Below are 288,358 nucleotides of genomic sequence, written 5' to 3'. Positions count from 1 at the left end.
CTCTAAAATCAAGGTACGCGGAACAAAACCCGAATTTAAATCATAACAATCTAGGGGCCCTACTTAAATAGGGAATGTGCAAGTATTTTTTTTTTATATTCGTAATAAACATTTTGCTCTTGATCAAAGAAAACTTAGAGCGCGTCGAGCGTCTAGCGCATTTATTGCATTCATTCTTGCAGTTTTGCAAGATGTAATGAACAAGTTAAACTCACGCTTTTTAAGACTTCTCATCATCATCATCATCCCAGCCTATATACGTCCCACTGCTGGGCACAGGCCTCCTCTCAGAACAAGAGGGCTTGGGCAGTAGTTCCCACGCGGGCCCAGTGCGGATTGGGAACTTCACACACACCGTTGAATTGCTTCGCAGGTTTGTTGTCAGGTTTCCTCACGATGTTTTCCTTCACCGCACAAAGCTCCTGGTATTTCAAATGTAATTCCGCACATGAATTTCGAAAAACTCAGAGGTGCTAGCCGGGGTTTGAACCCACGATCCTCTGCTTGAGAGGCCATAGGACAAACCACTCGGCCACCACGGCTTCTTAACCAAGAACCCCTTCAAGAACCCTTTTAAGACTTACTGTCAGAAGTTTGTACAGAGAAGTCGCGGGAATGGTCAAATATTCTGTGTCCTGTGTCTATACCGGCAGTCTGTGGGTAAGTTTTACACAAAAAGCCTACAACTCATTGCGGTTCCAGTACAAGAACATCCTGAGGATGCTGTTGAGGCTGCCGCAACACTGTAGTGCGTCCGACATGTTTGCCGAAGCGCGCACTGATGATTTTTTTGCAGTCAGGCGTAAAAGAAAAGGCTAACTGTTGAGGAGAGTGAGAGGCAGCAGCAATAGCCTCCTGAGGGTGTTGGGGGAGAGGTTTGATTGCCCGGTCATTAAATATTGGGTGGAAGTGGCAATCGGCAGGGCCAAATAGATGTTAAGTACCTAATAATAATATTGACTAACATAGTATTAAGGCACTCTTGTTACTAACCTGCTATGGATCGAAAATCGTGTGAAATAAATCATTTTATTTTATTTGATTTCTCCCTTAACCCCTTGCTGTACTCGTATCATTACTAATAAAGCTTTAGTTTTGAAAGTCCTATGGAATATACTTAATAATAAATAAATAAATAAATATATAAATATCACGGGACAATTCACACCAATTGACTTAGTCCCAAAGTAAGCTTAGCAAAGCTTGTGTTATGGGTACTAAGCTACGGATAAATATAATTATATGGATAGATACATACTTAAATACATATTAAACACCCAAGACCCGAGAACAAACATTCGTATTTTTCATACAAATATCTACCCCGACGCGGGAATCGAACCCGGGACCTCAAGCTTTGTAGTCAGGTTCTCTAACCACTAGGCCATCTGGTACTACACTACTACTACTTACGTATACTTGAGGATTTACTCTATAAATCATATATACACTGTAGTTAGTTAGATAGAAAAAAATCCCAAAGTTGTCTCTGTCGGTAGTATGGCGTAAACAAATGTTGCGCGGCGGATCAAGAGATTTTAAGTGATAAAAAACCGGCCAAGAGCGTGTTGGACACGCCCAAAATAGGGTTCCGTAGCTATTAAGAAAAAAATTAAGCAATATTCGTTATTTTATACGGAATCTTCCAAGTTTAGGTATATTTATTTTACCTCAGGCTGCTATTTACTCATAAACTACTAATAATTCTCAAGCTAACTTAGCCGTTATAGTTTTCCTTGAAAGTTTGATATACTTACTACCATCCAAATTTTTTTCAAATTTTTCCACCAACCGCTTTAGATTTTAGAGGGGGGGGGGGGACGCTCGATTTTAATGAAAATTTGCACTTTAAAGTTGAATATTTCGCAAAAAAATCACTGAATCGAAAAATTGTCTTAGCAAACCCCTAATGGTTTTAAAAAACCTATCTAACAATACCCCACACGATAGGGTTGGATGAGAAAAAAAAAATCATCCCCACTTTACGTCTATTAATTTAAATTTTTAATTGAACCATTTTGTCGGCATAGTTTACATATATATCCGTGCAAAATTACAGCTTTCTAGCATTGATAGTCCCTGAGCAAAGCCGCGGACGGACAGACAGACATGGCGAAACTATAAGGGTTCCGTTTTTGCCATTTTGGCTCCGGAACCCTAAAAACCAAGGCTTATCAAATTCTTTCTTCAATAGATAAACTGATTCTTTTCTATCGCTCTTTAAAAAGGGTTTGTGTAAGTACAAAGTATTCTGGGTCTTCGTACAATACGGTAAGTTCTAATGAATTAATCTAAGTTAGCTCTATCAGGGTGGATCAAAGGGATTCATGAAAGGATTTTGAAATAATTCGCCGATTTCTCTACGGCTGAGATAGTTGTCTTATAGAGATCTGCCGTATTATTTCTCAGGCACATCGTGATATGCCTGGCCAACGTTTAGGCATATCATGAAATGGCGGCGTTTCACGATATGCCTAGGAATTTCGTGATCTGGCGGATTTTACGATCGGCCGCCGACATAGAGACGTTTGATAGTTAAGTTTTGACAGACGTTTAGATGTGTGTTTGTCTTTACTTGCTTATAAGTTTAATTGTAAAGTATCATGTAATCATCATCATCATCATATCACCCACAGGACGTCCACTGTTAGACATAGGCCTCCCCTATAGACCTCCAGTTGCTTCTGTTGGAAGTGGCCTGCATCCATCGTGAACCCGCGGCTTTAGCACAGCAGGTCACCCATCCACCTCTTTTGTTGACGTCCTAAACTGCGCTTGCCTATCTACGTTCTCCGTTCGAGAACTTCTCGGGCCCCAACGGCCATCTGCTCTCCGTGCTATAGATAATGCCATGAGAGTTGAAGTGAATGATGTGGTGCATAGGGTAAATTCGTGTCTGTATCGTTGTCCAGCAGTGGTGTAGCGGTATAGCACACGGCACGGAATGCCGAGGACCTGGGTTCGATTCCCAGTGCTGGTCTTATTTTTCTGGGTTTTCTGTGCATCTATATTTCAGTTTGTATTTTCAACTTAAACCTAGATTAAAAAGCCTGCAAGTGTCCCTTATAATTAATGCATTTATTTGTATGAAATTTAAAGTACATGTCACCGGAATCAATATAAGACACAACAAACAAAGCGTGCAAAAATTATTTCTAAGGCCGGTAGAACGTGTCAGATTTTTATGCACGCTCCGCTGTGGCCCACAACTTGTGGCAGATGTTATGCCAGTGCCTGTACCTATATTGCCCTACTTTATTTTTCGAAACATATTAGTGAACTATTTATTTTACATGCAGTAAGAAAAAACTATTCTTAATTTAATTGTTGTTTTCGAAGAGACTTTTGGCTAAATCCAGAATTAAAGTATTTTCAATTTATTAATTAACAACGCAATATCCGCAACAGGTTTCGTCATCAAAACAAATGTAGATCCGCAACATGCTTCGTCATTAGTCTAAACCACACTTAACCTAAACCCCGAAGAAATCCCCGGACCGATGCAACTTCAAACTTCAAACTTTTTTCGAATCAACTTCAAATGAATTGTCCAAAAAAACAAAATAGAATAAATTCGAATTTTCAAAATACGCACCGTCTGATTGGACGATATTGTACGTTACTCGATCTTGGTCATCGATTATGTATTGTTTTATTTACACATATTTTTTGATACGACCACAAACTATGAAGATAGTAAGTATGGTATTAATAAACAAACTTTAATATGTTTTATTGAAAAAAAAAACCTTCTTATATAAATTCGCAATTCATGTATCACTTCATACCTAGTTATAAGAAGATAAATAAATAACCTTACCAACAAAAAGTGGGAAAATCCCCGACTTTGTTCTTTGTTGTTCAAAGTTCAATATCTCAAAAACGACTTAACCGATTCTGATGAAACATGTCTAAGAACCATCGCTAAGAAACCTGATGTTAAATAAAAAACCCGCATTCAAATAGGTCCACCCTTCTAAGAGCTATACGGTGCCACAGACAGACACACACACACACACACACACACACACACACACACACACACACACACAGACAGAGAGAGAAAGAGCGAGAGAGAGAGAGAGAGAGATACATAGACACAGATACACATAGCGTCCAAACTTATAACACCCCTCTTTTTGCGTCAGGGGCAAAAAGAAAGAAAGTATAGCTCCATCGATGATTCCGCCATTGTCAGAGGTTGGAAAAGACACTATTGGTTATCACTTCATAATTACTAGGTACTATGGTTTTAGTCGAAACGTCGCACTTATTGTCACGACAGCTGTCACAGATCCGCTTCTTTCTTGTGACGAATCGTACGCAATACATTGCTGCTCAAAAATTAATGTTTAACTTAAAATTAACTGCAATATCGCTTCACAGCACTAAACCAACGCTCGGTTGCTTTTTGTGTTTGTACAAAAATTACGCGTTGTATTAATTTGTTTATTTGTGTCACATATTGCCATATCTCTAAGCATTTTTTTTGGTACATTTTGACGATTTCTAAACAAAAATAAAGGTTTATATTTTGATTTATATTATTTTAAAGGATTAAACTAACTACGACAAAATATATTTGATAGTTCGTGTTTTTGTACAATATAAAATTAACAAGTTTATTTATTGTAATAAAACTAGTGACAAAAATCAAAGTTTACGAGTGAAATTTAATGGGGCAGTAAATACTGCGTCATTAACTCATTAGTAAATGAAATGACCATAACTACACGCATAGTCTTGCGTTACCATTATGATTCTCTGACACCTATGTTAAGAATTTATTTTACATCACATAGATTTTTAAGTATTGCTGGATTGCTTTTGCATAGGTAGTGACTTCAAAAAATTGGTGTTTTCATTTGACAGCTTGTAACTTAGAATATTCGAATACAAAACCCACAAAAACCCAGACATTTTGAGATCCAAAAAAGCGTTGAAAACACTTATCCAGGGCACCTGCAATCGAAAGTAACTTTTTCTCCGAAAAAGCGCACAAAATTCCAACTACACAAACCATTCGCATTTCACGTAAAAAAAAACACATTTTCGTTGACAGTAACCTCGTTACCGTGCACGTAGGGTGTCTAAGCTTTATAGCCCATTCCGAGCCTGTCTCGGCGACATTTTACTACCCGGGCCGTTCGGGACTTAGTCGCAGAATTTGTGGACACCGATTCTTCGTGGATCGTGTTTTTGGACTGCAGTGGGGCGGTGAGTTGAATGGAAAATGTAATGTGGGGTAAAAAATTAATCTGTTTTTTATCAATTTAGGTTCGTTTTATACTCGTGCGTTTCTCTTAGTCCGCTTTTACTAAAAAATCATTATTGCAACGGCTAGACTTTAAAATACGTTTTGATTTAATAAAATAGCGAAGTTTTTTTTTTCTTTTAAGAAAGGTTCCGGCTTGCACCTCTAATGATAAATCCTTTGAGCTACCTAGTAGGAAGGTATATAGATGACAATGCTACTAGGTTATGATAAAGATTTAAAGAATAATAATTTTACTACTAATAACGAATAATTTGTTTTTAATTTTATTCATAATCCTAGCCTATATACGCCCCACCCCCCAGTTCCTCCGCCCCAGTTCTCACACGAACCCATTGCGGATTGGGAACTTCACCCACTCCATTACATTGCTTCGCAGATTCGTGCAATTTTTCTCACGATGTTTCCTTCAACTTAAAATGTATGAGTATTTAATAGAAATCACTTCTCTTAATGTTGTCGTTGGTGCTTAGTTTATGAGATTAAATAGATAAATAAAAACCGACCAAGAGCGTATCGGACACGCCCAAAATAGGGTTCCGTAGCCATTACGAAAAAATTAAGTAATATTTTTTCAAGGATTATTGGAAGGAAATTAAGTAAATTAAGGAAATTAAGTAGTATTTTGTACGGAATATTCCAAGTTTAGGTAAATTTTATACCTTAGGCTGCTATTTACTTTTAAACTACTAATAACTTTCAAGCAAACTTATTCGTTATAGTTTTACTTGTAAGTTTGATATACTTACTATCTTGAATTTTTTCTAATTTTTCCACCCACCGGTTTAGATTTTAGAACGGGGGACGCTCGATTTTAATGAAAAATAGACAGACAGACAGGCATGGCGAAACTATATGTTCCGTTTTCGCCATTTTGGCTCCGGAACCCTAAAAACGAATGGAAAATTTTAAATGTTATTGCGCACATGAATTTTGAAAACTCATCAGCACGAGCTCATATTTGAACCCACGATCCTCTGCTTGAGAGGCTCTAGATTAAAACACTAGGCCACCTCGGCTTCCGGCTTTGAATTTTGCCAAAATGGTTGTTTTTGAAAACATGACAATTTTCGGATAAGTGTAATTGCTTAAAAATAATTTATCAATTTTGTGGAAAACGGACAGGCAATGAGCGATTAAGATCTTCAAAATTATTCTCTGAAATTTCAAATGTTGGTACAAGAGTTTCCCCAAGTGTTTGGGTAAATATATAAAATCTATGTTCTCAAAAACGAAGACGACGTTTGAGCGATTTTAAAAAGATAAGACGTGCCCTGACACCTAAGTTACTCTCAGCTGAACGAATGGAAACAAAAGAATGAATGAATTCAAACGTATCGGTTTTACGACGAACGCCAGTTTACGATGTACGTAGACAGAACGAAGTTTCTTTTTTTTTTGATCTTTTGATTTATTCAATGCACGAGTGGCCGTCTGAAGCACTTTTTCGCGCCATTGTCTCTGTCTGTGCAAGGTGTTCGAATTATGAAACAATTTGAAAATGGAATTTCTTCACGAACGGTTTTCAAATTCGCAATGGAACGCTCTCGAGATTTGAGCCTTTGAGCGTTGTTCTGTTTCTGATTGGCTGAATTGTGATTTGAAATTTAGAGATCCGAGTGGTATTTATTAAAATTAAAAATTGTAAACAACCAGCTCCAAATAGAAATTTGAAGACAAAAATATTGCAGGTTAATAGCTGAACTATTAATAAATCTAATGTGAGCATAAATATAACATTCCCTTCGCATTTGCATAAAGTTTTGTTAACACATGAGGTCATAAAATCTACATTTTAACAAAAATTAAAAAAAAAAAGAATATAATTAAATAATTTACCTTCCTGGCCTACCACTCCATTTTCTACGAAATCGGAAATAAACAGCATTTAGTTTGATCTATGAAATTTGCTTATTTGGGCAGACAGCCTATTCTATTGAATTCCCGTAGAAATCTGAAAGCCTAAAGACGTTTTGAGTCTGACAAGACAAGTCTTTGGTCAATTATAGTTGAGCGTTTCCAAAATCATGTTCCAAGGAATCTTGAAATTAATTTTAATAAATATGTCACTCATTTACTTTAGTAATATCAAACTCCACTGTCAATCAATTATTTAGATTAGGTATGAATTATAACTCAGTGACTTTATAAATCCCTTTCTTGTACATGTTAAGCTTATGAATTTTGCACTAGTGTATTTTTAATTTTATTTCTAGTTACCTACAGGCTCGCGACGTTGAAGTTCTCATGACGATCCCATAGGGCTCATGGGAACGGTAGCGAAACATGCCCTCGGTACCGCTTTCTGCTTTCAGGGGCATAAGTGCGTGAGAGCTAACTTTGGGGGCGGCAGGCGTAAGATTGCCTTCGGAACCCATAAGCTTAATGGTTACTTGACCCAATTTTATTTTCAGAATGATATCATTTTTAATTCGTTTTTATTATGGTGAAAGCATTTTACATTTCCACTGAACGTAATCATAGTTTAATTTAATTCTTTATAAGGAATACACCTTGTCTAAAAATGGTTTTAGAACAACCTGACTTTACTATTTTCCATTCAATTAAATGTATTTAGATAAAAACGCAAACGTATTTCTGACTTCATTTTACGGATGAATCATGTTTACTGTGGAGTTTCGTACATACTGCTTTAATTTTACTGAATTTGTTTCATAGAAACCTCTTTGCCAAAGATAAATAGATTAAAGGGGTCAGTCAACTTTTCAGTGTACCTTGTTGCCATGGTAACGTCTCCTGAGTTAATTATTAAAAGTATGATTTTATGGGGTGCGAATCCACTTTAGGTGTTGTGACAGTTTTAAGGCCATTCCTCCGTGGCTCATCTCCTAAGTATGTTATTAGTATACATTGAAAACATTTATCTAACAAAGTGTATCACTAATGTCTCCTGAGATACGGGACTGTACACTATAACACGGTACGGGGTACGGGATACACTATATATAGGATAAGTAAGAATGAACGTAGCAAGTGAACCCATAATTTAGTTAACACAAAGGAGAAAACTGTTTTGTTACTAATTATTGTGTTCGCCTAATCCGATTGCCTATCAAGCCACAGGCGAAACGAAATGATCATACTTAGCGGAAATGAAATACAGCGAGCGAGTCTGAAATTAGTTTTATGAAGAGCAATTTCGCGAATTAGGTTGTTTCGCTTAAATCAATTAAATGAAACGCTCTAATGATTCTTTTTTATTTTTATTCGGCTGGATTTCAAACGAGCATGTGGGTCTCCTGATGGTAAGAGAACATCAGCAACCCCAGGGGTATTGCAGATGCATTGCCAACCTAGAGGCCTAAGATGGGATACCTCAAGTGCCAGTAATTGCACCGGCTGTCTTACTCTCCACGCCGAAATACAACAGTGCAAGCACTGCTGCTTCACGGCAGGATTAGCGAGCAAGATGATGGTAGCAATCCGGGCGAACCTTGCACAAGGTCCTACCACCTGCAAAAATGTGCGATTACATTTGAAATTTACCACGAGCTCGGTGAAGGACAGCATCGCGAGGAAACCTGCACAAATCTGCCGAGGAATTTAACGAGATGTGTGAAATTTCCACCCCACATTGCATTTTTAGCATTTTTTATCATCTTGACCTTAGACTTACTATAATTAGATCCACCGCTGGCTCGTGCTGAGGCACCGACTAATAGCAACGTCCGAGGCACAACTGAAAAAACAAAAGGCTAAACTGCTCTCCCGCTCTACCGTAATTAGCTTCGAGCAGGAAAATAATTACGACTTTGACACGAAATTGAGTTGTTTGGCGAAGTATTTGTGGCGGTCGGATTGTTTTCTGTATTGTAGCCTCGACTAGTATCCTGCAACTTTAACGCTGTCATCATCAACATCATCATCATCGTCATCATCATCATCTCAACTTATATATGTCCCACTCCGGGCTTAGACCTCCTCTTAGAATGAGAGGGCTATTGGCCGTAGTATCCAAGCGGGCGAAGTACGAAATGGGCACTTCACACACCACTGATTTGCATCGCAGATTTGTGCAGGTTTCCCCAAGATGTTTTCCTTCACAGTAAAGCTCGTCGTGAATTCTGATTGGAAATTCGCACAAGAATTTCGGGGTATATTTACGAATGTAAAAAAACGAAATATCAACTGCTACATGAAGTGATCAATATCTCAAAAACATATCTCAGAACCATCGCTAGAAGACCTGATTTCAAATAAAAAACTGCATTGAAATCGGTCAACCCGTATAAAAGTTACGGTACCACAGACAGACACACATAGCGTTCAAACTTATAACACCCCTCTTTTTGCGTCGGGGGTTAAAAATAAGGACAATGATGTAATTTTTAAAGTAAAAAATATCAAAGTTTCAATATCAAATGGAATTTAAATTTTCCTGACAAACTTGTTGTCATGCTCAAGCAAGTTTACGATAAAACTGTAAGAATTACTAAGAAAGTAGCTTTATTAATAAATAAACTACTCCGTGTTGTCGAACGCACAATAACAAGTTATTGTAGGAATTTGATTAACTTTACTCTGTCTTTTTTCTTCTTCTTTACTTAGTTCTTCGCAAACTTTTTGATAATTTTATTTTAAGACACAATTAAACTATGCAACGGATTTTAAAGCACTGCGGATAAATACAATGTCTACTTAGTTACAAAAAATAAGCATTTAGTCAAATAAATGCTTGTTAGAAGCGATCCTTTTCATTGAAGTCAGTCGATTATCTCAGACAACCTTCTACCACGGTATACTTAAAGCTCTCAAGTAAGTTCGGGATGGCTCGAGCAGCGGTTTGTTTAGAAATATTGGGATCGGGCTCGAGGATCAATCAGGCGAGAGCTCCAACTTTTTCGATTTGCTTAAAATGTAAAGGGACCACTTACCGTCGTGTATGGGACGAGACAGGAGCACGGAAAATCGTGGAGAAGGGAATGTATGTATAATTATAATAAAAAAGCGACTGCCTTGAAAAAGCTTTAACTAAAAACTGAAAACAAGTCTAGTAGTCTAAAACTCTGATCAGGAACTTAAAGTGATCAGTTGGGACCCATTAATACCCATAAGTCACGATTCATAATGGGTCCCGACCGTTAAACTTTTAATTACGAGTAATTAATAGAGTTCTAGACTACTGGACTTGTTTTATAGTTTTTATTAAAAAATCATACTTTTTGATATTCGTGTGAAAATTGTAGTTTAAATTATAATATTTCGAATGGGCTAATTATTAGCGTTCGTTTGATATCTGTATTATTGCATTTTTTAATTTCCCCTCCATATTTTTCTACACGAACGCCATATTGATATATCATATACTCTATGTCGTTTCGAAAATTACAGATATGTGTATGTGTACATATGTATGTATGTATGATGAATTTAATGGCTTTGTTAAAATCCGCTCAGTCATTTAGGCTACAGAGGCGCCAAAGTAATATACATACATAAGATCGTAAAACATACCTTCCTTCCGGCATTTGGGTAAAACAAAAGCACTACATTTTCAGCCCTAAACATAGTTTTATTGCGACTCTCCCTTTCCGTTGTCCGTGGCCAAACTTAAGACTCCATATCGGTCTCTTAACTGCCCCAACAATGCCACATTATTTATTTAGGAGCGTCGCCGCGTCGGCAGGGCTGGCTCTCCTTTATTTTAATTGGCCATTCTGATACTTATGGGTTACAGGGCCTCGTGTCTCTTACAAGGCACATATGCGTTCCGAAATTGTAGTAGTGTTTTTAGTAGGGTTGTCTCGAAGCCGTATTTAGTGAAGGCCGAGGAGTATGTTTGTGTGTGCCTGTGTTTCAGGCCCGGATTTAGAGGTCTGGAGGCCTTGGGGCAACAAAGGAGTGGACGCACCTTTCCACGTTTCCACTTTCGCACTTTTTCTAATAAAATGAACAATCGTACAAATTACTATAGGTAAAGAAAAGCAGCGAAATAAAGGAAAAGTTGTTTACCTACTCATCATCCCAGCCTATATACGTCCCACTGCTGGGCACAGGCCTCCTCTCAGAACAAGAGGGCTTGGGCCATAGTTCCCACGCGGGCCCAGTGCGAATTAGGTACTTCGCACGCACCATTGAATCGCTTCGCAGGTTTGTGCAGGTTTCCTCACGATGTTTTCCTTCACCGCAAAGCTCGTGGTAAATTTCAAATGGAATTCCGCACATGAATTTCGAAAAACTCAGAGGTGCGAGCCGGGGTTCGAACCCACGACCCTCTGCTTGAGAGGCGATAGGTCAAACCACGGCTTCTTTGTTTACTATTTGAAAAAAAATAATCCGAAGTCTCTATTTGTGGCGGCCGGCCCTTCTTTTGTGGACGCAATCATTAGTGATTAGGTACTCCTTATCACTATAATCAAAATGAGGAGTAATTCTTATTAATTACTCTTTCATGTCTATTATTAATTACTTGGCTATTGCCCGCGAGTTATTCTACGAAGAATTCCTTTGTTGCTATCTCGCGGGAACTATGCAATTTTTAGGTAAAATATTAACTATAATTTATTTTTCCTTGGGTCTTAAACTTTCTCCATTCAAATTTAATCTAAATTGATTCAGGCGCAAACGTTCAAGCTTACAAATATCTTTACAAACTTTCTTTTTTATAAAGGATAGCATAGGAATATAAAGATGGGAGTTGAACGTTATATACGGTTTATAAAATTAAAAAATAAAACGAATGAAAGCCAGAAGTGGTCCGACTAGTTTCGACCTTCTAGGATGATCTTTTTTTAAAGTGAATGCGTTTACATTAAAACTAGTCGGATCGTTATTGACTTAGGAAGGTATAATCGTGGGTTGAAACGTTTGTTCTTACATGTATATTCTTTCACTTAAGACGTTTATCATTACAACAGATTAATAATAGTTTTAACAATTAATGGTGTCTTTGTCTATTCCAATAATGCTAGTAGAGACAGAACACGAATGCCTTCAAAGACAGGACAATCGAACGCCCGTAATTCAACAGGAAGCTTGTCCAAAACCAAACAGCTTAAGTATAATCCCAAAATTAAGTAAATGAGATGGTAATGCGTAGATAGAAGGTTCAAATTGGAATAAACTTGACTTTCGACTTAGTACAAGACTTGAGTATTTGATGGCTGTTCAATGGCTTTGAATGCTCTAATAGTTATAGGTTAAGAGCTAATGACAATGATTTAACTTGACTTAATAACAATAGCATTTTAGTAGTATATTAATAGTCTAGACTAATTTGTCAGTAAGTAATGTAATGAATAATTCCGAATAAGGAACTTAATTGATATATAAAATTTAAATTAAATTGAGTAAATTGCGGTGAAGGAAGACATCGTGAGGAAACCTGCACAAATCTGCGAAGCAATTCAATGGTGTGTGTGAAGTTCCCAATCCGCACTGGGCCCGCGTGGGAACTATATCCAAGCCCTCTTGTTCTGAGAGGAGGCCTGTGCCCAGCAGTGGGACGTATATAGGCTGGAATGATGATGATGATGATGAGTAAATTGCAATAAAATCTTTAGCGTCATAATATATTATTAATGGAGGAGGCCTATGTCCAACTGTGGACGTCTTATGGCTGCTAAGATTATGATGATGGTATCACGTTTTTCGTCAATTAATTATGCATTAGTTTTCATAATTAAAATTATTATAATACACGATTATTAAATCATTTTAGTGTTAGTTTTTTTATTTATTTATTTAAAATCAATAATTTACAAAAATGGTTATCATCGAAGCGGGCAAAAACTCAACATAGTTATATGACACATTAAGACATAAAAAAACAGAAATAAAACTAAATTTTCCAAAATGTGTAATGCCGGCGGTGCAAGTATTTAATATTTGACTCGAAATGAAGGCTCAGCTCTTGGTCTATTATAACTCTATAGGCGGGTGAAATGGCTAATGAGCGAAATCTGTTTACCACACAATGGCGACTGGAAAATGATCTCAAATATAATAAATAATAAACGATGTATAGTCACGAGCTAATTTGGGACCCACTTAAGATCTAATATCTGTCATTTTGTATGACAATTCAAAGAATTTTTACTTTTTACACGAAATGGGTCTCAAATTAACGCTCGTGACCGTACCAGCGCAGTGAACATTTTTTTGAAGTCGTGAAACCATTTTCGTCAATAATGAGACATTAAGTTCTTTCTCCTAAATTTGAATTGAGACATACGTTTGCGCGGGAAAAATCTTGAGCAGCCATTGGTCAAACGTTCGCGCCATTACGGTGACTGCCATTTTGTTCGCTGCTGCGCCACACGTTATAGTTTAAATCATCATCATCATCATCATCCCAGCCTCAGGCCTCCACAGGCCTCCTCTCAGAACAAGAGGGCTTGGGCCATAGTTCCCACGCGGGCCCAGTGCGGATTGGGAACTTCACACGCACCATTGAATTGCTTCGCAGGTTTGCGCAGGTTTCCTCACGATGTTTTCCTTCACCGCTCAGTTTAAATAATAAATTATTATTCTGGAAAAATGATCCTATGTCCTTCTCGGGATACCGGGATTTTATCATGTAATTAGCTTTATTGGATATGTATTGTAATCATGACATATTAGTAATATTATTTTATTGTAATTATGACGTGTTAGTTATCACGTTATTAGGCGTTCATGTTGACATTATAATTTTAATCTTAAGTAGGTACTCTAAATGATTGTCAAGGCATGTTTCTTCATATTAAGCATAAACTTTGGTTACTGTCTCTTCTGTGCTCATTTTGCATGCCAGTTTCTGGTGAAATGTGTGAGACCATAAAATGTAATACCAGCTTTTGTACCACATTTTACGCAAAATAAAGATATTTGTATTTGTATTTGTCAAGCTGTCTTAAATTCATATCAAATTTCATATTTTTCAACCGTGGTGGTTCATCTGACCTATTTCTATTTCAAGCAATCTATGTTCTATCTTGGATTCAAATCCGGGCTCTGAACTCTTTGTTTTTCCGAAATTAATTAAATTAAATTGGATTAGGATCAAGGTTTATCATCATTATCTTTTTCAGCCGGAAAACGCCCAACATTGATCAAGAGGCCTCCCCTTATACTTATAACACCCCAACGAACTGCAACTTATCACTTGCATCGGTTATACCCTAACCAACAAAAACTTAGAAAACTCCCGACTTTGTCACTACACAGTTCAATATCTCAAAAACGACTGAACCGAGTTTGATGAAACATGTTTAAGAATCATCAATATAAAACCTGCTTTTAAATAAAAAAAACGCATTCAAATCGGTCTACCCGTTTAAGAGCTGCGGTGCCACAGACAGACACACATAGCGGTCAAACTTATAACACCCCTCTTTTTGCGTCGGGGGTTAAAAATCAACTCTAGCGATGTCGTCAGTCCACCTAGTGGGAGGGTCAGCCAACATTTCCCCTGAAGTTCATGTCATCGCAGTGTATATTTTTAACCCCCAACGCAAAAAGAGGGGTGTTATTATATTTAGATGGGTCCCACCTTGGTCCCACAGAAAAACAGCGTTGCTGCTTACCGCAACATTTATAGTTTATGCTGAGTCGGGCCAGATTTATACTAAACGATGCTCATTTCTCTCTAAATCTCTCTAATTTTTTTCCTTTTTTGGGTAAAGGTTCAAGTTAAGGTTAGCAAATGAAAATGAATATTCGTTAACCTTTTAACACGTACAGCCGAAACCGCACGCTAACTACTCCACTCTAACCTCCCCCTACCCTCCATTTAGTCCGCTACGACAAAAGCATTGTGTGGTCGAGTGCAGATGAGATGCAAGATCTTATTATAGATAGAAAGAGACGTAATCGATCCGCGATATCCTTATTATGCGGACCAAGAATGGCTCTTTGTGCCAACCTTTGAGGCCGAGGATTTGTAAAGAACCAAATGAATTTTGTTTGATATAAGCTCTTGAATGGAAGCCACTTACAGCCGGTTTACGATTGCGTATTTATCTGCAAAGACATTTCCGCAAACTTGTTTGGGTCGTCGATGTGGTAGTACTAGCTTTTACCCCCAGTTCCGTCCGTGTGAGCCATTAGAAGTCAATTAAATTCCGATTCTGTGATTTACTGTTTTAAAACTTCATCATCATCCCAGCCTATTTACGTCCCATTGCTTGGCACAGGCCTCCTCTCAGAATAAGAGCTTGGGCCGTAGTTCCCACGCGGGCCCAGTGCGGATTGGGAACTTCACACACACCATTGAATTGCTTCGCAGGTTTCCTCACGATGTTTTCCTACACCGTAAAGCTCGTGGTAAATTTCGAATGTAATTCCGCACATGAATTTCGAAAAACTCAGAGGTGCGAGCCGGGGTTTGAACCCACGATCCTCTGCTTCAGAGGCGGATAGGTCAAACGCCAGCAAGGCAGCCAGGCACGGCAGTTTTAAAACTTACTGGCTTAATAACCTGTCAAAACACATGTACGACCAGATGGCCTAGTGGTCAGAGAACCTGACTACGAAGTCCGGCTGTTGATTTAAAAAAAGACTTGCCCGCAAAAACTTCGAACGCAGCCAAATTAAAATTCGAAAAAAAAATGTATCATTTGCTTATTTTGCAGATGGTAGGACCTTGTGCAAGGTCCGCCCGGATTGCTAACACCATCTTGCTCGCTAATCCTGCCGTGAAGCAGCAGTGCTTGCACTGTTGTGTTTCGGCGTGGAGAGTAAGACAGCCGGTGAAATTACCGGCACTTGAGGTATTCCATCTCAGGCCTCTAGGTTGGCAACGCATCTGCAATATCCCTGGTGTTACAGATGTTTATGGGCGGTGGTGAGACCCACTTGCTCGTTTGCCATCCAGTCGAATAAAAAAAAATGTTTATGCATGGTTAAATAAATTTTTCGATTTCTGGTTTATGTTATTTTAGTTTTCCTACATACTATTTTTGCTTGGATCTCAGACTGACTTGCCTAACGATATTGATTTTCATGCTATACATGCAATATTGCTGTTTAGGTTTCTCGCAATCGAAGTGAAAAGTAGAGTGTAAGTATAATTCGTTGATTTGACTGTCCACCCGCGCCTGTGACTCATACGGACGTAAACGTCTCGGGCAAAATGGCGCGTTTTATGCTTTAGTGAGACAATCTACTATTTTTTTCATATTTGGGAACGGTAATACCAGCCATTATGATACGGTTTAATGGACAAATTAAAGCAGTTAATTTAAACTGCACGCTTAAACGTATTTCATTTATATCTAAATATTAGTGCATATCTACGTGTCGTTGTCTTTTATAGCTTTGCCTAAACTGGGTAAGGTTATATGGAGAAACATACGAACGTATGTTTTATTTTTAACCGCGGCAGTTGATAATAGCCGTGATAGACTAGTGGTTGGATTTATTATGGCCTCTCAAACTTTGAGTTATTTGAAATTAATGTTTGGATAAAACTTCATACTTACCATGAGCTGTTCGGTGAAGAAAAACATCGTGAAGCTGTACAAACCTGCGAAGCAAATCATTAAAAATATATAGCGAAGCAAATAAGAAGAATATATACCTCGTTGAGTTTCTTGCCGGATTCTTCTCAACAGCGGTTTTTCGGAATCGTTAGTAGATTTTTTGACATTCATAAGTGCTTGTTATAGCCTAAATTGAATTGTGTGTGGTTCCCAATCCGCACTGGGCCCGCGTGGTAACTACATCCCAAGTCTTTTAATTTTGAGAGAAGGCCTTGCCCAGCAGTGGGACGTATATAAGCTGGGATGATGATAATGAGCGTGCAATATTGACCTTCGCAACAGCCCGTTATCTAGTCCCGTATGTTTACATCTTTGCTGAATTTCGTGTCGCTACAAACGGCGCCTGCGCTCCCTAACGACTGTATTAGGTAAGGTTTAGGTGACTCCGGATAATTAGTTGTCCAAGAGGAGGAATCCAACTCCTACTAATATTATTATTCAAGCTGTCCGTCCCGGCTTTAATTGGTTACAATGAACTAATGAAATTGTTACTTAATAAGTTTTAAAATCCGAGTTACTACGGTGAAGGAAAACATCGTGAGGAAACCTGGACATTGCGAAGTAATTCAATGGAGTGTGAAGTTCCCAATCCGCACTGGGCCTGCGTGGGAACTACGGCCTCATTCTGAGAAGAAATGTGTGTCCCAGTAGTGGGACGTTAATTTTTTGGGTTTCGTAGTAATTTTCGTAATCCTACAAGGAACTCAGATCTATTGTCAAGAATACATTAATATCTAAGGCGTATTATAAAGTTAATGATTTTTCTCAAAAATGTCCGTTAAAGTTGACATTATTCTTTACATATCAGAAGGTGAAGTGCATAGTTTATGGTCAGCGAAAAATTAAAAAGTTAAAAAGATTGCAGGCGCGCTAGCTCGACAATAATGAATTAGCGCGCCTGCAATCAGTAACTTTTTTTTAAAGTTAAAAAGGCCATGGAAATGTTGGCACAAGTCGTATACAGCTAAGTCTAATGGCCGGTATCAGATATTTTGTTGGAACTCCGGACTTTTTCTATTGGGTCTGAAATAGCTTGTGGTGTTTTCGATGGAAAAATACACCTGCAGTTTATTTTTAATGAAAAAAGGCGGGAAAACATATGAAAAATATTGAAATAAAATTAAATTTTATAATATATTTTGAGAAAAAGTTTGTTCTATTTCAGAATTATTCACCATTTTGAGAAAAGCTTTATAATAGTCTCGGCTGGAATAGCAATTGCTGGCTTCGTATTAGTTAAACGGACTCGCAAGCTCGTCCGTTTAATACTCATACTCAGCCAGCAATTGCCTACTTCCAGGCCACGACAATAATCTACTAATATCATGGACAGGGATATTTGAAAATAATTCCGATCCGCATTAGCGATCCCTTCAAATAGCGAACCTACTGTGTTAAAAATAAAGTTGTGTTAAATACTTGTGATGTATAGATATCATTTAATAATATTGTAAATCTGTTTAAAAAAATATACCTCGCTGAGTTTCTCGCCGGATTCTTCTCAACAGAGGTTTTTCCGAACCGGTGGTAGATTTTTTTTGTCATTCATAAGTGCTTGTTATAGCCTAAATTGAATAAAGATATTTTATAGGCTTTGACTTTGAACCCTATTTTAGCGATGTCTGTCTGTCTGTCCGCGGCTTAGTTTAGTGACTAATTAAACTAAGTGAAGTGATATGTCACTTATTATAAGTTCTATTAAATGAAATAATCTTTTCGGAGGTGTTATACCTATAGTCTGAGCGCCTGATGTCGTAAACGGTAAGTTATTGTGCTTTGCGCTCGTGCTATAAAATACCGAATGGCACTTGATGCAGAATTTAATTGATACCGAGTCATAACATAACTTCATAGTATTATAGTTTTATAGTGAACGTTTGACTTTACAGTTTTATTATTTTTAATACTTATGCCTTTATCCGTGGTTTCAATGGGTACATATCAGCTCGCATAATTGTTTAAAGTCATAATGTAAGTTTGTTATACTGTATGGCAAACAATTGCCATAACTATTTTTTTCTCTGAACACATTAATTGTTCAAAATTGTTATAAATCAAATCTAATCTAACAGTTTTCTATAGGATGACCATTTAAAAGTTTCATAAAAATTTACGATTTCAGCGGGAAAAAATATGACTAACAAAAATTCTGTCAAACATTACATTATGGATTGCGAAAATTATGCGACTTTTTACGCACCGAGTAGTAATAGGTACAATATGAACATAAAAGCCGTTTGCTAACCTTGTTTTTTTCTCTAAGTAGGTACAGTCAAATGTTAAAATATGAACTTATTCAAAGTTTCAAAAATAAGTACCACAGACTCTTATTCCGTCGCAATAAGGCGTAGTAACATATTTTGAGTGGTTCCAATAGACACTTATTTTTGCACTTGACTGTACCTATTTTATTTGTTTCTACTAATTACTCCTTCTGGTATTGTATTTGTACTGTAGATACCTACAAATGAGCTTCAGCTGTCTGCCATCTGATCTTGAAAACCAACTATTCAGCAATTTGTGTAATCGACGACTACAGTGAAACAATATATCGTCACTACTTTAAAAAAAACTCGTATCTCAAAATAGATAATTTTTCTGAGTGGACCTTATGAACATTAGGTCAAGGTTCAATTTTGTTGACATGTTGATTTTAGATACGAGATTTTTTCAAAGTAGTGACGATATTTAATTCAAATTAATTAAAAAATAAAACTAGCTAGCTAAAAATATTTGAAGTTCTACATAAAACAACTTTAGAAAACTGAATACGATTCGAACTTGGCCACTAACAGCAAGGCCATCTCAACACGCAAGGCTTGAGACATTAAACCAACCGGAGCTGGCATCGACTGACCTTCTTCAGTCAACTCATCCACGTCCATGATAATTTTTTACCCGATTTGAGTTATTAATACAGCATCTTACATAATACAAATACTTTTCGAGCTATGCTCGGACTTTCTCTGAAGGATAGAATCTTCAACGAGACTATACAACACAGAACTGAGTTCATCGACATAGAACAGGTCAGAGAATTAGCAAGTTGAAGTGGGAGTGGGCTGGTCATTATCTGTCGAAGAACCAACATCCGCTGGAGTAAACGAGAACTTGAGCGGAGACCACGTCTCGGCAAACGTAGTGTAGGACGCCCTCCAGCCAGGTGGAGTGACGATCGGCGAAAGGCTGCTGGTAGAAGCTGGATGCGTCTAGCCGAGCACAGGGCGCAATGGCGTTCAATAGACCTATGTCGAGCAGTGGACTGCTATAAGCTGATGATGATGATAAATATTTTTCATTCAATTAAATTTATCGAGATAAATAATCCAAATATAAAGGCTCACCAGAATTATAAAAAACCTCGCCATATTGCGGAAAACTAATAGAACTAATTTCTTGCACTGGCAACACTAAATTAAAATGTCATCTGTATATCGCTGTCAAAATTTAACGTTGTTTGGGCGTGGTATTTTGTGTTTTTGTGCGTTAAAATGCCGAAAATTATCCACTGCCTTGAAAGGAAAATAATTCACAATGTATAAAAGTATTTGTCATAGAAAAAGTGAAGGATTATAAAATATTCCTTTAAATAACATCACCGACACCGTTGTCAATATGGCTGGTAGCTATCGTATAGTAAGTGTAAAGAATATTGCAATATACAACGTAGAAGTGCTGCCCTCGCGTCAGGTTTTTTTATATTCCTGGTCAGCCTTGAATTATTTTTGATTTAATTTTACCAATGAAACTCAAGTGGCCCTTATTTTCTTTTGACTAGTATACTATCTCCGACGGTAAGTAAGTTTGGTACAGAAATTAGTTCACATGACGCCTCCGTTAGGCTTAATGCTACAAACCAAAGGCCGATTGCAAGCAAAAATACTTTTATGACCCGTATGGCTCAAAAATGTTTCCTATCATAATACGGGTTGGTATGCACTGATTTTGACAGGCCTGGTTTAAATGCATGCATTAACCAGGGTTTTTCATGCCCTTGGGCTAAGTAGGTGGCCTTACCGAGATTTGCTTTTCTGATTGAATTGTTTAGCTCGTTGAAGTGGCAATGGGCAGGCCATATAGCACGGAGAACAGATGACCGTTGGGGCCCAACAATTCTCGAATGAGAGACCGCGGATTTAAAGTATTTTCGAACTCTGACAAGTTTTTAGGGTTCCGGAGCCAAAATGGCAAAAACGGAACCCTTATAGTTTCGCCATGTCTGTCTGTCTGTCTGTCCGTCCGCGGCTTTGTTCAGGGACTATAAATGCTTGAAAGCTGTAATTTTGCACGGATATATATATAAACTATGCCGACAAAATGGTACTGTTAAAATTTTTTTAGGGTACCTCCCATAGACGTAAAGTGGGGGTGATTTTTATCTCATCCAACCCTATAGTGTGGGGTATCGTTAGATAGGTCTTTTAAAAGGGGTTTGCTAAGACGATTTTTGGATTCAGTAATTTTTTTGCGAAATATTAAAGTGCAAATTTTCATTAACCCTTTGACCATTATTTTTTAAAGCAATGAATCGAGACTTTAACGATACGCACAGCATGAATGATTTTTTTAATGATTTTTGAGAAAGAGAAATGTATATATTATTGCAGGGTTTCCGAATTATGAGACGGCAATATGTTTGCCGCTTTCAGCCAAGGGCATTAAGTGACAAGACCGTCATGTCAGTTTGCCGGGGGAACTACGGGTGGCACGACGTATCTAAAATAAATAAATTAAAAACCAATAGATGATAAGAAATAATTAAAACCTTTATTTAACTTAAAACTGAATTCTTTCAAATAAATAACCGGGCAAGAGCATATCGGGCCATTTGAAGTATTGAATTAAGCTATTGCTCCATATATAAATCAATAACAATTGTAGCCTAACCCACCCTTTCCTTTAATAAACACCAGACACTTAACAGATAGTGGCAAATATATTGCCGTCTTCATTTTTTTAAATTATCAAATAACAGATTTTTTTTTTTAACTTTATATCGCCAATCTTGTCTCTGAAAGTAGAGAATTGTGACTATCGGATAAATGAATGAATATCGGACAAAATTTTATTTACAAACATTTTTGTTCAATTGTAAGGAATAGTTAAAAATCTAAGTTCAGGCCTAAGAATCATCATTTAACATGGGTTGGAATAACGTTTATCTGCTATTCTTTTTTTCGTAAATTGGTACGAGTATGTTATCTTATGCGAACCAAAAGTTATATTAACTAACAACACGTTCATTGAGAAAAAAATAAAATATCTGAGTCGTATGACGGCAAATATCTTGCCGTTACCCACTAAAGGGTTAAAATCGGGCGTCCCACCCCCTCTAAAATCTAAACCGGTGGGTGGAAAAAAATATTACTTAATTTTTTCGTAATGGCTACGGAACCCAATTTTGGGCGTGTGCGATACGCTCTTGGCCGGTTTTTTTTGTGAAAATTTGCGATTTTTGTGTTTTAAAAATATCGTCCTAGCTTGTCTGCAACTCTGTATGCGTTCCGCAGCAATTTTACTATTCTCAGCATAAATATTTATGTTAGGTTTGTTAGTATCTATACTATGTGTATTGTTTAAAACGGAATGGTTTTCTCTTAACATTTGTTGTATTTCTTAAAAAATTGGCCTAAAAATTGAAAATTAACTGAATAAGTCAGACGATTTAAAGCAGTGGATTAGAGCAATGAAACAAAAAATATATAAAAAAAGTAAGTAGTAATGTATTATGTACGGACATATAATATGAGAGAGGCCTACATAATTATGTCCAACAGTAGACGTCCTACGGCTGTTAATATCATGATGATGACATATAATACGTCATTATTTTGTTAGTTTAGGTTTTGATACCCAAGTTTTTGCATGAAAATATACCTTCATACACGTCTAAAACAAATATACATACATAAATCAACACACACACAGCAACATATATATACCTATACTTAGTTATTACAAGATGACAGATAGACGCACCGTAATAACCCCTTTGCATCATTATCGAGTAAACATCAAAAAGAACCAATTTCTAAATGAACCCAAATAACAAAGTCCTTTAACACCAAGGTACAGCTAGGGGCCCACTGGTGGGCCACGTGGGCCATTAATTGAATGTCTGCGCTTAAAGCAGCGCCCGTAAATAACGGAGATAGGTAATCCTGCGCCTGATTCTATTAAGATATGTCTGTGTGTATGTCGTGTTACACTACCACTTCGCTTTGAGCGCCGCTTGCTTTCATTTCATGCAAATACTTAAATTGGTGTACTGCCGTTTCGGCAAAATATTTTTCGCCAAATTTCACTTCTCAAAAAAACTTATCGCAGTAGTTTCATTTCCCAAATGAATCTTTAGCATTATTAACATTTCGCATTTTATATTTGGTCAAATTATCATTTGGCATAATTTTACATTGTCAAGTTTTATTATGACAAATGTTTATTAAGAAAATTTTCCTTTGGGCTAATATTATATTCCAAAAAAATGTTTGTTCAAAATGACACTTCGCACCCGAAACAACCACAGAAACAAACTGCTACCAGAAAAGTAGGTTAGGTTAGAACTGCGTCCCCCACAGAAACGAACTGCTCCCCGAAAAGTAGGTTATTATGCCATACAATATTTTGGGAAGTGCTTTATGCCAAACGATACATTTGACCTAATAATACTTGGTAATATGAAACAAGACTAAGTAATTATTTTTGAAACAATAAGTTGCCAAAAAAAATACTAACTGTAAAATTGCGATAAGTTGTTTTAGCAAATGTTTTTTTTTCCAAATGATAATTTGAGTAAAATATTTTGGGATGTTATACTCTGGGAAAAGTTTTTTGCCCATACATTAGTAATCCACTTAAATGCCGAAATCCGGAACGTGGTGTTCCACTATAGCCTAGTAAATAGTTGCTCAGCGAGGTAAGGAGAGAAACAACTCCCCAGAGCACTGCTTCTCGTGATAAATGCGGTATAAGGTATAGGGATGCAACATCCCTGCACATTTAAGTCATTATCATCATCATATCGTCGTTGCCTCCTCTACAGACCTCCAGTTGCTTCTGTTGGTAGCGCTTGCATGCACCGTGAACCCGCGGCTTTAACCAGGTCATCCGTCCATCTCGTTGGCGGACGGCCTACGTTACACTTGCCGATCCGCGGTCTCCATTCAAAAACTTTTCAGGATCAAGAGCCATCTTATAAATTGTAAATTATGCGGTACGACAGAAGATGTCCAACATTTATTGGTGGAATGTGTTCGGAATCGTGCTGCGAGGGAGGCGTTGGTTGCAGCAGCCAACCTGAGCAAGTATGACACGGGTATGTTTGTAGGTATTTTAGCTCAGCCGGCCTCAGACATGGCGTTAATGCTTTTCAGGTTGGCTGATGTGACAAGGAATTAGTTATTATCAATTGTGAGATGTAAATTTTTTTTCTGGTGAGTTTATGTTTTGCCCTATGGGCTAATGTGACAAATTTGTACGATACCCGTTTGAAATAAAAAATAAAAATAAAAAAAAGAGCCATCTATTTTATATTCGCATTTTTCACGTAACCGGAACGAAAGCAACCAACTAACACTATCTAAAAAGGAGAAAAAGAAAAAGTAAACGATAAATTCGATGCAAATAAACACTTAACACGGCTTTTTACCCTAAGCTGTAACGATGTTAGTATGGCACAAAACAACAGTATATTTTAGGCTTCTTTTTTTCAAGTACCTTATTTTTATCTTAAGGCTCCGTTTCCACTTGAGATGTGCGAGAATGTGTTGCGAGGGATGTGTTGTGAGAGATGTCTTGCGAGGGAAGTGTTGCGAGGGATGTGTTGTGATGTATGTGTTGCGAAGGATGTGTTGCGAGGGATGTGTTGCGAGGGATGTGTTGCGAGAGATGTGTTGTGAGGGATGTCTTGCATGGGAGTGTTGCGAGGGATGTGTTGCGAGGGATGTGTTGCGAGGGATGTGTTGCGAGGGATGTGTTGCGAGGGATGTGTTGCGAGGGATGTGTTGCGAGGGATGTGTTGCGAGGGATGTGTTGCGAGAGATGTGTTGCGAGGGATGTGTTGCGAGGGAGTGTTGCGAGGGATGTGTTGCGAGGGAAGTGTTGCGAGGGATGTGTGGCGAGGGATGTGTTGCGAGCAATGTGTTGCAAGGGAGTGTTGCGAGGGATGTGTTGCGAGGGAAGTGTTGCGAGGGATGTGTGGCGAGGGATGTGTTGTGAGGAATGTGTTGCGAGGGAAGCGTTGCGAGGGATGTGTTGCGAGGGAGTGTTGCGAGGGATGTGTTGCGAGGGAGACCTTTTTCTCGTAGTCCCACTACTATTTCTCTACACCTTGTAATACCATGGCTTGATATAATGAAGTTAGTTGTTGACATTGACAGTAGTTAGGTACATCGTTGTAAGTCTTTGTAAATTCAAAATGTTGGCTTGGTAATTAACGTGTTCACGCGGGTCGTCGTGGTCGCACGGCAGATCACCTATGCGCTGGACTGATCAAGTGAAGGCCGCTGTAGGAAACGGCGTATCAGACTGTGCCAGACAGTCTGCCAACAGAAGGGTATGGCGGGAGACCGTACGGAGAGCTGTGTCCGCCTCTACCACCGACGCGGACGCCTCAATGTGACCACGACCGCTCTGCCAAGAGCGACACGACAAAGAAGAGAGAAGAGAGAATTAACGTGTTAAGTCGATACCCAATAAAAATTCTATGAAAACAACGTTTTGTTTTCTTTTTTTACAAGCTTTTATTTAGTTTCACCTGCCTCGTTGTCTGTCTGTCTGTAATCAAATCTTGCAAGTTAAATTCGACCAATTTCCAGTAGTTGGATTGACTTGAAATTTGGTATACTTATGTAAATTGCGTGACAATACAATAATATGGTAGTGACATCCACTGGACGAAACTCTTCAACGGTTAATGGCATCGACTTGAAATTTGGTATGCAAATGTAGTTTAGGTGACAATACAAGTACAGTCAGCAAAAAAGCTTGTATTAAAATTTTTTTTTTTACCAAAAACTTATTATTTTATATTTAGAAGCGATCAGGTTTAAAACTTTATCTGTTCAATTACTCTCTGTCTAGTTAATTGTAAGTTATGTTCGTATTTAGATGGTAATTGAAATAAAATCAGCCATTAAGTAATCTCATCTAGTGAGTTGAATCGTTTTACTATATGTAAAAATAGCTTAAGCGAGGGTTAATAATTCTACTCCTAGTTAAGTCACCATCCGTTTGGGTTTGACGGGATATCCAGATTTTCGGCCTTTTGTCTCGTTTGAAAGAAAGAAAAATCATTTATTTATAACAGCAAAACCACATACACAGGTTAAAAAAATACAATCATTTTTTTTTATTTTTTCTAAATTGTCTCCCATAAAACCTGCTCTTGGCAATAACCAACCCAAAAAAGAGAGAATAGCGAAATCGGACTAGCCGTTCCCGAGTTTTGCGCTTAGCAACACATTTTACGATTCATTTTCATTTATATAGAAAATTATATATTTATAAAAAAATACAATAATAATAAGACAGTAATAATAACAATCCGACAATAAATTATGAAAAAAAGAAAAAAGAAAAATATATAGTTGCCGTCATAAAAAGGCTAAGCATATCTAAATAACAGAATAAAAAATGTTGTGTTCAATATTTTCTAAATAATCTAACTGAGGTACTAACTAATTCTTTTTTGGACATTGGCCCATTATAGGAAGGGGTAGGTTAGGTAGTAGCATTGAAAACCGAGTTGAGAGTTTTTGAAAGCCAAAGCTTTGATTAGATAGTTAGAGTAGGAAATTTCCAAATTTCAAAAAAACAGTATTGTAACGGATAACTCACGTCTTAAACCGACTTTAGCTCGACATGTTTCAGGCTATTTCGTAGCCCTTCTTCTCAGGAGCACGCGACTCGGCGGCTGCCGCAACACGCACAGTTACACGGTTTAAGACGTGAGTTATCCATTACAATACCGTTTAATATGAGTGAGTCTCACGTTAGTTCAAAATTTCAAGAAAAGTTTAAAAAAACACAAAATTAATGAAAGCACAATAGGGTCCCTTATGAGATGGTAATTATAGTTCCTTGGCACCGGACAATTACTTACGACTTACCCACATATTTTTGTATATAGTCACCCTACACTTAGATACCTTAGGTTTCTTAGTCGATTTACTTTAGACATAATAAAATGGCGGATCAAATTGAAATACGTTATCCATTAAACGCTATACGACTTTTATTCCAATAAATTATTGCATCTAAAAATAATCTTAACCTGATCCTGGCACCGGGAGGCTATAAAATAAGTTTTATAACATTATTAATACGTTGTCGTTTTAAATAGCTTCCAAATTTTAGTATCTGTGACATTACAACGAACTGTAAACAAACACTCATTTCACAAACACTTTATTTTCTAACTAGCTTTCTAATCCGGTTATCGCGCGCTGTTCCCTCGGGAACTGTGCATTTTTCCGGGATAAAAAGTAGCATATGTCACTCTCTGCCCCATAAACTACCTATCTCTATGCCAAAAATCACGTCGATCCGTCGCTCCGTTTCTACGTGAAAGACGGAAAAACATACAAACACACACACTTTCGCATTTATAATATTGATATGGATTCATTGAAACAGGCGTTACTTTGCGGAGGTCTATATCAATGAACTAAAACAATAATTACTTATGGTCACCCGCGATCTACATAACTAACATAAGCTAGGTAGCTATCATAAGGTCGTGGGTGAGCAAAGTATTTTTTTAGTTCATTACCTACTTTATTATCTGTTAATAATATCCCACCAAAAACATTCTGTAAAAAACTACCCAAGTCTCGATGGAGCTGCTTGTTTATCTCTAAAAAGTAATGAAATCTAGACAAAGTCGTGCCAAGTCTAAGGTTCCTTACTGCGATTTCTTTATTATTATAGTTAATGTTGTGTGTTACTTGGCCGTTGACTTGTACCCACTCACGTATAAAGAATGTTTATATTGAACATGATCGGGTATACCGTTTTTGAGTTATTGCCGAAAAACTGCGCTTCTCAACAAAAGGACGTAAGTGACTTGAAGATTCTTGTTTTTTTGTAATGGTTCCCTAACCCTATTTTGGGCGTGTCCGACACGCTCTTGGCCGGTTTTTTTCTTTTGAGGTAGAGGACAATATACCGGGTGAGCCCTTACTTTTTAGTAGCAAATGATTAAAACATAGAACGTACCTACCTACCTTCTTGTCAAACTTAACAACATTAGTTTAGCGACTATTAAAAATAACGGAGTGTTAAGATTTTCCCTTTTTTTTCATACAGATTTTGCTCTACATTGCTTCTTCGAATAAACATTTAAGTGATACAGAAATAAAAAACTAATTATTTTTAAAAGTCCCTGAACTAATGTCGTTCAATTTGAAAAGTATGATTTATGTTTTGATTATTTGCTCCTGTTAATGGGACATTGGGTATGGCTGAAATATCTACAGGTCACCCAAATACGCGACAGATTCGCCAAACTCTCAAGTAACTTGCACTCATAACTTATAACGTCAGAAAACCCAAAAAAGTAAGTCCAAGCCAGAAACGAGAAAACTTTTTTGATCAGCCCGCGCTAATCATAAGTTGGAGATCGAGTTATCTTGACTCTCATCGAACCGGCAAGGTTAGTGTTAACTGGCTGAACTAAGCGACTTTGCACGGGTTAGGAATGGCGGAGTTAAGGTGTAAACACACTATTGAAACGCGACGCTACGCCACGACACCCGAGGCGTGTTAGTACCAGTCAATCCCATATGTTTACTATGGCCAGGTGCAGATATTACACGCCACGGTGACACGCGTTCCCACGCGGATAAATGAAATCTATCTAGATCGGCGTGTTGTCGGGAGATGGAACACACGCCACCCGACGCTTGCAAATAGTATGTTCTTAACACCCAACGTTGCGAGGCATGCCATCCGACGCGTGTCAGTATGTGTGCTTCTGCCATGATACTAGCGAAGCGTGTTGTAGCATCGCGTGGCGTGTCGTGTAAGTGCCTTTAGGCTGCCTGTCCACAGGCATAGAGCAAAACAGCAGAGCGGTAAGCGAGATACCAATAGAATTGCATAAAATCTCAGCTCCTCTTCAGTGAACAAGGAGTTGGTGACAAGCTAAATGTCAAAATCTGGTGACAATACAATAAATCTGGTAGTGACATCCTGGAGGTCGAGCCAAGATCGTCTCCGCAGGACTTAACTCCTCAACGGTTAACATCATCGACCTGAAGTTTGGCGCGGAAAAGTAGTTTGGACAGTCAACAAAAAAGCTTGTCTTAAAAATTTCATTTTTAACAATAGTAGATTGTACAACAAGAGCATAAACGAGCCATTTTACCCGAGGCGTTCATATAGCCACCCGAGCCGGTACGACGAGGGTGGATAGGCGACTCGAGGGGCAAATGGGTTTAATGCTCCAGTTTTACGCTCTGCTTTTCACTTCGATTGAGAGGAAATTAAATAACAACAGTTGAAATAAAATTGTTCACTTACATTTTTCATGCATTGCTATATAATTGTAAATTTTTAATTTTATTGATCTATTTCGATTGATTTGGTCGATTTTTAGTTTTATATAAATTAAAAATTAGTAAAAAAATATGCACAGACTTCTTTGTTTGTGGCCGTTTACACTTTTTGTCTTGGTCTTAGACGAAGATTTTATTTTATGCATTAGAGCATAAAAGTAATTTTATGTCGCCTAGATCTACGAGTAGCATAAATACGAACTTTACGAGCATGAGAAGGAAAAAAAACTTTTTCTTTTGAGGTACGGAATCCAAGTAAAAAGCAACACAGTAGGTACATTTCTACTCCGTAATATAGCATCCATTGCCGAAGTTTTTTGACCTTGAACAGTGTACCATAAAACTCAAACAGGGTGCCAACTGGTGGTTTAATATCGTAAAGTAAATTGTGACGTATCGCGCGGTACCCGTGCCGTGTACCGAGAAGTGATTAAAGCGTAATTCGGTTGTCGGAGCTGTTACATCCGATATATTGTTTACTATTCTGCGAGGGGGTGCGTTCGCATTGTGCCACGATAGACGAGCGACGTTTTAGATTAGGTACTGCAAGAGCACGCTCATGTCACGAGGCTGTCATATGGGGTGAAATTTTGTTAGCTGTCTGTCAGTACGTCCGTCCGGCACAGAACTCAGGTAAACACTTGAATTAATTTATAGGACTGGGAATACACAAACATATTAATAAAAAATAACCATAAGTAAAACTTAACTAAAAGATAAATAATTTAAAAACTTAATACCTACTAAATTAAATCTAAAAAAGGCCCCCGTAGCATGGTGCCCAAAAGGCTGGCTGCATTCCCTCGTTGAATGGCGATGGCGATTCGTTGAGAGAGATAGCTGCCAGCCCTTTGGTCTCCAATAGTGTCGACCAGGCGCTTTTGCACTTCTTTAATTAATTTGTGTGCGCCGGGACCCCAAGGACCCAGTCTTTTTATTTGATTAGGTGCCTTTTGTAAATTATTATTATTCTCTTCCCAACGAAAAAAAATCTGAGCTCAAATTTGTTAGTAGTGTTAAGTAACACTTTATTTATAAAAAAATATAATTGAATTTAAAACCACCTCGTTTATTGCAGTAAAAATAATAATTATTGTTGCATACAATTATGTTGTAGAATAAATACAAAAAGTCTAATATTGAACCTCCTCCTTTTTTTGTAGTCGGTTAATAATGATATAATTAAAACAGTTTATTTATAACAGATTTATAAGAGACATTTATTGCTTAACAAAATTAATAGCCATTTTCATGATCTATTTTCATATTATAGAACCTATTCATCTTATTAAAAAAAATATGACAAATAGCATCATAATATCCTGTTACGTAAATTTTATCAGAACCTTGTCAGAGAGTGACGAAACACGACCAATACTCGTTATTACGAGCTGCTTACAATTCGTGATACGAATCCGTATAAATCAAAGCTATCTTTTCCTTTTTTATTTTTAACTGCAAAATTAAAAGAGATAGAGAGAGAGAGAGACTACCCACGGCATACGAAAGGTTACGTGTATCAATAAAGTTATGCCGTAACGTGATACAGTGGACCCGCGCACCACCTTCAAGTGTCGCGAATGTTCCCCGCTAAGTGAAATTGTCTTCCTGTACTTTATTACATACATTGTCACTTATGTACTCCGTGATGACACCTACACGACTTTATTATATACATAACGTCTATGTATCTGCTTTACTATATTGACTAATGAGGTTAATGTGAACTCACCTTTACGAAGTTTTTAGACGAATGGTATTTCACTAGTTGATTCACTAGAGTTGAACGAATTAGAATTGAACGAAATTAATGTAGTGTCTTTGCAGGGCTACTACGAAATTCGAAAATCGAAGTTCGTATCGTACCATCCCCCCAACGCTTATATTATTTAATACGAGTGTGAGAGGGACGGTACGATACGAACTTCGATTTTCGAATTTCGTAGTAGCCCTGCTGTGTCAGAGTTGCTTCGAAATGGTGTTAAAAATATCCTGTACTATAATTTAAGCCACCTTAAAGCTTACTGAATGAGTAACTTATACTGAATCGCTAAATTTGACACTGAAGCGATTCAATTCCCACTCAAGTTAAGCGTCATGGTACGAAAACCGCTTGAAGTGAGTGAATGAAAATGTCTGTATTAGTCATACTTGTTAAGGCCATTTTTGGCCGGATGCTGCACTTCGTGAAGAAAGCAAGCCGCTTTGCACAGTGATAGTACAGACTAAACTGAGTGATTTGACTCGCAGCAGCGGAAGTTTCACCCCTTAGGAACAGAGATGGCGCCACTTCTTTAAAAAATATTTCAAAAAATTCTACAAGCTAAAGTAATAAACCGATTTCAATGTTTAATATCTCAAATGAGAGCCTATTATATACGTTACTTATAAAAAAATACAAAAAAAATATTTACATAAAACTTTTGTCAAAAAACGCCATCTTAAGTTTTTTTTTCTTACCTGATTTGTAGTTTTTACTTGATTGCTTAAAAAAACTGTATGCAACATGAATGGTTTAATGCATGTACATATTACTGAGTACATAACGAGTATTTAAAAAAAAATCGACACCGATACCTATCATATTTAACGAAATATGACAGTTTAAATGTGAGCACAAATTTCTTTAAAAAATATTTCAAAAAATTCTACAAGCTAAAGTAATAGACCGATTTCAATGTTTAATATCTCAAATTAAAGCTCATAACATTCATTATTTACAAAAAATATAAAAAAAATATTTACTGAAAACTTTTGGCAAAAAACACCATCTCAAGTTTTTTTTTCTTACCTGATTGGTAGTTTTTATTTGATTGCTTAAAAAAACTGTATACAATATGAATGGTTTAATGCATATACATATTACTGAGTACATAATAAGTATTTAAAAAAAAATTCGACACCGATACCTATCATATTTCACGAAATATGAAAGTTTAAATGTGAGCACAAATTTCTTTAAAAAAATTCAATAAATTCTACAAGCTAAACTAATAAACCGATTTAAATGTTTAATATCCCAAATTAAAGCTCATAAAATTCATTATGTAGAAAAAAATATTAAAAAATATTTACTGAAAACTTTTGGCAAAAAACGCCATCTTAAGTTTTTATTTCTTACCTGATTGGTAGTTTTTACTTGATTGCTAAAAAAACATTGTATGTTGTATGCAACATGAATGGTTTAATGCATACTTATATATATTTCTGAGTAAATAACAAGTATTATAAAAAAAAAACCGACACCGATACCCTTCATACTTTACGAAATATTTAAGTTTAATTGTGCACGCTTTTCTTACAAATAAATTTCAACGAAATCTTCAAGTGAAACTAGTACTCTGATTATAATGTTTAATGTTAAATGAAAAGAAGAACGAAATTACCTAATTTATTAAAAAGAAAGTTTTTTCCTGGTGTTACGAAAAAATATAATTACTTTAAAATTAGTAATTATTAAGACAATAAATAAAAACTATACCGTTTCCGGCATAGTTGGTTCTTAGATGTAATATATTATATTGCTTAGTAGTTGGCGAATTTATTTAAAAAATAGCTTTTTATGTGATAGGTAGGGCTACAGCTTATAGATATGTCACATTTGAAATAAAAGACTATGAACATCAATGTTCATCGAATATTTAAATTAAAACCTATAAGTCCTCTTCGGGTTCATCGGCAGATGTAGAACTGAAAAGGAAAAGTCGTTTTGAAGCACTTGTGCTATTCCAATACTACAAAATCACAGATCTTTTAGACACGGACTGTGTTGCTGTAATTACTGTTGAATTATTTTTGTGCCTAGTTGATTACCATTAGATCTAAAATTTTGTGCCTACCTGTGGAAATCAGTGGTCAGCATACAAAATAACCCTGCATTGAATATTATATTAACTTACTTTTGATTTGTACAGCCACCTTTGCAGGATTTACACTGGGCAGTGCATGGTAAGCTGACCCGACGACACCCACAACGCATGGTATCGCAGCCAGATTTGCAGCCACAATACTTAATGGTCCAAGAGGCTTACTTTCCTTTGCCAACTCTCTTTTGCCTTAGTCCATCCCCAAGAAGATGGACATGGTACGGAAACTTCTGGTTTCAGAGCGTTTCTCCATATTTGGCCCGCTTGGTAAGCTGCACGCAGTGTATGTTTATAGAGAGCATGTCCATACCATGTTCATCTTCTTGGGGATGGACTAAGGCAAAAGAGAAGGACTCCAGAATTGTCGGCAGTTATAGCGATTTGGTCGCAATTAAGCCTCTTGGACCATTGTGGCTGCAAATCTGGCTGCGATCCATGCGTTGTGGGTGTCGTCGGGTCAGCTTACCATGCACTGCCCATTGTAAATCCTGCAAAGGTGGCTGTACAAATCAAAAGTAAGTTAATATAATATTCAATGCAGGGTTATTTTGTATGCTGACCACTGATTTCCACAGGTAGGCCAAAATTTTAGATCTAATGGTAATCAACTAGGCACAAATATAATTCAACAGCAATTACAGCAACACAGTCCGTGTTTAAAAGATCTGTGATTTTGTAGTATTGGAATAGCACAAGTGCTTCAAAACGACTTTTCCTTTTCAGTTCTACATCTGCCGATGAACCCGAAGAGGACTTATAGGTTTTAATTTAAATATTTGATGAACATTAATGTTCATAGTCTTTTATTTCAAATGTGACATATCTATAAGCTGTAGCCCTACCTATCACATAAAAAGCTATTTTTTAAATAAATTCGCCAACTACTAAGCAATATAATATATTACATCTAAGAACCAACTATGCCGGAAACGGTATAGTTTTTATTTATTGTCTTAATAATTACTAATTTTAAAGTAATTATATTTTTTCGTAACACCAGGAAAAAACTTTTTTTTAATAAATTAGGTAATTTCGTTCTTCTTTTCATTTAACATTAAACATTATAATCAGAGTACTAGTTTCACTTGAAGATTTCGTTGAAATTTATTTGTAAGAAAAGCGTGCACTATTAAACTTAAATATTTCGTAAAGTATGAAGGGTATTGGTGTCGGTTTTTTTTTATAATACTTGTTATTTACTCAGAAATATATATAAGTATGCATTAAGTTACTCGAGACAGAGTCACTAAGTTACTCGAATTAAATGAATTATTATTATATTATTATTATTAAACCATTCATGTTGCATACAACATACAATGTTTTTAAGCAATCAAGTAAAAACTACCAATCAGGTAAGAAATAAAAACTTAAGATGGTGTTTTTTGCCAAAAGTTTTCAGTAAATATTTTTTTATATTTTTGTAAATAATGAATGTTATGAGCTTTAATTTGAGATATTAAACATTGAAATCGGTCTATTACTTTAGCTTGTAGAATTTTTTGAAATATTTTTTAAAGAAATTTGTGCTCACATTTAAACTGTCATATTTCGTTAAATATGATAGGTATCGGTGTCGATTTTTTTAAATACTCTTTATGTACTCAGTAATATGTACATGCATTAAACCATTCATGTTGCATACAGTTTTTTTAAGCAATCAAGTAAAAACTACAAATCAGGTAAGAAAAAAAACTTAAGATGGCGTTTTTTGACAAAAGTTTTATGTAAATATTTTTTTGTATTTTTTATAAGTAACGTATATAATAGGCTCTCATTTGAGATATTAAACATTGAAATCGGTTTATTACTTTAGCTTGTAGAATTTTTTGAAATATTTTTAAAGAAGTGGCGCCATCTCTGTTCCTAAGGGGTGAAACTTCCGCTGCTGCGAGTCAAATCACTCAGTTTAGTCTGTACTATCACTGTGCAAAGCGGCTTGCTTTCTTCACGAAGTGCAGCATTTTGTCTCTAACAAGTATGACTATATCGCTGTCGCTGAACCGTGCTTGAACTGAATCGCAAAAGTAACGTCGTGGTACGAAATAGCGATGCAGTTCAGTTTAGAGCCTAAACTGAATCGCATTAAGAGAGCGTGGTAGGGCCCCTAATACGAACCAAGTGAAAAAAAATAGAAAAAAATAGGTTTAGTATGAAGTTGAAGTTTAGTATGAAGTTGAATCACAAGAAGACTTTATCTACATACAAATAATTACGCTGCAATTTCTGCGGTTCAGACCGTTAGTGTGCAAACAAGGTTAAACTTAGCATTTTTTGTCCAAATGGGTTATAAACGGTCTAAAAACACGATTATTCATTTGTTTTGTTGATTAATATTTGCTGCAAGGCACTTTTCCAATGTCACGTCAAGTTGCGTGGCAGAATCTAAATTATTTAATTTTGGCTCTTATTTCTTTAGACCGATTAAAATACCTCATGGACACTTCTTGTCTATTGTTTTTTTTTACGGTAAAAATTCTAGAAAATGAAATGTAATAATAATAATAACAATTATTTCAAAACTCGAAGCTTCATATTAACAATAATGAAATATTAACAATAATGAAATATTAACAATAATGAAATATTAACAATAATGAAATATTAACAATAATGAAATAACAATATTTTAAATTACTTGTACATCATCATCATCCCAGCCTATTACGTCCCACTGCTGGGCACAGGCCTCCTCTCAGAACAAGAGGGCTTGGGCCATAGTTCCCACGCGGGCCCAGTGCGGATTGGGAACTTCACACGCACCATTGAACCGCTTCGCAGGTTTGTGCAGGTTATCTCACGATGTTTTCCTTCACCGCAAAGCTCGTGGTAAATTTCAAATGTAATTCCGCACATGAATTTCGAAAAACATGAATTTTGAGTACTTGTACATAATCACAATCAAAATAAAGTAAATGCATGTCGGAGTTAGTAGAGTTGCCTTAGGTGTAGTGTTAGTATGCAGTACTGCCTATTATATGTAGCGCACACAGTGGTAAATATGAGAGGTTATGGTGGATGAACGAGGACAGCGCGTTATTGAATCAACCTGCATTTAATCATTTTAGGATGCACACATGGACATTATCATTCACTCATTCATTCGTGCCAGTTCTTATGAATCGACTTGTACTATAAACGTTTCGAGAAATGTACAATACAATACAACAATACAAATATTCTTTTCACATCTCTCCTTCAGAAAAGTAAGTTTTCCTCCCTGACGAGAGGGAGCAAAGTGCAACTTTTCTGTTCAAGGCTTTTCTAAGTGTTATATTGCAAATGCTATTTTTTGAAGTTGATAATTGTAAAGCCACGCCATTTTGTTATGCTGGTTGTTCTTTAATAATATTTAGATATTTTTTTTTCAAGTTCCTTAATGCTCGGTGTGAAAAGTTGTATGAGCCACTTGGGAGCAAAATTATTTTCATCTTGGGCTAACGCCCAATTCACTTGAATCCCTCATTACGCACAAGATTCTACTTTAGAATCCCTCGCTACGCTCAAGATTCTATTGTAGAATCCTTCGCTACATTCTGGATTCAATGTACGCCCTCGCCGTAAATACACCATTTTGCTCCCTTGTGACACAAATAACTATTATTGCACACCATAAATCAGTACCAAAAACTTACTAGGTACTTGCTGCTATGCTTGCGTCGTCTTGGTAGAGTCAATACCACCCCCCCTATGCCCCCTAGGCCGTTGTAGGTATTCGCGCACCAGGAGTTTTTTAATGTACATAGCGTGAAATTGCCATAAAAATTAGGTTCATCATCCCAACCTGTATACGTCCCACAGCTGGGCACAGGTCTCCTCTCAGAATGAGAGGGCTTCTATCGTAGTTCCCACGCGTGCCCAGTGCGGATTGGGAACTTCACACACACCATTGAATTGCTTCGCAGGTTTGTGCGGGTTTCCTCACGATGTTTTCCTTCACCGTAAATCGTAAACCGTAACCGCGCCAGCCTAGACTCGAACCCACGATCCTCTGCTTGAGAGGCCATAGGTCAAAACACTAGCCACCACTTTTTTAAAAATTCGATTAAGTAAATTTAAAATGAAGGGGTCCAAAACAACCAATGTAAAATGATCTGCAAACGTAAAATGAAATTGTACAAAGTTTTTATTTAAAGGTAAGGCTCTGATGACACTGGATTTTTCATGTAGATAAGCCCGATTATCCATAAGTACTTAATATTATAAATGCGAAAGTGTGTGTGTGTTTGTATGTTTGTCCGTTTTTCACGTCGAAATGAAGCGACGAATCGACGTGATTTTTGGCATAGAGATAGTTTATGGGCCCGAGAGTGAAATAGGCCACTTTTTATCCCGGAACAATGCACAGTTCCCGAGGGACCAGCGCGCGATAACCGAATGCCACGAGGGTGAAGCCGCGGGCAAAAGCTAGTAGTTTATATTTTGATGAAAGATATACATATTTACACTTTATTACCTTACTGTATGTTTTCTGACAATTTTATACAAACGTTCAAACGTGAAATGACAGCGACAAAGTTACTACAGTGTAAAGATATCATTAGCCACAACTGTACCCACAAATTTGTACGGAACCCTTTGCACGAGCCCGACTCGCAGTTGACTGGTTTTTTGCTTCCTAGAAGTACATGTATGCACTATACCTATTTGCTCCAAGGCATACTTTGCCATAGCTCACCCACACTATACCCCAGTTTATACACTGATATAAAATAAGATATACTATCAGATCTTACATCACAATGGATGATACATATAACATAATTGATAACTACTTCCTCATACAACAATGCGAGTAAACAATCAAGGAAATTATAAAATTCTTCCGTCTGTATACAGCACGCGTGCCGCATGACAATGCGTACGCGCACAAAGCAATGGGATGCAAAGTTATACTTTCGCCTGTTTAAGATGCCATGAGTCAAGCTGCGAACGAATTTGTATGAGGCGTTTCTTGTTTTGATTTTTTGAACTGCGAAGTTAAGTTTGTCGTAGGGGCAAAGACACTAAAATGGGGTACAAGAGTTGAGGATTTTTTTTCTTTACTTTTTGTTCAGTTTTCATTGAGAATAGGGATGACGACTGGGTTAAAATTATATCATTCTATTTAGTCCGACAGTTAGATTATGGAAAAATATGGGACACGTATTTTTGGTTTATATCAAATTATTAAAAAACCGGCCAAGAGCGTGTCGGACACGCCCAAGATAGGGTTCCGTAGCCATTACGTAAAAAATCAAGTAAGTAATATGATGTGCGTTATAACACAATTAAACACGTTTACAAGATAGAGGGGGGAAGACACAATTTTTGCTACTTTGGGAGCGATTATTTCCGGAAATCTTCACTTAATCAAAAAAGTTTTTGAGAAACCTTACTATCTTTTCAAAAGAGCTGTCGAACTATGCACCACACGTTGATGCAAGAAAAAAATTTTTTTTTTCAATTTCTGTTACGTGTATGGACTGCCCCCCTATAAATATTTATTTTTGTAATTTAACTACAAAACTAAATAGCGGCTTTGACAAGACATCTGTACTCCAAATTTAATTGTTATACATCTTGTAGTTTTCGAATAAAATGCCTGTGACATACGGACGGACAAACTATAAGGGTTCCGTTTTTGCCATTTTGGCTCCGGAACCCTAAAAATCGACAAAGGTTCCCCCAGCTTGTGACGTCATTTATTATTTGACTTCACTCGAAACTTCTAAGCACTGTATCCTCGTCATTCTTTGTTTGTCAAACAAAAGAAAAAATACGTGTACAATATACTGACGGATTAAACAGTTTTTTTTAGTCGTCCAGCCTATTGTAATTTTTTTTTAATTTTTGTTTGATTGACATAAGAAAATAAGGGGCTGTTTCACCATCCATTGATTAGTGTTAGCTGGCGGTTAGGTGTGATGCCGTCTCTATTTGTTTTGTTCGAATAGACGGAGACGGTATCACATTAAACCGGCGGATAACGCTAATCAATGGATGGTGAAACAGCCCCTAAGTGGCCGATATTTTTTGATAATTTAACTGACGGATTAAATAGAACCCAGGAATCTACCCTATTATTTTTGCTCTTGTCTGTCTGTCTGTCTACGGCTTTTCTCAGAGACTATCAATGCTAAAAAAGCTGTAATTTTGCACGGATATATATGTAGCAACCATGTGAAATGCATGCATACTCGTAGCAAAAGTGTGTGAAATAAAAAAAATGAATATTGCATGCAAAAAGAGAAGGAGCTAATAAAAGGCTCATTTATTTATATGTAACAGCCATGACGTCAAAACGGTAAAAAAAAAGATTTTTTTTTCTTTGGTACTCCCATACACGTAGAGTGATTTTTTTTCTTATCTAACCCTATGGTGTGAGGTATCATTGAATAGGTCTTTTAAAATCATTGGGGGGTTGTGAAGACGATTTTTCTATTCAGTGATCAATTTGCGAAATAATATATAACTTTAAACTGCAAATTTTCATTAAAATCGAGCATCGCCCCCCTCTAAAACCTAAGGTTTGAAAATTTTGAAAAAATTCATGATGGTAGTTAGTATATCAAATTTACAAATAAAATTGTAAAGGTGAAGTTTGCTTGAGAATTATTAGTAATTTAAGAGTAATTAGCTGCCTAAGGTAGTAAACCTACCTAAACTTGGAAGATTAGAACCAAAATGCAAAAATTATTAGAAAAAATTTACTTGATTTTTTGTAACGGCTACGGAACCCTATCTTGGGCGTGTCCGACACGCTTTTGGCCTGTTTTTATACACCGTGTGTGCAACTCACTTAAAATATTACTTTGCAAGCCCTTACTCTCGGAAGGAACCCAAAAAGCCGTGATATTTTTAACTGTACAATAAAACTTGCTGCTTGATTACTGGAATTTATTACAAGCGGTTATTTGTTATCTCGATCCCGTTATGGAGATACCGTGTTTGCGGACGCAATTTGAATTTGCCTTAACCCTGGAGAGTGCTTTGAGAACGTTGAGTATAACTAAGTATAACCGAAAACTACAATTTAGTTAGAATACATTTTCATAACGACTAAACAAATAGACAAATGCGAAAGTAACTTTGTCCATCAGTCTGTTAACTTTTCACGTCTAAAAGTCCTGGACATATCGTGAAAGTTGCGGGAAACGTGTGGCTGCAAGTGACGAGTTGTCGATCATTATGGCATTCTAAGGGGGAGGCTTTTGTTCAGCAGTGGACGTCTTCCGGCTGATGAAGATGACATCCATCCATACTAATATTATAAATGCGAAAGTATGTTTGTCCGTCTTTCACGCCGTAACGGAGCGACGGATTGACGTGATTTTTGGCATAGAGATAGTTTATGGGCCCGAGAGTGACATAGGCTACTTTTTATCCCGGAAAAATGCACAGTTCCCGAGGGAACAGCGCGCTATAACCAAAAGGTAGTAAGGTTATAAATGTTTACATCAGTCATTTGCTACACTCTTCCCCCTTCATATATACTTTAAATGCATTAGAAAGTGCGAGATCTTGTTTTCACTTATCCATCACAATAGGACCTTTTCTCAGCAACTTTCGTTGAATCATACCAACATTTCAGAAGGAGGTTATACCGCAATTGACTGTGAAATGGTTCCATAGATGCGATTCAGTAATTAATTTCATGTTATAGTAGTTGTGCGTGTTAACAAGTCAACTGTAACGGTCAATTGAGTAACAGGCCGTAACGTGTCGATCGGTCTGCTTCTGTCTTTTACTAATAGCTGGCATTAGAGAGGGATGGTTGAATGAGTCGGGGGAGTGATTTGATTTGAGTTTAGGGTTGTCAACGACTTGCTATAATAAACGGATTAATCATACATTATTAATTATGTCTAACCCCCTTATTCATAAACGACAATCAAACCTATTTTAGTTAAAATGTCGCTAAAATTCGTTTGTCCTTATCTGTCACTTCGACATTTGTATTTGTTAGAAAGGGACAAAGCATTTGTTAGTTAACATAGGCTGGTTAAGTTTTATGAATAAGGGGGTAAGAGTCTAGCCTATTCGTTACTTAGGAGCACTTTTTGTCAAAGTTATTTCTAAGTGACAAAGTTATGTCTGAGTGACAAAGTTATGCCTGAGTGACAAATTTTCGACAAAGAGGTCGCCCGAAGAATCTTACTCGGATGGGCAGCGTTTGGGAAGCCTCGTGATGACATTCTCGTCCAGATTCTGCAGTGCCTGAAGAAGAGTCTGAAGGGAAGACGTGAACTCGAAGAACAGATAACGGTTGGGGGAGAAAGGTCCTCCCGTGGAGTTCACGAACTGGAAGACGAAGCGTTGGCATATCTCCTACTAGGTGGGATGATGACATCGAGAAAGTTGCGGGCAACCGGTGGATGCAAGTTGCGAGTAGTCGTTCATTGTGGCATTCTATGAAGGAGGCCACAGGAGACAAATTTGAATATGTTAACTTATATACAATGCATTGCATTGAATTGCAGTGGCATTACTGAGTGGGGTCCTGTTTAGCGTCATGTATGTCTTGTATTTGTTCTATGTCTGTTTTATGGCGTTAAATAAATGTATTTTCTTTCTTTTCTTTCTTTTTTCTTTTATATCATCATCATCATCATCCCAGCCTATATATGTCCCACTGCTGGGCACAGGCCTCCTCTCAGAACAAGAGGGCTTGGGCCATAGTTCCCACGCGGGCCCAGTGCGGATTGGGAACTTCACACACGCCATTGAATTGCTTCGCAGGTTAGTGCAGGTTTCCTCACGGTGTTTTCCTTCACCGCAAAGCTCGTGGTAAATTTCAAATGTAATTCCGCACATGAATTTCGAAAAATTCAGAGGTGCGAGCCGGGGTTTGAACCCACGACCCTCTGCTTGAGAGGCGATAGGTCGAACCAGTAGGCCACCACGGCTTCACGGCTTCTTTTTTCTTTTATATACTTAGGTAGAAACTGGAAGTGGGCAGTTTGCATGTTAGTATGTCGCGCAGACGTAACTATTTTGCACATGTGATTGCAAAGTGGCAAAGTTGTTGGTTTTTATTTCATGAATATTTGTTCTTATTGTAGTAACCCTAGCTGGGCAAAGAACAGTTTTTAAAAGGTTATTAACCAGTTGGCAACTCTTTTGTGAACATGCTGTATTGTATTGTGATCTGTGATTCTAAAACGCTAAAATAAAAGTAAGTTAATCCTACTGTACTAACCCCACTAATATTAGAATAGTGAAAGTTTGTGAGTCTGCTTGTTTGTCTGTTTGTTACGTTTTCACCGCTGAACCGCCTTTTAATGAAATTCGGTATAAACACGAGTAGATAGTTTGAGTCCCGGGGAAGAATAGGATAGTTTTTATCCCGGAAAACTGCACAGTTCCCGCGGGACAACGACAAATGAATTCTACGCGGACCAAATTGCGAGCAACAGCTAGTAATAGTATAAATACGAAAGGTTGTGAGTGTGCGTACATGTCAATATGTTTTGTTTTCTTTTTAGGATTCCGTACCTTAAAAGGAAAAATGGAACCCTTATCGTATCACTTTGTTGTCCGTCTGCCTGTCTGTTAGATTTGATCATCATCCCTGCTATATGCGTCCCATTGGTGGGCATAGGCACCCTGTCATCTAACCTTTCCTTTCAAAGTTCCCAAAAAATACGAGTATACATATATACATACATACATACGCTCGAAAAACATAATTCTTCGGGCAGTCGGGTAAAAATGTGAAACGCGTACGTCAATAATAATTTCCCGTGTCTAATATGGTCATTGTCTTTAAAAAAACAAACAGTTCAAACGTGCGCATCTCCAGTCATTTTTACTTTATGGGTTCAACAGCAATGAAAAAAAAACAGTTATTCCTACAGTATGTCAACCAACGTATGTTATAAAATGCAAACGTTTGCGTACGTGTTTGTATATTTTTTTAATCGACTTCAAAAAAGGAGGAGGTTATAAATTCGGTTGTTTTTTTTTATGTTTGTTACCTTAGAACTCCGTCGTTTATGAACCGATTTGATTTTTTTTTGTTTTCGTCTAGGAATGCTTTCAATTAGGTCCCATAAGCACCAAATTAGGATCTGATGATTGGATCCTAAGGAAACCGAGGGAACTCTTCAAATCTTGTAGGGACACCTATGGTAAATTGGATATATTTAGTAGTAACTCGTGCATTTGCTCTTGAAAATCATCATTTGGTGAAGTGGAACTGATGATGAAGACCACAGTTTACCATCGGAGCTACTACACAATAATAAGTATTTCACGGGTTGAATTTCAATTACTTTAACACAGTTGCTAAGCAATTTATGCTCCTCGTAATGCATATGGTAAAATGGAACGGGTGGTGAAGCACCAGGACTCTTCAATAATTAACGTCTCTGCATCGGAAAAAGCAATCTTTCGTAAAAGGTGACAAGCAGTTGACATTAAACTATTGTATCTTAGATTACTTACACTAAAAAATGTGAAAAAAAAAATTGTAACAAAAAATTGAACCGACTACAAAAAACCATGAAAATAATTTTCTACCAGTCTGCAGTCGGTGCCTCAGCACGAGCCAGCAGGAGTGATTGAAGCCCAATATATAGTGCGTAGGTGAGGTAGACGACTATAGGTCCACTCCTGCTGGCTCGTGCTGAGGCACCAACTTTAGACTGGTAGAAAACACGATTAGTCGGTTCAATTTTTTGTTATATATTTTTTTTACGCAACCATGTTTTCCAAAATAAATGTTTATTATTATTATTATTTTGGCATTCTAACGGGAGGCCTTTGTTTAACAGCGGACGTCTTCCGACTGATGATGGTGATGATGTACCTATAGCTACCTACCTATACATATGGAGGGATAGTATACCTATTTAATATTGTAGATTGACAATTTGATAAAAGAAGACTTCATTTTGAATTAAAAAAAGATAAGTAATCGGTAAACAAAGTTTTTAAAATAATTTCCGTTCTGCGCCGGGAATCGAACGTCCATACAAATTTTCTTGAAATTTCGATTTTAATTTTCTGGTAGATGGGCCAATCAACTTTTTTACCCAGACTAATCTGTCCGCGACATTTTTCAAACAATTGCAGATTTTTGTAAGTAAACATGTTTTTTCTGTAATTTAATAGATGGTGTACATGAATACATGCCATCCTACGTAAGTTTAACCTATTAAACCGTGTAATATCTTGTTGAAAGTACGATTTTTTGGTAACGCTAGAGACATTTTTTGTAACGCAGGAGACGCCCAAAGTGTCGGTAAAATAGTTGATTGGCCCAGATACTTATGTTTTTGAAATGTTAACTTGATATTTGGATTGAAAAGGTTCCATCCTGGAGTGAGATCGACTCGTGTCACGCATCACGGCACATCTCGCGTCGACGTGTACGCATAATACGACGTAAATGACGCTGACGTTTCTGGGAATTTCCTTGGCGATTTTGTGAAATCACCGTATTTCAGTTCAACTGGCAGACCTAAGGAGCAAGCAAAGACGCGGTAAAAGGCTAGTTATAATAGAAGATGACGAAATGGGACTGTGGACGAAGTCATCCTGAGCCATATTTTACCGTTAACCTTATATTATGTTGTCGACAGAACAAAGTAAAGTTAAATTAATCACTAGGTATGTAAAAACCTATTAATTTGAGGTCGATTTGAAAGATTAATCATGATTGGTTATTTGGAGTCTTCTATTGTATTTTTTATTTCAACTTCGAATTTGTTACTTTTACGGTCATCCCGTAAAATCATATTGAAAATACAAACTGAGACGTGCGGATGCACAGAAAAACCAGAAAAAGAGACCAGCGCTGGGAATCGAACCCAGGTCCTCAGCATTCCGTGCTGCGTGCCATATGAAAATGAAAATGAAAATGAAAATTGTTTATTTACTTTAAACTTAAGTCTATTTGACATCAGTGATTGGAACTTCCTAGTAGGTATGCAAACCTGTGTCAGGAAGCCCCGCTCCTCCATAGCAACAAGTCTCAAACTAGAGATATTTATGAGGTGAATATCTAAATAATTACATTTTCTTTTTGGTACTCACTAAACCTAATTTCTGTCTGTGTGTGTGTATGTGTGTGTGTGTGTGTGTGTGTGTGTGTGTGTGTGTGTGTGTGTGTGTGTGTGTGTGTGTGCGTGTGTGTGCGTATGTGTGAACGTATGTCTGTTTACTTTATATGATTATATTTGCCGATACATTGAGACAGCTATGACATTCAAGATATTTAATATCTAGCTCGATACAGCAAAGCCTCTGTTTCATCATAACTGAGAGGTTTTAACCATTTCATTATTTCTTTTTTACACTCGTGCAGCAGTAGTTGATGGATGTTGAGCCTATTATTTACAATGTTATATATATGTGCTGACTGCGCTTTATATTGCCTTCTAGCAAACATGGATTTACTGTTTGGTTGGGGAGCAGCGTTAATTTTGCGTCTACGGGTTTCTATGGTTGGGTTAAATTTCAACGTTTTATGTAGCTTTAGCACTGCGTTGAGAACATACAGCTTTCTCATCGATAATTGGTCACTAATTTCATAAAGTTCCCTAGTGGGGAACCTGTATGGTTTCAAGTACATCAGCTTAAGCAAGCAACGCTGTCCTCTTTCGACATCCATGAATTTTGTTTTGGCAGCACCTCCCCAAACAGCAATACAATAACTCATTATTGGTTGCGCCAAAGTAATGTATAGCTGATTCATGAGTTCCTTAGTAGTAATATGCCTAAATATCTTAAAAATCCAGTTAAGTTTCCTTATTCTATTGTTCACATTTTCAATGTGCAAATGCCATGAAAGTCGTTGATCTAGTATTACCCCCAGATATTTAATTGAGTTAACCCTTTCAAGTTCTGTGCAATTACATAGAGAGCGATTAAGCAGGTTACAATTGTGTATTTTCAGACTCAGTTCAGTACTAGGTTGCGAACTTTCGTACTTTGCAAAACATATATAATTGGTCTTACTGGCATTTAGCGTTAGAAGATTATAAAATACCCCTACACTACCACTGGACAGGCGTACATACACGAATTTCTCCTATACACACATATCTCAGGTTGTGTCTCAGGTTGCTTTTTTACTACGCAAGCAGCAGCACTAGCGACATCTATGTTTCGCTCTCATCGACACAACATACTCATAGTTAGTAGTTAACCGCATTAAATATTGCAGTTTATTATTAGTGCGCAACTGAGTCATAATATACCGGTATGACCTGTAGTCATCACATAATATGAACCCGCGGTTTTGCTTGCGTGAAACATTAAGTTTGACAGTTGAATGGAAATTCCCGAAAATCAATTTATGTAAGCATGTATATAAGCAGTGGTGGCCGAGGGGTTTGACCTGTCGTCTCTCAAGCAGAGGGTCGTGGGTTCAAACCCCGGCTCGCACCTCCGAGTTTTTCGACATTCATGTGCGGAATTACATTTGAAATTTACCACGAGCTTTGCGGTGAAGGAAAACATCGTGAGGAAACCTGCACAAACCTGCGAAGCAATTCAATGGTGCGTGTAAAGTTCCCAGAAGTACAACTCTATTGAATAAGTTTCATTGTATTTTGTCGGATAAATTCTTTATTTCAGTAGACTTCAGTAAGTTAGTTGAGAAAAGCAAGATAAATACGAAATTCCGACAAAATACGATGGCAATACATTATTGACTACATCAGTAATATTGACTATATATCTACATCCAATTCCAATGAAAAGTTATATTACTCCTTAGATTCAGCCATCTGAGCATTTCACAATTTCACAAACAATCGGTCGCTGGTTTAAGTGTCTAAGAATAAGAAGCGAGCACACATACACGCACACACACACACACGTCTCGCCATCAAACGTAGCAGTTTGGCGAGAATATATATGTGTAGTAGGTACCTAAGTTGTAATTTGAATGTATAAATAAGTTTTTGGTAAAAATTTCATTTTTAATACAAGTTTTTTTTTGCTGACTGTGCTTGTTTTTTTTTTTTGTTGGAAGGAGTTGGAAGTTGGTCGAATTGAACTCTTAAGATTTGATTACGCACGCACGCACACACACACACACACACACACACACACACACACATCTAATGTAAAAATATTATTAAAATTAACGAATGCTTTGAGGAAAAGAAGTAAAAAAATTGGAAAATAATTCTAATTTTTACCTATCCTCAGTTATTATTAATTAAAAACCTACAATATTATCGAGTTTTACTTCGACCTTATTATAATATGTACAATTCTTACAACTTATTTAATTGATTTGTCCTTTACACCATTGAATTGCTTCACAGATTTGTGCATATTTCCTCACGATGTTTTCCTGTAGGAAGCTCGTGTTAAATTTCAAATGTAATTTTGCACATGAATTTCGAAAAATATGCGAGTCGTGGTTTGAACCCATGATCCTCTGCTTGAGACGCCATAGGTCAAATCACAAGGCCACCGCGGCTTTTTAGGGTTCCGTAGTCAACTAGGAACCCTTATAGATTCGCCATGTCTGTCCGTCTGTCTGTCCGCGGGTAAGCTCAGAGACCGTTAGTACTAGAAAGCTGTACTTTGACTTGAACATACATGTCAGTCACACCAACAGAGGAACAATAACAAAAAGTAAGAAAAAAAAAATTTTTTAAGGGACCTCCCATAGACGTAAAGTGGGGGTGATTTTTTTTCTCGACTAACCCTATACATATTGTGGGGTATCGTTAGATAGGACTCTTAAAAGGGGGGTTGCTAAAACAATTTTTCTATTCAGTGATCTGTTTGCGAAATATTCAACTTTAAAGTGCAAATTTTCATTGCATTCGATCGACCGAAAAAAACCAGAATTGTACTAAATATATCGAATTTACAAGGAAAATTATAGCAGCTAAGATTTCTTGAGAATTGAATAAGGTATAAAATATACCTAAACTTGGAAGATTCAGTACACAATACGAAATCCTTGGAAAATATTATTTGATTTTTTCGTAATGGCTACGGAACCCTATCCTGGGCATGTACGACACGCTCTTGGCCGTTTTTTAGTTCTACTATTGAAAACAAAAGTTAACTTAATTCTTTGTACCTTCGTAAGAAAAGAAAATCGACTCTACTGAATGGTGTCGCACAAGTCAAAGAAAAGAGCGTGTATGTGACATTATTTTAGTCAAATGTAGGTAATGCGGTTTGGTTTTGACAAGCATTCTGTTTATAATAATTTTACTGAATCACCGATTCAGTTAATTATTTGGTTTGAAGGGGCCTTTTGTTTTTGTGAATTATTGATTTACTTGTTTGTCACGCTTTCACGCTTAAAATAATCATCCGATGGTGATGGGGTTTGGTATGGCGATAGTTTGAGACCATGAAAAAAACAGAAGGTAATTTTTATCCCGGAAAATTTTCCCGCGGGCGCGTGACGAACGAATTCTTCGCAGCTACAATGAAACAGCTGTTTGTTATAAAATGTTCAAAGTGATAAAGTGCACAAACGTTTGTTTTGTTCGTTGTGCGTTCATCTTAAATCAAATTGTAACTTAAAATATTTGTTTTTAATAAAAGTATTGGCTAAAACAACGTAACTTGATAAACCGACTAATGGGAGGTTTAATCAGGTTTGTGATTAACCTATAAAATACATAATTGAGAGTATGTCAGTGAAACAGTAGGTAAGTACTGGCTTAACGACCACAGATTTATAACAATGTTGGTGTAGGTTTTTAAAACTGTTTATTTTACGTACATAATACTATAAATAAAAAACCGGTCAAGCGCGAGTCGGACTTTGAAAGGTTCCACACCACCGTGCAATCTATATAAGTAAATCGAAATTGTTTTTTCCATTTCTTTCTGTCACATGGTATAAGACGAAGGTAGAAAGAGATGGAGAATGCTTAGACAATACGGCATCTGTTTACGGAACACTAAAAAAATATATATTATTATCAGTATGAAGAATGATTTTAGCATGAAAGCGTGGAACAGGAATTAAGAACACGTAGATTTAACACGACCATTGAATTGCATCGTAGGTACTTACAGTATATCGTGAAGTCAATACACGTTAACGTAAACTTTAGTGCATAGTTGTACGGTTTAAATTTGTCGAGCCAATTAATACACAAAATCTATTATTACTGACATAGTGTCACGGTCGAGTGTAAGGTATAATTTTTTAAATAACTGTAATCCTAAAATTCGTAAATTGTATGTTTATTGCATTCAAACCAACGTCGATAAGCGTTAGATTTATAAACCTCTGTCTTTTGTTTTCGCAGTAAAACAGTCGTTCAAAAATCAGGATCAAAATCAAAACGTTTGTTCTGTGAGCAGACTATAAGGGATCTTTTACGTCTCTTTTGTATAGCAGTGCTTTCAGGAAGACCAACAATACCAAGACGAATGCTGTTTTCCAATGTTTCAAGGGGTAGTAGACCCCTTAGAGAGAGTATTTAGAGGGTATATAGAGGAGAAGTATTTGATATTAATTTTAGCTTGACACCTTCTAATAAAGGTGTTCCTGAGAAAAAAAATCTTGACAGACATACAGCATTTTTTTCCTTTTTAGGTAAGGAACCCTAAAAATATGTCATGCATGTCAAACGACTATACGTAGACGAAAAGGCTCTGTAAGTACGTGACAAGTGAAATGGAAGTTACAACTTTATTGGCAAAAGCGAAAATTCATTCGTCGTTATTCATGACTCATGTCATAATTGCTTTGACATTCATAAGTGCTTGTTTTAGCCTAAACTGAATAAAGATATTTTGACTTTTACTTTGAATTAAATTATAATGTTTTAAACTTTCGTGGTATTCATTCATATTCAAAATACCACAATCGGGACTTATCGCGCTAAAACACACGAGTAATATTTAGGTACCTCGATGTTTCAACCACATTACATTGGCCGTGGTCACGAGTAGACTGAAGTGTAGGGTGTCAAATCTGCCTAGCAGCGCGAGTCCTTCGAACTACCCGCACTTAATCACAAAAAGTACCGGCACTCGTATCATGAACTACCCGCATCTGGTCATTGGACCACGGCCACTGTAATGTGGTTGAAACGTCAAGGTAAATATTACTCGTGTGTTTTAGCGTGACAAGTTCCGATTGTGGTTTTTTGACTATGAATAATTTTATTGTATTCGTCAAACAAGCGAAAAAAACCACGCGTCAATTTTGTCAGTTAGTTGACTACGTGAATTCATTAGGCCTTTATTGTTTTGCAGCCAACGATTGTTTTCGTTCCGCAATTCGTGTACCCCTCAAGCTATAGACGTGTGTAGCATAGCGATGCATTACCGAGAGCCCTTGTTCATACCATGCAAGTTTTCCTGGACTGCCACTTTATATGCCACGCTAGTGGTGGCTACGTTAGTTCGTAAGGAGTGCGCGAAGACGCACAAGCACTGGCGAAAATAGTGGTAAATACTCTTTTTTAATCTTTTAGTGTTTAGTGTTAAAAAGTGGTAAAAAAATCGTGATTTAAGTTTGGTTTAGTTTATGAGTGATACTACGCAGCGCGTAGCTTAAACCTATTTAATACCATATCTGTGTTGCTTATATCCTGCGTAGAATTCACGAAGGTACTACTTTTTAAAACTGGCATAATGTATTATGGTTGAAAGAAATAGAGTTTCAAATTCAAATAACTGAAATTGAATTGAAAAAATGCCAATACCTATTCCGATTTCACGTCACACAATTCGAATTTCGAACGAATCGAAATTTAAATTTGGAACTTTATTGTTTAACCGTTACGCTTTACCGTTACTGTCCCTTCGGAAATCGAGAGCACGGAGCCTGTGGTGCATCCCGTTTGAGTTTGAGTCTTGTGTCAAGGTGATAAGGGCGAAAATTGTTTAGGTCTTTTTTCGTAAGTCGAACACAGCTGATATACCTTAAATTAACCCCGAAATTTTATCTTAAACGTAAAACCTAATTAAGAAATGTGAAGTGATTTCCTAATGAACTAAGATGTTAGAAGGAGAATAAGGTTTCTAGGTGAATTTTAATAAGAAACTTATTAATTTCTTAGTATTTGCTCTTGACATGTTTCAACTTTTTTGCTACGCGCAATTTATTTTAATTTTTACTCAAAAATATGGATATGCCATTAACTTTTGTGGAGGTTTGTCCTACAGAGACGATCGAGGTTGGACCATCAGAATTTGACTACCTATGTATTGTCATCGAACTTATATAAGTATGCCAAATTTCAAGTCAATCCAGCCACTGAATGTGGGTCAAAAGAACTCGCAAGAAATGACCCGACAAACTAGCAAATATAAAAGCTTTTAACTATTGCAGGTGGTAGGTCCTTGTGCAAGGTCCGCCCGGATTGCTACCACCATCTTGCTCGCTAATCCTGCCGTGAAGCAGCAGTGCTTGCACTGTTGTGTTTCGGCGTGGAGAGTAAGACACCCGGTGAAACTACTGGCACGTGAGGTATCCCATCTTAGGCCTCTAGGTTGGCAACGCGTCTGCAATACCCCTGTTGTTGCAGATGTTTATGGGCGGTGGTGATCTCTTACCATCAGGAGACCCACTTGCTCGTTTGCCATCAACTATAGCTATAAATTAGACTATAAGTACAGGATGTCTATGCCAATAACTTTTAACATTGTAACAATACCGTCGAAACTGAGCTATATTGGGCAGTTATTTTGGATGCTACGGTGACAGATGGTTGACATTTCAATGTCTGCGCCGTTATAATGCCCCATATGCGATACTGATGATGCATTGGACTTCATTTTGTAAAGGCCTATGCACGACGAAGTGATTTTTTTATTTAAAAAGTCGCTTTCCGCAATATGCTTACGAAACATTTGAAATTTCCCATGAGCTTGAAGGTAAAGGAAAACATCGTGGGATTATTGTTTTTTGTACTTCAGAAGCCATAAAATGGTGTGCGTGACGTTTAACTAAATATTTGTCCAGTCAATTTGAATCCAGTCACTATAGAACCTTATCTTAGTAAATACTTTCATTTTTCTGTAACACGCCATACGACTTGTCGAATGACAAACCATGAAACATTAGTTTTTCAAATGTGTTTCTGTGTGAGTAAATAAATCTTTCTCTCCCTTTCTCTCTAAATCATTTTCTAAGTCCTATGGTGGCCTATAAAAGGTGTTAATTAAATACTAGAAAGTAGTTGTCTCAGAATCGAGAGTAGAATCGATTATATTGTGTTTTAAATTAGGTTGTGTTTGTGTTTTTAAATCCCTTTTTTACTGTGCCAGTCTAAAAGTTACGACTGCAACAGGCGCCAATTAAATAATTTAGCGAGGTTGCATACTATTTAGATAATTTAATAACTAACCGGTTTGCTGTCACTGTGTGATTTTCTTCTAAAACGTCAGACGCAACTGACAAATCCAAACCATACGAGTAAGTACATAAACGGTCATCGTTCATCCACCATCACCTCTCATATTTCGTTTTCTAGATTTTTTTTTACCGTACAACGGCAAATCAAAAACAACTAGACACTGGCAAAATTGTCCTCCAATGGAGAGAGCCATATTTAAAAAAAAAAAAAAACAACCAGTACATAAACTCTACAGTTAGAAATGAAGTAGAATTACTGACTTAGCAAAACACACCAATATCTTTTAAAATAAAGAATATATTCAAAAAATTAATTCAATCACCTTGCTAAAAGTGAAAAAATATTTTTGGGGTGTCTTAGGTTTTTAGTTATTTAATTAACACCTTGTATAGGTACCAAATTGACTAACTGTGCTCATAATAGACATTAATATAATTATTATAAATACCTAAAAAAAGCCGAAAATTGTCTTGAGATCGATCTTTATGTTTTATTTTATTTTATTATTTTAAGAACACATACAGTCGTATATTAATGAGTATACAGATAAACCAAAAACAATATAAAGACCTCGAGGTTCATAAATATTCATAGGTACTAAAAGTTATTTAAAACTTATGTGAGTACTAAAATAAATTAAAAATCAACAAAACTAGGTTCAGTGAAAGATAAATGTTGACAAAAACACTATACAAAATGTTGCCTGACTAATTTTTTGAGAGTAACAAGCGAACTCGCAAATGGGTTATGTTATGAAGTAAGTAGTTAGAACGAAACATGGATATTATAGATTTTTGGAATTCCCACGGGATAAAGAGGCAATAGGGCAAAGTGTATAACCTGTAGTCCGCCGTTAAGAAATCAATCCTGGCACATGTCACTCCCATACCTACTGAATACGACAAAAAAAAACATTGACGTATTAAGTACCAGGACGACAAATGTCAGGTTTGACTTCTTAGCGGTAGACTACTATATATAGTTTCTAAAAGTTGGTATATATCGAGGAACAATAACAAAAGGAAGATGTCCCAATTATCAACTAGTATTCTACAGATGATCTTACAAAGTTTTAAGTCAAAGGTAAACGCAACCAAAATTATACTTTAAACACTAACAATAATGTGCTATTATGCATCGACGTATTTAAATGTTACATTAGAGCAGAGGGCAGGAACAATCGTTCACAATAAATAAGGCATAGCATTTAAGGCGTCAATGCCAAATACCGGCGAAGGGGATCTTCGCAAACGGATATAATATTACATTATATATGGAGTGGAATACAAAATAAAATAGGAGAATTAAAAATGGATGGAAAAGGAGTTATAATTTTACATACGAAATGGTTTGCTACTGCCCTTAAACTTACCTACTTAACTTTGACGCGTTTCATATTTGTAATTTTTTGTTTTGATTGACCTAAGAAATAAGTTTTTTGGTAAAAATGACATTTTTAATACTTACAATATTTTTTTGCAAACTACTTTTTGTTGACTGTACTTGCATTGTCACCCAAACTACATTTGCACACCAAATTTCAAGTCAATGCAGTTAACCGTTGAAGAGTTCCCTTCTGCGGAGACGATCCTGGCCGGTCTACCAGAATGCACACCAGATTATTGTATTGTCACGCAACTTACATTAGTACGCCAAATTTCAAGACAATCCGACTACTGAAAGTGGATCAAATTTAACTTACAAGATTCCACCATTCCATAAAAAGCTTGTAAAAATATTTGTCCAATATTCTAACTGACGAACTAAACAGATATTTTTACCTAAGAAACTACCCAATTGTCCAGCATTAACTGAACAGGAAACATTAATGTATGTACTAGGTTCAAAATTTAATCCTGTATATTATACTTGTTAACTTCGATATGGAAACTTCGTTATGTGTTAGCATACTAAACTTACGAACGAAATTTTACTAAACAAACAGAAAACTCATTTTCGCGCATCATACTTTTGAGTAGAAAAGAAACTTTTCGTTTCCATGAGAGGAACATCCATCCATACATTAATATAATAATTTCTACTAGCTCACGCCCGAGACTCCGTCTGCAAAGTATTCTTCTATCCAGCGGGGACTTGGCAATTTTTCGGGATAAAAAATATCCCGAATCTGCTTACTACTACCATAGTCTCATAAGAATATTGTATTTATACACTAAACAATACTTGGATCTCCGAAAATAAATTACTTTGATTTGATCTAATTTAATTTAAATACGTAAAGTAATTTAAGCGTGCGTAACGACAGAGTTATTTTCGCTATTTATAATATTACTAGCTGCTGCCCCGACTTTGTCTGCAAAGTAATCTTTTATCGCTATCCCGGTAACTTCGCAATTCTCCCGGATAAAAGCTATCCTTCTCGGAGTGTCAAACTATCTCCATACCAAATGTAATCTCAATAGGTTCAGCAGTTTAAGCGTGAAGAGATAACGGACAGACACAGGTACTTTCGCATTTATAATAAGGAAGGAAGGAATTTAAAGACCACTACTATGGATTGATATAATTTAAAAACATATTTTATGGCCCAACTTCACCATGCACGCGCCTTATATCCTTGCACTTGGATATACAACCTGAATGCGAGGTCGTTGACACGAAAAAACTCATGCGCAATCAGAAGGGCGCATGTGCGCAGGCGGCTAGAGCACATAGGACCTTTTGAATGGCGCGCCGCGGGCGCGAGTATTGTATGCAAATGTGCAAAAAGCCAACAACCCAGATACTTTAGTGTTTAGAGATCCGTATTTTACAGGATTCGATCGGATTTAGCGAAGAATGTATTGCTAGTTACCGGCTTTGCGCGTTACTTTGTTGCGTGGTAGGATTATCCAAATTTCTAAAAACGAAGTGCGATAATTTAAAAGCAATGCAGGCGGATATTTTGACTGAACTCTATTAAAATACATATGACTGCTTTTAAAGAGAAAAATAAAACGGTTAAAAATGTGAGTCGGTCTCGCGCGCGGTTCTGTACAAATTGTAAGGTACCTATCTGTGAATATACAGTGTTAGCAGAGGACCTCTCCTAAGAAAAATGATAAAAAAGGTGATATTTTATCTTTAAAGTTAAATAACACCATGCAGCGGAAATTATGTCCAAACAAATTAAAGACAAATCAGTTAAGAATGACAGAGTTCTGAGGTAACAAACATAAAAAAATACAAACATGTAAATGAAATTGAAACCCTCATTTCTTAAATAATTTTCAGTACGCTATTTCGCGGAACCCTTCAAATAACAAATACAATTAACCACACTCACAAGTTTGGTTCTTAATTGAACTCTCATTCTCACTGCCGGCCGTGGCTGTGACATTGTTTTTGGAAACGCGAGCTTTTGTTTCTTAATGACATTATTGAAAGCAAGTTCTTAAACATTTAGCGAAGAAAATACTGTTAGAATGTATAGACAGTATTGTATGATTTTTCTAGATATAATATTTTTGTTTTGTATGTTCTCTATACTTACAAGGTGAATACCTCAGACATTTCATTTTTTTTAAAATTTTAAATCAATGAGGGCTATCGCGAATGAATTCGCCGCTAGAGGCGCTAGTGTAGCGTGAGGTCTCCGAAATGTCAAATCTCATAGTTTTTGGTTGAGCTACGCGGGTTTATTTATAATAAGATTTTTTTTTGTGTATATTTGGCATAACTTGAAATTAATTATGGCAATTATGCGTTACGGGGCAATGAATGTCTGTGTTTTGAGACAGTTTTGTCTTTCGGAAACTTTTGTCCTCCCTTTTTTCCGAACAAAACGGGACTAAGCAACACTTTGGCTGCTGGATATTTTTATGGTACGGTTTTAAGGTGTATTAAATATGATTTTAATCTAAACTTTGTTTTCACGCCCGTAATAACAGACTCTGAAAGCCACACTTAAAAACCTCACGCAACAGTGCGCCATCTAGTGAGACAAAAACGATAGCCCTCATTGATTGCTTTTATTATTGAATACCTCCAATATTAAAAAATATATATAATGCAATACAATACAATACAAATATTCTTTATTGCACACCACAAATGAGTAGAAAAACTTATAATATAAACACACTTAGATTCATATATAGATATGTATTCATTGTTTCCCAGTGTGGTGTCGGGTTAGAATTTCTCTCCATTTCTTCCGTAGATGTCGTAAGAGGCGACAAAGGATATACCTAGGTTAAGGTATACCGTAGGCGACAGGCTGGCAACCTATCACTATTGTCTTTTTTTGTCAAACTTAAAACCTAAAATTGCTAAAAGTGGCTCCGAAGCGGTAACGTTTCGTGTGCTCTGTCTATCCCATTTGGGAATACACGTGTGATGTTTGTGTGTGTTTATATATTCATTGTGTGTTTTGCTAAGTCAGTAATTGTACTTAATTTCTAAACTTTAGGTACATTCATAATTTGTATTTGCCAGTTGCGTTTCGACGTTTTTAGAAGAAAATCAAACTGACAGCAAAACGGCAGCAAACGGAATATTTAATTGGTGTATGTTGCATTAAAACTTTTAGGCTGGGCACTGTAAAAAAGGGATTTAAGAACACAAACACAACCTTATTTAAAGCATAGTGTAATCGATTTTACTCTCGATTCTAAGCAACTACTTTTTGGTTTTCAGTTATTTAATTAACACCTTGTATATTTTTACAAGCTTTTCTTTAGTTAATTGTTATACCTTGCTTGCATTGTTTGCGAAAATCCATTTACTTTGACATGGTTACGGATATCGACAAAAATTGATATTTTTTTCATAAAACTCATTTTTTTGTTCATTTTATTGTATTTAAGTCATTTTAGTAGAAGTAGGTGAAATTCTTGCATCAAGGTTACTGTTACAGATGCTCGTTACTAGCATGATAATAAGCATGCTATATAGATCTGCAATGCCACTAAAGAAGGATGCTTAGTAAATAGCCCTTATCCTATGCTAGTAGGTAGCATTTGCTCAATAGTAGCATGCTTTCGTGCTAGTAACTAGCATGTGTAATAGTACCTACCCTTAGGTATTTGAAGACAATGTGTGTTCATGCTAACATTACTAGTTTAATAAAACCTTGTAAAAAAAATAAACAAAAACTTGTCAAAACATGCGGACGAAATGTAAACAAAGGTTCGGGTGGTTACATAACAAGTTCAATGACCCACAAACAGAAATCAAGTTCGCATTTACATATATTATAATTTGTTATAGATAGTGCCCTGGTTTACTTGGATCTGCATTTTGGTGGAATCAATTTAAATAAAGAAAGTTTTTTCGTTTTCAATGAATAATATTTAATCGCAAGACAAAACGAAGCGTTTTATTGTATGCCATAAATTAAGAGGTGACATTTAGAATTTAAAAAAAAGTGGCCAAGCGCGATCTGGACTCAGACGCGAAAATAATAGTAAACAAAAATTAGTATTTCACATACCCAATATGTAAATAATAATTTAGCTTTGGCTCGCACCTGAAATTTTTCGAGATTTACGAGCAAAATAACATTTGAAATTTACCATGAGCTTTACGGTGAAGGAAAACATCGTGAGGAAACCTGCACAAATTCAGTGGAAACTCAGTGGTGCGTATCGGGCCCGCGTGTGAAGGTACATTTTTTCGAACACACTCATGCAACAAGATTATTATTTTATGACGTTTATATATCACGCCAGCCTATATACGTCCCACTGTCGGACATAAGGCCTCCTCTCAGCATGAGAGGGCTTGGGCCATAACTCTCACGCGGGCCCATTGCGGATTGGGAACTTCACACACACCATTATTAATTGTGATGTTTTTATGACGTTAAATAAATGTATTTTCTTTCTTTCTTTCATTAAATTGCTTCGCAAATTGGCACAGGTTTCCTCATAATGTTTTCCTTCACTGTAAAGCTCGTGGTAAATTTCGAATGTAATTTCACAAGTGAATTGAGAAAAACTAAGAGAAGCGAGCCCGGGTTTGAACCCACGATCCTCTGCTTGAGAGGCTATAGGTAGATCAACCTCTAGGCCACCACGGCTTTTTATAATTACACTAGCTTTTGCCCGCGGCATCACCCGCGTGGAATTCGTTATCGCGCGCTGTTCCCACGGGAACTGTGCATTTTTCCTGGATAAAAAGTAGCCTATGTCACTCTCTGGCCCATAAACAATCTCTATGCTAAAAATCACGTCGATCCGTCGCTCCGTTTCGACGTGAAAGACGGACAAACATATAAACACACAAACATACAAACACACACTTTCGCATTTATAATATTTTTTTATGAATGCATTTTTTTATTGTATGGATGCATCCGATTAATTACTAAATTTCTACCTCATTCAGCTTTCACTAGATAAAATGCTTTAGAATATTAGTACCTATCCAAAATCGCTCTAATAATACCAAATGGCCTGTGGTTAGATTCGGTATGAAGCTACGGCTCCGATCGGAGTCTTCGGGTTTTTAGCGTTTAAATAATTACGGGCGCCATTTTGTGAAATGTGTTTTTGGTAAAATGGTGGCTCTTCCATCATGGTGGCGCGTGATATGGAATACATTAGTTGCTTGTTACTAAAATGTTGGATAGTTTTCGTTTGTTTTGGTTTGTCTGTCTGTCCTTAAAGCCTAAGTAACCTAAACTGATGGACTAACCTTAATGAGATCTTTCTATTTAAAAGATTCTTGTTACTTGACTCACTTTGCATTAATCGCACCAATAAATCCCCTATACTTACCTACTTACTAGATAATATTATCAACGAGAAAGTAACTCTGTCTGTTTGTTACCTCTTTCCACTGAAACTACTGAACCGATTTAGATGAAATTTGTTATGGAGATAGAATATGAGACCCTGCGGCTGCTCCAAGTATGTATAACTGCAATGTAATATTTCTTTGTTTCTTTCTGTAGCTTAAACCGCTGGACGGTTTTTATAAAATGCGATTCTTTAAAACTGTCGGAATATTTCAAAATGGAGTCCGGCAAAAAAAGGAGGGATTAATTTTATTCTTAATTGTAATAATTCATATTTTTATCAATCTGTTTGGTGCCCCTTTTTCCCTTTTTTCTACGAGTTCTTCCATGGCTTATTTTAAACATGCAGTTTACGAAAATCCGCCTTATTTCAAATATAGCCCACACATACCCACTCGTAATTTTCGATACATTCGAACAGACACACAAACAGACAAATAGACAGGAGGAAGCTATAGTTTCTGTTTTATCACGTTAGCTTTGGAACCCTATATAGAGGTGCATACGGACAATGTTTATCTTGACAATACCTACATGCTGCACGTGGGCAAAATTTCATGTAAATAGGTTGAGCAGTTAAGCTGTGAAAGTGGAACATACAAACAAATTCACTTTCGCACTTTATTAGTACCTACGGTAGGTACGGTCGAACAAAATGACTCATGTACCAGGCCTGAACCTTTTAATAATCAATCTCACTATGACTTACTTCACAAAAGCATGGGATGTCAACATGACATTAGTAGTACAAAGTTCCACCCGGGTATATCAGCCAAATATGTGGTCTACCACCCTAAAGGTGATAATCGTTTGCATGTCATAAAACAATAATGCCAATAGACGGGTTCTGTCACTTTGAAAGATCGACTTTAGCGACATGTTCATTTGATAGGAATTTGTTCAAAAATTGATAGACCACTTTACATGACTCAATTTTAAACCTTATAATAGTTAAATGGTCTTTACATTACCGTGTCACCCAAATATAAAATAGACTCTGAGGTTAGAAACACTAAAGTTGAAGTACTAGCATACAAATATTACCAAAATTACTTTCTTGTGGTTGGATATGAAGCTATTACATATCATTTTAGGTATATTTTACAAATAATGATTCAACCGTATAATATCTGGAGGCGCCCAAACTTGGTATGTTTTGAAAATTATTGTTATTTTAATTTAAAACAAGTGACTGAAATATAATGATGTGCCATATTTTTAGAATCGGCTTAGTAAGCCCTTTATTTAGATACCACACACGATAAGTTTCAGAACATTTTTTTGCGTGTCCGTCCCACAAAGACCCGCATGAGACAGCTAAACCCCCCCCCCCCCCCACTCTGAGAGGAGGCATTGCCCAACACTGGGACGTGTATGAGCTGAAATGAGATGTTTATGGGTATTTTTCCACTAATTGGAAAATTTGAACAGTCCCCTGCCAACTTTCTCTTCAAATTATGGTGAATTGAACTGTAAAAATTATTTTGCACTATAACATCAGTGTTGTGTAGACTTATAATATAAATGTATGCAAAAATGTCAATCTTATCAATTAAATTCTGGGTTGAGGACATGTCAGGGGACTGTTTTTTGGGTTTTTGAAAAATTGTACCAAATTAAATAGGTACTTAGTTTTATTTTTGACAAACATTTTTCTTTGACATTTATCTCAACACTTTTTTCCAAAAGAAGCCAAGGTCAACGATTTTCCAATTAGTGGAGAAATGCCCTTATAATTATTATTAGCATATTCTGTCCCAGTGCTCAGCAAAGGCCTCCCCCTCGATACTTCCACTGCCCTCTGCCCCTGCATACAAGGGCCAGTTCTTCAAGAAGTAGTCCAGCTCATCCCGCCACTAGGTCTACCAGGTCGCCTTTTCCAGTAGGTGGGTGTCCACCCGATGGAAATAAAAAAAAAACTTGTAATCTCATGTTTGTAAAATCATGAAAATTATAACTGGATATACTTCAAAAGCAAAGTGATTTCAAATGCAAACGTTTCAAATTAATATTGAGCATTCAATTTGTTAGTTTTGCGTATTTCTTTTATCAGAGATAGTTAGATTAGATATAAAGTTTGGTTTTGTTTTGGTACGCCACTAAATGTAAGTTAGATTTTTGTATGTGCTTTTTGAACAGTTGTTTTAGTTTTCAGTTTTATTTAAACGATAAAATGTCATATTAGTGACTATAATGTATAGAAAAAATATATAAAACACTTTTAATTACAATAATTACAATACATGTACATCCTTACAATAAAAAATACAAACAAAATTATCCCATTGTCAAATAAAACAAAAAACCTTCCTATTGATAAGTATTTGCAAACACGTCGTCAAGAGACGTGACTGGTATGGACCTCAGAACGCAGGCCGCATTACCTCTTTGTATAGCTATCCCTATTCTAAACGATATGAATTTTAATTCTAGGACGAGGATACTAGGGAAATAGCATTAATGTTATTATTTTTTTTACTGTGTAATATTTGTTCTTGGCTAAAGAGGCAGTTCATATTCTTGATTATAAGACCTTGACATGTTTGGTGTGTGGGCATAATTTTAAATTTATTCGTATATGGAAAAGTTCCTTAGCAAAACAAGCGCGGTTCATTTCCATGAACAACAACTCGAAAAGATAAAGAGTCAGAGATAATTGATTTGTTAGTAACACATGCCCATTAGCCTAGAAGGAAAAATCAAAACAAATCATCAATAAAAAAAAGAACAATAAAACCATTTTTTGTCACCTTGACCGCTCTCAAAACTTAACCGGGACACGAAACTGTGCTAATGATATTTATTGCGTATCTAAAATCACCCCACAGTATGTTGATACAGGCTCTCGTACTAGCGGTTGGCCTACTATTATCGGAGTATATAAAAAGATTCATCCAATATGCAGGTTCAGTTTCGAGTCGGCTCTTAACGAAGTTCGTTCGTTGAACTTTTGGTCCGGTATGGGGTACTCGACGGTCGCCTTACTCGCCGCGGGGTTGCTGGCGCTATCGCAAGCCGCGCCTCCCGGCAAGCCCTCCCTCGGCTGGGGAGAACGTACCTTCGCCATCGTCGAAGTCAACCAAGCAGCCACCGCCTACAACCAGCTCGTGAAACGAAAGGATGCCGCTGATGTCGCAGTCACGTGGAACAGCTGGTCCGGAGATGCGGCCAACAGCGCGAAAGTCCTTCTGAATGGGAAGGAGTTCTGGTCCGGGCCGGCTGGTGCGTCAGGCGCAGCCAACTTTAAAGTCAAGAAGGGAGGCCGCTACCAGATGGTTGTCGAACTATGTAACGCTGATGGATGCAGCTCTAGTGATCCCACAGAAATTGTAGTCGCCGATACCGATGGTAGCCATTTACCGCCACTAGAATACAACATAGGAGAAAAGAACAAGCCATTCAAGCAGACTTCTGGTAAAGTCGTTGGCGCGTATTTTGTCGAGTGGGGAGTGTACCCAAGGAAGTTCCCTGTAGACCGCGTGCCAGTGCCTAATCTAAGCCATCTATTATATGGTTTCATTCCGATCTGCGGTGGCGATGGCATCAACGACAGTTTGAAGGAGATTGAGGGAAGTTTCCAGGCGCTTCAGAGGTCTTGCAGCGGTCGCGAAGACTTCAAAGTGTCCATCCATGATCCTTGGGCTGCTCTACAAAAGCCGCAGAAAGGACTTTCTTCCTGGAACGAGCCTTACAAAGGTAACTTTGGTCAACTGATGTCGCTTAAGCAAGCGAGACCAGATCTGAAAATCCTACCTTCTATCGGAGGGTGGACTCTCGCTGATCCGTTCTTCTTCTTCGACGACAAAGTCAAGCGCGACCGATTTGTCGCTTCAGTGAAAGACTTCCTCCAGACCTGGAAGTTCTTTGATGGTGTGGACATTGATTGGGAGTTCCCTGGAGGCAAGGGAGCAAACCCTCGCCTTGGAGGCCCTAAAGACGGCGCGGTTTACGTCACTCTTATGAAGGAATTACGCACCATGCTTAATGAACTGTCTGCTGAGACTGGCAAGAAATACGAATTAACATCGGCTATCAGCGCAGGGTGGGACAAAATCCAAGTTGTAGACTACAGTGAAGCCCAGAAGTACATGGACCACATCTTCCTCATGAGCTACGATTTCAAGGGAGCCTGGTCCAACGACACACTGGGACACCAGACGCCACTTTACGCACCAGCATGGAGGCCGAAGGAGACCTACACGACTGACTTCGGCACGAAATTCTTGCTAGCTCAAGGCGTGAACCCAAAGAAGATTGTCGTTGGTGTTGCCATGTACGGACGAGGTTGGACCGGTGTCCACGGCTACGAGGACCCGAAGAATCCTTTCACTGGTAACGCTACTGGTCCAGTCAAAGGCTCATGGCAAGACGGAGTGGTTGACTACAGAGAGATTGCCAACGGTATTGCCGCTGGCCAATGGGAATATACTTATGATAACGTAGCGCAGGCGCCATATGTGTTCAGACCGGCGACAGGGGACCTCATTACTTATGATGATGCGAGGTCGGTCATCGCTAAAGGTAAATACGTGCGAGCCAACAAACTAGGAGGGCTTTTCGCATGGGAAATCGATGCTGACAACGGCGATCTATTAAACGCAATGAACATGGGCCTCGGGAACAGTGCTGCGTGAATTTCCAAAACTGTATGTGATTTAGCTATAAGTAGATAAGTTTATCGCGTAAGCAACTGACTGTAATTTATATTTTAGCGTTTCTAGACTGGAAAATGAAACATAAATGCTGAAATGTTTGTGTGTGTTTTAATTAATTTCCCTTTTACCTGCACAAAGCGCTAATTGTTTTGAAACTTGAAATTGTTGGTTTAATTTTAAAGTAAACTTAGAGGAGAAAGGTTGCTTGGTAAAAATGGGTTTTAGTTTATTTAGCAGCTGTGAAGCTGTTAAAAAATTCATACAAGTAAATTGTACAAGCAAATTACGTGGAAAAACACGTTCAAATCGGCACTCAATCGCTGTTTCTGTTAGTTTAGCGTGAACCAATATTTTTCTTTACGAAATGAGTATAAAAAACGCTAAAAAACCCAAGTACACAAGAAATAAATTAATATATACTTAAATGCGACTTTTGTACGCTTTTATTCGTATATTCAGTGTAACGATTTCAATCATAAATAAATCACGTGTGCTAATAAATATTATACATATATAATGTATTTTTTTACCTAAAGTACTTGCGGGTAATGAGAATCGGGTGACCCTCATTGCCCGTTATTGAATTTTATAAGAGAAATTGAAAAGAAAAATAAAACTTCTGAAAACCGAGGACAAAAGTATGAATTTCCAAAGAAGAGGCCTGAGAGAGTAAAGAGGAAAGTTTTCAGGTATAAAACGATACCAGACAGACATGGGTTCTGATGATTTATGTAAGTATTGTTTATTCCGTGTATTGTTTAGTGTATTTATTTATATTATTATGTTAAAATATTCCTTTCTTCTCACTGTGCATAAATTACTGTTCGCGTATCTTTGAGTTTTCCTTTCCAGTTTAGGTTAGCTTGAAATGATCCCTTTTAGGGATAAGTTCGCCTTTGTACTCTTTTTGCTTTGTTGTTTTCTTTTTGTATTATTTTTGTGTTTTAAGTACAATAAAGTATTTACACACATACATACATTAAGCCAAGGTGTTGAGCTAGACGATACTGATGACGCAGGAATTAATTGCTTAATCAGCAACGAATTCGGCGTAAATGTCATGTGGTATAGATAGGTACCTACCTCATGTGGTTTAGGGGCTGACGCGGAATGCACTTTTTGGGAGATTTGTGTCTGATCTTCATTGCCCACAAGGTGACCACAATGAGGGCTATCGTTTTTTGTCTCACTAGATGGCGCACTGTTGCGTGAGGTTTTTAAGCATGGCTTTCAAAGTCTGTTATTACGGGCGTGAAAACAAAGTTTAGATTAAAATCATATTTAATACACCTTAAAACCGTACCATAAAAATATCGAGCATGCCACAGTGTTGCATAGTCCCCGTTTTGTTCGGAAAAAAGGGAGGACAAAGGTTTCCGAAAGACAAAACTGTCTCAAAACACAGACATTCATTGCCCCGGAACGCATATTTGCCATTATTTAACATTCTGGATACTGAGCTTGATCTTGACCTTTTCAATAGCAGTATTTCTAGCTTAAAAACTAAACTAAATAACTCATTCTTTAACAAATACCTGATGGCAAATGAGAATGAATGACACTTCCTTTGTTTTATTAAAAAAAAAAAATTAACTGGTAAATGCGAATATTAGCTAATCTAACTACCTATTACCTTTATTTTTTTGTTACCTATATTTTGCGATTTTTTATTGTATAATGTTTCTACTAGTGGGAACTTGTTAATAGCCACCTGTTATATGTTTATACTACTATTAAGTGTTATTGTGCTGAAAGTACCCCTAAAATAAATAAATAAATAAATAATTAATTTCAGATATTGCAAAATATTCACAAAATTATTCTAATTTAAAAAAAACCCGCTTACAATATCATTTAATATGATTTTATAATCATTGAATTACAACGAATAAAGCTAAATTGGCATTGATCAATTTTTTACAATGTGGTCTAATTTCAAAACCATTTCGAGGTTTATTAAATAATTTTATAACATTTTTGTAAAAAAGCACTAATTCATCGTGTGTATATTTGCAAAATAACGTTTGACCTTTGTTTGACTTTCATCGTAAATAAACGTTATATAACTAAACCGCCTAATTCTAACACTGCCAGGTGACAGAAGACACTGCGCTTTTTAAATAATTGTGATGGGCAACCAAAAACGTAGTTTTTTACGCCATGGCAACTATGGTTAGCTATAATTCCGGTTAGGTACTTCTAAATAGGGTAAAAAATTAAAAACGCGACTAAAACCAAAATCCTTCAAATATGTGGGTGTCTTAAATTCGTCTTTTTTATAAAAAAAATATATAAAAGTAATAGTACATTACTGCAGAGGCCATGAAGTAAGGGATTGACGGACGAGTTCGGGGTAGACGGCCGAGTCGTAGACGAGGCCGGATAAAACGAGTCCAGCAATCCCTGTTCTGGCCGAGGTTTGTATAGTGCTATTCTCAAACAATGTGAGGAAATATTTCATCCATCCATCCATCCATCCATCCGTCCGTCCGTCCGAACCCGCCCTAGCACGCCCGTCCATCGCATCGCATCGCATCGCATCGCATCGCATCGCTTTGCATCGCATCGCAGTATCGCAAATGCTTACAGAGTAGTGGTGGTTGGCTCTTCGTAATTTTTCCTTTGTCAGTTTAATGTTAGTAAGCAAATAATGGATTTTCATACATACTTCATGGCCTAGGCCAAGAATGTAGGGAGGTGGTAGGGAGCCATAAATGAGAAACTTCATGTCTCCATGTCAATTAACGCATACATTTCCGAGCATGTTTGAGAAAACCTTGTTTTTAAAAAAAAAAAAACAAAGCCAATTGCAGACACTAAATTCGTATCATGGGTGTATTTTAGAGCCCGCATGATAGAGCTTCTCTGTTATCAGTAAAGGCAGTATACATTATGTAGGAATAGATAATATTATGGTGTTAGCCGCGGTTGCTAGCTCGATCTATATAGGATTGAAAAACCAGCCAAGTGCGAGGCGGACTCGTGCACTGAGGGTTTCATAATTTGTTGATATCTAAGAATATCCAGTGTTTAGCGGAAACTACTCCTGCTGGAACTGACTACAAAACCCTTGAAAATATTTTTCTAGGTACCTACACCTCGAAGTCGGTGACTCAGTACGAGCTTGCCTTCGGAATCCAAAAGCTTAATGGTTACTTGACCTGAAATGTATATTTCAGAACTAAATTATTATTATTATTACTTTAAAATTTATGACGGTGGAAGCATTCTACACTTCCACTGAACGTACTTAGATATAGTTAGTGTTTAGTTTTGTAACTAAGGGACCCCATACATCTCTGTATTATTATTATTTATTTATTTTGTATTTTTTTATTTGATGGTATACTGTAGTTTTTAAGTATTTTATTTGTAATTATATTATTATGAAAAAATGATTTTCTGCTTACTTTCTGCCAAGTTTCTTACGGCGCATTCTTCTTGGCAATGATGGTCTTTCCGAAAGCGCTGGTAGTTTAAAAAATGACGTGTAAATTTACTGAATAAATGATTTGAATTTGAATTTGAATTTTGAGCCAGCAGGAGAGATCGAAACCCATAGTATGTAGGTGAGGTAGACGACTATTATTCCACTCCTTCGAGCTAGTAGGTACCTAAAAAATATTTTCAAGGGTTTTGTAGTCTGTTCCATTTTTTGTTATTTTTTATTTTTTTGGAGTCGGTTTTACTTTTTTGTTAAAATTTTTTTTAGGCATTGGTTGTGCTTTGTGCTTTAAGAGCAACCTTCGTAGTATTAATTTCAACTTTCTAGGACATCTTAAAGTATCTATAGGTTTCAATTCTACGGCAATTTGTATGGAACTATATCTTTTGATTGCATTAACTTTGAAAGAAATTTGATTTTCAGCCTGCACCAAATATGTAAAGATAACGAAACAATCAAAGGTAAGTATGTGTGTATGATAAAGATAACCGGATAGCCCAGTGGTTTAGAGAAACTGACTACGGAGCTTAAAGTCCCGCCCGGGTTCGATCCGCGGACGGGGCAGTTATTTGTATGAAAAATGACAATGTTTGTTCTCGAATCTTCGGTGTTTAATATAATAATTATGTATTGACTAGGCTTAAGCTCTTCTTAAGTTTAGAATGTTTTTTTTTATCTGTATTGTACTGTTTATTTTTTTGACATTGTACTTATACTTATCAATATCCTACTCTTATTTTAGATTGACATTTCGCGCTTGGAATTTGAACTTGCACTAATATCAGCATACTTATATAATATTAAGTATGTATGTACAGTCACCAGCATTAATATCTGCCACAGCGGAGCGTGCAAAAATATCTGACACGTCCCTCCGGCCCTGGAAATAGAGTCGTATCAGATATTTATGCACGCTTGTTGTGTCAGATATTGGTGCTGGTGACTGTAGTACTTTGGTCCCGTGATACTACTTATTTTTATTTATTTGAGGGTACCGTTTTCGCCAACTGAGTTACATTCACCATTTCTTTCTGTCAAACGATAGGTATTAAGATGATAGAAGGAGATGTAGAACACGATGTAGATCCACGAGAAAACAATGTAAGTACGAAAAGTTTTCTACGTAACACAAACCAGTTTTCCGGAGGTCAGTGAACCCAAGTTCCAATTAACCTGATTACACTGAGATCATTGATTTTTATTACGCAAGCTTTTGAACGCCTGGCATAATAAAATAGCAAGAATCTGTGATTAATAGAGGTTGCCTCGTGAAATGTGCAGGCGCTCCACTGAAAAATTGAATAGTCTATTGAGTATACTCGTTTTAATTGGAATGATGAGTTGCTTAATCGTTGATTAAGATAAATTAGCGATATAAATAAGTAGCTGCTGTTTGCGACTTTGTCTACGAATAATTCGTTCCCATTCCACACTGGGCACGCGTGGGAACCACTGCCCAAGCCCTCTCATTCAGTGGGACGTATATAGGCTAGGATGATGATGACGTCGTCATCAATAAATGTTTTCTTTCTACAAGACGACGACGGCGGAGAAGATGTTCGAGCACGTCCGTTAAGCGGCACAGAGTCGGTTAAAGGGAGCCCAGAGTCGTCTTTATACCTAGTGCCATCCACGAAGACGCGTGATTTTGTCAAAATTAGCCATTAATGACAATGTAATAAGAACCACGGCACGCGGCATCGTGAATTACTCTACCTATAGCCCATGTAGCGCCCGTGCTATTACTTATTCTGTGCCCGTGTGCAATTATTACTTTAGCGCCATCTAGGAAGCGCGCGGTCAAAATGGAATATTACTCGTATAGGTACAAAACAAAGTGCCGCGGCCGGCGCCCCTAACACCGCTGCGCCCGTGTGCAACGCACACCCTGCACTATAGACATGGGTAATCTCAACTCCGCGAAGTGATCTGACTCACTAGATCCAGCTCCGGTGTCGGTACCGAATCCGCTTATTGAATCCGACACCTTTATTGACTCAGGTTCTTTGGAGCGATTATTAATTTATCTATGGCCGATGCGGCCCGGCTCGGTTCGGTAGGTACTGTAGTGGACGGACGGTCCACTAGCTTAATATTTCCCTATTTTATACAGAAAAACACTTTCTTATTATCTTTTGTATATTTCAAGATCACCTTATTCCATTGGCAGCAAGCATACATGTCTTCTGTTTAACACCCTTGCGTCCGTTTCCTATTATTATTTTAAAATTAGAACTATGCTGCCAGCATCGAATCAACGGACACAAGAGGTTAGTACAATATCCCTCCCTCCTATTGAGGTTAGGACTAACCTACCTAGGCAGGAACAGTTAACAAAGGTCTACCATAGCTCTGCTAGAGCTGACCTGCAGGTTAAATAAGACCAGCCTTAATAAACATTGGGAACATGCCCTTAAATGGCCAACTCACAAGCCCGCAGCTCGAATGAACAAAACCTGCCGAAAGGATCATTCATGGCAGTAGGTAGTTAAACTAAGTGCTAATTTATGTTTGGCTAAGGCAAAAAAAAATTAATAGTGTATATGACACTTTCCAACATTATTGTGTTTACAACACATATTGCCAAAGCCAACCGCATGTAAAGCTAGCCTTACACAACAGTATAGACACAGCATCGTTTATGATGTGTGTCGCACCACCATGCAATGCAAACTTCACATCAGATGAAAAGCTAGCTCCACACCGCAATATAGACACAGCATCGCTTATGATGTGTATCGCACCACAGTGCTTCACTGACTTTAGAGCCTAAGTTTTCTTAAAAAATTCATTACTAATTATACTATCACTGATGAGTTGAAGCATCGTCCCCATCATAGGACTTTGAAATGGCTGATGGTGGTGGTGAAGTGTCATATCACCCCTCCAACACGGTGCGCAGTCCGCATTAGCGCCAGACCCATTCATGCACCAGACAACACGGAGTGCAGTCTGCATTTGCGCCAGCCAAGCTCTTCAACTCACGATGTCATGCCACATCAGAGACATGTTGTCATCAGTATCTAGTCAGAAAATATTTTTAAATACAACATGCAATTATAAATTCATTAAACAATTATACATTCATTATTAATCACTCTTTTACATTAAACATTCTCATAACATAAATATATTATCTCTTAACCACCGGCGAAAGTCCTTTAATTATATTCTCAATACCATCAAAGTCCATTCTCCACTGATAAAAATCAATATATTAGTTATTATTCAGAATGTGAGATTCTATTAACTAAAAATAAAAATTCAGCATCCTCGTTCCAAGCTAAACTTAAGAAAAATAATATGTTAGACTATAAACAATTAAATTGGAGCGCCATTCTGGTACTATGCAGCATCTAGATTAAATAAATTATACAACTTTGTCTATTTTTTATTCTTTCTTCTAAACTTCGTAATTCCATGAAGCATGGAATCAGTCTGCAACTTCTATCTTGCTCCAACAAGAACTTTCGCCCTTGGTTTCCTAACCAAAGCGTCTCCGATGAGCATGTAACATAAAAAAAACACAAATTATATACAGTTCCATAATATATACAGAGGAATATTTAATTACCTAAGTACAAGAAAATGCTCATTAAATTATCAAATACCTTAGCTATTCTTAACACTTTACATATCATAACACTTCCGTGAATAGAACTTTTTAAGTCTATTTGAATGAACAACATACTTAATTCCATTACTTCCCACTCCTAACTTTTTAATCAAGTAATTTACACTATTAATACGCCTTAGAATAACATATGGCCCTTTAAACTTCCTAGGTCAAGGTCAAGGTACTGAACTGAAGTACCGATTCGTTTCGTCCTTTTAATGTTGAAAAATTCTAAATTGTGTATTATTTAAAGAACTATGAGCTACTTTAAGAACCTACTAGTTTTCTGTTTGACTACTTGAAACTTGAAAACAGTGTTAAATATGCGTCGCCCACTCCGGTCATATTGTATTGTGTTTTCATTCTATCTCATTTATTTCCAATATAACCGAGCGAGAAGTCCGTCCGAGTACCGACGTAGGTACCGGCTCACTCAGCGCCCTACCAAACGTAATAAGATCCGATCCGATCCGATCCGAGCCGAGATCACTCTCGGCTTCACAAGCGGAGCGAGTGAGTGTGACGGCGATCACGAGCCGCTCGATCCGGCCGGCCTTGGTCGGAGTTAGTAACTCCGGAGTCGATAAGATTTGAAAAGAGTCATTAAGGGATTCGGATCCGCTTGAGGATCTGACTCTTTTGGATCTTCAGATCCGGATTTACCCATCTCTACTGCACTATAGGTAAAGACGCCTCGAGCCCAGCTGTCCATCGTCCCGCTCGAGTCTCAAAGGGCTAACAATTTCAGCTCGTTTAGACTCCAAGTGCTTGTCAAGCACCAGCAGATGTTCCTGCGCTCCGGCTTCTGGACCTATATTACGAAGTGCTAAATTCGAACTTCGTATCTTGCCGTCCCGCTAACGCTTATCTATCTAATACCTTATCTAGCTTGGTCTTATCTTTGGGAAAACGCTTGTTACCGAGTTTCAGCCCGAGCAAAGCTCGGTTGCCCAGGTTATTACTATTATTTACTACGAGAGTGCTCTCACTCTCGGACGGTACGATAACAACTACGATTTTCGTAGGAGTCCCCTGGTCGGAGGGTGTGGTGTTCCGTTGTTGTAGGATAGCAACGAAGACAACTTTCAATAATCCCTAATGTTATTTTGTTTGTTTGTATAACTGAATTTTACAGCGCATTTTTTTTAACTGTAATGCTGTAATTTTTAATTGGTAAATCCCACTAAATTTATAAATTTTGAACATAATACTACCGTAACGTGAGACTCGCTCATATTAAATGATAAGTATATATACTTAACTCACTTTTTGTCTGTCCCTAACTGAATGCTCCTCTCATCCGCTCAAAGGTTGACTGGTGAGATCCCTTAAAGGGATAACTTCGCCGTTGTACATATATTTCAATGTTTTTCAATTGTGTTTGTTACTTATTTTGTACAATAAAGAGTTTACATACATACATACTATACATATTGACCTGGATAACCAGTGCGCGTGTTGCAGCAGCCGCCGAGTCGCGTTGCTCCTAAGAAGAAGGGCTACGGATTAGCCCGAAACATGTCGAGCTAAACTCCATTTAAAACTCGAATTATCCGGGTCAATATCATTTAATAATTAAAAAAATGCGAAAGTTTGTAAGTCTGTTTGTTTGTTTTGCTTGTTGTTTGCCACCTGTATGCGCTACAAGAAACTCGGCAACCACAAAACGGGAGATGAAGGCTGTCCGGCTCATAAGCACGCCCTTGCAAGGTTCATCAACACTATTGACTATGAGGGCGCATAAGAGCGTCTCCCATAAGATAACTAAATTACAGCGCAAACCTAAGCTCGCAGTTAATGGATAAATTCATTAGTTTAGAATTAGTTTAGACTGAGACGTCGAAGAATGCAAATCTTTGATATCGAACATGCGCCATCTTATTTCAAAATCTTATCGCTATTAGTTCAAAATATTCGAAGCATCAATCGCAACATCGATGGTTTCAGAGTCCTTTTAGAAAATCTAAATTTGAATTGTGATATTTTAATCCTGACGGAATGTTGGCTAAAATTCCACAATTTATTTTCACCTGACATATAGATGGATATAAGTAAATTATCTAGCACTAAACAACTCTCTAATAAAAATGATAGTTTACCTAGATTTAACTGTGGAAGAGCCCAATCCACAGGATAGCAACTGCCTTATAATAAAAATAGGACAAGACACAGCTATCATTGCAGTTTACAGATCGCCCTCCTTTAATAACATTAATAACTTCCTAGGCTCTCTCGACTTAACTCTACGCAAACTTTCCTCATTCAAAAATATTATTATGCCGACCGACATTAACATTAACATCTTTAAAGAAAGCCAAGGTTCACGTCGTCATGATTATCTCAAGCAATTTTTGCTCAATTCATGGCCTCGCACCTGCACACACGCTTCTAACGCACCAAAGTGGTTCATGCCTTGACCATGTTTTTGTAAAAAGCAATCTAATCTCCACTACCCTTGTTATACTAACTCTACACTCACTGATCACAATCCCGTAATTACAATATTAAACCTAACCCCTACAAAGAAAATAAGTAAACAAACTTATACAAAATAAACTACGCTGACCTTAAAGAATATTTATGTAACATTTCCGTCGACAGCATTTTTAAATCATCAGACCGAAATAAATCGCTCGAATACCTTGTTGCCTACTTTAAAAATGGCATAAGCTCATACAAAAAAGTTAAGATCACCAAAAGCAACAGATCCTGAAAACCATGGAACACGCCCGGGTTAATTCCCTGCATTCGTCATCGAGAACTCCACTTGAAAACGAAACAAAATCCGGGTTCGATCCGGGTCCGGGTTCGGGGAAACGAAAAAATTTTACAAAAGATATCGTAATTTCTGCAATAACCTACTTAAGAAATTAAAACGCCAATATGAAAAATCAGAATTGGAAAAATATAATAAGAACAACATACTAGTTTGGAAATTCATCAAAAATATCACGTACACGCAGGTCAAGCGTGATGATAATCTGGATCTGCTTAATTCGCACTCTAATCCGCATCTAGATGTAAATAATGCTAACAGTTTTTTTGCAAGCATTGGGAAAAACCTAGCGAGTAAATTTATAAACAAAACCGACCAAGAGCGTGTCGGACCCGCCCGAAATAGGGTTCCGTATAACCATTACGAAAAAATTAAGTAATATTTTTCTAAGGATTTCGTATTTTATACGGAATCTTCCAAGTTTAGGTACTTATATTTTATACCTTAGGCTGCTATTTACTCTTAAACTACTAATAATTCTCAATCAAACTTAGCCGTTATAGTTTTCCTTGAAAGTTTTGATATACTTACTCGTATTATACCATCCTGAATTTTTAATTAGTTTACATATATATCCGTATAAAATTACAGCTTTCTAGCATTTTTTTGAGCAAGGCCGCGGACGGACAAACAGACAGACAGACAGACTGACAGACAGACAGACATGCTGAAACTATAAGGGTTCCGTTTTTGCCATTTTGGCTCTGGAACCCTAAAAAACAGTAGCAATTTTAGCACGGTTAATATGACTCATCCGCAAACGAATTCATTTGTAATGTTTGACACTGACGAGTGCGAAGTAGAACGCATTATATGCAGTTTGAAAGATGACTGTGCAGTCGGCTCTGATAATATTACAAATGATTTCTCAAGCGGTATAAACACATTTTAGTCAAGCCTTTAACACATATTTTTCAGCTACGCCTTTCTGAGGGTATACCTGACCTTACCTGATATCCTAAAAAAGCTATTATTATTCCTGTTCACAAAACAGGCACCAAGGGTTGTATAAACAATTATAGGCCAATATCAATACTCTCATCCCTATCTAAAATTCTAGAAAAAAACATTAATAAACGACTGGTAAGCTATCTTGAAAAAAAAACCGGCCAAGAGCCTATGTTTCTGAGGATTTCGTATTTTATACGGAATCTTCCAAGTTTAGGTATATTTTATACCTTTGGTTGCTATTTACTCATAAACTACAAATAATTCTCAAGCAAACTTAGCCGTTATATAGTTTTCCATGAAAGTTTGATATACTTACTTACTACCATCCTGAACTTTTTCAAATTTTCCACCCACCGGTTTAGATTTTAGAGGAGGGGGGGGCACTCGATTTTAATGAAAATTTGCACTTTAAAGATGAATATTTCGCAAACAAATCATTGAATCGAAAAATCGTCTTAGCAAACCCCTAATGGTTTTTGCCATTTTGGCTCCGGAACCCTAAAAATAGCATCTTGTCTAACAATCTATTTGGTTTTAGAGCTCATAAATCAACCAATGACGTAGTTCACCTATTAACTGACCATGTTACGTCTAATTTGGATAAAGGAATAAAAACCGTAGGAATCTTTCTTAACCTAGCAAAGGCATTTGATACGGTATCTATTCCTATACTAATTTGCAAACTTCAAAACATAGGAATTAGGGGTAAACAATTGGCTCTATTTGAAGATTATCTCAGTAATCGTAGTCGATGCGTAAAGATCAACGATTTCATTAGTTCTAACCTAAATATTGAATTTGGAACACCCCAAGGGGGCATTTTATCCCCAACCCTCTTTTTAATTTACATCAACGATCTTTGCAATACTAGAATTAATTCATGGCACGTACCGTATGCTAATATAATTATAATGTAATATATTAATACTTAGCATACAAAATAAGAGTGACAAATTGTAGTTAAACTGTAGCGTAAACATATTGACAAGTAGGTAGATATGGGTTACGTTAGATTAAGTACAATGTAATATAATGTTAAGTAGACTAAGATAACAAATTATGTAAGCAATAAGTCAGAATAAAGTAACGGCTACAATTATAGACCCAAAAATTACACAAAGCTCACAAAGATGAAGACATTAGAGTAGATGGGAGTCTCACCCATAAAAAGCAGCGAAAGATGATGGAAGCAAGAAAGAAAAAGCATGAGGAATAAAAGTAAGAGAAGAATCAACGCGGGAACTGGTATGAATGAGATAAACATAGGCTCCAATTATGTTGGAGGATTACGTAATATAAATAAATAGTCACGCGCAAAAGGGTTTATGTATGTGACAAAATACTGAAAATAAAAATCCTTTTCCAAAAAGTACTTTTTGAACTTTAAATAAAGCTTATTTATTTAAGTAATATTTTAATTAATAATAAAATTCAATAAACTGTGTTACTAAACGAGCTACGGAATAATAGGGCTGTTTCAGCCTAAACCTAAATCGATGTGCATTTTGGACGCATTTTTACCTAAAAAGTGGATACGTTGTACGCTAGCACACAGAAAAGTAGGTTAGGTTAGAACTATGTATGACCCCTGCACAATCGAACTGATACCAGAAAAGTGGGTTAGGTTAATTGCAAAATAACTCATTATATTCAAGTGATTTTACGTAAGTATTAAGTTTTATGTTATTTAAAAAAATTAAACAATAAATTACGAAACGTTTTCCGTGAAATAATACATACTATTATGAATCATCGGACAATTAAAAATACATGAATTGAAATTACTTGTAATGACAATTCCACAAATTGAATTGTCGATGAAATGAAAATACTCGTAGGTTGGGTTTGAAATAAAATTCGATTATTTAAGTGTCGGTAATTTGATGATAAACCAATTTAGTCGTTTGATCAATACGATTTCATCATGTACTCAGCGTATAAACTAAAAAGTAAGGTAACTTTTTGTTTGTTCTATATAATATTATGTACGAACTTGGCGGGAAAACTGCTGTGTAGTGCTGTGTAGTAAATAAGTCATTGACCCTATAAATAAATAAAACAAATAAACATTAAACATTTGCTTGATAAAAAATCACGTGTCCAAGGTACAACCTTGAATGTTCAAGGTACATCAGGGGTGTTGTACCTTGGACAATTTTCCCTTTTTTTTCGTGAGCTACTTACCGTCTCAAAATTAATAAACGAATCGCTGTTTTTTATCGAATGACATAGCCTTATGATGTAGGTATCTTTAGATATTTGAATATCTGACGTTTATTCCATAATTAGTTATTTTCTAAAAATCAAAAAAGGAAAAACTGTCCGAGGTACGACAGCGTCCCTAATTGCTTCAGTTCATTTAAATCAAGTGTAGCGACGTTAGGAGGTAACTAATAGGTTAAACCTAGCAACATCTTCCAAGTTGGTATATAGGCTAAGCAAGTATGAGTATGTACCTACTTACACAAATGACCGCATACAGGCAAACTCGTTATCTCTAAAGTTTATCTAACTTTAATTATTGCGGTGGTGTCAAACCTGTTTCGCAACAATGTTGACTTTATCTATTTGTTTCGCTGAGCATAATTATGTTTGTTTTTGCTTATAAAAACAACCAAGCTGGTATCTTAACCAGTGTCCTCTGAGAGCTCACACGTTCTTGTGTCTTTTGATATTCACGCGTTTTAAAATGAAGTGTGTTGTGTTCTTTGCTTTGGTAGCTATGAGCTTGGTGGTTGCTATTCCTGTGGAGGATGTTGCCGGCGCTAGTTCAAGAGGCTGCAGATATATCATGGGAAGATGTAAGTTTCTTTTACACAGAAATAGGTTTGCGTTTGAAAATACAAACTGAAATATAGATGCACAGAAAAAAACTGAAAAATAAGACCATCACTGGGAATCGAACCCAGGTCCTCGGTAATCCGTACCGCGTGCTATACCGCTACACCACTGATGGTCTGATGGTGGTGATAGTGGTGGACCATCAGTGGTGTAGCGGTATAGCACGCGGTACGGATTACCGAGGACCTGGGTTCGATTCCCAGTGATGGTCTTATTTTTCTGTTTTTTCTGTGCATCTATATTTCAGTTTGTATTTTCAATTTCGGTTTTACGGGATGACCGTAAAAGTAAAAATTTGGAATTGAAATAAAAAATACAAAAAGATTTCAAAAAACCAATCATAGGTTTGCGTTTGTCCACAATTTAGTCTGATGGTAAGCGATGATGTGGACTGTATTTTGACTAAGACGCTTGCGCAATACCTAAATGCCCATCGACCCTAGATTTGACGACGGCCGGATTGTAAGTATCTTTATTTTAAAACCTTTTAGCCTGTTATCCACCATGTTATCCTGTTTTCGGTTAATTTTATGTGTTTTTATGCACACTAAAAAGTTTTACAATACAATATAATACAAACCAATTTTGGGTCAGGTACGCTTTCAGCTCACGCACTATCTGCTCTGTTATTATCATTATTACTCTCAATAATTTAGTAAAAGATACATGTATTTGTACTTTATTGGAAAGGTTATGAATTGAGGAAATTAGTTCCGTAATTTGTACGCGAAGTGAAGTGTTTTCACTCACACATATAAAATTATATATTTTATTTCATATTTTGTACTTCAACTATTTTTGTAACTTTGTTTGTAACTATTATGTGTGTGTGTTGAATAAACTTTTTTCATTCATTCATTCATTCAAGTGTCATAATTTTTTTTTAATAACTGTAGTTTATTTAAAAAACTTGCAAAAGAATAATGATGACTTATGTGATTTATTAACCTTTGAATTTTTAACATAATTTATTGTTGAAGGAATATTTAGATCACCGGCTACTAAAAAAAAAATTGGCTGTCCTAATGCATGTACTTTTTATACGATTACCACTTATAGGTCGGAAGGCGTTGTTTTTTAGACAAAACCTAAAACTCGAGTAACTCCAAAACTATTGAATTTCGACCCCTGGTTGACTGGGTCAAAAGCATTGCAAATAAGCTCTAAAATAGCCACTTACAAGGAAGAGGTCGAATTACCAGTCACCTTGTGGGTTTTGTGCCTTGGTCTGTTTGATAAAAAAAACAGGTCGGGTTGACAGTTGGCAGTTGTCAAATGTCGCCGTACGTATGTACATGTGTGTGTACGTATGCGTCTTTTTTTTAAATCAAACATACCAAGGCACAAAACCTACAAATCTTTCGAAACGTGTGGTTTTCCGAAATAAAGTTTCAATTTATTTTTACAAAAAATGGCAAGTGAGAATAAATATCTATCTACAGGAGTGAGCTACATTATAAGTCTACTATCGATAAAAATATATTACCATCCCAGAAAACTTAAGGTACCCAATTGTATATTTTGACGTACCTAAAACTCCCCATATTATTTCTGCGGCCCTAAGACTTTTTCATTTGCCCGCAGGCGCTGAGGTCTGCCCGGTGGGCACACACGCTTACACGACGGGCTGCAACTTCCTGATGCCAGAAGCCACCTGCAAGAAGCCCACACCAGTGCTGGACACCAGAGGGATGATCTGCGACTACTCCAGCTGCTACTGCGACGAGCCCACTGTGCGGGATGAGAAGACTGGCCAATGCGTCGCGCTCGACAAATGTTCTTAAGATAAAGGAAAAACTAGGAAGGCATTTAGTGCTAGAAAGAAATGCACTTACTTAAAAATATTACTGTTACTTAAAATATTTTTTTACAAAACTAGCACTGATGAACGATGTAGAGAATGAGACAATCTTCCTTTGTAATGCGACTACCTATATATTAATAAAATAAATTGACGTATTCAACCACAAATTGTTGCAATGATTTTTAACAACCCATTTTTAATGTACAGTCAACGTCATAAATAAGTGATCATTTCTGTACCTTGTCCCTTTCAGCCGTTACACAATTTCGTATGGCTTTTCAAACATGACGTTAAAGTGTGACGTTATGACGTGGACTGTACTATCGAATCAACCCCGAATTGTGACCCACTGTGGGACATTTTCGTAGAAAAAATCATAGTGACATATCGCATTGCTTGACATTGGAATTCATTATAACGCTTAATGTGAGAACGTTCTACGGAGGGCCAGGACGATTCGACTCTACGAGTACCTACGACCTACATACAGTGAAACGATCGCGTCAAATATATGCATTTTTTTTATTCGACTGGATGGCAAACGAGCAAGTGGGTCTCCTGATGGTAAGAGATCACCACCGCCCATAAACATCTGCAACACCAGGGGTATTGCAGATGCGTTGCCAACCTAGAGGCCTAAGATGGTATACCTCAAGTGCCAGTAATTTCACCGGCTGTCTTACTCTCCACGCCGAAACAAAACAGTGCAAGCACTGCTGCTTCACGGCAGGATTAGCGAGCAAGATGGTGGTAGCAATCCGGGCGGACCTTGCACAAGGTCCTACCACCTGCAATGCCTTGCACCTGCATGCATGCCTTATTGTCTCACACTTGTAAGTAATTACAATCGTTTTCAATATTCCTTTCTGTCACAGGGTATAAGACGAGGGTAGAGAGACAAAGTGGGACCATTCTCTTAAAAGTTGTACCCAAACTATTTTTCTGGGATTTTTGAATTTTTTTGTTATATCTACTTGGAATCAGGAGTAGGGTAGACCGGGGACAACTGAAACGATTTTACCTTAACCGCCTGTAACTTTTTTATTTTCATGGTTAGAAAGATGTAGACCTAAATTATTTCAAGTTTAGTTATCTGGTTCCTAAATAAGATGAACTTGAAAGGTCTAGCATTCATAGTTATTTGTCCATAACGTAATAAAGATAATGGGCAGAGTGGTTCAATTGACCACATATGGCTGACAATTGAAACACTATGTGGGGTCAATTGAAACACCCTAATATTTTCGGCACTGTGATGTCCTTTCCGTCGTCGTAGGTGGAGTTAATAAATAACAAATAGTATTATTTCCAATGCCCAGTGCACACGCGTCCGCTCGCTACGGTGGTCGGCTGGCGTCTGCCTCGCCCCTCCCGCTCGCCCCGCGTATGTCCTTTGCATTGCATTTATTAGCATAACATTACACCTATCTTTTTTTTTAACAAAATATATATTTTTTCCTTCATTGCACTTGTTAAGTTTTACATAACATGAAATCAACTAACTATAGAATTTTAGTACTTAATCAATATTTTCTTCTGTATTTCCATCGTCGCACTTCGTATCTTTATCATTATCTCCGTTGTTGATTTTTACTCCATCTGTGTCGCATATCCGCCATTTCCCTTCTACCTTTTTTAAATGGATTATGTTCCTTTTGTACTCCTGCCCAGTCTCATCGTTTCTTACGTTGTATTCATTTCCATTTGAACTTAGGACGGTATGTGGCACAGGATTAAATTGGGAGGTCAATTTATTTTCTTTAACAAAATTCTTGACGTAGACTTTTCCTCCGATTGGTAAATCATTTTCCTGTGCTTTTCTTTTGAGATCAGAATATCTTTTACCTTTATCTTTCATTTCTTATCGTGGTCTCTAATTTCTGAATCATGTGATGCTATACCTACGCTTAGTGATGGGATTTTGTCTCTAAATTTCCTGCAAAAAAAATATTTCGGATGGTGTTTTACCTGTAATGCAGTGTGGTGTACTGTTGTACATCATGAGGTAAACCAGGAGATCTTTTTGCCAATCTGATTTTAGGCTTTGGCTTATTCGGAGTCTTTTTAAAATATCCCTATTTTGGCGTTCCACCTCGCCATTTTGCTGTGGTGAATAAGGGGTTGTATGAAGTAATTTTATGCCTAATTCTTGACAAAAATGTGTAAACTCCTCACTGATAAACTGCCTACCATTGTCAGCTGTGATCGTTAAAGGCAATCCTAACCTTGAAAATATTTCATTCAGGACTTTAATTGTATCCTTCGCCCGTGATTGACTTCATAATTTTGATTTCTTTATACCGACTATAGTAGTCGACCACGACGAACAAATAATGTCCTGATGGAAGGGGTCCTAAGAAGTCAATCGCTACATCTTGCCATGGTTGAGTTGGCAAATCACGTCTTTTTAACGGGAGAGGTGGATTTCCTGCCGAAACCAAGGTACAACCCTTACAGTTTCTGACCTTACTCTCTGCATCCTTATCTATTTTGGGCCACCAGACCTTAGTACGTAGACGCCCTTTCATAGCGACTATGCCCGGGTGGCCTTCATGCGCAGCGTCTAGCACTTGCTGTCGTATTTTTATTGGAATGACTATTTTATCACCTCTTAACAAAAGGCCTTCATATGTCCAGAGTTCGGACTGAAAAATCCTATAATTATTTATGCGCGAGTCCCAGACATCGGAGGTCAGTGCTTTAAGTACTAACTGGGTTTCTTCGTCGGCTTGCGAAGCTTCAACTAACATCCGCATTGATGTCGCTATGGGTCTCGCGTACTCAACAATCTGTTGAATATGATATTCATCCTCAAAGGAAGTTGACCTAATTTCATTGCATAACCGTGATAACGGATCCGCAATGTTCGTTTTACCCGGTCGGTATACAACTTTAAAGTTATATGCTTGAAGTCGTAATACCCAACGTTCAATCCTAGCGGAAGGTCTCGATCGCGCCCCAAATATCACCTCTAAAGCTTGTGGTCTGTCACGAGTTCGAAAGATTCTTTGCCATATAAGAACATGTGAAAATGTTCGACTGCCCACACTAACGCCAAAGCCTCTTTTTCTGTTTGGCAATAACGTTTTTCAACCTCAGACAAACTTTTATTGCCGTAAGCGATTATTTGGGGCCCCATCGAACCGATTTGTACAAGGACCGCACCAAGACCTACTGGGCTCGCATCTGCCATGACTTGGGTTTTAGCAGTTGGATCATAAAACCCTAGTGACTTTACATTTCGAAGGCACGCTTTGAGCGCCGCGAAAGCGGCAGCTTGTTCTGACTTCCAGTATTCTGAAATATCTGCCTTCTGATTTAGTTTTAGTAAAAGCAATCTACGAATGGGTTCGGTTATTGTTGAGAAGTTTGGGATCCATTTATTGACGTAATTTACCAAGCCAAGGAAACTTTGAACCTCTTCAACCGTTTTCGGGATCTAAAAGTCTCAATTACTCTAACATAACTGTCCAATGGTTGACTCCTACACTAGAGAGTTCATGGCCTAGAAAATGTATGCAGCTGACACCAAAGATACATTTCTTGTCGTTTAGGAGGACCCCTGCACTTTTCAACGCACTTAAAACTTGATTTAACCTTTCGCGATGTTCAGTATCGTCTTTTCCAAATACAACTATGTCATCTATAAAATGTACAACTCCTTTACACGGCAAAAGAATTCTTTGCAAAGTCTTTTGGAAAAGCTCAGGGGCACAAGATATCCCAAACATAAGCCTTTTGTACCGAAATAATCCCCGATTGGTGATGAAGGTGGTGATATCTCGGCTTTCCTCACTAATCTCGACCTGGTGAAATGCATCCTTAATGTCTAGCTTTGAAAATACTTTAGCTGACCCGAACTGTGGCAAAAGTTGCTCCATTGTTGGAAGGGGTGATTTTCCCTAATAATTGCTTTATTTGCACACCTCATATCAACGCAAACACGAACATCTCCATTGTTTTTTTAAAACCGGCACTATGGGGGAGACCCACCCTGATGGCTTTAGAACCGGCTCGATAATATCAAGCTTTAATAGTTCATTGATTTTATCATTGACTTTCTCTTCAATAGGTATAGGGACTCTGCGGTAGGGCTGGCTCACCGGTGTAACCGTTTTGTCAATGGAAATGTTCAATTGAACCCCTTTAAATTTAGGAAATACGATATCGTCACTTACCGAATTGATACTAAAACCTAATTTCAGTACTTTAAGCGCTATGGCGGATTCTTTCCCCAAGAGATCGCGATTTCCCTCTTTTATTACATAAAACGTCTCTCTTCTTCTTTCCGGACCCAAGGAAATGTCTGCTTCAAAGGAACCTGTAACTGTGAGTGGCGTATTGCTACCATAACCCATGAATGTTTTGCTGGGGTTTGCAATCTGATTAACGACCTGGATGCCACGTTCTTTAAGATATTTCCAAGTTTTCTCACTTATTATATTTGCAGTACTGCCGGAATCAATAAGTAGCTCAATGTGGACACCGCCCACATTGCATTTAATTTTCGTGTCACTATCCATGTAAAAGATATAATTTACATTTGGTTGCGCGTCCGAAACAGACTGCTGCTTGGCCGGAGTACTCGTTGGATCGTTTTTCGTTCTAGTTTCAAACTTTGGTTTTTTCGCTAGTTTCCTATTTAGATCGCTACTCGAAGTCTTCCGTTTGCTCGCCCGAGTCCTGCATTGAGACTTAAAATGCCCGACATAACCACACTTTAGGCACTCTTTGTCTTTGGCCGGGCAATATTTTTCATTTTTATGTTTTGCGGCACCACATCGGGAGCACCTAGCGTCGGAGTCATTTATTCTTTTCATCTCAATCTTGTTTATAGATTGCGGCGCCTGCAACCCATTGTTGAAGTCCGACATTTGCCTTTGAACTGATTCCTGCACGTTGGCTTCGTTTACAATTTTGTCCAGAGTGGCAGTGTCACCCAAAGTAAGTATGGTCTTACGCAATTTTTCCGAGCTGCACTTCTCAGTAATCTGGTCTATTAAAATTTCTTCTTCCTTACTAAATTTACATTTGGAGCTCTGAGTTCGTAATCTTATTAGAAATTTTTCGAATTTTTCACCTGGCTCTTGTTTTATTAGCCTAAATAAGTGACGTTCGTATACTCCGCTTTGTTTTGGTAAGAAGTACTCGTTAAGTTTGTCCAAAGCTATTTTATAAACGTCAGTCGGTTGGTCATTACCGGAAATGTCGTCTGGAACATGAGCTCCAGGAATATTGAAATAAATGTCTTGCAGATTTTGTCCTCCCATGTGAAGGAGTGTGGCTCTTTTCTTTTGTGAGTCTACTATATTCGCCGCAAAAAGATAAATCTCTAAAGCTCGCTTCCATTTTTCCCAGCGAACTCCTAAAGACGCTGGGTCACTGTCACAGTCAAACTGTTCCAATGCGGGCAACTGAGACTGGGACATTATTGAGGGGGACCTACAAAAAGAGAGAATAACCTTGTTATAAGTTCCCAATCCGCATTGGGCCCGCGTGGGAACTATGGCCCAAGCTCTCTTGTTCTGAGAGGAGGCCTGTGCCCAGCAGCGGGACGTATATAGGCTAGGATGATGATGATGAACTTTGTTATAAATAGTTTATTATTATTATTATTTTTTTTTTTTTAAGTTAAGTTATTGTAGGATACTAGGATATTAACATGTATTTTTATAAAACAAAAATAAATAAATTATAAAATGACAAAATTAGGAATACATTTTTTTAAGGTATAATTTGATTAAATTTCACATTTTATTTAATTTTTAATGTAATTTTATTGGATTTCCTACCATTACTACTATTACTACCATTTCTACCAATTACTATTGAATTGTTGTTGCTTAAGCTTATTATTATATAGTTGTTGTTATCGTTTTTTTTTGGGTGACACTATTACTCGTAAGACTTCGTACATACTGGTACTGATTACCCACTGTTTTAATCAGTATGGAACTTTTTGTATTTGTGTTAACAAATATTTGATATGTACGTATTATTGTGCCAATCAGAATACATTATAATGATTGATTCGATTGACATGGCACGACGTTATGGCACGTCTCTTTAGTGTATGTGGCGTCTCATATACTACTAATTAGTAACTTGGTTATCTATTCGTTTCCGTCTACATAAATTGAGTATGACAACTTCCCACGTCCGAAAAGTTTGCCTAACCCAACTACCTATTTGAGTTTTGTTTCCTCAACGTTACCCCGAATAATCGGCTAATTTCTGCTAGTTAGATGGGTTTAACAGTGCAAGTGTTGAGCATTTAAACGTTTAATATACGTTTACCCGCTTATTTCGGTGGGTACGTAAATAATCTCTGTCTCGTTCAAATAATAATAGTAGTGTCGGCACGCTTCCAATTTCAATATTGTTGTAGAATTAAATAACTGTAAGTACTGTAAGTTAGTAATGTATACGTTAATAGTAATAAGTCCTCCATCCTTGGCTGTAATGTTATTCGATTTAATCTAGGAGCTACTTTAAAGTACAGTAATTCTTCACTACGTAATTTTCGTAAGTGTAAATAGAAAAATGGTAGAAGTCATCATATTCAGTCCTGTTTTACTCGCAAGCAGTGTAGGTAACTGATAGAATGTACTTGGAAACTGAATAGATAGCCACAATTGTTCCGTTTTATTTATTCATACACTTTGTGGGGTATTCGTTGCACAATTTTAGCATTTGAATTAGTGCAATAACAACAGTTAGGCCTTTTTTTTTTTTTTTTTTTTTTTTTTTTTTTTTTTTTTTTTTTTTTTTTTTTTGTGAAAAATCACTCACTTTGTATCTCGTCGCCACGTGTGATGTCCTTTCCGTCGTCGTAGGTGGAGTTAATAAATAACAAATAGTATTATTTTCCAATGCCCAGTGCACACGCGTCCGCTCGCTACGGTGGTCGGCTGGCGTCTGCCTCGCCCCTCCCGCTCGCCCCGCGTATGTCCTTTGCATTGCATTTATTAGCATAACATTACAGGCACAATTAAAGTAATTTTATCTGTTATAATCTTTTTCATCGCTACCATAGTATACAATGAGCCCATCAAATTCCACATGCATAACATAAATATTTTACAATTTATGACCTTCTGAACATCTCGATTTAAAAAACGCGCATAAAAAAAATGTATAGGACTTTTAGCTGTCTTTGTTGCTGTTACCTTATAAATTTAACCTAATCGAAGTAGTTATGATTCAAGAGTAAACAAAACAATACAGAATTAAAGTGGAAAAAGCATATTCATTTTTCATACAAAAGTTCTTGTTTCAATTATAACAATGTTTCAATCATAACCACTCCGATATTTTATTTATAAAAATATTTAAGTTCATATGCCAAGATCAAATAAAAATGTTCTTAAACTTTTTCTGATATAAATATATGAATTCCATAAAAATTTAATGAAAATTAAAAATTAGGTCTGTTAGAAATATTCTTAATATATAAGTAAATGTGTCTACTCCAATAATTATTCGTGATATTTATATATTCTTTATAAACGAAAAATTGTTAATGAACGGTTTCTAAAGAAAATAAAAGTCTATCACGAATAATTATTGCATCAGACACAATATATATTAAGAACAGTTCAATCAGAATACATTTTTAATTTTTAATTTTTTTAATTCAATTTTTACAGCATAATCGAGAAAAACTAACAAAAATGCGCCGTTGCCAGCTCAGCAGGTATAAACGCTCTTACAATAACCAACCTTATCTGTTAACAATTGTAGGTACCTACTTATAGTCAGTCTCGTGAAAATACTGAAGTATGTGTAGTTTATACCTAACGCCTTTATGCGAATTTGAAAAAGGAATATTTTTAATTGCACATCAAATAAATAATTGCCTATCAATTTATTCTCATCATTTATATACCTTTGTACATCAATTAAATTATTTCAATACAAATAAACTAAATGTTTAGCAAAACTAGTACTGCAGATAATTCGAAAATATACATCAACACAAACTATACAAAAATACTACAATCACATCAAAAATACTGACTGCACAGCAAAAATACTGACTCCACAGCAAATTAACTAGAGCGTGCGTAGATGATACTCATTCTCATAGCAAAATAACTTTTACTGTAAATTTGGCACCAGAAAATTAGGTACGACGACGAACGGAGCGAGAAGGATCGTCATTGGTGTATCTAGGGTTATTATTCAGGGGAGGCCTGGCCTAGGTTTTTGTGTGAAGATATCAGTATTATATAATTTTGAATCGGTAGCCCAACAACCTGGGGTGGGTAATAGACCATACTGGGGTGGGCACGGCCCACCCGGCCCCCTCTATACGCCTATGAGGAGCGTTAGGTACAATTGTGACCAGAACCTTATTTATTTGGCCCCTAATAGTGCTGGTTAAGTATGTAAAAAGTATACCTATACATGCTGAAAATAAATTGATAGGTAATTATATATTTGATGTGCAAAAATAGAAGCTATATAAAAAAAAAGAGTTACAAGGTTTTGTATTTTTTTATTAGGTTATATTTTGAGTGGAGTATTTTGCTGTGTTATCCGTAATTTTGATTCGATTTTTTTTTGAATAAAAAAAGTCATGTGCGTTTAAATACTATCCTTTGAAATATATATTATTATTATAAAAGTATTATTATTTAGCGGTTTTAATTTGACACTACTAAATAAAATATTTTTAACTAGGTCAAAAATAGCAGCAATGTTTGTGAACAGCATGTATGTGCATCGAACACAGAACCTCCTTATATTTGAAGTGGGTTACTTTTGGGGACGATTAAAACGCGCGGATGATAAAAACGTTTCAATCGTCCACAAGCAAGTTGTTTCTACCGTCCCCACATCACATTTTTTAATTCAAGGTCAAATATTACTCATCAAAGACACTCTAAAGCTGATCCATAACAATCAAAACACGCGTTTATTCCTTACTATTACCCTCCAATAATTTAATCAGTCAAAATACAAGAGTAAACAAAGTTATAAGAAAACATAGTAGATCACAAATTCATGTTTTTGACTGCGAAAAATTTCAATGGCTCCTCGACAAGTCCACGCCGCTCGGTCGCACGAGCGCTATTGGTCGAGAATACAGCCGTGGCCGACCGCGTGTTCTGAGTGTTGCGTCATACCCGTAGGTATCATAGTTTTCGAGAAATTTGACTTGTTTCAATCATAACGTGTTTCTATTGTCCCCGGTCTACCCTACTATCGATTTTAATAGATGAAAAAGTGTCCCAAATTTTTTATTCCATTCTGTTACCTTTCCCATTTTACACTTGTATGAGAGTAACGGAACGGAATTACAAAAAATATATGCAAATTTTGGGAAACTTTTTTTTAACTATTAAAATAGATAGTACTTACCTACTCCTAATTCCGAGTAGATATAACATAAAAATTTCAAAATCTCAGTAAAAAGTTTGGGTACAACTTTTAACAGAATGGCCCAGTGAATGCGATCGCGAACATCAGCACGTTAACGATACGGCCTCTGTTTATTTATTCCTTAATTCTTTAAAATTTCATAATCCATACTATCCATAGTTAATAATATTATAAATGCGAAAATGTGTGTGTTTGTGTGTATGTTTGTCCGTCTTTCACGTTTCACTCCGTTTCGAGTGACGGGTCGACGTGATTTTTGGCATAGAAATAGTTTATGGACCAGAGAGTGACATAGGCTACTTTTCATCCCAGAAATGCACAGCGCTCGAGGGAACAGCGCGCGATAATCGAATTCCACGCAGGCGAAGCCGCGGGCAAAAGCTAGTAACTTTTATTTTACAGAAATACCAAATAACCACAACCACAGTGTTCTTCTTAATATTTCTATGGAACAAGAAGTATAGTATAGTATATTTAGTACAGTACAGTATAGTAAGTATATTTTAGTACTTACTATAATTATTATAGTTAACAATTACAATACAAATATTCTTTATTGCACACCACAAATCAGTACAAAAATGTAGGTATAATATAAACACAAAATCTGGGTAGACAATAGGCGGTCTTATCGCTTAAAAGCGATCTCTTCCAGACAACCACTTAGGCACAAGATCTTATCATTATGTCACAAGTAAGTGGCGGAAACAGAACCAAAAAACAAGAACATACAAAAATCATTAATATTAAAATAAATACAAATGTCGATATTTATAAATACATACATACAATACTACCATACTAAACTAACTTATTTTTGCTGGTTCTTAAAGTTGTACGGCCTCAATGCCCGAGTCCGACGTTTTTTAATGGCTGTCATTAATTTACACTTAAAACAAGCCTTAATGGGTATTTTAATAAATTAACCCGGGAGCGCATAAAATAGTTATTACACACTTACTTTATGTGTGTACATAATGGTTATGCTCATCGTTCAATGATATAGGTAGTTAAGTAAAACCTTTACGTTTACTGTCTAACGCAGTCGCCATCACAATCAACATTCCTATCTCTAAAATGATAAAAGATGGCGGTCTAGAACCATAAACTAAGACATCTGTACAGCATGCGCGCGGGCTCGAATACTTTCCCGCTCGCACAGTAACTACCTATCTCGCTCGGCGGCCGAAGGCTGCATTCGGAACTAATAAAAGGCGCTGCGCGGACGAGTGCATTCATTCAGTCAGCTTCCCTGTATATTATACTACTCTTCGCAGTCAGCTAGTGGTCTAGCTTGAGAGACGGCCTCTGCTATCCTCAAGTAAAACCAACAAGTGGGTACGGGGTGAGACGGCCTATGCGGTCCATTCCATAAACTCACAGTTGTATGCCTATACTTTACCTAGGTTATTTAACTAAAGTAAGCCCTAAACCTGTTTTGTAAGTTTTCCTGAATAAACCTTCTGAATTGTCTTCCTGGCGCTTCATTCACCCTACAGTGGTAGAAAGATGCGAATGCGATTGCGATAGAAAATCTATCTATTAGTCTATTGGTAAGATGAACTAATCGAATTGGTAGGCAACTATGGTTAGCACAGATATAGATTACACTAGATAACGCAAACACCTCTATCTGTATGAAAACCAACCGTGTCACTTTTTTATAACTACTGTAACGTCTCAAGAGCGAATTAGTGATGTGAATTTGGCCTCCGGATCTCCCACTCACCATACGAAACACAGTAGCAAAAATACTATTTCACGCCGGTATTCTGTGGGAGTGTGGACTGTGGTACCAACCCGATCGAGCCGGCCCATTCGTGCTGCCGCCAGCAAGTGGTTACAGTAAGGCTCTACCACATGTAAATATATATATTTCGGGGACTTTGGATATGGCTCCAACGATTTCGATGAAATTTGGTATGTGAGAAATTTCGGGGATGACAAATCTATCTAGCTTGGTCTTATCTCTGGGAAAATGCTTATTATCGAGTTTCAGCCCGAGCAAAGCTCGGTCGCCTAGGTACTATGTATTTAAGTATGTTTATCCGTTGTCTTGTACTCATAACACAAGCTTTGCTTTTTGGGACTAGGTCAATTGGTGCCAAGTGTTCCGTGATATTTATTATTATACAAAATAAGATACCATTTGGCATAAAAAATCATAATTTATTGAATCAGGCGTTACTTTGCGGAGGTCCATATCAATGAACTAAAAGAATATATATAGAATATATTTTTTGCATAAGCTTAGCTATCGTAAGGTCGCAAGTGAGCAAGGAAATTCTTTTAGTTCATAAAAAATCATCATAACAAGGTTAACTTTATTTAAGTACCCGCGGCTATTTGTACAAGCTGTATAATTTGAATCGATCTTCAAAGCAAACAATAATTCGGTTCCTATGTGGTTTTCTATAACATGACGTCTTTGGTTAATCATCTTCGCCTACCGATATTGTTACTAATTTCGTGACAATTTGTCACTTAGCAAACAATGATTTCATCGCAAACTGTGTAAATAATTTTCTCGAACCTTTCTTTTGTTTTTATACCGAAAAAAAAAAAGGCTTAAATAGCCTTGCTTCCTCTTTTTCCTCCAGTTAATCGATCCATCTGCTCGATAGTTGACTATAATTTTTATTTAAACAAAATGAAATCTTTTGTCGCTTGTATTCTTTTGGCTTTGGCGGGTTTGGCCTCTGCCACCACTTACTCTTACCCAAGGGGCTGTATCTACGCTAATGGACGATGTAAGTAAAATATATATTTTTATATATATCTAAGAGGGGGAAAACGAGCATGCGGGTCATCTGATGGGAAGCAATCACCGCCGCCCATGGACATCTGCCAACACATTTACTAGCTTATCGCTATCTCGCGGGAACTATGCAATTTTCCAGGCCAGGACTATATCTTATGGCCTTTCGCGGGGGTGACACTCTTTCCCGGCCTGGATAACACCGACATGGAAATACCGGCCTGTTCTTTGTGTACACACCCATAGAAAATTACAGGAGCTGGCAGGAGGCGTGTACACGAAAAACAGGGTCGGTATTTCCATCCCGGTATTATCCGGGCTGGGAAAGAGAGTCACCCTTTCGCGGGATGTACTTACTATCTTCATAATATTTCGTTTAATCGGTTTCGACGTTTTGATTTATAGTATTAAGGAGTAAGATAGTACAGGATACCTACATGTAAAAATATAATCTGACTAAATGTATCACTGACTGACTGACATATCAATCAAAACACGGCCCAAAATAGCATGCACTTGCATTTTGCACACGGCTTCAATTTACTACTTACAAGGGTGTCAAATTGTCATTTTCCATGAATAATTATTTCTGGAAATATACGAAGGCTAGGTTTTGCCCGCGACTTCGTTTGAGAAAAACTCAAAAAACGTTTATTTATTACTATCTTGTGCGAGCTCTCGAATATCCTTTTTAAGATCTCAAACTACTTGCATACCAAATGTCATCTAAATCAGCGGTTAAAGCGGGAAGAGGTAATAGACGGACAGGCAGAGAAACAGATTTTTGTGTTTGTAATAAATATCAAGTCATGATTGTTGTTTTTGGAGTCTTTTTGTATTTTTTATTTCAACTCCAAATTTGTTACTTAGAGACTCCAAAAAAACCAATCATAATTTGATTGCTTAGTAGCGACGTCTCTTGTCTGGGTGAGCGGTTAGTTCCGAAAGAGTGTTACGTCTCTCGATGAGAGCGAAACATAGATGTCGCTAGTGCTGCTGCTTAAGTAGCGTAGTAGAAAATGGCAACCTGTGATATGTGTACATAGGAGAAATTTGTGTCTAGACTCCTGTCCAGCGGTGGTGTAGGGGTTATAGCACGCAGCACGGAATGCTGAAGACCTGGATTCGATTCCCAGCGCTGGTCTCTATTTCTGGTTTTTCTGTGCATCCATGTCTTACTTTGCATTTTTTTAAATATCAAGTAATTTTAATTAAAAAAAGAAAACAGAAAATTGCTATTTGTAAATTACCTACCTACTAGAAAAATCACTTCTTTGTGATCTAGTAATAACATGGTAGATATTTAAGATTGGTTTTTTGGAATCTTTTTGTATTTTTTTAATCAATTCCAAATTTTTTGTTACTTTTACGGTCTTCCCGTAAAACCCATATCGAAAATACAAACTGAAATATAGATGCATGGAAAAACTAGAAAAATAACCCGCGCTGAGAATCGAACCCAAGTTCCAATGGGGTGCTGAAAGTTTCTCGATGAGGGCTACAGCATAGATGTCGCTAGTCTCACTGCTTAAGTGACTAAATAAGAAAACAAACAAGCTGAGATATGTGGTGCATAGGAAAAATTCGTGTCTGTATCACTGTCCGGTGGTGATGTAGTGGTTAGCACGTGGCACGGAATGCCGAGGACCTGGTCTCGATTCCCAGCGCTGGTATTATTTTTCTGGTTTTTCTATGCATCTATATTTCAGTTTGTATTTTCGATATGGTACATATTTCTCAGAATATTGAGTGTACTTACAGTTAATACTCGTATCGATATTTACCTTGTTTGTTCTCGACTGTATAATACGGAACAACTTCGCCAGTACAATCTATTCTTAACGGAGTTCCAAACTGACTTTAAAATGTAACACTTACGTAGGCGTTGTACCTACTTTCCTGATTTACGTAGGATTTCATAAATTTAAATGTATTTTGTTTCTGACGTGGAATAATTCTTAGGCCGTAAATATACTCGTAATTATGCTACTAAAAAGTAAAAAGAGTATTTCAATTCTTGTGGTTAGTGTATAGAACAGAGGCCGCCATCGATTCCTTTGCTGCGTCATCTCCCTACGACCACTTTTTGCTTTCCCAGGCGTCCAGGAGTGTCCAGTGGGCACGCTCAGCTACTCAATTGGCTGTGGGTACGTGACTCGCGAGGCAACTTGCGCCAACTCCCGCCCCAAGCCTGACACCAAGGAGACCTGTGGCTACTCCGCTTGCCACTGCGTCCACCCGACCGTAAGAAACGAGAAGTCCGGCCAATGTGTCCACATAGATAAATGCCCGCAAGCTAAGATCATCAAGACTCATGGTGGCGGCGGAGTGCTAAAGATCCAACATCGTCCAGTGGCCCCTAAAGTGCCAGTGGTTCCTAGAGTACCAGTGGCGCCAGTGACTCCAGTGGCACCCGTAGCGCCAACTGCACCCGTAGCACCTACGCAACCAATTGTGAACACTCCGGCTGCTCCTCAAGTACCAAGCCCACCTAATAATGTCTACAATGGCTACAATGGCTACAACGGTTACAATGGCTACAATGGTTACAACAACAACAACAACGACAACAAAAGGGCATATTGAGAGAGCTTAAAATAATTTATTAAATTTCATTTCAATTAACGTACCGAGTTTCACTTTAATATTATGAAATTCACAGAACCTGATAAGCTAGGCGTGGCCACATGGAATGCCGGTAAATTAGAAAAATAGGATTGGCAACACATTTCACAGATATATTTTTTTTTATCACAAATACGTAAAAGGGAGTACACACATATGCGCTAATATTCGTACATTGTACTCTTTAAAAAATTGGTTCCACACGACACAATTTCACCCGAAACTCGTTGTTTTTCATATATTTTTTATATACATACTTTTCTCTGTTCATATTGACGACTCATCAGAGTAAATAACAAACTCTGGGTAGGTATTACTTTTAAAGGATTTTTTTACCTACATCAAAACACTTAAAAAATAAAACCAACATATAAGATAGGTAATCTTTCAACTAACGATCATCTCAAAATGGGACACGTTGGCCAAGGTTAAGGTTCTTCCGCTTTGATGTAATTACGTCAAGTGCGCAGACTCAAATCGTTTGAAAATATTATCGTCCTCAATATTTTGTTGAATATAAATAACAAACTCTGGGTAGGTATTAGGGCGTGCAAAACCGGTTTTCCGGTTTTGCTGAAAACCGGAAACCGGACAATATTTACCGATTTTTCAAAACCGGTTTTGAAACACAAAACCGGAGTCACCTCCGGTTTTTCTGTTATTGGTGACGTGCATTTTGATTTAAATCAACTTTTTTCGAACGCTCTAAGAAATATTTAATTTTGAGTCATCGAATAATATCCGAAATCCGAACGCAACCTATCTATACTACTTACACTCCTACCTCCGCCCGTAACCCTCGCATGCACCCGCAAGTCCCGCAACCACAGGATGGCCAGGCCACGCCGTACAAAATACGCGTTCTTGAATCTACATAGGCACGACGACGTCTGTACACGCGTCAATGTGTGCGTAAGATACACAGGGCTGACTATTGCAAAACCCTATCGTTTGTTCCTAACGAGTTACACCCTTAACTGTCACACTGTGATCGTCGGGAATATTTTTGCTAAAAAAATCCCATCAAGTCACACTGTTACTAGATGGGACAGTTTTTAATGTTTGTTCCCAACGAGTCACACCCTTAATTGTCACACTGTGACTCGTTGAGAGTATTTTTACTAAAAAAAATCCCAACCAGTCTCATTAAAAAAATACCTAACATCGAAGGCTAAGGCGGGAGCTGCGCTCCGCTTCGCTTCCACCTTAGCCTTCTGAACCTAACCTATTCGAGTCGCTTCTGCTCCGAAACGTCTTGCTCGCTCGCTTCGCTCGCTCGCACAAATCATAAGTGTGACTGGTTGGGATTTTTTTGGTAAAAATATTCCCAACGAGTCACGTGTGACAGTTAAGGATGTGACTCGTTGGGATAAAATATGAAAAACTGTCCTATATAGTAACAGTGTGACTTGTTGGGATTTTTTTAGCAAAAATATTCGCAACGAGTCACACTCACAGTGTGATAGTTAAGCGTGTGACTCGGCGGGAACAAACCAACCCTATCGATACTAATATTATAAATGCGAAAGAGTGTTTGTATGTTTGTGTGTTTGTCCGCCTTTCACGCCGTAACGGAGCGATGGATCGACGTGATTTTTGGCATAGAGATAGTTTATGGGCCTGAGAGTGACATAGGCTACTTTTTATCTCGGAAAAATGCACAGTTCCCGAGGGAACAGCGCGATAACCGAATACCACGCGGGCGAAGCCGCGGGCAAAAGCTAGTAGTACTATAAGTGCTACCAATGACATTAAAAAGTACTTATATGTGGTATGGCTTAGATATGTGCAAATAAATGTAATCGATAATCTTACCTATTTCGAGGGTATTCTGGAAAAACAGAATAAGTGCAATTTTTTTTTAAAGTTACATATATAGGCATACTCAATGTTTTCTGCTTTATTTATCTAGCAAAACCGTATAAAAAATAATATTGTGCACTTATCCGGTTCTGCCAGAATATCCTCAATTTATTTAAACCTACTTAAAATGTGTCTGTCTGCGTATTTTAAGCATTATTATTTTCAATTAAAATAGATATACGTCTACAAACTTAAACGAATTAATCGGTAGGTAGTTATTTCATTATAGATTAAAGTAAAGAAAGTAATTGAAAATAATAATGCTTAACGTAACTGGTTTTTTTTTAATGTTCTGATTATAATATATATGGAAAGATTGTAATAAATCTAAACTAATATTGTAATTATAATAATTATTTTTTATTGTGGGTATATAAACTATCTAAGAATATGATTTAATTGTTCAAATTCTACCATTACTACCATAATAAAAAAAATATTTAAAAACATTGCCAAAACCGGGGAAAAAACCGGTTTCCGGTTTTGGGCTCTCAAAACCGCAATTCAAAACCGGTTTTGAAAACCTTCCGGTTTTGCACGCCCTAGTAGGTATTACTTTTAAAGGATTTTTTTACCTACATCAAAACACTTAAAAAATAAAACCAACATATAAGATAGGTAATCTTTCAACTAACGATCATCTCAAAATGGGACACGTTGGCCAAGGTTAAGGTTCTTCCGCTTTGATGTAATTACGTCAAGTGCGCAGACTCAAATCGTTTGAAAATATTATCGTCCTCAATATTTTGTTGAATCTCGTATCTGTGTGAATGAGTTGAGTTAGCTTTACGCTGTCGCAATTCAATTTTGATTTAAATTGCTGCCTGCCGGACATTTTTAGGATTATTAAATGATTTTGTAACGGATAACTCACGTCTTAAACCGAGTTTAGCTCGACATGTTTCGGGCTATTTCGTAGAAGGGCTTCTCAGGAGCACGCGACTCGGCGGCTGCCGCAACACGCACACTCGCGTCCGAGAAGTCCGAGCGTCTGAGAAGAAGGGCTACGAAATAGCCCAAAACATGTCGAGCTAAACTCGGTTTAAGACGTGAGTTATCCGTTACAATATCATTTAATATGAGTGAGTCTCACGGTAGTTTCATGTTCAAAATTTTTAGGATTGCAAGAACGAAGTTTGTTTTAATTACTTGTGCCCGAAGGAAACGCTCTCAGGTCACCGGCATAATAAAGCTAAAGGTATCATTCTAGTGTTTGGCGTGCATTGGCTTGATTCCAAGGTAGGCAGTTGGTTGGTAGTTTGCGCCGCACCAGCGCGCCACCAGCACTGACTCCGAAGGAGTTGTATTGCATCGGGTATTTTGCTGAAGCAAGACTTGATGGGTTCATGCAATTATGAGGAAACGATGCGCTTCAGTCCTTTTGAGACTACAAAGGAGTGGAAACAGTATCCTGAGGGTATTCGCTGGGAGGTGGGATTCCCCCATGTTGGAACGTTGGATGCAACTCCACTCTAGTTGTGCAAGTTGGTTAGATAATTAATAGTTTGACATTTAATGTAATTATTCGTAATTTATTAGTGTGAATATATTGGTTTATTAATTTGTCTTTATTAAGTATTAGCTAAATATATACTGAGCGGCAAAAAATCTGGCCCTCAAATGTATGCAGAATCGGTAATTTTGTATGAAGGGTGGGCCAAATTTTTTGCCGCTGAGTATACGAGTATTATTAAATTTCATTCATGTAAACCAATTAAAGAAAGTGCCATGTAAATACTAATTCTAACATATGTACCTAAGTGTACTGTAAAACTAACAAATTATGGGTATTTATGCCTGAAATAAATGACTTGAATTTAATTGAACTAGCGCTGCTTACCTTACTGCTTACTCAATGCACGCCATAGGATCTTGACGACCGCAACTCGCTACCACGACCGGTGACCGTATTGTCTAACGTTTCTCTTTTGTTCGTTTGTCTAACACTCGCGATCACAATCAAATGAGAGTTTGGTAAAACTGACATTTAATTGCGATCGCGATTGCACCAGAAATTTTACGCAATAGGCTCTCGGGTCGTCCAATCCACTGCTTAGTGTAGTACGAACTTAGGTCGTTTGCATTCAGTGCTTCATATTAATCCAAACTAAGCAGAGGGTAGCAAGAACTGTCTGTCGATAGGCGCGGTGGATAGCGGAGCGGAGCGAGATAGTAATGTCGAGCAGAGTTGCGGAGGTGCGGAGTAAGAAAGTAATGCAGAGCGGAGTTACGAACTGTTTATTCATTCGCGGAGTTTCTGCGCTTCTCCGCTCGCGCTCATTTCTCCGCCCAGCTTCCTCGCTCGCGCTCGTTTCTCCGCCCCACTTCCACGCTCTTCTTTTTTGCTTCGCGTCCTCGTTCCGCTTCACGGTTTTGTATGAATTTCTAAACTGGCAACCAACTCCCTGTCCACTGAAGAAGCAGGCATGGAATCTGCAATTCTATTGGTGGATATTTATCTTGCTCACCGCTCCGCTGCCTCGCTGAGCTCCAGTGGCCAGCCTTATTGCAAAGAAGTCATCAACGTCCGAGCCAGTGAAAACATACCCAATGCATTGCAGACAGTTTAGACTTAAATGTAAGTACAAAATAGCATACAAAGACACTAGTTAAGATTTCTTCACTCTAGAGGCCGATAAACGCACCCACAAAGTCAAACTTTGTTAAGTTGAAATGTTGTGGGCGGTGAATTATTTGATATAATTAGTTTAAGTGTTTTGTGGCTTCTGAACTTTCAAGGTGTTTATTTAACGAAGGATTTACTATTAAACTAGCTTTTGCCCGCGGCTCCGCCTGCGTGGAATTAGGTTATCGCGCGCCGTTCCCTTAGGAACTGTGAATTTTTCGGAATAAAAAGCAGCCTATGTCACTCTCTGGCCCATAAACTATATCTATGCCAAAAATCACGTCAATCCATCGCTCCGTTTCGACGTGAAAGACGGACAAACACACACACACTTTCATATTTATAATATTAGTATGGAATGGAGTATGGATAGTAACTAAGTAATGTTATGTATGTCTTAGTGGTTTAACCTCTGGCCTCTCAAGCAGAGGAGCGGTCATGGATTCAAACCTGGCCACGCATCCCAGAAGCTGTGAAAATTCAATTCAAAATTTATTAGGAGCTGTACGGTGAAGGAAAACATCGCGAGGAAACCTGCACATCCTGCGAAGCAATTCAATGGTATGTGTGTGTGTATGTGTGTACTGGGCCTGCGTAGTAATATTTCTTATTTTTCTGCAATTAGACACTATAAGTACTGGTTTTGTTGCATAAGCAAGACAGTCGTCCTTCTTTAATCAAACAAGATAACTTGAGACAGCAGATTATATTTGTCGGTAAAACAGGCACTTGGAGTCCAAAACAATGCCTAAATTTAAAAGAAACATTTAGAAGTCACATCCAAGGCACATTTTTTTAGGTGCGAAGTCTCTCCAAAAGCGTGGCCAGATAAGTCTGGCCTGCGCATGCTAACTAATATTTTCGTTGCGCGCTCGTGGCCAAATTCATACGCTCGCGGCGAACTCACTTAGCGCTCGCCTCACTTTCAACTCGTCCGCAAATCGACCGTGTGGCAGACTCTAAGAATATTGGCTACACAGTCATTCTGGTATCAGTTCAGTTCATCATTCTGGTCAGAGGACGAGAGAATTATCGTGTAACCTTCACGGACATTATACCTATACAACTTCAACCGCTCTTCCTTCGGACTTCGGACACCAGGCATAACATCAGCTTTGCAGGTGGTAGGACCTTTTGCAAGGTCCGCCCGGATTGCTACCACCATCTTGCTCGCTAATCCTGCTGTGAAGCAGCAGTGCTTGTAATGTTGTGTTTGGGCGTGGAGAGTAAGACATCCGGTGAAATTACTGGCACTTGAGGTATCCCATCTTAGGCCTCTAGGTTGGCAACGCATCTGCAATCCTTCAGTGTTGCAGGTGTCTATAGGCGGTGGTGATTGCTTACCATCAGGAGACTCACTTGCTCGTTTGCTATCCAGTCGAATAAAAGAAAAACCGCCCAAAATAGGGTTCCGTAGCCATTACGAAAAAAATGAGTAATATTTTTCTAAGGATTTCGTATTTTATACGGAATCTTCCAAGTTTAGGTATATTTTATACCTTAGGCTGCTATTTACTCTTAAACTACTAATAATTCTCAAGCAAACTTAGCTGTTATAGTTTTTCTTGAAAGTTTGATATACTTACTACAATTCTGAATTTTTTCAAATTTTTCCACCCACGAGGGGGGGGGGCGCTTGATTTTAATGAAAATGTGCATTTTAAAGTTGAATATTTTGCAAACAAATCACTGAATCGAAAAATCATTTTAGCAACCCCCTAGATATACCCCCACACTTTAGGTCTATGCGAGGTAGGACACTAAAAAAATTTTATTTTTATTTTTATTGTACCATTTTGTCGGCATAGTTTACATATATATCCGTGCAAAATTATAGCTTTCTAGCATTGATAGTCCCTGAGCAAAGCCGCGGACGGACGGACAGACAGACAGACATGGCCAAACTATAAGGGTTCCGTTTTTGCCATTTTGGCTCCGGAAACCAAAAAAGAGAGGTCTCTCTATTGTAACCTCTCCCCCAAAATATTATTTTCGTCCTCGTACTCCGCTTAGCGCATGCCTGTGTTTTTGCGCCATAAAGGCAAGAATATAAGCCGTTTGGGGCGACGCTGGATGACGTATACTAATGGTCTGGTCTGACACAGCTAAACGGAAACCTAGGCGTTATCTCTGGTTATTGTGACATTATCTTTATTTTCTTTTGTGGAATGAGATATATATTTATAGCTCGAGAGGTCAAGGAGCCCGCATTTTATGCTGAGGCGGGACCATTTCGGGCACATAAAAATAAGTATTTTTTTTAATTTTATTTTTATTTATTTTTTGTATTTTGTATTCTCATTTTATTTTACTTCACTTTATTATTATTATGTTTTTGTTCTGTATCTATTATTTATATGTGTGTGTCCCGAATAAATCTTTTCATTTTCATTTTCATTTTTTCATTTTCAAGAAGCCGACTTATGGAACATCATTGTCATTGGCCGATGGCTCTCTTATGACAGGGTTTTAATACCGTTTGACTGTAGTCATCCATTTGATTATACATTCATCTACGGGGCATGGGCGTCCACTCAGACCTAGTGTGGATCGTAATCTTGAAACATACAGTCCAATATAGGGTAATAACAACGAGATAAAGTGAAACATGTCAATATGCTTTCAATTTTGAACATGAAACTACCGTGAGACTCACTCATATTAAATGATATTGTAACGGATAACTCACGTCCTCAACCGAGTTGAGTTGAGTTGAGTTGAGTGGGCGGTGGCGCGTAGTGTGCGTGTTGCGGCAGCCGCCGAGTCGCGTGCTCCTGAGAAGAAGGCCTACGAAATAGCCCGAAACAAGAGAGCTAAACTCGGCTTAAGACGTGAGTTATCCGTTACAATGTCATTTAATATGCTTTCAATTATTTCAATTCAACTTTACATAAAAAAATATTGTACCGGCTATAAAAAAAACATGGCACTAAAGCAGTCTAAACCATCCGTTAAATTGCCCAAAACGTGTGCACGAGCTTTCCTCAATAGATAATAAAGAACAGGTCACACTAAGCTATGCTATAAAACTCTCAGATCATCATCATTGCTCTACATGCAATGTTCGCAGAGACAGCCAGTGAAAGCTATTTAAATTGGCCATGCGTCAGCAATCCTTTAATGTTCCATTGATCACCTTATTTATAAAAAAACCCTTGTCTGTCTCTCGGTCCCTAACCAATATAACGCCCACCATTCTGCGTACGTGGTTGAGAGCAGGGCTCTGCCAAATCTGGATATTCATAGACACCTATAGAATCCTTGGTGCGCGTCCGACTCGCGCTTGGCTGGTTTTTTACCAATACCGGTCGTAAAATTCAAATTCAAATTCAAATGATTTATTCAGTAAATAGGCCGCAATGGGCACTTTTACACGTCATTTTTTAAACTACCAGCGCTTTCGGAAAGACCATCATTGCCAAGAAGAATGCGCCGCAAGAAACTTGGCAGAAAGTCATTTTTTCATAAAAATATAATTAGAAATAAAATACTTAAAAACTATATATACAATTAAAGAAAAAAAATACAAAAAATAATAATAAAAGAAATACAGAGATGTATGGGGTCCCTTAGTTACAATACTAAACACTAACTATATCTAAACTATATTTACGTTCAGTGGAAGTGTAGAATGCTTCCACTGTCATAAATTTTAAAATAATAATAACAATAATTTAGTTCTGAAATATACATTTCAGGTCAAGTAACCATTAAGCTTTTGGATTTCGAAGGCAAGTTCACGTCTGCCGCCCCCAGCCCGTAGCTCGCGTGACATCTCAAAAATCAAAACATTTATTCCGTAACTCGCTACCACAGGGCTTTTTTTACATATCACTTCGTACTACCAGGGAAAGATCTTCCAAAAAGATTGCGTCGCAAAAAACTTGTCAGAAAGTCATTTTTTGAAAACAAAAATTCATATTACAATTTACTAAACATACATATTATATATTTTTTATATTTACAAAGTAAATTAGAAATTTAGTTTTACCTACATAACAATTTTACATGGGTTAAAATCAAGATAGAGGCGACTGAGGATATAGGTTAAGGTATGCCGTAGGCGACAAGCTAGCAACCTGTCACTATTGTACCTTTTTAAAAGTGGCTCCGAAGCGTTACGTTACGTTTCGCGTGCTCTGCCTATCCCATTTGGGAATACAGGCGTGACGTTTGTGTGTGTGTGTGTGAGTGTAATAACAAATCTGGGTCAATCATGTGATCTGATAAATAAATGAATTTAAATTCGATTTAGTTAAGTACCTAACTGTAAACGCCTTAAGCTAAGCTACAAAATGGCTGTCACTGCCCCGCGGCCTAAAGCATTAAGGCGTCCGTCCATCCCTCCGGCGTATTAGGCCCGTATAAATCGACAGCCGGCCGATTACAATTTATGGCGTATGATAGTGCGTTTATAAGGAAACAGTCCTTTATGAGGAGCCAAGGGGCCGTTTAGCTTAAGTGTGGCGGACACCTTTTTTCGTAATAAAAGGGGAAATGGGCCCGAAGCGTGGGGATTTCACAGTTTAAGTAGTCTATTGTTTAGGCATGGCTGGGATTTTGGATTGGCTTTTTCGCCAAAGGTATAGGTAGAGCTTTTGGAGGCACTCTTGGAGGTAATCATGTACAGTCGCGGAATGAAAAGGTTGACCCCCTTATGGTCTATTTTTGCTTGTATAACCGCTTTATCGACCAAATATGACATATCGTAAATACAAACTGAGACATGGATGCACAGAAAAACCAGAAAGAGACCAGCACTGGGAATCGAGCCCAGGTCCTTAGCAATCCGTGCTGCGTGCTATAACCCCTACACCACTGCTGGACAGGAATCTAGACATGAATTTGTAGGGGTTATAGCACGCAGCACGGATTGCTGAGGACCTGGGTTCGATTCCCAGTGCTGGTCTCTTTTTCTGGTTTTCCTGCGCATCCATGTCTCAGTTTGTATTTACGATATGGTTTCACGGGATACCCGTAAAAGTAACAAATAAAAATACAAACTGACTCCAAAAAATCAATCGAGTATGACATATTCCGTCATAATGTCATTCGAAAAGGTAACATGTGCTTGCAACGTGTAGTTAAACGAATTTATTTGAAAACTGGCCAATATTTTCATTCCGCCACTGTAGAAGACACTGCTGTCATCTCTATTGCTAAAGACATAAGATTGAAGATGCCACCTATTATGGGACAGTGTCGAGCACTTATATAAATCATAATATGCATAATAAACATTGCGAAATATAAACAAACTCCTAATTAATAGCAAATGATCCCACGTCCCCCGATAGCGGCGGCTTATCTGTGGGTGATTTATCCCCCTACGTGCAAGGGGGGGGGGCATGCCGCGGTATACACACACACAAACATCACGCCTGTATTCTAAATGGGGTAGGCAGAGCACACGAAACGTTACCGCATACACCTTAACCATTAACGTTTTTAATACAACTAATATTATGAATGCGGAATTTTGTAAGTGTGTATGTGTTAGGTATGTATGGGTTGGTTTGTTACTCCATCATTCTGGGCTATTATTTTCTATGGGCTATATGCAGAGGTGTTAAAATTGGTAGGCGACAGGAGACTGCTGTTGAGAACGATTGAGAATAGAAGAGGGATTATGCTGGGGCACCTGATACGACATTATAAATATTTGTACGCCATACTATGGCAAAACAAGGAATGCAACCTATGACATTATGTAAGACCAATTTATACCCTTGTTTATGCAAATAAATATTTTGAATTTGAATTTGAATTTATAGTTACATAAGAACAATAATTGAAGGGAAAGACCGTGACATGCGTTTGTGGATCAAGCCAAAGAAACGGGAGACAGATAGATAGAAACTTTAATCCACGTAACAAAATGTCAATGTAATGTCGTATCAGAAGCTCAAACTGAAACATGTGCACAGATAAACCAGAAAAAGAGACCAGCGCTGGGAATCGAACCCAGGTCCTCAGCATTCCGTGCTGCGTGCTATACCGCTACACCACCACTGGACAGTAGTACAGACACGAATTTGTCCTATGCAACATATACAAAAATACAAAATATTTTATTGGTCTCAAGAACACACACCACATATCTCAGCTTGTTTGTTTCTTATTTAGTCACTTAAGCTTTAGCTATTTAGTCTCTTTTTCTGGTTTTTCTGTGCATCTATGTTTCAGTTTGTATTTTCGATATGGATTTTACGGGATGACCAAAAATACGGGAAGTAACAAAAATTTGGAGTTGAAATAAAAAATACAAAAAGACTCCAAAAACCAATCTTCAGAAGCTCGACTTAGCAGAGAGACGTAGGTACAGAATAGCGATTACTCCACCGACAAGAGCTAGGCTCTTAAACATCGTATACCTTTATTTGCCCGAATTTCACTTGCCATACCAACGTTTGCCATAAAATACATAGAAACGTGCTGTTTTCAGGATTTTTTAAAATGTCATCTTATAGAATGCAGTAGGTTAGGTTACTTTAATATCAACTCTAAAGAAAATACTATTTCAGAAATAAATTACTTTATGGCAAATAAAAATTATGGAGAACGATACATTATGGCATATGAAATTCGGGTAAACGATAGAGAACCCTTAAACATATGATGATCATGATATGCGGCGGTGTTTGCTTTCCATCAGGTATACCAAGAGACGCACAATCACATAGGTACACACATACATAACACACTCATATACACACACACACGTACTGACAAGCTTTCGCATTTTTACATTAATGTCAACGGTCGTTATGAGGTAAATCCCGACACATTGCAAAACTATGAAGTTTCTGAATATTAACAATATGAATCATAGACAAAAATAAGGATAGCATTTTTTTTAAATGGGTGACATTAATAATCAGGAACTTCATAGTTGTGCAATGTGTCAGGATTTACTTCTTAGCGGACGGGCACTATAAGTACACATGCACTACGTTTAGGTACTTACATACCTTATTTCCTCGTAGTATCAGGTATCACCAACTTGTACTATGATACCAGAAAGAATTGTGTTTCCTCGTGGTACTTACTATTATATATTCTGTGGTACTACCCCTTATTAAGTTTTTTACATTAGTAGGATGTCCAGCTATCTAGCACATAAATAACAAAGTATCATCCAAATCCGTCCAGCCGTTTTAGCGTGAAGGATTAACAAACATACACACAGAATACTCACAAACTTTCCAATTTATTAGTAGGATAGGATAATTTTTACTAACGGGTGGTCTACACTTGGAAAGAATTGTTAACATCGGCTGGGAGCGCCTAAGTTCGTATATTCTCGCTAGTCATACCGTAATTTTTGTCCGAATCATCGTTTGTCATAATTTTTTTCAAAGTCAAAGTCAAAGTCAAAATATCTTTATTCAATTTAGGCAAGCACTTATGAATGCCAAAAAAAATCTACCACCGGTTCGGAAAAACCTATTCTGAGAAGAATCCGGCAAGAAACTCAACGAGGTATTTTTTTTTCGCTCACTGAAACCATAAATTATTTTGAAATTTTTAAATGGTCTTCATAGAAAAATTTAGGTTAGATTAGGTTTGTTTTATAACAATTCTGAACAATTATTGGATTCAGAGAAGAAAGAGTTCTGACAAACGATCATTCTGACAAACATTACATTCGGACTTTCAATAACCCACATCGACTTCTCTCAACAGCCTCCTGGATTCAATCTTATTTCCTTTTAAATTACTGTCACAAGTGAGTCACACACTCTCAAGCTCTCAAACTTCTAACCGGGTATACCCCGGACAATATTTTCCCGACTCCCAAACTTGCATTTAGAAACTTGTCACAATAGCAAAAACTTGGGTTCGGTCACGTAAGCGAAAATTGTGAACTTTTACCGGAAAGTTGGAGTCCTGCCGTAGACAGCCAAATTCTAGGTAAGCGTTCTGAAAGTTTCAGCGATTTAGATGCGGGTGGGATTGTGTAAGGGGCCTGAAATGTTTTTAAAGTTGACAATTTCAAAATCCGAATAATAAACTAATGTTATTGGACTACATGTTAGTCTATCGATTTATAGAGTAGCATTCAAGTTCAAATTCAAATTCAAATGATTTATTTAGTAAATAGGCCGCAATGGGCACTTTTACACGTCATTTTTTAAACTACCAGCGCTTTCGGAAAGACCATCATTGCCAAGAAGAATGCGCCGCAAGAAACTTGGCAGAAAATCATTTTTTCTAATAAAATAATTACAAATAAAATACAGGGATGTATGGGGTCCCTTAGTTACAATACTTAACACTAACTATATTTACACTATATCTGGGTTCAGTGAAAGTGTAGAATGTTTCCACCGTCATAAATTTTAAAATAATTATATGTAGGTATCGAATCGATGATTTAAATATGACGGGTTATAAGGGCCCACAGAGTATACAACTTATACCTACTTCCTAAAAGAAGCTGCAGGGCTACTCCGAAACTCGAAACTCGAAGTTCGTGTCGTGCGGTCCCTCTCGCTCTCGTATCAAACAGTGTAAGTGTCAGAGGGACCGCACGACACGAACTTCGAGTTTCGAGTTTCGGAGTAGCCCAGCTGTAGTGGGTGTTTTTGTTGTGCGTCACATTTGAAATTTAGCACGAGCTAAACGGCAAAGAAGAACATAGTGAAACTGCATAAACCTGCGAAGAAATTCAATCGTGTGTAAAGTTGCGCGGTCCGCGGCCCAAGCCCTCTCACTCTGAGAGGAGGCCTTTTCCTAGCAGTGAGACGTATGTGGGTTGGGATGATGATGATGGTGACTAATATGTGCGTACGCGAGTGTGTCTTTGTTACTCATTTAGGCTAAAGCATAACATTATTCTATTCCTATTCCTACCCGGGCCCGTGCCTTGCCTTGGCTCTAGAAAAGGACGCACCTATTTCTTCCCGTGGATGTCGTAAAAGGGACCTGATTTGAAAATGGATAGTAACGCTCACTCTATTGCCAACTAAGTACGAACCTAGGACTTATTTTGTGTGATAGTATTACTGTAACCACTTGCTGGCTGCAGTACGAATGGGCCGGCTCGACCGGCTTAGTACCTACCACACTCCCACAGAATACCGCCGTGAAATAGTACTTTTGCTACTGTGTTTCGTACGGTGAGTGGGAGATCCGGAGGCCCAACTCCCCTCCCTCCTCCCTCCCCCATTAGCCCACTTTTAGGCCGGCAACGCACCCGCAGTCCTGATAATGCTGTAGGTGTCCATGGGCGGCGGTCATCACTTACCATCAGGTGACCCGCATGCTCGTTTCCTAGCTATTTGATATAAAAAAAGGATTCCAGCACTGCGCTGTGGATAGCAAGGGAAAAACCTACTAACAACCAACTATTTTCCAAGAAAGAAAGTTGTTCTGAATGTTCACTACTTATTCTTAATCAACGACCACGACCACTCCGTCAAGAGTTAATTACTTCTGACTGTCTTAATTATTATACGGATTTACCCCCAAAATGATACACACCGTGCAACAGTTATTGCAACGTAATCACGCGAGTTAATCAGGTCACCGTAGTTACATGTTCCAATTAACGGTATTACCCCGTATCCGGTAACGTTAAGGTTCACTTTACAACGAGTGACAGAGTGAGCCGACGATTTATTCTGAATCGAATAATTGGTAGCGACGCCGCGCGAATAAATCACCCTGTAGCTATTTAGTATTTACGAAGCTGGCTAATACGGATGTGCAGTGCTTGGCGCGAATGTGTGGAGCTCGCCGCGGATGTGAGAAGATTCATATTTTAGGGTTCCGAACCTCAAAAGAAAAAACGGAACCCTTATAGGATCGCTTTTTGTCCGTCTGTCTGACTGACAGACAAGACCCTTTTTCTCGGGAACGCGTGGAGGTATCAATCTGAAATTTATATTAATACTGAGGTCTACTGTCCCTTGGAGCAGTGAAAAAATCAAAGTTCTAAGCCAACGCAATCAAAAGATGCAGCCGTTTATGCTGCAAATTTCCGCAAATTTTCGAAACTCGCAAGGGAATCAAAACCTACAGGGTACTTCCCGTGAACTCAGAATCTTGAAATTTGGTATGAAGGTAGCTATTATAACACAACCAACTAGAAAAGTCTGAATTTTTTTGATTTTTTTGTCTGTCTGTAAATATAAATGACCAATATAATCTGACCCCACACTGCGTACATTTTGCTTTAGAGTAGGGCTCTGCATACACTGGATGTATTAAATCACTCGGAAAAAGCGAGAAATATCTTCAAGACACGATTCCCGTTTACTTCATCATCATCATCATCATCAGCCTGAAGACGTCCACTGCTGGACAAAGGCCTCCCCCTTAGAACGCCACAATGAACGACAACTCGCCACTTGCATCCACCGGTTTCCCGCTACTCTCACGATGTCGTCAGTCCACCTGGTGGGAGGCCTGCCAACGCTTCGTCTTCCGGTTCGTGGTCGCCACTCGAGGACTTTTTTCCCCCAACGGTTATCTGTTCTTCGAGCGATGTGGCCTGCCTTTTCCAGCTATGTCAGTGACTTTAGTTCTTCGACGAATTTCCGTATTCCCGTTTACTTACATACCTATAAATGTGTACGGAACCCTCGGTGCGCGAGTCCGACTCGCACTTGCCCGGTTTTTTTTTACGAATTTGAAATCACATTTGTCGAAATAACATTAGAAAACGATGTGGTTCTACAGGATGCCTCTCGTCTCGACCAATGACCACAGGGCTTTTAATGGCTGAGCAGTCGTAGCGCTAACAAAAACGGCCAGGGTGTTTGCGCTGCTAAATGATTTTCTGTCTGAAATCCAGGATGCTGTGTTTACCGATTGCTGGGGAGCACTTTTATCTAAAATAATGTTATTTTTAGCATAGTATTAAGTATAAACGAGCTAGGCGTCTTGGTGCAAACTGTAAGCCTGACTTGCTATGTATTTAAATAAATAAATAAATGCAAAAGTTCGATTTTGTTCGCGCAACTGAGCTACTTCTGTTTTGCAACTTTTTAATAACATGACTAGCGTTAGTTAAGATTGTTTTTTTGGAATCTTTTTGTATTTTTTATTTCAATTCCAAACACACGCACGGAATGCCGAGGACCTGGGTTCGATTCCCAGCGCTGGTCATATTTTTCTGGTTTTTCTGTGGATCTATATTTCAGTTTGTATTTTCGATACTAGCGTTAGTTTTTTTTATCATACAGATCTAATGTTTCAATATATGCAGCAATACACGACGCGTTTCCGACGTAATTTTCACTGTCTGCTTTTTTTTATTTTTATTTTTTTTATTTGACTGGATGGAAAACGAGCAAGTGGGTCTTCTGATGGTAAGAAATTACCACCGCCCATAAACATCTGCAACACAAGAAGTATTGCAGACGCGTTGCCAACCTAGAGGCCTAAGATGGGATACCTCAAGTGCCAGTAGTTTCACCGGCTGACTTACTCTCCACGCCGAAACACAACATCTTGTCCTCTATATAACCAAATGTTATCTCCTAAATGGGTTAGCTGGAAGAGATCCCTTTTTAGGGATAAGCTCGCCTTTGTTCTTCTCTCTGTGTATTTGTGTTTTTTTATGTGTAATAAAGAGTTTACATACATACATACAATACATACTATATTGACAGCACATGTTTATCTTAAAGGTCAAAAGTACAATTATTTAAAGGCCCCGTAAGGGGTCCATGGGAAGGCAATGTTGCTTCCACCATGAGATGGCGATAACACGCCGCCATGTCCGGTACACTGGTTTGACGATTAAACTTTGGAGATCAATAAATTATCTAAATTCAGTTATTTGAATATGTTACAAAACAAAATTGTATTTAAACCCCTTGATCAGGGACACCCAAAATTTGAGCAATGAAAATGAACTTGATGGTGTGTTGATGGTATAATTATTAGGGTTCCGTTAATGAAATAAAAAGCTGGTGATATAGTGGTATCACGTTGTTATGGTATCTATCTACCTATCTATCTGTTTAGATTTGTTGTGTATGTGTATTGTATGTTAGTTTAATGTATTCTTGATACTGCTGTAATCTACTGTAAATTGCACCACCTGCTAAAATTTATTCCTTACTTCTGTCCCTTGTAAAGGTTGCCTGGAAGAGATCGCTCTGAAGCGATAAGGCCGCCTATTGCTTACCTTAAAAAATCTCTATGTATATGTATACCTGTTTTCTGTACTGCTTACTGTGTTGGTGTGCAATATAGAGTTATTGTATTGTATCATGTTCTTCCTAAGGTCTCAAACTTTCTCCTTTTCATCATCATTCATTTATTCATTCGTTCAGCGGTTCACGCGTAAAGAGATAACAGACAGACAGATAGACAGAGTACCTTTCGCATTTATTAGTTAAGTAGGATCAGTGTTCTGTCAACTAACTTAAATACGTCATAACGAATTGTGTAGGGCAAACCATATAACACGGAGAACAGATGGCCATTGGGGTCGAAAAGTTTTCGAATGCAGACCGTGGATCGGCAAGCGCTGCGTAAGACGTCCACCACGAGGACGGATGACTGGGTAAAGCTGCAGGTGAAACCGAAACAACAGAAGGTCTGTGAGGGAGGCCTATGTCCAACAGCTGATATTATGATGATGAAGATAACTATGAAGTTATTTACCATTTTGTGACACAAACTTTCAACCTAGGAGCTGGGATTGGATTGAACCCACGGTCTTGCGGTTCATAGGCAATAGGTCACCACGTCTCTTTTCCAAAGCACGAAAAAGCCGTCCTTATTCAGAACACTTCACGTAATATGCTGGTAGTTCAAGATCGTTAACGCCTGTCGCTTCAAGCGGAGCAATTCATCAAAAGTTTTATTCGGTGCCTGAGAATTCCGTCGTAAATAGATTATCTGAGGCCACTTAGCAGTGCCCGGGTCGCGTGAGTCTGGGGTTGCCGGCTTAATAGATGAGATTTTAGTCAATTACCCTGATTTTAAGAAATTACATAGGTAGGTGATCAACATTTTGCACGGCATGGATGCAACTTCGAAAAAACCGGCTAAGAGCGTGTCGGACACGCCCAAAATAGGGTTCCGTAGCCATTACGAAAAGATTAAATAATATTTTTCTAAGGATTTCGTATTTTATACGGAATCTTCCAAGTTTAGGTACATTTTATACGTTAGGCTGCTATTTACTCTTAAACTACTAATAATTCTCAAGCAAACTTAGCCGTTACAGTTTTCCTTGTAAGTGTGATATACTTACTACCGTCGTGATTTTTTTTTTTATTTCCACCCAGCGATTTAGATTTTAGAGGGGGGAATGCTCGATTTTAATGAAAATTTGCACTTTAAAGTTGAATATTTGTTTGTTTGTTTGTTTTATTGTACAAAAAGGAAAAACAAAAAGGTTACATAAATAAAAGTTATGTTAAGTACAAAGGCGGATTTATCCCTGCAGGGATCTCTGCCAGTCAACCTTTAAGTAGTGAGGAGCAATCCAAAAAACAAGGATCGACAAATAGAGCAAAACATTTGAATAAATATTTCGCAAACACATCACTGAATCGAAAAATCGTCTTAGCAAACTCCTAATAAAAGACCTATCCAACGATACCCCACACTATAGGGTTGGATGAGAAAAGAAAACACCCCCACTTTACGTCTATGGTAGGTACCCTAATTTTTTATTGTTTCATTTTGTCGGCATAGTTTACATATATATCCGTGCAAAATTACAGCTTTCTAGCATTGATAGTCCCTGAGCAAAGCCGCAGACGGACAGACAGACAGACAGGCAGACAGGCAGACATGGCGAAACTATAAGGGTTCCGTTTTTGCCATGTTGGCTCTGGAACCCTAAAGAGAGGCAAAAAATAAATCTCACATTTTTCACTTCCCTTTACCCACAACTACTCCCGCGCAGAGCCGGGGCGACTCGCTACTCATAGGTAAGTAGGTAATAATATATGAACCTTTCTCGTTAATCACTCTAACCATTGCCTAGTTTAACTGACCTTAGCGTTCAAAGGGACAGACAGTAGAAAGTGATTTTGTGTTAAAGTATGAGAAATACAATTTTTTTCTGTTTTCCTGAAAGAGAGCGAATTTCCGGACATGTCAGCGAAATTAGTAACCTATAACCCTTTCTTAAGTCGTACTTTACTAGCTTTAAAGCTGACGTTCTTTAGCCTACTTTGCAAGAGTTTGAGAAAGAGATAGCTTAGGTCTAAAGATTAAACATAAAGCGCGTCACACACTTAGATAAATAATAATTATAGCAAGGTATCTTACGATGTATATTTTCCGTACTGGTTGACATACTCTACATCGCTATATTACGATATATTTCACGCATAAACAGTGTGTTGCTTTGCTTTTCTGCTTCGTAACTTATATTTTGCGCAGTTTTGCATTTGGTATCGATTTCTTGTCACTCTGAATAAGTTCCTGTTAGATACGAGGACTTCTGGAATAAACACATTAAACTAATTAAAACTACTTTTATCCCAATATTCCCACTGGTTCTTTTTAAATCCCAATGTCTTAACCGCTTAGTTTTTATACAACGTATATAAATGCAGGCTTTAAGAGTATAAAATCCCGGAATTTCGATTCGAATGCCAGAATGGTTACGCGATGAAAACCGTGGGAAAGGGTGGTAATAAATAGTATTATAGGTAATACATTTTAATTTATCTATGGATTAAAATGTAGTTATTCTGTTAGTCCAATGCCGCTAATTCGTCCCCTATGGATAGTTGATGAATTCAGCACAGAATTGAACAGATTAGTTGACTAAATAATTAATTAACCACGTTGCAACTGACGTTTAAAGGTTACTAGTACAGTTGGTAATTATACGTGTATTAAATTTTCATGGAATGAGGCTATGGTATTGTCACTCTTTAAATCTATGCTTAGGGAGCACTATCTGTCACCGTGTACTAATTAGCTTTATCCTAGTTTATTCATTTATTTATATGTGGCTCTTTATCCCATTGCCTATATTTATTTTAGACGTGAATATTATGTACGATGTGTATGTGTAGATGTGTTTAGTTGCATTTTATTTTTCTGATCTACTGTTAATGCAGCACCTGCTGTAAACTAGTCCTTCCTTCTTTCTGTAAAAAGGTTGCCTGGACGAGATCGCTCTTAAGCGATAAGGCCGCCTATTGCTTACCTTGTAATTTTCTGTGTACCTGTTTCCTGTATCGCTTACTATTTCTGGTGTATTAGACTGTCAGGTTATTAAACAAAGTTGGACGCGTATTTTTTTAAACGCCGACGCAAAAAGAGGGGTGCTATAAGTTTGACCGCTATGTGTGTCTGTCTGTGGCACCGTAGCTCTTACACGGGTAAACCGATTTGAATACGGTTTTTTTATTTGAAAGCAGGTTTTCTAGCGATGGCTTTTAGATATGTTTCATCAAAATCGGTTCAGCTGTTTTTGAGATATTGAACTTTGAAGTGACAAAGTCACGGGTTTCTCAACTTTTTTCTTTTGTTAATATAACAATAAAATATGAAAATACACAGTTAAAAGTTCCATGAGACGCCTTAAGGTGATTTTCCACCGGCGAGGCGAGACGAGACGAGGAGAGACGAGAATTGAAATTTGTATGGCGGCGCCCGCGGCGGGCGCGCGAGAATGCATACAAATTTTAATTTCAATTCTCGTCTCGCCTCTCCGGTGTGGTACATCACCATTACGCCTTGGTACACTTTTCAACCCAGACGCGACGTGACAGACTCCCCTACCAAATTTTGACGAGCTTTATCTTCGTGATTTTTTGTTTGATTGTCAAAAAAATCGTTTCGAATATTTTTTGATTAACTGATTGTTCATAAATATCTGAGCACGTGGCGCAAATCTTACGCAATCAACAATATTTTCAAGTTCGGCACTGTTGATAAAATATCTATCACCTACCTTTTCAATGACGGCAAAATGGGTGTATAATTAATTGGCATAACGTTATTTCGCATAATTATTAATTCCCATAAAATTAATTCGCATAACTGAATACGCATAATGTAAATGCGCATAATGTGGATTAGCATAACGATACGTTGGCATAAATTTAATTAGCATAACATTGCTTTGCATAAGTATATGCATAAACATAAAATGATTATTTTAATGAAATTTAAAATTTTATTTGTCAAACAAAATACTTACATATAAAGTGTTACATTAATTAAAAAAAAATACTAAGAGTAAAATGGTAATTTTTTTTTTTTTTTTTTTTTTTTTTTTTTTTTTTTTTTTTTTTTTTTTTTTTAGTATTTATTTGTCATTATTTTTACATAGGTTTTTGTACATAGCCCTGCAAAACTGTTTACACAGTTTGTCTGCAGGATACAGTCTCTATAAAATATAAGATAATGTAATGTATAATTTATTCTTACATAAACTATTATAATTATTGTTACAACTATGTGTTATGGAAGAGTTTCTACTAGATAATTTTTAAGGATCTTTTTAAATTTATTTTTATCAGTTTCTAGGCGGATGTTATCAGGTAAGCTGTTAAACAAATACGGTAGTCTTTTGTTTAATGTTCTATCACCGAAGTAGTTGGTCACTCGGGGCACTTCATATTTACCTGAGGACACCGACCTAGTATTATGACTATGGTTGATCAATACTAAACTATGCTCCAGATTGCTATGATTATTTATGGCTACTAGGTATTTATGTTTTAGTCGTACAGGAAGTATTTTAAGGATTTTAAATAATTTGTAATAATCGCCATTACAGCTCTGCTTAGTTTTATTGTTTACAAGTAATTTTAAAAATCGTAATTGCAATGCCTCTAGTTTATCGATGTAGGATTTAAATGTTAGGCCATAGGAATCGAGAGCATAGCTCAATATTGAGTCTACTAAGGAAAAGTAAAGTTGTTTGAGAATGTTTTGTGGTGTTCTGAAACTTAAATGATAAAATTTACCAAGAAGAATTCTAAGTTTACTACAGAGATGGTTTATGTGTTCATTCCAAGAAAAACTTATGTCAACTCTAATACCAAGATAAGTGACCGAATTAACTTTCTCAATGGGCTTACATTGGCAATTAGTTAGGCTATTATGTATACATGAAAAACTATGAGTGAACATGGGTGGTGGTGTTTCCGTATTACAAGTATATGGTGACTGAATAATCAGAAGTTTTGTTTTGTCCGAGTTTAATATAATACCATTATCATGGGACCATTTGACTACTGCATTTACGTCTTGTTGTACCAAGCGACACGTCTCGGTAAGATCAGTGCCGGGTCTTAGAGTACAGAGGTCGTCAGCAAACATGTGTGCAGTGCTGTTCTGTAGTACCCCACACAAGCTGTTGACGTGCATTAGGTAGCACACAGGACCACATACGGATCCCTGTGGGACCCCGCAGCGGACCTGTATCTCGTCGCTGAGAGTGTCGCCTAGCTTCACACGGTAGGAACGTGATGCGAGATACTCGCGGAACCAAGGATTTAGCGGTTGTCCCACACCACATTCGTCCATTCCATTCAAAAGGGTGTCGGTTTCTAGCGTATCAAATGCTTTTTTGAAGTCATAAAATATAGCTACGACAAATTTTCTATTGTCTAAATGTGTATTTATCTCATCTGTGAATCTACTTAATAATGTATTAGTACTTTTATTTTTTTGAAAACCATGTTGATTGTCATAAAGTATATTGTTTTTTGCAGGAAGGAACTTACTTGATTAACTACGCATTTTTCAACTACTTTGTCTATACTCGATAAGATGGATATTGGTCTGTAATTAGAAAAGTCTCTACGATCACCCTTTTTGTGGATTGGACGAACCAAAGATTCCTTGAGCTTGTTCGGGTATTTACTTTCAGTCACTGAGCGGTTTATAAGTTTGGCTATGATTGGGCTGACTTTGTCTACAACTAACTTTAAGTCGGACATACGTACCAGATCGCACCCAGGAGCTTTATTATTATCCATTTTATTTATGACACGTTTAACATCTTCGCTACTTACTGGTTGCCATCTCATACATACGTTCGACTTATTTACATATTCATCCCTTTCCAGCCATTTATCATTACAATTATGTTTTATCTGTTCAATTTCATTACTAAAATTATAAGCAAACTTGTTACAAATATCTTTTACACTGCCCTGTTTTTCCATACTATTTAATACTGATCTATCTATAGACGACCTTTCCTTTCCTAATAGATTATTAATTTTTTCCCATACTTTTTTTATGTTTCCGTTACAATTAACTATACTTTGTTTATCATATTCATTTTTACTTTTTAAAATAGCCTTCGTACACTTATTTCTATACTTAGTATAAGCTAGTCTTTTTAACATATCGACGGTGGAAAGCATAAACGCTGTAACCCAAAATGTGTAAAGTTTACACCAGAGCCAAAAAACTTTTTAAAATTTACTAAAAAAATCATAACTCATGATCCTTTTGGCCTAAAGTAACCATTCTTTGGGAAATGATGTATATTTGGCTAGGCTATCATTCTCTTGGTAAAAATCTTCTCTAAAGTAGTCAGCAAAGAAGTTTTGGTGGGTTACAGCATTTGAAAATTTTGTTTTAGACCACTAAAACGCAGTTACATCAATACACTAATGTATGAAATAGTAGAAAGTGTATTTTTTTGGGAAAGCATAAATGTCGTAATTGGACAATGTACAGTACTTTTGATCATATAAAGTGTTGTAAGCTGGTTTAGATTCTCAAAATGAAAAATGAAATTGAAGTAACAGCTTACATCAGTCCAATCCATGTAAAATTAATTAGCGTAATCAGCAACTGGTCAAAATATTATGGGACTTTAAAAATGGCAAATACTTATTTTATTTAGTATTATTGATTAATCGTAACAGTAATCAATCAATACGAGAAAATAATTTAGGAAAATGTGTTTTTATGCGTCTTGATATGTTTCGCAATCCGCGTCTTCTTCGATAGTATCTTCTGGCTGTTTTTTTTTTACTTGCTGGCAATCCCAAATACTCCTGAGCTTACTTGTGGAATCAATTTTGTCAATGAGATTTTTCAAGTTCTTGTACTACTTGTTGTAATTTTTTTGGATATCTATACTAGTCTATACTAATTTTGGATGTTTCTTACGAATAAACTCAAAAAGTAGGTACTGAACCGATTTAAAAAAAAACTGCATTATAATGCTACACTATCCCAAAGTGACATGTATACGCTTTATTTATTACCAGAAAAATTAGGGTTTCGTACTATTAAAACTTCAATAATATAACTTGAGGTGTAAAAAAAAGAAGCTTTTATTAGAAAAAAAAACAGAACTAACAAGGGAAAAATTATCCAGTTAATCCAAAGCTCTTACTCTGGTACTGGAAGATGTTTTCAAAAAACTCGCATGGGAAAATCGAGGTCTAAATATAGCAGGAGCTAGACTGAATAACTTAAGGTTCGCGGATGACATAGTTCTTCTCTCCGTGAGAAGAATTACAGGTAATGATTCAGGAGTTGAGTGACGTCTCTTTACAAGTTGTTTTGGAAATGAACTTGGAAAAAACCAAGATTATGACGAACATGGATGGAAATACCGTAAGCATAACCATCGATCAAACCACCGTAGACCAGGTAGAGAAGTACGTATACCTGGGATGGGACAGGAGATCAGGATGGGCAAATATAACCAAACTAGTGAACTTCACAGACGAATAAGGCTTATGTGGGCAGCATACTCAAAATTGGACTTTGCTTTTAAGAACAAAATTTCTGCGGAAGAAAAGCCAGGATATTTAATCAGTGCATCCTGCCGGTGCTCACTTATGGTGCTGAAACCTGGGTATTCATGCAAGACGTGATCAATCGATTACAAGTGGCCCAGAGGGCAGTGGAGAAGAAGCTGGTAGGAGTGTCGCTGATGGACCGCAAAACAAAAAAATAGCTTCGGGATCAAAGCAAAGTCGCAGACGTGACAAAACGAGTGGCAAGCTTAAAGTGGAAGTGGGCTGGACATGTGGCCCGGAGTGAACAGTCGTGGTGCAAGCGTCTCCTAGAGTGGAAGCCATGGGGGGAAAAGCGACCTCAGGGTAGACCACAAATGCGGTGGAAAGACAATGTAAAAAGGTTGCTGATTCAAATTGGATCCAAAAAGCTCAATGTCGCGACGAGTGGAAAAAATTGAAGGAGGCCTACACTGAGAAGTTTGAGAAAGGCCGAAGAAGTATATCGGTATCTAGAAAAAAATCATATGTCCATCTATTGTAACTACTGGTATAATGTCACTTATAACTAGGTACAGGTACTTTTTTACGTTTTAAAAGTTGATAGAAGTCCCGACCAAAATGAAACCATATTATTACATTAATCCTTATCCAAATAAATTATTTCATATTCAAGAATATTTCAATACTTATAGATCACTTTTTGAATTATTCGAAATAATTGGACATTCCACGCAAAAAATATTAGATACGAATTAAAAAAAGCGTTCCGGCTTTGCGCGGGAAATGGAGCTGAAAAATGTTTGTGAGGTGTCCTTGTATAGAGACCTTTATTTAAATTTGTGACCGTGCGAAGCCGGGGTGGGGCGATAGTAAGTCTAGTACCTAGTAAATATATTGTTAGTTTTTTTAAAGAAGATTTAGTGTTAGTTTGATAATTAACTTATTATTATTGTATTGTCATCGGTTCTTAATAACAAATAAGTATACAGAGTTTAAATTAAATCTGACCGTTTAAAGTGGTTCAAAATCGAGTTCAAAGCAGTCGGTTACAAACAAACATACATGTAAAGCTAATAAAAGCGTTGTAAAATTGATGTAAATTGACTGCTAACAATAATCTTATGCATTTTCAAATGCTGTAACGTCATGAATCTTATCCTAATACTCCGGGAACTGCCTTGAAATTTTTTGATAGAAAGCTGTAACCCTAAGTATTCAGTTGTTTTGATTCCCAGTGAATGCTTTAACACTCACCAGCAATACATTCTCGATCAGCGTAAATGCTGTAACCCACGTATGATATATTTTTTATTACGCCTAAACGCTGTAAGCGACATTGTGCGGATGAATATTGTTCCGCGTGTATGAAGTAAGATACAACACTCTATTTTTTTTCGTTTTTCGTGTCGGTTACAGCATTTGACGTACCATAAATAGCCAAAAATTGTAAAAATTACTATGCTGTCCAGAAACTTCTAAACGTCGTAGAGCAACGAGAGTTACAGCATTCGACGCAGAAAAAAAAACTGAATCGAAATATGCAATAAAAAATTTTTGGTAAAGGTGTGGGTTACAGCGTTTATGCTTTCCACCGTCGATATTCTTTGGTTCATTATACCATACCATAAATAACCTGTCACGTTCTGAGATCATTTTTTTTAAGTTATCGCTTATCCAACTTTTATTATTTCTATTTCTAATATTATTATAATTTATTTGCACTTTATAGCATTCACTATAAATATTATTAAACAAAAGATTTAGTGCTTTATACAGTTCTATTGGACATTCTAAATGTAACAAGTCATCAAAGTCGGTTGCCAGTAGTTTTTCCCTAACTAAGTTATTATCAAGCACAAATTTAGTAGATAGCGGTGCCGGTGTAGGCGCAGCGAGCGGGCGACCGCGGGCGCCGCGGCTCGAGCACGGCAATGTCACGAGGTTGCTTCGGCGATTTCCGTTCGGCGTCGCTGTCGCTGCGAGCTCGCAGCCCGTGCCCGGCGCAGCCACACGCATGCGCATGCGCCCGCTGTCGCTCGCTCCCCCGCTGCCCTCTTGGCTCTGTTTCCATTCTATTGCGGCGGCAATAAGAAAGTGATCCGATATTTTGTGCCTTATAACAGCAGAGTCGATGACCGATAGTGGTGCTCGGACATAAATATGATCTAGGCATGATTCAACTACCTTGCCTATTACAATTTCTTTTCGAGTAACATCTTTTATACATTTAATAAAACCATATTCGGACATGATGTTTTCATATGTCAGGACTCGATTATTTTCGCTGTTTAGGAGATTAATATTTATATCGCCACAAAGCACAACTTTTGAGTTGGTTGGTAAACTATCTAAAAGAGTTCGGAGCTCGGTGAAAAATTCAGATATTCTATCTTCTTTGTTATATCTCGGAGGTCTGTATATTGATACCACATATATTTTTTCGTTTTTAAATTTAAATGAAATGGAAACGCACTCTGCCGAGCGCATACGGCTCGCGGTGGACAGCGCAGCCGTCTCGCTCGCGCTTGCCGCTAGGCTCGTGCGCGAGTAGACAAGAACTCCGCCCCCACCGCGATTTTCGCGAGTATGTACGTCGACCTTGAATCCTTGAATGCTAAAAAATGACAACAACGAATAATTTATATTTGCTTCCGTAATAACTAAAATATCTATTTGCTTTAAATAATCACAGATTGCTACAAGGAGTTCACTGAAATGTTTTGTTATGGAACGTATGTTTACATGCAAGATACATAAATCTTTGCGATTTTTATTATAATGCCAATCACTTAAGCTGTCGATACAAGAATAGTTGACAGATTCATCAACTATGTGATCTAAGTAATGTAAGTCTGCGAATGTTGAGTATTAAAATTAACTCACGTTATAATTACATAATAATGTTTGTACCTGTATTTAGATACTTAGTAGGTAGGTAGATTCATTTATTGCGCAGGTCATCGATGCCACTCTCAGCTTTGATCCATATAGGTTTCTCGCCGTCTGTTTTTCTTACTAATATGTTACCGTTAGAAACCCAGATGTATTTGTATATGCCATGTAGCTGTTTTTTTGTGTTCCATAATAGAGTTCGCGTCGCTCGGGTCAGGTCCTCGTTTATATAGATTTTATTACCAGCCGATCCACTTGTTACCATATTGCTCCTCATTTCCGCCGCTTTTCGCCGCTGCTCTAACCAGCTGTCCCGCGAGCCGGTACCGCTGGCCTTGAAGCCCACGACGATTGGTGCCGGTTTGCTGCCTGGTTTCGTTTGACGACTGCGTTTCGCCCATTCAATTTCGGTAATGTCCACGTTGAGTGAGCTCCCCAGTTTCATAACAATGTCTTTCACATTTTCACTGGGCAGTTGTTCGATACCTACTATTTCAATATTATTTTTTTCGTGTTTCCTGTTCATAATCTTGTAATTTGTGCTCGAGAGCTGCGTTGCATTTTTCTAGGTAGACACACTTGTTATTAATATTCATTACGGTCTTTTCCAGTTTATTTATCTTCACTTTAGACTGCTCATGCTCAACTATCAGAGTATCATATTTATCTGAAAGGAGATTCAAGCACTGAGTGATGGATTCCATCTGCTTCGCGAGTCCGGGAATAGCTGCCACTTTTTTCTGGATATCTATTAGAATTTTTGCATTACTGAACTCTTCTTCCATAACCTCCTCCTCCGATTCTTCGTCTTCACAGTTGTTGCAATAAATTCTATTTTTTCCGTTTTTGATATCAGCCGCTAGACCTTTGACACAGTTCCGGTGAAAGGTTCCCTGGCATTGTCCTTGACACACAAAATGTGCACCCTTTTTAGCAAGCGTTTTTTTACATTTTTGGCACTCCATTTCACTTTTCACTAGCGAATCGTAACTTTTTAAGCGTAGGATTATTATTAATCGAAGTATTGCGCGCGAACTTCGCGCACGATCTTAAAAATTGATTGACAAGCGTACGCGCGCGCACGGCTCGACGCTCAGAGCGAGACTGATTGTTTTATTTACTGAATTCAATTAGATCTGAGAAGTGAACTACTATGTGAGAATATCCATTATTGGGCTATTATAAAAAAATACCTAACATCGAAGACAAGGGCGGGAGCTACGCTATACGCTTCGCTCCCGCCTTAGCCTTCTGAACCTAACCAACCGAGTCGGTTTTGCCCTGAACAAGCTTTTAAGTTATAGTTAATACTGTTATGCATATTTCAATTATACGGATTCATCATTATGCTAAATAAGTGTTATGCTTCTTTATAATTATGCAAGTTGGCTGTTATGCACAGTTATTTTATGCCAAATCAGTTATGCGAATTCATATTAGGACAATTAATGTAAAGGCACCCGGCAAAATACCTACAGTTCCACATGGCTGATATCTGGGGGCACAAATGGACTGTATGGGTTTCACTGTCTCCTAACAATCGAAGACAACATATCCAATGCTTTCAGCTTTTCTAACAACACTTTCCTCTACGGTGTTCTGCATAGCTTCGACACGAAAGTTTCAAGAAAGGAATCTATCTTTTTAAGTGGTCAACGAACCAGCGTCTACTAAGGAGTCGAAAGTGTCCATGGACGGCGGAGATTGCTTATAACCAAATGATCCACATGCTTGTCTATAAAGAGAGCTTGCGGTCACTGAAATTTCTTACATTTAACAAAAGTTTCCCACTGACCGCCTTGGGGCGGGTCCCTTTGCGTAGTGGGCCAGTGTAGGGCATCAGGGGAAATCATGAGATGTACTAGTCGCTACATACTTGGCTATAGATATTCTGAAGGCACATTTGTGAACTTAACGTAAACCCAATTTGGGGAAGAAATTGATTTATCTTTTTCGAAACCGTTTATTTTCAGGAAAATTCAAACTTAAATGTAATCGTTTTTAATCAATGAGTTTTGTTAGAGTTGGATCGTAAATGTAGGTACTCGTAGTCAGTTTTCTGCTGCAATGTTTTTTCGTCGACTGCTTCTTGGTCGCGATATTGCCGCCATTATTGTTTAGGTACTCCATTTATCTTGCTTAGTTAATAAGATAACTTTTTATTTCATTATTTTTATCAGCTTTTAGTACATTGTGTCTTAAGGGCGGTAAATAAGGAATTACGAACGAGAGTCTATTAGAAGCCCGAAGTCGAAGACTGAGGGCTTTAATGAGTCGATGTTCGTAATTCTAGTACCGCCCGTGCGACATACAATGTTTTTCATCACATTTGCGAGTAAAATTTTGTATTTGTAAAAGAAAAACTTTAATTGTTCCAAATATTGGCGATACCTCAGGCTGTGCTCTTGGTAGCGCCGCCCTCTACCTCCCCCTCCCTCAGCATGCGCCGCAACGTGCGTGTGCATGTGGTCCATGTAGTAGTCCTGCTGCAGCAGCGCGCGCACGCGCACGCGGCACGCGGCACGGCGCAGCAGTACAAGTACGCACATTGACTCATTTACCGACCTTGGGCTTCATGACAAGAACATTAGTACGCGAAATTAATCATTTACCGACCACGGGTTTCATGACAAGCACATTAAGGTCGAGGGTTTGGAGGGTTGCAACCAAGGTAGCCTGCATGTTATGACACTGTTTACGAGCAAGTGTGATGAAAATATCTTATACAAGTCACCGACATAGTTCATAGAATATGCAAGTTGAGTGTCAATGGGCGGGCCACATCGTTCGAAGAACATATAACTGCTGGGAGAGAAAGGTGTCCCGAGTGGCGACCATGAACCGAAAGACGAAGCGTTGGCAGTGCACTGACGACATCGCGATAGTTGTAGGCAACCGGTCCCTATGGGCCACTTACTTGGGCTTTTTACTTCTATAAGTAGCGAGTTGTCGTTCATTATGGCGTTCTAAAAGGGAGGCCTTTGTTCAGTAGTGTCCGTCTTCTGGCTGATGATGATGATCTCACACAGAAATTCTGAAAACATTAGTTTCATCATGAAAAGTAAAATTATTGGTTGCAAGCAACGTCGATTTTAGTTCTAGTTCTTCTTTTTTGGGAAGCCTATTGATGTAATTTGAACATCGACTAAATTAATTATATGAAGCAGTATATTTAACCAGAGGCCGTTTTGCTTAACGTTTCTGACGCTCGCTATAGCAATTAAGTGATAGTTTTTAACCCCCGACGAAAAAGAGGGGTGTTATAAGTTTGACCGCTATGTGTGTCTGTGTGTCTGTGTGTCTGTGTGTCTGTATGTCTGTGTGTCTGTGTGTCTGTGTGTCTGTGTGTCTGTGTGTCTGTGTGTCTGTGTGTCTGTCTGTGGCACCGTAGCTCTTAAACGGGTGGACCGATTTGAATGCGGTTTTTTTTATTTGAAAGCTGGTTTTCTAGCGATGGATCTTAGACATGATTTATCAAAATCGGTTCAGCCGTTTGAAGATCATCAGATCTTTTGTTCACTGCGGTAGGAATCTTAGACGCATAATGGATATTTACTTTACTTTCAAACATATTTGGGACCTAAAATTTGAAACACCCATATATGCTATATGGCTATGCAAGATTATGGAATTCTCGGCCTGATGCTGCAGCCAGGATATCCAAAACACTAGTAGGTACACTCTTAATAAAACTATAGCAGATATCGTGTTTGGGTTCGTTTTGATCAGTATTTGATTCTACAAACAATGCAATGGTGGCAACAGGATGAGCTGATGCTGCAGCCAGGATATCCAGCACAATAGTACACTCTATAAAAAATAATAGCACATATGTCGTGTTTGGAATCGTTTTGATCAGTAATTGATTCTACATACAATGCAGTGGTGGCAACACGACGAGCTGATGCTACAGCCAGGATATCCAGCACACCAGTATACTCTTGAAAAAATAATAGCAGATATGTCGTGTTTAATTCCTTTTGATCAGTATTTGATTCTACATACAATGCAATGGTGGCAACACGATGAGCTGATGCTGCAGCCAGGATATCCAGCACACTAGTACACTCTATAAAAAATAATAGCACATATGTCGTGTTTGGAATCGTTTTGATCAGTAATTGATTCTACATACAATGCAGTGGTGGCAACACGACGAGCTGATGCTACAGCCAGAATATCCAGCACACCAGTATACTCTTGAAAAAATAATAGCAGATATGTCGTGTTTGATTCCTTTTGATCAGTATTTGATTCTAAATACAATGCAATGGTGGCAACAAGATGAGCTGACGCTGCAGCCAGGATATCCAACACACTAGTACAGTTTAAAAAATATATATCAAAGTTTAAAAAACATGAAATAAAAACTTAAATTTAAAATTTAAAAAACCCCCGACTTAAAAAACGCCAGCAAAAATAAAAATAAAAACGCCCGAAAAAAACGCTGCTTGAAAAGACAATTAAAAAGTAAAAAATAATTATGCGCTACCTAGCTGTTGCCCGCGACTTCATCTGCGAAGAATTCGTTTATCTCTATCCCGCGGGGACTATGCTGATTTCCCGCAAAATTAGCCTAAGTTAATTTAGTATAAAGTATCTAGTAATATTTTTTTATCTAAGCGTTGTCGGTGTCGGGGACCGCTAAGGTTAATACTTTAAAAAATACCTACAACATATTTAGTTTCATGTTACCTTAGCGGTCCCCGACACCGACGACGCTTAGATAAAAAAATATTACTAGATACTTTATACTAAATTAACTTAGGCTAATTTTGCGGGAAATCAGCATAGTCCCCGCGGATAGAGATAAACGAATTCTTCGCAGATGAAGTCGCGGGCAACAGCTAGGTAGCGCATAATTATTTTTTACTTTTTAATTGTCTTTTCAAGCAGCGTTTTTTTCGGGCGTTTTTATTTTTATTTTTTGTATGCGAAATCACATCATGCGAAGCAACGCCCCAAACATGTCGAGCTAAACTCGATTTAAGACGTGAGTTATCCGGATTTATTTAATTAAATAATTGACAAACAGTATTTATAAAAAGTACCTAAACGCTTAAGAGGAAGCTTTCCCCCCTCAGATGTCGGAACTCCAAGGTCAACTAACATTCAGCGAAACATGAAATTCACGAAACCCACCTAGACTAACAAAATTCCTTCCAATTTTTTCGTCTCATTTTCACTTATCTCGTCCGTCCATGTCCAAATAAATAATTCTACCGGGCAGTAGTTGGCATTCTAACGTGCCTGCCTGGAATTGAATTGTGGGCCTCTGGGACCCGCGGGTGATTGGGAGGGACCGACGTATGTTATGGTACATCGATGGAATAAAACAGTGAGGTTAGCAAATAGGGAACGCTTAGATTGGAGTGGCCACGTTTGAGGTAAGATTGGTTTGCGCGAATGTAATCGCGGTTAATTATATTTATGGAGTTGACATGAGTCTTAAGTTTTTGTTTTGAATTTACTGTTTTTTGCTGATTTCTTCTGAACAGAGATTATTCATTGTATTGGCACCCTGTCACATAGACAGAGAAACCTGTCAAATAGAAAGAGATCTAATCTATCTATCTATCATTATAATGTCCGAAGAAATGTCCTAATGGTCGTTCTGACGCTTACATCTGCCTATTATCGGATACAAGGACTTATTTATGCATAATCGCGGAATGGAGGAAATGCGGTATGAAAGTCCGGAAAGTAAAATAAACATTATGTTATATTTCTACATATACCAAAAGAATTACACTATACCAAAAGAATTATGTTATATATCTGCTAGGGGGAAAGGAGCAGGCAAGTCACCTGTTGGAAAGCTAGCACCGCCACCCATGGACACCTAGCATAAGTTTAGTTACAGATACGTTGCCGGCCCTTTGAAAAAGAGTAGTTTTTTAAATCTCCAAGTTGTACCGGTCCGGAAATAATAGCGATGCAAATTGATTTCAAAACTACATCGTGCGTGGCAAAAAGTAAAAAGTATTAAGCACAGATATTTAAGTCTAAACAGACTAACAAGAATAATCGTGCAAGTTGCATTACATTTCGGCCTTAGTTTTTTTTTGTAAGACTTAGGGGCTGTTTCACCATCCATTGATTAGTGTTAAGTGACGGTTAAATGTGATGCCGTCTCTATTTGTTTTATTCGAATAGACGGAGACGGCATCACATTTAACCGTCACTTAACACTAATCAGTGGATGGTGAAACAGCCACTTAACTGAGCTTAATTAAGCTTTATGTTCACAGATACTTGGCTTAGGGCTGTTTCACCACCCATTGATTAATTTTATTTGACGGATAAATGTGATGTCGTCTCCGTCTATTCGAACAAAACAAACAGAGACGCCATCACATTTAACCAATGGATGGTGAAACAGGGGGTAAGTCTTAGAGGATTAAACCATTTGTGTAAATTTAATGTCAAACAACTGTCTTGTTTTGAAATAGAAACTATAGTTTTTCTTTAAGAGTCAACATTTATTTCTATAATTACAATAATTTACATTAAATACTATAAATTTATAATTATCTTCTTCGAATATAATTTAAATATTATGTGGGGTCCATCCGAATTCATCCGAATTATATTATAATGCTCTATCTTACATTTAGAGTAAAAAAACTAACGTCTTATAATTTTCAAATAGGCAACTTTTTCTGATTTAAATTATAGGACATTAAGGGGCTGTTTCACCATCCATTGATTAGTGTTAACTGACGGTTAAATGTGATGCCGTCTCCGTCTATTCGAACAAAACAAGTAGAGACGGCATCAGATTTAACCGTCAATGGATGGTGAAACAGCCCCTAAATATCAATGAATAAAGAACATCGTAACATAAAGCTGAAATCGGACGTAACCAAATATTTATGTACAAATTTATAAAATAAGATTCTTTATATTTATGATTTTTATTTTTATTAAATTAATTATTTTTATGCAGAATTTGTCACTTTTACTAAATTGTAATAACCGGTACCACACATACCGCTTTAGTACCGGTATTTTTGGTAGGTCCATATTGGCTCGCATAATTTTATAAAGTCATAATGTGTTTGTCATAATAACGTAGAGGTATTCAGTGTCGCAACTCTTTTTTCTCTGCATCCATTAATTGTTCAAAATTGACATAAAACATACCTAATGTAACCTATAGAGTTGTATATCTCAAAAATAGTTTCGCTGGGATAAAATTATGACAATTATTAAGTAGGTAGAGGTATATTATGTTTTTGACTTTGAAAAATTATGCGACTAGATACGCACCTATTTTTGGTACGAGTTCCGCTTTTATGTTATGAGATAATGTCATACTCATAAGACAAATTAAAATAAGTTATACATATATTTGTCCTCTTTGTCTCAATAGATTATTCGCGGTAGTTCCTTTGACTGTTCCTACGATGGAACTATTGCGTGTTTTTTGCACTAGTTCCTTCACAAAACTTGCAGGAAGAACTGCGTTTATTATTTCGCCTTTGTTCCTTTGCAAGAACTGAAGATGCTACTACGAAAGGAACAAAGGCGAAAAAATTAACGCATTCTGCCTTCAAGTCTTGTGAAGGAACTAGTGCGAAAAAAAAAACGCAATACCTAGTTCCATCGAAAGAACAGCCAAAGGAGACCGCGAATACGGTTGTGAAAATAATATGTGTAGGTAAATATAAACTCGTTAACCAATTTTGAACATGAAACTACCGTGAGACTCACTCATATTAAACGATATTGTAACGGATAACTCACGTCTTAAACAGAGTTTAGCTCGACATGTTTCGGGCTATTTCGTAGCCCTTCTTCTCAGGAGCACGCGACTCGGCGGCTGCCGCAACACGCGCACACACACGAACACATGTCGGTTTAAGACGTGAGTTATCCGTTACAATATCGTTTAATACTCATTAACCAGTTCTTATTTGATTGTCTGATGGTTTTTTTTTGCCATACAAGTGTAAATAAAAGAGTTTTTGTTGATTGTGTAGACAAATAGAGGTATGGCAATGAAATAAACATTGATAAAGCACCATCAAAAACATTTAATACATTCATCAATTCGAAATACACTTATTTACATTTAACAGAAGATAAAATACTAGTTGAAATAATTGTAAATAACTATGATATGGAAGATTTACTTTGATAACTAGCATTTTGACACGACTCTTTTAAGCTAGAAACCACGGACAGCGGAATATTCGAGCTAACGTGAAAGAGGCCACACAGAATACCACACCACGCTTATTTACCGCGCTGTGTCTGCCTCCGCTGTCAGTAGGTTTCCAGCTTCAGGCGAACTCTATGCTTTAGACATTTATCAGTGGCGTGACTTTTTTTTTTATTCGACTGGATGGCAAACGAGCAAGTGGGTCTCCTGGTGGTAAGAGATCACCACCGCCATAAACAGCTACAACCCCAGGGGTATTGCAGATGCGTTGCCAACCTAGAGGCCTAAGATGGGATACCTCAAGTGCCAGTAATTTCACCGGCTCTCTTATTCTCCACGCCGAAACACAACAGTGCAAGCACTGCTTCACGGCAGGATTAGCGAGCAAGATGGTGGTAGCAATCCGGGCGGGCCTTGCGCAAGGTCCTACCACCTGCACTCTAAAACGTGTTTTACCACACTCGTGTTTACTGACATCACAGATCACTGGTGCAAAGATGGTGCACATAATAGGCTTCGCGTTACGGCTCGCATGACATTCAGTGATGTGCCGGGTCGTAAACTCCAACTGCTACATATTAAAAATTCGATCGTAATACAGTGAATAGCGGCCTGGTTAAAGGTATCTACCCAGTACACCGTATTATGCCATGACTGTGATAGGAACGTGTCATTAACGGAATGTCAAGCGCAGACGACGATATACGACATGATACGACGGCGACGGTTGGTTAGGAAACGTCCTAGTGGACATAGACTCATACTTTTCATTATAATAATAGTAGATTGTCAACAAGGGGCTAAAACAAGCCATTCGGCAGTTCGAGTGGCATTATGGTTGTTTAGTCTCGCGTTAAACACTCTACTTTTCGGGTCCACTCTACTGGGAACAAATTGGCGGCGGAGCAGTGGGGGACGCGGGAGGGCGCGCGCGGCCGTCACGCCATTGGCTTGTCAATTGACAGATGCGCAAACGTATCCCCTCCACTAGCCACCCAGAGCTCTTTTTACGTGCGCTGACTTATAAGTGCACATGAGGCCAAAGGTGTATCTCACTGGTACAGTAACAGCCTATTCGCTCTAGCCTTGAAGAGCCCTAGATTATATTTATGCGGGAATACAGACGACGGGAGCGAATTCCATTCCTTAGCAGTTCGCATTATGAAAGATGAAGCAAACCGCTTGCCCAATAGAACACTAACTACCTACATAAGGGTGAATACGCTCCCTCCGCCTGGAATTACAATTTCCTCTCAGTCTCCTGGTCCAACGAAAATATTTACATCACGCTACTGATGCTTATGTTTATTACTAAATATTCCGCTTTATCTCCGATATCGTGCCAAAGTGCTCTTAAATAACAATTGTTGGCAATTTGGAATTTACAAAGGTACATTATATTTACAGGGCTGGTTCCTTTTGCTATCTCGCGGCCATCTGAAATGGGAATAAATTTAAATTATTAATATAATAATGGCTCCTGAGGTACAACGGGTGAATAAATGTGCTTTGTTTTAGCACCGGTTGTGATTGTTTTAATTACAGTACACCTGGGTTCGGGAATTAATTTAGTTTTAACGTTTAATTGGGGATCCTTTTTGTAAGTAACAACACGTCTTATAGCGCCTACAGACTCACGCGAGAAGTCTCGGCGAGAAGTCTTGCCGAGAAATTGCACGAAAAACCGAGAAGGCATCTACACTCCCGACCTTCTCATTTGCATTCTCGATCGTTATCCGGAATGGACGACATTGCAGCGGCAAGTCCACGGTCGCACTGAGACCGAACAAGAATGTAATACCGTTCTCGTGTCTCGCCCGAGAAACCCTTTGAAAATACCGACACCGATTGGAGAACAGGCGAGCGCGAGAACGAGACGGCGAGAAAGCGATCACATTCACGCTTCTCGGGGGTCCTCGGTGTGAGTCTGTAGGCGCTATTAGGCGAAGGCTAGACGTCGGTCAAGGAACCTTTTACAAAGGAAAAGTCATTACGATGTTCATTGTTATTTAATGCGATGTCACTATGACGTTTACTGTGAAATGGTTCCATGGTAGCTCATGAGTTAAAGTACTTTGACTGTACAATAAATATTATGGTCTACAGATATTTAACACATATTGTGGTATTTATTGATCATAGTCTAGCGTATATTGACGAATGTGAGTAATTATAAAGTAAGAGATCCATACTAATATTATAAATGCGAAAGTGTGTGTGTTTGTATGTTTGTACGTCTTTCATGTCGAAACAGAGCGACGGATCGTCGTGATTTTTGGCATAGACATAGTTTCTAGGCCAGATAGAGTAACATAGGCTACTATTTATGCCGGAAAGATGCACAGTTCCCGAGGGAACAGCAAGCGATAACCGAATTCCACGCGGGCGAAGTGTAATATAAAACCATCAGTATGGATCATATTGATAGATTACAGTATTTACTGCATGTCTAGCCTTCGCCTTAGGATATGGAATAAACGCGTCGATTATTGAAGTCGTTTTGTTATTGTTAGTGGACGTGGACCGTGAAGTCGTGGATGACATGACATTTGGTTTCAGCGGCTCAAGATGACTTCGTGCACAATCTCATTTCCTCACCTTCTTAAATGGTGCTCATTCTCATATAGTCCACTGTTCTGATTCACCAACATTCCTACATCGTCACTTTCCTATCTTGTCCGCTTTAGTAGATACGTTGGCCACAGTACCAACTCGTCAACAGTCTTATTTCGACTACAGTGCTAACACGTCAACATTCCAATTTAGACCCCAGTGCCAACTCGTCAACATTATTGTATAGTTCATTATCCAGACATTTTTGAATATTACTTTCGGGATATTTTGCTATTTAAACGCTTAAATTGACCATCTCTGTGAGACAACGTCTGGTAAACGTGGACGAGTTGGCACTGCTGACCAAGTTGTACTGTGGTGTATAAAAGAAAGTGGATGAGTTGGCACTGTGGTCCAAATAGGAATGTAGACAAAATGGGATACGGACGACGTCAGAAAGTGGACGAGTTAGGGAGGTGACGATTTTTTTTTATTCGGCTGAATGGCAAACGAGCAAGTGGGTCTCCTGATGGTCAGAGATCACCACCGGCCATAAATATCTGCAACACCAGGGGTATTGCAGATGCGTTGCCAACCTAGAGGCCCTTAACTCTTCTTAGATCTTAATGGGATACCTCAAGTGCCAGTAATTTAACCGGCTGTCTTACTCTCCACGCCGAAACACAACAGTTCAAGCACTGCTGCTGCACGTCAGGATTAGCAATCCGGGTGGTAGCAATCCGGGTGGACCTTGCAAAAGGTCCTACCACCTGCAACGACGCTGCTGACGATTTAGGAATTGTAGGCTGACGACATGGCACTGTGGACGATTTAAGAAGGTGACGAAATGGGACTGTGGACGAAGTCATCCTGAGCCGTTTCAGGGTACAGGAACTTTTAAAATAAAGATGTATATTTTTTCTTCTGTTTAGTGGTGATACTTCCTGGACTGAATATAAAATATTTTCCTTTCTTTCTTTTGTAAACATTTTTTGGTCCTTAACTTTGTTACCACGCCACAGTTATCGCTATATTGTAGGTGTGTTAGGCCATATAGCACAGAGAACAGAGAACCGTTGGGGCCGAAAAGTTCTGGGGACCGCGGATCCGTAAGCGCAGCGTAGGTCTACCAACAAGGTGGTCTACAACAACAATGCCCTGGTTAAAGCTACGGGTTCTCGGTGAATGCAGGCCACCAACCGAAGCAACTGGAGGTCTAAGTGAGGAAGCCATGTCCAGCAATGAACGTCCTAAGGCTGCAGGGCTACTACGAAACTCGAAACTCGAAGTTCGCGTCGTGCGTGCCCTCTGACACTTATACTATTTAATACGAGAGCGAGAGGGACCGCACGACACGAACTTCGAGTTTCGAGTTTCGTAGTAGCCCTGCTGTTATGATGATGAACTTTGTTACCATCTGTGCGTCGGTGGAGGATGGGTCGTATGCGACCTCTTGGCTCTCTCTGATGGTGTAGCTTTTGCTGTCGCTCGACTCCAGCACCACCCGTGGAGGCTCGCTCTCTAAACCAAGAAACGATCATGATAAGTATATTCAAACTCAGGTAGTTAGGGTGAAGCGTATTATAATTTTTGAGTTGTGAGTCGTTTGGTTTCAAAGTCAAAGTCAAAATATCTTTATTCAATTTAGGTAAATTACATTCGTCTGGCTTCACCCTTAGTTAAAAAAGGCTCTGGAGACAGTTTTAAAAACATATCGGGTATTGTTTGGCAAAAGGATTCTATATTCCTACTGTAAAAAAGCCGTGGTTGCCTAGTGGTTTGACCTATGGCCTCTCAAGCAGAAGCACGTAGGTTCAAACCCGGGCTCACATATCTGAGTATTTCGAAATTCATGTGCGAAGTCACATTTGAAAATTACCATTATCTTAACGCTGAAGGAAAACATTTTGAGGACACCTTCAAAACTTGCGAAGAAATTCAATAGTCTGTATGAAGTTCCTAATCCGTTCTGGGCCTGCTTGGGAACTGCAGCCCAAGCCTTCTCATTCTGGAGGCCTGCGTCCAGCAGTGTGACGTTTATAGACTGGGATGATGATGATGATGATGATCATGATGATGATAACACCTAGCCTTTCCCCTATCAGGTTGTAAGCCGTCGACCAAGCCAGAAAATCATTGACCACCTTTGAAACAAAATAGTTTCGGTTTGGTTGTAGTTCCGGCAGATTTTTCTCAGCCGAAACCGTAAATAAACCGGTACTCCAATTTAATACCACAACTATCTACGAGTATAACAGAACCTTCGATCGGCCACTACACGGAGATATCAAGTAACGTGCTTCTAAATATATAAAGTAATTTTTAGAATCATCGCTTTTTGAAGGTAAGTAAGCGCAAATTTAAACATCACTGTAAAGACTCATTCCAATATGAGCGGCTTAGATATCAAATACTTGGCAATCTCTTACTTTAGTGACTTAGTAACATTTTATTACTTACGGGTTAGAAAAGGGTTTAGGACTATGTAGGCTTTTGGATTACTTTTTGTAATGAAAGCTTTTCGTTTATGTTATGGATCTTTTCAGGAAAATATTCGTGTTTTAGATGTTTATTATTTATTTAAAGACCCTTGGTTTGTGGGGTCCTAACGCTTTGAAGCTTTATAAGGAAATAACAAAGAGTTTATTAGCTGGCAGCTTCCTCGGACAAAGAATTAGCTTAGCTGTTCAGAGTACGAACGATGCCAGCATCTTCAGAACCTTGCCTAAGGGCTTTTAAATAATTTGTTTTAGTTTTTTTTACGTACTTTAAGTTTAGGATAATGAAATTACATACAAATATTATTTTCCCAAGAAGAATCATCATCATCGGAGAATTCAGGGCAGCAAAGTTGCGCTGGCTTGGCTAAGTTGAGAGGATGGACGAGGATCGAGCTGTGAGTGTGAGGCGGGTGTAAGACGGCCAGGTGGAGGACGCCCAGTCGGATGGCATAAATACCACTGGAAAAACCAGGTCACGAAGGATATCGCCCATTGCAGTTCCAACCCAGTGCAGATCAGAGTGACGTTCTTTGGTGTCGGATACCAAGGTCCACTTCGGATCGCTGAGTCATCGTAGTAAGTAAGAAGAATCATCACGAAAGTGTACTGCCGACCACGTCTACTTTACTGACGACCACGACCAATCGGTCAAGACAAGATTGTAGCATACAGGAGAATATACCAACCTGGCTTAGGGTTGAGGATGTCAGGCTTGGTTTCCAGCTTGTCAGCTGGTGGGTACGCTATGAGGTATCTCCTCCCCTGGGCATCCACCTGCACCACGGACTGAGATGGACGTTTGCTGCTTGAAGAGTTCTCGCTTCGCCTGTTTAAATCCATCGGTATCAAGCAATGTATGTAAATCTTGCAAGTTGAATTTGACCCAATTTCAGTGGCCGGATTGACTTGACATTTGACATACGTATGTAAACCTGGAGACATTGCAATAAGTAATTTGGTATTGACATCCTGGTGCTCGAGCCAAGGTCGTCTCTGCAGGACGGAAAGATGGCATCGACTTGAAAGGTACGGAAATGTAGTTTGAATGACAATGCAAGTACAGCCAACAAAATTACAGTCCTCAAAAGTCTTGTACTTATGTTTTTTTTTTTAACTAAAACTTACTATTCTCTTTTTATTTTAGTTATCAGTGAAGATCTTGTAGGAATAGAGAAAATAGGTTGTAAGGTACACGATTTATACCAGAACACGTTCTTACCTGCGTATGAGCAGGACGATGATGGCGCCAGCTGCTGTCAGTATGGCAGCGAGAGCCGCCAGCGCAGCCGCCGCGGGGAATCTCGTCGTGATGCGCAACGAGTTCTCTTCTTGAAACCAATGATTGTTGTTAGGAAATATATGGCATACTGTTACCATAGTAAAATAGAAGTATGCACACTCCGACCTTTTAGGAGACTTAACTGCCTACTCCGGCGCGGACGGTTAGGGTTGTCGATGTCTATTCGAATTTATAAATAATATTTTTTAATTAATTATAATAATAATAATATAGCGGCATAGAAGCTTTGTTTGTCTAGACACAGACATAAGACAATTTTAAGTTAACTTTCGTACTAAAGTTATTTGATAATTAAGATTAATTACCAAATAATTTTAGTACGAAAGTTAACTTAAAATTGTCTTATGTCTGTGTCTAGACAAACAAGATTTTATGCCGCTATATTATTATTATTATACTAAATTAAAAAATATTATTTATAAATTCGCCGGAGTGGTGATGGTGACTGTGTACATACTACTCATGTGTCCCTGCACGAAACCATTACACTACACTTATATACTACTAATTTACAACTATACCTAATACAAAAAAATACATAAGTACGAGTACGCGAACGTAAAAGGTGATCATCTCGCAAAGCAAGCGCAAGACGAGCGAGCTAAAATCAAAACGTACGGCACCGACGGCAGCGCAGCCTTGACTTGAGTACAGAAAACTTAATCCTCCTTAAATTATCAGTGTGTGCGTGCGGCGGGTGCGTATGTACCTTTGTTTTAGTGAACCTACTTCTCCTCTTTTACTATGCTGTGACACTGTGAATTTTTATGACCCCTACATGCGAACCGTGATTGTAATGTAGAGCCAATCGTAGTATATTTTGTCATTAATGAGGAGGATAATAAGGAGATTGAAAATAACCTGAATGGCTTCGAGAAAAATAGGGCATGGCTGTGCCTTTGTTTTGCTCGGCTTGGCACTGCCATTCCCCCAGATAGCCAGAGCCTTTACTCACTTTTACTTAGTGTCCCAATTTCAATAGTAACATTGACATTTTGTTATATCCTAGTTCAATGAGGTCGCCATTTTTTTGAGTGAGGCTTTTAGATTAGTACAAAAACTTAGAAAATGTATCCAATCTTACTGCTTTACCATTCAATATTTTCATTATTTTTTTTACATCCCTAAGAATGCCGAAAGCTCCATCAATGTCTGCGGATAGTCTAAAATGTAAACGTGAGAGCGGGGAGCAGCGGTCTCAATGCACCAACTTACTCCGGACTCCAGCTCTGCGCAGCACCACAATATTTTTCCAAGGAAGTCATCATGAAGTTTTGCTAATGTTCAACCAACGATTACGACCACTCTGTCAAGAGTGTAGCGACTTAGAAGAGAGAAAGAGAGAGCTCAAAATCGATCATCATAATCCTTGGTGAAAACCCATGGCCAGCAGGGCTACCTACTACTACCAGGGGGGTGTCACTAGGTCATTCCGCCGCCGAGCTACAAGTACATACCGGGCCTCCCCAACGTTGAGGCGATTCAGTGCGACTCAACGCGTGCGAGTGAACACGAGTTATGCGATAGACAGAGAAGCATACAGTAGGCACGATTCTTATGCCTAAACGTCACTTTTGTACGGCAGTGAAACTTCTGTACTTGTACTATTACTTATTCTGTGCTACTACTACGAAACTCGAACTACGTGCGGTCCCTCTGACACTTATACTATTTAATACGAGAGCGAGAGGGACGGTAGGATACGAACTTCGAGTGTCGTAGTAGCCCTGCAGTAGTGAATAGTGATAGTGATGATGGTGATGATCCCTAAGAACAATATCAAAAACTCACCAGTTCTCTTAGCAGGATCTCGGAAGACCAGCTCCCTCAGCAGCGCGGGCTCCGAAGCCCCCTTGCTGTTCCTCGCCACCACGCCCAGGACCTCATCTTCCGTGAGGGACTCCAGCTCTGACCAGCTCACGTTCAACCATACCACAAGATCTAGAGAAATTAAACTTGGCTTAAGGAGATGTTCAAAAATCTTGGCATAAAGAGATGTGTTTTGACTGGACTCTTTCTGGTGTTAGTTTGTTACAACTTTTGAAAAACACGACTGCTTAACTTAAAAAGAAACTTCTAAAAGATGCACATACATAAACACTTATTGGATGTTGTATTTGTGTATTCCCTGAGGTACAAGTGTTGTTTTATTTTCTTCTCCTTTCTTTAATATCATAATGTCAATTTATAGCAGTAGCGCGGTGCGGAATTTTCTGGTAGAAAAAAGGGAGAACTACCTATAAAAGGCGAGCAAAGAAAAGGCAAATGAAAGATGTAGAGTACAGGTAAACAATCAGGCAACCCAGTCAGTATCGAGTTATTACGAAGCTAGGCGACCGACATCAAGGTTACTTTCAGTGTAATCTTACGGGTATGTATTATAATACCGAAATACGAAAGATCGAATTCCACAAGACCTATGGACGGAAGGCCGAATATTAAAACGTCGAATGGATATATGGCCGAAAGTATGAAATTCCGAAATACATTTGACCGGAAGCCTAAATCCGGAAGACTACTTACAATCCCGAAGATTAAAATACAGTTGTGGTCATATAATTAAGAACGATTTTTTATAGAGAAGATTTTTTCAAACTGACAAGTGTTACTAACTGCATGTATATTTTTGTACTTCTCTCGGTATCGTAAAACTTTTCCGTACTAGCGGTAAATTCATTTATACATATAATTGGCTAAAAAATAAATAGATAAACTTTATACATTACATCTAAACCTAGTATTACTACTTACTGGCTGGTCATATAATTAAGAACGCTGAATAGTTTATTTTTTATTCAAATTTAAATAGAGAACGGACCGCCGCTTTGTGGTTTTAGGTTATTATTCGAATAATTTTGGCGCCATTTAGTGCCGTAATAGTCTTAAAGGCGATTGCTTCATATAAAAACAATGGGGAAAAATAAAAGTTGTGATAAATCTACAAGAGAAGTAATACTAAAACTTCGCGACAAGAATTGGTCGTATAAACACATAGCCGATCATCTGCAATGTTCAAAAACTATGGTTTTCCACGCCATAAAGCATTTTGCCACGTATCAAACTACTTCAAATGTTCCGCGTGTACCTAAACAAAGAAAGTCATCTCGTCGAGATGATCGAAATATCGTTCGTTTGGCAAAACAAAATCCTTTTAAAGGGTCTAATGAGTTGAGAAAAGAATATTTTGGCGAAAACAACCCTTCAGCAATCTCGGCACGCACTATTCGAAGGCGTTTGGTAGAAGAAAAGTTGCACGGAAGGATAGCAAGGAAGGTGCCTATGTTGAAACGGTGTCATAGGCAAGCCCGGCTTGCATTTGCAAGAAGATATGAAAACTGGACAGTCAGACAGTGGAAAAACGTTCTTTTTTCTGACGAGACAAAAATAAATAGGGTATGTTCTGATGGCAAACGATATGTAAGACGGCCTCCAAATAAAGCATTCGACCCAAAGTACACAAAAGTGACTTTAAAGCATGGCGGGGGAAGTGTAAAAATTTGGGGATGTTTTTCTGGACATGGTGTTGGACCTGTTAGGCTGATAGAAGGAAACATGGATCAATTTCAATACAAAAACATACTGGAAGAAACAATGTTACCATATGCAGAAGGCGTGCTTCCGGTTATTTGGACATTCCAGCACGACAATGATCCCAAGCATACTGCACGTACCGTTAAGGAATTCCTCACATCGCAATCAGTTTCTGTCTTAGATTGGCCAGCCAACAGCCCCGATCTTAACCCAATAGAGCATCTTTGGTGCGAAGTCAAGAAAAAGGTTTCAAATCGACAGTGTGGCAATTTAAGAGAACTGTATGACGTATTCTTAGAAGAATGGAACTCTATCTCTCTCGCGAAATGTCACAAATTGATAGATTCAATGCCTCGCCGGTGTAAGGCAGTAATAAAAAGCCGTGGACATGCTACTAACTATTAATTTTAGTTAAAATGTATTACATTGCTTTTTTTGTGTACAAACTTCACGTTAGTGTGATTTAGTTAATCTAAGTTTCAAATAAAAAAACTTTGGAACAGTTCAATAAATCGTTCTTAATTATTTGTCCAGCTTCATTACTATTTGAATTTGTTACTAAAGAAAATAAAAACAAAATTTGTAAAAAAATGACAGCAATTTTATTCTTTATTCTTAATCCCGTTTGCTCTATTCATGTGGCTGTTTCATAACGTAACTAGTTACTTCTAAGAAGGAACCACGACTACACATGACATGATTTAGTTAAAAATAATCTGGAACTTCAAATCGTTCTTAATTACATGACCACCACTGTACCTACACCCGAAAGGCCGAAAAATTATAATGCCGAACAGTCATAATCACTACAAATAAAATAATCCCAGGTCAATATATCGAAAATCAAAATACCGAAACCATCGTTACACCAAAGTATGCTATATCTATTTTTAAATTACAACATTCCGACTTTTTCAAGCGGGGGTAGATTGACATTTATAATTTTCTTTGCTGTTACAAAAAAACACCTAACATCGAAGGCTTTTCGGGATTTTGTACTTTCGGTCATTTGAAAATAGATATTTCGAGCTTCGGTGTATCGGCTATCGGTATTTTGTACATTCGGTATTTGAATTTCGATGTGTCAAACGTCGACAATTCAACTGTAAACTGTAGGTATTATGATCTTTCGGTATTATAATACATACCCAATCTTACGAGTAAATCAAATCGGTTGCTTACCAAAATGTGATGCTGTGGTGTTAGCCAGCACTCTCCCGTTGTCCCCCAAAGCATCCAGCGTGAACCTTTGGCTCAGCCCCCCGTCGTACCCGGCCAGACACCGGACCGCAAGGAGAACGTCCCCGTTCCTCATGACCCTGGTGGCGGTGCAGTTCCGAGGAGGAGAGGGGCGTGCTGGGAGGTTGAAAAGAACTTTAGTATGCTAGAGACTGGAACGAGCTCCGTGTTTACAATTGGGATTGCCTAAGATTGGGATTTGGGATTCAAATGCATTTTATTATTTTATTGCATCAAAAAGTCAATAGAAGTACTTGTACTATTACTTATTCTGTGGTAAAAGCCAATATTGATAATTTTGTTATATTTTATACCTAAATTGCTACTTTTTTAAATCAACTATAGAAACTATATATTTTTGATTGATGACGCCACAGTTTAATCAAGTTCTGCCACACCAATGCTTATTTCATGAATTTGATCTAAGCGTATATGTTGAGCACCAGCTTTCTATTTTGAATCTTTTTCCCAATCCCGAAATTAGCTAACCGTTAATTTTAGAGACATGACATTTGGCGCGGGTGTTTTTCATGCAACGTATATGAGACGACGTTGTAATTTTGAGAATTTCCACGAGAATTTTTCGAAATTCCACCAAAATCTAATTCAAATACCGGATCTAAATGCTATCTAATGTTAAAAAGAATCCACATTTAAATGTAGTTCAAATGATTTAATCATACAGAGTCGGCGTACCTCGCAACATCCAATTAGTAAATAAACGACGAACAAAAATTTTAATGCTTCACTGAATAAATAATCGGAAATATGAAAGCGTAGATTTTATCCAACAGCGTGGAAATGCAAGCTCCTATTAACGTGCAGTTATATCGGAAAAATTAATTCGAATGAATTTATTACTGGAACTGCGCTCCAATCGCCCGCGCACGTTTCGGCGACGAAAACAGGCTACCGGTGCTGGTGAAAAGCGGCCAAGAGCATCGGACACGTCCAAGATAGGGTTCCATAGCCGTTACGAAAAAAAAACAAATAATGTTTTTCTAAGGATTTTGTATTTTATACCTTCGGAATCTTATAAGTTTAGGTAAATATATTTTACCTTAGGCTGCTATTTACTCTTAAAATACAAGTAATTCTCAAGTAAATTTAGCAATTATAATGTTCCTTGTAAATATGGTAAACGTATTACCATCATGTTTTTTTTCCTATTTTTCAAAATAACAGTTTAGCATATTAAATATATTGGCCAGGATAACTCACGTCTTAAATCGAGTTTAGCTCGAAATTTTTCGGGCTAATCCGTAGCCCTTCCTTTTAGGAGGTGGGTACGTGGGTACTTAATACGTAAGAACATTATTTAATATGAGTGAGTCTCATGGTAGTTTCATGTTCAAAATGCTAACAGTTTAGCTTTTAGAGGGTGGGGTGGATCGAAAAATCGTATTCACAACCTCCCAATAATAAAGAAAGACTGAAAGCCCATATCATGTAAAAAAATATCATCCCTACTTGGCGTCTATATGGGAGTACCTACTCTATTAAAAAAAATTGAACATGTACTTCATAACTTATTTCGCCAACTAATCCCTGAATCGAAAAATGATTTCCGCAAATTTGCTATTGGTAGGTACTTATGATACATCTATCCAAAGAAACGTATTTTTATTTTTCAGAATTTATTTTACCATTTTATAAAACTTTAGGTATAAGCGATCCTTTTTTGCCATTCAACAACGGAATTCCAAAAGGAAGGGCTAGTTCACTATCCAGCCATTTTTCCCAACGGCCCCTAAAACACCGCCATTTTGTCGAGAGGCGTTCGGGCGGGAATTTAAAAAACGCTCGCAAAAAATGGCCGTACGTTCAAAAACCGAATGGGTAAGTGCGAAGTTCCACGATATAAGTTTTCTCGTTACCAGCTCCATATTGGCTGGCGGCACGATTGCGACGTTCTGAAACTTCGCTCGTATTTTAAACCTGCAAATATTCGAGATTCAACGCGAGAATGTTTTAATTAGCTTTCTAATATTAATTTACAGCGGTGATTTCCGATCGTGTCTGATGTGTATCTGATTGATGGTGTTTGGGTTTTTGTTGATGTAGATTGTTTATGTCGATGTTTAGTTTATTTGGCCTACTTAATTAAGTTTCAAAGCCTCTCTAAAAGTTGTCAAGTATTTCATTTTATCTTGTAAAAAGTTGACCAGTGAGAGTCAGCGCGTATTTAGAGCGCCGTAATAGTACATTGTGTCTTAAGGGCGGTAAATAAGGAATTACGAACGAGAGTCTATTAGAAGCCCGAAGTCGAAGACTGAGGGCTTTAATGAGTCGATGTTCGTAATTCTAGTACCGCCCGTGCGACATACAATGTTTTTCATCACATTTGCGAGTATTTTTTTTATTTCTAAAAGAAAAATTATAATTGTTCCAAATATTGGCGATAACTTGGGCTGCGCTCTTGGCAGCGCTGCCCTCCCCCTCCCGCAGCATGCGCCGCAACGTGCGTGTGCATGTGGTACTGCAGCAGCGCGCGCAGCAGCATCAGTACGGGCACTGACTCATTTACCGATCTTGGGCTTCATGACAAGAAAATTTGTACGCGCAATGACTCATTTACCGACCACGGGCTTCATGACAAGCACATTAAGGTCGAGGGTTTTTTTTGGGGGGTTGCAAGCAAGGTAGCCTGCATGTTACGACCCTGTTTACGAGCAAGTGTGATGAAAAAATTTGAAAGCAGTATAAACAGCGTTCCTATGAAAAGAAAAGTACACGGGTATTTTTTGGCGGATCAGCGAATATGTTTTTTTTTTATAAGCACCCAGCTTCTACTAGCATCCTTTCGCAGATTGTCACTTCACCTGGCCCGGCCGTTTGCCGAGACGCGGTCTCCACTGTCTTAAGAACTCGTTTTCTCCAGCGGTTGTCGGTTCTTCGACAGATTTTTTTTTTTTTTTTTTTTTTTTTTTTTTTTTTTTTATATGACCAGCCCACTGCCACTTCATCCTCCCCCCCCCCGTACGCTTAACTGATTTAATAAATGTCATTATTCATATTACGGATGAAGTTTAAATTCGCTTCCGTACCTATATAATTTACAAATGGGAACAAAAACACCTGTTACGAATTTAACGTGAGTTCCGCAAAGTTCACAATCTCGTTTTATTATGTTTCATTTAAAATTAAGTTAATCTGGAACATGTCAGTTGATAGTTGAGCAAGGTTGATTAAATATTATTTTCAAAGATATAATAGGCAAAGCATAATTCCGTCAGTTTTGTATTAAATAAAAAAAAAAACAATCAAATGGCCAATATTTTTTGATAATCTAACTGATGAACTGGATAAGTAGATATGATCCAGGCAGTATATTAGTAGTAAGTGGTAGTAGGCTTGAGCTAGGACTGCTCACTGCTGTGATGTCTATACAACGTGTGATTTTTGATTTCCGTTACCTTCAAAGGAACATTCAACAGGTCAAGTAAAGTTACTTTCTCCAAGACACTAGTGCCCTAACTCTTACTGTTTAAAAGATAATCAAGAATTAAGAAAATAAATGATGCACAGTAAAACAGAGTAAAAATCATAATTTATGACGTTTTCTAAAAATCTGTTACTCAAGCGCATATTTAGCAAAAGAAGATTAAATAAAAACTTTTTCTTATTTGTCACGTCAATGTCACTTGTCAAGTTTCGGTATAGTTTGACAAGATGGCCTTTAACAATATGTCAAGTGTACCGGGTAGTATCAGGCAGTGTGGAGAGATGTGGAGGCAATGTGTTGTCCTTCTTAGGATTAATTACGCGTTGGTCGTGCGGCACAGCAGCGCGCTGTAGTCGCGTTTCTTGGCCACCCGGTAGTATAACAATGTGTTACCTTAAGATTAACACATACCGGCCGGCATTATATGGAAGACACACGGTCTCTTCTGTCGTCCGACCGCGTTGGTCGTGCGACACAGCAGCGCGCCGTAGTCGCGTTCCCTGGCCGCCCGGTAGCGTAACAATGTGTTGCCTTAATTAAGGTGGTGGTTCGCGCCACGACAGAGACAAGCGATCGAGACCGGAGACACGAGACACTACTTGTCCGGGGCAGCGACCGTCTCGCTGTCTCCTGTCTGTGTCTCGCTCGCGAACTGTCATTTATACATTGCCTCACGTCAAGTGACGGTCGTGGTCTCCGGTCGCGGTCTCCTGTCTCGGTCGCTTGTCTCTGTCGTGGCGCGAACCGACTTTTAAGATTAACTACGTACCGGCGGGCACTATCTGGAAGACGCACGGTCTCTTCTGTCGTCCGACCGCGTTGGTCGCGCGACACAGCAGCGCACCGTAGTCGCGTTCGCTTGCCGCCCGGTAGCGCAACTCGCTAGCTGTCCCGCCCGTAGATACTGCGACAAATTGGTTAGCTAGAGTAGACTAACTTAAGACAGTTAGTTAAACGGATAGTAGATTTTTAAACGAAAAAAAATGCCAGACAGGATTCCCCTGGGAATTCCAAACATTCATATCGTGATCTTCATTGAGGATGTGTTAAGAACAACTAAACCCAACGGTACCAAATTTCATCAAAATGCGTCAAGACATTTTAGGGTGAAGGAGTAACAATCACACACACACACACACACACACACACACACACATAATATAATGGATGTTCTATCTTGGAGTTCGAACCAACAACTCTCTGTTTAATGTACCATACATAACATAACTCAAATCATTACGTAACTACGAATTTTTCACAAAATAGGTATTTCTTCGACACAAAATATCCACAAGAATCAAAGCTAGACACAAATAAAAAAACCTTTTTGACTCCTTTTCATGTCGCATGCAACGGCATCAAAATACCGGAGCATAGCGAGACAGTGGCGCGGTGAGCGAGATAAAAACCACCTAAAAAAACTACACTCTTCAGTGGACAGGGAGCTAGAGGTTCAGTGGACTAGCTTAGAAATTCATCCAAAACCGGGAAGCGGAGCGAGGAAGAGTAGCGGGAGAGCGGGGCGGAAAACGCGGGGGGAAGCACCGCGGATATAAAAACAATCCGCAACTCCGCTCCGCATTACTTTTTGGCTCCGCCCCGCTATCTAGCTCCATGCCTCCGGAATTCAACTCCGCATCACTTTCTCGCTCCGCTCCGTTATCTACTTTCGCGGCTATGAACAGACAGCTCTTTTTAAAGTAGTGACGAAATTGTCTAAGATAAGTGTCGTGAGTGAGATAAGTATGACATGTTAGTTTATTACCGTATCTAGCAGGTGACACTTGGAAGCTCTCCCCACTGTTGTTGAACTGCCAGGAGAAGGTGACGTCAGCTGGGTCCGCGCTGACAGTGCAGCGCACGCGCAACGGCTCGTCCAGGCGCGCGCCAATCAGGAGCGGGGACGGCTGCGCGCACACTGGCGTGTCTGCCAATGGGAAGACAGGGTTAAGATGCTTCTTCAGCAGTGTCAGCGGACTTTTGATAGTCTAGAGATCGATGGTTTGCATCAAAAATAAGTTATACTTAAACAGTCATAGATTGGCTTATGGATTGGTTGACTTCTATCTCAGCTGATGATGACGATCATCCGACCGATTTTGGCCATGGCGACCGCTTCGACTCCTTATCAGCTGATGCTGATGGTAAGTGAGGCCGAAGATGCAACTTACTGGTCAAACTTACTATTAAAACTTACTTACTCTGATCTTGAATAGCCCAAAATCGCATTATTTGGAAAAAAGAGGACGGAAGCGAATCCATTTTTAGGGACCTGATGTGAAAATGGTCAGCGGCGCTCGCTATTGCTATATACGAACTCCGGACTCCAGCACAACACTGTGGAAGGCAAGGGGGAAACCACCACACTATTTCCCCAAAAAAGTCGTCATGAAGGTTTACTACTGATCCTCAACCAACAACTACTGTGTCAAGAGTGTAAGCCTTGTGAGACATTATTCGTCAGTATAGTTCTGTTCAGTCTTTCAACTTGACCGTGTTGTTCAGGATTGTGTAGTGTCCAAAATTAGATTACAATTTCTCTGGTACTACTATCTTTGAAATTCGTATAGTTCTGTTCAGTCTTTCAACTTGACCGTGTTGTTCAGGATTGTGTAGTGTCCAAAATTAGATTACAATTTCTCTGGATCTTTGAAATTCGTCCGTACCGTGCCCGGTTTTAGAAAAGGACCAACCCATTTGTTGCCGTGGTATCGTGAATGGCGACTAAAGGACCTGATGTGAGAGAAGCAACAGCGCTCTTTATTATCAACTACGAGCTCCGGACTCCAGCACTGCGGTGTGGAAAGCAAGGGGGAAATACTACACTATTTTACCAAGAAAGTTGTCATAAAGGTTCACAACTGATCCTCAACATAAGGTTACCACTTTATCAAGATTGTAGCGACCTAGAAGAACAATGATTTGATGAACTTACACTGTACTCTAAGATACACCGCCTGGCTGGTCGACTCGCCGATCTGGTTGGCAGCGCTGCAGGTGTACAGGCCGCCGTCCCGCCTCGTTACCCCCTGAAGCACCAGGGACTTGGTGCTGAAGATGACCCCAGAAGACATGTTCTGGTTCACCTGCTGGTCCTGCGGAGATTTGCTTATGAAACAGGGGAAAAAAATTGAATCAGGCGTTTTACTTTGCCATATATCATCAATGAACTGAAAAGATTACTTTGCCCACCCGCGACCTTTATAATATCATGCAGTATAACATGATCATGCAGTGTAACATGTGGTAGCACGGCGTTGCTCTGAAGATGAGCTCTGGTTGAGTTTGAAAAGCGTCAGTGTAGTGTGGTGGAGGTGATAGATGGGTTTGTGTGATTTGTGTGTGTTCTTACAGTGTGGAGGTGGAGGAACTGCATGAACGTCCTTGTTGGATAAACGTAGCTATAATAAGGTCGTGGATGAGCAAAGTAATTGATTCAGTTCATTTTTTAAATTCCTTTGTCAAACTGAATTACGAACGAGCCAAGCATAGAGCCAATCATTGCTACAAACATACATAATCATTCTAGGGAAAGCTCTAGTAAATATTCGTCAAATATTTTATTATTGATAGTTACTCGGCCACGGCTTTTAAAAAAAAAGAAAAAAGCCGTGGTGGCCTAGTGGTTTGACCTATCGCCTCTCAAGCAGAGGGTCGTGGGTTCAAACCCCGGCTCGCACCTCTGAGTTTTTCGAAATTCATGTGCGGAATTACATTTGAAATTTACCACGAGCTTTGCGGTGAAGGAAAACATCGTGAGGAAACCTGCACAAATCTGCGAAGCAATTCAATGGTGTGTGTGAAGTTCCCAATCCGCACTGGGCCCGCGTGGGAACTATGGCCCAAGCCCTCTTGTTCTGAGAGGAGGCCTGTGCCCAGCAGTGGGACGTATATAGGCTGGGATGATGATGATGATGAGTTACTCGGCTAAAAATTCAAAGTATGCCACTTTCGCGGAGATCCGCTTGTTTTGTTCGCTAGGATGCTCCCTACAATGCTCGCAAAAACTCTCTTGTTTATTTTGTAACCTTTAACCCCTCGTAAGCGGGAACTAAATAAGTACTGAATTCTAGTCTAATCTGTTTTAATAAGCACCAATTCTGCTGATTTAAAAAAAATACAAAAATCTTTTGGATCCGTGTCTTCTATAAGCATACCTACGAGGGGTTAATCGATCTTCCTCTCGATTGTAAACAGACTACTTTCAGGTTTCCAATTATTTAACTAACACCTTGTATATCTACGAGTACTATATACCATTACGAGTACTAATCACATAGTATTTTTTCATTGTTTTTCCTTTCAAAAAGTATACAAAAACGCGGCAGTTTCAAGGGGATAGTTTGCGAAGTAAAATATGTAAATTGTTCGCGCGAATGGCTTAAACGGTTCGGAGGACAAATTGCCACTTGTACATGTTTCACAGTGGCTTTTGGCTAAGTTAATAAAAGTAGCTTTTACATGGGTGCAATTTAGTTAATATTCGAATTTGAAAGCTTATGTAACTGTAAACTGACAGTCAAATTCGATTAAGATCTTGAAAAGTATGCACCTACCTACACCAAAATCCACCGTCAAAGGCCCTGTGCCCTATTTATTAAAATTAGCATGAACTACGGGTATATCGAGGGTATTCTGGCAGAACCAGATAAAAACAATACTTATACGGTTTTGCTAGATAAATAAAGTAGAAAAAATTGAGTATGCCTTTGTTTGTAACTATTTATTTTTTAATTTTGCACATTCTATTTTGCCAGAATACCCTCGATATAATATTATCGGTACTTTAGTTGAATTTTGACGTAATTTTTTTTTCCAGGGGAGCTGTTCAAAAACGCTAGAGTTAGCAATGAAAAACATGATCCCGTTGAAAACTGCTCGGTTAGATTGAAATCGGTTCGCATAATTTGTTCAGTCATAAGTCATAATGTAATCTTTGTCATATACTGAAATGTTTGTCTTAAAAGTCATAACGTATTGTTTGTCATAACTCTTTTTCTCTAAGGGGCTGTTTCACCATCCATTGATTAGCGGTTACCGACGGTTAAATGTGATGCCGTCTTCGTCTTTTCGAACAAAACATTAGAGACGGCATCACACCTAACCGCCAGTTAACACAAATCAATGGTTGGTGAAACAGCCCCTAAATCTATTAATTGTTCAGTATTGCTATAAACAAATCTTACTAAACCTACAGTTCACACCACCATTTCTGATCATTTTAAAATTTCTGTTTTTTTTTTCAGTGTCATTTTTTTTTTTTTTTTTTTATATGACTGGATGGCAAACGAGCAAGTGGGTCTCCTGATGGTAAGAGATCACCACCGCCCATAAACATCTGCAACACCAGGGGTATTGCAGACGCGTTGCCAACCTAGAGGCCTAAGATGGGATACCTCACGTGCCCGTAATTTCACCGGCTGTCTTACTCTCCACGCCGAAACACAACAATGCAAGCACTGCTGCTTCACGGCAGGATTAGCGAGCAAGATGGTGGTAGCAATCCGGGCGGACCTTGCACAAGGTCCTACCACCTGAAGGGAAGGTTCAAGACAACTTGTGTTTTAATACTTCTACCACATCACGTAAAGTTTCATAGCGATATTTCAAACTTGTGACTCACTCACGTTATGGTACCAGGAAATGCGATATTCCTTCGGGTTGGCTCTGATGTTGCATTCGAAGTATACGTCGTCTCCCTCCTTTATGTCGTTTGCGTTAAGCGTGCTACCGAGCGACATGGCCAGCACCGGCTTATCTGAAAATTAACCTTGTTAGTAAGTAGGTAGAGTCGGTATTAGCTTGAGCGGCCAGGGTGTGAATTCTTAAGGCGTTCGATATGGATATTGTTCAAATTTAAAGTCAAAGTCAAAATATTTTTATTCAATTTAGGCTATGACAAGCACTTATAAATATCATAAAATATAAAGAAACTCGACGAGGTACTCGTATGTATGTCGTATGTACGCTTCTTCGCACAATGTACCAGCATTGCTATACAGCGAGGAAATGCTGCCAGCATCTTTGGATCCATGCCGGAGGGGTGGGCGGGATACTTAAAAAAAAATCTAGTAAGTACTTACCTATAGTTTATTTCTTAGTTTGTTTTAGTTTTAGTAATAATTTTAAATTAGTTTATTTTAAATTATAATGAAATACTTTATTCATGTCATCAATGTAATGTTATTCTGAAATTAAAACTTATATTTTATTATGTCAACCATAAAATTGAAAACATCAAAAAATATACCTAATCTTTTAGATATTAAGAATTGACCCCCAGTAGCCTTAGACTTAGTCGGACTTTAGAAAAACCGACCTTTTAAGTAGCGGCTTAAAGTTCAAAGTAGAAAGAAGAGCTTAATAAAAACTACTCACGTCCAAACTTCTGAAATTGAGATCATATGACAGTCAGAACAAAGTTTAAAATTGATTGGCTCTAACTCACGGCTCACGGCCTGGTCCAATACAGAACTGACTGAGCGAAAATAAGTCTTAGTCTTGGGAAGGCAAAGATTATTTTTGGCTGCGGATTGTTTCAAGGCATTTATACATACTTAAGGCTTTATTGTTGTCCCTTACTGATGTTTAGTATCTTTTATTGTTTGTTTCATGGCAGACCCATGTTTCCTTGAGATGTACACGGGTTTAATATGTTTGGGATTGTTTCAGCCGGAATATTCTTGCCTTCCAGCAAGTCATGTTTATCGTAATAAATACGGTCACTAAGATGTTGGAGATAGTTTGACTAGGCCTAAAGCACCCCTGAGAACTTTAGGTTTGTTTTCATTTTGTCAAATTCATTTCATACGTTGATTTTCAAAAATCGTTTTTACATTTTTGAAACGGAATCTTAAAATGCGTTTGGTGCCGTCGTTGTCAAAGTCAAAATATCTTTATTCAATTTAGGCTATAACAAGCACTTATGATATGAATGTTTTATGTGTTTTTCTCTAATTCTTTACTGTAATTTACATACTTATGTAGTTTCTTGGCAATGATAGTCTTTACAAAAGCGCTGGTAGTTTAAAAAAATACGTTTAAAAGGGCCTGTTGCAGAATAAATGATTTTAATTAAAATAATTTATTTTATCTATCTAATCGCAAAAAATCAAAATTAATTAAATAATAATAAATAACACTAGAAAAACAAATTATACAATAAAAAAATACAAAATATCCAAAAAATTAACGAAAAAAAAGGAAAAAATAATAATAAAATAAAAACTACTTACTCAAGACCCGTCCGCATCGTACTTGGCCCAAACGTACCCATTGATTTTGAGTATTTCTTTACACAAGTAAGTATAAAAAAGTGTAACAAGTTTTTGGTAAAAATCTCATTTTAAATACAAGATTTTTTTGCTGACTGTACTTTTTGTCAACTTTGTTTGCATTGTCACCCAAATTACATTTGCATACTAAATTTCAAGTCAATACCATTATCCGTTGAAGAGTTCCGTCCTGCAGAGACGATCCTGGCTGAACTACCAGGACGTCAGTACCAGATTATTGTATTGTCACGCAATTTACATAAGTATTCCAAATTTCAAGTCAATCTGACTACTCAAAGTTGGTCAAATTTAACTTGTAAGATTCGATTTTACAGACAGACAGACAACGGGACAGGTGAAACTAAATAAAAGCTTGCAAAAAAACCACTAACAAACAACACTCATCCTGAATGAGTCCTCGAGCACGGCGCGTAAGATGGCGTTGTCTGCACGGCACCGCATCGTCGCGCCGTCGTCGTCCGGCTGCGGCACGATCGTCAGACGACTCACCGTCGTCGTGTCGTTCGTGTACTCGGTCTGCTGTTAAAACAAACATTTGAGCTTTCAAGAGAAGTTTCCCTGCCGGCCGCGCGGCCGCGTTATTTATTCGTTTGGGATATTGCTGTCTTTATCGCTCGTGACATAAGCGCTCGCAGCCGTCCCCCCCATGCCCTCCGCAACGACGTCCGTAATTTATATCGAGATAGCTGTAGGCTTTTCAAGATTCAGGCGGTTGAATTTTGGGTTTCGTTGTCCTCATATTACTTACACGAAAAGTATAGCACAGAAATCAATGATATTTTACAATCAAGATATTCTTTATATTTTCTATGCCTGTGATTTTTCGATTTTTGTAAAAATGCTTTATTAGTCTGTAATTCGCGTGCAAAGTTGACATTTTTTTTTGCCGACATTTGAGCTCCTGTAATTCTGATATTACACATTTATATGAAAATCTGAAAAACCACTAGCCTCAGACGGCTTTTAAGGTGCGTTTCCACCAATAATGTGCCAGGATTTCTTTGCAAAGTTTCAGAGCACTAGGACCCAAGGACCAAGGGTCTCAACACCGAACGGGAAAAAATCGTTTTATTACATTTAGGCTTTGTCCGGCTTTCGACAAAAAAACTCACGTTTTTTACACCCAAAGTTTCAAAATACCGCTCTGACATAACAAGTCTGGCAACACTGGCGCTTACCCAAGCTGCATCTTCTGGTACTAAAACTTACCTTTCCTCTAGTGTATCTGCGGTTCTCCCTGAACCACGTGACCTGAGCAGAAGGCCTGCTGCCGCGCGTCACGCAGACAAGAGTGACCTCGCTGTTTGCCGACATCTGGCCGGGCTTGTCTGTGATCACCACTGAAGTTGGCCGCACTGCAAAGACAACAGGAATTAGAATATAAAGTTAAATGGTCAAACTATTGAATTGGAAAATCAACAGTATTTTTAGGAATAACGCTCGATTCTAAACTACAGTGAGGACCTCACGTCTTACCAGTATACACACTCTCATCTATGCTCACGTCACAGCAATCGCGGGTAGATTGAGCTCTGCTGCTTTTGCAGTTTGGAAAATACGGCAGCTAACCGATGTGGCGACGGCACGGTTGGTGTATTTTGCTTACTTTAATAGCATTATTTCGTACGGCCTTATTTTATGGGGATCTATTGTAGACATTCAGTAAATTTTTATCTCACAGAAGAGAGCAATTAGAGCAATTTATAATTTGAAGACGCGTGAATCTTTAAGATCTTTTTTTAAGGAAACAGGTATCCTAACCCTGACGTCGCTTTATGTTTTTGTAATAATCATGTATGTTAGGAAGAACATATGTGATTTTCCCACTAACGTCGATAAGCCAAAGGCTACTAGAAACACAGGGAAGCTTAAAGTTCCATCTTACAGACTGGCTAAAACCAAAAAGTCTTTTCTGGGAAATTGCATACGTTTTTATAATAAAATTCCAAAAAATATTATAAATGAAACGGATACAAAATTCAGATCTATTGTCAAGAAGACATTAATATCAAAGGCGTATTATAAAGTTAATGATTATATCATGGACAGGGATATTTGGAAATAATTCCGATCCGCATTGGCGATCCCTTCAAATAGCGAACTTACTGAGTTAAATTAAATACCTACTTGTGATGTAGGTTTAGATATCATTTAATAATACTGTAAATCTGTTAATTTTAATAATTTCATATAATAATACTGTATACCTCGTTGAGTTTCTTGCCGGATTCTTCTCAACAGAGGTTTTTCCGAACCGGTGGTAGATTTTTTTGACATTCATAAGTGCTTGTTATAGCCTAATATTTTGACTCGACTTGACTTGAGTAGTTTTTAGCCTCAAAGAGTAGCAAACATCCATACAAACTTTCGCGTTTATAAAATTAATAGTAGGATATTTTTCACGGACAAATTTACGGGCTGGTGTAATAAATAAGACAGATTATTGGCGTTACAAGTAATACGCGGCTTTCATGGCGGTTCGTTTGCCTTCAGGGAAAATCTGATTTATTTACCTACTGGTTATTACTTCTCGAATAACTAGCCGAGATTAATTAGGTGTCTGGGAAATTTATAAAGCTTTTCAGAGAACAACCCATTTCTGTGGGTAATTAATAAGATTATAAGCTTGAACACGTACCTAATAATAGGCAGTGTCTTAAAAATTCTAATTTGTCCGTTTGCTAAGCCGACAGGCTCTCTAGCTCGTTGCGTGACTCAGAGCCTATCCAAGAAGTCAACAGTATGTATTGTGGTATTGCGTTTGTATTGATCGACGGCGCGTTTAAAAAACGCTGTGTGCAAAGCCCCTTACGAGGACACAAATCGAGTTAAGGACGTATTCTGAGAGGGCCATTAATATCGCTTGTGTGGAGATGGCACTGCATGGCTAAGTTTACATTATGATGCATGTGCACATATTTGAACTACGTGGTTAAAATATGACATTATTTTATTAGTACGACATTAAAATACCTACGTATATTTAAACCAATGCAGTGTCGGGTTAGAATTACACCTCTCCATTTCTTCCGTGGATGTCGTAAGAGGCGACAAAGGATATAGGTTAAGGTATACCGTAAGCGACAGGCTGGCATCCTGTCACTATTGTACCGTTTTTGTGAAACTTAAAACCTAAAATTGCTAAAAGTGGCTTCGAAGCCGTAACGTTTCGTGTGCTCTGCCTACCCCATTTGGGAATACAGGCGTGATGCTAGCTGACCACTGAAAAAAAAGCCGTGGTGGCGTAGTGGTTTAACCTATGGCCTCTCAAGCGTGGATCGTGGGTTCAATCTCGGGCACGCACCTCTGAGTTTTTAATTCACGTGCGAAGTTACATTTGAGATTTACCACGTACTCTACGGTGAAGGAAAACATCATAAGGAAACCTGTACAAAACCTGCAAAGTGCACTGGTTTGTGTGAAGTTCCCAATCCGCACTGGGCCCGTGTGGGAACTACCGCCCAAGCCCTCTCATTCTGAGAGGAGAACTGTGCCCAGCAGTTAGGATTCGATTAAGACATGTTTGTTTAAGGCAAATACTCGTAATTAAGTAAATAAGATTTTGACATGAAACTATTTTGGAGAACTAATAAAAATATCTACTACTATGGCAACTAACCATTCCAGCCTTACATTATTTGTCCTGCTGCTGGTCACAGGCGTCCTTTGAGAATGAGAGGGTTAGGGCTGTCAGTAGCTCATACCTACTCGTACGTGGGTCCTTTTTTGGAATCACCTCAACAATAAAGTCACGTCTAGGAACACGGAATCTATTAGTGTGAGTAAGGATGCTATGGATATCATGCCGGTAGATTGGGTCAAATTCCTTGGAGTACAAATTGACTGCAATCTTAACTGGAAAGAAGAACTGAAGGCATTAGAAAGTTATATCAGCTCGTCTTGTTATGCGCTGAGAAGCCTTAGAGACTAACTCACAGTACAACAACTTACCGTGGTCTATTATTTCCTCGTAGAATCACGCTTTCGATACAGTATTAAATTTTGGGGTCAAAGTTTCGCATGCAATATCAAAAAGGCATTCGTTGCACAGAAACGAGCTATAAGAACTATTCTGCGAATCCCATCCTGGCAATCTTGTAGAGAATATTTCACCAAATTAAATATCCTAACAGTACACTCTCTTTACGTTTTAACCCTATTAACTGATGTTGTTAAACACCCAGAGAAATTTGAGATGAAAGAGCATATAGACCAAGCACTCGTAGAAAAGATTTATTTAAATCCATTGCACTATCCCTAGAAGTAGTTCAGCATAGTACTAGAAACCAAACAGTAAAATTGTACAATAGCCTTCCCACTTACTTAAAGTCTAAAGTCCATAAATTGCGTTAAATTGTTCAAAAGAGGACTCAGGATTTATTTGTTAAGTAAATGTTTTTATGATATAAATGATTTTATTAATGATAGTTTAAATTAGTTGTAAGAAATATGTTCTACCAGTTTCCTCAGTTGTTGTTTTTTGTTTATATATGTTTATTAGATTTAGATTTAAAAAGAGGCTATATGTAATAGTTTTTAATATCCAACACAATATGCTGAGTGGGGTCCACTTTATACTATTCGATGTTATTTTTTTTTCTCTCCATCTAATGTATTTTTATGTGTATCGAATATGTGTAAATAAATGTTTCTCTCTCTCTCCCACAATATGTAATTTTATGGAAATCAAATTGAATTGAATTGAATATGTAAATATTGTAATATTGTTATGATGTTTTTAGAAATAATTCATTCATTCATCCATTTCATACATTCATTTATTTCATTAATTCATTTCATTCATTAATTTATTTCATTCATTAATTTCATTAATTCATTTCATTCATTAATTTATTTCATTCATTAATTTCATTCATTAATTTCATTCATTAATTTCATTCATTAATTTTATTCATTAATTTCATTCATTAATTTCATTCATTCATTTCATGCATTAATTTCATTCATTAATTTCATTCATTCATTTCATTTATTCATTTCATTCATTAATTTCATTCATTAATTTCATTCATTTATTTCATTCATACATTTCATTCAATCATTCAGTGCGGATTGGAAACTTCACACACTGTTATGTCATGGATTACTTTCCTTCACCGTAAAGCTCGTAGTTCAAATGTAATTTTGCACATGAATTTCTAAATCGAAAAACCCAGAGGTGCGAGTCCGGATACGAACTGACAATCCTCTACTTGAGGGGCCATAGAATAGATCAAACCACTACGCCACCACGGCTTCCCAAGTATTGCCAGCTTCAAAAATCCAAAATCGAGTTAAACCCGCTCCAAATGCGCCATATATTTCGTGCGATTGTAAGACGTACGTTCCACCACTTAAGAGATTTAAAACTCCCATATATCCAGAATAATGTTCTTTTTGTTTGTTTATGTGTGTATTTCCGCTCCATCGAGCCTTTTGGATGTTTTTCGTACCTTGTCCTAAATCGTTTGTTTACTTTGTTGAGATACTACACAGATGTGTCTAAGTGAAATTAGGACACAATGGAAGACACAGATACGACATCATCATGATATCAGTGACAGGACGTCCAGTGTTGGACATAGACCTCCCCTAATAAACCTTCAGTTGATTTGGTTGGAAACGGCATGTATGAACTAAGAGTATTTTTGAATCGTATATTAAGTATTATTGTTGGTATATGTATATTCTATGTTTAATTGGAAATAGTTGTCAGCTTCACTGTTTTTTTTTATACTGATATTGCACGCGAAATGGTTTCAACGGAAGACCAGCGTCGGCTGCAAGTCGAAGTCATGCTGAGTTGGGACCATTTCGCGACAATCTGTCTCTGTTTAAATTTTTCTCTTAAAAAAAACCTCAACCCCCTAACTAAGCTGTTTCACCATCCATTGATTAAATTTATTGTGACGCTTCCCGTTTCTGGCTAAGCCAATTTCGATGAAATAAAACAAACGAAGACGTCTACAAAAAAATATATTATTCGGGCTCAACAGTCCCATAAAACAAAACTGAATTTAATTTCTGAGCAATGAGTGGGTCGTGGGGTAAAGGCCTGTCTGGTTTTCCTCCGTAGTCCGGTACTCCCCTGCCTGGTCGACGAGCCGAAGACGGGCCCCGGTCGATCAGCGGTGAGGGGGGTGAAGCGACTCGGAGCGGACGAGGAACTTCCCTCGCTCCTTGCCGGGATGATAGGGCCGTGTGCTTATCGTAAAAGTCGCACCCTGTGAATAACACAGGTGTAAGGAACGCTCCTGATTCCTCCGTTCGTCTTGTGAACACCCTGGATACGGGACCGCAACGGGAAGCCGGCATAACAAAAGCGTGTTTGTATTCACAAGCAGAGCGGAGTTACATAAAGCGTAATTAATAAAGCCCTAGGAAGAAACAATGAAACGGAATATAAAACTACCCTCATAAAAATAATAAATCAATGACTTGCAAATTTACCAGTGAATGACTAGCAGTAATTACTTGATAATTTAGATGAATTGGATCAATGTTATTAATAGTGTAATAATGAATGACTAGCAGCAATTAATTAATAATTTAGAACAATTGAATAAATAATTTGAATATAATCGATTAGCAGCAATTAAATAATGATTTGGATTGATGAGCGATGATAAATAATAATTATGCAAATAATTGAATAACATGAATCCTACAGCCAAACTAATTCTAGCAATGATAAAACGTTCTACACTTTCACTTACCAAAAATTGGGTGCGAGGTAGTACGCGATTAGCGCCGCCGAAGTACGTCGGGGTTTAAATTCGGTGCGTCCACAAACACCGTGACGACTAAATATGTTTTTTTTTAATTATTTAGAAAATATATATTTTTTTAAGACAATTAAATTTTGTATCAGCGCGCGAGACGACACGTATAGATGACCGTGTGCGCTGCTGGTACGTGCTCGTCGCTGTTGTCTGTTCGCCGTGGACTGACCCGGGGCGGCGGTGAAAGTCACTTCCAGCTTCTATTCAATTAGCAACCGGTTATTAAACCGCGCTGCGAAAGATTATACGCGAACAGAAGCGTTAACTTATTTACATTGAGATATTATGCATTCTGTTTATTTTATTTTATAATTGTAAATAATTTGATTGGACTTTTTTTATATTAGTTAATAAGTTAGATTAGATTAAATTTGAATTAAAATAATTGTAAATAAGTTATTAATTAATTTGATAAAATATTATTCTACATCAGTTAGTTAATAAGTTAAGTTAGATTAAATTTTAATTAAAATAGTTATAATTAATTAATTAATTTGTAAATAATTTTATTAAAATAAGAAATAAAGTATGTAACGAGGTCACAACGTTACATTACCCCGCGCGTCGCAGAAAGGATTTTATTCCTTGGAAAAAAATCCGCGCAACATACGCTAACGTATTTGCATTTACCTTGCATATTACCTAACAATTTACCTTGCTTACTTCTCGCAATTATAAAAAAAACGGCAGTATCTGGACCTGCCTAAAGATACCGACGCGCCCTTACGCATAAAAGGTGTCCAGTTGTACTATTAACCAGAAACCAATACAAACACTGTGGTTGCACGAAGAGGTGATATAATTAGACACATTTAGGGTAAACTAACGATGTGCTCCTACTAACTTAATGTCTTTAATGTGCCATGTTCCTAGGCCTTTGCCTGACATATCTTCAAGTACATATACTAGAGGTGACTTCTTTTCAATAACACGACACTTGATGAATTTGGGAGCCAGTTTTTTGCTGAAATATTTGTCTTTATTGCTTAAGACGTAAGCCCGCTTCATGACTATATCTCCGACTTGAAATTCAACGTTCCTACGACGCAAATTATAATACGACGTGTTTTTTACATGAGCATGCCATAACTTAGACTGAACCTGATCGAAAATTTTAGCGAGACAACCTAGATTTTCGGCGTAAATGTCACGTGGTAAGAAAAGAACTTCATCACCAAGGTCTGTGTCAACGTAATGTGTGCCACAGGTTACGAGCTCTCTACCGAACACAAGAAAGGAAGGAGTGAAACCAGTTGCCTCATTTACTGAGTTATTTATGGCAAACTGTACCTTAGGGATAAAGACGTCCCAGGTTCTATGGTCTTCCTCTACGAAAGTTGAAATACAGGTTATTATTGTACGGTTATAGCGCTCAACGCTGTTGACTTGTGGTGTATATTTAGGGGTGTAAAAGATATTTGGGATATTGTAATTTTTAAAAAGTTCTATAGTGACATTACTCACCATCTGACTTCCATTGTCAAGAAAAATTGTCTGGGGAACGCCATGCACGAGGAATAAGTTCTCTTCCAGAATTTTGGTAATAATAGGTGAAGTAGCATTACGTATGGGAAAGATTAAGCAAAATTTTGAAAAACAGCATGTTATAACTAAAATGTAATTATTCTGTTTCCTACTAACTGGGAGAGGTCCCATGAGGTCAATTGACACCATTTGAAAAGGACGCGAGCATTGCTTAGGGCGTCCCATTTCACCTAAGACTTGATGGTTTTGATGTTTGTATGACAGACACTTGGTACAAGAACTGACAAATTTTACAACGTCCTGATGCATACCCGGCCAGAAGTATCTTAACGCTAACCTACGGTACGTTTTAAAGACACCTAGATGGCCAGCCATGGGTTCAGAGTGATTTTCGTTGATTATGTCATGACGAAATTCACTCGGTACAACTTCTTTCCACGAGAACTCGGAAGTTAACTCATGTTTATTCTTACACAACCGAAAAAGAGAATTATTTTTGATGAAAAAATTAGGATAATTTTGAGGTTTTGTTAAACAGGAGTTGTAGATGTTTTTGTACCAATTGTCTGTGGTATTTAAGTACGAATTTGATATATTGATGGCACTCACTGGAACAGCTCTTGAAAGTGCGTCGGGGATGACGTTATCGACGCCACGACGATGCTTAAGTTCAAAATTGAAGGCTGACAATCGTACACCCCAACGTGCCAGACGACCAGTGGGGTTAGTTAGAGAAAGGAACCACTTTAAAGCACTGTGATCAGTAAACACAGTGAAGCGCTTTCCATTCTCCAAATAACACCTCCAGTGCTCAAGAGCGATGACTACAGCTAAAGTTTCACGCTCGGTAATGCTGTAGTTTCGCTCCGCCGCTGATAATGACCTGCTCATATATGCAATTGGGTGCTCCTTACCGTCTACGGTTTGGGTTAGCATAGCGCCCACGCCGTAGTTACTGGCATCGGTATGCACCTCAAAAGGCATATTGTAGTCAGGGCAAGACAGTACGGGAGCAGAAACCAAGCACTCCTTAAGCTTGTGAAAAGCAGCATCAGCCTCAGGAGTCCATTTGAAAGGCGGGCCCCCCTTCTTATTCGAAGTAAGTTTATTTAGAGGACCTGCAATGGTACTAAACTGAGGCACAAAACGACGGTACCAAGTGGCGGTCCCGAGAAAACGTTTTATGTCCTTCCGACATTTAGGTGTCGGGTAATTTAAGATCGCTTCGACTTTCTCAGGATCTGTACGCAGCCCGTAACTATCGATGACGTAACCTAAATATTTAAGTTGTCCTCTAAAAAATTTACACTTTTCTAAATTTACTGTAAGGTTTGCCTGACGAAGCTTATCAAGTACTCTTAGAAGAAGAGATACATGAGAATCGAAGTCCTCCGATATTATAACGATATCGTCTAAATAGGCAAACACTTTCAAATCAAATTCCCTAAAAAGTAGGTCAACTAGACGCTGTTGTGTTGCTGGAGCGTTGGTCAGACCAAAAGCGGTTCTCTTAAAACGGTAAGTGCCGCGACCAGGAACATAAAAAGCTGTTTTGTCCCTATCCTCGACAGCAATCGGTATCTGCCAGAAAGCTTTAGACAAGTCGATACTCGAAAGGTAGCGAGCGTCGCGAAGATTGTCCAATATTTCGGAAACATAAGGCAAATTGTAAGCATCCTTTCGAGTTACCGAGTTCAGCTTGCGGCTATCGAGGCAGAACCGTGGTTGGCCATTCTTTTTGGTAACTAAGAGAACGGGTGAAGACCAGGCGCTTTCGCAGGGCTCGATGACGTCAAGACCTAACATCTCATCAACCTGTTCAACGAGAATGCGTTGCTTCTCGGGAGACATCCGGTAATAACGTTGCCGGATTGGCTGTGCGTCTCCAGTATCTAAACGATGCGTGATCAAACTGGTTTCACCCAAACCTTTACGTTCAGCAGAAATATCCTCGAACTGAGCAATAATGTTGTCAGCTATGGATTTCTCGGTAGGAGATAAATTGTCATAACCATGAATAAAAGTATGCTGTTCAGAAGTAAGATTATCATTAGAAATGGCAGCATTAGAAAAAGTAATGGAACTTAAATAATTTGGAAGAATGTTAAATTTACGCCAAAAATCTACGCCCAGTATCAGATCTGTATTGACGTCAGGAACAATGTAAGCCTGGATTATGTGAAATTGATCCTGAAAATGAATCGGCAAGTTCATGTAACCTTGACTACGCATAGACTGGCCACCTGCAGCTGTTACTGAGATGCAGTGATCATCATTAATGGTTAATCCCTGATGCTGTAGTGCTTGATGTGTACCATTACCTACTATTGTCACGGCAGAGCCTGAATCGAGGAGACCTGACACATTAAAATCATTGATGCGAACACAAGCATAAGGTCGATTATCGTTAACAGGTGTAGTATTCAGAATTGTGTCGATTTTGTACGAGCTAAAAAAAATATTGATAGTTTTTAGCCAAGTATTCCAATCCTTACTATCGAATCTGCTTACAGGATGGTGGGCACAATTCTGCTGGATTAGTTTTTTGAAGTGGTGGGCCTGTCCTTCCTACAATTAGGGCACTGAGGAGTCTTTACACCTTTATGACCACAAACAAAACAATACACTTCGTCCTTATTTGCATTGCACTGTCGCAGGTTGTGATTGTTGCTACGACACCTGGGGCAAAATAACGCTTTGACAGGGGGCGTTCCAATAGCATGTACATATTTTGAGTTGACATTATTAAAAGTAGGTTTAGTTTTATAATTATTGTTATTGTTAGTATTAGTATAGGATTTATTATTATAATTTTTATTACGTTGATTAAATTGATTATATTTTAAGTTATCATTGTTATTGTAGTTGTAGTTTTTGTAAGAATTATTTTTATTTGTGTTGTATCCCATATAAGCAAACTCTGGTGCTAAGGTTTCAGACGTGCGCTTCGGTGGTTCACGAAAGTCAGCAATACGTGCTTGAATGCTTTCGTAATTCATACATAGTGTTCGTAAGGTACTGATATCGGTAATTGCAGATGCTGAAGCTAAAGTACTGGCATAGCATGGTCTTATGTTGTGAAGCAGAGTTTCCAATTTTTCTTCTTCGGACAACGTTTTCGATAGTCGTGAAAATAACCCGGACATTATGGCGATATAAATAGTAATTGATTCCGATTCACCTTGGGTCCTTGATTTGATCTCGGACATTAGTCTATAATCGTAGTCCGATTGACTGAAATCTGCTTTCAACAAGGCAGAGAGGTCTTTCCAGCTGGATACCTGATCCTTAATACTCCTATACCAATGCAACGCATCTCCTACGAAAATTTCTGTTGCGTACGACAAGATCTTTGTATCAGTGATACCCCTAGCCTCGCTAAATTCAGTAACACGTTGAATAAACGCACGAACGCAGGTTTTGCCATCAAATTTTATTTTACATATCTCGTTAGAGGTGCCGCGATCACAAGAAACGGAAACATTTACTGGGTAGGTTGATGCTGCAACCTCCGAGTTAGAAGAAGTAGAGGGCGCTTGAAGGGTCTCGATTGCGTTATCCTTAACTGAATTAAATTTTGCCGAAAGAGATTGGAAATCCTGTACACAAGCATTAAATAAGGGCTTAGTTGATTCGTCACATGTAATGCGATTAATTCGGTGATAAAGATGATTCAGCAGGTTCTGTGTACGAAGCAAAGTACTGCGATCTAAACGTGAGTCTAAATTAGTTTGAATTTTGGATAATACATCACCTACACCACTAAGGTCTGCCGATATCGATATATTGCTTTCTAAAATATCCTCGGAAGGAAAAGCAAGCCCTAATTTTGCAATTTGCTTCCGCAGTTCTTGCACAGTAGCACCCGGAGTGGCACCTCGAATACCGACCTCGTATTCCAATTCTGGTTTTTGTAAAGACAAAAATTTAACTGGAAACGCCATTGCTAATAAATTTTAATTAAAGATTTTAAAAAAAAATGAGAAGTTATTAAAAAAAAATGTGTTGAACGTTCCACTATTGAAGAAAAATAATAATACTCCGTTCTGTTACAAAAGCAGACTACAATAAAACAACGTTATGGTTGGCAAAAGCATACAATTAAAATTTTTAAAAATCCCAGAAAAAAAAAACTAAAATCAAAACATGCACAAAAATAAAAAAAACAAGCGTTATAATGTAACTAATGTGTTCACCTTTTTTTTCCGCAAACAAAATGTACCACAAAGAATATTAACAAAGTTAACACTTGTGTACTGCGATTGTACCGGTTTGCTAATGACACCAATAAAGGGTGTTCTAAAATTGCACGAAATATGACAATAAATTTGTGATAATATTACATTAGAAAAACACAAACATAATATGATTGATTATTATTAATAGTAAATTAAATGATTATTTTATAAATTAGCAACAAAATAATAAGAATTTTTTTTTTACAATGATCATAATTAATAATTATTATTTAAAATAATTATAATTGAGTTCCTTTCTTACATTAATATATTAATAAATTAATTGGGAATTATTCATTAAATTTAAATTATGTATAAATATAAGTTAAGGCGTACACATCAGTTACGAGCAACCAAAAAAAAATAACGTTTCACAAAAAACAAAACAAACACACTGATTACACTACGAAGTAAAACCAGACCTTTACCACGACAAAGGGCGCCAGTGTGACGCTTCCCGTTTCTGGCTAAGCCAATTTCGATGAAATAAAACAAACGAAGACGTCTACAAAAAAAATATTATTCGGGCTCAACAGTCCCATAAAACAAAACTGAATTTAATTTCTGAGCAATGAGTGGGTCGTGGGGGTAAAGGCCTGTCTGGTTTTCCTCCGTAGTCCGGTACTCCCCTGCCTGGTCGACGAGCCGAAGACGGGCCCCGGTCGATCAGCGGTGACGGGGGGTGAAGCGACTCGGAGCGGACGAGGAACTTCCCTCGCTCCTTGCCGGGATGATAGGGCCGTGTGCTTATCGTAAAAGTCGCACCCTGTGAATAACACAGGTGTAAGGAACGCTCCTGATTCCTCCGTTCGTCTTGTGAACACCCTGGATACGGGACCGCAACGGGAAGCCGGCATAACAAAAGCGTGTTTGTATTCACAAGCAGAGCGGAGTTACATAAAGCGTAATTAGCCCTAGGAAGAAACAATGAAACGGAATATAAAACTACCCTCATAAAAATAATAAATCAATGACTTGCAAATTTACCAGTGAATGACTAGCAGTAATTACTTGATAATTTAGATGAATTGGATCAATGTTATTAATAGTGTAATAATGAATGACTAGCAGCAATTAATTAATAATTTAGAACAATTGAATAAATAATTTGAATATAATCGATTAGCAGCAATTAAATAATGATTTGGATTGATGAGCGATGATAAATAATAATTATGCAAATAATTGAATAACATGAATCCTACAGCCAAACTAATTCTAGCAATGATAAAACGTTCAACACTTTCACTTACCAAAAATTGGGTGCGAGGTAGTACGCGATTAGCGCCGCCGAAGTACGTCGGGGTTTAAATTCGGTGCGTCCACAAACACCGTGACGACTAAATATGTTTTTTTTTTTAATTATTTAGAAAATATATATTTTTTTAAGACAATTAAATTTTGTATCAGCGCGCGAGACGACACGTATAGATGACCGTGTGCGCTGCTGGTACGTGCTCGTCGCTGTTGTCTGTTCGCCGTGGACTGACCCGGGGCGGCGGTGAAAGTCACTTCCAGCTTCTATTCAATTAGCAACCGGTTATTAAACCGCGCTGCGAAAGATTATACGCGAACAGAAGCGTTAACTTATTTACATTGAGATATTATGCATTCTGTTTATTTTATTTTATAATTGTAAATAATTTGATTGGACTTTTTTTATATTAGTTAATAAGTTAGATTAGATTAAATTTGAATTAAAATAATTGTAAATAAGTTATTAATTAATTTGATAAAATATTATTCTACATCAGTTAGTTAATAAGTTAAGTTAGATTAAATTTTAATTAAAATAGTTATAATTAATTAATTAATTTGTAAATAATTTTATTAAAATAAGAAATAAAGTATGTAACGAGGTCACAACGTTACACCCAACGTTATGACGGATAAATATGATGCCGTCTCTGTTCGTTTTGTTCGAATAGACTGAGACGGCATCACATTTATCCGTCAAATAAAATTAAACAATGGGTGGTGAAACAGCCCCTAAATGTCACGAATAAATGTTTTCAAACTCAAACTCCCACCATTTATTGACAACAAAAACACACTACATCACAACAATAACTCTTTCTTTCTTTCTTTCTGTAAGTAAACAAGATAGTGATGGTGATACTCACAATGCATCTCGACCCTGGCCGTCCGCTCGTGCGGGCTCAGCAGCGGCGTGTTAGTGGCCTGGCAGCGGACGGTGTGGTTGAGCCAACTCCGCTCCGCTCCACTGACACTGATCCGGCTGACCACTACCTTGCCATCGTTCTTTAGTAGAGTGTGATCTTCCACAGGCTTGTTGTTGATCAACCAGGTTAACGTTGGCTGAGGGCGACCTGGGAAAGAAGTTTTAAAATTATTTTTTATATTTTTCAGTTTTTCTTAACAGTACGTTTGCGAAGGAAATGGAGCCGATCTGAATTTTAGTACCTACAGAGATAAATTTAAGGTTGAGTCACATCTATCGGCATCGAATCACATTTTGCTGGAAGATTTCCGACATAGTATAAGTGTCGCAGGGAAATTATAAAAGCAGGGAAATCAAATTCCACAGGGATATGATAAAAAATCAATCCGAAGTAAGAAATATATGGCCCCTTCTATTGTCTGGTTACTTTTACGAGGAACAAGACTTTTGTGCTAGTTGTATATTTTGAAATCTTCTTCTTTGTTGTGTCGCTCTTGGCAGAGCGGTCGTGGTCACATTGAGGCGTCCGCGTCGGTGGGAGCCATACCCTTCTGTTGTCAGACTGTCTGGCACAGTCAGATACGCCGTTTCCTACAGCGGCCTTCACTTGATCAGTCCAGCGCATAGGTGATCTGCCGCGCGACCTGGTTCCCTCCACCTTTCTCTGCACGACCAGCTGCTCTATGGAGTCGCCATTCCGCCTGGAGACATGTCCAAAGTACTGCAGTATGCGCGACTGTACTATGGTCGATAGACGCTGTGTGATACTGCTTTTGAAATAATTTAAATTTAAATGTTAAAAATTTTCCTCCTCGCTTGAGAATTCTTGTTGTAACTTTTTTGAGCTCACTCTGACACTTCAAAGGACGAGTATCGGCTAGTTCCTATATGAATGTTGGACTCGTGTTGCATTCCACAAGACAAGGTATCGACTTCACGAAGTATTTCAATTTACATCACAAACTTTTTACAAAGAGAAACTACGGCATACGCTGAGAGCAATGTTTCATTGTTATTGATGGCATAAGGCACTCCTGCCAAACTTTTTGACTCAAGGGCCACACTGCACTTAATGTCAATTCGTGCGGGCCAAGACTGGCTGGTCATGAGGGTAATACATTAGTTAAGTAGACTTAGTCTTCAGGGGGTACCTAGGTACGAGTAATGCATAAGGAACACACTTGGTGTTGATTATGTTCATGAGTGGCTATCTATGATTATGACCAATTACCGTCAGAGGCGGGTCTTATAAAACTCTCTCGCTTTCTTTCCGCGGGCCGGATAAGAGGGACTCGCGGGCCGGACTTGGCCCGCGGGCCGTAGTTTGGCGACCCCTGGCATAAGGTAAGGTAAGGTATTGTATTGTATAACTGTTCTATCATCATTATGATTGGGTTTTTGGAGTCTTTTGTATTTTTTATTTCAACTCCAAATTTGAACATGAAACTACCGTGAGATTCACTCATATTAAATATAATGACCCGGATCCCGGAGCTAAACTCGATTTAAGACGTGAGTTATCCGGGTCATTATATTCAACTCCAAATTTGTTACTTTTACGGTCATCCCGTAAAACCATATCGAAAATACAAACTGCACAGAAAAACCAGGAAAAGATAATTAATAAATAATTTGATTGCTTAGTAGCGACATCTCTTGTCTGGGTGAGCGGTTAGTTCCGAAAGAGTGTTACGTCTCTCGATGAGAGCGAAACATAGATGTCGCTAGTGCTGCTGCTTAAGTAGCGTAGCAGAAAAAAAAGCAACCTGAGATATGTGTGCATATGAGTTTGTGTCTAGACTCCTGTCCAAAGGTGGTGTAAGGGTTATAGCACGCAGCACGGAATGCTGAGGACCTGGGTTTGATTCCCAGCGCTGGTCTCTTTTTCTGGTTTTACTGTGCATGTCTCAGTTTGTATTTTTGATATGTTCTATCATCATCATCATCATCATATCAGCCACAGTTGGACATAGGCCTCCCCCAGCACAGACCTCCAGTTGTTTCCGTTGGAAGCTTTAACTTACTGTTCTAATAATATAAAATATTGCGTCACGTTCGTAAAGCCGTGCAAGTTTTTATACAATCCTCCAGTGTATCTACCCATAGATATGCTTTGTCACCAGTTAAAAGAAGATAATAGCATTATTTCGTACGGCCTTATTATAGGGGATCTGCTGCAGACATTGAGTCAATTTTTATCTTACAAAAGAGAGCAATTAGAGCAATTTATAATTTGAAGACGCGTGAATCTTTAAGATCTTTTTTAAGGAAACAGATATCCTAACCCTGCCGTCGCTTTATGTTTTTGAAATAATCATGTATGTAAGGAAGAACATATGTGATTTTCCCACTAACGTCGATAAGCCAAAGGCTACTAGAAACACAGGGAAGCTTAAAGTTCCATCTTACAGACTGGCTAAAACAAAAAGTCTTTTCTGGGAAATTGCATACGTTTTATAATAAAATTCCAATAAATATTATAAATGAAACGGATACAAAATTCAGATCTATTGTCAAGAAGACATTAATATCAAAGGCGTATTATAAAGTTAATGATTATATCATGGACAGGGATATTTGGAAATAATTCCGATCCGCATTAGCGATCCCTTCAAATAGCGAACCTACTGTGTTAAATATAAAGTTGTGTTAAATACTTGTGATGTATACATATCATTTAATAATATTGTAAATCTGTTTAAAAAAAAAAAAATACCTCGTTGAGTTTCTTGCCGGATTCTTCTCAGCAGAGGTTATTCCGAACCGGTGGTAGATTTTTTTGACATTCATAAATGCTTGTTATAGCCTAAATTGAATAAAGATATTTTGACTTTGACTTTGACTTTGATACAATTCCTTTAGTGTCTCCATCGGTCACACTTTTTGTTCTGTACTCGATTCAGTTTATGTATAAGTTATAAGCTTCCCAACTAAGACTGTTTGTCAACTGAAGCGTAGTGAGGTAGCGAATCGCTCTTCCATGGCGCGCCATAGCACTCAGTCTTCAGCCCCTCGCATCCATCCGCCACCAGCGACCCTCTTAAGGTCGTCCGTCCACCGTGCTTCGGGACGCCCTACACTACGTTTTCCCGTCCGTGGTCTCCATTCGAGGTCCTCCATCGATCCACGTGGCCAGTCCAACGCCACTTCAGCGAACTAATTCTCTGAGCAACGTCGGTGACCAGTTCTTTGTCGGATAACGTGATTTCAGATTTTAGGCACTTGTCCCACCGCCGACGATGAGCGAGAAGCGAGTAGAGCGAGTAACTCGAAACGAGTGGCGAGCAGCGAGAAGCGAGTGTAGTTTTGTCGCTCGGCTGTAAGCGAGTGTTCGCGTGCGACGGGCGATTACTCGCTCCACTCGACTCGCTCGTGCGGGGCGGTCGCCAAGCTGACATCGCTGAGCGAGTATCTATAGCTCAGCGAGTTTTATAGCTTTGTCGCTGCGACAAAAGATGTAAGAGCGAGTTCTCGCCGAAAGTGTGAACAGCCAGCGATCAACTATTAATACATGTGTCTCTTTTACTCATACAGGATCTTATATCTTTTGTTCGTTTCTTGAGCGAGAAAATAGTCGATAGCCAATCGTTTCCTCGCTGGCGGTGAGACAAGTGCCTCATCCTTCAAAGAAACCCCTAGCATTACTCTCTCCATAATTCGCTGAGCGACCTTGAATTTGTATATTAGCACCGAGGCGGTGCGAGAAAGTAAAGCAAAGCGGAGTTAGAGAGGCATGGAGCTATGGAGCTAGGTAGCGGAGCGGAGCGAGAAAGTATTGAAAATGAGTTGCGGACTGTTTTTCCATTCACGGAGTTTCCTCGCTTCCCCGCTCGCGCTCGTTTCCCCGCCCCGCTTCACCACTCCTCTTCCCCACTCTGCTTCATTTTTAAGCTAGTTACCAACTTCCTGTCCAATGAACAGGGGCTAAGATTCTATTAATTCTATTGGTGGATTTTTATCTCGCTCGCGCTGCTGCCTCACTTAGCTCCAGTATGCAAGCAGCCTAAAACGTTTGAGCAACGTTTAGAACTTTTTATACCTACACAGCTTTTATTAATTAAACTTGTTTATATTTAAGCCGTTACCAACAGCAAATAAATACCGCAATGAAAAGCCCACATTTTCTTTCCCTCGCAATCCATTACGTTAGAAACTTCGCCACTTTTTTCCTCCAATATTTCAATTTCTTCATAAACATGAACTGAGTTCAAAACGAATTAATTTATAAAATTACGTCCAATAAACTGAGTTGGGCCGCATGAATAAAGCAGGAGGCGGGATTAAATAAGTAATAGACCGAGAGCCGACCGTGTTATTTCTTATTCGTAGGCATAATATTTCGTCGGAGACAGTACAACTTTGCGTAACTACCATTAGATAGTCAAATACCACCAGCGGGACTTATTACGCTAACACACACAAGTAATATTTACCTGGACGTTTCGGTAACATTACAGTGGCCGTGGTCACGAGTAGACTGAAGTGTGCGGTGTCAAGTCTGCCTAGCGCGAGTCCTTCGAACTACCCGCACTTGGTCATATTTATTTGTCACCCCATCACACCGACACAACGTCTGATCGTCCCTCAGAACATTCATCCCGACGCCGACACTTATTAATAACAGGATTCCACGAAGATGAAAGCTTATATCCATCGTCCCGGTTGAGTATTTACGTATGGTAGATAAGCGGATTTGCACTAATCCCAAACGATTGATAAACCGTGCTTATTGTTATTGACCGATCAATGCAGCGTTGCCATGCCTCCCACTAGGTGTACCGGAAAGCAGCGAGCAAGTGCATGCAGGTGACAAGATTTCATAGCGTTATAATGGGAAGGTTGTTCAACAGTGGACGTCATTCGGCTAATGATGATGTTTTGAATTGAATGATTTTCGAATTTCGTAGTAGCCCCCTAGTATTGGTACAAGTCATCGCCGCTAGCGCGAAACCTGTCTGACACACGTCCATAGTCTTTAACCTGTCTTTGTTTTTGAATTTTTTTTCAGCATGTAGTATTGTGATTATTATAATACTAATACATATATTCAATAAGTACTTTTATTCCCACTTTACGTGTAAGGGAGATAGACAAAAAGTACTTTTTCACTTCTCATACTCGTAAAGTTCCTCTTTATGCTGTATCTAGGCGACATAAAATGATTTTTATGCTCTAGTGCGTAAAATAAAATCTTCGTCTAAGACCAAGGTAGTCAAGTGTCAACCACAAACAAAAAAGTTTCTACATATTTTCTTAATATTTATTTATTTATATAGAACTAAAAATCAATCAAATCAATGAAATTAAAAATATGGAATTAATATAATAATGCATAAAAAATTAAAGGTACAGAGAAAGTGAATAATTGTTCCCACTATTAATTGTGTTGTATAACTGGCTAATCAAAATGTTTAAATTTCTTATTCTTTACTATACATTGTATTCTATCTGATGTACGTTTGTCACTTCAATAAACAAAGTCAAATACAACATTCGTTATCAGCACGAAACTCTATATTTAACTGAGTATTACTTATAAAAACTATATATTCTTTATTAAAAAGTGAATCTACTATTTTTTTCCAGTATGTGCGTTTATAAATTATGAAAATCTGTGAAAATTTTCAATAGTTCACGAACATATTTTCATACTATTTTTGTTGTGACATCGAACAGCTGTGCGTATAAATATGGCAAATAATTCGATTTCTGCCATAAAACCACTCATTAACAGAGACGGTTATTCCGTATGGAAATTCAAAATGCGTATGTACCTTATGCATGAAGAGTTATGGGAGACGATTATCGGATATTCTGATAATAGTAAAATTCCTACTGATATAAAATCACGTAACGATCAGAAGGCGTTATCTAAAATATGTCTCACTTTAGATGGTATGGCAATAACTCATGTAAGGTCATGCAAAACAGCCAAAGAAGCTTGGGATGCTCTTTCGTCCGCTTACGAGGACAAAGGTTTAGGGCGACGTATAAGCCTCGAACGGAAACTGTACAGGTACTGTCTTGATGATTTTGATTCCAATATAGAGACGTACATAAATGCTGACATGTCAACTGTGCAAGATTTAGCCGACATTGGCAAAATTATGGAAGATGCTTCAATAGCTGCGATTCTTCTTGGAGGTTTAAGTCCTCAATATGCACCTTTAGTAATGGCTTTGGAAAATTCCAACATAGACATTACAGCGGATTTAATTAAGACCAAATTATTGAATGAATTGAATAAACCAGCTATAGATAACCCAGATACTGCTCTTCGTACACGAATGAACCAGAACAAACCTTCTACATCCAAACCGAAGAAACCTATTGTGTGTTACGACTGCATGGAGCCAGGACATAAGCGTCCAGATTGTCCCCATAAAAAGGACAAGAAGAAGAGACCCGTAAATCACAAAAATTCTCTATGTGCACTGAATGTCAATGACGGATTAGAGCGTGATAAATGGTTTATTGATTCTGGAGCTTCAGCACACATGACGTCACGAGCGGATTGGATGAATAATATGAGAAGTTCGTCTATTGGGACTGTAACCATTGCAAATGGAGATGTACTGCCCAGTAAAGGCATTGGAGATATTTCTATTAGCACTTGCGGTCAGAATACTAATATAAAGAAGATTACTGATGTAGTTCATGTACCGAACTTGAATTCTAATCTTATTTCAGTAAAGAAGGCAGTAGATAAAGGTTTTAATGTAGTTTTTGATAGAACTGGTTGTAATTTTTATGATTCTGATGCTTTTTCTTGTACAGGTGATGTAATTTTACATGGTTCTATATGTGGTGGACTGTATTCTTTAGACTGTACGGTCAACCCAACGACTCAATTATCTGCTTTTGAGACCCACTCTGATGTTTCTAGCTTCAAGCTCTGGCATAGACGATTAGGTCATTTATGTCGCATCGGAATGGATCAACTGAGGAAGGGACACGCAGTAGGCGTGAACTACTCAGAAGTCGATAAGGAACCATGTATCCCCTGCATTGAAGGTAAGCAGAATAGGAAACCCTTTAAGAAAGTTTCACATAAAAGATCAACTTCTGTTCTGGAACTTATTCATTCAGATATTTGTGGACCATTGCCTGAAACTTCATTTCAAGGCAATAAGTATATTTTATTTTTTATAGATGATTTTTCTCGTATGACTTTTGTATTCTTTATTCCTTCAAAAGCGGAAGTAAAGAACAAGTTTCATATTTTCCAGTCCACAGTAGAGCGGGAAACAGGAGCAAAGATTAAGATATTGAAGAGCGATAATGGAAAAGAATATGTTAATGCTGAATTTTCGAGATATTTACAAAATGAAGGAATTCAACACCAAACAACAGTTCCCTACAGTCCTCAGCAAAATTCTATTGCAGAAAGAACAAATCGCTCAATTTTGGAGAAAGTAAGGTCAATGCTTTCTGACAGTTCCCTTTCTCCGGCTTATTGGCAAGATGCTGCAGAGATGGCTGTATATCTTAAAAATAGGTCTCCTCACCGTGCTCTCAATGGGAAGACGGCGTACGAGAAATGGTATGATAAAATACCAAATCTTTCTCATCTGCGTGTTTTTGGATGCAGAGCATTCATCCATGTCCCTGAATGTAATCGGAAGAAATTGGACATGAAAGCATCCGAGCATATTTTCGTTGGATATTCAGAAGATCCAAGAAGTTATTATTTCAGAGATATTAGATATCCCAGAAGACTTGTGAAAAGCAGAGATGTTACTTTCTTTGAATGTGATTTTCAAGATTTGAAAGTAAAGACAACTTGTAAGTCTGATAATAATTTAACTGAATCAGCAGTTGTACCTCTATTGCTAAGTTCGCAAGTAAACTCGTCAAATAGTTCAGATAGTCGAACACCTGTCACAAGCGCTGTCATCGAAAATGAACAGATTCAACCTGATATTGTAGATATTATATCAGAAGATGTTCAGTCTGATATTAATGTCGTGGAACAGTGGCATAACGCTGTTACTCCAAATGTGTCAGTTCAACCTGTTATTGCATCTTCATCAGAAGAAACTGAATCTAATACTGATTTTGTAGAACCAAGGTACAATTTGAGACCCAGAAAACCTAATTCTGCTGCCAATTGTGTATGCATGCAAACTTCATCCCCTCAGCTGATGGATGAACCTACAACTTATACACAGGCTGTGAACGCAGAAGATAATGATAAATGGTATCAAGCTATGCAAGATGAATATCAGTCACTGCTTGAGAAACAAACTTGGGTTCTCGTTGATAGACCAGATAAGAAAGTCATACCTTGCAAATGGATCTACAAGCTGAAGAAAAATGCGCATGGTGACGTAATTAAATATAAAGCTAGACTTGTCGCGAAAGGATTTAACCAAGTTTATGGTATTGACTACTTGGAAACTTTCTCTCCAGTCGTCCGAAATTCTTCTTTACGCATGTTGTTCGCATTGGCTGCGGAAGAGGGAATGAAAATGCACCATTTAGACGTTGATACGGCATTTTTAAACGGATTTTTGGAGGAAGAAGTATATATGAGTCAGCCGGAAGGATTTATAAAACCTGGTCAAGAAGATAAAGTATGTTTACTGAAACGATCGCTTTATGGCCTCAAACAGGCTTCACGAGCATGGTATAAAAAGTTGACCGAAATTTTACAATGCATAGGTTTTAACCAAACTCCTTCGGAAGCCTGTATATATACTAAAAAGTTTGGTAACGAGTTAATAATACTCGCTTTCCATGTCGATGACATTGTCATTTTGTACAAAGAAAATAAAACGCTAAATACTGTCATATCTGACTTGCGGAATCATTTTAGTCTGAAAGTGATTGGCAAACTCAGTTATTACTTAGGTTTAAATATACATTACAAACCTAATGAGATTAAAATATCTCAAGAAAGTTACATTCGTGATTTGCTACAAAAGTTTCACATGATGGACTGTAAGAGCGTTCCTACGCCGTTGGAAACTAAAAAGTTTCTGCCGAGTGAGAAGAATGTAAGTGAATCTTCATTATCCTATCCGTATCAGCAATTGATAGGCTCACTCAATTTTCTGGCCGTTAATACTCGTCCAGACATTGCTTTTGCTACATCATATTTAAGTCAATTCAATACTAAATATGATAAAAGTCATTGGAAGGCGGCAAAACGTGTATTACAATATTTGAAAGGCACTATGGATTTGGGCATTACTTACAGGAAAGACGGTGGATGTTTAATTGGCTACGCGGATGCAGATTGGGCCAATTGTCCTATGGATCGTCGTTCATACACCGGATTCTATTTTTCTATCGCCGGGGGAGCCATTTCATGGGAAAGTAAGAAGCAAACCACCATTGCCCTGTCGTCCAGCGAAGCGGAATATATGAGTTTGTCCAGTGCGGGTAGAGAGGCTGAATTTCTGAGGCGATTGATGTGTGAACTTACTGGTATGTCAACTATTATTACTATTTATAATGATTCACAGTCTGCCCAGAAGTTGGCATTGAATCCGGTTCACCACAACAGAACCAAGCATATAGACACAAGATTTCATTATATACGAGATTTATTATCGAACAATATTGTTAATGTCGTATATATCAATACTTTGGAGATGTGGGCTGATGTACTAACTAAGCCATTGGCTCGTATCAAGCATCAGAATTGTATAAAAGGAATAGGTTTATGTTTATAATCTTGTTTTGATTACGGGGGAGTATGTTGTATAACTGGCTAATCAAAATGTTTAAATTTCTTATTCTTTACTATACATTGTATTCTATCTGATGTACGTTTGTCACTTCAATAAACAAAGTCAAATACAACAAATTGCTATTTCATTTCCTCGCAATCTAAGTGAAAAGCAGAGTGTAAAAGTCGAGCATTAAACCCATTTTCCCCTCGACATGTCTATCCACTCTCGCCATACCGGCTCGGGTATATGAACGTCTTGGGTAAAATGGCTCGTTTTATGCTCTTGTTGCACAATCTAAGTACCTAAAATTTGTTTTCAAATTTTATTCTATCACTTTACTGGCGTGATTATCATGTACGTGCATTTACGATGAATTATGCTTTTTAGAACTAAAGAAATTCATGGTAAGTCGCGGAGAACACTACAGGGGTTCTGTTGTTCTCATTTTACACCATCTACCACCCCAGCTTATATACGTCCAACAGCTGGGCTGCTAAGCACAGACTTTCTCTCAGAATGGGCTCCACAGAAAACCAGCGTTACTGCACATAATGTGCGGCAACACATGCTGAGTGGAGACCCTTTTTGGTATCATGTAGTGTCACCAAGTAACATAGCTTTAGTGCTAGTTTTGTCTTAGTTTTAGGTGGTACTTGTGGAGCCAAAATAAACCTTTCTTTCTTTCTTTTAGAATGACATCTCTCATCTTTCATTATTATAATTATATATTTTATATATCTAAAAAGAGACACAAAATAAAAAATCAGGATTCCAACCTACAATACGTACCGGAAAACAGAATTTCCGCCGGGATGGACGCGGTGTGAGTGAGTGAAGCTAATAAAGCGCCACGGTATAAAATTAGGACATAAAAGATGTTACTGTAACGTCAGTAACGAGTCGAAGACGAAAAAGTTAAATTTGACATTACGACGGAGAACGCGAGTTAGGGTTTCGTGGGCGAATAAAAAGAATAAATGAGGAAATTCGCAGAAATACCAAAGCGCCGTATCAAATTTTAAGGTAATTTATTGCTAACAATGGATTATAATTTGATTTTACAAGATTTGGATCAAACAAAAATCATTTTAATTTAAATAATGGCTTCCAAGCGATATACGTAAAAATCGAATTGCTACTTTCCTTGGTTACGCCATAGCTTGAGAACAACTCTACCGATTTCATTCATCGTTTTCACAAAAATTAAGAAAATTAGAAAAAAAAACATAACGACCAGGTATATAAACTTATTTAATGTAGGGGAGACCAAGGAACTGTCCTGACAGAGCAAAGTAGTGACAACGTCGATTTTTGGGAACTTATTAATTGCTAGCAAGGTCGCAACAGCACGCGTTTGATAGTTCGAGACTTGAACTAAAAAAACGCGGGCTATTTTGAGCTTGCTAGCAGTTAATGATTCAAAAAAAATCGTCATTGTCACTACTCTTCTCTGTCACAACTCTCCTCGGTCTCCTCTACCTGACCTTATTGTATTAAATTAGAATCGCTATGACTAGAGACATGAAATGTTACGTGGGTTTTTTTTATGTAACTTAAATGAAATTCACGATGGAACCCTACGCGTTTAAATATTTGAGAAATCCATGAATTCATTGTTTACGTAACGTGAGGCCAAGGAAAAGTATAATGTAAAATTCAATTTATTATGATTACCTTATTTTATGTCGCAAATATTGAGGATGGAGCGACATTTTATTGTACGATAGACAAGTTATCAAACATTTGTATAAGTAATTTCCAGTGATCGGATTGACTTGAAATTTGGTACGGATATGAAGTTCGGATGACAGTGCCAGCAGAGTCAACACAGCAGTCAAAGTTGGCATTAAAAATGGAGTTCAGAAAAATTGCCTTTTTGTATTTAATATCGCTTGCACAGCGACCACACCTCAGCGATATCTTTGAAAATAGCGGCGACAACAGCCGCAAATGAAAATATATGAAACCGCGTAAAGACGCTCCATTAAACAATTTAACGCTCTTTGCAGTAATCCTGATGGATCATCCTAAGGATGCAGCGTAATTAGAACTGATGAGATGACGTTTTAGAAAAAGTTCAAAGGTGAATATAGGAGTCAAAATGGTGGGATCTACATATTTTTCCTAAACAAATACCTATGAGGAGAAAATATTTTCAGTATAGTCATCATCATCATCATCTCAGCCGTAGGACGTCCACTGTTGGACATAGGCCTCCCCCACAGACCTCCAGTTGCTTCGGTTGGCAGCGGCCTGCATCCACCGTGAACCCGCGGCTTTAACCAGGTCATCCGTCCATCTTGTTGGTGGACGTCCTACGGTGCGCTTGCCGATCCGCGGCCTCCACTCGAGAACTTTTCGGCCCCAACGGTCATCCGCTCTCCGTGCTATATGGCCCGCCTATTGCCACTTCAACGAGCTAATTCGCTTGGCTTGGCTTCAGTATAGTAACCCGGGGCTATTGTAGCTGGGGGGATATTGTATCTGAACCGTCTGATGGCGTCCTTACGACGCCATGTTCGCCATGTTCATGTATGTGTTGTGTGACACAAATATCTTTTCATCACACAGTGTCGTAACATGCAGGCTACCTTGGTTGCAACCCCCAAATAAAACCCTCGACCTTAATGTGCTTGTCATGAAACCCGTGGTCGGTAAATGAGTCATTGCCCGTACTAATTTTCTTGTCATGAAGCCCAAGATCGGTAAATCAGTGTGATACTGCATGGCCCTACGAGTATATATACTGTAGTGTTTGCTGCATGGCGTGCAGGGGCGCGCGAACGTCGGGCGCATGCCGCGGGGGGGGGGGGGGGGGGGGGGAGGCGGCGCGGAGCTGGCGCTGCCAAGAGCGTAGTCAGCGGTATCGGCAATTTTTGAAAAAATATTTGTTTCTCTTTTACAAATATACAATTTTACTCGCAAATGTGATGAAAAACATTGAATGTTGCACGGGCGGTAGTAGAATTACGAACATCGACTCATCTTCGACTTCGGGCTTCTAATAGACTCTCGTTCGTAATTCCTTGTTTACCGCCCTTAAGACATAATGTACTAAATGTGTCAAACGGCCCTCACGAAGCTAGCCACCAACCAACTGGACTATCACAGACCCCTTCATTGTTCTCCATTCAAACTTGCACACCTTTAGAGCGTTTTCAGATTATCCGATTCCGATATCGGGGCAAGTAAAATGCTTTCCGGCGGCGAATGCACTAGTCCCAAAACGCACTATTAGTCAATACACTCTAATTTCGTAAGCCCCTCTTCTCATAAGAAACTAGGCCCAAAACACCATATTTCCAAAAAGGCTCATTCTCGATTTACACGAGAACCATTGAGAACTAGTCCCAAAATACACCTTTCCCAAAATACCCCAAATTGTGTTCACCTGTAGGTGGCGTAATACTTCATTCTCATAATGCATAGTTCTCAAAACACTCTAGTTCCAAAATACCCAATTTTTTTTTTTTTTTTTTCGAAATCGATCTTTGAAATTGCTTTCAAAATGTGCATTATTTAGATGCTTTGATGCGTATTTACTAAAATAGATACCCTATTATTTCCCTAAAAGGACGTCAGTGCCGTTAAGATTTAGTGTTATTTAAGTTAATCAATGACAAAGGGCATTTTTCTATTATAACATTATTACGATATCTGATCATATTCCATATATTTTACTTGCCTCGATATCGTATCGGCGTTCGATATCGATATTGGATGGGAAAATCTGAAAACACTCTTAAGGTCTACCCATTACACTGTCATACCACGACCGTACCTAATAGAAAAGTGTCGGGCAAAAATAATTATTTGTATCTATTATGGACACAGTTATACAATAAAGTTTATTTCTATTTCTATTTCTAAAAGTAGGAGGCTGCTTATTGTTTACCTTGTAATTTTCTTTCTGTGAACCTGTTTTTTGTATCGCTTACTATATGTAGTGTAAAATAAAGAGTCATTGTATTGTATTGGATTGTATGAGACTATGTCCAGTAGCACGTTTCGTAACCAACCGTCGCCATCGCGTGTCATGTCTCATGTATGCACTCGACATTAGTTCTGTTGACATTCCGGTCCTGACACGTTCCTATTACGATCATGGCATGACACGTTGTTGTGGGTAGAATCTAGAATCCTTTACTAAGTATTCATTACATGGGCCTATCATTAGAACTAGATATGTGTCACACGAAACGACTTCCCTTGTCACAGCTCAATTCAATCAAACCCAAACCCGATTGCTCCTGAGTAATGAATTACTATCTACGTTCTCTTAATCTACCTTCCTCCAAATTTGACATAAATCAAGCGGATTTTTACCGAATTTTAAGACTACAGGTAAAAAGCGTTTTAACTTAGATTGATTAGGGCTCGATTGACGTCTATCGAGTCGCTGATGGCTTTAGAGTTCCGCGGGAAAATTTAAGGTTACAGAATATTTTTTCAGGAGACAGAATCAGTATTATATGTCATACTTGTTTTTGTATGCTAATGCTGTAATGCTTTATTCAAGCAATTCAGTGTAATATTCTCATCAGCTTACATTACGTTATGTTACATTTATATAATACCTACAACCTAGTAAAAAAATAATATTATGAAACGTCAAGTGAACATGAAGCACAAGGTGCCTATTCATACTAATATTATAAATGCGAAAGTGTGTGTGTTTGTATGTTTATCCGTCTTTATGAGATAGTTTATGGGCCAGAGAGTGACATAGGCTACTTTTTATGCCGGAAAAATGCACAGTTCCCGAGGGAACAGCGCGCGATATGCGAATCCCACGCGGCGAAGCCGCGGGCAAAAGCTAGTAGCTCTATATGGATTAAAAAAACAGATTTTTTTCTTAGCTTGATTCGTAAGGAAGCGCCGCTCAAGGTGTTTGTTCAAAAAATAATTTACTGCTGGAATGCGCCTCAAAAAGCATTACATTTGAGTAAGTAATTTAATAAATTATATGAGAAAATGTGTATGTTAAAAGAGGTGAAAAAATGGCGATATTGGTTCTCGCAGGAGAACAGCACGACATATCTGTTGCTCTTGTTTAATTGTTCATTTAAGCACAAATTATACATTACATTACAATATCTACAGTCAAATCATCATCATCATCATGTCAGCCGAAAGACGTCCACTGCTGGACATAGGCCTCCCCCAATGCTATCCAATCAGACCGGTCTTGTGATTTCCGCATAGTTAAATGTACTTAATAATTAAATTAAATAATGAGCGGCAAAAAAATCTGGCCCTCAAATGTACGCAGAAATGTAGAGTGGGCCAAATTTTGAGCTGCTGAGTATATCTGTTTAAACACAATTGTCCTTTTTTGCTTGTATTAAAAAATATTTGTTTCAAAAAAACTTTGACAAGGAAAAAAATATATAAAATTAGCAGCCTGTATGTCTGCCTCCCAATCCGTATTCTTTCTAATTCGGGCGAAAGCCAAAGTCACATTCGTTAGCAGCAAACTTGGGCGCGACAAACAGGGGGAATAAATTTTAACGAGAACTCGTAAATATTCGGCGATTGGCTTAATGCGGAAGTACAGGCGGACCGGGATTTTTGTACGACGAACAAAAGTATACTAGGCTTAGCCTTGTTACGTGTACATAGGTAATCGATTTGTTTTGGAATTTTGAACATGAAACTACCGTGAGACTCACTCATATTAAATATAATGACTCGGATAACTCACGTCTTAAATCGAGTTTAGCTCGACATGTTTCGACGTGGTGTGTGTGAACGTACCTTTACAGAGCGATGTTGTTAGTGTTGTGTGCTACCCTACATTTGACAGTTGTAATGATGATGGAAACGCGGGTAGTTGTGTGCCGGTGTCAGTTTCGTCGGGTAGTCGCGCGAGCAGAGCGGCGGCGTGTTGCAGCAGCCACTGAGTCGCGTTGCTCCGAAGACGAAGGGCTACGGATTAGCCCGAAACATGTCGAGCTAAACTCGATTTAAGACGTGAGTTATCCGGGTCATTTGTTTTGGATTTTAAAAAGTAAAAAGTTATTGGCCCACTGATTGTGTATTTGTCTGGACTCTGCGTTATTTGTTTTAATTTTGTAACCACACATGTATTACGTTAAATAAACTTCGATTATAACGTAATTAATTAAAAAAATGATGAAATAACATATATATATTTAAACTGGTATTGACAATTTGTGCATGTGCTGATCAGCTCATTATCTAAAATATATCTATATTATTACTGTACGTCCGAGAAGGACAAACTGTTGAGAGTCATTTCAAACAGACAATAAAGCATATTTATATTTCTAAAAAAGGAGAAAATGTTTTTTTTTCATTTTTTGTATATTTTCAAAGTATGTTATAATTATACATGTATTAAAAAATGTATTTAGCTAAGTTTTATAGTGATGCGCGAGCGAAGCGTGGCGTTGGTAGATATCGTAAGCTATTTGACGTCACGGTCTTACTTGCAATTGACTTTGCAATTGCAATTGAGCGCCAACTGGCCTGTCACAGATACTGTCATTGCATCGCATGTATATACAAGCAGAAAGTATTCCTTCGCCGAAACTGAGTCGTTTACCGTTTTACTTATATTTATTTACATTAGATTTAAGTATATTCTTGTTTTGCTTTTCATTATTATTATTGAATTGAATTCTAATTTGACATTTTAATTTTTTTTTTATTCTCGCTGACAATTTATTTTTTTTGTATACATTTGACGATCCTTTTGTGAATTTCTTGTAATTAACTGACATGTGTTTATAATGTATTTTTTCAAAAGGTAATAAATAAATCGAATCTAATCTAATCTAATCATCAGATAATTATAAACCTCACCATAGTAGTTGTATGCAAACAATTAATTTCTGTCGCGTCACGTCACGTCACGTCAGGCAAATACAAATCCAACTTTATGTCTTAAGCCCAGTGAGAAACATCATGCAAGTTAAGTTATATTACGAGAAAGTATAATGCAACACGCATAGTTTTTCTTGTATTAGATCTTATACCGGGTGTGACCAGTAATATGAGCAAATATATTAAAAACATAGATCATACTCCACAAACTGAACAACATTAGATCAGCGACTTTTGAAAATAATTATTTTTTTTTAATTTTTATTACACTTTTAAGTTTATTCGAAGAAGCAATGTAAAGCAAAATGCTTGATGTTTGTAGGGTGACAGGCGGCGTTAGTTGGGTTCTAGGATGGCGTACATTGATAGCAGTATTTAATTTGTATGAAAAAAGGAAGGTTCAAAGTTCGCTGAACTAATGTTGTTCAGTTTGACGAGGACGATCTATGTTTGAATTTTTTGCTCGTATTACAGGCCACACCCGGTATAGTTACAACATGTATTGTGTGTATGTGTTTTTAAACAAACACAAAATAGTCACTAGATTTTGGTTTCACGAGTAGAATTATGAAGCGATATTGCAGTTAATTTTAAGTTTGACATTAACTACCAGTTCGTAATTAATTATTTTTTTCTTGAGCAATAAATTCCGTACAATAATTTAACACAAGAAAGAAATGGACCAGTGACAGCTCCTACATTAGCAAGTGCGATGTCTTGAAGAAAAAAAATGTAGTGAGTGATACATGTCCACCAACCACTGTCACCACTGTCACAACCACTGTCACCACCAATGTCACTTTCGGGCCCATAAACTATCTCTATGCCAAAAATCACGTCGATCCGTCGCTCCGTTCCGACGTGAAAGATGGACAAACATACAAACACACAAACACACACACTTTCGCGTTTATAATATTACTATTGATTATATAAAAGAAATTCTATGTTACTCGGAGCATGATAACAAATCGATTGACATCAAATCGGTTGACATCAAATCGGTTGACATCTTATTTATTAAAATAGAATAATGCTACAGTTGAATACGCGTAAATACAAACATACATTAGACTGCTAACACAATTACTCTTCCTTTTAGCTTTGCCGTAGTCGAGTAAAATAGGCGATTCACGCGGCTGATTGTACAAGATAAAGTAACAAACGAATTTTTTACACAAAGAAATCTAGTGATTACGCCTGCCTGAGATTTCACGCTATTTTCATATCTATTGATTTATAACTCCGATTTTCCACTGACTGGCTTAAATATCTTAGACAAGCTTTTGCCCGCGGCTTCGCCCGCGTGGGATTCGGTTATCGCACGCTGTTCCCTCGGGAACTGTGCATTTTTCCGGGATAAAAAGTAGCCTACGTCACTCTCTGGCCCATAAACTATCTTTATGCCAAAAATCACGTCGATCCGTCGCTCCGTTTCGACGTAAAAGATGGACAAACATACAAACACACACACTTTCGTATTTATAATATTAGTATGCATGTAGCATATTTTTATACATATTCAATTGTGTCATATCAAAACAAAAGAACCAGCCAAATGCGAGCCGGACTCGCGCATTGAGGGTTCAAAGTCAAAATCAAAGTCAAAATAGCTTTATTCAATTTAGGCTATAATAAGCACTTATGAATGTCAAAAAAAATCTACCACCGGTTCGGAAAAACCTCTGTTGAGAAGAATCCGGCAAGAAACTCAACGAGGTATATTTTTAAACAGATTTACAATATTATTAAATGATATCTATAGGTACATCACAAGTATTTAACATAACTTTATTTTTAACGTAGGTTCGCTAGGTATTTGAAGTGATCGCTAATGGGGATCGGAATTATTTCCAAATATCCCTGTCCATGATATAATCATTAACTTTATAATACGCCTTTGATATTAATGTCTTCTTGACAATAGATCTTCCTTCCTTTCTTCGTTCCTTTTAAATGGGGTAGTTCCGTGGTTAAAACAAAGAGCCGAGGTCCATATCAATACCAAAAATACCAACCAAAACTAAATATGCCAAATATGACGTGCCAAATGTCTCGTGATATATTGTACTAAATATGAACTGAAACATTTACTTTGCTCACCCACGACCTATGATACTTAAGAACACACACAAATCACATGAACCCGTGTATCACAACCACACCACGCGTTTCGAACTGAATCGTTTTGCGTTTTCGGTCATAAATTTCAACAAAAATTTTGATTTGACTTGACTAGACTCTTCCTGTAAGGAATCCTAAAAAGCGACACGGGAAACTGCTCTATTTCTCCCGCACCTTAAATTCCCCCCAAACGGTATAATACGAAAAACAAATTCCCCGAGTATTGCCACATCACTCAAGCCGACAGCCCCACAAAGGCGCACTCTGCCGGGAAATAACTACAACCGAATAACTATTAGCGTTACAAATGACGTTTGTGTATGGGGCATTTTTCTATGTGTCATGTTTGGGCGAGTTTCCTAGATCAGTCATAGTGGGTGAAACATTTTTTTATTGAAGGCCGGCAAAGGCCGACTGGCTGTGGAATCAGTTTCGATCTTCTCCAGGCTATTCTATAGGCTAGGGAGAGATATCTCACCGTAGATCGTTCAAGGAAGGCTTGAGAAAGATGTGGCTCACACCTTCTCTTTAAAATGATGAGAACATTTCTTAGTTTAATTTTTCGTAAGTATAAAAGTATTTTTTTTTCATTACAGGATAAGAATAAGTAGTTCGCCAAGGGCTTTTTGGTACATCATTTTGTTCAAGTCTCTTCAAACTAAAGCCATAGGAAGGAGATGTCAAATAGTTTTGGTAACTTCATCCATTAAGCGTTTTGTGTTTGAGTTCTGTACTTCTCTTTAATATCCCGGTGTATGTTGGCATTCATGATATTTAATTTCTGTATAAATATGATGTTTATTTATTAAAGAGATAACATTAAAATAGTTTGTTTTGGTGATATTTTTTATTAAATTCGCGAATTAGTCGGCGGGTGTCATGGCCACTTAACGGAGTTTTTTCAAAATGGCCGCGCCACTTGATGGCAAGTTTTAAATTATACCACCTGTTCGGGGACAAAAACCTCTATTGAAAAGAATCCGGCAACAAACTAAACGCTCAACAAAGTAATATGTATCTGTTAACCCATGAGAATGATGAATTACATGAACGGAAATAATTTCAGGTGGGGAAAAATGCCACTGGCAATTTATGCTACGTGGAACTAACCAATTAGGTGAATGATCTAGCACTTACTCTATAAAATTACTATAATTTAGAATTAATGCCATCTAATGCAAGTATATGAAATGTTTGTTTGTACGATAAAGCCACACACTTCTATGGAGCACATATACAACACAAATAATTCTAAAATTATAAAAATAGTAGGTAACTGATCCGAGAACACATTAGGAAATTTCGCAGTAAATTGATAATCTTGAAGGTGGCGTAGAGGTACAGCACGCACTTTGACTGCTGAATCTGCAGAGATCTCATCCAAGTTCGCTTCCTGACTCCAGATCTTTTTTCTAGTTACAGTATATTTATTTAATTCTGAACGAGAAAACCGTGAAGTTAAATACACATTCAGAAAGTATAGTGTTCAGAAGTTCGATAAAAAATCATACTTGTCTGATAATTCCGTTGCCTGTGTGCATTGGGCTAAATACTTAATTTACTAAATACGCCATTTACAGATAGATACTCACCCCCTCTAAGTTCGCAGAGCAGCGTGAAGTTTCCCCCCTCCTCCAAGGGTCCTACGACGCCAGCTACGTCGCGTCCTGCCTCGTCGTACAGCAAAAGCTTGTGTGGTGGCACTGTGAACAAGATATCATACGTAAGTAAACGTAAAGATAACCAAACCTAACCAACGAAAAATTGGAAAACCCCCGACATTGTCACTTAAAGTTCAATATTTCAAAAACGGCTAACCGATTTTGATAAAACATGTTTAAGATCGCTAGAAATCCTGCTTTTAAATAAAAAAAACACTCAAATCGGTTCACCCGTTTAAGAGCTACGGTGCTGTGGCACACACAGACACACATAGCGGTCAAACTTATAACACCCCTCTTTTGCGTCGGGGGTTAAAAACTTCTCTAATAAGCAAAAAGACCAACTTATCATAGAATAATACACAAAGAAAACCTGCTTTCAAATAAATAAAAACCGCATTCTAATCGGTTTACCCGTTTAAGAGCTATGGTGCCACAGACAGACACACAGAGACACGTAGCCGCCAAACTTATAACACCCCTCTTTTTGCGTCGGGGGTTAAAAAGAGAAGAAGCTGTAAAGAATGCTATAGCTGGTGTTATCTCACTAATATTGTAAATGTAAAAGTATGTAGTCTGTTTCTTTGTTACTTGATCACGGCTAAACTGCTAAACCGATTTAGATGAAATTTCGTATACCCGGGAAAAGACATAGTATAGTTGTTATCAGACGGAGTCATTTCATAATAACTTGAATTGAATGAAGAGAATAAACGTGTAGATAACAGTGATAATGATACAAATGATGGAATTACTATAAAAATGAAAGCAAATGTGTTTGTTACTGACGACGAAACAAACCATTTTAATAATAGTTGAAATACCGCAAACAGGACTTATCATAAAAAATTGTTCCAGCTGTTCTTGAGTTATAAATGGTGTAACTAACACGACTTTGTTTTTATATATAGATGTAAATGTACTGTACTAAAATAGGTAGGTATTGGATTTTTTTTTATTATGTTTTAGTTAGTGTTTTGCTTATTGACAGCAACACTACCATTTCCTTCGTCAAGGTAAGGACTGAAAACCAGCAGCTCTGCTGAGTCCTTTACCTCTTCACAAATTATGTTCTATCTGTTTATTTCATTGTATTTTGTTATGCTATATTTTTGGCTTTGTGAATAAATATTCTTTTATTTTTATTTTATCATGCATGCATATCACGCTAACCACACCAATAATATTTATCTTGACGTTTCGACTACATTACGGTGGCGTAGTCCGCGGTGTTGCGATTTTAATGATAACGAGACCGGCAAAGAAAAAAACGGCGACGTTATTAATATATCGGGTGTCCCACAAAGGACGCAAGATTTAAATTTGCCGCCATTTTTGTATTTTAGTGCTGGCAACCCTAAAAAAAACTATTTGACAGCTGAATGTTTAGGGTTTGTAAAAATGGCGGGTTTTACGAAAGATCAACGCGTTTTTATTATTGAACAATATTTCAAAAGAAGTTTGGCGTGTGTACTGTCGGAATATTGACTTGACTTCATCAACTGTGAGCAGAGTGGTTGCAAAATTCAGGGAGAGTGGATAAATTCATGATGTTCATTCCACTGGTCGTCCAAAAACAAGCCGTTCAAATGGCAATGCTTTAAAAGAGGAAATGCGACGCTGCATTGGAGAAATTTAGCCGCATCTATGCAAAATGCCAAATGGTCATAGAAATTTTTGTCAAAAGAGTGCGTGTTTGCCAGAAAAGCCTAGGAGGACTTTTGCCTGACATATTATTCCACAAATAACCCTATTTTATGTACATTTCAAGATTTTATATACAAATATATTATAACGAAAAAAAAATGTGTTTTTCATCAATTTCAAATCTTGCGTCCTTTTTGGGACACCCTATACTTACCAACGACACTGAGCCGTATCTGAAAGTTCCTGGTAGGCGAGTTCTTGAAGTCCACCCGACACCGGTAGACGCCCTCGTCGTCGAGTTGCACTGCGTCGACCACCAGCGCGGCCGGCCGCGACATTGTCACGAAGTAGGCGCGGCGGCCGAACGCGAGCGGGTCGGACCAGTGCAGCGCTTTGTTGAAGCTGCGTCCGCGCACGTCGAAACTGGGGAGACAGAGATGTGTTAGGCGCAAGCGTGGACGTACTATCTAAACTGGACCGAGTATTTGCAGCTGAAAAACGAGCCGAGCGAGATAGGTAGTATAGAGGCCGTGTGTCCGTTTCTAACAGGGTGACAGTAAGATTTTTGTTATGTTTTATATACGTTCAGTATGAAAACTGATTCAGATTTAGATTATAGATAGACTGATTCAAATTAGATTAGTATGAAGCGCACGGCGAAACTCGGGAGACAAAGATCTGTTAGAAAGGGGTCGTTATTGGAATCCATACATACAAAACAATACAATACAATGAATCTTTATTGTACACCAGAACTAGTAAGCGATACAGAAAACAGGAAACATATTAAGTTATTATGCAATGTTTGCCATAATGATCACTTGCCATAACCCTTTCGCCTTGAAAACTATAATATTATAATATTTCCTAATTGTTATAAAATAAACTTAACCTAAACCTGAAAATATTATTGATTTTGAAAAAAAAAGAGTTATGTCAAACGATCATTATGACAAACATTTATGGCTTAAAATGTTATAGAGCACGAACGGGAGCTGGATAAACACGCCCATGTTAAACTAGGTCACACTAGTATTTCCCTATATAAACTAACTTAAGAAATTGAAATCGCCGACATTGCCACTTCAAACTTCAATATCTCCAAAACGGCTGAACCGATTATAACGAAACATAGCTAAAAACTACCGCAGCAAAATTGCTTTCACGTGGATAAAATCGCATTGGAATCGGTCGATCCGTTTAAGAGCTACGATGTCATAAACTGGCAGACATTATCATCAAACTTATAAAGCCCCTCTTTTTACGTCGAGGGTTTAAAATCAAGATAAAAGCCAGTTAAAATTGACTGCTTTTACCTGCACCTTTTTCCAAATATTGAACACGAATGAACCCTTACTAATTTTCCGGAATAATAAAACCCTGACCCTTTTTCAATGGAATCATCTTCAAACGCGTTAGAAAAATATAATTCTAAAACTCCCATTCAAACTGAGCTTTGAAAGTAACGATTTGGCGAACCGAAAGGCCAATTAGTGGGAGGCTTTATGTAAAGTTATATGTTGCAGGTCGATGCAGCGATTTTTCAAAGGCGCTCAGCGTAAACAGCGTCGTTAATACGCTATCGGTGGGCTTAGGGTGTGGCCTATAGCGTAGCGATTTGTCCGTTGCAGCAACATCTATTTTATTTTCAGATGCCTTATTGTGTAACGCAGTAGGAATCATAATCGTTTGTTTTCACCATTTCTATCCGTCAGATGGTACAGGATGAGGGTAGAACGAGATAGTGAATGCGACTGCGAGCGCTCGGGCGTTAGGCGGCCACATATTTGAATGACAACTATATATATGTGTGTAACTATATGTATGTGTATTTGAAATGATTTTTTTTTGAGTTAATTTAAATTTCGGTTCTTTTACCTTTTCATTGTACTTGTAGTGTCTACTCTTGTGTCTGATATCCTGTCAATCGTTCAAAGGTTAACTGGAAGAGATCCCTTTAAGGGATAAGTTCGCCTTTGTACATCTTATTATCCTGTGTTATGTTATTTTCATGTGTTTTTTGTACAATAAAGAGTTTTACAATACAATACAATACAATACAACTCCGCTTAATTACGTTACAAAATTGTATAAACGTAACAAAAAGGTTTAAGAAAAATACTAAACATAGTATTTTTTATTTATTTTATTTTATTTATTTTTATTTACAATATTTTAAGTGCGATAATATGCTGAAAGGAATGAAAGTCAAAATGGTTTTGTGTTTAGATCGACTGCCATATTTTTATCTCCTGTCATATTCTATTCAGTATCCAAATCTTGATATTGATTCATTAGATAGGGTTTGTCAACATCAACAGAACAATATATTTATTTTTGATTACTTTTAATTTTGTGTCGTTGTAGCTAGATCCAAAAATAAAAATGTTTAATAAAAAAAGCATTATTTTTAATGACACTGTATCATAACTATATGTATCTTACCTAAGTATATCAAAATCTGGATACCAATAATCAAAAAAATATCATACATGATTCCACAAACAGTTAAGTATGTTTTACGGTAACGACGAAGACGACCTTCAAAAATCCCTAAAAAGTTTCTTTTTTGATTTAATTTTTGTATGTTCGTTTATTTCTTTTTGTGTATCTATTTTTTTTTGTAGAATCTGAATTTTACAGCGCATTGGTTTTAACTGTAATGCTGTAAGTTTTTATTGAATAAATAAATAAAATAAATAAATGTTTTATCAAAATTAGGTACTCTAAATAAAATGAATTAATTAATCTAGAAAAACGAACCCGCGAAATCAGCTGCAACATTTTTCTACAAATTCTCGCTATTCTCGGAGCAGAGCCTTAGCCGTGGCCTTTTTAAAACACGCCGTTATCGGCCCGACTAAATCCCTCTCGTATTTATCAGAAGCACAAAGCTTCACATGACGCCCGCCTCGTTAGGCTGCGACATTAACTAAAACTGCGGCACAAATCACAGGCTGAAGCGACAGCGATTTGTATAAGTCACAGGCGATAGCGATCCAAATACGTCATTCATAATTTACGTCCAGTGAAAAGCTGAAAATGTTCTGGATTACCTAATTGCAATATAGTTACACGGAGTCGTACTGTAAGTAGGTTATCAACTTATCACTTCCATCATCGTCATCATCATCAAGAACAACAACAACATTAAGGACTTGCACTCTTTAAATTTAAACTAACGTGACACACAGACATAATGACAATATTATTATGTATTTTCATATCCGGTAACAGTATGACACACATGTTTTCAAATTTCCTTTAAAAATGCACAAATATTTCACAATGCATTTCTTAATCTGCATGCAATATGGCCCTAGCCACAGGCAACAGCGATAGAATTTCACTAAAGACAGTCGTGAAATTAAGAAAATTAAGTTCCAAAAAACACCTTTCCCAATACCCCCTTTTAAAAGCTTTTATTTAGCTTCACTTCGTATATTCGTTTCTTTTGTTCAAATCTAACAAGTACTATTATCTTCTTCCAGTGATCGTGTCAGCTTAAAAATTGCAACATATATACAAATCGCTTCAGCATCCGCTTTCGCTCGCGCTACTGCTTATGTTTTGTAACAGTAAGCGTTCACCCGTCTCTTACTGAGCCGATTTGTGATAATCCTCGCGAGCAAGGAGGATAAATAAGATGCCTTAAACTTTATGAGGAAATTGATAATTGTATTACGAACTTAATGCAGCTTTGCGATACCTGTGATGGTATTACGAATAAATCTTTCAAAAAGATTTACTTAATACAGTTAGTTATTTTAAAAAACCGGCCAAATACGAGTTGGATTCGCGCACGAAGGGTTCCGTAACCATTATATATAGGTACAACATTGACATTAGGAAAAAAAACGGCAAAAAAAAATCAAGTTCGTTGTATGGGAGCCCGCTTAAATATATATGTGGGAATGAGGGTGGATAACTGTACCCCTAGTGTAAGTTTCCGGTTACAAAATACGTCTCGATCGCGTGCGCGTAAAATCTCAATTTGTATGGAAACACGAACATCGCAAACGTTCCGCTAGAGGCGCTGTTCGTGTTTCCATACAAATTGAGATTTTAACGCGAACGCGATTGAGACTTATTTTGTAACCGAAAACTTACACTAAGTTCACTGTTAGAATGATTTGATATGTAAACGAGTGACCGAATGACTGAAGACTAATGTGGAGTGAATGAGACGAGCGAATGAGTAAAAAAGATTGGAGTTACGATCGGGTGAGCCTATGCGCTAGTTGTCTTTTCTGTTTTCATTTGCTTTTTATACGTGTTCACTAGTTTTAATTTTTAATAAACTTTTTCTTATTTTAATTCGAAAAGTTTGTTTACCTTCACACGATCCCATATATATTTTATTATAATTGAATTATTTATTTTTAAAGTGATTATACAACCAAAGATTCTGTGAATATTTCAAGCGTCTACCTGTTGCCGTTATTAATAACAAGCAAAAAACGGCAAAACAATCACGTTTGTTGTATGGGAGCCCCCTTAAATATAAATTTTATTCCGTTTTTACTATTTGTTGTTATCTGGACGGGACTGGTCGGGACACACAGACAGACAGATAGCAGAGTCTCAGTAATAGGGTTCTGTTGCCACCCTTTGGGTACGGAACCCTAAAAATGAAGAAACTGGATTGCGGAGGGATGTAGGTAGCATCTTCATTTTGTACTGCATATATCATGGGGAGTGCTCAGATGAATTGTTCGGATTGGCGCCTGCAGCTAGGGTTCACTACCGTACAGTCGAGTGCGAAAATATGGACTTACCTAACCATTCAAAAATACGTACCACAGACCAGATTCTGATGTAATAAATCAATTCTATTCTATTCTGTTAAGGCCGTGGTGACATATTTTTGAGTGGTTCGAATAGATACATATTTTTGCATTTGACTGTACTTCGCGTAGCCGTCAATTATTTCATCCTCACCACCTTGATGGTTGGCAATCTACTCGTAGACAAAAATATGGAACCAACTTTCTGTGACAGCATTCGAGCGGTACTAGCGACATAGGGATCTCTAAAAAACGAGCCTAGCAGTCTCTCATGCCCCTTGTGTTGCGGGTATCCATGAGTGGCAATGATTGCTTCCCATCTGGTGACTCACATGCTCGTTTTTCCCCTCCCCTATTACATATCCCATCCCATCTTCGTATCCCATCTTAGGCCTCTAGGTTGGCAACGCATCTGCAATCCCCCTGATGTTGCAGGTGTCTATGGGCGGTGGTAATCTCATACCATCAGGAGACCCACTTGCTCGTTTGCCATCCAGTCAAATAAAAAAAAGCCCGCGCTAAATGAACATCAATTTAAAATGAAGCGGCGTTAAATGTCTTTTATTTGACCTCGGGTCGTAAGGAGCATTTTCCGCCCGCTACGATAGGGCTCTCCCGTAAATATACGCAAGTTTTTTATCACTTCATATTCATAAGAGCTTGATAAGCGATGATTATAAAGGAACTAAACCTTTCAGCGGTGTAGACATCGTCTTAGACACCACTTATACGTTATGCTACATTTACACGCTTGCCAAGCTTCGGGAAGCTCTCACCAGCGTGTAAACGGCCCGTTTGGATAGGCTTGCGTGAGCTTGCTAGCGCTTGCTTGTATCCGGGCCGGTGTCGGTTTTCAACACAGCTCAAGCGCACCTTTAAAATTAAACTGAAATAATTCGAAATTTTCTTACTTTAAAATTCAACCATATTGTGTTTTATTTAAAGTTTATTTTGGAACTGTGAATATTTCGAATTGTTTCAGTTTAATTTTAAAGGTGCTCCTTTAAGGAACTTGGGGCAAGCGCTTGCGACGTGTTTACACGTTGGCTCGTGTTTAGTGTCGCTTAGGAGCTCATGCCGTACGGACGTATGTACTTACATATTAAATAAATTTTAATGACCATCATGAGTGCTTGGACTAACGAAGAAATTTTATCCTTTTTCTTTAAATAAAAATATGTCAAGCTCAACACAAGAGCCGAAGCAACTTTGAGATCCACGTCTGCCATGCTTGCCTGTACGGAATACACTGACGCGGTTGCGAGCGTGTAAATGGCATTCAAGTGTTTGGATAGGCTTGTAGACGCTTGGCAAGCCTCGGCAAGGGTGTAAATGGCATTCAAGTGTTTGGATAGGCTTGTAGACGCTTGGCAAGCCTCGGCAAGGGTGTAAATGGCATTCAAGTGTTTGGATAGGCTTGTAGACGCTTGGCAAGCCTCGGCAAGGGTGTAAATGGCATTCAAGTGTTTGGATAGGCTTGTAGACGCTTGGCAAGCCTCGGCAAGGGTGTAAATGGCATTCAAGTGTTTGGATAGGCTTGTAGACGCTTGGCAAGCCTCGGCAAGGGTGTAAATGGCATTCAAGTGTTTGGATAGGCTTGTAGACGCTTGGCAAGCCTCGGCAAGGGTGTAAATGGCATTCAAGTGTTTGGATAGGCTTGTAGACGCTTGGCAAGCCTCGGCAAGGGTGTAAATGGCATTCAAGTGTTTGGATAGGCTTGTAGACGCTTGGCAAGCCTCGGCAAGGGTGTAAATGGCATTCAAGTGTTTGGATAGGCTTGTAGACGCTTGGCAAGCCTCGGCAAGGGTGTAAATGGCATTCAAGTGTTTGGATAGGCTTGTAGACGCTTGGCAAGCCTCGGCAAGGGTGTAAATGGCATTCAAGTGTTTGGATAGGCTTGTAGACGCTTGGCAAGCCTCGGCAAGGGTGTAAATGGCATTCAAGTGTTTGGATAGGCTTGTAGACGTTTGGCAAGCCTCGGCAAGGGTGTAAATGGCATTCAAGTGTTTGGATAGGCTTGTAGACGCTTGGCAAGCCTCGGCAAGGGTGTAAATGGCATTCAAGTGTTTGGATAGGCTTGTAGACGCTTGGCAAGCCTCGGCAAGGGTGTAAATGGCATTCAAGTGTTTGGATAGGCTTGTAGACGCTTGGCAAGCCTCGGCAAGGGTGTAAATGGCATTCAAGTGTTTGGATAGGCTTGTAGACGCTTGGCAAGCCTCGGCAAGGGTGTAAATGTAGCACTAAATGTGCGCAGTGCAGACATTATGTATACCGTATCACACCAATGAGGGCTATCGTTTTTTGGTCTCACTAGATGGCGCACTGTTGCGTGAGGTTTTTAAGTATGGCTTTCAAAGTCTGTTATTACGGGCGTGAAAACAATGTTTTCATTAAAATCATATTTAATACACCTAAAAACCGTACCATAAAAATATCGAGCATGCCACTGTGTTGCATAGTCCCCGTTTAGTTAAAAAAAAGGGAGGACAAAGGTTTCCGAAAGACAAAACTGTCTCAAAACACAGACATTCATTGCCCCGGAACTCATATTTGCCATAATTAATTTCAGATATTGCAAAATATTCACAAAATTATCTATATAAATAAAAATGAATCGTAAAATGTGTTGCTAAGCGCAAAACTCGAGAACGGCTGGACCAATTCAGCTATTTTTTTTTTCATATCATCGTTAAAGTCTAGGGAAGGTTTTTATGAAGAGAAAAACTGGAAAAATTGCTGGGAAAAAGAAAATGCGAGTATGGAAGTGCGGTAATTAATGCATCACCTGTGGGTTTTAGTAAAATGCGGAGTGATGCGAATGTTTGCTACTCAATTTTATTTAGGCGTTTTGTTTTATTAATCCCCCTTATTTTGCATTTGCATGCTTGCTTGCTTGGCTGGAAGATGTTTGGACCTATAGTGTCTGAAATAGGGACGTTTTCTTCCATTTTTTTTCGTACACTACTTTTTTCGTTTAAAGTGGAACGAAGATTGCCGAGTAAATGAGTTTTATGACATGAGTACCTTAATACTACCTACTAAATAATAACAAAAACAATTTAAATGAACTAAAATAATTTACTTGCTCACCCGCGACCTTACGAGTGTAGTGTGGTGGTGGTGATGGATGGGTTTGTGTGATTTGTGTGTGTTCTTACAGTGTGGAGGTGGATGAACTGCATGAACACGCATATTTTGCATAAGCTTAGCTATCGTAAGGTCGCGGGTGAGCAAGGAAATTATTTTAGTTCATTGATATGGACCTCCGCAAAGTAACGCCTGATTCAATAAATTATTTAAAAACAAATTTGTTTACGTTCCTCAATTTACATTGACTGGTTGATTTATTTTGTGTTTTGATTTAATCTATTTATACCGAAGCAATTTGGGTCGAAGAACTCGAAATGCTACAAACCAAGCTAATTATCAGAGTAATCGAACAGCCCAGCAACGTCAAGAGCGAAATGAAATTGAAAGGATTCGGATAGCACAAACCAGTGCAGAGCGTAATGAGCTGAATGCAGCTAATAATGTTGTAAGTTTCAATCGAGCTGCTTTCAATTACAATGTTACAATTGACTACAGTGCCTGCCTACCAATGCGTTGCTATTGGATCTATGAACTCAGTTTGCCCATATTGTAAGGCATTGAAGTACAAAAATGAAGCCGCTGGATTGTGTTGCGCAAATGGCAAAGTGAAATTAATACCATTGGTGAAATTAATATATATATTATATATATTTAAAGTACCCAAAAAAATCTGTTCTGATATATTAGGTAGTGAAAATTAATAATTTCATCATATGCGGCATCATCACCAGAATTTAATTATAACAGATAAGTTTTCTACATCATTATATTTAGATAGCCTAGATTTCTGTAGACTTGCTTGCTTCCATGCTCGCTTGCATGCTTGCTTGCTGGTTTGCATACTCGCTTGCTTGCTTTCTTGCATGCTTGCTTGCATGCCAGCTTGCATGCTTGCTTGCTTGCTTGCATACTCGCTGGCTTGCTTTCTTGCATGCTGGCTTGCATGCTTGCTAGCATGCAAGCTTGGTTACACGCTTCCATGTTCGCTAGCGTGCATGCTTGCTTGCATTCTTGCATGCCTGCTTGCATGCTTGGTTACATGCTTCCATGTTCGCTAGCGTGCATGCTTTCTTGCATGCTTGCTTGCATGCATGCTTGGTAACATGCCTCCATGTTCGCTAGCGTGCATGCTTGCTTGCATGCTTGCTTGCATTCTTGCATGCCTGCTTGCATGATTGGTTACATGCTTCCATGTTCGCTAGCGTGCATGCTTGCTTGCATGCATGCTTGGTTACATGCTTCCATGTTCGCTAGCGTGCATGCTTGCTTGCATGCATGCTTGGTTACATGCTTCCATGTTCGCTAGCGTGCATTCTTTCTTGCATGCTTGCTTGCATGCTTGCATGCCTGCTTCCAAGCTTGCTTGCATGCATGCTTGGTAACATGCCTCCATGTTCGCTAGCGTGCATGCTTGCTTGCATGCTTGCTTGCATTCTTGCATGCCTGCTTGCATGATTGGTTACATGCTTCCATGTTCGCTAGCGTGCATGCTTGCTTGCATGCATGCTTGGTTACATGCTTCCGTATTCGCTAGCGTGCATGCTTTCTTGCATGCTTGCTTGCATGCTTGCATGCCTGCTTCCAAGCTTGCATGCCTGCTTCCAAGCTTGCTTGCATGCTTGCTTGCATTCTTGCATGCCTGCTTGCATGCTTGGTTACATGCTTCCATGTTATCTAGCGTGCATGCTTTCTTGCATGCTTGCTTGCATGCATGCTGGGTAACATGCCTCCATGTTCGCTAGCGTGCATGATTGGTTACATGCTTCCATGTTCGCTAGCGTGCATGCTTGCTTGCATGCTTGCTTGCATGCATGCTTGGTTACATGCTTCCATGTTCGCTAGCGTGCATGCTTGCTTGCATGCATGCTTGGTTACATGCTTCCATGTTCGCTAGCGTGCATTCTTTCTTGCATGCTTGCTTGCATGCTTGCATGCATGCTTGGTAACATGCTTCCATGTTTGCTAGCGTGCATGCTTTCTTGCATGCTTGCTTGCATGCATGCTGGGTAACATGCCTCCATGTTCGCTAGCGTGCATGATTGGTTACATGCTTCCATGTTCGCTAGCGTGCATGCTTGCTTGCATGCTTGCTTGCATGCATGCTTGGTTACATGCTTCCATGTTCGCTAGCGTGCATGCTTGCTTGCATGCATGCTTGGTTACATGCTTCCATGTTCGCTAGCGTGTATGCTTTCTTGCATGCTTGCTTGCATGCTTGCATGCCCGCTTCCAAGCTTGCATGCCTGCTTCCAAGCTTGCTTGCATGCATGCTTGGTAACATGCCTCCATGTTCGCTAGCGCGCATGCTTGCTTGCATGCTTGCATGCTTGGTAACATTCCTCCATGTTCGCTAGCGTGCATGCTTGCTTGCATGCTTGCTTGAATTCTTGCATGCCTGCTTGCATGATTGGTTACATGCTTCCATGTTCGCTAGCGTGCATGCTTGCTTGCATGCTTGCTTGCATGCATGCTTGGTTACATGCTTCCATGTTCGCTAGCGTGCATGCTTTCTTGCATGCTTGCTTGCATGCTTGCATGCCTGCTTCCAAGCTTGCATGCCTGCTTCCAAGCTTGCTTGCATGCATGCTTGGTAACATGCCTCCATGTTCGCTAGCGTGCATGCTTGCTTGCATGCTTGCTTGCATGTTTGCTTGCATGCTTGCTTGCATGCTTGCTTGCATGCTTGCATGCATGCTTGCTTGCATGTTTGCTTGCATGCTTGCTTGCATGCTTGCTTGCATGCTTGCTTGCATGCTTGCTTGCATGCTTGCTTGCATGCTTGCTTGCATGCTTGCTTGAATACATGCTTCCTTGCGTGCTCGCTTGCATGCATTGTTACTTGCATACATACTTGCTTGCATACTTGGTTGCATGCTTGCTTGCATGCTCGCTTGCGTGCATGGTTACTTGCATACTGGCTTGCATGCATGCTTGCTCCCTCGCTTGCGTGCTCGCATTGATTCCTCACTATAAAAAAAAGTACATGGCTAATAAGGTAACACAATATAAATTGATTTTAAGGCAGAACGAAGTTTGCGGGGCCAGCTAGTTATAAATAAACCCGCGTAGCTCACCCAAAAACTATGAGATTTGACATTTCGGAGACCTCACGCTACACTAGCGCCTCTAGTGGCGAATTCATACGCGATAGCCCTCATTGCATTCATCGGTTGACGGCCACTCTCGCGATGTCTCGGGGTGGGAGACCTGCCAACGCTTCGTCTTCCGGTTCGTGGTATCGTGGTCGCAACTCGACGACTTTTCTCCCCCGGTTATCTTTTCTTCGAGCGTTAATGGCTGCCCATAACCACTTCAACTTGCATTCTTCGAGCTATGTCGATGACTTTAGTTCTTCGGTGAATTTCCTTATTTCGAATTCTATGACGCAAAGAAACTCTAATCATAGCTCTCTCCATAGCAAATAGTGTCTCTTAGCTTCTTCAAGAGGTCAACAGACAACATATAATCAGGCTGCTATATCTACCTCGTAACATTCGCTTCGGTGCTTGCGGAGTAACGAACTGAAGGATATACACACAAGTAAGGTGATATAGCGAAGTAAGCAATATTACATTTACCAGGTGCTTTTAATAGGTGCATAATTTCCAGTTATAAGTTTTCAAGCTTTCTTTGCTGACTGTACTTTTTGTTCTGTGTCTGTGGAGACGATCCTGGCATCAGATTTACATCAATATGCCAAATTTCAAGTCAATTGTACACAGGAAGTGGGTCAAATTTAGCTTCCAAGATTTGACACGTACATACATGCATTATATCCATACTATATTATAAATGCGAAAGTTAGGTGTTTGTATGTTTGTCCGTCTTTTACGTCGAAACGGAGCGACAGATCAACGTGATTTTTGGCACAAAGATAGTTTATGGGCCAGAAAGTGACATAGGCTACTTCTTATCCCGGAAAAATGCACAGTTCCCGAAGAAACAGCGCGCGATAACCGAATAACAAAAAAACAAAAAAAAGTTTGTAGTAGACTATATGGTTTCACCTTATGGCTTCTCAAGTAGAAGATCGTGGGTTAGAGTCTTGGCTCACACCGCTGATTTTTCCCGAATAAAAAAATACATTTAAAATTTACCATTAAACTTTACGATGAAGCTAAACATTGTAAGGAAACCGAAATACACCAGCGAAGAAATTCAATACTGAAATTCTCAATGCGTATAGAGTAGTAAAGAATATTCGCATTCGCATTCGCAGATATTCGAATATTTTGCATATTCGCATTCGCATTCGCAAAATTTCTGCGAATGTTTTGCGAATATGAATATCAGGAAAATACAATTATTATATAATAAATCCATCCATTTCTTATGTTTTTCAATACAAGAAAAAGTAACGAAAAAACCGGTGCGAGCGGAATGACAATACAATCGTATACTCGGTAATTCTCGAAACAAAATGAAACGGAACGCACTTCGTTCGAACGAGACTGCCATAGACAATTGGCGCCCGAACGAAAAACTGAATATTCGCAATGTCGGTAGCAGATAATTTGTATTCGCGAATGTTCAAAAAATTACATTCGTTATACATCACTAGTACAGAGCCTGCATGGGTATCAGTTTAGTATCGATAAAAACGTGCGTCCGATGGTGTCGCCAACATATCGGTGTCGGCTCCGGTATCCGATATCGGGCCGAACAATGTGAAAGACAAGTACATATTTCCATCCGATTACATCCGACATCGATATCGGATATATTTCATCGAGGTTTCATCGAGGTTCATTTTGAGTCTTTGACAATTTGTTTGACACGTTGTCTTACTTCCTGATCATATCAGATCAGTTCAGTTGATCAGTTTCGGATCATATCGGTAGATATAGTTTAGATATATTAAGTGTAGTTTTGTAACTAAGGGACCCCATAAATCCCTGTTTTTTTTTTGTAATTTTTTCTTTAATTGTATAAGTTTTTAAGTATTTTATTTGTAATTATATTATTATGAAAAAATGTCTTTCTGCCAAGTTTCTTGCGGCGCATTCTTCTTGGAAATGATGGTCTTTCCGAAAGCGATGGTAGTTTAAAAAATGTAATGTAAAAGTGCCCATTGCGGCCTATTTACTGAATAAATGATTTGAATTCGAATTTTTAATTTATTTCATACATTTTACTTGCCCTGATATCGTGTCGGCGTCCGATACCGATATCGGATCGGATAATTTGAAAACGCTCTTAAAACGCAGTGTACTTATAAAGGCCCTAAAATGCTTAATTCAAATATCACTAGACTCTTACTATGCTTGATATCTAGCCTTAACCGTAGACGGTCTACGCCGCGTAGAGCGTCTACGACGTAGCAGTAATTACTCCCACGCTGTTTACCGTAGCAAACAGCTTCTGTATTTAATTAAAGGATGATATTCGTACTTAATGTTTGTTTAGAAATAGAATAGGGCGATTTCAATCTCATAAGTTTGTGTCGTTAACTTAACTATTAATTAAAATGCTGTAAACATTAGTCTAGTTTCATTAAACAACTTTTCACTTCTCATGCTCGTAAAGTTCATGTTTATTCTGGATTTAGGCGACATATAATGGCTTTTTATGCTCTAGTGCATAATAATATCTTCGTCTAAGATCAAGGTAAACAGGTGTCAACAGCCACAAACAAATAAGTTTCTACATATTTTTAATTTATATAATAATAAAAATCAATCAAAATATATCAACAAAACTAAAAAAATATGATTTTATAATTTTATAATAATGCATATAAAATTAAAGGTACATAGAAAGTGAACAAATTTTTCCACTGTTGCTATTTCATTTCTTCGCAATCTAAGTGAAAAGCAGAGTGTAAAACTCGAGCATTAAACCCATTTTCCCCTCGACGTGTCTATCCACCCTCGCCTGACATGCCGATGATGATGGATGAAAATAAAGTTCTAAAGAATTATATCTTTTATTCGTGCGGACTGCAGACTTATCAACTTTTTTCTAGGCTGCAAGAGACCAGCATTTAGTTTTAATCATACTAAGTAATTTTAACCTGATACCACGCATGCCTGAGAAAAAGGGTTCTTGTCGGAGGTCATTACAAAAGGCAAAGGCGACCAACCGACCACAGACCTTGTAATCCGTTTGACAGCATTTAGACCATAAACAAAACCATCCAAGCATAGACAACCTTAGTTCAATCAAGACCGTTTAACCTGTACCTTCACATTCCTGCATTACAAATGCTACAAAACCAACTTATTTCTGCTGGTGAGCATATTGCTAAACTACAATCGCTGGTACTACAATCTTCAGTTGCTATCGACGGTGCTGCTTTGATGGGTGAATAAGTAAGATTGTGCGACCTACAATATAATACCAACTTATTTTTGCTGGTGGCGAAGTTGCTGAACTACAATTCTCGGTATTAATTCTACAGTTTGTGCGGATGGTGCTGCTTTGGTGGGTGAATAAGTAACATTGTGTCACCTATATTGGCATTTGCGGGGTTACCGCTCTGTTGCTTCGCGAATCGTTACTTATTTTTTTATTTGTGTAAGAAAGTAGATATTTGTGATGATGTGTAAACAGAAATGATTTTATGATTGGTTTTTTGGAGTCTTTTTGTATTTTTTATTTCAACTCCAAATTTGTTACTTTTACGGGTATCCCGTGAAACCATATTGAAAATACAAACTGAGACATGGATGCACAGAAAAACCAGAAAAAGAGACCAGCACTGGGAATCGAACACAGGTCCTCAGCATTCCGTGCTGCGTGCTATAACCCCTACACCACTGCTGGACAGGAATCTAGACACGATTTTTTCCTATGGATACATATCTCAGGTTGCTTATTTCTACTTTGCTACTTAAGCAGCAGCACTAGCGACATCTATGTGGAGTAGACAGACGTCACACTCTTTCGGAACCAACCGGAGAAATGATTTTGACATTATAATAAATGTTAATCAAATTTTTGCAATAAAACAAATATTATATAAAGTACAGAGGTCATCAACCTTCTAACCAGACTGGTCCTTCGAACCAGACTGATCCTTCCAACCAGATTGGTCCTTCGAAACAGATTATTAATTTCAAACGCGCTCAGTATGGTCTCAGCTTGTAACTACCTTCCAACTCCTCACCTGTAAAGCGGCTTCCCCCCAGAATGCCGGAACCACAGCACCATGTAGACCCGGTCCTCGTTGGAGTCAGGCTCCACGTCGCAGGGCAAGGAGGCGCTCCTCCCCACCACCGCTTCCACCCCCGCCGTCGACACTGGAACAAAATCAACTGCTATTTAATTAGCTTGCCATTTTAACCGGTTATTGGTATAGTTAAACCAGTGAAAATATCTGAAGACGCAATCATCGAAATTCAAAGTCAATCATCAAAAAAAAACAAGATTAAACGGTGCACCTATGGCAAAGATCTTTTAAAAGATCGAAACTAGTCGGACCGTTCCGTTACGAATATTTTAATTGAAATATGAATAAACTTACTTACTTTGCTTAGTAACAAAACTTTATATACATATAATATATTTGATCCAGTCTCACTAATTCTGTCTGCAGAGAGTTAATAAATATTATGCTAACGACTGGCGCTTGTTTAGTTTATTTCTTTATGCAATATTTTATTATTTGACCTTCTTTAGCTTAGCATTTTTTTTTTTATATTATTATGGTATAGTATAATTTCGTCTAAAAAGGAGCTAGTGGTCTCAAGCTGGTCCTAACCTGTTTGTATCGGAAACTTGAAAGCACATAGGTTAGGTTAAGTTAGAGTTCCGTCAAGGCACGAAGCGCCTCAACCACGCAGAATAGGAGCTGCGCTAGCGAAGCGCCGTCGACTTTGAGTCAAATAATTAAATTTTAACACACTTGCTACGTAGACCAGTTGGTTCTTAGAGCACTTACTAATAGAGTAGTATAGTATAGTACAGTATAGTATAATATAGTATAGTATAGTATAGTATAGTATAGTATAGTATAGTATAGTATAGTATAGTATAGTATAGTATAGTATAGTATAGTATAGTATAGTATAGTATAGTATAGTATAGTATAGTATAGTATAGTATAGTATAGTATAGTATAGACTATCTGCTTTTTAGACGAAAAGTTACCAACTCCCTGTCCACTTAAGAGAAGAAAGAAAAGAAAGAAAGAAAAACATTTATTCACAACACTACAATATTTAGACAACACTGCACAAGGCACAACAATATTATAAAGTACAATAGTAAAGGAGCGGAGTTTTTATGCTATTCTATTGGTGGATTTTAACCCCTTGAGCGCTCCGCTGCCTCGCTCCTCTCCAGTAGACAGACAGCCTAACATTACTATCCCCGCAAAGCTTGCACTTTCCAATTACTCGACAAGTTCCTTTTACCTTTTATCTGTGTAATATCATAAAAGCTAGATCAGTAAAGCGATTATTTTATACAGATGCTTCAAGTTTCTTTAGTTTGCGAGAAACGTCTTTAGGTTGCGATTCAAAAGCTCGATGAATGCTTAAAGGTAAAAGATGTGAATGCAGCCCATCAAAAGGCTTTGATGAATCTTCTCCTCAATTCTACTTCCTACTGGCTAATATTATAGATTATAAATGAGAAAGTTTGTGAAGTTATTTAAATACTAGCTGTTGCCGGCGGCTTCGCCCCCGTTGTATTTTTTCTCTATTTTCTTCCATAAAAACCTTCTCCTTATAGTAACGAACACAACAAAAAAAGAATTAGCGAAATCGGACCAGTCGTTCCCGAGTTTTGCGCTTAGCAAACACATTTTACGATTCATTTTTATTTATATAGAAGAAGAAGATAGATTAGTCAATCATACAATAGCGACTGACTTCTGACATCTGGTAGCATGGTGAAAGAGTGTTGCTCTGAGAGAAAGAAAGATAGAAAGAAAGAAGAAAATTATTCACATTCACAAACACACAAATATAACAAAAAAAAACAAACAGCAAACACAAATAAAACAAAAAAGAAATACAAAAATAAAAATACACGATTTTGTGTGTCCCCGCAAAAGTGAAACGGTCGCTGACTCAGCATTATGCTGAGGCGTTAGACGCCTGCAGCGCTGATATTCTGTCAGAACCGTCTGTGACTCACGGAATGATACATAAGTAAATATACTAAACTTATCCATGTGTAAATGAAATTGAAAAATTAGTTGTTCAAAAATAAATGAAGATGAACTCTGGTTGAGTTCGAAACGCGTCAGCGTAGTGTGGTGGTGATAGTTTGGTTTGTGTGTGATGTGGTCTTCTTACAGCGTGGAGGCGGAGGAGCTGAGTCCATGGGTCATTCTCATTTTACTGTGCACCCGTCTAATTACCGTTTCACTTTTTTTTCAAACAAAAGCGACACGAAACTGAGTGCACAATATCTAGAATAACCTAACCAATAAACCTAATGTTGATGTAACATGTCCAAAAACCATAGCTAGAAAACCTGCTTTCAAATAAAAAAACCGCATTCAAAGTCAAAGTCAAAGTCAAAATATCTTTATTCAATTTAGGCTACAACAAGCACTTATGAATGTCAAAAAAAAACTACCACCGGTTCGGAAAAACCTCTGCTGAGAAGAATCCGGCAAGAAACTCAACGAGGTATACATTTTTTTTTTTAAACAGATTTACAATATTATTAAATGACATGTATACATCACAAGTATTTAACAGAACTTTATTTTTAACACAGCTTTATTTTTAACACAGTAGGTCAGTAGGTCAAATCGGTCCACCCGTTTAAGAGCTACGGTGCCACAGACAGACACACATAGCGGTCAAACTTATAGCACCTCTCTTTTTGCGTAGGGGGTTAAAAACACGTATCTGCAACACTTTAAAATATACATTTCAATATGATATTTGTACAAAACGTCGAGCAAATAACATCGTCGATATCAGACTGGGGCCAAGCTCTCATATACACGGAATCTAAGGAAATTCTCGAATTTACTGCTAATGCGTTTCCAAATATAGGGTGAAAACATTCGCACGTTATTTTTATAGTTCCACATCTTTATTTATTCATCACCATCATCGCAGCTTATACGAGTACGTGTAAGTATACAAATTTAAGTAGCATGTCCCACAATGCCGTGCTCAAGCTAAAAGGCGGCTAAGTGACAAAATCAAGTTTTGAGATAGAGTCGAAAAACTGGCCAAGAGCGTGTCGGACACGCCCAAAATAGGGTTCCGTAGTGTAGAATTAAGTAATATTTTTCTAAGGATATCGTATTTTGTACGGAATCTTCCAAGTTTAGGTATATTTTATACCTTAGGCTGCTATTTACTCTTAAACTGCTAATAATTCTCAAGCAAACTTAGCCGTTATAGTTTTCCTTGAAAGTTTGATATACTTACTACCATCCTGAATTTTTTCAAATTTTTCCACTCACCGGTTTAGATTTTAGAGAGGGGGGACGCTCGCTTTTCATGAAAATTTTCACTTTAAAGTAGAATATTACGCAAACAAATCACTGAATCGAGAACCGTCTTAGCAACCCCCTAATTGTTTTAAAAGACCTATCCAACAATACCCCACATTCTAGGGTTGGATGAGAAAAAAAATCACCCCCACTTTACGTCTATGGGAGGTACCCTAAAAAAATTTTTTTTTGAATTTTTTATTATATTATTTTGTCGGCATAGTTTACATATATATCCGTGCAAAATTACAGCTTTCTAGCATTGATAGTCCCTGAGCAAAGCCGCGGACGGACGGACGGACAGACCGACAGACAGACAGACATGGCGAAACTATAAGGGTTCCATTTAACCCCTTAAGTCCCTGGGACCCTAAAACGCGATGATTATTTTGAATCGATGCTACTTAGTTGATATCTATAATTCATACATTTAACCAATTTGTATTAATACCTACTCGTAAATACGAATGTTTGTTCTCGGGTCTTGGAAAGAAAGAAAGAAATAAAGAAAAGAAAGAAAATACATTTATTCACAACCTACTTCCTAACAAAAGACATATCAATATAATAGTATTAAGTACAAATAGACAACACGTAGGAAAGTATGCGTGTTGGATGTTTAATATGTATTTAAGTATGTAGGTATTTATCTATAAAAGTATGTTTATCCGTTACCTAGTATCCATAATACAAGCTTTGCTTAGTATGGGACTAGGTCAGTTGGTGTCAATTCGATGGTCCCATGATAACTATTTATTTATTTATACGTCCTCTCATAATGAGAAGGCTTGGGCTTTTGTTCCCACGCGAGTCAAGAGTGGATTTGGAACCTCATACACACCATTAAATTTCTTCATGTGCAGGTTTTCTTACGATGTTTTTCTTCACCGTAAAGCTCATAGTTCTAAAGTAATTTCGCACATAAATTCCGAAAAACTAAGTGCAAGCCTATACTCAAACCCACGACCCTCTATTTGAGAGGTAATTTTGCTTATTAGGAACATATGTATCAAATTTACGCTTTACAATGAAGGCTAGAATCGATAGGAAACCTGTATACACTTGTGAATGGTATCTGTGAAGTTTCCAATTCCCTTTGAGCCCACGTGGGAACTATAGCCATCTCTCTGATAAGAGGCCTGCGCCCAGTAGAAGAAAGAGGGACGTATACATATAGGCCAAGATAATGATGACGATTTGTAATTTAGCGTGTAAGGTCGGGGTCAACGAGCGAGCGTTGATTGCCGGTAGGTGGCGCAGGTGGCAGGATGGCGCGATTTAGATAACCTGCGGGATACACGGTGCCCAACGGTGGACAACACAATCTTTTCTAAGAATAGGTAGTGCCACGAGAGGTGAAGTGAATGATTACACACACAGCTACACGAAGAACTGAATGCACAAAAGGAGAATGATTGGTTTTTTGGAGTCTTTTTGTATTTTTTATTTCAACTCCAAATTTGTTACTTTTACCATCGACATCTCTTGTCTGGGTGAGCGGTTGGTTCCGAAAGAGTGTGACGTCTCTCGATGAGAGCGGAACATAGATGTCGCTAGTGCTGCTGCTTAAGTAGCGTAGTAAAAATAAGCAACCTGAGATATGTATGCATTGGAAAAATTCGTGTCTAGATTCCTGTCCAGCGGTGGTGTAGGGGTTATAGCACGCAGCACGGATTGCTGAGGACCTGGGTTCGATTCCCAGCGCTGGTCTCTTTTTCTGGTTTTTCTGTGCATCCATGTCTCAGTTTGTATTTTCGATAAAGGAGAATGAATTAAATGATTCTGTGAATGTCTAAACGCCGCTGTCATTACATGACATATTCGTGTGTGCTTGACCTCAACTCTAGTGGCACTACCTATAGCTACTGGTAAAAAAAAACTTAGACTAGCCCGTTACCCGCGACTCGATCCGCTTATAATTCGTTTATCGCTATCCCGCAGGAACTATGCAATTTTCCAGGATAAAAACTATCCTATGTCCTTCCCCAGGACTCAAACTATTTGTATACCGAATAACATCTAAATCGGTTCAGCGGTTTAGATGTGATGGGGTTACAAACAAACAGACAGACTTACAAACTTACGCATTTATAATATTAGTGGGATTTAAAAAACCGACAAATACTAGTTGAACTTGCTCACTGAGGATTCCGCACCATGATAAAAGTTAAGTTAACCTTAAATACTTTACTGACTTAAAATAGTTGAAAAACCCTACGATGTTTTCTTCACCGCATCTCGTCTAACTCCGCTGAATCGATTTCGATGAAATTTTGAGTATACTACCATATTTCCGCACCATGAGTTAAGTTAACCTTAAATACTTTAGGAAAATAGAATAGTCTTATCTATACCTTATCTCGTCTAAGAACCGATTGATGAAAGTATACCCCAGGGAATAGCGGTATACAAATTCTACGCGGACAGAGTCGCGGGCAACAACTAGTTTTACCTTAAAGTTTATTTGTAATCAAAGTTCGCCAACCTTCCTTCCCGTATGTTTCGGCATTCGAGCAAGACAAATTCCTGTAACCTCTCTTTTATTGGGGGAATATCTTGCAGGCTTATACGTGGTATCGTTTTCAATCTCTACCTCTTACAATACAAGAGCCATTTTCCTTCAACCTGGCTGCAAAATTAAATTTGTTCCGCTTCAACGAACGGTTTGAAATAGATTTCTAGGAATCAATTCTAGATTTTGTTGCAATCTTTTGCGGTTGAGAAGGTTGCTGGAAAATTACATTATAGTTAAGGTAGGATTACTGTATGTACAGTTGAACTATTTTATCTCTGAGCCACCGTAGAACGTTCTCACAGTCAGGAAGTGTCATAAAAAATTCCATTGTCAAACAATGCGATGTCACAATGATCCACAGTGGGACACGATTCAGTCAGTTGGTCCAAGTGTGAATAGTACACTCACACACACACACACACACACGCACGCACGCACGCACGCACGCACACACACAAACATCACGCCTGGATTCCAAAATGGGGTAGGTAGAGCACACGAAACGTTACCGCTTGGGAGCCACTTTTAGCAATTTTAGGTTGTAAGTCTGACAAAAACGAAATACACGTTACCAATTATCGTGGTCTCTAGTGACGTTGCATTATAAACAAAAATGCCAAATTTCATGTTTCCAAACGGATGAGACTTCGAGATTATCCCAATTATTCCAATAGATTATCCCAATCCTGTGGGATTCGGAATAAAACGTAGCCCATTTCTTAATCCAGATGTATAGCTAATTGAGAGAGCAGGATAAATACAAACTTTTCCGATAAATAATGATGGAAAATCATTAGAATAAATTAGAATAGAAATATTACATTCGCTCTTTGCAAAGTACAGAGAACATAAAGATACCTTGAGGCACAAAGGGCGTAAAAGACATATGGGTGTAAAGACCCTTTATGGCAGCGTACACAGTTTTTTTTTATCTATCGATCACTATAATTCACTATAATGTCACTGTACTGCTTTTGGTGATCATCCCAGCCTATATAAGTCCCACTGCTGGGCACAGGCCTCCTCTCAGAACAAGAGGGCTTTGCTCAATAGTTCACGCGGGCCCAGTGCGGAAAATAAAACTTCACACAATTGAATTGCTTCGCAGGTTTGTGCAGGTTTCCTCACGATGTTTTCCTTCACCGCAAAGCTCGTGGTAAATTTCAAATGTAATTCCGCACATGAATTTCGAAAAACTCAGAGGTGCGAGCCGGGGTTTGAACCCACGACCCTCTGTTTGAGAGGCGATAGGTCAAACCACTAGGCCACCACGGCTTTTGGTGATCAATAAAGAATATTTGTATTGTATTGTATTGTATAATCCATGTAAGGAAATTCGCTCAAAAGTGTCACTGTGCACAACGTATTTGTAAAATGAAAGTTCTCCAATTGAGACCGTGGATAGCCAAGCACAGCGCACAGGACGATGATGCAGCTTACGTGCATAAATACGAATTTTAAGAGCATGAAAAGTAAAAAGGTTATCCCTTGACCCTGACCAAGTCCAAGAAAAATCTCAAAAGCCAGACATTTCCCTTAATCTGTACCAGTTAAGCGCCGCCATTTTGGCCATTATCAGGCACCTCAACGTAATATGACGATTAGACCGTATCGCTGATTGCTGGGGAGCGGCTGGCGGCGGCAGGTTGGCTTTAAAACATAGAATGTACTATTGAAGCACCAGTGATTTGAGACGACACTATACATAATTCCATTTATTACAATACAATTCATGGCTGTATCCAGGAAAATGGGTTGAAAGTTGAAACATTTTTGATAATTCAGACTCCATTATTTTTAAGTCGCTGAACTAATGTTGTTCAGTTTAAGATTGCTTTTTGGATCTTCTTGTATTTTTAATTTTAATTCCGAATTTTTTGTTACTTTACGGTCATCGTAAAACATATCGGGAATAAAACTGAAATTTAGAAACAAGAAAAATCAAATGACCAATGATCTATATTTTTTGTATTTTCGATATGGGTTTTACGGGATGACCGTAAAAGTAACAAAAAATTTGGAATTAAAATAAAAAATACAAAAAGATTCCAAAAACCAATCTTAATTTGATTGCTTAATAACGACATCTCTTGTCCGGGTGAGCGGTTAGTTCCAATGGGGTGCTGAAAGTTTCTCGATGAGGGCTACATCATAGATGTCGCTAGTGTGACTAAATAAGAAAACAAACAAGCTGAGATAGGTGGTGCATAGGAGAAATTCGTGTCTGTATCACTGTCCAGTGGTGCTGTAGTGGTATAGCACGTGGCACGGAATGCCGAGGACCTGGGTTCGATTCCCAGAGCTGGTCTTATTTTTCTGGTTTTTCTATACATCTATATTTCAATTTGTATTTTAGATGTTGTTCAGTTTGACGAGGACGATCTATGTTTTAATTTTTTGCTCGTATTACAGGCCACACCCGGTATATGCTATAAATTTATAATAGATCGATCATGAATGGCAACGTCCAACCCGTATGCCATTTCCCCACTATCTAAAATCCTTTGTTTTAGTCACCTAATCTAATTTAACGGCGTCACCGCACGATCGAACGAAACACGTATTTGTACCATATGCCATTCGACACCTTGGCATAACGCTATTATTCAAACTTATGTAAATAAGTCCATTCGGAATTATGGCTGGTTGACGTGTCACTTGTAGTTTGCCGGCTACCGTTCAGTCACCCAAGTTTTTGACAGCTAACGTCACGAATACGTTGGATTAACGTCTCAATTAAGTACCTTTAGGGCCTACGCTAGTTGACACGGTTTGCGCAGAGCAAGTGGACGACGAAAAATGCCACTAATCAAACTAAAATAAAGTTTGTAAGCCTGTTTGTTCGTTACCCCTTCTCGCATAAAACTCTGAACCGATTTAGATGAATACGGTATGCAGATAGCAAACTATCTACTAGTATTTAGCGTTATAGGACTCAAAGGTCCCAGGAAAGGACATAGGATAGTTTTCTCTCTTCTTCTCAATCGCTCCCTCATTGCTGAGGATCGTGACTCCATTTCAGCTTGTCAACAGCAGTTCTCCATCGGTTACGATCAGCTGCCTGGTGGAGTGCAGCGCTGATCGGTAGGTTGATCTGCTCTGAGATCTGATCAAACCACCGTCTTGGGCTCCGGCCTCTGGGTCTTTTACCCTCAACATTCCCTGTAACCATCAGGCGTTCCATATTGCTAGCATCTCTGTGAGCAATGTCCAAAGCATCGCAATACTCGCTGCAGGCAGATGGCAGACAGACGCTAAGCACTCTCTATTTTCAGTTGCTCCAGGATCGATATGTTAGTGCGGTTGGCTGTCCATGGAATCCTTAACAGGCGGCGCCAGCACCACATTTCAAAAGCGTCTATTCTTTGTGTATCGGCTGCTTTTAAAGTCCATGTTTCTGCTCCATAGAGAGCGATGGGGAAGACCAGTGCATGAACCAGGTGAATTTTGATTTTATTTATTAGGATAGTTTTACTCCCGTAAAATTACATAGTTCCCGCGTGATAGCGATAAACAAATTCTACGCAGAAAGAGTCGCGGGTAAAAATAATACAAAAGATTAATCTTGTTCCGATATTCCCATGGGAATTAATTGGAAATTTCAAAAAGATTAGTAGACGTCACAGGTGACCGAAGAACTGGCAGCTTCCTCGGACAAAGAATTAGCCTAGCTATTCTATTCAAAGAGGAAACGCTGCATCTTCGGGACCTTGCCTAAGGGGTACCTACTCTTTATGCAATTTGTTTTAGTTTTAGGTTCTATTTTTATTTTATGTAAGTTTTTTATTTTATGTAGGTACTTAAGTTTCTTATGTATGAGGAGAAATTTAAGTTAAATATTGTATTTTGTTATTTTGTATGGAAATATATAATGGTTTACTTGCAAACCGGGTAAATTCTAGTACAAAATGAATTTGAAAGTGAAAATTGTTTGCTCATATCGCCACGCCTATCCGCGCCAAGCCTAATTAAGCTACTGAACGTTTATAATATAATTAAGTACTGTTTTATAAAGATACAGACCACGCGCATCCCAGTACGTTACGCGAAGTGTGCCGCAGTCATTTGCGTCCGTGAAGTCGTTACATTTTACGACAAAATAAAATGCCGACTACGACCGTTGCTCATGAGTATCGCACTTTTTGACGACAAAATGAGTTGTTTTATGCATTAAATCGTAAAAACTGTTTTTTTGGACAGTCGCTTTTATGGGCTGCAAGTTTTGTACGTGATGTGGTTACTGATTTGGAGACTACTGTGTAACCACAACAAGCTTGAGTAGTTCAGAAACTAAGGTTAGTGTCTGAAAAAAATCTAATAGTTCGGCATTATCAGAACATATTCGACAAATACATATTTTTCCTTTTGTAAATTAAATAAATAAAGTTCTGAAGATATATGAGCTAAAAGAATTTCTTTGCTCACCCGCGACCTTATATGATAGCTAAGTTTATGCAAAATATGCGTGTTCATGCAGTTCATCCACCTCCACACTGTAAGAACACACACAAATCCATCTATCACCTATCCATCATCTATGATCCCATCTATGAGTCTAACATCTGGTATGGTGTACGGTTGTGTTGCTGTAAAGATGAGCTCTGGTTGAGTTCGAAACGCGTCAGTTTAGTGTGGTGGCAGTGATAGATGGGGTTTGTGTGATTTGGTGTGTTCTTACAGTATGGAGGTGGAGGAACTGCATGAACACGCATATTTTGCATAAGCTTAGCTATCATTAAGGTCGCGGATGAGCAAAGAAATTCTTTTAGTTCATTGATATGGACCTCCAGCCTGATACAATAAATTATTCTGAAGATAAATTATAGTCAGTTGAAGAAGGTACATCCTGACGTCACACCGTGCGACACTTCACACTGGCCCCCCATACCAAAGTTTCTCTTCCCGAAAATGCAAACTGAGACATGGATGCACAGAAAAACCAGAAAAAGAGACCAGCACTGGGAATCGAACCCAGGTCCTCAGCAATCAGTGCTGCGTGCTACCCCTACACCACTGCTGGACAGAAATCTAGACACAATTTTTTTTTAAACATAAAAACAATAATAAAAACACACATCAAAGTCTTGCCATTAGCTAATTCCTGTGTCATTTTGATCTGATGCCCGTGGTAGGGTTGATTTTAAATGTATTCCCTTATCGCAAGCATTAATAACTGCAGCTCTATTAAAAAGCGCAATATCGATTGCAACATAAATCAGAGTTAGCGCGGAGGTAAATCGTTCCTGTAATAAACCCTGATATAATGTGTTGTTAGGAAAATTGCTTTCGGTAGGTGAGGTATTAACATTGTTTATTTAGGTCGCCTTAGTTACTTAAAAATGAGAAAATATCCAAGTCTCAGAATAATAAAAAATAGGATTTTTTTCTTTTAACTCAAGACCAAAGCACTGTGCTAAACGCGATTACACTTTCCTAAATTAGGATTCAAGATCATTTAGGATTATTAGACATAATCGGAAACATTGGAATGCAAACAATATCTTATATTCTAAAATCGAGTTTCTTTTTTAGGGTTTCGTACGCAAAGGGTGCCAACGGAACCCTATTATTGAGACTCCGCCTGTCTGGCCGTCCGTCTGTCACGGGCTCTATCTCTTGAGTCGTAATAGTTAAACACATGAAATTTTCACAGATTCTTTTAGTTCATTGATATGGACCTCCGCAAAGTAACGCCTGATTCAATAAATTATTTCACAGATTAGATATTACTGTGGCCGCTATAATAACAAATACTAAAAACAGAATAAAGTAAATATTTAAGGGGGGCTCCTCCCATACAACACACGTGATTGTTTTGCCGTTTGCTTGATATTAATAACGGCAACAGGTACCTAGACGCTTCACAGAATCTTTAGTTGTATAATCACTTTAAAAATAAATAATTTAATTAAAATAAAATCAATATTTAAGGGGGCTCCCATAGAACATGCTAATGTCTAATGTTGTGTAGATATAATAACGGAACCCCGGAACCCTTCGTGCGCGAGTCCGACTCACACTTGTCCAGTTTTTTTATCAAAGGTGTATTTTGACGTTAATAACGAGGATATCCGTATGTCTATGAATTTGACTTTAAACAATATCAAGTTTATCCACTGTTCAACTAGGTTATGCCATAAGCTGTGCAAGTAACTATTTAATTTAATATTCTGCGATAATGTTCGGGGTTCAGACCAGCCAAGGGTATAACTTCAGGTTCCGGTGTGGTAGTTTGATGTAACCGAGCTAGGTGTTAGCAAGTTTAAGGTGCTTCTATGGAGTTTCTAACACTTATGCGTATCCTTCTGAATAATTCTACTATTATTATAAATGCTTAGGTGTGCGTATGTGCGTTTGTTACCCTCATTTCAATTTAATCCTACTTATATTATAAATGTGAAAGTTTGTGAGTGAATGAGTGAGTTTGTGACTGAGTGAGTATGTTTGTTACTCTTCACGCTGAAACGGCTGGAAGGATTTTGATGAAATTTAGAGAAAGTTAGCCTATAACCTGCATTAAAACATAGGATACTTTTTATCCCGATATTCCAACGGGATAGGGATAAAATCACGAACTAACAACCGGGTTTAAAGTCATGAAATTTGGCATGGGTGTTTTAATTTAACGTCATTGAAAACCACGATGTAATTTTAGGGAATTCCCACAAGAATTTAACGCACAAGTTACACTCGTCTAATAATGTCATCATCATCAACCGGAAGTCGTCCACTACTGAACAAAGGCCTCCCCCTTAGAACGCCACAGTGAACGACAACTCGCCACTTGCATCCACCGGTTTCCCGCAACTCTCACGATGTCGTCAGTCCACCTGGTGGGAGGCCTGCCAACGCTTCCTCTTCCGGTTCGTGGCCGCCACTCGAGGACTTTTCTCCCCTAACGGTCTAATTATGTAATTTGTAATAAAGTCCAGAACTTAAAACAACGGCAACATTATTCGCAACCAAGATGTTTGAAGTAAAATTTATTATAATTTATTTATTTCTAACTCACACTACAAATATCCAGACTATGGAGCCCGTATCCTAAATTCCTCTTGTGACCCCCTTATTTGTCCCTAGTATTTGTAAAAACCGAGTCAAATGCCATAGCGGAATGCCAACTTCAAAGAGACGCGACCGGAAAAATGAAAGTGGCTCCCAGGAAATTTTATTCGAAGCAATTTCCGACTTTTTAAAGAATTCATCCCAATCCGACTAGGGCGGGTGAATCTGATACCGATTCCGCTATTGGTATCTTGGATGTAATAAGGAAAATGAGTGTGAAGTGAGTTTAAAAGCGTTTTGAACGATCACGCGGGTAACGTTGGTACGTCGATTCACAAGAGCTGGCACGAATGAATTGAATGAGTGAATGATACCTAATGTCTATGTGCACACATGGTCACGAACCAAACGACAATGAACAACAATTGACTACATAGGGTTACATAGTTTTGATGCACATCAAAATTATGAAATACGTGTTAGTTCATTAAGTGCTGGCATATTTTAGGCAATTTCGTCTCATAACCACCGAAATAAAGAGTAATAAAAATTTTGAACATGAAACTAAAGTGAGACTCACTCATATTAAATACAACGACATGTTTCGGGCTAATCCGTAGCCCTTCGTCTTCGGAGCAACGCGACTCAGCGGCTGCTGCAACACGCGCACTGCGCGCCGCCGCTCTGCTCGCGCGACTACCCGACGAAACTGACACCGGCACACAACTACCCGCGTTTTCATCATCATTTTCATTCCAACATCGCTCTTTTCACATAAACCGATGACGCAGCACGAGTATTAAACACCGTTTTCCAACTCGGAGGTACCGTCCAACCACTATCCCGGTTGAAATTCGGACGACGACTAATCTCGATGGCTTCACGTCATATGAAAACTTTTCAAAAGCCACATGAAAAAATTTTCACAGATACCTTATCAAATCTGATATAGTGCGTCGAATCCGAGTCCATTGAGTACTCGGCCACAGCCGACACCTTGTCGTCCTGTTTTCTCATACTGCGTATGTGCTTCGAAACATGTCGGGCTAAACTCGATTTAAGACGTGAGTTATCCGGGTCAATATATTTAATCATCATCATCATGTCAGCCGAAAGACGTCCACTGCTGGACATAGGCCTCCCCCAAGGCTCTCCACTCAGACAGGTCTTGTGCTTTCAGCATCCACCGCGATCCCGCGATCTTAACCAGGTCGTCGCTCCATCTTGTAGGGCTATGCTCGGGGTTTCTCTGCAGGATAGAATCAGAAATGATGATATCCGCAGTAGAACTAATATATTTAATATGAGTAAAAAAAAATTGCAAATTATTAATATTCTTTTTTTGGCACCGAATCGTCTCATTATTTTTTCTGCCATATGTTTTAATTTAGGCCTGCCTGAAATGAATTGTCAACAATACAACACAATACTGTAGTAAATAGATACAGTGCTGGAATGAAAAACTTGAGCAGTTTTCAAATAAATTCATTTACACGTTGCAAGCACATGTTACCTTTTTGCATTCAAAATTTATTTACATTATTCTGATGACATTTTTACATTATGACGTAATATGTCATACTTGGTCGATAAAGCAGTTATACTGGGCGAGCAAAAACAGACTTTTAGGTGGTCAACCTTTAAATTCCGCGACTGTACAATACATTATATATCTATTTATTGAACACCTTAATTACCTAGTAAGCAGTACCGAAAATAGTGCGTAGAGAAAATTTTCCAGTATAAGCAATAGGCGGCCTTATTGCTTCAGAGCGATCTCTTCCAGGTAACCTTTACAATTGAAAAACATACTATTGTTAAGAAACCAACTACTCTATTATTTGGAGTGAGATAACCACACAAAAACTGTATGAGTTTTTGTTTCAATTATATATTCATTTAATCTAATTTTAACTGGAAAACGTACCGCTAAACATTATACACAAGTATGACAAAATTTTCGTTATCTACAATTATAATTAAATAGGTATCTACCTGGTCAGATATTCCGAGCGTGCCCTTTATCGTATTTACCTAAAATTAACTCCATGAATTTCAAACGGATAACAATCTAATACCGGTACCGGACAATACCGGTACGGTGCCGGTATCTACATCTCTACGGTCAAGTTATCTCCATTACCTACGCTTGATGTTATACGAAAGAGTTGCTTTGATGATCCCTACACGTAAATTTTAATAGGGCTTATTTTTGGAGTTAGAGCGCTTAAAATTTGAACTTTAGGACGTTTAGGTAAAGTCCAAGTTGGAACATAACGTTTTAAACTTTCGTGATTCTCACTCATAGTCAAAATAGCACAAACGGGACTTATCACGCTATTATTGCACAAGTAATATTTACCTCGACGTTTCAGCAACGTTACAGTTGATAATTAATAATATTATAAAAAAATATTAATGTCATTCCGTGTTCTTAGCAACCGTTGTGTTGATTACAAATAAAATGTTTACGCTGTCACTAATCCACGAGTCTCTTTTCTCACTAAAAAATTAGTTTTATCAATGAGGAGTTAAGAAGCACAATGTCGTGGGTACCTATGAAAAGTTATAAAACTTGAATAAAAGTTTAAAAGTTCTTGAAATTTAAAAATATTGCAAGTAAAACACTTGAAATTCCAAAAGAATTGACAGAATGAGTAACTTATACTGAATCGCTAAATTTGATACTGATGCGATTCAATTCCCACTCAAGTTAAGCGTCATGGTACGAAAACCGCTTGAAGTGAGTGAATGAAAATGTCTGTATCGCTGTCGCTGAACCGTGCTTGAACTGAATCGCAAAAGTAACGTCGTGGTACGAAATAGCGATGCAGTTCAGTTTAGAGCCTAAACTGAATCGTATTAAGAGAGCGTGGTAGGGCCCCAGTACTATTAGTTATTCTGTGCTGTAACTCTGAAAACAAAAGAACGACTACCCGCTTAAAAACTAACCGTCATTTTTTCAGCTCACATAAATGATAATGTCCCTGTACGGTCCATTTTCCGCCCCTATCTACATACAGCAGTTACTTGAATTAGCATACGGCGATTTGCATAAGGCCGGTCTGAAGCAAACCTTTTGAATACACGCCGTTTGAACTAATCAACGAAGCTTTTTAGGATTCAGTGAGTGGAAAGGAAAACCGAAACTCTAATCACTTCTTTGTTGTACTGCTGATACAGGCTTTCTCAGAATGAGAGAGTTCAGGCTGTACCATTGTAGATTCTACGCAAGCCTGATTGATTGCAAATACTACGAGTATTACAGGTTACAGAGGTTGCTTTAACTATATTCTGTTTCTACGGCAGGCGGAAAAACTTACTATGGCTGAACGTCATTCTAAAACATGAGACTTACATCAAGTTTTTCTTGAGTGACCACTAACAGCCCATACTTTGAGTTTGTCCTAAGAGCAAATGATAAAAAGTGCATCGGACTAAATATATACTTTTTTCGCCTGCGATAGAAACATAGTACCGGTGGTAGATTTTTTTTGACATTCATAAGTGCTTGTTATAGCCTAAATTGAATAAAGATATTTTGACTTTGACTTTAGTAAGTATAATTAATTCAATTTATTGTTAATTAAATGGTTAACTAATCAAAAAAACTTTTTAAGGTTCAGCAAGCCTAGGTAAGGCAAAGCATTCCCTTTGATTTACTGAACCTTATCGATCTAAATTTGAACCTGTGGCCGTATTGTCTAACGCGCTGACGTTTGCGACCGTATTTGCCATCCCTTTTTACCCCCGTCTTATGCCTGGTGACAGAAAGAAGTCGTGAAAATGATTGTGATTACAAGCATGTCAGACAATCAGGGCTTTGGTCGATGTAAGGGAACTAATTGATAGTTGTAAGGACCACAAATTAGAAAAGTCATAATGCCTCTGGGCGTTATATGCAAAAAGGCCCTTGGGTTAATTCGAAGGGGTGTAAGTTAGTTTGCGTACACACTGCTTACGAGCAAGTGTGAAATAGTACATAGTGTCTTAAGAACTAATAAAGAATAGGAATTACGAACGAGAGTATATATGAAGCCCGAAGCCGAATTCCAGTATGACATGGTTTCGTCACATTTGTGAGTAAAATTGTATTTTGTAAGACGAAAAATATTATTTTTACAAAAATTGACGACACATTGGCGCAGCTCTGGGGCAGCGGCAGCAGTCCTCTGCCACCGCCTGCATCAGGGTACCTACTGAACTGCACGCACCAGTTTACGCCCTTAGGCGTAATTCGAAAAAAAGGCCCCTGGGCACCCCCTACATAAAGGGTTGCAACCAGGTTAGCCTGCTAACATCTGGTGTGTCTAACATCTGGTAGCATGGTGAACGTGTTGCTCTGAAGATGAGCTCTGATTGAGTTCGAAACGCGTCAGTGTATTATGGTGGTGGTGATAGATAGGTTTGTGTGGAGTTGTGTGTGTTCTTGCATAAACGTAGCTATTATAACGACCAGATGGCCTAGTGGTTAGAGAACCTGACAACGAAGCTTGAGGTCCCGGGTTCGATTCCCGTGTCGGGGCAGATATTTGTATGAAAAATACGAATGTTTGTTCTCGGGTCTTGGGTGTTTAATATGTATTTAAGTATGTATCTATCTTTATAATTATATTTATCCATTGCTTAGTACCCATAACACAAGCTTTGCTAAGCTTACCTACTTTGGGACTAGGTCAATTGGTGTGAATTGTCCCGTGATATTTATTTATTTATTTATTATTATTATAAGGTCGCGGGTGAGCAAAAGTAATTGTTTCAGTTTATTTATATGGATCTCCGCAAGGTAACGTCTGATTCAATAAATTAAGTTAGCCTGCCTTAAGAACTGCTTACGAACAAATGCGACGAAATAGTACATTGTGTCTTAAGGGCGGTAAACAAGGAATTACGAACGAGAGTCTATTAGAAGCCCGAATTCGAGGTTTTAATGAGTCGATGTTCGTAATTCTAGTACCGTCCGTGTGACATACAATGTTTTTCATCACATTTGCAAGTAAAATTGTATATTTGTAAAAGAAAAACTAAGATTTTTCCAAAAATTGCCGATACCGCTGACTACGCTCTTGGCAGCGCCAGCCTCCGCGCCGCCCCACCCCACGCAGCATGTGCCCGACCTGCGCGCGCCGCGCTCCTGCACGCCAGCACGACCTGCTACCTGCGAAATTTAGTACGGGCAATGACTCATTTACCGACCACGGGTTTCATGACAAGCACATTAAGGTCGAGGGTTTTATTTGGGGGGTTGGAACCAAGGTAGCCTGCATGTTACGACACTGTTTACGAGCAAGTGTGATGAAAAAATCTTAACACATCACGTCCCGTTGACGCGGCAGACGCACTGCGAACTGCGAGCTACGAAGCAGCTCGTAACATATTCATACCGAGCGCCGCCGCAGTGAAATAAATAAGACGATAAATATCCACTCCATTCTTCACGCTCGTCGTAGCTCCTTGGCGCGTGGTGAATACCAAATGCTGCTGTTTATATTTAATTTAGTGCTGTAGTTTGGGGCACAGATACTGACATACAATAGGCCGGAAATTTTTGAAATGTGGTGCTGGCTGACGAGAATGCGACGGAAAGTCAAAGTAATGAATAAAAAAAAATATTTGACATTCTTTTATAAAAAATGGTTTCACAAGGCACTGCAAAATCGTTTTCACAGTTTGTCTACAGAATACAGTCTCTTTATGGACATAAAGTAATACAATGAGTAGTTAAAATTGCATAAATATTTATACTGTTACAACTAAGTGCCATAAAACGAAAGTCTTTAACCATTGTGTGTTGCCAGTGATGACATATGGATCCGAGACGTGGTGCTTCACTGTAGGTCTTATAAATAGGCTCAGAGTTGCTCAGCGAGCTATGGAGAGAGCAAAGCGGGCAAAGTACTGATAGGACTCCATTTCTACGGCCGGTATAAGATGCTAGATTTCTGCTGTAGCAGATATTATCTTAGCACGCCAAGTTCCCGTTTCAACGTAATTCTACACCGTATTCTAAGTTCTACTTTGAACCTAGCAAAAACGTCTACCTTGCGATTTGCCTTTCCACAAGCTTTTTTAAGCTCTTTACTTGGCTTAAGCAAAGGCGTAAGGTCACCGACAAAGGCGTATTTTTTCAATGTAAAACTGTCGTACAATACGAGTACACAATTTTACAATCTTCAATGGATTTCCGAAATGTATGTACGCGCATAACTTCCGAACGACGGCACCGAATTAGATAATTATTGTTTTGTTGTGTTCCTTATTGTTAGGACAAGGTTTGTGCGTAACATAAATTTAAATAAATACTGGAACGGGGGAAACCGCGGGCAACAGCTAGTCAACAATAAATACGTTATTATAGAAACAAAGTAAAACTAACTTAATAATAATCCATACTAATATTATAAATGCGAAAGTGTGTGTTTTTGCATGTTTGTCCGTCTTTCACGTCGAAACGGAGCGACAGCGATTATTGACATAGAGATAGTTTATGGGCCAGAGAGTGACACAAGCTAATTTTTATCGTGGAAAAATGCAGAATTCCCGAGGGGACAGCGTGCGATAACCGAATTCCACGCGGGTGAAGCCGCGGGCAAAAGCTAGTAAATAATAAATATCATGGGACACTTGAACCAATTGACCTAGTCCCAAACTAAGCAAAGCTTGTACTCTGGATACTAGGCAACGCGGATAAACGTACTTATATAGTGATTGGTTTTTTTTTGGAGTCTTTTTGTATTTTTTATTTCAACTCCAAATTTGTTACTTTTACGGGTATCCCGTGAAACCATATCGAAAATACAAACTAAACCAATCATAATTTGATTGCTTAGTAGCGACATCTCTTGTCTGGGTGAGCGGTTGGTTCCGAAAGAGTGTGACGTCGAACATAGATGTCGCTAGTGCTGCTGCATAAGTAGCGTAGTAGAAATAAGCAACCTGAGATATGTATGCATAGGAAAAATTCGTGTCTATAGATTCCTGTCCAGCGGTGGTGTAGGGGTTATAGCACGCAGCACGGATTGCTGAGGACCTGGGTTCGATTCCCAGCGCTGGTCTCTTTTTCTGGTTTTTCTGTGCATCCATGTCTCAGTTTGTATTTTCGGTACTTATATAGAACAAGCGCTGCATTCATTTTGCAACCGCCAAATACCAACAGGACTGGTTTTTTGGACGGCAACGTGCTAGATTTTAGCATCTTATAATTATTTCGACATATTTGACCGAACGTTTGGGACAAATTGAAAATACAAACTGAAATAAAGATGCACAGAAAAAACAGAAAAATAAGACCATCACTGGGAATCGAGCCCAGGTCCTCGGTAATCCGTACCGCGTGCTATACCGCTACACCACTGATGGTCAACGGTACCGACACGAATTTCCCCTATGCACCTCATATCTCAGCTTGTTTGTTTCTTACTTAGTCAGTCACTTAAGCAGTGACGCTAGCGACATCTATGCCGTAGCCCTCATCGAGAAACTTTTTTCGGCACTCCATTGGAACTAACCGCTCACCCGGACAAGAGATATCGTTACTAAGCAATCAAATTAAGATTGGATTCCAATCCAATCCGTACCGTAAAAACCGACACCCGGACCGTAAAAGTAAAAATTTGGAATTGAAATAAAAAATACAAAAAGATTCCAAAAAACCAATCTTAGTTTGGGACAAGTCTAACAAAACACCATTGGCGTGACAATGTAAGATCTCGAATCTCAAAGGCCTCTTCTTGAGCCTAACTTTTCGGAGTGTAAGTTTGTAAGTATGTTTGTTTGTTTCTTTGTTACTTCATCACGTCTAAACCATTGAACTGATTTAGATGAAATTCGGTGTACAGATAGTTTGAGTCCCGGAAAAGGACATAGGATAGTTTTTATCCCGGAAAATTGCACAGGTACTCGTAGTTCCCGCGGGACAGCGATAAACAAATTCTTCGCCGACGGAGTCGCGGGCAACGGCTACTATAGGTAGTGCCACGAGAGTTGAAGTTAATGATTACACACACAGCCTTAACATGTCGTGTGATGACAGCAGGACTTTGACATTTACTCATTCATTTCATTCATTCTCATCAACCCTCGACGCAAAAAGAGGGGTGTCTTTATGTCGGTATGTCTGTGTGTGTGTCTGTCTGTCTGTCTGTGGCACTGTAGCTCTTAAACGGGTCTACCGATTTGAATGCTGTTTTTTTTTAATTGAAAGCAGGTTTTCTAGCGATGGTTTTTAGACATGTTTTATCAAAATCGGTTTAGCCGTTTTTGAGATATTGAACTTTGAAGTGTTAAAGTCGGGGGTTTTCCAACTCTTTGTTGGTTAGGTTATTTTGTGCAATCAGTTATTTTTGTAGCTGTGTGTATAATCATTCACTTCAACTCTCGTGGCACTACCTATACTAAATGTAAGATCTAATGGTTGAAGCCGCTACCAAAGCGATATCATCCTTCTGTCTCTAATTGCATCACTTTGCGGCTCCCAGCTCTATCATAACTTATGAGTGCCACTATTCATTGGAAAGATTATTGATATAGCTACCTATTGTTTTAACTATAGCCAAGGTATGTCCATATTGGAAGCGGAAGCGGGGGTTTCGAACTCAGCCAGAGTTCATCATCAGAGCAACGTCTGATTCAGCAGCCTTCAGGGAACAAGTTTATTGAATCGGGCGTTACTGTCGTATTGTTATGATGATGAACTCTGGTTGGGTTCGAAGCGCGTCAGCGAAGGGTGGCGATAGTTTTGGATGATGTGTGTGTATGTGTTCTTACAGTATAAAAAGGGACATGTAAGAGTAGCCCTTTGTGGCTTACTTGCTGAAGAAATGTTTTTTTTAAGGTTTCGCCAGACCTCGAGTACATCATTACAAAAGCTTCTAAAAATCGATATAACTATAGACCTAAAAAGTTCACCATTAATGATCCCATGCGCTCTTTTGTCTTCGTCTATGAATAAACTAAAGCAATGTGAGTCCTAACTGTTGAGATGACCAAATTAATCATCAGACCCTGGTTATCCCACAGTGATTATCGTCGTGAGTTTAATAGAGGTCTAGTTAGGGATGTCTATAATCAGTTGCATGTTTATCGATGAATGCTTTATTCTAATTTATCGATATCGATACAATTGGGTAGTTTTCTAAGTAAAAAATATGACGGAGTAGGAGGTCTCTCTTGCTGGTTATCACTCATATCTCTCTTATAGAAGAAACACAATAACTTTAAATAACAGTTTTAATGTCATCATAAAATCCAAATAAAATTGCTTTTATTTGTTACTATAGAGTAACTTGTTACATAACTTGTAAGTGTTGGTTGTTTTTAATTTAGCTTGTACCTATTGTGTTCCAGTGGTGGGAAAAAACCTCCCCTTTCTTTCCTCTCGTCTCCACTTTTGGCCAACTCTAGCCAGTCTGGCTGGAAACGTTCCAAATCGTGCTGTTTTAAATTAATTTAAATAAGTTTTTATTTAAATAAGAAATATAAGTATCGATATATGGTGAACATCCTTTGGCGCAGTGCTGCCACCTATCTCGTCAGTAAATAATTGCGGGTCGCAGTGTTATCGCCGTCCGCGATACGCATTTCCATATTTTATGCCGCGGCCATTTTAAATATGAATTCAACCGTATTTTTCTGGACGGAGTGCGTTTGTGTGTTCGCCTGTGATATACATTTATGAAGGGGTCGTGAAGGGCGCTGTTTCAATTAACTTGACGTTGATGTTAGGTAATGAGTAATAACAATGGTCAGAGGATTGTGAGTCTATTTTTAGTAAAATAAATATAATAATAAGAAAAAGCCTTTATTAATCCCCCTCTCTCCTGCATATTATATAGAGTAGTGTCAGTGTTGTTGGCGAATGGTTCTCAATACCTAGTGTTAGTATGGTTTGTTTCATTTATTTATTCATTTTCTTCTGATACTTGGGCCTCTCATTGAGTGAAGATCTCCACCTCTCTGTCTTTGGCAGGACTTGTCCAGTCGGTTCCAGCGATTTCACCTGTCCATCGCATCACTGGTCTTGCAACCTTCCTTTTGCCTGCTGGTCCTGGCCATCTTGTTGTTTGTATGGTCTGCCTATCGTGATATGTGTCCGGCCCACCGCCACTTTAGACTTAGAGCCTGTTTGAGTGCGTCTATTGTCTTTATCTTCTGTCTTATTTTGTCGCTTCCTATCCTATCCTACTATAATATCATAAATGCGAAAGTTTGTAAGTCTATTTGTTTGTTTGTTTGTTACTTCATCAAGTCTAACCCACTGAACCGATTAAGATGAAATTCGCTATACAGATAGTTTAAATCCCGGAGAAGGACATAAGATAGTTTTTATCCCAAAAACTTGCATAGTTCCCGCAGGATAGCGATAAACGAATTTTGTGCGGACGGAGTCGCGGGCAACGGCTAGTTTTATATATTTTTCTTATGTTTAAAATACTCCTTTCCAGCTCTGTGTTGTTATAATTTTCTGTTTCATTTTATCTGTGAAACTCCATGTTTGGCAGTTTTTAGAAAATTTTGGCTTACAGAAATTCCCTTAGTAATTAAAAAATTAGTAATTAAATTTTGACGGCTATTTTAAAACTTGGCGCAAACTAACACAACAAATCCAAAATGTTGATAAAAAGTCTTTCCGACTAGTATTTCATACTACTAATATTAGATAACAAATTGCCTTAAGAAATTATTACTAAATTCATTAGAATCTTTCAAACTAAGCAGAAGATTATAGCCGTTTGTTAAAATATTTTTTTATAGAAAAAAGCTCCTAGATGTAGTGAACTGAATAATGTTTTTTCATCGTCTTTTGTCGGAAACGTTCATTTTATCTTGCTCTCTCAACAATCTTACTGCAGTTCACTAAAGCTGATTGAGAAATCAAGCTAACCACCAACTTATCCGACAAAATACAATGGAAAAACATTCAATACATCCGTAAACATTTAATTCACCTTACAAAAACATTTCTCTGCACCTTTAAAAACTCCAAACTGAACTGACGGCCGGGCCACCGCATAAAAACCGGCAGCCATTCCGAGACAATCCTTATCAGAGCCGGCGTCCAAAGTGATTCCCGATTCCCCGTCGGTCCGGCTTTGGCTTAGAAACGCTGACAAATACCTACTCCGCCGGGGACGATTTGTCAAGCGGTGGTATTTTCATACCTTTTCTATTTTCCCAGTGCGGCGCACTGTAAGCGATCTCATAGGCGCACGCGATAAAAATATCCTCACAGATCATAGATATAGTCCAGACGTATTTCACCAACATGAATATAATGTCAAGTGACAATCAATTATTTGTCGAATTTTTACGACAGTATGTTGTGAACTACCATGTCGAGTACGTGGCATCATAAAAACTCAATTCCCACCAGATTGCCTAAATTGTTATGTGGCATCACTGATGATAAATATAGCAAAGGTTGTGTATATTAACTGCTAATATCTAACCTACAATTTTCTCCGCATCCGTGTTACCTAAAGAAATTATTCACTCCACGCTGCTGCCATAAAGCTCAAAGTTTCTGAGCCAGGAGGTGAACCAGTAACTTATGTAAATAAATAAATAATAATAAATATCATGGTAAATATCGGGTTAGAATTACATCTCTCCATTTCTTCCGTGGATGTAGTAAGTGGTGGCTGAGGATATAGGTTAAGGTATACCGTGGGCGACAGGCTAGCAATCTGTCACTATATTGTACCGTTTTTGTTAAACTTAAAACCTAAAATTGTTAAAAGTGACTACGAAGCGGTAACGTTTCGTGTGCTCTGCCTACCCTATTTGGGAATACAGGCGTGATGTTTGTGTGTATGTGTGTGTGTGTATGTGCGTGTGTATTATGGTACACTTGACACTCATTTACTTAGGTAATCCTAAAGTAAGCAAAGCTTGTGAACGGTTAAACATACGCACTTAAATCAATAGATAGGCATACCTACATAAACACATATTTAACACCTAAGGCTCGAGAGCAAATCTTTTTATACAAATATCTGGCCCGACCGGGATCGAACCTGGGAACTCAGCTAGGTACCTAATTGTCGTAATGAAGGTTAAATTTTCTTGTAAATATGCCTGATTGATGTCTATTTCTTATAATTTTTGTGGTGTTATTAGATTCGTTTTAACTATGGAAGTAGTATAAAATTAAATAATCTAAGTATAGGGAGGGGGACGCCCTGAAAATTTGTCTCTTTGTTGAACACCATAACATATAAAATTATAACACATGCTTTGTTCTTGATATTCTAAATGTGATTTCTTTTAGTCAGCAGGACATCAAAAGTTCGAAAACGTGGGTCAAAAAGTGGTTTTACCTATCCGCTGACACTAGGGTCCCACCCCGCTCGCCTATCCGCTAAGTGAACGTAACCTTAAGGGACCCCACCATAATATGCAGAAAAATATCTGCGCTCCAATGCTTTCTAGAAAATGTGCCGCGTAAGTGTTTGCCTAGAAAGCGGTCAGAGTACTAGGAAAAAGTAAACGGAGACCTGAAATGAAGGTCTGGTTTTCGTAGAAGTAATAGTCACGGTATTGTTCTTGGAAAATAAGTGTTTTAACTAGGCTAAGGCTAGGTTAGGTAAGAACTCGTTATTAAACAGCGTCTATCGTCCATAGTGCAGTCTCGCATCCTTACTTTTTTCGGACACATATGTCGTAAAGGAGAAGCAGCTATGGAGCGACTTGTGATCCAGGGGAAAGTCGAAGGCACTAGGCCACGAGGTAGATCGCCTATGAGATGGACAGACCAGGTCAAAGCACCAATAGAAGGAGCATAAGGAAGGCGGCTGTCAGGGAGGAATGGAGGCTTATTGTTAAGCTTGCTACCAGCACCTAGAAAATGATGACCACGACCACTCTGTCAAGAGTGAAACGACGAAGAAGAAGAAGAAGGCTAGGTTACCTGTTAAATTACAGGGTGCGATTATTATATGAGTATCCTACATCCTACTATAATAAATCCCCCAAAATTATAAAAAATCCCTAAATTTTTATTACTTAAGCTTTTTTTTGGTGGATTAAAGAGATCTTTGTGATATCTTTGTACTCTACTGTACTGCTTGCTGTTATTATGTTAATGGTGTTTGGAGTCATTGTATTGTGGTCAAGTCATCAATTAAAATCATCATTTTAGAATCACCAAGCTAATATTGTATTAGTTCAACAGGTTACATACTTTGTCGAATAAAATAGTAAAATTGTTGTAAGATTTTATTTTAAATTATTTTCTATTAATAGTAAAAAGTTTGTAAGTTTTAAAACAAGTGCAACCGTTCCGTATTTAATGCTGGCACTTCACTTGGTATATTCACCGAAATATTTGCGTGTACGAAAGAGATGTACTATTTCGTTTCTAGCATGAGTGATGGAGATGTCAATAGCGCAACGCGAATATACAACGCCAAGTGAAGTGACACCATAAGACATCTCGTTTTTTTTTGTAAGTATAAAGTATTTTTGTAAGGCTTAGTAGCTTATCTTCCATTACCGTCGAAAATGTCATCTACAGAAAATACAGAAAATATTTACGCAAAACGATTAGAAATAAAAATTACAGAGCTGCCGCTTTTCACTTTTTAGGACTGGACTAAGAAATAAACATTTTACACTTTTACAGATAAAAAAAAAACTTTTACCAATAGTTAACCTAGCTATTTGTTTCTTAATGTATGTTTCAAAACAGAAAAAAAAAACGTACAATTTTAACTACCGGCGATAAGATGCTTAGTAGTAGGTAACTATCGGGTGTCCCAAAAAGGACGCAAGATTTAAATTTGCCGCCATTTCTGTATTTTAGTGCTGGCAACCCTAAAAAAAACTATTTGACAGCTGAATGTTTAGGGTTTGTAAAAATGGCGGGTTTTACAAAAGATCAACGCGTTTTATTATTGAACAATAGTTGAAAAGAAGTTTGGCGTGTGTACGGTTCGAAAATTCCGTGTAAAATATGGTCGGAATATTGACTTGACTTCATCAACTGTGAGCAGAGTGGTTGCAAAATTCAGGGAGAGTGGATTAATTCATGATGTTCATTCAACTGGTCGTCCAAAAACAAGCCGTTTAAATGGCAATGCTTTAAAAGAGGAAATTCGACGCTGCATTGGAGAAATTCAGCCGCAGCATCTATGCAAAATGGTCATAGAAAATTTTGACAAAAGAGTGCGTATGTGCCAGCAAAGCCTAGGAGGAGAATTGCCTGATGTACTATTCCACAAATAACAACGATAAACGATAACGATTTTATATACAAATATATTATAACGAAAAAAAATGGGTTTTTCATCAATTTCAAATCTTGCGTCCTTTTTGGGACACCCTATATTTCCACTTCCCCCAATTATTTGCACTTTAATGACAAATAAATATACAAATTAAGCAATTAAATGAAATGTTTAAACATCCCATAATGCCCATTTTCCCGGAACGCTATTTAAACATTGTAAATTCTAAACAATTCGGCAACAAACAATTATAGCAATTTATCTAAACACCCGACTTTGTAAATTAACTGATGCGAGAATCCGAAAGATGGAGTTGTCATTCGGGCATTCTCGACAGTCCTCGGGTGTTTCCGGATAGCTCGCATTCCGAAACCAAAGTAGCAGCCGAGCGTGTAATGCAGTTATGCTCGTTCGAATCTTGAATTTGAAATTTTCTTTAACGGACGAAGGGAAATGGGTCGTGGAACCACTTTTTTTTGCTAACAGACTTCAAAATTCAGTTGTTGTTGTTTTTATATGTTTATTAAGTACCAGACAGAACTCCCTTTAATTTAAGAATAGATTTTGAAAAATCTGTGTTTGTTTGAAAAATATTGTTATTCACCTGGCCTATTGCATAATAAAGTACAAGCTAATACTATTAGTGATTTTGGTTGTAACTTGTACTTTTCTGTTGCATAATAAAATATGAGTGATAAATATACAAGTATAATATCGCCGTGGTGGCCTAGTGGTTTGACCTATCGCCTCTCAAGCAGAGGGTCGTGGGTTCAAACCCCGGCTCGCACCTCTGAGTTTTTCCAAATTCATGTGCGGAATTAGATTTGAAATTTACCACGAGCTATGCGGTGAAGGAAAACATCGTGAGGAAACCTGCACAAACCTGCGAAGCAATTCAATGGTGCGTGTGAAGTTCCCAATCCGCACTGGGCCCGCGTGGGAACAATGGCCCAAGCCCTCTTGTTCTGAGAGGAGGCCTGTGCCCAGCAGTGGGACGTATATAGGCTGGGATGATGATGATGAAATATACAAGTGAATAAGTACAAGCTAATAATATTAGTGACTTTGGTTGTAACTTGTAAATTATTACTACGTACCCAATGACCACGGTAGTTTTGAATTACAAGTGATTAGGTTGAGGCCTAATTGACGAAAAATGTTTAATATTTTGCATTTATCCGACGATAACGATAATCAATCCATACAAATATTATAAATGCGAAATGTGTGTACAAAATGTTTGTGTGTTGTATGTTTGCCCGTCTTTGACGTCGAAAAGGAGCGACGGATCGACGTGATTTTTGGCATAGTTTATGGGCCAGAGAGTAACATATATAGGCCTGGAAAAATGCATAGTTCCCGACGGAACAGCGCGTGATAACCGAATTCCACGCGGGCAAAGCCGCGGGCAAAAGCTAGTATCTAAAAACCCGTCACCAAAAGATATAAAAGGACAGGATCAATTTTAGGAAAAAACATTTATTTATTTTTTACTTTTATTGATAAAGAAATTTGAAGAATTTGATGAAATTCTTTGTTGTTTCTATTATACTAATGTACACTTAAATAAATTATTAGAATCATCAATATTCTTATGATTCCTGATCTGCATACACGGTATCCGTATTGTTTTTATTATCGAATGTAGTTTCTGGAATAAACACAGCTAGTGTAAATTGATACAAATTACTGCCCAAACCATTTTCGCAGTTAGAAATTACTACCATCTTAGTCACACAGTTATACAATAAAAATATTCTGATTCTGATTCTGAATTTCGAAGAAGTTTTAGGTTGACGTTACTGTTCCTGCCAAGATTTATATTTTTCACATAGATGGCCAAAGGTTTACCTCACTCAGCCAACTTGGTTACTTGTAATGTTGTGTTTTGCTAATAATATTAGTACGCTTATAACAAGTTAGTAAAATTATGTATGTTATGCAACGAAATTTATTAATACATGTAAATAATGATGAATTCACTTGTTACTTAATTTTCTAGATATTATTAGTAATTTATGCAACACAATTTTCTAATATAATTATGCAACACGAAATAACACAACTTGTAAATTGCTAACTAGTAACTTGTATTATTTTCTAATATTTTTAGTCTAATTATGCAATAGGCCCGTCGCTTTTCAATTATATTTTTTAGATAATTTGAAAAGTAAACGATTTTTTGAAATTCAAATGAATCTAGAGTTTTTTTACTAATTGTTTTGTCAATTCCCTATTATTCACTAGAATATAATGATAATAAATATAACATATTACAATTTCTTTTGAAGCCGTGGTGGCCTAGTGGTTTGACCTATCGCCTCTCAAGCAGAGGGTCGTGGGTTCAAACCCCGGCTCGCACCTCTGAGTTTTTCGAAATTCATGTGCGGAATTACATTTGAAATTTACCACGAGCTTTGCGGTGAAGGAAAACATAGTGAGGAAACCTGCACAAACCTGCGAAGCAATTTAATGGTGCGTGTGAAGTTCCCAATCCGCACTGGGCCCGCGTGGGAACTACGGCCCAAGCCCTCTTGTTCTGAGAGGAGGCCTGTGCCCAGCAGTGGGATGCATATAGGCTGGGATGATGATGACAATTTCTTTAACATACTTCGTCTAACTTGTAGTATATATATAGTATTGAGCTCATACTATTGAAACAAAAATTGAGAAAAAATCGAATGTCCCGTCTTATCATTAATTGTGAACAGCTCTTCGCTTGGATAAAATAAAATAACTCACAAATTCCTCTATTGGTCAATCTTATTACTAAATATTTTGCAGAAATAACATCTTATTAAGTACATTTTCATAATTCACTTCGAAATAACACCGAACATTCTACGAATTCGTAGTTATTCAAGCGCATGTTTCGAATTTTGTAAGAAACTTCAAATACCAAATTCTGTTTACAAATTTAATTTGGGAATTGATATTAGAATTTAATTGGAGTGGAGTGTCTCTGAAATGGAAGGGGGGGGGGAATGCGATGTTTTGGCAGCGAGAGAAGCTTGATTGTAACAACTTTGTAGTTTAATTCGATCAGGAAATATTTTGCTTTAGCCTCCAAAGCTTTATTACTAGCTAAAAATGTCGAGATTTGTTTTTAATTGGCGTGAGGATTTCAAATTATTTTCATAATATCTTCCATTTAAATAGGTACAGCGGTTTAAGCTGAAAAGATAACACACAGACGGACAGAGGGACCTACTTACAGACGCTGCGCTACTTTCGCATTTATGTATTAATTATATATTTTTATTATTTATGTATCTCAACTTAACAAGCACGAGACCGAAAATACGCGACTCACAACTCAAAAAAACGGCCAAGTGCGAGTCGAACTCGCGCACGGAGGGTTCCGGTTCCGTACCATTATCTATACAACATTCTTATTAGCGAAAACGGCAAAAAAATCACGTTTGTTGTATGGGAGCCCCTCTTAAATATTTATTTTATTCTGTTTTTTTTTATTAGACTGGATGGCAAACGAGCAAGTGGGTCTCCTGATGGTAAGAGATCACCACCGCCCATAAACATCTGCTACACTAGGGGTATTGCAAAGATGGTATACCTCTAGTGCCCGTAATTTCACTGGCTGTCTTACTCTCCACGCCGAAACACAACAGTGCAAGCACTGCTGCTTCATGGCAGGATTAGCGAGCAAGATGGTGGTAGCAATCCGGGCGGACCTTGCACAAGGTCCTACCACCTGTTCAGTATTTGTTATTATTAAGTAGCGGCAACAGAAATACCTACATCATCTGTGAAAATTTCAACTGTCACGGTTCATGAGATACAGCCTGGTGATAGGCAGATACAGGCAGACGGACAGTGGAGTCATAGTAATATGGTTCCGTTTCTACCCTCTGGGTGCGGAATCCTAATTACGCTCGTCTGGGTTCACCCTAAACGACGTCTTTATCCTCCCAAAGCCCAAAGTCCTTTATAAAGGACTATCAGTAATTTGCCATTGAACTTACTCAGAAATGACATAAAGTTTCATGTATTGATAAAACAAAAAACCGGCCAAGAGCGTGTCGGACACGCCCAAAATAGGGTTCTGTAGCCATTACGAAAAAAATAAGTACTTAATATTTTTCTAAGGATTTCGTATTTCATACGGAATCTTCCAAGTTTAGGTATATTTTATACCTTAGACTGCTATTTACTCTTAAACTACTAATAATTCTCAAGAAAACTTAACCGTTATAGTTTTCCTTGTAAGTTTGATATACTTAGACTTACTACCATCCTGAATTTTTTCAAATTTTTCCACCCACTGGTTTAGATGTTAGAGGGGGAGGGGGTGCTCGACTTAATGAAAATTTGAACTTTAAAGTTGAATATTTCGCAAACAAGTCACTGAATCGAAGAATCGTCTTATCAAACCCCTAATAATTTTGAAGACCTATCCAACGATAGGTACCTCACACTTACAGGGTTGGATAAGAAAAAAAATCACCCCCACTTTACTACTTAATTTTTCTTTGAATTTTTTATTGTACCATTTTGTCGGCATAGTTTACATATATATCCGTGCAAAATTACAGTGCATTGATAGTCCCTGAGCAAAGCCGCGGACGGACAGACAGACAGACAGACAGACATGGCGAAACTATAAGGGTTCCATATCGAAAATACAAACTGGTCATCCATGCACAGAAAAACCAGAAAAAGAGACCTGCGCTGGGAATCGAACCCAGGTCCTCAGCAATCCGTGCTGCGTGCTATAACCCGTACACCACCGCTGGACAGGAATCTAGACACGAATTTTTCCTATGCATACATATCTCAGGTTGCTTATTTCTACTACGCTACTTATGCAGCAGCACTAGCGACATCTATGTTCCGCTCTCATCGAGAGACGTCACACTCTTTCGGAACCAACCGCTCACCCAGACAAGAGATGTCGCTACTAAGCAATCAAATTAGGTTTTTTTTTGTCTTTTTGTATTATAAAAAATACAAAAAGACTCCAAAAAAAAAACAATCATTATAAGGGTTCCGTTTTTGCCGTTTTGGCTCTGGAACCCTAAAAATCGACTTGGGCGTTAGGAGGTTAAGGAGGAGTGAAACAGGAGGAGGAGTGATTCTGTGGTACATACCTAGTTCTTACGAGTAGTTCCATCAAACGTCTGCGTGTTTCATTGTGTTTCTATTGTATGTATTGTTGCCATTTCATTTCGCGGTATTCCGTAACCGTCCGAGGCAAATATCATCTACATAAAAGATCGGGTCATATTCACTGGAACGATGAAGTTTCTTATAATAACAGGAAACGATTCGGTTGTGAAGTCAAAATATAAATGAAAGACATGAGATTTAGAAAAAAAAGATACATTTTATTAATCAAACTATCAAAATAAATAATTTTCGAACAAAAACATATACAGACAACATATATAGATACTACAGACGAATAAAAATGAAAAAAAAACTTAAATTAAAAATTTGAAAAACCCCCGACAAACAAAAAAACGCCTGAAAAAAAACGCTGACAAAAAAACGCCGCCAAAAAAGACAACTAAAAAGTAAAAAATAATTATGCATTACCTAGCTGTTGGCCGCAACTTCATCTACGAAGAATTCGCTTATCCCTATCCCGCGGGGACTATGCTGATTTCCCGCAAAATTAGCCTAAGTTGATTTAGTATAAGTCATCACCATCATCCCAGCCTATATACGTCCCACTGCTGGGCACAGGCCTCCTCTCAAACAAGAGGGCTTGGGCCATAGTTCCCACGCGGGCCCAGTGCGGATTGGGAACTTCACACACACCATTGAATTGCTTCGCAGGTTGTGCAGGTTTCCTCACGATGTTTACCTTCACCGCATAGCTCGTGGTAAATTTTAAATGTAATTCCGCACATGAATTTCGAAAAACTCAGAGGTACGAGCCGGGGTTTGAACCCACGACCCTCTGCTTGAGAGGCGATAGGTCAAACCACTAGGCTACCACGGCTTACTAGCTTAGTATAAGTACCTAGTAATATTTTTTTACCTAAGCGTCGTCGGTGTCGGGGTACACGGTTATTAGTTCGAGATTTTATCCCTATCCCGTGGGAACATCAGGATAAAAGTAACCTATGTGTTATTCCAGACGTATAGCTACCTACATACCAAATTTCATGACTCTAAGCCCAGCGGTTGTTATTTAGAGATTTTATCCCTATCCCGTGGGAATATCGGGTAAAAAGTATTCTATGTTTCATTCCAGGTTATAAATTAACTTTTTGCAAAATTTCATCTAAATCCGTCCAGCCGTTTCGGCGTGAAGAAGTAACAAACATACTCACTTACTCACTCCCTCATTCACTTACTCGCAAACTTTCACATTTATAATATTAGTAGGATAGGATATGAAAATGTCAGTCATTTAATAAAATAATTGATTGACACTTCGGGTGCCGTCGTATTCCGATTTTTCCCGATGGAAATACATTATGTATATCTGTAGTCAGGTTAAATTCAGACATTATCACGTTATAAGAACACTACACAATTCTTTATTATCTTATACAAGGTGGGCCCTGTAACAGGAGCAAACAATTAAACCACAGCTTCCACTCATCATCTTGGGCTAATTTAGTTCTACAGCTTTTGAAAATAACTTGTATTATGAGTTTTATTATAGTTTAAAGTTTAATTGGACATCATTTTGTTACGTGACGGGCGATGTCATTTAGACTGTTGGATGCCGTACATTGAAAATACCAATTAATTTGTTTGGGATAAACATAATGATAAAATTACTTAATTTTTTACAGTTTCAGAACTAAAGTAGTTCCATTTGAGTAGCAGAACCTGTGTTTTAATTTTTTGCTCCTGTTACAGAGCCCACCCGGTATACTATACCTATATACGAGTTAATCCACTCGTGTGTTAGAAGAATTAACTTCATTTGGCTTGTTGAATGTTTCCTTAAAGCTAACGGAAGTCAAAAATAAGACGTTGTAGGCTGAGATATTCCCATTCCAAACATGAATATGTAAATTTGCCTATGTTACCGCATACGTAAACAAACTAGTTATCTTTTAGACCTTTTAGACCTTCGCCGGTAACGTACAAAAATAACCCAACCATACATCCCGACGTACTCAAATAATTCATCCACAGGATAATTCTATATTTTCGAGCTAACGGCTCAATTCTCGTAAGTTATATTTCTACATTTACGTATTCAGAGCGGCTGGCTGGAACACCCTGTGAATATGTTAAACCTCTAGAGAGCCGTGGCCGATATTGTTTGAGATTCTAGAGGATTCTAGATACAGTCTGCTCGGGTGTGGAATTTCGAGTTTCATTTAGAATTTTGAACGCGCTGTGGGTTTTAGATACGGGTTTTAAGTATTGAAAAACTATCCAGCAGTTTAGATATATTTACTACGGAATGAAGACAGTCGTATGACTCGAGAGAGAAGAGAGAGAAAGGGAAAGAAACATTTATTTACACGTTTTCGACACACAGAACTCCTGCTGGCTGGTATCTAGGCACCAACCGACTTCAGAGTTCAGACTGGTATAGAATATTATTTTCTCAAACATGCTCGGAAATGTATGCGTTAATGTCACGAAATGGAGACATGAAGTTTCTCATTTATGGCTCCCTACCACCTCCCTACATAACTTCTTGGCCTAGGCCATGAAGTATGTATGAAAATCCATTATTGTCCGCTGCTCTAACTTTTTAATTTTACTTACTAACATTAAACTGACAAAGGAAAAATTACGAACAGCCAACCACCACTACTCTATAAGCATTTGCGATACTGCGATGCGATGCGATGCGATGCGATGCGAAGCGATGCGATGCGATGCGATGCGATGCGATACGATGCGAAGCGATGCGATGCGATGCGAAGCGATGCGAAGCGATGCCAAGCGATGCCAAGCGATGCCAAGCGATGCCAAGCGATGCCAAGCGATGCCAAGCGATGCCAAGCGATGCCAAGCGATGCCAAGCGATGCCAAGCGATGCGATGCGATGCGATGCGATGCGATGCGATGCGAAGCGATGCGAAGCGATGCGATGCGATGCGAAGCGATGCGATGCGATGCGATGCGAAGCGATGCGAAGCGACGCGAAGCGATGCGAAGCGATGCGATGCGAAGCGATGCGATGGGATTGGATGGATGGATGGATGGATGAAATATTTCCTCACATTGTTTGAGAAAAGCACTATACAAGCCTCGGCCAGAACAGGGATTGCTGGACTCGTTTTATCCGGCCTCGTCTACGACTCGGCCGTCTACCCCGAACTCGTCCATCAATCCCTTACTTCATGGCCTCTGCAGTAATGTACTATTCATGATTTTGGTAGTCGGTTCAATTATTTGTTATAATTTTTTTTTTCACGCTTTTCAGTGTAAATAATCTAAGACAATAGTTTAATATCAACTGCTCGTCACCTTTTACGAAAGATTGCTTTTTCCGATGCAGAGACGTTCCTTATTGTGGAATCCACCCGTTTTACCATATGCATTACGAGGAGCATAAATTGCTTAGCAACTGTGTCAAAGTAATTAAAATTCAACACGTGAAATACTTGTTATTGAGTAGTAACTCCGATGGTCAACTGTGGTCCTCATCATCAGTTCCACTTCACCAAATGATGATTTTCAAGAGCAAATAAATAAATAAATAAATAAATAAAATAAATAAATATAACGGGACAATTAACGCCAATTAACCTAGTCCCAAAGTAAGCTTAGCAAAGCTTGTGTTATGGGTACTAAGCAACGGATAAATATAATTATTTAGATAGATACATACTTAAATACATATTAAACACCCAAGACCCGAGAACAGACATTCGTATTTTTCATACAAATATCTGCCCCGACACGGGAATCGAACCCGGGACCTCCAGCTTCGTAGTCAGGTTCTCTAACCACTAGGTCATCTGGTCGTCAAATGCACGAGTTACTACTAAATATATACAATTTACTACAAGTGTCCTTACAACATTTGAAGAGTTCCCTCGATTTCCTTAAGATCCAATCATCAGATCCTGATTTGGTGCTTATGTGGACCTAATTGAAGACTTTCCTAGACGAATGAAAAAAAAAATTTTCAAATAAATGACGGAGCTCTGAGGTAACAAACATAAAAAAAAATACAACCGAATTGATAACCTCCTCCTTTTATGAAGTCGGTTAAAAAAGAAAAGATTTCATTTTATGTTTTTTAAACCAACTCCTCGCTAAGTCTTCAGTTACCAACCTACGTACACATTTTCCATAAACCTCTTAACATCCCTACTAAAATTACGAGTTTTATTTAAATTGAATATTGTGAAAATATCTCTCTCCGTAAGTCTGTCTCTTACATCTTCACGCTTAAACAACCGGATGGCCAAGTGGTTAGAGAACTTGACTATGAAGCTTGAGGTCCCAAGTTCGATTCCCGGCCGGGGCAGATATTTGTACGAATAATACGAATGTTGGTTTTCGGGTCTTGGAGGTTTAATATGTATTTAAGTATGTATAATTAATGAATGAATGAATGAATGAATGAATGAATATGAATGAATGAATGAATATGAATGAATGAATGAATGAATATTTATTCACAGAACATATGGTACATATACATAAGGTAGGTAGGTACAGTATTATTAGCGATCCGTAATATGTTCGGCCATCAGGCATGCGAAAATAAGTCTAGAAAGGTATTCCCCCTTGAATTTACAAGATATGATATACAAAAAAAAAATAGTAGATTAAAGTGTCAAAACAGCATAGAATTGTATATACCGACATGATCTTTTGTGTACCTACACGCCCATAGAAACTCTTGTCAATTAGACACCAGTTTGTAATGGGCGTGTACACGAAATATCGGGTCAGTATTTCCATGTCGGTATTATCCGCGCCGGTAAAAAGTGTCACCCTATATCTATATAAGTATGTTTAAGACAAGCTTTGCTTAGTATGGGACTAGGTCGAGTGGTGTCAAGTGTTCCGTGATATTTTTTTATTTTTCTTTTCTTTTTTAACCACTGATTGAGATAAATTGAGAACCTAGGCCGTACGACGTAAGATTGTTTATATTTTGAATGGTTTTTGCCAACTGAGGTGGGTGAATGGTAAAGTTAGTTCAGTTTATTTTCAAGCATGGTGTTAACCTCCTCACCGCCGGTCATCTAGTCGTGACAGCCGATGGAATGCCTCACTCGCCGCGTTCATCTATACATGACCAACAGTCAACGCGAAATTAATCCTTCTGCAATGGAATTGAAAATCAAGTTGATTTGTCGCTGGTTTTTCTGTGGCGTACAGAGCACGTCTTTTTGTTTGTTTTTTGGCGGTGAAGAGACACATCAATATACTAACCAATTTAGAAACGTTGGATAATTTCAGAAATTGTTATTTCAAGGTACGATATTACATAAACGTCTGAACTGATTTTTATCGAACATAATTACACTTTACTGAAACTCACTTTCACATAAAAAGACCGCATCGAAATTAGTCCAATCGTTTGAGAGCTACGCATAGATATACAGACAGACAACAGCTTCATACTTATAACACCCCTCTTTTTGTGGTCTGAAAGAAGATGTAGTGACAAAAATTGAGAAAGGTATGCTGAGATGGTTTGGCCATGTCGAGAGAATGAATGAAGAACGATTGACGAAAAAAGTGTATGAAGCGAGTGTGAATGAAAATGTTGGAAGGGGTAGATCTAGGCGGTCGTTTCGAGGCCAAATCAGGGACGTCTTGAAAAGAGGCCAGGTCAAGAGTACCCTAAACCGAAGAGCATGTATGAAGGGAATAATGAAAGTGGACGAAACGAAACAAGTATGTAAGTATCGTAGCAAGTTGAAAGAAGTGGTCTCTGCCTACCCCTACGAGAAAGAGGCGTGATTATATGTATGTATGTACCCCTCTTTTTGCGACGGGGGTTAAAAAGAAAGCAAATACCAACATTTTTGAGACCTTGTGCAAGATCCGCCCGGATTGCTACCACCATCTTGCTCGCTAATCCTGCCGTGAAGCAGCAGTGCTTGCACTGTTGTGTTTCGGCGTGGAGAGTAAGACATCCGGTGAAATTGATGGCACTTGAGGTATCCCATCTTAGGCCTCTAGGTTGGCAACGCGTCTGCAATACCCCTGGTGTTGCAGATGTTTATGGGCGGTGGTGATCTCTTACCATCAGGAGACCCACTTGCTCGTTTGCCATCCAGTCGTATAAAAAAAAACCCCCAATATTACACTTCATTCTTATTTATTTTATGATAGCGATTAAAAAAGTAAAGAATCACCCAATTACCTGTACCGTAGCCAATTCGCTCCAAATTAGGCACTAACGACAACACTACGGGGTTGAAAATGGCTTGGACGTCAAGCCATTTTCCACAGTCTTACTCCCAGCCAATAAGATAAAATATAAAATAAACAAGTCGCAACGTTTTTTATGATTTTTATCTTTATTGCTTCGCTTGCCTCGATGTAGGCATAATATGCATATATGATATGAATTTTTAAAGCGATACATATGGGCTTCATAAATGGAAAACTTCTTCAAAGTTAAAGTCAAAATATCTTTATTCAATTTAGGCTATAACAAGGACTTATGAATGTCAAAAAAAAATCTACCACCGGTTCGGAAAAAACCCCTGCTGAGAAGAATCCGGCAAGAAACTCAACGAGGTATATATATATTTTTAAACAGATTTACATTATTATTAAATGATATATATATATATATATATATATACATCACAAGTATTTAACACAACTTTATTTTTAACACAGTAGGTTCGCTATTTGAAGGGATCGCTAATGCGGATCGGAATTATTTCCAAATATCCCTGTCCATGATATAATCATTAACTTTATAATACGCCTTTGATATTAATGTCTTCTTGACAATAGATCTGAATTTTGTATCCGTTTCATTTATAATATTTTTTGGAATTTTATTATAAAAACGTATGCATTTTTCCAGAAAAGACTTTTTGGTTTTAGCCAGTCTGTAAGATGGAACTTTAAGCTGCCCTGTGTTTCTAGTAACCTTTGGCTTATCGACATTAGTGGGAAAATCACATATGTTCTTCCTAACATACATGATTACTTCAAAAAGGGCTCAGAGAAATGACAGTATTTTTTGTGCAAGTTACGTGAAGTGTGAGTATAACTACCACGCTGAGGCTGTATTTCAAGCAGAGCATGTGCGAGGAAAGTGTTTTACATGAACCAATAGGAAAGCTTCATTTAAGATTGGTTTATTGGAATCTTTTTGTATTTTTTTATTTCAATTCCAAATTTTTTGTTACTTTTACGGTCATCTCGTAAAACCCATATCGAAAATGCGAACTGAAATATAATGCATAGAAAAACCAGAAAAATAAGATCAGCGCTGGGAATCGAACTCAGGTCCTCGGAATTCCGTGCCACGTGCTATACCGCTACGCCACCACTGGACAGTGAGACAGACACGAATTTCTCCTATGCACCAAATATCTCAGCTTGTTTGTTTTCTTATTTAGTCACCTAAGCAGCGGCACTAGCTCGAGTTACGATCGATCTAATGAAAATCGTGATGATTGATCGGTAAGAGCCATACATTGTGGATTCATCGTTACGATATTCATGATTGCATGGGATTTTGTTGCGATCTCCGACATCGTCTTCGATTAAGTAAATCGTTAACGATCTTGATCGGCCTGAAGCGACGGATCGTACAGACGAATCGTACCGTGTATGGGGCCCTTTAGTCGCTCATTACGACGCCCATGGAAAGAGATAGGTATATCCAATTCTTAAACTGGGCATATAAGTCAAATGACCTCCACTGGAGACCTTTCTGATGCAAAGGCTGTCCATTAGCTATCTAACGTGGAAATGCCTTTTGCGGTGGGAATGGCAAAGGACGATTTATTTGACTAAATCGCAATTTTGGTAATAATTTCATAATTTTTTGTTAACGTTTTATTTTGTAAAATTATTTTATAAATCAACTATTAAAATTAAAATAACTTACTTATATTTTTTTTATATTTTATACTTTTCAAAAGTTTGTTGAACATCCACGTCTGTGTGTATCAGCAACTTTTTAATATTCTGCAGTTAATCCTTGTTGTTTTTCATGAATAAACTATGCATATCAAAACGGTTAAATTATAAATCGTTTACAGAACTGCGGGTCAGCAATCGTCATTAGTTGGGTCAATATTTTTTTTAGTGTAGCTGGTCGCCATGGTAACGTCTCCTGGGTCACTTCTTAAAAGTATGATTTAATGGGGTACAAATCCACTGAAAGTTAGGAATTGTAACTCCTTCGTGGCTCATCATCCCATAGCATGCATGCACTTGGACTTTGACATAAAACTGACCGTGATTGACCCCTATCTCACCTGATGTTAAGTGCAGATGAGGCCAAAGGTGTATCTCACTGGTTTTTTTAATAGATCTGCAGTATTTTGCTTTATTGTGGCTTTATGCAACTGGGTCAATCAACTTTTTAGTGTTGTTATTCAGTCCCGTTACTCAGGGGACATCAGTGATACACTTTGTTAGAAAAATATTGTTATTGTTAGAAATTTTTATAGTTTTAGCCATGTCTCGTCTGTCTGTCTGTCCGTCCGCGGCTAAGCTCAGAGACCGTTAGTACTAGAGATAACTGTAATTTGGCATGAAAATACCTACATATCAGTCACGCCGACAGTGGTAAAATAAAAAAACTACAAAAAATATTTTAAGGGTACGTACCTCCCATAGACGTAGGTAAAGTGGGGGTGATTTTTTTTTCTCGACTAACCCTATAGTGTGGGGCGTCGTTTGATAAGTCTTTTAAAACCATTGGGGTTGCCAAGATTTTGCGATTCAGTGATCTTTTTGCGAAATATTCAAGTTTAAGGTGTAAATTTTAATTAAATAGAGCCTCCCTCCCCCTTCCCCCCTCTAAAATCTAAACTGTTTGGTGTTTTATTTAGGTACACATCATGCAGTATCTCCTAAAGTAAATTAAATTGCATCAGTAAAAAAGTGGATGTTGCTGACTTTGCTTCTATGTCTCAATTATTCGGTGTATTACATATAACCATATTATGTGGGGTGCCTGAGATTTTCTATTTAACAATAAACACCTTGTATGTATTCGTAAGTTATCTTCAATCAACTATTTCACCTACTTCTACTCATCAAATTGACTAGTTGTAGTTTGAATGACAATACAAGCACATTCAGTAAAGAGGCTAGTCTTAAAAAATGATTTATTTAATAAAATTTATTCCATAATACTTCACGTGACTATTTCTATCATAAAACGCTGCAAGGCCGTCTGGCCGTTGCTATAAAGTTGAGCGGACAATGAATGTAATTTATGGAGGCGCTCTGTTGATTTCTTTTCGCATATTTTATTCAATATTTAAGTTCTGGAACATTTTGTACCCTCGGGGCGAACTGTAATGCTCTACGGAAGATATACTTACTTATGTATTCTTGGACACAATCTAAAGTATTTAATCATACGACTTCTATTTCTATAACCAGAAAGTTTTTCAAATAGCTTGGTTATGTATTACTTTAGCCTCCTGCGTACCAAAGGTACTTTTTTGGAATATCTTTTAGACACATTCAAATTACATTGCTTAGGGCTTAAGATGTTCAGAGACAATAGAGGAAAAAATCTCCGGCTTTTCCTACTAGTTTTCACTCTGTACTTTACAAAAGACCACAGTGTCCAATTATAATTATTTCTTAGGTATGTCCTTCCCAAAGGAAGGATGTAGGCACGAGTTTAGACCTATTAATAATATTAGCAAACTTTGAGGGTTATTAGATAAGGTCTTAATGAACACACTTTCATTGTCAATAGATTTTGGTAAAAATTACATTTTTAATTAAAAGCTTTTTACTGGCTGAACTTTTTGTTGACTGTACTTGCATTGTCACCCAAACTACATTTGCAATACCAAATTTAAAGTCGACGCCATTAACCGTTGAAGAGTTCCGTCCTGCGGAAACGATCCTGGCCAGACTACCAGAATGTAACTACCAGATTATTGTATTGTCACGCAATTTACATAAGTATGCCAAATTTCAAGACAATCCGACTTCTAGAAGTGGGCCAAATGTTACTTGCAAAATTTGACCCGCATATACATAGATACAAGATACATTGTGGTGTTCGGCACATGGACCCTCAAAATTTTTTGTTGGTTGGTTTGGGTTGGGTTGTTTGGTTCACACCACCCGTAACATTTGATATTTACCCAAATCTTCGCTTTCCTCGGCCAGCCCGAGCCCAGTCTGTCCAATGGCAGCTTCCAGCACCACCGCGAACAACAACACACGCCACGCCATTTTACCCGCGGCGGCCATTTTGTCACTCGGTGGCCATTTTGATTGCGCGTCTGCACCTTAGGGCGGTCGGAGGCGGATCTGTAGAGAAATAAATAAATAAATAAACGTGGGCTTATTTCCTTCATTTTTTATCTAAATTGTAATTTTATTTTTATTTTCATGTTTTTGCTTTTAATTATTTTCATTTATTTATTTAAACACAATGCACATTTTTTTATTAGCCTATTTTTGTGTCCCACTGCTGGTGGTTTTGGTGTCACATTACAGTTCATGGACAGGTACTGGAGAGGGTGGATGAGTATGTCTATCTCGGTCAAACCATGAGCCTAGAAAAGAGCGGACAGGACTTGGAAATTCAGCGTCGAATTCGCTTAGGCTGGGCGGCATTCGGTAAATTGTCCGACGTGCTCAGAGGGGACATACCTCTTAATCTCAAGCGCAGATGCTTCGAGCAGTGTGTCCTCCCGGTGCTGGTATATGGAGCCGAAACTTGGACGCTCACGCAGAAGGTCGTACACAAGCTGCAAGTCACGCAAAGGGCGATGGAGCGGGCGATGTTGGGCATATCTCTCCGTGACAGGTTCCGAAATACGGAGATTCGGAGACGAACAAGGCTCACTGATATAGCCAGGGTAATCACCCAAAGGAAGTGGAAGTGGGCTGGACACATATGCCGCAGGAGTGATGGAAGATGGGGGAAGGCCGTGATGGAGTGGAGACCCAGAACCGGGCGGAGAAACGTTGGTAGACAGGAGATGAGGTGGACCGACGACCTGGTCAAAGTGGCGGGAAGGTGCTGGATGAGGAGAGCACTAGACCGAGATGAGTGGCGAGCAATGCAGGATGCCTACACTCAGCATTGGGTGGCTATGGGCTGAAGAAGACTGCTGGGCAAAGGCCTCTCCTCTCTTGCTCCACTAGAGGCAGACAATGTACATATTGACACTAAAATGATTAAATAACGTGGGATAATATTTATTTACTGCTCTGGCATAGTTCCGAATCATGCAAAGCAGACATCGGATATAAAGATTGTAGATAAATAAATAAATAATAAATAAATATCAATTGACCTAGTCCCAAACTAAGCAAAGCTTGTACTTACTATAGATACTAGGCAACGGATAAACATACTTATAAATACATATAATTAAACATCCAAGACTATTATTCATACAAATGTCTGCCCCGGCCGGCAATCGAACCCGGGACCTCAAGCTTCGTAATCAAGTTCTGTAACCACTTGGCCATCCGGTCGTCAAAATACATACAGACCTATTATAGGTAGTATGCAAATATTTATAATTTAGAATATGGCGAAATGGTGATCCTTCTAATACAAGAAATTAACTGTTTTTGTAGTGATATTGAAACATGTGCCGGTAGGTATTTGTGCAAGGACATTACAGTTAGTTATAGTCTTGCACAAGTTTAAATTTGCACAAATAAATCGCTAGGTACGTCTATGGCTGCCGTAATAAATCACGCAAGGGTACGCGAATAAAGACTTCTAATTTTATAAACTTCTGAAGCCATTAATTGTCCCGCATACTCATTTAATTTGCAATTAAACAGCCGCAGCTACAAGCAAAAGGCACTACGTTTTTAACGCGTCGGATTAGCGGGGCAAATGTATGTTAATACGGCTATCGCTGGCCGGCAGAGCTGTATTTGCATGGTATTGAAAACGTTGGAGTTCGGGCGAGGTGGCTGTAATAGCGAATTTAGAATATTTTTTATTGATTATATAATTTTTTGATTGTTATGCGTATCGATTTATGTGAGTAAAATTTATCTCATTTTTTCCTTGATTCTTTGAATATTCTCCTCGATACGCAGACGTACATTTTGTTGGCTGTACAGGCAAGGAAACAGCAGGGCTACTACGAAAATCGAAAATCAATGTTCGTGTCGTTCGGTCCCTCTGACACTTATACTATTTAATAGGAGAGCGAGAGAGCCGGTACCATACGAACTTCGATTTTCGAACTTCGGAGTAGCAGGGCTGAATCACGTACCGGGGTGGAACGTTTTCATAACCAATTTCGCTAAGATTTCTGTGGCAAATTTCTTACATTAGTAGCACACATGTTCCAGCCTAGTACCTGAATCCGTTTCTTTGACTGTACTTGTACTGCATTGTCATATTTCCAACGACAAAATTTGACACCACACAGATGGATGCAAAGGTCCAACATCTGGTAGCATGGTGGACGGTTGTGTTGGGTCTGTGTGATTTGTGTGTGTTCTTACAGTGTGGAGGAGGGGAACTGCATGAACACACATTTCTTGCATAACCGTGGCTATCATAAGGTCGCAGGTGAGCAATGTAACAAAAATAGTCTGTTAATTATGATACCACAAAATTATTAACAAACAATACGAACGTTGCAAGTTAAATAAAAGTTTATAATATCTTACCCCCTAGCAGTGGCACCACACATTTACGGGTAGGTATCTATGCTTGGCCGTTTTTCCTTTTATTTTTATATGTAAACGCTCACGCTTATATTTATAGCTCGACCGTTTTGTTACCTTTTTCAATAGGTATACAACAAAAATCATCGCTCTTTGAACTGAAATAACTTTAGATTGCTTTTATAAACTAGAGCGTTTTAACGACTTGTTTGAATTGGACAATTGGAACACGAATTTACTTGTATTTCATCATCATCATTCCAGCCTATATACGTCCCACTGCAGGGCAGAGGCCTCCTCTCAGAACAAGGGCCATAGTTCCCATGCGGGCCCAGTGCGGATTGGCAACTTCACACGCACCATTGAATTACTTCGCAGGTTTGTGCGGGTTCCCTCACGATGTTTTCCTTCTCCGCAAAGCTCGTGGTAAATTTCAAATGTAATGCCGCACATGAATTTCGAAAAACTCAGAGGTGCGAGCCAGGGTTTGAACCCACGACCCTCCGCTTGAGAGGCAATAGGTCAAACCACTAGGCCACCACGGCTTCATTTACTTGTATTTATAAGCTTTTATTTTTATTTAACTCAGTACATCTTTGTCGTTTTTGCTTGATTGAAAAAATAAGTGTGAAACGAAAAAATACGTGTTCTTACAACATTTTATGATTTTGTAACTGTCAAACAATCATTTTTTTTTTTACTCCATAAACTACAAGGAAATTGAGATGAATCCCATGATTTCAATTCAATTGCTAGACTTATCTAATGATGCACGCAAGCGAAGCCCCAGGTCATCATTATCATCATCATCTCAGCCGTAGGACGTCCACTGTTGGACGTAGGCCTCCCCCATAGACCTCCAGTTGCTTCGGTTGGCAGCGGCTTGCATCCACCGTGAACCCACGACTTTAACCCGGTCATCTGTCCACCTCGTTGGTGGCCCTACGCTGCGCTTGCCGATGCACGGTCTCCACTCGAGAACACAACTCAACACATCACAACACACACAACACAACATTTAGGGGCCTTTTCACCATCCATTGATTAGCGTTAACCGACGGTGAAATGTGATGCCGCCTCCGTCTATTCGAACAAAACAAATAGAGACGGCATCACACCTAACCGCCAGTTAACACTAATCAATGGATGGTGAAACAGCCCCTTAATGCAATAAAGAGTTTGAGTTTCAACTTTTCGGCCATCCGTTCTCCGTGCTAAGCCCCGGGTATATATCGCTAGATGGCGTTAGTATCGTGCCGTTTGACGTTTCAGTCTTGCTTGCGATTGGCTCATTTAGCTATATAACCAATCACGAGCAAACTTCAAACGGACCTCACGATACTAACGCCATCTAGCGATATTTTGCCTCTGTGAAAACCCTCATTAATAATGTACCAAAGAATCATAACTTCAAATAACCGTCGCCTCTAACAACCGGTATAAAGTACAAAACCGCAAGAAACTAATTTGTAAATTCCTCCCATACAAACACATGCACGCAAAGGAATCCTTAACGTTCGCCTTATCGCGTTTCCCTGCAGGAAAACACACATTTACCTATTTCGCGACACCTCGTTAGTGGGGGAAAAAAACGCCTCGGCTTAGGTAATTTTGGCACGCTCAGTTTAAAGTGGCCTCATAATGTTGAGTGGAAGATATGCTTTTCGGCGCTTAAGTCTTTGATAAGATATATGCTAAGAGCTGTTTATGAGCAGTATTTTTATTTAGCATTATATACTTAGGGGCTGGTTCATCATTGATTAGTGTTAACTGGCGGTTAAATGTGATGCCGTCACCGTCTATTCGAACAAAACAAATAGAGATGGCATCACATTTAACCGTCAGTTAACGCTAATCAATGGATGGTGAAACAGCCCCTTACTGTCGCAAAAAGAAAGCGTCGGTGTAAAGAGATGTTAATTGGAAAAGGAAGATAAAAGTAGAAAGCACCTGTAACAATTCGTAGGTCGAAAATATAAACTGAGACATGGATGCACAAAAAAACCGGAAAAAGAGACCAGCGCTGGGAATTGAACCCAGGTCCTCAGCAATCCGTGCTGCGTGCTATAACCCCTACTCCACCGCTGGACAGGAGTCTAGATACGAATTTCTCCTATGCGCACATATCTCAGGTTTTTTTTCCACTACGCTACTTAAGCAGCAGCACTAGCGACATCTATGTTTCGCTCTCATCGAGAGACGTCACATTCTTTTGGAACTAACCGCTCACCCAGACAAGAGATGTCGCTACTAAGCACCAAACATAATTCGTAGGTATTACAAAACTTAAACATCTATAACAGGTAAGTACTACTAATTATTTAGCATAAATGTTTTTTTTTATGTTAGCATGAGACCTACTATGAAGTCTAATAATAAGCTATTCCACGGACCAGGAGACGAGCTGTCTCCAACAAGATGGAGCGACAGACCGGTCTGAGTGGAAAGCCTTGGGGGAGGCCTATGTCCAGCAGTGGACGTCTTTCGGCTGACATGATGATGATGACGAATAAGCTGTTCAAAGAGGGAACGCTCCCAGCATCTTCCTTTAAGTATTTTTTTAGGGTTCCGTACCCAAAGGGTGGCAAGGGAACCCTATTATTGAGACCGCTGTCTGTCCGTCTGTCTGTCACAGGACTCTATCTCTTGAGTCGTAACAGTTAGATACTTGACATTTTTACATATTATGTATTACTGTGGCCGCTGTAACAAAAAATACTAAAAATGGAATAATATTAGTATTTAAGGGGGGCTCCCATACAACAAACGTGATTGTTTCGCCGTTTTTTGCTTGTTATTAATAACGGCAACAGGTAGACGCTTGAAATATTCACAGAATCTTTAGTTACATAATCGCTTTAAAAATAAATAATTAATGAGCTAAAAGAATTTTCTTGCTCACCCGCGACCTTACGATAGCTAAGCTTATGCAAAATATGCGTGTTCATACAGTTCCTCCGCCTCCACACTGTAAGAACACACACAAATCACACAAACCCATCTATCACCACCACCAGTGTAAGTAACTGGTAGCATGGTGTACGGTTGTGTCACTCTGAAGATGAGCTCTGGTTGAGTTCGAAACGCGTCAGTGTAGTGTGGTGGTGGTGGTGATGGGTTTGTGTGGTTTATGTGTGTTCTTACAGTGTGGAGGTGGAGGAACTGCATGAACACGCATATTTTGCATAAGCTGAGCTATCGTAAGGTCGCGGGTGAGCAAGGAAATTCTTTTAGTTGATTGATATGGACCTCCGCAAAGTAACGCCTGATTCAATAAATTATTTATAAATAATTAAATTAAAATAAATATTTAAGGGTGGCATATCATACAACAAATTTGTTTTTTATGCCGTTTTTTTTTGCTAATGTCTAATGTTGTATAGGCAATGGTACGGAACCCTTCGTGCGCGAGCTCGACTCGCACGTGGCCCGTTTTTATTATGTACATAAGTATTTCAAGTTTAGAATCGTTTTATTAAAGAGCATATTATCTGAATTGCCACGGATCAAAATTAAGATATCACCATTCTCCTCGCCTATATAACCCAATGCTAGGCACAGGCCATTAATAGACGCCATTGAATTGCTTCGCAGATTGTACAGGTTTCCTCACGGTGAGGATGTATATATTTTATCAATGGCTTAAGGATTTAAACAATCAAAGAATCCCACGACCTTAATAATGTAATAAATGCGAAAATTTGTAAGTCTGTTTGTTTGTTTGTCACGTCTAAACCGCTGAACCGATTCAGATGAAATTCTATATACAGATAGTTTGAGTCCCGGGGAAGGACATAGGATATTTTTTATCCCGGAAAATTGCATAGTTCCCGCGGGATAGTGAAAACCGAATTTTACGCGGAGGGGGTCGTGAGTAAAGGCTAGTACTTACAATAGTAACAAAACATAATATATAGATACGAAAATATCCCACTGGCACATTGACACTAAGGGGCTGTTTCACCATCCATTGATTAGTGTTAACTGACGGTTAAATGTGATGCCGTCTCTATTTGTTTTGATCGAATAGACGGAGACGGCATCACATTTAACCGTCATTTAACACTAATCAATGGATGGTGAAACAGCCCCTAAAACTTAATTTTCACTTCTCATGCTCGTAAAGTTCGTCTTTATGCTGAATCTGGGTGACATAAAATGTCTTTTTATGCTCTAGCTCTAGTGCATAAAGAAAATCTTCGTCTAAGACCAAGGTAATCAGATGTCAGCAGCCACAAACAAAAAAGTTTTATATGGAACTAAAAATCAATCAAAATAAATCAATTAACCTAAAAATTGATAATTATGTAGCAATGCATGAAAAATAAAAGGTACCTAGTAAGTGAACAATTGTTTCCACTGCTGCTATTTCATTTCCTCTCAATCGAAGTGAAAAGCAGAGTATAAAACTCGAGCATTAGACCCATTTCCCCTGGACGTGTCTATCCACCCTCGCCGTATCCGCTCGGGTGGCTATATGAACGTCTCGGGTAAAATGGCTCGTTTTATGCTCTTGTTGTAAAATCTACTATTAATTTATTGAAAAGCAATACTTAACATCGGTGCATCAATCAATTATCATCCCAGCCTATATACGTCCCACTGCAGGGCACAGGCCTCCCCTCAGAATGAGAGGGTTTGGGCCATAGTTCCCACGCGGGCCCAGTGCGGATTGGGAACTTCACACACACCATTGAATTGCTTCGCAGGTTTGTGCAGGTTTCCTCACGATGTTTTCCTTCACCGCAAAGCTCGTAGTAAATTTCAAATGTAACTCCGCACATGAATTTCGAAAAACTCAGAGGTGCGAGCCGGGGTTTGAACCCACGACCCTCTGCTTGAGAGGCGATGGGTCAAACCACTAGGCCACCACGGCTAGGTAATCAATTAATTTCAGCTAAAATAAAAACATTTTAGATTGTATGACAATGTTTGCATTCCATGTATCTGGTTAGACATGTCACTGCTTTTAGGCACTAATTAAAAGAACAAGTTTATTTTGTCCAAAACAAAATAAACTTTTCTATTTCTCTTGGCCAGTTGAGGTTTTAGGATTTTATGTGCTTAAAATTAAATTAGAACAGCCGTTTTAGGGTACAAGATTATCAAATATACATTCACATACTTTAACATTTTTAATATTTGATGGAATATGATTCACCGTAAAACATTAAAAACTAATATTCGGACCATTATCTATTCGGTGAACGATATTTTCTGACTGTAATTGTAATCACTTGTGATAGTGCTACGCCGTAGCGCGCTACGGATGCGTGGGAAAGCCTAACTAAGTTATAGCAGTTAACAGGTAACTTAGTATTTATTAAGACTATTATAATAATTCGGACAACTAACTATTCGGTATACGGTCTTTTCTGTCTGTAATTTTATCGTTTACACTTATCGTTTGTGCTACGCCGTAGCGCGCTACGGATGCGTGGGAAAACCTAAGTTATATAGCAGGTTATCAGTAGTAGGTATTTATGAAGACTGATTATTATTCGGACAACTAACTATTCGGTAAACGGTCTTTTCTGTTTGTAATTGTTTACACTTGTCGTTTGTGCTACGCCGTAGCGCGCTATGGATGCGTGGGAAAGCCTAAATCGTAGCAGTTAGCCGCTCGTAGCGAGCTACGAAATATTGCAAGTTTATTCCGTATAATTTTTGCGAGATTTCTTTTTTTAATTAAATTTGCATGTTTTAAAGGTTTATCTATTTTTATTTCTTGAAATTTGATCTTTATAGGGTTCTCCAAAAAACAGGAATATTTCGAAAACTTGAATTAATCCGTTCCTATACGACACTAATATTTTTAATTTTAATTTTAAACTTTAAAATACTATTTAAAAAATCAAACTCCAATAGAAGTAGGTAGGTACTTTAAAAAATATATATTCCGCCTTCTACTGAACATGCAATCAGCCGTTGAAATATCAAAAATCCACTCTAAGCTCAAAAACTTTGAACAAACTTAGTCTCAAAACGACCACTATTACAAAAAAAAATACTCACAAAACACGGCAGATTCAACAACTACATCCCAAGCACGAATCACTTAACTAACACACAAAAGTTCACTCCAAAAGTTAAACGTACGTATATCCTGAAACCGAACGAACGTGCGACCACCCCCTGCCACAGCCCGAAGCGCACTGAATTCTCACCTCAAATTCTTCAAACAAGCCAGTCCAGTACCGTAGTATAACCCTACCAAATCAAACAACCCACGGTTTCTACCACGTCACTTTGCGCCAGCTACTTCTTAATTCAGCCACTTGCTTAAAAGTATGGAGCCAGGTTATTACCCAACGTGATTATGTAATACGAAGTTTAAAGGCAGTTTGCTTTTGAACATGTTCTATTGAATTTAGTAGGTTTACGTATGGAAATATAAAGTATGGAATGGAAGTATTTCGCTCGTTAGTACGGTTTGGTTTAAAACTTAGTCGTGCTTTGCGTTTGTGGATGTCTTTGATAGATTTCTTGTAGGGGTTTTATAAGCAAAAATTGCGTGGAAATGTAGGACTTCATTAGGCAAAGTAGTTAGCTTTAATACTTAATTATACAGGTTGGCTCATTTAGATCGGTCAGAATGGGAAAGTCTGAAACTATAAGACATGAGATCTGTGCCCTATTTCACGAAGCTACAAGTTACATTTTAAATGCGGTAGCCTTTGTTTAACAGTATGCGTTGAAAAGTGATTACCGCTTGTAAATTGTAACATAGCTTCCTGAAAAGGGGCATTGTTCTTAGCAACCATGTCATCGATTTTAGTAACAAGAAAAACTGAATTCATACATTTAAAAATTTTTGCAATCAGTCCGGGAATCGAACCCGGACGTTTTTAAAAATAAAAATTACATTTTATTTTTTACATTTATTTCATAGTAACATTTATTGCTTGTCACCTACGCTACCGATATCCAAATAGAAATAATGAGTTTTATTTTTCAAAGTTACTGAGTTCAAATCTCAAACTGAGTAAGTACATGTTTTTTTTTTAATGTAAGAATGCAGCTTTTCTTGTTACTCAAATCAATGACATGGTTCCTAAGGTCAGATCTTCATCGTATGTCTTAGTTTCAAACTTTCCCATACTGACCGATCTAAATGAGCCACCCTGTATGCTATGATGCGTAAGTCAATCTGGTCGGCGATAGTTGATAAAAAAATATATAATTCCGTGTGAGCCCTTTAACAAGAGAAAATAATTAAAACATAGATCATACTCGTCAAACTGAACGACAATAGTTCAGCGACTTAAAAATAATTAGTTTTTAGGTTTTCGTCCCTCATTAGAAAAAACGGAACCCTTATTATCACTTTGTTGTGTGTCCGTCCGTCTGTATGTCTGTCAAGACTCTTTATCTTGGGACCGATTTCGATATTGCTTAATGGGCAGATATTGATTTCAAATTATAACCATTGAAATTATAGCTTTTGCCCGCCCGCGGCTTCGCCCGCGTGGAATTCGGTTATCGCGCGCTGTTTCCTCGGGAACTGTGCATTATGCCGGGATAAAAAGTAGCCTATGTCACTCTCTGGCCCATAAATTATATCTATGCCAAAAATCACGTCGATCCGTCGCTCCGTTTCGACGAGAAAGACGGACAAACATACAAACACACACACTTTCGCATTTATGATATTAGTAAGTATAGTAAGTATTATTCCCAGGTCTACAGTCCCTTAAAGCTGTAAAAAAACGTAACAAATGTTTAGGGCACAATCAATAAGAAAAATCTGAAAATTATGATTTCAGATTTTATACGAAAAAGGGAAAATCTAAAAGGTCATTATTTAAAAGAAACTCTGAAGTAATGTCGTTCAGTTTGATGAGTACTTACGATGTATGTTTATAAAATAGAGAAAAACCTAACTAATATTTACAAACATACAATACAATACAAAGACTCTTTATTGTACACCAGAAATAGTAAGCAATACAGAAAACAGATACACAAAGAAAAAAATATAAGGTAAGCAGTAGGCGGCCTAGGGCTCAGGCTCGTCCTGTCTGTGTCCTAAAATGTCTGCTTCTCAGAATGGCCTTCTTCCAACAAACGTCTTTTTCCTATAATGTGTGCTTCTTATTATGTCCACTTCTAAAAATGGCCTGATTCTTATAATGTCCGCTTATATATGTCTAATTCCCACAATGTATGTTTCCTATAATGTCCACTATTTGTGCTGTACCAACCCGTTTCCGAAAATACTTCTCTATACCATATAAATGATATAAATTGTATGCCTAAAGTCATGTAATGGGTTTGATTTAATTAAAAGTTTATATTCTTCTTTTTTAGAGCATTTAAATAATTTGAAGTCGGTTAAAATTGTAGAATTATTTATGTGTAGCAGATGAAAGTTGTTGGAAATTGATCCTAAAAATACTATTTATATGAGAAGCGTGACATTATAGAAAGCAGTCATATTAGAAAACTGTCAATACTGGAACCAGACATCTTAGGAAACTGACAAATATGAGAAGCAGACTTTACAGGAAACAGACATATAAGAAGCAGACATCACAGGAAACTGACAATTATGTGATATAGACATTTAAGGACACAGACAATATAAGAAGTTGGCATCATAGGAAACTGACAATGTGGGAAGAAGGCCATTTTGAGAAGCAGACATTTTAGGAAACAGAATGAGCCTGAGCCATAGCACTGGCAGCGTTGCCGCGTTGTATTGCTATGGAACTATGCTGCACCAGGAACGACCCAGAGCGGGGATCGGCTCCGCCCGCAGTCACGTAGCCGGCGGCCTAGCTCCCTCAACAGCGCCTTTGCCTCTTCACTCCAAGGACCAGCAGTTTCGACGGCAAATGGAATGAACTCACAGGCGATAGCGCGGCATATTTGGTATGTTTTAGTTATTCGCTCCTGTTAAAATACTCACCCGGTATTACAAGTTTCTGTTAAAAAATATACTAGTCACTATTCGTCACTATTGTACCGTTTTTGTCAAAGTTAAAACCTAAAATTGCTAAAAGTGGCTTTGAAGCGATAAAGTTTCGTGTGCTCTGCCTACCCCATTCGGGAATACAGGCGTGATGTTTGTGTGTGTTTATATATTATGAATACGAGTTATCTTGCTAACTCTTATAAAGCATTATGTACACTAAATTTCAAGTCAATGCGACCACTGCAAGTGGGTCAAAATGAACCTGCAAGATTTGACCCAATAAACAGGGCCGGTTTAATAAAAACTTGTCATCATCATCATCATCATCAGCCCGAAGACGTCCACTGCTGGACAAAGACCTCCCCCTTAGAACGCCACAATGAACGACAACTCGCCACTTGCATCCACCGGTTTCCCGCTACTCTCACGATGTCGTCAGTCCACCTGGTGGGAGGCCTGCCAACGCTTCGTCTTCCGGTTCGTGGTCGCCACTCGAGGACTTTTCTCCCCCAACGGTTATCTGTTCTTCGAGCGATGTGGCCTGCCCATTGCCACTTCAATTTGCATATTTTTCCAGCTATGTCAGTGTCTAATAAAAACTTGTAAGTAATGAAAAATCTATGAAACTTTAAAAATTCCACCTCTCTTGTTAAAAACGTTGAAACTTCTACCAAAGCACTCGTAGGCTCTAAAACAATTTACAAAGGACAGCGACAATGTAGCATCCCTACAGTTTAACTACCGCCTAACTTATAACGACTCTAACACTGTATACTTTACGAGCGATAGGGATGCGAACCGGTATCGATAGTACCATTCGATTACATTGGACGACCGGATGACTAAGTGGTTAGAGAACCTGACTATGAAGCTTGAGGTCCTGGGTTCGAATCCCGGCCGGCGCAGATATTTGTGTGAATAACACGAATGTTTGTTCTCGGGTCTTGGATGTTTAATATGTATTGTTTATAGTTAGTTAATAACTTAATTTGTGGTAAACATACATAATTGTTAGCGTATTTATGTTGTTACTGTTTTCTAATAAGTTACTCGCACCCGCAGACGTCCAAGATACAGGCTCAGCCTAGTTTGGAGTCTGATGGATATTTCTTTTGTATTGGCTATGTTTATTTAAATAAAGTATTTTGTATTTGTATTTGTATTTGTATTTGTATTTAAGTATGTATTTATCTATATAAGTATGTTTATCCGTTGCCTAGTATCCATAGTACAAGCTTTGCTTAGTTTGGGACTAGGTCAATTGGTGTCAAGTGTCCCATGATATTTATTTATTTATTGGTTTTTTTACTCGTGTCAGTAGCGGTTCGACTATGTTGAAGAACTAAACATTTTCCCGAACCCTAAATAGTTAATAACAACTTGGTTGTACTCTCATCTGTGACCTTGCGGTAGGTAGACCATAAGTATTTATTTTAATTATGGCCAGTACTACAGCCCCTACAGAATTTTCGCGGATTCCCTGCTATATGCATTTGGGGTAAGAGGTCGAGTGTTTGTGTCCTAATAATACTTAGTTCTACCAGCCATTACTATCCCGGGACGGCTACATAATTTTACACAGTCTCAACACCCCTAGTCCCTTTTCCACTATCAAATTATTGTATATTACTAAACTTAGCTAAAAAATGGGTGTTTTGAAAAACAATCTTCAAATTTTGATACCACACTTACATAAAAGCTTGGTGTAATTAAAAACTATGTGCATTTCAGTGGTTAATCAAGTTTGCCTTTTGCATGTGTTTTTGTTGAAACAAATACCGAATTAAACCGGTATCTCATTTACATCATTAAAATTATCGGTATAATAGTTATCGTTTCTTTTTATACTATATTATGTTTGCACAAAAATAAACACTTCCCGTCATGTCCGGGAAGTAATGCCAAAAAAAAAATGTACACATTTGCTTCTGTTTGCTCTCCTTGAAATAAATAAAATCTGTGGCTGTAATGCAATCGGTATCGATATAACCACTTCCCTATTCGAAAGCTTTAAATTTATAAGGAAATTGCTCAATCCGGCCATTGCTAGGCGGAGCATAGAAAATTTCTCCTTTAACAAGTTGTCGCTAAAGTTACCTGGAATTTGGACTTCCATAATTGATACCATAAATAGTTATGGTAGCCTAGTAATTTGGCCTACGGTCTCTTATGTAGAGTTTGGTGGACTTGACCCCGGGCTTATACTTCTTAGCTTTTTGGACTTTATGTAAAAAATACATAAGAATTTAATTTCATTATTTTTCTTGTTTATATAAAAATAAAAAATTACACAATTACACGAATAAAATCACTGCACTCACAAATTTCTTCGTTTGCTCGTTTGCCCCTATTCGATAAAAAAACTAATTAGGGATTTTTGAATGTCGTTTTTGTCGTTACCCTAAAAGACTCTCTTCTTAGCCACTTTCTACCATGTTGGTGTAGGCCTCCTTCAGCTTTCTCAATTTCTCTCTGTTCTGTGCTACCTAAAATGACTATTATTAACTATTTATGCATATTTATCATAAACATTAAGAACTTAAAAAAAGTAAAATTAAAAGCAAATATTTCAAGGAGTCTCCTTAGGCATAAGGTTCCGAAGATGCTGACAATGTTCCATCTGTGTATACCTAAGCTAATTCTTAGTCCGAGGAAGCTGCCAGCTTTTCAGCCCCCTGTGACTGTGACGTCTACTAATATCTCACCTGTGCGAAGTTACTTTTGAAACTTACCGTTAACTCTAGGAAAAACTAAAGGAAAGCTGCCAAGAAATTCTATGTTGCGTGAAGTTCTCAATCGCTCTTTATCGCGACGGAACGGGCCAAGCCCTCTCATTTAAAGACGAGGCTTATGCCATGCAAAGGACGTATATAGACTCGCAAGATTCCAGGATGTACACACATACATACATACATGTTAGTACAAGATTAGCGACGTAAAAAAGTTGTAAAATCTCCGACATTGTCATTTCAAAGTCAATATCTCAAAAACGGTTGAACCAATTTTAATGAAACATAGCTAAGAACCACTCGCAAAGAAACTCGCTTTCACGTGAAATAAACCGCATCAGAATCGGTCCATCCGTTTGAGAGCTACGTTGCCACAGACAGACATATTTTGGCGTCAAACTTAGTATAACACCCCTCTGTTTACGTCAGGGGTTATAAATAAACAAGACAGTCAACGAGGTGCTATTATCGCTTAAAAGCATTACGCGATGCTAATACAGGATGATTGTGTTTCTTAAAGGGTTTACACAGGCCGTTGCAAATTGAAATTAATTATACAAAATCAGTTCCGGGACGGTTTACATGACAAGCCGTTTAACTTTTGTGCTGCATCCCTTTCGTACTGGTGTTGAGCAACAGAGATGTGTTGAATGTATCTATGTAGTAATAAAATAGACTTCGATAATAACACTTTTACAAGACTTTTACAGATAAGAATTTTGTTGTTACGAAACTGAGATACAAATGGGTCCAACTGAAGACCAGCGTCGGCTGCAGGGTTGACATCATGCTGAGTTGGCACCATTTTGTGACAATATTTGTTTCAGTTCCCGTTTTTCTTTTTCTTTGATTTGTAAAATGTCATAAATAAATGTTTTTCTTTTCTTCTTCTTTCTTTCAAACAATTTATTTTTCACTTCTCATGCTTGTAAAGTTCGTGGCTGGATCTAGGCGACATAAACTGACTTTTTATGCTCTTGTGCATAAAGTAAATCTTCATCTACCAGCAAAGCGATCAGGTGTTAACAAACAAAAAAGTTTGTATATATTTTAAAAAAATGCAGGTATAAAACTAAAACGGATAACGGGTAACGGCCAGCGACATCGAGGCAGATCGAGAAGGAGATGGCGGGACGATCTGGACACGTACGCAAAGGACTGGCCTGACATTGCGTCAGAACGAGAGTTGTGGAGGTCAAGAGGGAAGGCCTTTGCCCAGCAGTAGGACACTATACAGACTACTTAAAAAAAAAAAAACAGAAAAACTAAATATTTATAGGTAATTATATCAGAAATGCATGAAAAATAATCCACTGTTGTTATCTCATCTCGCAATCGAAGTGAAAAGCAGAGTGTAAAACTCGATCATTAAACCCATTTTTTCTTTTATTTGAATTATCCTTTCATGAAAAACGCCCGTGCACAGATTTTAAATCCGTCAGTCCCGATGGAACGTAATGCTGCGGCTCCACTGAGGCGGAGACGAGCGGAGCGGAGACGAGATGTGAATTCAACTTCGGTGATAGAACATTAAACAAAAGACTACCGTATTTATTTAACAGCTTACCTGATAACATCCGCCTAGAAACTGATAAAAATAAATTTAAAAAGTTCCTTAAAAAGTATTTAGTAGAAACTCTTCCATAAGACATAGTTGTAACAATAACTATAATAGTTTATGTAAGAATAAATTATACATTACATTATTTTATATTTTATAGAGACTGTATCCTGCAGACAAACTGTGTAAACAGTTTTGCAGGCCTATGTGCAAAAAACCTATGTAAAAATAATGTCAAATAAATACTTTTTAATTCATTCATTCATTCATTCAACTAATATGATTATCAACCACGACCTATTGTCACTACCTCCCACTGCCTTATAATGTAAATAAATTAAAGGTCCGTTGGGGGAGAAAAGCCCCCGAGTGGTGACCTCGAACCGGAAGACGAAGCGTTGACAGACCTTCCACTACTGTTGCTGGAATACTGGCTGGTGGGTTACTGGTGCTGCTGATGTCTATGGGCGACGGTAATCACTTAACATCAGGTAAACCGACTGCTCGATTGTCCGCTATTACATTGAAAAAAATAGTAGATTGTACAACAAGAGCATAAAACTAGCCATTTTATCCGAGACGTTCATATAGCCACCCGAGCCGGTAAGGCTGATTTTTAGTTTTAAACAAATTAAAAATTATTAAAAAAATGAATTGAAACTTTTTTGTTTGTGGATGTTTAGGCCTAATTGCCTTGATCATAGACGAAGATTTTACTTGATGCACTAGAGCATTTGTTTTAGTCTTCAGTTCTTTTTAGTTTTCTTTTAGTTCTTTTAGTATTAAGTCATTTTATGTCGTCTAGATCCAGTATAAAGTGAAAAAAATAGTTTGCATCACAAAGTTAACGCGATAGGAGGTATATGAAAATCGACAAGCAAAAAACATACATCGAATTGCAAAAATAAAACATTTCTTATTCCGAGTAAATCCAATTTTCTAATGGAGATAAATTCAATAATACTTGTGACATGGCAGAGAAACAACCTATTTATATAATTTTAATTTAATTATAGATCTTATAAAGGAATCCTTTTGAAGCCAAGGCAGGAATTGATTCCAGGAATTAATTCATTACTACAGATACTTGATCGCAACAGTATAGAGAGGGAACGAGACCGGTTGAGGGGCTTAATGCGGTCATGTAGTACTTGAGCTATTCCTTTTACAAGCTTTTTTTAAGTTTTACCTGTCCCGTTGTCTGTCTGTCTCTCTCTAATCTTGCAAGTTAAATACGACCAACTTCCAGTAGTTGGATTTACTTATTTGGTATACTTATGTAAATTGCGTGACAAAACAACAATCTGGCCGTGACATCTTGGCAGTCAAGCCAGAATCGTCTCCACAGGACGGAACTCTTCAACGGTTGATGTTATTGACTTGAAATTTGGTATGTAAATGTAGTTAGTACAAGTACAGTCAACAAAAAGTACAGTCAGCAAAAAAGCTTTACCTTTTAAATTTTTACCAAAACTTATTTTTTCCTAACCTTTCCTAAGGTTCCATACCTCTGTCGGCAAAAATCTAACTCAATTACGAACGAAGCCAAGCATAGAGCGAAACAAGCTACATTTACACCAGTGGTTCCTAACCTTTTTATTATTGTTAGACTTTGCCCATATGACCTTCTGGGAAAACTGAATTTACCCCCCTCCCCCTTAAAATTTAATAAATAGGTACAACGCAAGCAAATAAAAATATCTTTATTACTCACAAAAATACTTTGAACTTTTAAAACCAGTCTGACAATGTTAATTTTTTTAAACAATGGAGTAGTTAAAAATAACAGCTGAAAGATATGAAGATTAAGGTATACCGTAGGCGACAGGCTAGCAACCTGTCACTATATTGCATCGTTTTTGTCAAAATTAAAACCTAAAATTGCTAAAAGTGGCTCCGAAGCGGTAACGTTTCGTGTGCTCTGCCTACCCCATTTGGGAATACAGGCGTGATGTTTGTGTGTGTGAGAGAAAGAGATGCCTCCTGCCGTAGGTACTTACTGAGCTGTGATCTATCATTTTTAATTTTTACTATTTAGCTATGTATTTAATTAGATTGGGTCTTAATTATTAGGTTCTTTTGTACTCCCAGACATATCCAAATTTAGATAGTAAGTTTTAGTTTTAATTTTTATATGTTAATTTTATACTTAGTCCCTGTTTTTATACCTACTTTTATTTTTAAATAAAAAGATACCCAGAGTATAGCTGATTTAACCCCTAGGTTTCGGAACCACTGATTTACACGATCATTCTAGAGAACGCTGTAGTAATTACTTGTCAAAATTTTTATTATTGTTTGATGGGTACTCGACAAAAAGCTCGAAGCCAATTTTCCGTCGTTTCTGTGGTTTATTTTGTGACCTTTTACCATCCGTCTGTTTGTCACAACTTCTTAACTTAGTTACCTTCGCCGTTATAGAGAAATTTAAACTTTCCTGATTTTTGTGAAAAATATATTTTTGAGTTCTGATATTCGAAATTGGTTACTTTTTGCATTTATTTTTCATTCGTTGTGTTATCAGAAGCAAAATTCAAAAATAAAAATAAACTATTGCAATTTTTTTTTTGCCTTCTCTTAGTGCGGGTTTCAACTTGTGTTCAAACAGGACCCTTGATCCTCTGCTTGAAATAGGTCAAACTACTAGGCTGCCACGTTTAGTAGCAGGCATATCTATACTCGGTTTTGATAGGTATTTAACTAAATGTAAACAAATCAACGTCAATTGATGTCTTAATTATTGAAATTCCCCCATTAAACTTTCTCAAATTTACAATTTCTGTATTGAAAGACACTGGTCTAGTTTGTATTACAATGATAGATAAGTAAAATGTTTAAAATCTTTGAACATACTAAATCTGGTAGCAGAAGTTTGTTTACATTTAGTTAATTACCTAAACGTTTCGAGTTATAGGGCTAGCAGTTCTTACACGAAAACATCTACGTACATTTGTCAACGCACTAATAAAGCTACACGACTTGCAATTTATCCTTTCCTTACTTTTTTCTGCAGTTTAATTAAAGCCATTCCAGTCGGTTAACTGCGCGGGGAGCGCGGGGAATTAAAAAATGGCGAACTTTGGAATTCGCCTCGCCTAATAATTAGAGCCGAGTTAATTAGTAACATGTGTTTTGCAGGATGATTTGCGTTGTATGACTAAGTCGGGTTTTTATGCCACATTTTTTTTTGGTCGTTAGTGGGAATCCAGCTTGTTTGGACTAGATTGGAGGCCGTACAGAGTCTCTGACCATGGGCCTTTAATTCCAAGGTTTGACTCTACCTTCATTCAATTTAGAATTGGAGGCCACAGCAACATTGTATTGCGGCTCGTGAACTGTAATCTCTTTATAATTTGTACTAGAATAACAATTGACGACACGCAAATAAAGTGGCGTTAAAACAATTTTATTTTGCGGCTCCCAGACTATTGTACTGGACTATTTGCTAGGTAAGAAATAGTTGACCAGACGCAATACAATGTTGCTGTGGCCTCCAATTCTAAATTGAATGAAGTACATTATGAAACTGAACTACATTATCTGCAACTTTTTAAAAATATAACCACTGTGTTACTGTGTGTGCCTACACGTGACCCCGGCCACTGTAATGTTACCGAAACGTCGAGGTAAATATTACTCGTGTGTGTTAGCGTGATAAGTCCTGTGCGTTGTATTTTGACTATAACCACTTTTAATTTTTTTTTCATACAGATTAAATGTAATTTTCAATGTTGACAATGATGACGACCAATGATGATGATGGCCAAGTGGTTAGAGAACCTGACTACGAAGCTGCAGTGGCAGATATTTATATGAATAATACGAATGTTTATTCTCGGGTCTTGGATGTATAATATGTATTTAAGTATGCATTTACCTATTTAAGTATGTTTATCCGTTGCCTAGTATCCATAGTACAAGCTTTGCTTAGTTTAGGACTGGGTCAATTCGTGTCCCATGATATTCTAAGAAGAAGAACTAAGGCATATAATACCTTAAGTCCTATCCTATTGTGATCGTTTGATAAAAGTGTGTTTGATGCTCATTCTTTGCTCCAAGACCCCGAAATCACCCTGCATATGTATATTGTCGAGAAGGCTATTGTTAGATAAATTATTAATATACGGGGACCACAAGACAGACTCCTATTTCCGCTGACGTTTGAGCCTGGCCATTCAACGTGGAGACGCTGTCTGTCTCCTGGGAACTATGCCGTCGTCTAACATGAAAGATATTTTTTATTTTGTATGTTCATTAGTTGTTTAACTGTATCATTGAAGTTGCGCGTCGCAACACGATTCCTACCGGGTTTCCTAAATTGTTTACATGACGTCAGGGATGACAAGTATAGCAAAGCTGGTGTACACTAACTCCGAAGAGTTGCATCGGAAGACCTAATTCACGCAGGTTACCCAAATTAATTGTTTATACCACGCCACTGCTAGCTACCAATTTAGTGAACCGTAACACAGATTTATTTATTTATGTATTTGGGCACAAACGGTACAATAAAACTTACATTGTAAACATGACATCAAACATTGACCATCAAAGTTTCCACAGGTTATTAGTTCCCAATAATAAAGTATAAAACGGGTAAACAAATAACAAACACACAAAGAAAAGAAAAAGGCTACGACTTGCAAAAGAGAGAACGTGCATATAACCCATTCTCAAAATGGCATAACATTACTTAACTACTACTAATGACAGTCTTATATTTACTAAGAGAAATGCTAAATATATCAATATCAGAGAATTTGCTGTATAACAATTACAAACTCGATAGGAGGATTATTTTAAATATTTTTCTTAATGGAAGCACTGGGTCGAGAATAAATTTAAATTAATTTATATTGTGCATGCAACAGCCGTTTATTGCCGAATGGCTGGCCGGGGACTCAATTTACAGAAGAAAGGTTTCATCATGGTTCAATATAGAGCATTGTTCCATCGAGCCTTTATATAGTAAGTGATATTGAACTCGTGATGGTCTTTTTAATTCGTGATTGTAGAAAGATCATTCCAACATGGCTCAGTATTGAGTCGTGTTACATTGAAACTTAATTAAGTGATATTGAACTTCTGATGGTCGTTTTAATCGTAATTGGAGATTGGTTTAATACAATCCGCTAGCTAAACGGATATTATCCACGCGCTCCAACTGCGGATGGAAACGCGCGCCCGTCCGCCAAAGACGTTGAAGGTAGTTTTTTATGTCTGTTTTGTATTTTTGTCTTTTTATTTTTTGGTCTAATTTATACAGCGTATTGATTTTTTAACGGTAATGCTGTATTTTTTATTAATAAATAAATAAATAGTTTGTCGCTAAGCGATTACTGCCTTTTCGCAACGTAACGTTTGGCAACCTGTTTCATTTCGCAACTTTTCATTTCGCAAACTCTAAAGCTGTAAATATTTCAGGATTTATTTCAAAGCCATCGTGTAGAACCCTTTAGGTTAGGTTAGGTTAGTTTTATAAAAATCCTGAAATATTTACAGTTTCAGAAATATTAAACAGTTGGGAAATGAAAAGTTGCGAAATGAAACAGGTTGCCAAACTTTATTCGCCGAAACATTAGTAAACCATCGCTAAGTGCTCGTCGCTTGCGCCGGCGCCTGCCAGGCCACTGGGGCGTGTGATGTTGCCACGTTGGGGAAATCATCATTTCGTCATCAGCTAATTACCTGTTATGTTGACGACTTCATTGTCTCAGCTATTGATCTGTTAAGATGAAACCACTTAGCATAATCATTTGATTAAAGTATGTATATATATTTCTAACGTTTTAAACTTTCGTGATTTTCACTCATAGTCAAAATACCACAAACAGGACTTATCACGCTAACACACACGCGTAATATTTACCTCGACGTCTCGCGCTGCTAGGCAGACTTGACACCCCACACTCCATTCTACTCTTGACCACGGCCACTGTAATGTGGTCGAAACGTCGAAGTAAATATTACTCGGGTGTGTCAGCGTGATAAGTCCCGTTTGTGGTATTTTGACTAAAGTATGTATGTTTGTTTATGTTACACCCATACTTCCTTACTTCATCATCATCATCATCATCCCGTCCTATATACGTCCCAGCCTCCTCTCACAATGCCATTGGCTTTGCATTTTCTTGGGCCATAGTTCCCACGGGGGCCAGTGCGGATTGGAAAATACACACACACACACCACTGAATTCACAGGTTTGTGCACGATGTTATCTTTCGCCGTAAAGCCCTTTATAGCTACTAGTTTATGGTGTTAAATGTCCTGATTTTTTTTTATACGATTTTTTCAGTTTTCTGGGATTAAAGGGCCCCATATATACGGTACGATTCGTCTGTATCTGTCTGTGGATTTTGAAAGAGAGAGAGAGAGAGAGAGAGAGAGAGAGAGAGAGAGAGATACATTTATTAACACATATTCGATACACATAAAAATACATTAGATGGAGAAAAAAAAATATCATCGAATAGTATAAAGTGGACCCCACTCAGCATACTGTTACGGCTAGCCGCAACGCTGTTTTTCAGTGGGACCCATTTCCGACATCGTCTTCGATGAAGTAAATCGTGAACGATCTTGACATACACTATCGATTCGTCGTTTCGATCGGTCTGAAGCGACGGATCGTACAGACGAATCGTACCGTGTATGAGCCCCTTTAATCCAGGTAATGTAAAGTATATGCCCAATCTGTCCTGTCTGCCAGGTTGTGAAGTAGATACCCACACACACATATACACACACGGAGAGAGATAGAGACAGAGAGACTTGCATTTATAGGTATAAAATTAATACCCACGCAGTGTGCCAGACCAACCTAAAAAATAATTATATGATTTATTGAATCAGGCGTTACTTTGCGGTGGTCCATATCAATGAACTAAAACAATAATATAAGGTAGCATGGTGTTAGGTTGTGTTGCTCTGAAGATGAGCTCTGATGGTGGTGATAGATGGGTTTGTGTGATTTCTGTATGTTTTCACAGTGAGGAGGTGGAGGAACTGCATGAACACGTATATCTTGCATAAGCGTAGCTATCATAGAGTCGCGGGTGAACGAAGTTATTCCAAGAATTCCATTAAATAGGATCGCAAAGTATCAAGCAGGCATAAGTGGGTACCTAGCTACTAATCCAATTCTAGAAGTCGGTCACCAAGTCTCACTTTGCAAGTAGAACATCAATTCCAAAGTTTTTGGAGCACAAAAAGTATGATCAAAGAGAAACAATTCCTAACTCGTCCTCGTCCAAATTGATAAGCGTGGCAAGTTGAAATAAATTATTGCTTCTATCTAGGAGCAAGTTTTGCGTGGATAAAATAGGAAGTACTACAACTAGGCCGTGGGTTTACTCGCGCGAACCGTTTAATTTTTAACCCCCGACGCAAAAAGAGGGGTGTTATACTCGTGAAGTTTGACCGCTAGTGTCTGTGTGTCTGTCTGTGGCACCGTAGCTCTTACACGGGTGAACCGATTTAAATGGGGTTTTTTTTATTTGAAAGCTGATTTTCTAACGATAGTTCTTAGACATGTTTTATCAAAATCGGTTTAACCGTTTTTGGATATATTGAACTTTGAAGTGACAATGTCGGGGGTTTTCCAATTTTTTTGTTGGTTAGGTTAGGTTATTTCATACGACGATGATGGCAAACATAGACATAGACATTAGTTGCTGTAATTCCTACAAAATTTTAGGTCCCAAATATGTTTGAAAGTAAAGTAAATATCCATTATGCGTCTAAGATTCCTACCGCAGCGAACAAAAGAGCTGATGATCTTGAAACGGCTAAACCGATTTTGATAAATCATGTCTAAGATCCATCGCTAGAAAACCAGCTTTCAAATAAAAAAAACCGCATTCAAATCGGTCTGCCCGTTTAAGAGCTACGGCGCCACAGACAGACACACAGACACACATAGCGGTCAAACTTATAACACCCCTCTTTTTCGTCGGGGGTTAAAAATAAGAAACAAACGCGCTAAAATGTGTCTTGTAACGATACGAGTATAACCTAACCAACAATAAGTTGGTAAGCCCCCGACTTTGTCACTTCAAAGTTCAATATCTCAAGAACGACTAAACCGATTTTGATGAAACATGTCTCAGAACCATCGCTAGATAACCTGATTTCAAATTTAAAAACCGCATTCAAATCGGTCCACCCGTTTTAGAGTTATGGTGCCACAGACACACACATACACACACACACACACACACACACACAGACACACATAGCGATCAAACTTATAACACCCATCTTTTGCGTCGGAGGTTAAAAATGAGTTGACTTTGCGAGTTCGTTACTCAAGTCACGTCAAAGTGTTTATTGATTTGATCAAATCACTACTTAAACTAAACATTTCGGTTGAAATTGAAAAACGAGTTGCTTTTTTGGCTATTTTCGTTATTTCACTGAAAAGATTCAGGGATTTGATCAAATGACTGATTTTTCTAGGCAAATGATAAAATGGTTTGATCAATATAATATATTATGCATTTGTTCAAATATCTGTTTCAGCGATTTTTTTGCGACCGATAGGTAGATTTTTATATCACAAAGCTTCCGTAATCCTCGAGCTCGAGAATCGGGATGAGCCACTCGGTATTTTTATAAGCTAATTACTGCATCAAATGTTAAAGAAACAAATATTCCATTTCTTCCTTGCAACTCTTGCAGAAGTATCTTAAAGTCAACAGACCAAGTTGAGCATATCGCTCTGAAGCGATCTCTTGCGATAACTTTTGTGTTTGGATACATTGCCCGTACAGATTTAGACACGAGAAAACAAACAAAGTTACTGTAATCAATACATTCCTTCTATGCGGAGAGAAAATAAACAAAGTTTGGTGAAGGAGCAGCCAACCACTGCTCAAAATGCGGAGACGGCACGGAATCGCAGTGACGTGCCGTAAGCAAATACAAATACAAATACAATAGTACATTGTGTCTTAAGGGCGGTAAATAAGGAATTACGAACGAGAGTCTATTAGAAGCCCGAAGTCGAAGACTGAGGGCTTTAATGAGTCGATGTTCGTAATTCTAGTACCGCCCGTGCGACATACAATGTTTTTCATCACATTTGCGAGTAAAATTTTATATTTCTAAAAGAAAAAATATAATTGTTCTAAATATTGGCAATACCTTAGGCTGCGCTCTTGGCAGCGCCGCCCTCCCCCTCCCTCTCCCGCAGCATGCGCCGCAGCGTGCGTGTGCAGGTGGGCCTGCAGCAGCACCGCACGCAGCAGCATCAGAACGCACATTGACTCATTTACCGACCTTGGGCTTCATGACAACAAAATTAGTACGGGCAATGACTCATTTACCGACCACGGGTTCATGAGAAGCACATTAAGGTCGAGGGTTTTATTTGGGGGCTTGCAAGCAAGGTAGCCTGCATGTTACGACACCGTTTACGAGCAAGTGTGATGAAAAATCATTTATTTGTTCAACACAGGTAATTACAGTACAGAATACATGGGGTGTTAAAAAAAGAGTAGTTTCACTATGTTGCGCCGCAATGCATACAAATTGTAGACTTAAGGGACTCCTAGACGGGCCATAGTTTCACTGCAATATGTGGCCGGCAACTATTGTTGTCCCTGCCTAACATGTGAGTAAGAGAGGGACACCAATAGTTGCCGGCCACAAATTGCAGTGAAAATATGGCCCGTCTCGGAGCCACTTTAGTCAAATAAGTTCCCACCCACATACGTGAAGCGCAAGCCCTTCCAGAACCGCACTGCCGTGCCGTAAACGTCAGGACTTTACTACACACATGCGCTCCACCCAAAATCGTGACGTTTACGGCACGTAACAGCGATTCCGTACCGTTCCCGTATTTTGAGCAGCGGTGTGGCCGCTCCTTTAAGTTATATTTTTGTCGACATCAAATAAGGATTGTGATTTGTCTGTTAGCGGTGTGTTATTTTCTTAATGAATTGGGTTCCTGTCAGTTTCCGTATTATCTATTCTGGGCTTGCGTAGAATAATCTACTAACATTATAATTTTCTCAAACTCAAACTCACAACATTTATTGACAAGAAAAACACACTACATCACAACAAAAACACAGTAAAAACATAAATAGGAGAAGAGAGGAAAATAAGAGACATTGTGCTGTAGTGTGATGCCAAAAGCACTCAGCTCAGCATGTGCCGTAGCCCTGTAACCAGAGCTGCAGCGCTGCCCACACACCACACACATCTCTTTTCTCTACACATCTCTTGTTCTGTTTACTATATTAATTCAATAAATAATAAATCATTGTATTATTGGGACCGTGCATGATGACAGAGCCACATAGCGGTGGCAACTATGGGCGTTATCTTACTAATGGAATGGAAGTGAGCGATAATTGGCTACCTTTAAAATCGAAAAAAACATTTATTATCTGTTATGTAAAGTATTCATTATTTATTTAATTTTTTATGTTTGAGCTCGTAGAAAAAGTAATGTATGCAACTGTACACTGTACCGTTTATGGCCATTTATTGTTTAAATATACGTTTGAAAATTTATAGTAATAAATCATTACAAACTTTATTCGCTTCAGTATAAACTTTTTAAACTCACTAAGCATATTATTTTAATACTATAACTTTTTATATATGACTTCAAACGTCAACTGGCCAAACACGGGCTTAAGGTGGCCAAAACCGGTACTTCTGCCCTAATCAGCCATTGAGACACTCATGCGTTTCTATTATGAAACTCGCACTCGTGTCTCAATGGCCCTTATTATGATACAGTTGCATAAATAACTATTGAAGCATTGCGGCGGGTGGACGCGATGCACGCCGCGGGCGGCGGGGGTCCGATCGACCAGGGCCTGAGAGGGATGGTACGATACGAACTTCGATTTTCGAATTTCGTAGTAGCCCTTCTGGTTCTCTAACCGCTGAGCTATCCGGTCGTCCACCATTGGTTTCATTATTAGCCGTAGCGAGCGCTGTGATCGTTTTGGCTTCCCCCACCACCTGCTTTGCCTGGCAATAATAATTGTAATGTAAACTATTCTATTAAATCCACACAATATTGAAAGAAAGAAAGAAAGTCACATTTATTCGTGACAAACATAAGAACAATGGATAAAAAAAAAATAAAGAAAAAAATAGTTTTATGTATGCCACGAAATGGTCCCAAATCAGCAATCTGCCGGTCTTGCGAACGGCGCTGGTCTTCCTTTGGGACCATCGGGGTCATCATACATTAAAAAAAAAATTACATCAGTAAATACAGTGATACCGATAAAATTTTCACTTAAAAATATATATATATATATACAAAAACTTAAAATTAAATTGTTACCTATATTGTAAAGCCGAGCCAAGCCAACTCTGCAAAGAATAACATGGCAACACTGCAAATGTAACGCATATTATGTACGTGATATTCCTTCCTCCATACTAATAACCACAGATATAGATTACACTAGATTACGCTAATGCATCTTCTTCGCGTGTCCGAACCCCGACCAAACGTCGGGGTTGGCCCCGTACAAAGACTGACCGCTAACTGACTAATCATGACTAGTGACTGACTCGAGCCCCACGGCGCGGGATGGTGGTGCATTTGAATCGATTTTGCGCGGACATCGGGGAATTCACATCGCTAATTCGCTCTTGAGACGTCACAGTAGATATAAAAAAGTGACACTGTTGGTTTTCATACAGATTGAGGTGTTTGCATCATCTAGTGTAATCTCTATCTGTGCTAATAACCTATGTTTCCTTGTAAGTTCACATCATAATATCACACCAACCATCAAACACCATAAGCTATTCCATCATCTTGAATAGATGGTTCAAACAATTCCTTTTCTGACAAACTGTCAACGTGCTGTCAACTCATAATAAACCTTGGCATAATCTAAATCCATCGCGTCGACGAACAAACTCACTCGTATATTTATCACCAGCACACAGTAATATATCAAAGACGTATGTTCGTTGCACAATTTCATACATGACATACGTAGAGGGCTCCATTATGTTCTGTGAAGCAATTCAATATCATATACAGTTGGAGGAAATTGAAGGCCTGTGAGTATGGTTGGGTGGGAGTTGTAGCGATTTAGGAGGGAACACAGTGCGTACAAAAAGATTGTAGAATTCGCTATCGTATACTGACGTTGCCATAGAAGTTGCCGCTTGCAGAGTAAAACTTGACAGAACACGTGGCACTTGAGGTATCCCATCTTAGGCCTCTAGGTTGGCAACGCATCTGCAATGCCCCTGGTGTTGCAGGTGTCTATGGGCGGTGGTGATCTCAGGAGACCCACTTGCTCGTTTGCCATCCAGTAGAATAAAAAAAAAAAAAACAGAGATAAGACCAAGCTAACTCGATTGTTCATCCCCGGTAAACCCCCACATAGCAAAATTTCAAGTTATAACACTGTTAAGCTGCAATTTTCACAAAAGCATTAAAAATATAATAATTAAAACTGCTTGCCTTAAAAAAACTTAAAAACAAAAACTAAAAAATAACAAGTCTAGTAGTCTAAAAATAGGTTAGGTAAGTACTTAAACTGGTGAATGATGAACCAGTTTCGATTTTGTTTTTGTCTGTATTAGGATCAGTAAAATCCTGACTTCTTATATATCTTTCTGCTTATGTTATCTCTTCACGGTTAAACACTGCTGAACATAGAACATAACATAGTTTATATCTCTGGAAATCACGCAGCTCCCGGAGGACAGCGATAAACGAATTCTTCGGAGTCGCGGGCAACAGCTAATTAAAAATACCTAAAAGTAAACAAGTAAGTGTCTTCTCTTCCAATATTCCGCAGTGCCTGAAGACTAGAGTCTTCGACCAGTGTGTGTTGCTAGTGATCGACTTATGGCGCTGAGACGTGGTCCTTGACTGTTGGCCTCTTAGAGAGGCTCAGAGTCACGCAACGAGCTATGGAGAGAGCTATGCTTGGAGTTTCTTTGCGCGATAGAATCCGGAATACGGAAATTCGTCGAAGAACTAAAGTCACTGACATAGCTGGAAAAATATGCAAATTGAAGTGGCAATGGGCAGGCCACATCGCTCGAAGAACAGATAACCGTTGGGGGAGAAAAGTCCTCGAGTGGCGACCACGAACCGGAAGACGAAGCGTTGGCAGGCCTCCCACCAGGTGGACTGACGACATCGTGAGAGTGGCGGGAAACCGGTGGATGCAAGTGGCGAGTTGCCGTTCATTGTGGCGTTCTAAGGGGGAGGCCTTTGTCCAGCAGTGGACGTTTTCCGGCTGATGATGATGATGAAACAAGTATTAAAAAAAAACTAAATAAGATCGAAGTTTACTATACAGAAGAAGTATACTATACAGGATGAAACGGAACACGTGAGTAGGACCAACCCTACTGGATTCAGTTAGTTAAAGCTACAATACTATCGTAAGTGAGTTTTTTTAATGTTGAAAACAAAAAGTACCATCATCCAAATATGTTGTCTACCACCCTAAAGTTGATAATCGTTTGCATGTCATGTCATATAACAATAATGCCAATAGACGTGTCTGTCAACTTAAAAGTTCGACTTTAGCGACATATTCATTTGATAGGAACTTGTATAAAAATTTATGGACCACTTATTTGGCTGATGGTACCTATTAAATTGTTTACTAAATGCATGGTCACTGTAATTAAAAATGGGGAGGTTTTACTTAAACATGATTGTGAACGATCCATTATCAATCACTGAGGGTGTAGGGTCCTGCCCATGTCTCCCGAGTCATTTTCCCAAAAGCCGCCCCAGCGCGATCGCTTACACTCCCCCCCTACAAATAGACATTTGTTTGTACGACTGTTCGAAGGAAATGAAAAAGAAAAGAGCCTCGGCCAACAGCGGGATTCGGGAACCGCGGGCATTTAGCGAATCTACATAGGATTGGAATACTTTCCGTTTTCGCCACAGACCAACGTATGACACGCACTTTGTGGAAAACTATATACTTCATTTTTTTATTATGAGAGGGAGGCAAACGAGCAAGCGGGTTATCTGATGGGAAATGATCACCGCTGCCCATGAGTACTGTAGTGGACGGACGGTCCACTATCCTAAAAATATTCTATTATATTAAGAAAAACACTTCTTTATGATCTTTTCATATGTATTTCCAAATCAACTCGCTACGTTGGCAGCTCGGATACAAGTCTTCTCTTTAACACCCTTGCGTCCGTTCAATATTATTATTCAAAAATGGAACTATGCTGCCAGTATCAAATCAACGGACGCAAGAAGTTAGTACAGTACCAACTACTCAAGGAGAGTCATTGGTCCGTTGCCGGTCTTTTAAGAAAGTATAAGCCCTTTTCTTGACAGACCCGATGTCATAGTTTTCAGGAAATGGTGGCTTGTTTCAGTTAAAGTCTTGTTTATTAGCGATTACACATTAGTACAGTGTTCCGCAAAGTGTGTGCCGCAGCACACTGGTGTACCGTAGTCATTAGTTGGTGTGCCAGGGAAAAATAACGTTATCACATAAAGCTAAATAGAAAGAAAAATACTTACACAGATGTAAACCAGGATTTTTAATTTATGGACGTAAGTACCTCTAAAAATGTTTGTTTTTCTAGATGTACCCTGAACACAAAAAAATTGCGGAAATCTGCATTAGTAGACTATTATTATTATGTTGGTATTGGATCCGATCAGGGCCCACGGGACCGGTCATTTGAAAGACCTTCAAGGGGCCAAAATTAACACGAAAAGGCCTTAACGAAAATAATATAAAACTGTAATGGGTGCAACTATGGAGGTCTATCCCCTAATATACCATAAGGTTGTGCTAGCGAAGTCTTCTACAGTTGCCAAGCTACTTATTCACAGGCAGGAAGCGGCATAGAATCGGCTACGGGGTTGGGTATTGTGGACAGGGTTATCAAGCTATGGTGCAACACAAGAATGAAGCTCGAATTTCAGCATTTAGCTGATGCTGCACTATTTGTAGCCTCCCCCTAAACGGGCAATCGAGGGGTGAAGGCAAGGTCGTCCATTGTGTCATTTAAAAATGAAGGTCTTTGTTTAACAGTGAACGCGTCTTCCGGCTGATGGCATTGTTGAAGAACATTCCTAATTTTGAAACGAAGTCGCTTCTACGCATTCAGAACGCTCTGCGGTTTTATTTAGCTATATTTAGTAAGTGAAAATACATGTTTATCTCGAACATCTTTACAGTCCCGTATATCCGGAGTAACGCCTTTCTCTATAATAAAACTCAGCCTTTTCCAACACGACCTTTTCAATACAGCCCAAATAATCTTTCGCCTTCTCGGAGATTGCTCGAAATCTATAAAGGAAAATGTACCCGATGTTATTTTAGGATATGTATTTGACTAGCGAACTGTTAAAATGAGTACGATACGTTTACAACTTTTTTTTAACGCATTCACCGCGACCGGCGCACATATGCGTTATCGGAACTTCACCCGGTGCCGCTGTCATAACTATTCATACATTTTGAACGCACACGAGCGTCAGTGGCACCAGTGGAAGTCAGGTGGCAGTGAATGCGTTAAAGCTAACGCAATAGTTTTAACTAGTTGCTGTTAAATGTAGACCTCGTGAGTTTTTTGAAATGACTGATTTATGATATTTCTCATGTTTTCTCCTTGTAACATCATAACCAGCGATGGTAATTAAGTAGGAGCTAATTTGTTGTCTTAAAATTAATAAAATAGGTCTTGACACTTCGCCGGCTAGTGCACTCGCTTCGCTCGTCGTCGTACCTAATTTTCCTTAATGACCTCAGAACAAACATCTGTATTATTCATACAACCACCGGACCGCTACCACCATCTTGCTCGCTAATTCTGCCGTTAAGCAGCAGTGCTTGCACTGTTGTGTTTCGGCGTGGAGAGTAAAACAGCCGGTGAAATTACTGGCACTTGAGGTATCCCATCTAGGCCTTTAGATTGGCAACGCATCTGCAATACACAGTGGTGTTACAGATGTTTATGGGCGGTGCTGATCTCTTACCATCAGGAGACCCACTTGCTCGTTTTCCATCCAGTCGAATAAAAATATATATATCTGCCCCAACTGGGCATCGAACACAACCCAGCTTATCGGTCCACAAAATAAAATTTAATCAAAAATAAATCGGTTTAGTATACAAATTTTATTAAAATTATATATATATACATAACGAGTAGCAATTAAAAAAACATTGTCTCTAAATGGTTTTCGATTTACTATACATCGTAAAAAAATAGATAAGTAACCCCAATTGTAGACAGTTGTCATTCACATCCAAAACACAAGTAGAGTAACTCTTCCGTTGCATGTCTATCCGTAATGTTTAATGAAATAATCTTATTCATTACCTACCTCTCAGGAAACACCTTTCTACCCTTTTAAAGGTAACTACCGACTTCCAAACCATAAACCAAGGATCTACTTAGTAACAGCCACGAGCGTTAATTTGGGACCAACTTAAAATCGAATATCTGTCACTTTGTATGACAAAGGAGAATTTAATGGATTTTTTGACGAAATGGGCCCTAAGCTAACGCTCGTGACCGTACCGTGAACTGCTTCAACTTTGCCCTCTGGCCCCAACATTGCCTGATTCAATTTAGAGTCGATAACTAGCATCCTTCTAGGTTTTTAAACTTTTATCCCCCGTAATAATAATTCCCGTGTAGATAAAAGTTTATAACCTATAAGAGTGCTAAGTTATCGACTCTAAATCGAATCAGGCAATGTTGGGGCCAGAAGGCAAAGTTGAAGCAGTTTACGGTACTCATTTTGCCCAGCGTCCTAAGCTTCTTGATGTGTTAAGCGAACTCTATCTTTGCCCAGCAATAGCCCCAGAACGCCGGGCGCGCAGCGAAATCGCCACAAACAGAGTAAATTTCCGAGTATACTAGCATTATACGAAATTTGGCAATAAACAATATTTATGGGAGCACCTTTGCACTGCAATTACGGAGTGGCGTGCGCGGGCAATTTATATGTAAAACGGGCTGAAACGTACCCGGATTTGGTTATTTACGATTGATTCTTTTGCCCAGGAATTATGAGGTATTATGCTAACATGACGGGAAGATGGACAACTCTTTTCCGCTCTGTTATTATACTTTTTGCCCAACTGCTCGAAGGAGGGTTATGGTTTTCGGGCATATGTAGGTAGGGTAAAGTATCTATCATTAGATTCGACAAAACTGTCGAAGTAACTTAGCGTAAGTATATAATATTTCAAAATGGCGTCACTAAAAAAAAATTAAGGGGTGTTTTTTTTAATTGGTACAATATCAAATAAATGAAAGCTAGTATTGGATTGACTTGAAATTTTGGTACTTACATAATACAATTATTAGCTTAAAACCTAAAATTGCTAAAGTGGCTCCGAAGCGGTGCGCTGCCTACCCCATTTGGGAATACAGGCGTGATGTTTGTGTGTGTGTGTGTGTGTGTGTGTGTGTATTATACAATTCAAAATTATTTATTGAAAATCACATAACATTAGACAGGTGGTACAAACAAAAGGTTTACATGTGACGCCCTGCTTCGCCCTTCGCCCTTGTGTGATTATTATGTAGTGTGGAGCATATGTATATATATATATATATATATATATATATATATATATATAACATCTGCCTGCAGAGAGAGCTCTATTGTAGAACAGAGTTCTATATATATATACTAAATTGTCATCCAAACTGTAAAAATTTAAGGAATTTAACGACCACCCATATAAACTTTAATAACGTAGCTTTGACGCGTTAAATAACAACCGCTACGGTTATAGACACGAAATTTGGCACCAATTTTTTCATGCAACAATATAGTGACATATACACTGTAATTTTAGGAAATTCCCACAAGAATTTTAGCAAATACCCGGAATTTTAATTCAGCTTAATTTATCTGTCGTGTTGTGTCGTGACGCATTAGAACGGTATCGGTTCCATACATATTATATGGTTGCGTTCACATTTATCTGATGCAGTGTGTTGTGACGGCTTGTGTTGTGTCGCATCACAAGCTATAGAGAGAGAGACGAGAGCATCAAGACACAACACGACAGATAAATGTGAATGCAGCTTTAAGCCTGCAAAGCCGCAGTAAGAACTAGTAAATACCACACACACCACCACACCCACACCAGAACAGAAAACCATCGTTACTGCACATCTGCTCTGCCCTTTTTGGTATCCTGCCGTGTCACCAAGTAACATAGTTTTAGTGCTAGTTTTAGTCTTAGTTTTTAGGTGGTACATGGAGCCAAAATAAACCTTTCTTTCTTTCTTTAAATAAATAATCAAGAATTGCTCATTTGAATGTATTAGATAAGTTCTTTGCTCGGCAGTCTTAAAACGAAATCAAATCTGAATAGGTATCGAAACGGAAATCCAAAACAGATACACGGATAGCATCGCTTTCTCACCAAATTTAACCCGGCTCGGTTTATTCCCTCGGTTATATCGACCGGACGGCCTTGATTCTTTGTTTATTCGTCGGTTTGCGGTAACTTCCACGAATTGATTTACATTGGATGCGGCTGTAAAACTTTACGTTTAGCCTTTGAATACAAATGTAGTTGTCATTTTGGTTCGGGGCCGGATAAACAGCGATCAAACATAAACGAACGTTTTCAACCAGTGCGTCTACCGTCGTGACGTACGGAGCTGCAGGGCTACTCCGAAACTCGAAACTCGAAGTTCGTGTCGTGCGGTCCCTCTGAAACTTATACTATTTAATACGAGAGCGAGAGGGACCGCACGACACGAACTTCGAGTTGCGAGTTTCGAAGTAGCCCTGCTGAAACGTGGACACTCACAGTGCGGCCAATCCACCAGTTCAAGTCGCTCAGCGAGCTGGGACGAGCTATGCTTGGAGTTTCTCTGAAGAAATCCGCAACAAGACTATCCGACAAAGAACTATGTAACCAAACCATGGTAAGGTATGGAACCAGCGTCTGGGGCAGTATTTCCGGAGCGGTACAACTTAGGGATCAACCGGCAACGCACCTCTGATACCCCTCGTGTTGACAGGTGTCCATGGGCGGCGGTGATTGCTTCCCATCAGGTGACCCGCATGCTCGTTTAATTTGTCGTCTCTAGGCGCGGCAGTTGGCCTCGTGGGTTCAAACCCCTGCCCGCAATTCTGAGTTTTTCGAAATTCATTTGAAATTTTCCACGAGCTTTACGGTGAAGGAACTCATCGTGACGAAACCTGCACACAACTGCAACGCACTGGGCCCGCGTGGGAACTACGGACCTATGCCTCTCATTCTGAGAGGAGGCTTGTACCTACCCCATCAGTTGGACGTAAATAATCTCCAATGGGATGATGAGGCGCGGCAGTACCTAACTATATAACTATCTCCTGAGTTTCTTGTGCCGCCCGGTTCCGTGGCCGTGCCGGCAGTTCCGCCGGTCGCCGGGCCGGTGCAATTGCCGTGCCGTAATTGGCTACCCTCCGCGCACATCAAATATTGCTTAGCGCTGCATAACTGATACTCACGATTAGGTGCTTCTTTTTAGTTTACTTTTGCTTCGATAACAATTGAAAGAGTGAGAAAGTGGAAGAGAGAAAAAAATATTTACACTTGTTTACACAAAGAAAAATACGTGTCATTTCAAAGTTCAATATCTCAAAATCAATGAACTAAAAGAATTTCTTTGCTCACCCGCGAGCTTGAGATAGACAAGTTTATGCAAAATATGCGTGTTCATCTGGTACCACATCTGGTGGTCTAACATCTGGTAGCACGGTGTACGCTTGTGTTGATCTGAAGATGAGCTCTGGTTGAGTTCAAAACGCGTCAGTGTAGTGTGGTGATTGTGATAGATGGGTTTGTGTGATTTGTGTATGTTCTTACAGTGTGGAGGTGGAGGAACTGCATGAACCCGCATATTTAGAGCAAAGAAATACTTTTTATCTCAAAATGAATGATGTGGTAGAGTCTTATTGTAAACCACTGCTGGCTGCAGTACGAATGGGCCGGCTCGACCGGGTTAGTACCACACTCCCACAGAATACCGGCGTGAAGTAGTAGTTTTGCTACTGTGCTTGGTACAGTGAGTGGGAGGTCCGAAGGCGCAACTCCCCTCCCCCTTTTAACCTAAAGTAAGTTTCCTTGCAACTGTTCTTAACTATGTTTCATTATCATTAAAATCGATGTAATTTATAAAATAATTACTTAGGTACATTTAAATAAATTGCATTTTGAAAATAAACTGTTTAAAATCGAATCAGCCATGTTTGAGATATTGAACTTGGAAATGACAAAGAGAGAGTTGCGAGTCTCCATGGGCGGCGGTGTTTTCTTTCCGTCAGGTGACCTGCATGCGCTCTTACATAAAAACAAGAATATTTTCAGAAAAAAGGAAATTAATTAAGTATTAATAGTTGTAGGTCTGTGGATAACCCTTTGAATGGCTCTCCACCGGGCCATCGCTTGGAGCGGGGCTAAATCATCCCGTAATCATAGCCATAGCCGAAACAACCGCACGCATGGCTTGCCTACTCATCTAGGGCTGCCCCTAGAGCAGCTTTACCTACCACCAATAATGTGCGACGACGTGTTGCTAGTAATGTGTTTTTCAACCAATAGAAGCACTTCATTTACATTCTCGCACAGCACGTCTCTGGTGGAAACAGCTGAGCGGAGCGAGGCGAGGTAAATGAACCGCCTCATCAGCCGCGGCCTTAGGGGGTGGCAGGCCAATCACCCGGGGCCTCGCATCAAAACCGGAAAACTTCCACTGCTAAACAAAGGCCAGGACGCTCGGGGCATGAACCCTCCCTCCCCTGAAAGGCCTCCCCCTTAGAACGCCACAATGAACGACAACTCGCCACTTGCATCCACCGGTCCACTCTCACAATGTCGTCAGTCCACCTGGGGAGGCCTGCCAACGCTTCGTCTTCCGGTTCGTGGTCGCCACTCGAAGACTTTTCTCCCTCAACGGTTATCTTTTCTACATGCATGTATAATTCCCTATTATATGTATTAATTTTACCATTGCTTCTGTGGCAGCCCTAGGGCAGTCCAATAACTCTGTACAGCACAATACACGCGATAGACACGGCACGTAAATAAACAAGCTGCACACCTGCCAGCACACCCGCGGGCGATTGTGGTCATACCATCATCATATCAACCACAGGACGTGTACTGTTAGACATAGGCCTCCCCCATAGACCTCCAGTTGGTTCGGTTGGAAGCAGCCTGCATCGACCGTGGACCTGCGGGTTTGACCTGGTCATCCGTCTATCTCGTGGGTGGACGTACTACGCTGCGCTTGCCGATCCGAAACTGTGGTCAATCATTAAAAACATCACTATATACCTTCCGCCGCCTAACTTTGCCTAAAAGTTCATTGACACGACTAGTACCACAAAAACTATAAAGGTATATAATTCCAATAATTGAATAGGCACTATACCGTTAAGCGATTCGAACACAATCCGGGAGTAAAGTAAAGACGTCGCATAAAAAACGTATCTCAAAAATGCGTCAAGTAATGAACTTTTAGGCAGATTTATATGGCGCGTGGTATAGTCTTGAGGCAGAACGAAATTTGAGCAGACAATGTCTTCTAAGTTGCAACACTTGACACGTCGTGGTCATCGGTTAAGGCAGGGCTTCCCAAACTGTGCGTCGCGAAGCCCCGGGGCGTCGCGACATTGTCCCAGGGGCCTCGCGTTGATTTCGGTCTTATTTGAACTCAACGCGCGACCGTTTCGCTTTTGCGAGGACACACAAAATTGTGTACTATATTACTATTTTCATGTGTTTTCTTTTTTGGTTTATTTGTGTGTAATTGTGTCAATTTCATTGTCTTTGTGTGTCTTTCGTATTAGTGAATAAATGTCTTCTTTCTTTCTTTTCTTTATTTTGGAATAAACATTATAAATGTCCAAATTGTAATTTTCTGATAACCTGTTACTAAAGAAGATTTTATGCACTTAACATTAAGGCCGTGTATACATATCTTTGCCCTTGACTGTACTAAAATTTAAGACTTCAGTAACCCGGGTTTATTTAACTAAACAATTTTTCTTTTCAGAAATCAAACAACAAAATGCATCAAAATTACTGACAATCGTTGGTACAGAATCTTTAGTTGTATAACCACTGTAAAAATAAATAATTAAATTATCATAAAATAAGTATTTAAGGGGGCTCCCATACAATAAAATATTTTTTGTTCGTTTTTTTGCTAATGTCTAATGTTGTAAAGGTAATGGCGCGGAACCCTTCTTGCGCGAGTCCGACTCGCATTTGGCCGTTTTTTAATTATCAACCAGTATCGCTTATCTAGTAAAAGGAACTTAGAGGGTAACCACTAGCCCCAGCGGGTGTGCGCTCTGTAATCGATCGCCTCATTACAGCCACATCCTGTAATCACCTGCATTTAGCCCCGTATTGTGTGCAGGGGTCGATGACACCTGTACTAACGGTTCATGAACCACTTTAGTTTTTACTCATCATCATCATCATCCTACATACGTCCTACTGCTGGGCACTCCTATCAGAATAAGAGGGCTTGGGCTGGACACGCGGGCCCAGTGCGGATGGGGAACTTCACTCACCATTGGATTGCTTCGCAGATTGAAGCAGGTTTCACAATGCTACGAAGCTTGAGGTCCTGGGTTCGAATCCCAGCCGGGGCAGATATTTGTATGAATAACACGAGTGTTTGTTCTCGGGTCTTGGATGTTTAATATGTATTTAAGTATATATTTATCTATATAAGTATGTTTATCCGTTGCCTAGTATCCATAGTACAAGCTTCGCTTAGTTTGGGACTAGGTCAATTGGTGTCAAGTGTCCCATTCTTCATCGTAAAGCTCGTGGTAAATTTTGAATGTAATTTGTTTTTTTTTATTCGACTGGATGGCAAACGAGCAAGTGGGTCTCCTGATGGTAAGAGATCACCACCGCGCATAGACACCTGCAACACCAGGGGGATTGCAGATGCGTTGCCAACCTAGAGGCCTAAGATACTCTCCACGCCGAAACACAACAGTGCAAGCACTGCTGCTTCACGGCAGGATTAGCGAGCAAGATGGTGGTAGCAATCCGGGCGGACCTTGCACGAGGTCCTACCACCTGCAACACTGCACCTGGTACATGAATTTCAAAGAACTTAGAGGCTTTTTAAATAGGTTAGTTAGGCGACTTTTCGTTATCGAATGAGTCAGGCTTTTGAATTATGTACATACCTCGCACTTTCAGTTCACGTGGCACTTCTATGCCTCATGTTGATGTGTCTATGGTAGGTACAGTCGCCATCATATTGGCAATTACCTACTATAACCCTACCCAGGAATATCAGAAAAAAAACATCAATATCATACATCGTCATATGAGCCCTAGGACGTCCACTATTGGACAAGACCTCACCTAACTCAAAGTCAAAGTCAAAATATCTTTATTCAATTTAGGCTATAACAAGCACTTATGAATGTCAAAAAAAAAGTACCATCGGTTCGGAAAAACCTCTGTTGAGAAGAATCCGGCAAGAAACTCAACGAGGTATATATTTTTTTAAACAGATTTTCAATATTATTAAGTGATACCTATCATCTAACCCTAACTTATGGTTTGGGCGGAGGTCACCAAATTCGGAATAAGTTAAATCCTGACTTTTCCAGTTTCTTTGTGTGACCTAACACACATGACATGACACATCTACATCTACAGCTAGTACGGTTGTGTTGCTCTGAAGATGAGCTCTGGTTGAGTTCGAAACGCGTCAGTGTAGTGTGGTGGTAGTGATAGATGGGTTTGTTTGATTTGTGTGTGTTCTTATAGTGTGGAGGTGGAGGAACTGCATGAACTCGCATATTTTGCATAAACATAGCTATCATAAGGTCGCGGGTGAGCAAAGAAATTATTTTAGTTCATTGATATGAACCTCCGCAAAGTAACGCCTGATTCAATCAATTGTAGCATAAGAGCTTAAGGCAGCTCCAGTAATAGCGCTTTTGGTTGTAATAATAAAGTAATTCCAGTCGAAAAAAGATTGTTTGCGTAGATAAAAAGGGAATATGTCAAAAAGTAATCGAAAACAAATACAGTTCAGCGCGGGACGCGGCGAATCGTAATTATTAATGTTGCTACACACCTGGGCTTTTTCATGTCTCTCTTCTTTACTATATGGTTCGGTATAAAGATAATCTGTGCTCTGGTGTAGGTATACACTAAATCAATATTGTAATCTAAAATAAATGTCAGTGGAACAATCAATTTATTTCAAAACTCATGGCTTCAAAGATATAAATATTAATGACTAATGAGAATAAAAAACAAAAACCGGCCAAGAGCGTATCGGACACGCCCAAAATAGGGTTCCGTAGCCATTACGAAAAAATTAAGTAATATTTTTCTAAGGATTTCGTATTTTATACGGATACTTCCAAGTTTAGGTATATTTTATACCTTAGGCTGCTATTTATTCATAAACTACTAATAATTCTCAATCAAACTTAGCCGTTTTAGTTGAAAGTTTGATATACTTACTACCATCCTGAATTTTTTCAAATTTTTCCACCCATCAGTTTAGATTTTAGAGGGGGGGGACGCTCGACTTTAATGAAAATTTGCACTTTATAGTTGAATATTTCGCAAACAAATCACTGAATCTATTTTTTTTGAATTTTTAACTGTACCATTTTGTCGGCATAGTTTACTTATATATCCGTGCAAAATTACAGCTTTCTAGCATTGATAGTCTCTGAGCAAATCCGCGGACGGACAGACAGACAGACAGACATGGCGAAACTATAAGGGTTCCGTTTTTGCCATTTTGGCTCCGGAACCCTAAAAATGAGATAATATGTTTTTCATACGACACCATACCATGCCATACATGCCGATTTTAAAGATGAAGATATTTATTTGTTAAAACACGAGTTAAATTAAATACAGCTGTTCCGTTTCTATATTCTATATTCCTTGCGGCATACAAATATTTTAACTCAGTCAGTAATAATAATAATAACATCATGTTTAATTTAAGGATAATCATTTCCAATTTTCATTATTAAAGCCACTCGATTTAATAGATTACTAATGATATTAAAACTAATTGAAAAATGACAAACTAAATAGAATTACAGCTCAAAGAAAAACTCAAAATTAATAAAACAAAATAATAGATAAAAAAAAAGTTATGACATTTTGGTTTGTTAGTCTAACATCTGGTAGCATGAACGGTTATGGTGCTCTGGTTGAGTTCGAAACGTAGTGTGGTGGTGGTGATAGATGGGTTCTTACAGTTTGAAGGTGAAGTAATCGCATGGACACACATTTCTTGCATAAATGTAGGTAGCTATAATAAGGTCGCGGGTGAGCAAAGTAATTGTTTTACCGCATAGACACATTGCGGTGAAACTCATAACACCTCTTTTTTGCGTCACGTTAAAAAGGAATCTCGCTCTCGAACCCTAGTACACCCGTAAACCAATCTGGCCGTGTTTCACAACAACATAGCATTAGACTGCGTACACACCTGCGGCCGATAGCTGCGTGTGTGTACCAAGCTTTACTTGCAAGATTTGAATTTATAGTGGTTGCTTTTGTGTATTAAATTTATTCTTGAGCTGAAGAAAATTTTGAGGAAATATTGTGGTAAGGAGATTGGGTACTTAGGCAGAAGTTTAAAAAACTGACAAAGAGTAAGTTGAACTCGCGCTTGAAAGGTTCTGCAGCGATCAACACGTGTCTTGTATGAGGATCCTTGATTTTGAACTAGATTTTAATTCTGTAATTTGTTGTAAGCGGTTAAAATAATTCTTCTTCTTCTAAGTCGTTACACTTTTATCATCTGAGTGGTCTTCGTCGGTTGTGAACCTAGTAGTGGTTACGAGTAGTAAAGGCTGACCAGAATAATAAAAAACCGGCCCAGAGCGTGTCGGACACGCCCAAATTAGGGTTCCGTAGCCATTACGAAAAAATTAAGTAATATTTTTCTAAGGATTTCGTATTTTATACGGAATCTTCCAAGTTTAGGTATATTTTATACCTTAGGCTGCTATTTACTCATAAACTACTAATAATTCTCAAGCAAACTTAGCCGTTATAGTTTTCCTTGAAAGTTTGATATACTTACTACCATCCTGTTTTTTTTTCAAATTTTTCCACTCACCGGGTTAGATTTTAGAGGGGGGGGCGCTCGATTTTAATGAAAATTTGCACTTTAAAGTTGAATATTTCGCAAACAAATCACTGAATCGAAAAATCGTTTTAGCAACCCCCTAATGGTTTTAAAAGACCTTTCCAACGATATCCCACACTATAGGGTTGGATGAGAAAAAAAAAACACCCCCACTTTACATCTATGGGAAGATTTTTTTATTTTATTTTTTTAATTTTTAATTGTACCATTTTGTCGGCATAGTTTACTTATATATCCGTGCAAAATAACAGCTTTCTAGCATTGATAGTCGTTGAGCAAAGCCGCGGACGGACAGACAGACAGACAGACATGGCCAAACTATAAGGGTTTTTTTGCCATTTTGGCTACGGAACCCTAAAAAAGGAAGTATAATAAAACTTAGCTAAGAACCATCTCGATTAATTCAAACTGCATCAAAATCTACGCATTACATTGGAGCCATGATACAGTGGCGTAGCTACCAAGGGGCTAGGCGGGGCAGTGCCCCGGGGCCCTCAAGCTCAGGGGGCCCTCGAAATTCTGCTTTATAGCTGATGATAAAGTTGCTTAGCATTTTTAAAGTATTTGTATATATAATGTTTTACTTCAAAAAACCTTACCAGTTTTGATAGCAGTGGGCCCCATTTTTTTATTTGCCCCAGGGCCCTAGGTTATTTAGCTACGCCACTGCTATGATACCACAATCAAGCACATATACACATAGTCAAACTTATATCACCTCTTTGGCGTTGGGATTAAAAGCAAGAATAAGTAATTTATTACAGAAAAATAATCAAAAATAATCGGAATACTGTTTAGAACTCGTTGACAAATATGACTGCGGGCGCACCTGCGGTCCTGACGCGTTTCCGAATAACTAGGGGACATAATGTAGCTACAAAATCCAACGAAGGATGAAGAAGGATAATATTAATGTATCTGGAATCGTGCAAAGGAAAACAACTTTACAAACGAAAGTAAATAATAACCTCACCATAAAAAAACATTTTTGCAGGTTTCCTCACGATGTTTTCCTTCACCGCAAAGCTCGTGGTAAATTTCAAATGTGATTCCGCACATGAATTCAATGGTGCGTGCGAAGTTCCCAATCCGCACTGGGCCCGCGTGGGAACTATGGCCCAAGCCCTCTTGATCTGAGAGGAGGCCTGTGCCCAGCAGTGGGACGTATATAGGCTGGGATGATGATGAAAAAAACATTTTTAATACAAGCTTTTATGCTGACTGTACTTTTTGTTGACTGTAGTTACATTGTCACCCAAACTACATTTGCATATCAAATTTCAAGTCGATGCTATTCCGTCCTGCGGAGACGATCTTGGCTGGACTACCAGGATGTCACTAGATTATTGTATTGTCACGCGGTTTACGATCAAGTATTTCAACTTTCAAGTCAATCTGACTAATGGAAGTTGATCAAATTTAACTTGCAAGATTTGATTAAAGACAGACAGACAGACAACGGG

The 288,358-nt window shown here is 38.3% G+C and overlaps 4 protein-coding genes across 6 annotated transcripts; 3 read left to right on the top strand and 1 right to left on the bottom strand.

Moving 5' to 3' along the window:
- Nucleotides 1-50,469: 50,469 nt before the first annotated feature.
- Nucleotides 50,470-63,968, top strand: LOC141439179 (chitinase A-like). Its single transcript, XM_074103348.1, has 2 exons — nt 50,470-50,560; nt 62,121-63,968. The coding sequence occupies exon 2, from the start codon at nt 62,176-62,178 to the stop codon at nt 63,847-63,849; it is 1,674 nt and encodes a 557-aa protein (XP_073959449.1). The 5' UTR covers nt 50,470-50,560; nt 62,121-62,175; the 3' UTR covers nt 63,850-63,968.
- A 13,312-nt stretch (nt 63,969-77,280) lies between these two features.
- Nucleotides 77,281-79,470, top strand: LOC141439187 (uncharacterized). Its single transcript, XM_074103360.1, has 2 exons — nt 77,281-77,459; nt 79,084-79,470. Exons 1-2 carry the CDS (start codon nt 77,348-77,350, stop codon nt 79,281-79,283), a joined length of 312 nt encoding a protein of 103 aa, XP_073959461.1. The 5' UTR covers nt 77,281-77,347; the 3' UTR covers nt 79,284-79,470.
- Nucleotides 79,471-91,280: 11,810 nt separating this feature from the next.
- On the top strand, nt 91,281-94,073 carry LOC141438911 (uncharacterized). The gene is made up of 2 exons (XM_074102968.1): nt 91,281-91,440; nt 93,547-94,073. Exons 1-2 carry the CDS (start codon nt 91,341-91,343, stop codon nt 94,032-94,034), a joined length of 588 nt encoding a protein of 195 aa, XP_073959069.1. The 5' UTR covers nt 91,281-91,340; the 3' UTR covers nt 94,035-94,073.
- Nucleotides 94,074-127,598: 33,525 nt separating this feature from the next.
- On the bottom strand, nt 127,599-253,688 carry LOC141439176 (neural cell adhesion molecule 1-like). Of its 3 annotated transcripts, none has more exons than XM_074103344.1 (18): nt 253,570-253,688; nt 245,046-245,214; nt 202,777-202,924; nt 188,006-188,214; nt 186,076-186,186; nt 165,772-165,978; nt 152,353-152,498; nt 151,515-151,662; nt 149,476-149,606; nt 146,784-146,943; nt 145,614-145,775; nt 144,618-144,752; nt 140,347-140,520; nt 137,425-137,574; nt 135,553-135,661; nt 135,020-135,159; nt 133,247-133,353; nt 127,599-130,716 (listed from the first exon to the last, which is right to left on the bottom strand). In XM_074103344.1, exons 2-18 carry the CDS (start codon nt 245,152-245,154, stop codon nt 130,702-130,704), a joined length of 2,361 nt encoding a protein of 786 aa, XP_073959445.1. In that variant the 5' UTR covers nt 245,155-245,214; nt 253,570-253,688; the 3' UTR covers nt 127,599-130,701. The 3 variants fall into 3 exon arrangements, with proteins under 3 accessions (XP_073959445.1, XP_073959446.1, XP_073959447.1); XM_074103345.1 differs by having other exon boundaries at nt 135,553-135,658; XM_074103346.1 differs by having other exon boundaries at nt 202,777-202,909.
- Between the last annotated feature and the right edge of the window lie 34,670 nt (nt 253,689-288,358).

The sequence above is a fragment of the Choristoneura fumiferana genome, chromosome 20, assembly GCF_025370935.1.
Source record: "Choristoneura fumiferana chromosome 20, NRCan_CFum_1, whole genome shotgun sequence".
Classification (NCBI taxonomy): Eukaryota; Metazoa; Arthropoda; class Insecta; order Lepidoptera; family Tortricidae; genus Choristoneura; species Choristoneura fumiferana.
Note: the sequence above shows the minus strand (reverse complement) of the source record. Positions and strands in the feature narration are given on the sequence as shown.

Bases quoted from the DNA above. Each gene is read 5' to 3' on its own strand.
- LOC141439179 (XM_074103348.1), top strand. From the start codon at position 62,176: ATGGGGTACTCGACGGTCGCCTTACTCGCCGCGGGGTTGCTGGCGCTA.
- LOC141439187 (XM_074103360.1), top strand. From the start codon at position 77,348: ATGAAGTGTGTTGTGTTCTTTGCTTTGGTAGCTATGAGCTTGGTGGTT. The intron at 77,460-79,083 runs GTAAGTTTCTTT...ATTTGCCCGCAG, and splicing joins CAGATATATCATGGGAAGAT to GCGCTGAGGTCTGCCCGGTG.
- LOC141438911 (XM_074102968.1), top strand. From the start codon at position 91,341: ATGAAATCTTTTGTCGCTTGTATTCTTTTGGCTTTGGCGGGTTTGGCC. The intron at 91,441-93,546 runs GTAAGTAAAATA...TTGCTTTCCCAG, and splicing joins TATCTACGCTAATGGACGAT to GCGTCCAGGAGTGTCCAGTG.
- LOC141439176 (XM_074103344.1), bottom strand. From the start codon at position 245,154: ATGGCCGCCGCGGGTAAAATGGCGTGGCGTGTGTTGTTGTTCGCGGTG. The intron at 202,925-245,045 runs GTAAATATCAAA...ATTAAATAGCAG, and splicing joins CGAGGAAAGCGAAGATTTGG to TTGATTTTGTTCCAGTGTCG. The intron at 133,354-135,019 runs GTTGGTATATTC...TTCTTGGTTTAG, and splicing joins CATCCTCAACCCTAAGCCAG to AGAGCGAGCCTCCACGGGTG.